We start from the raw sequence: 288358 nt of genomic DNA, 5'->3' as shown, positions 1-288358 counted from the left end.
CATGACACTAGAGATCTGCTGTCCTTAAAATGCAAAATCAGCAAACATTTTTCTAATCCCAAGACTGACCCTGGGTAAAATTTTAAAACAAACACTGCTTATATTTTTACTAATTTCTATGTTTACCCAAGTGGCATATGTAGAATTTACAAATCAAATAGGAGGAGGAGTATCATTCTGTGGGTAAGAGTGCATTCGTGCGTGCATGCTGAGTTGCATCAGTTATGTCTGACTCTTTGCGAACCCATGGACTGTAGCACACCAGGCTTCCCTGTCCTTCACTGTCTCCTGGAGTTTGCTCAAATTCATGTCCCTCGAGGGGGTCATGCTAATGACCATCTCATCCTCTGCTGCCCCCTTCTTTTACCTTCAATCTTTCCCAGCATCAGGGTCTTTTCCAATGAGTCGGGTCTTCACATCAGGTGACCAAAGTATTGGAGTTTTAGCTTGAGCATCAGTCTTTCCAGTGACTATTCAGACTTTATTTCCTTTAGGATTGACTGGTTTGATCTTCTTGCTCTCCAAGGGACTCTCAAGAATCTTCTCCAGCACCAGAATTCGAAAACATCAGTTCTTCGGTGCCCAGCCTTCTTTATAGTCCAACTCTCACATCCATACATGACTACTGGGAAAACCATAGCTTTGACTAGATGGACCTTTTTTGGCAAAGTGATGTCTCTGCTTTTTAATATGCTGTATAGGTTTGTCATAGCTTTCCTTCCAAAGAGGAAGCATCTTTTAATTTCATGGCTGCGTGAAATGCATGTGAATGCATATATTAAGAACCATTTTGTTTTGAGGAACTTCTTAATGGTTGGATGGATGGCTAATCCAATTGATGCATACATGCATTTATGAATGACTTACTGCTTCAAAATCTGTAAAATCTTGTTTGAGTAAAAGGAAAGTTTAAGTGCCAGGCAGCAAGCAACAGTGGATTTGGATTTCATTTTATTTTACTTTTGGGGGGATTTGGATTTTAGTAATACAAGTCCACTATTCCTATTCTTGATCTCAAATAATTTTTTCCAGCTAAAAAGCATATCGATTCTCAGTGAACATCTGAAATAGCTCTTGAGTCACCCAGTCCCACTTGGAACGGTCTGGAAGCATCACACTGACGTCCAGTTCTTTCATGTGAACAGACAGATAGCACCACCTGCCCCACACCTGACTCACAAGGACACTGAGTATATTAACTAATAATGACTGTGAATTGCTTTTGAGGTTCAGGGAGATGGCCACTATGTAGGCATAGAAAATATTAATTAAAAAGATCAAACATTTGGCAGTGTTTAAATAAACCTTGCCAACTTTACCAAGGTCAGACAGGAGCAGAGAAGCTAGCTTTTCTTTAAACAGAAATCAAAAATGCTGTACATTCTGTGTCTGCTTCTTTCCTAGAAATTTCATGTATGTGATGCATAGAACTCTTTCCTTTAAAAATGTGAATGGAAATGTCACATCAAAAACCTGGGAGGAATAGGTGAAGAGAAATAAAAATATACTACTAAATTATCAGGATGGAACTTTTTTTAGTATGACATAGTAGGAGAGAAAAAAAAATTCAAGGATTCTGCTAAATACTTACAACCATTTTCAAAGACAATAACACAAAATTGAACTATGCTCCAATACTTTGGCCACCTGATGTGACAAACTGACTCATTGGAAAAGACCCTGATGCTGGGAAAGACTGAAAGCAGGAGAAGAAGGGGACAACAGAGGATGAGATGGTTGGATGGCATCACCGACTCAATGGACATGAATCTGAGCAAGCTCCAGGAGTTGGTGATGGGCAGGGAAGCCTGGTGTGCTGCAGTCCAGGGTGTTGCAAAGAGTCGGACCTGACTAAGCAACTGAACTGAAGGGCTTTTCAGGTGGCACAGTGGTAAAGAATCTGCCTTCCAATGCAGGAGACACAGGAGATGAGGGTTTGAACCCTAGGTCAGAAAGGTCCCCACAAGGAATAAATGGCAACCCACTCCAGTATTCTTACCTGGAAAATTCCATGGACAGAGGAGCCTGGCGGGCTACAACTCAGGGAGAAGCAAAGAGTCAGACACAACTGAGCACACACACTTTTAACTATTTTTCGGCTTGCTTACTTTTGAATCAGGCAAAATGAGAGTCACCTCCCAGGGATGCTGGGAAGATAACATGGCACGAAATAGAGAAGGTTGCTGGGGAAGAGGCTGTTTATCAAACAATACCTTTGGTTTTTATGAATCAATCGTTGGCATTTTGTTATGATGGAAATGATATTTCAGCATGGTACTAATGACCTCCTGAATGTACAGAATATATTACAGTTTATAGAGATCTCTTACAAACATATTCTTGATTAATCTACCCAATAATGCTCTAAAGTGGATATTAGCATTTCCACTTTGTACATAAATGAGTATAAGAAAAGCTTAGTGAACAGCTGAAGGTCATGATTAATAAGTGGCAGAGCTGAAACTTCCACCCAGAACTTTTGGCTGATCTTCAAAGTCAAATGCTCTTTCTACCACAACATGGTATAATGGATAATGAGAGGAAAAGAGAGAGAGAAAGGAGAGAGACAGAGGGACAAAGAGAGAGAGAAAAATAAAGACAAAGAATTTCCTAAAATTTCATAAACCAACATTTGCCTAGAACAATAATGCTAGGTTCCAAATTGAGTGATTCTAAATCCAGCTTATTTAAGAGATCATTTCAATTCTCATATTCTCAACTTTGATACTAATCAGAAGAATTCTAACAACATTTTCTTGGTAACCAGACAATTTTACACAAAATCATAAAATTTCTCATGAAATCCTAAAGTCTTAGCTCTAGAAATTATTTTGATAATCAGCACATCCAACTCCTTCATTTTACAAATCTGGAAAATGAGGTTAAATAATATCAAATGATTTGCCCAAAGAGGTAGTTAAGGAAAAAGCAGATCTAGAACCAAATCTCTAATTTTCAAATCTATCTTCAATCTATTTTCCTATAGTAGCTCTCTTAGCTTGTATTCTGGTGAATCATGAGAGAGGAGAGGAATAGAAGATTCTGATACAATTGTATTTTACAAATTATGAAAGCATCAACACTAAAATATCAAGGTTGGGCTTCATTCCCCACTACTGGGAAGGAATTATCCCTAATCTCTTCTCTATTCTGCTTGAGAGGCTTGGGGCAGAAACAGGAAAGAGACATAATCAGAAGTCATCCCCTCTCCTCTGCCGGCCCCCACCCCCTGCCACTTTCTCATTTGAATTTTTTACCTCTAAGAAGGCTACCTTTTTCAACTGTTCAAGGGATTCTCAAGGCAAGAATGCCTAAGTGGTTTGCCATTCCCTTCTCCAGTGGACCTCGTTTTGTCAGGCTCTCCACCATGACCTGTCTGTCTTTGGTGATCCTACACAGCCTGGCTCATAGTTTCACTGAGTTTATTTTCTTGGGCTCCAAAATCACCTTGGATGGTAATTGCAGCCATGAAAAAAGACCCTTGCTCCTTGGAAGAAATGCAATGGCAAACCTAGACAGCATATTAAAAAGCAGAGACATCACTTTGCCTACAAAGATCCGTATAGTCAAAGCTGTGGTTTTTCCAGTAGTCATGTACGGATGTGAGAGCTGGACAATAAAATAGGCTGACCTCCTAAGAACTGATGCCTTTGAACTGTGGTGCTGGAGAAGACTCTTGATAGCCCCTTGGACTGTAAGGAGAACAAACCAGTCAATTCTAAAGGAAATCAACCCTGAATACTCACTAGAAGGACTGATGCTTGAAGCCGAAACTCCAATATTTTGGCCACCTGATGTGAAGAACCGACTCATTGGAAAAGACCCTGATGCTGGGAAAGATTGAAGTCAGAAGAAGGCGATAACAGAGGATGAGATGGTTGGATGGCATCACCGACTCAATGGACATGAGTTTTAGCAAGCTCCGAGGATTGGTAATGGACAGGGAAGCCTGGCGTGCTGCATTTCATGGGGTTGAAGAGTCAGACACGACTGAGTGGCGAAAAAACAACAAAGAAGGCTGCTCTCCTCCAGTGCTGAGGGACTCAAGAGCCACATCACTTTTAAAGAATGTGGTGCCTTTGGGCAAAATAAGAAAAGGAACCCCTTCCTCAGGGCTTTTCTTGCATCTTCTGAAAAATTGTCAAAATTAATACAAAATCTATGTGCACGATGGGAGCCTTAGAGCTGTACAATGCACAAGTGAACCCCATCACACACAGTAGTCCTGCATGCAGGGAAGTGCTTCTTCTTTTTTCTTATTCAGGAGATCCTAGCCCTACTAGAGACTCTGCTGCTGCTGCTGCTGCTAAGTCACTTCAGTCATGTCCAACTCTGTGCGACCCCATAGACAGCAGCCCACCAGGCTCCCCTGTCCCTGGGATTCTCTAGGCAAGAGCACTGGAGTGGATTGCCATTTCCTTCTCCAATGCATCAAAGTGAAAAGTGAAAGTGAAGTAGCTCAGTCACTCCAACTCTTAGTGACCCCATGGACTGCAGCCCACCAGGCTCCTACATCCATGGGATTTTCCAGGCAAGAGTACTGGAGTGGGGTGCCATTGCCTTCTCCAACTAGAGACTCTAACTTATCTTAATTTTGCCTAAGAGGTAGATGCCTTTTTCTTTCTGAGAGGTGATCTGTTGCCTTTCTTCTGGTTCAATCTTATCCATGTAGACATTGCATTAAAATTTCATCAAAAACACATGTAATACTTTTTAAAAAGTCATTGTTATCAGGCAATTCTAGACAGCAAAGAATCCAAGTAGTTACATAAGGGATATCTGAGGTCCAAGCAAGCCAAATACTGGGTTGATGAGTAGGCTTAGTCTTGAAGTCTTTCTCCTTTTTATACATACCCACTGCCTAGGGGATCCTGGATGGTTTTACATACCATCCATAATAGGCAGCTTCCATATTTTTATGAACCTGACCAAACCCCTCCCTAAGCTGCATTCTCCCATGTAGAATTTCCTGCTCAAAGTTTCTCTTCATTTCTTTTGTGTTGCAGCAAATAAGTCTGGAGAAGATGGCAGGTCAGTGGAGGGTGGTGGGATTCTGATGATTGAATAAGATAGCAGACATAAAATCTTAGCTCAATACTGACAGTCAACATGTAATTTCTCTTCTTTCTTCCCCAACCATTCCAGTAAGATCCATCTAAATTCTAGCCTCCAGATAAGCCAGGTTCATCTCCATCTCATTTGCTCAGACCACAGTAGTTGATACAGGGGACATGCCCTTGACTTTAATAGAATACAGTATACAGATAACCACATTCACACATAGGCTGAGTTAGGGGATGGCTATTCATGTTACCAAACTGGTGCTCACTTAACCAATAAATTGGTTACACGTTTCCTCAAGATATCCAAAATCTTCAGTGTACTTAAAATGTCACTTAATTGGCAAACTTTCATTTACAACTGAACTATTTAAGTCTAATGAATATATAGTTTTCCCAGAATTTCTCAGCCACAGTAATATTTCCCAAAGTCAAAATTTATCCTCTGATGTATTACAGAAACTAATAATTGGAAGGCTAAAGTGTCCCTGAAAATAACCTCTGCCGTGAGGCTCATTTATACCTTGACTGTGGTAAATCTGATCCAGTGGGAACAAATAACTTCCTCTTTCACTGAAATAAAGTAAGAGAGAAAGAGACAGAGAAACAGAGGCACAGAAGGACAGAGACAAACCTCATAGGTTGGAGAAAAAAGACTTAGGTCATAAGGATTCCATTTACATGTTAACTATTATCAAATATATTTTATTCTGTAGAATTTTAGCATCAAATGGGTGAACATGATAAAACATCTTTTTCTCCAAAGTTTTGCTTAAATCCAGTCTTCATCAGAAGGTTCTGGTTTAAAGTTGACTTTGTGAAGTAATATTTGGATACATATTTTTATGTATTAAGAATTCACTCAAATACAATGATGAGATAGTGGCAAGATTTTCTGGCATTGTGCATTTAGTTTGGTTTTGTTTTGCTTTCTATAATCCTGAAATGAAAAAAAATAAAATATAGAAAAACAATGAAGCTGAAAATGGATTCATGTATTACACAAGCACTGATAACTCATTAAATATGAGCAGCTGAAGCTAAAATACTGCTCTCAAAATATGAGCTGAGGACTCCTGCATCACAACTGTCTAGATTCTAATTAAAAATGACTTCTGGACTTACGCCAGGTCTTCTGTGAATAAGCCCAGAGACAAGTCCTAAGGTTTTTACCCAACACGCCCATGTAATTTTTCAAGCTGGATATTTTGAGACTTTCTGGACTTAATATTGGAATGGAGGCCAGGAAGCAGGTAGGAAAGAGGAAGAAAAGAACTAAGACAAAATGTGCTCTAACTAGGCAAAAGAAAAATCAGATGAAGGCAGTTGAAGGAGCCTTTTCCACAACCCAGAGAAATGCTATATTGAGCCCCTGGCTATCAAGCTGGTTTTTAAAAATGCCCCAAAGCCTGATGAGGGTTTCCCAGGTGGCTCAGTGGTAAAGAATCTACCTTCCAATGCAGAAGACATGGGTTCAATCCCTGATCTGGGAAGATCCCCTAGAGAAGGAAATGGCAACCCACTCCAGTATTGTTGCCTGGAGAATCTCATGGACAGAGGAGCCAGGTGTGCTACAGTCCATGGGGTGGCAAAGAATCAGACACTACTGAGCATGCTCCAGAAGCCTTATGAAAAACACAGTTCTCAAACACTATTCTGTTGGATTACTGTCTCTGCTCTGTGGGTGTATGATGTTTAGTGACCTTCTATAGAAGCAGGGTGTTTGAAAAACCAGTCTCCATTCTGGAGAGGATAAACAGCTTCACAGGGTGACCCCAGGGTACTTTTGTATCCAGAGCACCCTGAGTGGGATGAATAGTGTCGGCAGCTGTAATAGTGCCCCTGGGGACTAACAGGAGGTCCTACAGGATTAGTTGGAGAGAGAATTGCTGGGGAAGACCTTCACTTACAGGATAGACAAATTTCTGCGCCCTGCTGCTGCTGCTGCTGCTAAGTCGCTTCAGTCGTGTCCAACTGTGTGCGACCCGATAGATGGCAGCCCACCAGGCTCCGCTGTCCTTGGGATTCTCCAGACAAGAACGCTGGAGTGGGTTGCCATTTCCTTCTCCAATGCATGAAAGTGAAAGTGAAGTCGCTCAGTCATGTCCGACTTTTCACAACCGCATGGATTGCAGCCTACCAGGCTCCTCCATGCATGGGGTTTTCCAGGCAAGTGGGGTTTTCCACCCCACTGGAGTGGGGTGCCATTGCCTTCTCCCCTTTTCAGGGGGCTCTGGACCACTTCTCATTCATCCTCTGTAGACATTTTGTTCATATCTACAAATGCCACTGTAACTGACCATACATGGGAAAAGGACAGAGAGACATATAAGAAGTGGTCTTCCCCACTGGAGACCCCATTATTTATTGCCAACTAATACATGCTTGCTCAAATCTCCAGAATTTAAGTGATCTTCTCTTCTCATTGTGGCCCCCACCCTGCCCACCCCGCCCCAGGCCACTGCAGGCAGACACCTCTCCCAGATGCCAACTTCCTGCCCCCACAGACAATGGTTTTCAGAGACTAATAAACACAAATTCCCTTGTAACTCATTTCTCTTCTTCCTGCTTGAGAGAGTGAAGATATAAAGCAGGCACATTTAAAAAGTAAAAAAAAAAAAAAAGAGCCTCTTTCCATGCTCTGTGCTTGCACTGTGCAGGCAGGGCTGATAACTTGATCTGGGAGTGCTACCCTTGCGATGGTGGGGGTGGAAGAGGCAACCCAAACACACCTGATTGTGTTAGGAGATGATGATATGTGGCAAGAATGGTGGATGAGCTCCATAAATTACAGACTCCTTTCCTGGGAACTAGGACACATGATGAAAGTGGAAAGGTCAGACTCCAAAAAGACCTTCCCTCTCTCTCTTACAGAGGTCCTTTCCCTCCCCTGATTTAATGTCTCCATGCTACAGAGGGCCCGAAAGCACAATCATTGCAGAATTTGAACATTCACTGCTACCTCCAGGCTGCACTATGCCTTCCCAAGACTAAGAGTGAATGAGAAATCCTTTTTTTAATACAACATTCAATTTTCTTTTTTAATGCAACATTTAATTTTCTTTGTCTAATTGATTTATTATAATTTTTGGCTGTGCTTGGCTTTGTTGCAGTGCACAGACTTTTCACTGCAGTGGCTTCTGTTGTTGTGGAGCACAGGCTCTAGGTGTACAGGCTTCAGGAGTTGCAGCTCACTGGCTCTATAGCGCTGGCCCAGGCTTAGTTGCCCCAAGGCAAGTGGGATCTTCTGGAACCAAGGATAGAACCTATGTCCCCTGCATTGGCAGGCAGATTCTTAACCACTGGACCACCAGAGAAGTTCTAAAAGAGAATTTCTTCGTGAGAAAGCATATTTGTCTAGTTTACATAGTAGAGGCATAAAAATTTGGAGGGAACCTAGGTGAGAAAGCCTTTTAATCCTTCTGGAGGCCTTCAGTCCCATTTGTAGTCCTACTTCTAAACAAATACAAGCTGTCCAAGGAACCCATCTCCTCCACTTCCTTCCTTCTTATTTCTCCTCTTCCTCATTCTCCTTTTTTTCCTGTTCCTTCCACAGAGCCTAAGTGACAGAGCATTATTTCTTGGTTTTAACACAATGGACAGAACACTCTCAGGTCCTTTTCACACACTTCATGCTCTGTCTGCTAACTGTAGGTGGTGCTCGCGGTGAGCTTCAGAATATCTGAAGAAGAGACTCCATCAGGACTGAGACCTTATACAACAGGTATTCAGAATTGTCCTTCTTGTATCAGAACATAGTTACATCTAGCACTCAAGACAAAAACAGGTAAGCACGAATGAAAGATGTTAAGAGTTCAGTGGAAATCTACAGATTGGTTCCTGTATTACTTAGGGTTCTCAAGAGACATAACCAATAGTATTGGGGGAAGAAAGAAAGAGAGGACAAGGAATCGATTCATGCTGTTATGGAAGCTGACAAATCCCAAGATTTGCAGAGTGGGTTGGCAAGCTGGAGACCCAGGAGAGTTGACAGTACAGCCTGAAGGCTGGCAGACTGGGGACCCAGGAAGAGCTGATGTTTCAGTTCAAGTCCAAATGCAGGAAAGAGTCAATATCCCAGTTCAAAAGCAGTCTAGCAGAAGGAAGTCTCCTTACTTGGCAGCGGGACAGTCTTTTTATTCTGTCCAGGCTTTCAACTGATTGGATGAAGTCCACCCACATTAGGGAAAGAAACTTGCTTTACTTGGTCTACTGCTTTAAGTGTTAATCTTATCCAGAAACTCCCTTAGAGACATATCCAGAATAATAGTTGGCCTAATATCTGGGCAATTTGTAGCCCAGTTAAGTTTGCATGTAAAATTAACCATCACTGATGGCTGAGTGCTCATAAATCTGGACTCTTCTGAAATATAATAGTAAGAATACCATTCTGTGTGTGTATACTCAGTTGTGTCCAACTCTTTGTGACCCCGGGGACTATAACCCACCAGGCTCCTCTGTCCACGGGATTTTCCAGGCAAGAATACTGGAGTGGGTTGCCATTTCTTTCTCCAGGGGATCTTCCCTACGCAGGAAATCAAATCTGGGTCTCTTGCACCGGCAGGCAGATTCTTTACAACTAGCGCCACCTGGGAAGGAAGTATACCATTAGGAAACACTGTTTATCATTATGGAATCCTATCTCAGGAGCTGTTCACTTGAGTTTTAAGAACAATAGTTGTGTGACACACCACTGATTAGAGGTCATATCCATAGTAATATCCCTTTGGAGAGAAGAAATATTGGTTAAATGGTAAAAAGATTCCCAACTATAACACGAATGTGAGTGATGGGCTTAGTTCCTTACTGGAGGTACTTGGAATTGAGGAGTTTCGCTTTTAGAACAGCCTTCTCACCTCCAGAGAGCCCAGAAGCCTCCAACAGCAAGGAATAGAGTGGTAGGCTATCTATCCATTTAATTCTTATATTCCATCCCTCCTTATTGGTTATATGAAGCTCAGACTGTGCCTCAGCTCAGAGCTATGATTAGTTTCACAGATTGTTCTATAGTAAAAGTCCTCAGGACTTTCCTATTAATGGTCCCTTATGGGGGATACTGATCATCATGGGAATATTGCTTGCATCCTGACACATACCAAACTTATGGCTTTTATTTTGATCCCAAACCAATCAACTTTTACTACGTAGACAAGACAAATACACTTTGTGTTTGGTCTTTTTGACCATTACCTTTTCCGGGTCAATCCTGGAGAAAAATCTAGCCTCTCTGCAAACTTTCCAAAAAGTAGGATCCACTTTCAAAGACTAAAAAGAGTATATGAATCTCAACCTCCAACAAAGGTGAGTAGAGGGAGCCACTTAAGTGCTTACCTGGTCTCCCCCTGGGCCTGAGAATGTCTGGACCACCTGGACAATTTGCCCGAGTGTGTATCAAGGATGCCGGTACATGAAGGAAAAAGAAGAATGCCAGACAGCAGTGGCAAAAGAGGCATCCTCACGCAAGCATGCAGCCCCCAGGGCAACCCCATCTATCAAAGACCATGCCATTTATCCCAATTAATCAGGAAGAGAAGGAAGGCAGTGAAATTGCTTGAAGCCAACTCAGAGCTAAACTTAAGCTCAAGGGACATGTAAAGACCTGGGCCTTAGTATAATTGCATAATAAAGTGGCACAATTGATTTATTTAAACATTACCTCATTGGCGGTAACAAATATTCTGATATTAAAAACATTAACCTGAAGAGCAGCAATAAATTCCCTTCAGAGGGATAGGCTGTGGTCTCTTTGTATCATCAGTAAAACCACGCCATCCGCTGTCTAATGTAATAACACACACCCAAACTCTCCCTCACATACACTTAAACTACTTTTGGAGGATATGAGGAGCTTGTCTTCCAAACAATCAATCGATAAGATTCCGTTTTGAGAATCATCAACATCCAGAAACGGCAGCTCATCCCTTTTGATTCAAGTCCCATGTATTTATAGAACAAGACAAAGTTCATTGCTTAGGTAGAGAGCTGTTTCCAGCTACTTTTTTCTCCTTTCTCTTTTAACTTATTTAAATGAAAAGCAGCCATCCTTTTGACCATGTATATAATTATTTTTTAATTTAACTGTAAGGGTTGAAAATCAAAATCCTTTTCAAGGATCTGAAGAAAAGGGAACTATTTGCATTCCCACCAACACTGAAAGAGGCTTCCCTTTTCTTCACATCCTCTCCAGCATGTATTGTTTGTAGATTTTTTCATGATGGCTATTCTGACGAGTGTGAGATGATACCACACTGTGGTTTTGATTTGCATTTCTTTAATAATATGTTGAGCATCTTTTCAGGCATTTATTAGCTATCTGTCAGTCTTCTTTGGAGAAATGTCTCTTTAGGTCTTTTGCCCACTTTTTGATTGGGTTCTTTGTTTTTCTGGTATTGAGCTACATGAGCTGTTTCTGTATTTTGGAGATTAATTATTTGTCAGTTGTTTCATTTGCTATTATTTTCTCCCATTCTGAGGGTTGTCTTTTCACCTTACTTATAGCGTCCTTAATTGTGCAAAAGCTTTTAAGTTTAATTAAGTCCCATTTGTTTATTTTTATATTTATTTCCATTACTCTGGGAGGTGGGGTATAGAAGATCTTGAGGTGATTTATGTTGGAGAGTGTTCTGCCTATGTTTTCCTCTAAGAGTTTTACAGTTTCTGGTCTTACATTTAGGTCTTCATCCATTTTGAGTTTATTTTGTGTATGGAGTTAGGAACTGTTCTAATTTCACTCTTTTGCACATGGTTGACCAGTTTTCCCAGCACTACTTGTTGAAGAGACTGTCTCCATCATATTTTTTTTTTATTTTGCCTCCTTTGTCAAAGATAAGGGGGCTATAGGTGAGTGGATTTATCTCCATGGTTTCTATTTTGTTCCATAGATCTATATTTCTGTTTTTATGCAAAAAGAAAAAGAAACTGTTGAAGTCTGTTGGTGGGAATATAAATTGGTACAACCATTATGGAAACAGTACGGAGGTTCCTCAAAAAATTAAAAAACAGAACTTCTGTATGATCCAGCAATTCCACTTCAGGGTGTATATCTGAAGGAAATGAAACCAGAAGGATATCTCAAAAAGGATTGTTCACAATAGCTAGGATGTGGAAACAATCTACAAGTCGAATGAATGGCTCTTTTCAAAAGAACAAAAAATATGTACAGTCAGTTCAATTCAGTCGCTCAGTTGTGTCCGACTCTGTGACCCCATGGAGTGCAGCACACCAGGCTTCCCTGTCCATCATCAACTCCTGGAGCTTGCTCAAACTTATGTCCATCAAGTCAGTGATGCCATCCAACCATCTCATCCTCTGTCGTTTCCTTCTTCTCCTGCCTTTGATCTTTCCCAGCATCAGGGTCTCTTCTGATGACTCAGTTCCTGTATCAGGTGGCCAAAGTATTGGAGCTTCAGTTTCACCAACTGTCCTTCCAATGAATAGTCAGGACTGATGTCCTTAGGATTGACTAATTTGATCTCCTTGCAGTCCAAGGGACTCTCAAGAGTCTTCTCCAACACCACAGTTCAAAAGCATCAATTCTTTGGCACTCAGCTTTCTTTACAGTCCAACTCTCACATCCATACATGACTACTGGAAAAACCATAGCTTTGACTAGATGGACCTTTGTCAGCAAAGCAATGTCTCTGTTTTTTTAATATGCTGTCTAGATTGGCCATAGCCTCTCTTCCAAGGAGTAATTATGTTTTAATTTAATGGCTGCAGTCACCATCTGCAGTGATTTTGGAGCCCCAAAATATAAAGCCTCTCACTGTTTCCATTGTCTCCCCATCTACTTGCCATGAAATGATGGGACTCTGGAAGCCATGATCTTATTTTTTTGAATGTTGAGCTTTAAGCCAACTTTTTAACTCTTTCCTTTCACTTTCATCAAGAAGCTCTTTAGTTCTTCTTCACTTTCTCCCATAAGGGTGGTGCATTTCTGAGGTTATTGATATTTCTCTTGGCAATCTTGATTCCAGCTTGTGCTTCATCCAGTCCGGCATTTCACATGATGTACTCTGCATATAAGTTGAATAAACAGGGTGACAATATACAGCCTTGACGTACTCCTTGATGTAAAAGATTGACCACTGAAAAGAAAGAGATAAAATTTCAACTGTTACACTAAAGACTGTTCATGTAATGGCACAGATCTATTTATCACACTATTAGAAAGAGTACCAGACCTAAAACCAAAGATTAGTCTTTAAATTCTTTCTCTACCATATACACTAACTATGGAACATGAAGCAAACTATTTAATTTCAATAGGCTTCTGAGTCTTCAGCTGTGAAACAAAAATAACTACTATAAGCATGCTGGAGGGATGAACTGAGATGATATATTTTAGATCATATAGAACACGTTTTCTGATGCCTCTTAGAGAGTACATTAATTGTTTTAAAAGCAGAGCATTGAGCAGTCCAGTGTGGCTAATAATACTATATGTCTAACCAGTAGATATTTTCCTCTTTTTAAGTAGTCAGATTTTGCTCAGGATAACAATGGGCCAGATTAAAATAATCCTTACCAGCCATGAGCAACCTACCTCTGGACATGAGAAAATAGACCCATATCTAATCAAGTCATTAGAGTTGGGGCTCTATTACTTCCAGCCAGATGCAAACCTGACTGACAGAGGGAGAGACAAGAAGCAAAGGGAGGCATCTGAAACCCAGGTTGCTGGTTGGACTATAAAGGGTACTCAAGGCAGGATGCTAAAGCAGGTAAGGTAGATGTAAAGGGGAAAGGTAGAGGTTTATTACAAAAAAGAAGCTGGGAAGACCTGCTGGCTATTGACCACAGTAGAGACTGAGCACAGGCTGAGCAATTCTCAGCAGTCTGCCTTCCTATAGACTAGATTTCCTATTCCATGCAGAAAAGTGTTCCTGGGTACCACGTTTCTATTTTATTAGGTGCAAACTCATTTAATAACTCAAATTATTTTTGAACCATTTGTCATGTTTATGCTTCAAAAAGGCCTTTTCATTGCCAAACACATGGATTTATTTCAGTCCAAGAGCAATGTTTTCTTACTTTTTTCAGTGCTAAATTGAAGCATGACTGGACTTGATTAAAGAAATTCAACTGATTTTAACTAAGCTTTATATATAAAGATGTCCTTAAGAAGAGGTCTACTAGAATCAAATCCACAGAAATTTCTTACCATCTCACCTAGGTACTGGGACAAAACATGTCTGTCCTTCATCACCTCAGGATACCATTCCCTAAATTCTGTGGGCACCCATTGGAGAAACATCAGTTTGGCCTGTTCCTGTTTAAATCATATCTTAATATGAAGCAAGGATCAAAACATGGAACTAAGGTGATGCAAGTGGGCATGCACCTCAAGCACAAAACTTAAGGGTGTTCAGTTAAACTCAGTAATCAAGGTAAATAACATTTTATGAAATATTTTAAGAAAATTAACCCCCCCCCAATCCATGCTGAACAAAATAGAAGGTTTTAAATAAGGACAAAATCTGACCTTGCACTTGCAGGAGTCACCTCATCTTAATCCCAGACCTTTTGTCATATTCAATTGGAGAATCTTCTTTGGCTCAGATCTGATGCTGCCCTGATTTTTGGATGGAAGAGTTGCAAAATAAAAGCACACAGAGAGAAAACAAGAGCCACTGGGATAAAACCCTGGGAAGCTACTGACTGATCATGGAGGCTCTGAGCACCCCCATGGATAGTGTTAATGGGCTTCCCCAGAAAACCAGTGTCCCCCTCCATGGTCCCATCTCCAGGATCAGGTTGAAGTCCAGTTGGCCTCAGAGGGATCAAGCATAGTGTGGGGTGTTTCCACACTACTGTCTGTGCGCTCCTTGCATGGGACATCCTTGTCCCAGCTCCACTGAAATCGGTATATCCCCATGGAATCTGGGCCTGAATGACGCTCAGAGGTCCTCTCTGAACCCAGGCTTTAATCACGTCACATCATGCCTCATGCCCACGTCTTCCTCATTCTAACAAAGTTTGTTTTTTTTAAAAAAAAATCAACTCAGTAAGCAACAGTAAGTTGATACTTTTTGTTTTTTAAATGTATTTGAAAAAGTTAACACTCTATTTTTCTTTTCTATTTTCATACAAGTAACTCAATAAGGTGACTTCCTGTTAAGAGATGTTTTATTTATCCCTCAAGTGTGGCTAGAACTCTCCAGGCTGAACTGGTCTTCATTGTGAACCCTTCATTAGTGCAAATAGCACAATAGGTATAAATGGAGCTCCATACCCCAGCCTTTTTTAAAATATCATAGCCATGTGTGCTCATGAGTCATCAATTGTGTTTTTAGGCAATCCTGCTAGCAACAATACTTAATTTGGGAAGGTGTCTGACCCGAGGCATTAACTAGAGAAAATAATTTCTTTCTTCAATTCTGTCCCAGCAGAGCACCACATTTTGAAAATGAAAACAACTGATGTGGATCATACAGAGCAGCATGCATTCTCCAGAAGTAAATGTTTCCCCAAAATCTTGCAGACCCCATTGGTCTTCATCATCTCCTGGTAGTCGTTCTAAATGATACAATTTGACTGTCACTCATGCCATTTGATACAGGCAAAACTCTAATCCTTCCAGCCTAGGATAGCCAAAGATATTTCTGAAGTTCCCCCTTTTGGGAGGTGAAACACCGTGATTTTCCATAACTTCGAGTTGAAATGGACCTTAATTTGCTGTTTTCCTCCCACGTCTTTTCATATGAGGCATCTTAGTGTCAATCATGGAACTATACGTCATGTTTATAGCCTTTGTTTCATAGCAGAAATGATTCCAATGTTATGTTTCCCTTAATTTTTATGAGAAATACAGTATCTATCTATGTCTTTCATATTGTAATCAATGTGCCTTTGAGAAATTAGACCAAAAGGAGACAGAGAGTTTCATCTAATTTGGCCCATTCTTTCTTACTTTCCTTATTCTGTGCCTTTATCGTTTCCTACTAGAGCACCTCAGCTTCCAAGTGGGGCTGGTGTTAAGGAATCTGCCTGCCAATACAGGAGATGCAGGAGACGTGGATTCGATCCCTGGTTTGGGAAGATCCCCTGAAGAAGGAAATGTCAACACAGTCCAGTATTCTCATCTGGAGAATCCCATGGACAGGGGAGCCTGGCAGGCTACACAGCCCATAGGGTCACAAAGAGTAGGACACGACTGAGCAAGCACACAGAGATCCAGGAGAGAGAACACCTCAAAGAGATGTTGGCTCTGTATATATTGGGGACATCGGATGAAGACCAGCTCTGAATACACAGCACTACCTCAGAGGGAGACCAGCTCTGTATACAGTATTGTACCTCAGAGTTAGAGTGGCTCTGTATGTCCTGTAGTGGTTGTACAGAGCACAGGAGAGGAGGCCTTGAGGCCCACTGTGGGATGGGCTTTTCTACTGAGTGCTCTGGGAAATTAATTGTCTTCAGTAATAGTGTTGCAAAGTCCAGAGGTAATGAGAGCAATATTTTTTCTATCAAAGTATCAGATCAGTTCAGTTCAGTTCAGTCGCTCAGTTGTATCCGACTCTTTGCGACCCCATGAATCGCAGCATGCTAGGCCTCCCTGTCCATCACCAACTCCCGGAGTTCACCCAGACTCACGTCCATCGAGTCAGTGATGCCATCCAGCCATCTCATCCTCTGTCGTCCCCTTCTCCTCCTGCCCCCATCCCTCCCAGAATCAGAGTCTTTTCCAGTGAGTCAACTCTTCGCATGAGGTGGCCAAAGTATTGGAGTTTCAGCCTCAATGAATACCCAGGACTGATCTCCTTTAGGATGGACTGGTTGGATCTCCTTGCAGTCCAAGGGACTCTCAAGAGTCTTCTCCAACACCACAGTTCAAAAGCTTCAATTCTTTGGCGCTCAGCTTTCTTCACAGTCCAATTCTCACATCCATACATGACTACTGGAAAAACCATAGCCTTGACTAGATGGACCTTTGTTGCCAAAGTAATGTCTGCTTTTCAATATGCTATCTAGGTTGGTCATAACTTTTCTTCTAAGGAGTAAGCGTCTTTTAATTTCATGGCTGCAATCACCATCTGCAGTGATTTTGGAGCCCCAAAAAATAAAGTCTGACACTGTTTCCACTGTTTCCCCATCTATTTCCCATGAAGTGATGGGACCAGATGCCATGATCTTCATTTTCTGAATGTTGAGCTTTAAGCCAACTTTTTCACTCTCCTCTTTCACTTTCATCAAGAGGCTTTTTAGTTCCTCTTCACTCTCTGCCATAAGGGTGGCGTCATCTGCATATCTGAGGTTATTGATATTTCTCCCACAATCTTAATTCCAGCTTGTGCTTCTTCCAGCCCAGTGTTCCTCATGATGTACTCTAGTTGGTTTATAATGTGTAATTTTTGCTATACAGCAAAAAGATTCAATTACACATGTATACACATTCTTTTTTCTATTCTTTTCCATTATTTCCCTGTACTATACAGTAAGGCCTGTTGTTCATCCATTCTCTGTATAATAAATACTTTACATCTGCTAGCCCCAAACTCCTACTCCATCCCTCCCTCACTTCACAAGATTAATCTTGAGTGTGTGTGTGTGAGTGAGGGTAAAGCCTGAACTGAAGGAAATGTGATTGCCTGGGGTCAAGGGTACAAAGGAAAGAAAAGAGTCTTTTGTCTTGCACGGGGCCTTGTTTTAATATTTGCTTTTGTCCCAGGTATTCAAGCCACTCAGAAACCAGCCTCATTTTCCATCTCTCCTTCTGCCCCACCCCCCTGCCCTCTTTTACTCTTCATTTCTTCATCTCTCTCCATCTTCCTTTCTTCTCTGTCTTCTCCCCACTAAGATAGACAGTAGAAAAAAACGCCAGTCCTCTCAGGATCTGAATGAGATGTCATGGTATGGATGCAAATGGGTGGTGTGGAAGCAACCCTATGGTTTTAGCTGCTGAATCAGATTCTGGGGTCTGTTCTATGAGACCCCTGTTCTCTGTAACACTTTCAGCAGGAAGTCTGAATACAGAACCTGAGCAAGCCTCTCGCTTCAGAAAGCAGACCTGGCCTCTGATTGTCTGGAAATCCAGGCTCACAGAGTGTGCTTATTGCTGATACACAGACAGTCATTCAGGGTTTAGCTAAGGTAAATGCCTGTGGTTCGACTGCAGTCAGCCTGGAGGAGATTGATCACCGCAGTTGACAGGAAACTGTCCTCACAGGCAGTGCCTGCTCTCGTCCTGACCCAACTCAGATCAAATATTCCTCTGGAACCAGCCTCTCATTCTCTTCTCTCATTCAGCCCTAGGATCCCCACTGATATCAAAGGATATTCCCACAGGGCATGATGAAAAAGGCCAGGCTGGCCCCTCTAATTGAGCTAGCAGGACCACAGAAGTGTGGAAGTTAAGCTTCCTTTGAAATGTGCTTGTAACATGCAGGCTAGCTGGGGAGTCAGGAGCCCTGGCAACACACAGTCATCCTCGCCTCACCTCGCCTCTGCCAGTTTCATTCTAGAATTTCTGCTCCAAAGAAAAAATATATAAATAAACTCATTAATTCCACAATATTTAAAATAAGAAAGAACACAGAACATATTTTTAATCTGGTATGTCACACATTTGTAGACATTTTCTGGTTTCCTTTATTGCTTAATGAAAGCAAGCTTATCAATCTATTCATTACAAAATTGTGCTCTTGATAAGATAGACCGATAGAGCCTGATACTAATCAGGTCAAAGACGTCACTGCCAGAAGGACGAGTTTTATTTCATTTCAACACTTCATTATTCATGTATCCCAAACAACTGGGATCTATCTGCCACTGTCACATGAGAGACGAGAAGATGAATAGTTTTGTACCACCTTTCATGGGATCTGCACCATCACATCCAAGAGATAACATTGATTTGTTGTTCTTGTCATATCACAGCATCACATAATGTTCTATAATGGCTAAGAGAGGCTTCAGCCAGAAGTAGAAAGCATGAAAGACCCAGATTGTTCTTTCTGCCAGTTCCTAGGTGTGTGACTTTGGGTAAGTCACTATCCTTCTGTTTCTTCATCCCTAAAATAATAACTAATCCCTGTATTACTTTCTGCACAAGACTGCTTTGAAGGACTTCCCTGGTGGTCCAGTGGTTTAGAATTTGCCTGGTAGTTCAGGGGACGTGGGTTGAATCCCTGGCTAGGGAACTAAGATCCTACATGCCATGGAGCAACTAAGCTCACGCTCTGCAGCCCACAAGCCACAATAAGAGAATCCACGAGCCATAACAAAAGATCCCACATGACACAATGAAGGTCCTGTAAGCCACAGCTAAGACCCGATGGAGTCAAATAAAAAAATAAATATTTTTAAAAAGACTGTTTTAAAGCTCACAATAGATCAAAACATACAAAAGCAGTTAAATATTATAACATCTTTAACAATTACTCAGTAGTTATTTTCACTCACCATTTTGAGCTGTGCTACTGCTGCTAAGTTGCTTCAGTTGTGTCTGACTCTGTGCGACCCCATAGACAGCAGCCCACCAGGCTCCCCCGTCCTGGGATTCTCCAGGCAAGGACACTGGGATGGGTTGCCATTTCCTTCTCCAATGCATCAAAGTGAAAAGTGAAAATGAAGTTGCTCAGTCATGTCCGACTCTTAGTGACCCCATGGACTGCAGCCTACCAGGCTCCTCTGCCCATGGGATTTTCCAGGCAAGAGTACTAGAGTGGGGCGCCACTGCCTTCTCCATTTTGAGCTATAATCCCCCATAAATTGTGGGTAGAAGCTAGCTAGGTGCAACCTGAGATGGTACACAACTCGAGTTTACTACTAGGACAGTGTGTTCGTTGACTTGGAGTAGGGAGAAGGTCCTCTCTCATATTATACACTGGGACTGGTTTCTAAGAGCCCACTCCCTCCCAAATCAGGTGAACCAGATATGGAAAAGGGGGCTCTCATCAATGAAGTCAGAGTTTGGAAAGAATTGATATAAAGGGAAGCCATTATTAGCAGTAGAGGCACCCACTGAATTTGTGGAAAGAAATGTTAAAGGAAATACCAACTCGGGACAGATAGGACGGGGATGAGACATTTCTGAGTGGAAAGATCCTTTCTTCAGCACATCTTTGTCACAAAACTCCCACGATTCTTTGAACTCTGAGAGGACCCAAGTTGTCGTCACTAACTAATTTCTTATATTATTATAGATCTTTATCACTGTGGACAGACAGACACAAGACACACAAGTGTTTGTCTCTCAGTCATGTCTGACTCTTTGGGACCCCATGGACTGTAGCCCACAAGGCTCCTCCATCCATGGGATTTTCCAGGCAAGAATACTGGAGTGGGTTGCCATTCCCTTTTCCAGGGGATCTTCCCAATTCAGGGATTGAACCCCGGTCTCCTGTGTTGCAGGCAGACTCTTTACCTTCTGAGCCACCAGGGAAGCTGGATAGACTTAGGTTTCATGAAAAAGCTGTGTGATGCCTGGGACCCTGGAGCTTTGAATAGCCAGTGGTAATTTTCCCAAATGGATAATAGATGAGACACTGCCTGAACCCCGGCAGCATCTCATAGCCTCCAGGCTGTGAGATAGAGAGCAAGCCCAAAAAATGTGTTCTACAGTCAGCCCGGCTGATGCTCAGGAGGGAAATTTGGAAAGCAGAAGTAAATGAACAACCCTGAGCACTTCTGGCTTTAGCTTAGGACAGTTTTATTTTGTGAGTCTTTGGCCCATTGTGCTAATTCAGTGTGTCTGGAAGATTAAATTTGCAGTACTTTGTCACCTATCTCCTTACAACTTAACAAATAATAACTTTCAGATCTTTTATTAAGATGTTTGAAAAACAAAACCATTAATCTGCTTCTCTCTGGGTAATTTCAAAGCACTTATCTCCAGAGTATCCAGAAAGGCAGATGAAGATAAATCTAATAATAAGGGAAGAGAAAGCATCCTTGGTGTTTCCCACAGAGAAACCAGGTGAATCTGAACAAACCCATGTGTTGAGTACCCTTCTTTCTGCCAAATACAATACTGAGATATGGTCAGCCAAGCTTTTCAGGATACTAAGGTTTTCTTCCCTTGGTTTTGGGTTGTTTGAATATGATTCCTCTGCTCTACTGAAAACATTTGCTAAACTGAATTATTTCAATCTGTTGTTGATCAGATTGGGCTTCCCTGGTGGCTCAGCTGGTAAAAAAAATCTACCTCCAATGCCAGAGACCCAGGTTTGATCCCTGGGTTAGGAAGATCCCCCTGGAAAAGGGATAGACTACCTACTCCAGTATTCTGGCCTGAAGAATTCAACTGTATAGTCCATGCGGTTGCAGAGAGTCAGGCACAACTGAACGACTTTCACTTCACACTTCATTGATCAGATTGTCTAAATTTTACACAAGTTGGAGAATTTGTCTTCCCCACAGTTTGCCAGGTAACTAGTCAGGTGCAAACATTTTGTGTACAGGATAGAGGTGTATTTTTCTCATCTCCCTCTCTCTAATCCCAAGTCCAGCCATGTTAGAAACAGAAACAATATTAAATTTTATTGGAAGAATTATTACCTCATGAATATTGCAGTAAGCCTGTGAAGTCAAGACTGTATCATCTGTACTCTTCAACTCTCCCCACACAACTCACATAAGTTATTTGACACGGTCACAAAATATGGTGTTTCACATAAATGAATCTTCCAGGTAACTTTAAGTTATCTGTTAGAGCCAGTGAACATGTTTTATTTGAACTGTTTTATTTGAAGATATTTCAAAAATACATTGAATGTTTCTCTGCCTCTTGAACAGAGGTTACCTGTCATGATTTTCTCTCTTTATTTTGCCTGACAATTCAGGGTCAACATCATGAACATCCGATTACCCTGCAGGGTTGTAATACAAAAATGCTTTCCAATCCGAGTGAAGAGAGCCCTACGAAATGGCCTTAGGCTACTGAAATGTTTGTTTATTTGTAGTTCTTGAATCTGCCTTTTCTCTTTTCTCTGCCTGCCCCATCTGGATATGATTATTTTTGCAACCCTTGCTCATTCAAATGGGTTTGCCCTTTCTGATATATTGTTTCTATTATGAACTGAAAAACTATACTCCTAGGCTTGTTAAAGTTGTGTATACTGAAAGAATATAGTAGCATAAAGTGAAGATCAAAGGGACTACACAAAAAGTACATGAACTTAATACATGGATATTGAGAAATCCATTTGGTTGTTTATAGGCTTTTTAAAATATTACTTTCTGGCCATTACATTTCAGATAGGACTAGTGACCAATTAAAAAAAAAGGGAAGCACTGCAGCATTTAGACATGTGAGATGGCTCTGAGTACTATTTGTTCAGAGCACATTTCTTGTAAAAACATAGTTCAACAGCCAGCTTATAATTTTGAGTGTGAGGCAGATGTTGAAGAAGGTTTCTGTGTTAGAAAAAATCTCAAACATTATTAACAAGTCTGTATTCAGAGTCTCTGATCGTTTGATCATCGGCAATATTAGTTTGCCCATTTTATTTATTAGGAGTCACTTTAGTCTTGATTAGGAAAGTTTGTTAATGTCATGCCTTGCAGTTTCCAGAACGTTTTTTAATTACTTTATATATTTGGCTGAATCAGGTCTTAGTTGCAGCTTGGGGCTCTTCATTGCCTCTTGCAGGATTCTTTTGTTGCAGCACAGACTCGAGTTGTGGCGCATGGACTCCCGAGTTGCGGCGCACAGGCTTCAGATTATGTGGACTCAGTAGTTGTGGTGCGAGAGCTTAGTTGCTCCATGACATATAAGATCTTATTTCCCTGACCAGGGATCAAACCTGCATCCCCTGGATTGCAAGGCGGATTCTTAACCACTGGACCACCAGGGAAGTCCCCATAAAATGCTGAAAGGAGAAAGTGGCTCTGATCATGCCAAGCTTCGTCATTTCCATGAGCTGGATGGGATGGCCATGGATGACCTTATGCTCTGTAGAGGCAGCAAGGGAGAGAAATGAGAGTCCTGAGGGTCTGAGTAGGATTGTTACCACCAGGGTCATCCAGAAAGATGGAAACTAGCCCTGAGATAAGTCAGAAGCAGCTAATTGCAGAGCTATTAGTGTGGGGGTTTCTGACTCTCTGTTAAACAGATGTCTCTAAAAACAGATCTTGCCTTTTCTCCCAAACATCTGATACCACAGGAAGCTAGAAATTGGGGCAGCCAAGTATAGTCAAAGGACTCTTGCAGAGAACCCGACAGAAAAGGAAGAAACGTCCTTGATGTAGATCCCCATGTTTCTTCCTAAATAGTCAGGGAGCTCAGGTCCCCAAAAAGAAATAAGTTAAATCTCTTCTACCTCCAGTACCTGGAGAGGCTACCAGTGAAAATATTTACAGTTTAGTCTGTTCTCTTTGTATTTTTAAGTAGAATCTAACATTTTTTGTTAAATAATTTTAAAAAGCCTCTTCTCAGCCTATTAAAAGTTGACAAATGGCAGAAGTTTGAATATCTGAAACACACTTGGCTCTCTTTTAGCTACTTTATGGTCATCAATTTCAGCCAATTTATCTTGTCATCTGACCCTGAGCTTCTATCCTTTCAAAGGATCAAAAAGATCCTTCTATAAGTCAGAAACAATTTGGAGCTCTAAAAAGCGCTGTGACAGATCAGAGTCAATCAGCTTATTTTTAAAACTTGGCCTCTGACATAATATTTCTTTTGACTATATATGTGGTCCTTGAGTGTGTGCACACTTGGTTGTGTCTGACTCTCTGTGACCCCCAGGGACTGTAGCCCACCAGGCTCCTATCCATGGGATCTCCCAGGCAAGAATTCTGGACTGGATTGCCATTTCCTTCTCCAGGGGATCTTCTCAACCCAGGGATCAAACCCACATCTCCTGTCTCCTGCGTTGCAGGCAGATTCCTTACCACTAGGCCACCCAGGAAGTCATGTGGTCCTTAGCCCAGACCTAAACAAAGACACAGTCTTTAAAATATGTCAGTGCTACAACAAGGAAGAGCTCTTTTGTGAGATGTAATAGCCAGGCATTTATCTAGGCAATCAACAAATATGTATTGAGCTGCTAATGCCTACTCAGACTGTGCCCCAATTTGGGACCATAATGAAGAGCAAAACAACCCAAACTGGGTGCTGATGGAGCTGGAAGTCCAGTGGGGCAAACAAGCACCAAAAAAAAAACACCTCACACAATTAATAATTTAAGTATCATTGCGGAGAGTGCCCCGAAAGAAATCAGGGAATTCTGTAACTGGAGTCACAACCAAGCCTGGGAGTCAGCAAAGATTTCCTAAGGATGAGACATGGAAGTCCTGGGTCCTGAGACTGAGTAGGCATTACAGTAACCTGGTGAAGATGGGGAGGAGACCATGCCCAGGAGAGAGAAGGGCAAACACGGAGACCTGGGAGAAGCTCTCTTCACACAGACCCCTCACGTGAATCATGAGCTGGCACACTTCAAATGTGCACGGTCTTTTTTTTTTTTTTGGCTGCACTGGGTCTTTGCTGTGATATGCAAGCTCCCCACTGTGGTGGTTTGTCTTGTTGTGGAGCACAGGTTCTATCTAGGGCATGTGGGCTTAGGAGTCATGGCCCAAGGGCTCAATTTCCCCATGGCATGTGGGGTCTTCCCAAACCAGGAATTGAACCCATGTCCCCTGCATTGCAAGGCAGACTCTTAACCACTGTACCACCAAGAGAGTTCCTGTGTGGTCATTTTGTATTTTCGCTTGTGTCAGCCACTTCCTCTTCCCCACCTCTCTAAGTCCTGGGAGGCTTATCTGACCACCACAGATGTTCAGATTCCTCCCTCCTCTCAAATATTTATTATAGTCTTCATTCACTGCTAAGCACTTACTACTTTGAGCTACTTCTTAAAATTATCTTCCTTGTATCATCCAGCTCGAGCTGCAAAAACAAAACACCATTTAACCAGGTGGCTTAGATAAGAAATTTATTTCTCATAGTTCTGGAGGCTGGGAAGTCCAAGATCAAGGTTCTGGTAAGGTAAGCTTCATTCTGAGATTTCCTCTTGGCTTGTAGGTGGGGCCATCTCTCTGTGTGCTCATTGGCCTCTTCTTTGAGGGCACAAGGGAGAGAGAGAAGGAGTAAGGAGCTCCCTGGTGTCTCTGGTTAAAATGGCACTAATCCCACCATGAGGACCCCACCTGCATAAACTCATCCAACCCTAACTACCTCCCAAAGGCCCCATCACAAAAATGCCATCATATTGGGGGTTAAGAACTTCAACATGTGAATTTGGGGGAGATATATAGACTTTCAGTCCATATCAGTCCTCTATGAATATACATCTTGCCTCTACAACAAGACTGTCAACAAGAAGAGTTTTTACATATTCATAAATCCCCAAAGCCTCTTATACATATCAAATGCATTGAACAGATCACCATGAATTATTTCTGCCACTATGCAGCTAATCAAACACACAGAGCCAATTATATACACCAGGTCATTCAAGGGTAAAACTTTATGTCAAATGATCCAATATTTTACTAGAAATATGTACCGTTTCCATTACTTTTTATCTGTGTGTGTGTGTGTGTGTGTGTGCTGGGGAGTACATTTCTTCTACCTGATTTTTTTTTAGCTGCTTATTACTGGCATCGGAGAAGGCAATGGCACCCCACTCCAGTACTCTTGCCTGGAAAATCCTATGGATGGAGGAGCCTGGTAGGCTGCAGTCCATGGGGTCGCTAAGAGTCGGACATGACTGAGCAACTTCATTTTCACTTTTCACTTTGATGCATTGGAGAAGGAAATGGCAACCCACTCCATTGTTCTTGCCTGGAGAATCCCAGGGACGGGGGAGCCTGGTGGGCTGCCATCTATGGGGTCACACAGAGTCGGACATGACTGAAGTGACTTAGCAGTAGCAGTAGCAGTATTACTGGCATGTTCTATTTCTTGGTGAAATATTTATTTCCATATCCAATTAGGATGAGTATAATCAAGAAAAAGAACTCCTATACGAATGCATGCTGAAGACATATAGTCAGATACAAAATTAAAGAACAGGAATATATAACATGATTCCAATTTTGCAGTCTAGGGGTAATGAGATATATGCATATAGGAGATATGTATGTATGTAGAGCAGAATGGTTAAGAATGGGACTCAAATCAGACTGTGTAAATTTGCATGTGAGTTCCACCATTCATCAGTATGGAATTCCAGACAAGTTACTTAACCTGTCTCATTTATATTATGGGAATAATAATAGTACCTGCTTCTTAATATTACTATGAAAATTACTAAGCTAATATTTATAAAGCATATAGAATGGTGCATGGCACAATGGAATCTGCACATGTTTTCATACATAAAGTGAAATGAAATAAATTGAAATGCAATAAAATAAAATAAAAATGTGTCTCATAAAAGGCCATATAGACATGAAAATATACTGAGTGAGGTGATCTCTGATGACAAAGTTATTTGACACAATGTTTATATATATATTGGGCTTCCCAGGTAGCACAGTGGTAAAGAATCCATCTGCCAATGCAGGAAATGCAAGAGACACAGTTTCTATCCCTGGGTCAGGAAGATGCCCTGGAATAGAAAAGGGCAACCCACTCCAGTATCCTTCCATGGAAAATTCCATGGACAGAGGAGCCTGGTGGGCTACAGTTCATGGGGTTTCAAAGAGTTGGACACGACTGAGAAACTGAACATAGATAGATACACACACACACACCTATACAATTGCTTCACTGCTTACAAGTCAGTTTCCTTTTCTGAAAAACTGGGACAGTAATTATCTTGGGAGGATATTGTAAGGATTAAATAGGTAATCCATGCAAAGGGCTCTATTTACCCTTTTACATATAAACCCATCTGTCTCTACCTTGAGCTGTATGGACTACACCTAGGGGCTCTCCTGACCTCTGGCTTCAGATTGAAATTGGCTGCTGAAGAGCCCCAGCACAGGGTCATAGGGGAGGAGAATGAAGGTGTGGCATGTGTTTCCTGAGCCCCTCCCTTTGAGGTCACTGGGCAGGCTGGCCACATTTCCTCCAGCTAAGGTCAGGCTCCATCAAGCCAGCCTCTCCTCAGAACTGACTCCAAGTTTGAATAACGGCTTCTCTTTCACCTTCACTAGGTTGGTGATGGTCCCACTCCTACTAGCCTAGGGATCTGGCCCTCTTCCTCCTGGGTTTCCTATACCTTGCCCACACCTTTGTGCATGTTTTTTTGTTAGGCACTCTGTGCTTCTGTAATTTATCTTAATTGAGCCTGCAGTCTGCTTCTTGTTGCGACTGGATGAATATAGAGCAGACATCATCTGACCCAGGGTGACTGCTCAGTAATTGCAAGGTGGGTATTACTGTATGGGTGAGAAAACAAGCGCAAAGGCTGAATCTCTGGGGCTGGAGCCTAATGACCTACCAGTGGTGCGAGTTCTTTGTCCTTTCCAGAACCTGATGCCTTGTTTCAGAGGAAAGAGCATATATAAATATATATCCTCTACGAGGTTAATTAACCAGGTAACTAAGTAGTGTCTGAAGTGTCTAGGTCCAAAATGTATCCTCTTTATAGGCATTCAAGGGCTCCCTGGGCAAAGGTCACCCAAAGCCAGCAGGGGCTTCCACCTTTGAGGGGACTTCTCAATTTCCAATGATACTAGAGGAACCTGAACCCCATTAATGGCAACTAGCAAGGGCAACCCGATCTGGAAAGAGAGGGCCATGAGAAGAGCATTTTGATGGCACTGAAGTCCCTGGGTGTCATGAGCCAGTTTTCTTTCCATCATGCGAAGTGATAAAGTCAACCACTTGTTGGTACAGAAGGGTGACCATTCAGTTTGTCTTCCTTCGGGTCTAGTGGGTGTCACCTTTGGAGGCTACGTAGTGGGTTATAGACCTCTTCCATGGCAGGGCTGGAACTCTTTGTCTGATCTAACCCCATCTTTTGTTGATCTGCTTATATAATCATGACATTGCAAATAAACCACTTTTGTTATAAGTGTGATTTATTAACAGCATGCAGAGCAGGTTTTCTCCCTCAGTGTCTCCTTTTGTGCCCGCGTCCCTTTTGACATGCACTATAATTTCAGGAACTCAGTAGTTTTGAAATAAAGAGTTTGGTGCTATAGTCATTGAAGACACAGCATGTCTGGTGATTAGGAATGTGAATTCTAAAGCTGGGTTACCTGAGTTCATCTCCAATGCTCTCCCTTTACTACTGCCTCTCGGTTTTCTCGTCTGCAACGTGAGGATAACTATGGTATCTCCTTCACGGAGTGGTTGCAAGGAGGAAAAGAGTGCATAAATACAAAGTGCTTAAAACATTGTTTTGTGTGTGACACATATATGTACTACAGGAATATTAACAATATTTGACCAGGAACTAGAGCAAGTGTTTCTGAAATCTTGACAGGGCAGGGAGAGAGATGTTAGGAATTATGAGCATGGGGGTGAGGGTGGTGTTAAAGTAACGTACTTTCTCGCACGTTTTAAAATCACTACACCCTAAGAGGAATAAAATACCATGGCTTCTCAGATGATTCATTCATGAAATACTTTTGAGCACCAAATATGGGCCAGGCAGTCTTTACTAAGCATTGGAGATACAGCAGTGAGGAAAACAAGCAACAAAAGACAAGGAGGAAGGTTAGCAAAAACTAATATTATATAATATTTGAGTTTAGTCACTAAGTCGTGTCTGACACTTGCTACCTCATGGACTGTAGCCAGCCAAGCTCCTCTCTACGTGGAATTCTCCTGGCAAGCATACCGGGATGGGTAGCCATTTCCTTCTCCAGGGGATCTTCCCCACCCAGGGATTGAACCCAGGTCTCCCGCACTGCAGGCAGATTCTTTACCAACTGAGCTATCTGGGAAGCCCATAATATTTAATAGTTATTAAATATCACACTGATTGTGTTCAGTTGAGTTACTGTGCCAGTCACCAGGATCAAGACCTAAGGCCCTATCTCATAAAACATTTCATTCTCTTTGGTGACACTGGGCAGTTATGAGGAAAAGTCTTTTTTTTACCAAAGGCCGATGAGTGCTACTGATAAGTGTTGAAGATAGATAGAGGTGAAAAAGTCTGAGAAGGAGGCCTTCCAGATGCTAGATATTCACTAGAGCAGGATGTAGTAAGTCACCCTGATCTAGGTTTTGGGCCTCTTGTTTGCAGATTCAGAAGCTCAGTTTAGTTATGGTGGCAGTACTGTTGAGAATGTGGGGAAATTACTCCCAGTAACCACGTTCACAAAAGACTGATGCATGAATCAATATATCAAAGTATTTTCAAAGGTATATTCTATTCCTATGACAAAAGTACAAGTTCGATGCATGAAACAGGGCACTCAAAGCAGGTGCAGTGGGACAACCCTGAGGGATGGGATGGGGAGGGAGGTGGGTGGGGAGTTCAGGATGGGGGACACGTGTACACCCATGGCTGAGTCATGTTGATGTATTGCAGAAACCACTACAATATTGTAAAGTAATTACAATAAATAAATTTTTTAAAAAACCCAATTGAACCAGATGGGACAGCCTCCTGGTAGAACTCAAGATAACTGAGGAGGTGGGGAAAGGGCAGAGAAGCCTGGTTTTATTAATGAGGTGGAATCAAAGAAAAATGAGTTAGTCACAGCACTTACCTAAATAAGACCCTATACAGATTGTTAAGGAAATGTGAGTTTTGTTCATTCAGTAAGCTGTCAGGTGAGGAGGCAGCTTCCAAATGATATTATCATGAATAATAAGGACCAGGCCTCCAAGAAATTGTAGCAAGCCCCCTGGGGCAGTCGTTTGAAGCTCTGTCTTTCTATGTGTGTCTGGGGCAGAGTAAATCCAGTGAATCTATGAAACCCTGGCAGGATGAAGGGGCTGAGCTACCAATCAGCTCAGTTTAGACAGTGCTGAGCTGTGGGGTGTAGGGTGCTGCAGGCTCCAGGTCACTCCCACTCTTATAAACTTCACTCTCCTTCCCCTATAACCCATTACCATCCCCTTTTCTCCTGGGGATTCTCAGAGCCCCGGTACCGCTGCATGCTGGGATAGTAATTCTCTAAACCACAGCGTCCTCACTGCATTGCTAACCCCTCAAAAGAATCTCAGGACGCTGAAGGAAGACGTCACCCAGCTTCTGTTAAAGGGGAAATCTATTTGCGTCCCTGCAAAAGTTTATCTATCTGAAGACTCAAACCTAAATGTACAAAAGCCCCCACTTAGTGGGAGCTGACTTTTATTCATGGGAATGTCTTTTCCACTGTGAGTTTTGAGCATATCTGAAAGCTCTCTCAGAAGTCAGAACTCTTAACTCAGCTGTTTCTTTCCCATCATGCCCCAGTGAGGCTCTATTATACCAAGAAACAAATTCCCATTCTGTGGACTTTGAAAGGCAGTTAGGGGATTTGATTTTCTACATTATGTACTTCCATTTGGACTTGTTGAATGCCATTCCTTTCCTAAAATATGCCTAATTTTGAACAGGTGGGCTTCTTGATTCAGTTCATTATAACACTAGTCCCAAACTGGCTAATAGAATCCTTGGTGTCCTTCTTAGATGTAACTGGTACAAATGTCTTCCTTAATAAAGCTGAACATCCAGAGGTAGGGTTTTTTCCTCCCTGAAAAATGCCACGCCTAGGCTGAGTGCAACACCTTTACTCCAAATTCCCTACTTCAGTCAGGAGAGATTTATCCTCATGTGGCACGCTTTACATTTCCTTATAACACATCAAGAGTCTCTGAAAGATATATTACTTCAATTAGATGTGTCAAACCATCTGTCACAGAGAATTCAAAATGTCCTCTCTGCCACCTGATGGAACATAGTTAATTTATTCAGGAGGTGGCTGGAAAGTTGGCAAAGGCTCAGCGCTTCATGGAGGGAAGCTTTGCTGTTATGAAACTCAGAAACAAAAGCCTCACTCGTGATAAAAGAGGCATGCCTGCTGAAGGCAACATGAAAGGGATCACAACAGATGCCCTTATTAAACTAGTTTAGTTTACAATAGATTGCAGATCCCAGGTGGGCTTCATGTGAACGAATCTTGGCATAATCTGTGGACCTTGGAAACATGATCAATTATTCTGCAGCTGCCTGGCCATACCACTTGCATATTTTACCTACTGATGACATGCAGCTTCTAAAAACCTCCCCATGAAAGGGTAACATGCAAATTGCCACATATGAACAATCTACAGTCCCTCATATATTTGGGTGGAGGTTATTAGAAATAGGATGGGAGTAGGGCAGGTCATAAGTTTACTCTGGATTTCTTTCCTCCCTGAAGGCTTATTAGGAAGTGGGGGAGTAAGCACTGAATGCTTTACCATCAGCAGTGAGGTGTGAGAATTATTAATGAAGGACAGTGGGAGCCTTATGTCTTTCTCATAACAGGAGTGTTCTGAATTAGATTTTATCACTACCACATTGACGTTTTCATAGCCAATGTGGAGTGGATCTGACCCAAGCTTATGGTTCATTTTCCAAGTCCCCCACCAGCTGTCTCTGAGACCTATTACCTCAAAAAGAGGGTTTCTCAATCTCAGCATTATTGACATCTTATATCTGATAATTCTTGTTGTGGAGGGTTGTCCAGTGCATTGTAAGATGTTTAGCAGTATCCCTAGAGTCTACCGGGCTTTCCTGGTGTCTCAGCTGGTAAAGAATCCCCTTGCAATGCGGGAAACCTGGCTTCAATCCCTGGGCTGGAAAGATCCCCTGGAGAAGGGTACAACTACCCACTCCAACATTCTGGCATGAAGAATTCCATGTACTGTATAGTCCATGGGGTTGCAAAGAGTTGGACACAACTGAGCGACTTTCACTCACTCGCTGGGGTCTACCAGGTTTCTCTGGTGGCTCAGATGGTAAAGAATCTGCCTGCAATGCAGGAGACACAGGTTTGATCCCTTGATCAGTAAGATCCCCTAGAGAAAGGAATGGCTACCCACTCCAGTATTGTTGCCTGGAGAATTCCATGGACAGAAAAGTTTACCTACTAGACACCTGCAATTTCTCCCCAGTCACAACAATAAAAAATGTCTCCAGACATTTCTAAGTGTCCCCTGAAGTGGAAGGGGTAAATTGTCCCCAGTTAAGAACAGAAAAGGCAGAGGAACCAGAGATCAAATTGCCAACATCCACTGGATCATCGAAAAAGCAAGAGAGTTCCAGAAAAACATCTATTTCTGCTTTATGGACTATGCCAAAGCTTTTGACTGTGTGGATCACAATCAACTGTGGAAAATTCTGAAAGAGATGGGAATACCAGACCACCTGACCTGCCTCTTGAGAAACCTATATACAGGTCAGGAAGCAACAGTCAGAACTGGACATGGAACAACAGACTGGTTCCAAATAGGAAAAGGAGTATGTCAAGGCTGTATATTGTCACTCTGCTTATTTAACTTCTATGCAGAGTACATCATGAGAAATGCTGGGCTGGAAGAAGCACAAGCTGGAATCAAGATTGCCAGGAGAAATATCAATAACCTCAGATATGCAGATGACACCACCCTTATGGCAGAAACTGAAGAGGAACTAAAAAGCCTCTTGATGAAAGTGAAAATGGAGAGTGAAAAAATTGGCTTAAAGCTCAACATTCAGAAAATGAAGATCATGGCATCTGGTCCCATCACTTCATGGGAAATAGATGGGGAAACAGTGGAAACAGTGTTAGACTTTATTTTTGGGGGCTCCAAAATCACTGCAGATGGTGACTCCAGCCATGAAATTAAAAGACAATTACTCCTTGGAAGGAAAGTTAAGACCAACCTAGATTAAAAAGCAGAGACATTACTTTGCCAACAAAGGTCCATCTAGTCAAGGCTATGGTTTTCCCAGTGGTCATGTACGGATGTGAGAGTTGGACTGTGAAGAAAGCTGAGCGCCGAAGAATTGATGCTTTTGAACTGTGGTGTTGGAGAAGACTCTTGACAGTCCCTTGGACTGCAAGGAGATCCAACCAGTCCATTCTGAAGGAGATCAGCCCTGGGATTTCTTTGGAGGGAATGATGCTGAAGCTGAAACTCCAGTACTTTGGGCACCTCATGTGAAGAGTTGACTCATTGGAAAAGACTCTGATGCTGGGAGGGATTGGGGGCAGGAGAAGGGGACGACAGAGGATGAGATGGCTAGATGGCATCACTGACTCGATGGAAGTGAGTCTGAGTGAACTCCAGGAGTTGATGAGGGACAGGGAGGCCTGGTGTGCTGCGGTTCACGGGGTCACAAAGAGTCGGACATGACTGAGCGACTGAACTGAATTGATTCCCTTTTATGAGCTGAATTAAAGTGCTCAAAGTCATAAGGTGTCTAGTGGTCTTCCCAGTGAAACCAAGGCAGGGCAGATCAAGAACTCATAACCTTCATTTCTCATGTTGTTAGTCAACCACAACAAAAGCAAAGCACTATTCAGTCTGATGACAAGTGGTAACACATCAGACTTCAGCTCCGTCTCCTGTATGAGTGTGTCAGAAAGCAGTGATTTGGGCTTCCCTCCAGCTGACGAATGATGAGGGCAGTGAGCACTATGACACTCAGGAGAGTACAACGATCACACACCCAAATGATACTGTAAACTGACACATTTGGAAAAATGCTTTATGCTTTAAATCAAAAAATAAATATTAGTTAAAGAAAATGGCATTTATCTTTGACAGTGTCTCTCTCTCCCTCCCTCTCTCTCTCACCTACTCATACACAAACAGAATTTCTCATGGCATTTTTTAACCTAGGATTTGGAGTCTACTCTACTCAATAAAGAATCTGACCTTGGGTCCTAAATCACTGGTATTCATGATCTAGAAGTTATCCTTTTATCATTACTCATCAAACTGATTAAAAACACTTTAATGACTCAAAAAAAAAAAACCCTTTTCTAAAATTCTACTTCACTCCTTATGAAATGCAAAACATATTTTTCCAAAGGAGAGAGGTCCCCTTCTTATACATCTATTGGATGCTTCTTAGATCTTACTTCTTCTAGCACCAGAGTGTAATATTCCTGGCTAATAACAGCAAGATCTTATACATTTTTATAATGCTGCTTCCTATAGCACCTAGCACTTGCCCGCGTATTATCTCAATTAATTTCTACAAATACAATCATCATTTGAAAACTGAAACTTTAGGTTTTTTTCAAGATCCTCTTGGGAGGGGACGAATGGAGAAGATTAAACACTGCTCCTCTGATTTACAACAAACAAAAATGACAGCTTTAACCTTTGCATTTTTTGCATTTGTTGGAATATAAAAGAAACAAACTGCTTGCTGAAACTGTGCAGTGCTGTAAGTTGAGATGTTTGTGTCTGAATGGTGGAAGATGAAATGTTTAAAAAAAAGAAATGGTAAGCTGTACTGTGACATGTTAGACTCGTTCTTTAAGAAGGAAATAATGCTTGGTGGATTATATTCTTTGAGTAGTGCCGTATCAGGCATCAAGTACAATTGCAAGGCAATTGCAGTCTCCGGACATATCACACGTGTGTTCCTCTTACTCCTTCCTTCACAAATTTACTCACGTTAAATCAGAGAAACATGAACACCAAGTTTTGCTCTGCAATGAAAGGAAAATCATAAAAAGGCAAGAGAAGACATGTTACATGGCTAGGGGAGGGATCCTTTTTCATTATTGTATTTTGGTGATGATAGGAGGGCTTGTGGGCAATTTATACCATGTCATCGTTAGGTAATTTTTTTTTTTTTTTTTTTTTTTTTAGCACCAGATCCTTTTTTCTCTCAAGCCAACTGCCTTTTCAAGTCATTGCCTTCTTAGCAGCAAGCCCAGGTCAGTCTCCCACTTGCCACCCCAGCCCCCCACCCCCAACTGCCTGATCTATGGCCAGTGTTCTTATTTTAGGGTAGTATTGACAGTGGGAGTAAAAAATTAAAAATTGCTTCCTAGTTAAGCATATAGGGAAGAATGAGCCACCAAAGTGTCATGGTCTCACAGTCCTCTTAGGAACTAATTCACCCTGAAATACGTTTTCCTGTTCAGTGGCTTATGGGGAAATTGAGGCTCCTAATATGAGCCAGCCTCCCTAAGGTGATGTGAATAACTCATAACAAAACAATTTTGACTCAGCCAATGTTCAGCAGATAGTTATAAAAAATAGGGCCCAGGTGATGGGCACGGTATAAACCTGAAGGCGAATAGCTTAAGCAATTAAAGACTTCAGAGCATATCAGCTGCTCCCCCTGAAACAACGTGTGGTCCTGCCAAACAATGTTGTCCACGCTTGTCATCCCTTTGCAGTCACTGTGCACCAGTTATCTCCACACATTTATCCTCATTATCTCTGATTATTATAATGAGGATCTACATTTTCGTGGAGCCTTAGGTTACTTCCTGATACCGAGAGGACAAACATTAACTCTTTTAAGTATTTAGGGCATCATTAAGGACACAGAATGCTAAATGATACCTACCTGGAAAAAATAATCTACTTCTTTTAGCGCTTGGCACAAAACCATGAGTTCCGTTCAGATGACGACATGATACCATGTCATAGAAAACAGGGATATGAATAGTAATCCTAATCTGTGTGTTAAGTTGCAGTGAAAAACTAGTCCTGGTATTTATGGACCTCTCTTGGGTGCAGCTAAGATTTTAATTTCTCCTGAAGAGTTTTTGCAGCACAGTCAAAGCCAAGATAAAACTTTGATTTTTTTTTGTACTTAGTTCATGGCTCTTACTAAACAGTAAGGTCTTGGGCTTCATAAGTCCGAGTCCCTTGAATCCAATAGCACCAGCAAACACATTTTGAAGAACTCCAAGACTTTCATGAAGCCTTCCAAGAGAAGTAAGGTCTCTAGAATTTACAGACTATTTGGAGACCATAGTAAGATGTCATATTACTGATCTAGGAACCAGCTACTCCTCAGTGAAAATTATTAAAGAAAGAGTTGAAACAACAGAGCTGTCCTTCCAGCAGCATCCCTTTCCTAAACAGTCCAGCTTCTTTCTCAGTATTCATGGGAGTTCCACCATCTACAGAAACCCAGCTTATATCATGCAACATTTGTGTTCAAAATGTTTTTCATCATGCCCAAGCCTGTAAACATAGCAGATGTTGTTCCAATTTGTCTAGAAAACTCCTTGAGAGACTATGTTTTTGCTCATTATAATGATTTTATTTTAGACCCTGACATTTTGGCATGTACACCATCACTATAGTGTTTGACTATCATTGAACAAGTATCACTCTTGTCCTGAAAGGGGACATGTGTTCATTTGCTCTCAGATTTGATGTTTGTATACCAACTGATGAAATATAAATAGCAGGATGAGAATTTTTAGCTTTTCAATTCAGTTTCTGGCCATGATGTTAATATAAAGGCTTATATTCCCATTGTATAAATAAAAACAAATAATGTTCTTCCATAGGTTAGTAGGATTTTTTACACTTTTATTGCAGTGTAAACTTTACATTATTATTGCAGTGTATTTCTTCTGAGACCATTTCACATTTGGAATTGAGACACTTACCTATCTTATGTATAGTAATAATGTAAGGGTCCAAAGCAACCCTCCTTCTCTTTAATTTTTTAATATTGTCATTTTTAAATGTAAATTATCTGGTTGTGTGGTTGCATCAATCACAGGTCCAAGAAAATGGAATTCATTAAAAATATGCATAACATTGTGGCCTAATGTCTTTAGAAATGAAAGAATTTTCAATAAAAGCCCAGTTTTTTATTATCATGTGGCTCTGAGCTATTCTTTCTCACAGTTTTAACCTCTGTACCCTTGCCAAAAAGAAAAAAAAAAGCCAGAAGAAACAAATACTTTAAAAGTTGAGCCTATCATCGAAGTAGGGGCATCTGTAGTGACTCAGATGATAAAGAATCTGCCTGCCAACATAGGAGACCAGGGTTCGATCCCTGGGTCAGGAAGAGGCCCTGGAATGGGAATGGCAACCCACTCCAGTATTCTTGCCTGAAGAATTCCATGGACAGAGGAGACTGGCAGGCTACAGTCCATGGGGTCGCAAAGAGTCCGACACAACTGAGTGACTATCACTTTCATTTTCCCTATCATCAAAGTTGTTTCTAATTGTTTTATCTTACCTTACTATAGCAACTGAAATGGGACTCCAGAGAGCTTTACATTCCTGAAACAGCTTCTTCATAGATTTTAAGAGAGACACCAGATAATCTGAAGAATCCTTGACAAATACTGGTAAGGAAAAACATTCCATGAAATATATCATACACTGAATCTAGAGACATCCATGTGAACAATTACAGTTCTATTTCAAAGTTTGTTCAGGTAGAAACCTTCTCACAGAGAGTAGCACCTCCAAAAATATCTCTTTCACCCCATTCCCACTTCTACCCATGTTACGTCCATCAAACCCTCAGCAAACAAGCGCTCCTGAAGCTTTCTTCCTGGGTATCCTGGTGTTACACTTGTACCTGTCTTCATGGGTCATCTGCGGAAGCTCTTTTTGCAACATGGCTCGGTTTCCCAAGTGAACGTGAAAGTCCAACTCCTTGTGACCCCGTGAACTGTAGTGCATCGAATTCTCCAGGCCAGAATACTGGAGTGGGTAGCCTTTCCCTTCTCCAGTGGATCTTCCTCACCCAGGAATCAAACCGTAATCTCCCGCAATGCAGGCAGATTCTTTACCAACTGAGCTATCAGGGAAGCATGGGTCTCTCAGGGCTTCTAAAAAACAGGGTCAGTGACCCAGGAATTCATAAACCTCTTTTGTCTATATCTCTGCAAGATTTCCTCCCAGAGTGCCATGCTTTAGAGAGCCCCACAGATCACATAAATCAAAGATTTTAAAAACACAAAGCGCCTCTGTCACTTAGAATTTAGTGCTCAATTATGGTAACATTCAAATCATAACCTGAAACATTCATGCTTATAACCAATACCATTCAAGTCCTAGAAAAACTCTTCTGCTCATCTCTCTATATCCTAGAAACAGTAAGGTCCTATAACCAAATCCCACAAAGGTTTTGGACTGTAAACCTATTGACACTGAAGATGGGCACAGCTATGAAGGTCAGAGGAGGATTTAGGCAAAAAAAAAAAATTAAGACAAATTAATTTGTTAAATTCTTCCTCTCAGCATGGATGCAATGATTCCTACAAATTAAATCATTGTTTCCCAGTGACGAACATCTTTTTCCTTGATCTTCTTTGTGTTCCAGTACATTAGATATACTCATGGATTGCAACAATATTCGAAACAGTTGGACTGGGCTGAGGAATATTTTGTAATATTAAAAAATTCATTTTCCCCTTGAATGTGTACTTCCAGGTGTAACATCAAGAAGTATGATATCATTGGCAGTTACTTGGATGATGAATGACATAATTGCCAATACTCATATAGAAGTATTTACTGAGATTGGACAACATATTAAAATATATTGAAATTTCATTGTCATCTAAATTATACATACTTAAGATGTGATATTTACTAATAATTTTATAGTTTCACCTTTAAATTAAATTGACAATTGTGAATATTGTTTTATAAAGCTACATAAAAACAATAGCCTAATCCAAAATTCTCACTTTGTCATTTATGAAGGTGAAATCTTGAGGTTCAGTTCAATTCAGTCACTCAGTCCTGTCTGACTCTTTGCAACTCCATGGACTGCAGCATGCCAGGCTTCCCTGTCCACCTCCAACTCCTGGAGTGGGCTCAAACTCATGTCCATCAAGTCAGTTGTGACATCCACCATCTCATCCTCAGTTGTCCCCTTCTCCTCCTGCCTTCAATCTTTCCAAGCTTTAGGGTCTTTTCTAATGAGTCAGTGGTGGCCAAAAGTATTGGAGTTTCACATCAGGTGGCCAAAGTATTGGAGTTTCACCTTCAGCATCAGTCCTGCCAATGAATATTCAGGATTGATTTCCTTTCAGATTGACTAGTTTGATCTCCTTGATGTCCTAGGGACACTCAGAAGTCTTCTTCAACACCACAGTTCAAAAACGTTAATTCTTCAGTGCTCAGCTTTCTTTATGGTCCAATTCTCACAGCCATACCTGACTACTGGAAAAACCATAGCCTTGACTAGATGGACCTTTGTTGGAAAAGTAATATCTCTGCTTTTTAATATGCTGTCTAGGTTGGTCATAGCTTTTCTTCCAAGGGGCAAGTGTCTGAACTTCATGGCTGCAGTCATCATCTGCAGTGATGTTGGAGCCCAAGAAAATAAAGTCTCTCACTGTTTCCATTGTTTCCCCATCTATCTGCCATGAAGTGATGGGACCAGATGCCATGATCTTTGTTTTCTGAATGTTGAGCTTTAAGCCAACTTTTTCACTCTCCTCTTTCATTTTCATCAAGAGGCTTTTCAGTTCCTCTTCACTGTCTGCCATAAGGATGATGTCATCTGCATATCTGAGGTTGTTGATCTTTCTCCTGGCAATCTTGATTCCAGCTTGTGCTTCATCTAGCCCGGTGTTTTGCATGATGTACTCTGCATATAGTTAAATAAGCAGGGTGACGATATACAGCCTTGACGTACTCCTTTCCCAATTTTGAACCAGTCCATTATACCATGTCCGGTTCTAATTGGTGCTTCTTGGTCTGCAAATAGATTTCTCAGGAGGCAGGTGAGTCTGGTATTTCCATCTCTTTAAGAATTTTCCACAGTTTGTTGTGATCCACACAGTCAGAGTCTTTAGCATAGTCAATGAAGCAGATTGTTCTTTTGGAAATCTCTTGCTTTTTCTATGATCCAACAGATGTTGACAATTTGATCTCTGGTTCCTCTGCTTTTTGTAAATCCAGCTTGAACATTTGGAAGTTCTCAGTTCATGTACTATTGAAGCCTAGCTTGGAGAATTTTGAGTATTACTTTGCTAGCGTGTGAGATGAGTGCAGTTGTGCAGTAGTTTGAGCATTCTTTGGCATTGCCTTTCTTTGGGATTGGAATGAAAACTGACCTTTTCCAGTCCTGTGGCCACTGCTGAGTTTTCCAAATTTGCTGGCATATTGAGTGCAGCACTTTCATAGAATCATCTTTTAGGATTTGAAATAGCTCTGTTGGAATTCCATCACCTCCATTAGCTTTGTTCATAGTGATGCTTTCTAAGGTCCACTTGACTTCACATTCCAGGATATCTGGCTCTAGGTCAGTGATCACACCATCATGGTTATCTTAGTCATTATGATCTTTTTTGTATAGTTGTTCTGTGTATTCTTGCCACCTCTTCTTAATATCTTCTGCTTCTGTTATGTCCATACTGTTTCTGTCCTTTATTGTGCCCATTTTTGCATGAAATGTTCCCTTGGTATCTCTAATTTTATTGGTAGGAAGATAGAAAAATGAATGTGTTAGTCACTCAGTCATGTCCAGCTCTTTGCGACCTCATGGACTATAGCTCGCCAGGCTCCTCTGTCCATGGGATTCTCCAGGTTAGAATACTGGAGTGGTCAGCCATTCCCTTCTTCCAGGGATCCTCCTGACCCAGGGATCGAACCTGTGTCTCCTGCATTGCAGGTGGATTCCTTACTGTCTGAGCCACCCAGTTAAATGGGAAGATAGAACACATTTTATTTATCAGTTTGTCAATTGACATGATGCCCAGGCCACACAAATATTAGAGATAAGCCTGTTCTTTGCCTTTAATCAAGAATCCCCAATTTCGTGTTCAGCTCTATGTTACCCATATGACTTCTCACCAGGCTTCTCTCTCTTCACTGCTATTCTGGAGTTTTCTTCAGAATTCTTGGAAGGGCATAAAGATGGACAGAAGCAATAAAGCTTCTCCAGCCTTCACCCAGGACTTTATCTTCCATGTCCTTCTCTTTCTTCTAGCATTCATAAATTCACAAAGACATGAGCTCAATGCTTAGGGAAATGAAAGCTATGAAATTCTCACCAGAATTCTGGGGAACCTACTCCCAGATTTACCCTAGGATATGTGTCCAAATGAAAACTTTCCTTCTTGCCCTTCATGTTTGACTTTATGACCTATTCTAAAGCTATAAACAGTTTCTTATCAGGTACATAATACATATTCTGTGAACAAAGCAAATGTTTTCTGAAGAGTGAGTCATTCTCTTAAAAAAGAAAAAAAAATAAAAATTACTCATGTGGGCTACAATTATTTGGTGAAAGTTTCTGGAACATTACTTTTTAACACTCCTCATATTTTTAGATCTTTGCTTTAAGGTCTAAATTTAAGTTAAACAGCCCTTTGAACTTTATTTAGAATAAACTACTCTTCTATCACTATTTTAGGAATGCCAGGATCTAGCTTGGGGAGGAGGCTATTTCACCAGTCCATGCTATAAGTCTGTAGGGATCTGTCTCTCAAGATGCATCATACACGTGTGAGTTGCTATTAATAATAATTTGTCATGATTAGGAAAAAAATTAGGTAGTCCTTTTACTGTCAGGTTGTTATCCTAATGAAAAGCTGTCAAGATAATTTTGTTTTACTCTGAAATGTCTCCATCAATTAACTTCAGCTGATTGCCAGAACATTAACCTTGGTTTGCCTTTCAGATCTGCTGTTCCCAGAATGTGTAAATAAAGATAGGGTATCAAATATCTCACTGTTTGGAGTTGATTTATTGGACTTTTTCCAAGCTATGTAAATAAAAATCTATTGTCCTAATCATTTAAGTATTGTTCCTGGGGTTAAGAACATATACCTGAAAGTACCAAATAAACTCTAAATCTTATGGCAGGTGCAGGTCTTATTTGGGTTTTTTAATGTCCATAGAACTGCTGCTGCTGCTGCTAAGACGCTTCAGTTGTGTTGACTCTGTGCGACCCCATAGACGGCAGCTCACCAGGCTCCCCTGTCCCTGGGGTTTTCCAGGCAAGAACACTGGAGTGGGTTGCCATTTCCTTCTCTAATGCATGAAAGTGAAAAGTGAAAGTGAAGTCGCTCTGTCGTATCCCACTCTTAGTGACCCTGTGGACTGCAGCCTACTACTACTCTAATATCATATGAAGTTGTAAGATAATTGACCAACAAGTGACATCCATTGTTATGATCATGTACTGGAAGTGACACATATGGGATCTCCTTGACAATACTGGTAATTACAGTCTCCCCAGGAAGGTCATACTGATGGTTCACATAAGTGAGGCAGGTTCAGACAACAGGCGATAACAGACTATATCAATTTTTAAATGGACCCAAGAGAACAAAGTTTACAAAGATAAAGAGAGCAAACTAGAGGTTACTGTTGATGGAGGGCAAATATCTCATTGGGGATGGGGGGGACATGGGAGGTACAAACCATTGGGAGTAAGACAGGCTCAAGGATATATTGTACAACACAGGGTATATAGCCTATATTTTGTAATAGCTGAAAATAGAAAGTAACATTTTAAAATTGCATTAAAAAATTTAAATTGTATTTTTAAAAGAGAACAGAACTTAAGCTCTTGGTAATATCCTTGGAACCCCCATCCCCACCCTAGTTTTGTTCCTAAGTTTCTTTCTCTTAAATCTCTGTTCCTTCATAGGAACCAGAAAATATTGGGGGTGTTAATACAGAGAACAGTGATTCACAGATTTCTTCCCACAAAGCTAAATTCTTAGTACTTGAATTGCATTTGGGAAAAAGACAGACACTGCATTGTAATTAAAGTTAAACTTCTCTACTTCTGTTCAGAAAACTTATACATTGATTAGTCTTCACATACTTCCTTCTGAACTTAATTGTAAGCCCTTCATGACATGAATAATACCCAATATATAATTGCACCCCCCAAATATCCAGCTCAGTAGCAGATATCCAATAATTGTTTGTTGATTGAGAGAATAAATGAATGGACTTTTGTTTATGAAGGGTTTCCCCAGTGGCTCAGCTGTAAAGTATTCATTTGCAATGCAAGAGCTGCCAGGAGAACCCAGGTTTGATCCCCAGATTGGGAAGGTCCCCTGGAGGAGGGAGGCCATGGCAACTCACTCCAGTATCTTGCCTAAAGAATCCCATGGCCAGAGAAGCCTAGTGGGCTACAGTTCATAGGGTTGTAAAGAGCTGGACATGACCAAAACTTAGCACTTGCTGTTCATGATAAAATATTTGGCCAAGTATCCAACTGAAACCAACTAAAAAGACAGGAAAGTAATTTTTAAGCCTTCTTAGTTGCATTGAAGACCTTAGAAGATTATAGGAATTTTTCAGGCCCAATTCTTCCTGTAGGAAAAAAACATAGAAGTTTCTCCTTATAGGAGAAAGCCACTTTCTCATGAGAGCATTTGCTAACCTGGCAAACTTAAATTTCAGGTTTCATGGCCTCATTGGTACAGGGACAGAAAAACAGGCTAAAAACGGACAAGTGGGTAGTTGAACAAGAGACCTTCTTCTCATAAAGCTAGATCTCAGGTTAAATCTGAATCAGATGTAAACCACCTTTTCTTCCAATATGAGGACACTACAAGGAAAGTTACTTTGGTGCTGAACAAAAAATAGAGAATTGTCCTGAGAAGTTATATATATATATATATATATATATATATATAAATATATGTATATAAGTTTGTTATTATGCTGCTTTGTAAACTATATTTAAAGTCACCAGGGAAGTATAACAAATGTACCCTGTTAGTATGAGATGTTGAGGGTGGGGAAGGCTATGTATAGGGAATGATTGGAGTATGGGGAACTCTGTTTCACACTCAGTTTTGCTGTAAACCTAAGAATTCTCTAAAAAATAAAGCCTATTATTTTTTAAAAGCTAACTAAGATGAGTCCCGGAGAAGGCAATGGCACCCCACTCCAGTACTCTTGCCTGGAAAATCCCATGGATGGAGGAGCCTGGTGGGCTGCAGTCCATGGGGTCGCTAAGAGTCAGATACAACTGAGTGACTTCACTTTCACGCATTGGAGAAGGAAATGGCAACCCACTCCAGTGTTCTTGCCTGGAGAATCCCAGAGACGGGAGAGCCTGGTGGGCTGCCGTCTATGGGGTTGCACAGAGTCGGACACAACTGAAGTGACTTAGCAGCAGTAAGATGAGTGAGCAGTAAGATGAGTCCTCAAAAACCTGAAACTAATGTTTTATTTTAAAAGGATTCTAGAATGTGGCTTCCCTGGAGGTCCAGTGGTTAAGACTCCGTGCTTCCATTGTAAGGAGCACAGGTTCAAACCCTGGTCAGGGAACTAAGATCTCACATGGTGTGGCCAAAGGTGGGGATGGGGGGAGGGGGTGGGGAGAAAAGGGTTCCAGACTGCTAATGCTCCATGCTTTACAAGCAAATGAAAGTCTTCAGTGAAAAAATACGCCTTCATTCTACACTTCAGAAGTTCCCAAAACACTTTTGTGAGGATTATACACAGAGTCAAATATCAAAAATACTCAAGGAAACAAAACTTCATGAGCAAAATCCAGCAGGAATGAAGCCTTTAAAATGTCAAATATTAAGATAATATTGCTCACAATTTAAAATAAGTCAAATACAAGCTTAAAAATAATTTCAAGAAATATGAAATTATGGTGTAAGAGATTTGAATGGCAATGAAATATTACTTTTAGAAATGATAAATATAATAATTACAATAGAAAACCTTCTCTATGGATTTATCAGCACATTAGATACATCTGAACAAAGATATCATAAACTGAAAAGCAGACGAAAGGAAATTCTTCAAAATTCAGCACAAGAAAAAAGAGTTAGAGAGAGACAGAAATGAAAAGCAGCCAAGAGACAGAGAAGACAGAGTAAGAAAGTTTAACATATGTTTAACTGAAGTTCCAGAAAGAGGAAGAAGGAAGAAACGGAGGCAAGAGTGAAGAGGAAATCTTCCACACCTGATAGAAGACATTGATTTATAGATTTAGGAACTTTAAAAACTCCCAAACAGGAAAAATATTTTTTAAAAAACTCATATCTAGTCATATCATAGAGAAACTGCCAAATAAAGGCCACTGGAAGATTTAAGGCAATCAAGGAGAAAAAGATGATTACCGTCAAAGAACAACATTTAGACTAATAGCCACAATAGTAGTCATAGGAAGCCCACAGGATCAGAGCCCACATAACTGAGCCTGCCATTTTGTCTTTAGCTTTATTTCAGAATATTTTCCTCGTTGTCTTTATTCCAGTCAATCTGGATTCCCACTGTCCTTGAATGCACCAGAGTTGCTGCTGCCTCAGAGCATACTTTCCTGGTGACTCAAATGGTAAAGAATCTGCCTGCAAAATGCAGGAGACACAGGTTCGATCTGAGGGCAGGGAAGATCTCTTGGAGTAGGAAATGGCAACCCACTCCAGTATTCTTGTCTGGAGAATTCCACGGACAGAGGACCCTGGCGGGCTATAGTCCAGGGATTGCAAAGAGTCTGACAGGACTGAGCAGCTAACACTTTCACTTTCAGAGCGTTTAATAGTTATGCCCACTCAGAATTCTGTTTCTTCAGAAATACTCATGACTCTCTTTCTCATCTCCTTCAAGTCATTGCTCAAAAGGTTTTCAAAGAGACTTGATTGAGAAAAGGTATTCAGGAGGACAACTTCTAATCAACAAGTAATGTTATATTCCTCTTGTTACTTAGGTGTGTGATCTATAATCATTCTTTAAAACTATTACATATAGTTTATATACCTCTCGGTGTATTTCAACACTTGTAAAATGAAAAAAAAAATTAAATGAATGAATGAACTAACAAAAAATGAACAATGACTGTTGACTAGAAATCATCTTTTCCAGACATCTCTTACCTTGAGATTCATATGACATTGCTGCTCACTTTTGGGGAAAGCTACTTGAGCCAGATGCCATCCCTATTGAAACTGCTAGCAGTCCTATGTTGCTTAAAAGAATATGAAGCTTTTCTTTTAAAAAATAGCAATAGCCATTCTTAGAATCTCATTCAATAACATTTTTAAACAATTATTTTTTTCCTTTTTAAAAGCTTTTTATCTTCAAAGTTCCCACTAAAGCTTTGGATTTTATTTGCTTTTTTGTTATTGTTGTTCCTAAGCCAGGCACTCTGCATAAAAGTGTATTTCATTTGAAAGTTCCACACTGTTGTCAGAAGCTAGCTGCCTGCCCGCTGTCTGTAGCATGATATTGGTATAGCTGAGGATTAGCCAACTAAAGTAATAGTTAGAATTATTTATGCTGTATTGAATTCCTGCTCCTTGCCCAAGCTTGTGGACAAGCTTTAGACTTCTTTTATGTCCCCTGCATTGGCACGAGGGTTCTTTACCTCTAGTGCCACTTGGGAAGCCAGAACTAACCCTGCCTATGGTTAAATCCTACCTTTGTCATTTACTAACTGTATAGCCTGGAGGAATTCTATTAATATCTCTGAACCTCTGTTCCTTTAATTTTGTAAGGTAGATATAAAGATTTGAAATAAGATAAGGTAAGATACCTCTCTCCCATATCTGATGCACATTAGACATTCACTAAATGGAAATAGTAACTATGTCAGAATTGAACTGAACTAAACAGAATACATTGATTTGACTGATTCAGAGCCAAAGAATATGAGAATGGGAGTAAAAGAGTCTAGGAAGAAGACTAGAATCCATTTCTTTCTCAAATGCTTTCTTCAAAAGATAAGTAGGATTTAGGTTATTAGCCGGCTTTTGTGGAGGGTAAGTGATGCCTGCCATCACAGGCATACAGGAGCTAAGATAGGAATGCAGAGTTCTCAAGAGACTATCAGGCCAACAGCCTTTCAAATAAGGCTCAATGCCTCTAGGGACATCTAGCTTTATTTAGTGCCCTTCTGAAATGCTTCATGTGTTACCTTGGTTCCAACCTGCACCTGGATCTGACCCCTGGGGTCTTAAAAATATCCTATGTTCCCCATGCAGGCTTCATTAGCTCTTTTAGCTTAATTCTCTTTCTGACTCCAACAGCACCTCATGATTACTGTCCAGTTTCCTAGGGACCCAAAGTCCCCTCAAATGAGGTTCCTGAGGCCATAGGTCTCTCAGTCATTAGAAGTTCCTCATCTTTTGGTTCTGTATTAGTCCTTTATTCCCTCACACTGTGAAGTTACACACTGATGCTGGCCTCTCTTCTCTTCCATCAACTTAACCTCAGAGCAAATCTAGTCTTGGAATGAACAAGATGGAATATAAGCATGCATGGCAATTGTAGCACAATCTACAAATTGTGCTCATTTTTCCATGTCTTAATTTTTGCCTGAATTTTTGAAAAAAAAAATCTAATTTTTACATTTTCCTAAGAGAAACAGGACTATGAATTATGTCTCACAATTTACAGAGTTAATTATATACCCTATCATCTTATGTGTTCTTGCAACAGCTTCCTTCCTACAGTTCCCTTCCTCTCTCCCCATACTCCATTTTGTGCATTCATCATGTAATGCTTACTTTGCATTATTATGACAGACTTGTCATATTTTAATATGATTAGGTCTCTCTCCTACAATATTTTGCTTATCTAGAGTAGGACCCAATACAAACTTAGCTCTGATTGTGTAGAATCTAGTAGATTTCCACACGAGAAAGAAAAAGGTAATGATTTAAAAGCTCTGATAAGCAAAAGAATGTTCCTTCTGCAACAAAGAGAATGACATTTCTTTTATAAAATATCTTTTCTTTTTTTAAAAAAATTATTTACTTGTTTTTGACTGCACTGGATCTTCACTGCCTTCTGCATGGACTTGAGCTGCAGTGAGCAGGGGATACTCTTCATTGCAGTGCGGCTTCTCGTTTCAGGGTCTTCTCTTGCTCTGGAGCACAGGCCCTGGCGCCTGGGCTTCAGTAGTTCTGGTGCACAGGCACAGTAGTTGCAGCTCACGGGCACTAGAGCTTGGGCTCAGTAGTCGTGGCACACAGGCGTAGTTGCTCCTTGGCATGTGGCATCTTCCTGGACAAAGGATCAAACCCACGTCCCCTGCATTGACAGGTGAATTCTTATCCACTGTGCTACTAGGGAAATCTGTGACTTATTTCTGAAATTGCCTAAATTGAAGCAACTGATAGCCAAGTAATATTTTTTTCTCTCCATTCTACCACACACAAAAATTTTTTCCATATGGATTTGAGAGAGTGATCGTCTCTTCTGGCCCTTTCCATTCCCCCACCTCCAAACAGATTTTTATTCTTTTTAGCCTAATGAGAGGGGGCAATATATTTGCCCCTCATACTGCTACAGAGGCCTTATCTTAATTTTGTGTTGTATTTATGTCATTTCCATAGTAGAACTCCAGTAAAACAGATTTCTAACTGAACATACAATTTAAGATGATACTATTACTCTGAACAACAGTAGAGTGTACGCCATAATTTAAGAGAGAAAATATCACCTATTTATTTATCTATGCCCTTAGGAAATATACCATCTGCCACTCCAGTGTTCTTGCCTGGAGAATCCCAGGGACGGGGGAGCCTGGTGGGCTGCCGTCTATGGGGTCACACGGAGTCGGACACTGCTGAAGCGACTTAGCAGCAGCAGCAGCAGCTACAGGAATAAGAAGTAAACACAAATAGGGATTCATTAGAGAAAGAGAAAACATCCAACTTCACTGAAAAGACACCATTGAGCTGGACCCTGAAAGGTGGGCAGGATTTAAATGTGTAGAAAGACATTCCAGGGAGAGAGAATAGAGTGAGCGAAGGCTGTTAAGTGGGAAGGGGTCAAGACCACATAAATATCAGAAAGGTGTTTGTTGTCTTGCTATCTCAATTTCTAGCATTATTACTTGCAAAGCAGTAACACAATATTTGTCTCCAAAAGAATTTTTATCTCTCACAGATTTATGTAGAACACTGAAATAATGTCACATTAGAAAATTACCATCTTAGTTAAAATTACAAATGCTGTTTCTGTTGTCAAGTGGTAAAGGAAAGGCTTTCCCGTCATTTCCATATATTTTCTCCACTACTCTTTACTCATATCATTCTTGACAAAGAAAGAGGCTGAAACATAGCCTAATTGTCTTTGCAGAATGTTTCTGATTAGCTGAACATTCCAGAGACCGAGGGTACTTGATCAACCTGTTGCAACAAGAGTCCCTGCACTGCGGGTGGAGTGATTGCATTCAGAAGGAAGAGAAGTTGGTTGTTGAGGATGTCGACAAGCTGTGATGCAGTTTCCCTGGCCCAGCTGGACCCTGCCACTATATTATTGGGTCTTTCCTGTTCAGTAAATGTAGTTTTCAGTTTCCACCATAATGGCTAGTATATTTGTTGAATCCATAACATGTTTACCAGCCAGGTGGTCTCTTGTGGTTTCAATCTCTGTACTTGTACCATAAGGACCTCATGACAGAATCAATAATGATATCTCTTAACATTCTTCTGATGGTACATGCTAAAGTAGAGTTTGCGTGGTGACCCATAGATGCAATTTGTCTGGTCTTCACAGTGACCAAAAATTTTTAAATTAAATGCCCAAATCCCAGAGATTCACATATGAATTACACTTGAAAAATCAAAAGACATAACAGCATTGTGCCAAGCAATTTACTTGCCTGATGTGAGTCAGTTGGTTTAAGTGAGATCTGATCACTCCAGTGGACTTCATTACACATCATTCCCTATTACTTACCACAACTCATTTCATCCGTTTCCTTTAACTCTCTGGTTCCTGTAGACATTTGACTTAAATCTTACCCAAAACACAATACCCATCCCATTTAGGATATGGGGCTATAGACACCAAAAAATCATGCGTGTTCAATTTCCCATTAAGTATCAAAACCTGAAAATAGAACTCAAATCCACTCAAATTCAAACTATCCAAGCCACTATACATTTCTCCTAGCTTTGAATTTTTTTCACTGCCAAGACTTCAGCTTTCTTTCAGGTAAAACTTTCTCAAGACTCATTTGCAATAGAAAAATGTAAAACTCTATAAAATTGTATAAAGTAGGTTTTGTAGAAACTGTGTGTGTGTTTAGTCACTCAGTTGTGTCCGACTCTTTGCGACCCCATGGATTGTAGCCCATCAGGCCCCTCTGTCCATGGGGATTCTTCAGGCTAGAATACTGGAGTGAGTTGACATGCCCTCCTCCGGGAGATCTTCCCAACCCAGGGATCGAACCCAGGTCTCCCACATTGGAAATGGATTCTTTACTATCTGAGCCACCAGGGAAGCCCATAGAAACTGTAGTAGCATCTATATTTTACAGTTATGAATCCATGATTTTGAAAATATTATTTTTTCCATGAAGCATTAAGCTGTATTTACTTATGCCATTAAAGTAGACAACTTCCCTCTTCCTTGACCCTATAGAATATCATTTCTTGCATTGTTTGGAATGACAGTACTAAGGATCTAAGAGACTTTCTAGTCCATTGTCAAAGTCATTTTCGACTGTCTATGAAAAGTCTGCTTTTGGACAATGGTGCTGCCCATGTTTTCACTGACAGAAGGAGAAAACAGGCTCCCAAGGTTTGAGCGCTTGCACAGAGCCAATAAATGGCAGAAATAGAAAAATAACCTGTATCCCTTAACCTCTATTTGAGCTCTTTTTCCATTACACCATGCTGACCATGCTGCTCCCAAGTCCACTCTTTCCTTTTCCAAACTGCAGGGAGAACTGTTACTTTGCAGAACGATGGTGGTAATACTTTTAACTAGGGCCCAATTTACCAAGCATAGAGATGTCAACAAAATTGTGAAATTTCACAGGTTGCATGGCTTTTTCCTTCTCTCTCTTAAATCCTTCCTATCTAAAAATTGAACTGTCACTCCTGGAAAAAACATTAAAAATGGAATTTTACTGGAAAATTCCACTGCTTTAATGTTGGCCATGACTAAATATTATTCCATATCTGGAGCATTCTCAAATCACTCAATCTAAGAAACTAATAAACCTATTAACCAATTAAGATTAATTACCCAGTAATGGACCATTCATTGTGTGTGCTGGTGGGGAGGGCACTATAGGGTCTCTAAAACAAAGAGAAGTCCTAGCAAACAACTTAGATCAGTTGAAAATACAGTAGGAACTCAGTGAAGAAACTGATAGAGCAAACTGGGTTAAATTGAACAGGCTGCTTGGAGGAGATGGGACTCCATCTGGCTGCTAAGACAGAAATAAATTACAGGTAAATGAAAAAAAAAAAGTAGCTAAAATGCATGAGAATTTCTAAAAATCAGAGCAAGTATAGCATGTATATAAATTGCAAACAAGTGTCTCCTGAATTACCATAGAAGGAATATATGGGGAGCAGTGGAGAAAAATATAGTAGGTACAGCAGGACTGAATGACTTTCAAGAAAGTGACTCTAAAAATAACCAAATGGAAACAAAATGAAAATGATTAATTAATTTCAGAATTAACATATAAATTAAAATATTAAATTAAAAAATAGTTAAAATCTAAAATAACTATTATTTTCTCATCTTGTTTATGATGGCTCTCCCTGTTAATAACTTTGCTTGCTTTCCTTAATCTCTCCAATAGCAATTTTTGTGTGAAAAGATTTAGCTTAAGTTCAGAATGCCAGAGGGGAGGTACTGAGCAATGTTGGATGGCTGTCTGGCCAGTCTTGCCCTGGGAATGTCTCGGTACTTGGTACTGCTTGGGAGGTGCCTCCCGCTGTTATGACGATCGGCTCCTTCTCTTCAGTACCCACCTCCTCCCATTGTACTCTGTCTTCAAATTTCTCTTCATTTTGCATTTGTAGAATGATTTATTTCCCTCTTATTTGCCTCCTTCCACATCATGATCTTGGGGTCTCATGTTTCATTCGCAAACTGGTTGGTCAAGGTATTTGACCAAGCCCCAAACCATCTTCTCCCCTAGGAATAAATGAAGCCAGTGCAATCAGTTACGGTTTAAATAGCCAATACAAGGGAGTGTGTAGGTAGATACAGATCGATAACACATAGATGATAGATAAAAAGAAGAAAGAGAAGAATGAAGGAAGGAAGGAGGGAAGTTGGAAAGGAAGGGAGGGAGGGATGGAGAGAGGAAAAAAGTTTTCTTGCTTCTTATTTCTCTCACCATTACCTTCCTTCTTAAATATAGAATTTGATTTTTCTCCCTTTCAGAAAATGTTAATACTTACATACTAAACATAAATCATAAGCCTTTAAAAATAAACCAAATAAATCTGCCCTGGAAACAGGTCTGTGAATTTACAACTGATTTACTTGAAATGGGGCAAAGGTCCATTTCACCATTCCCCAGCACAAGATGGCATGAAGGAATTTAAGTGTGAAAAGGCTCCCAGGGTAAATCCCTGGGTCTTGTGATCCAAAGCCTGGAAAGTAAACAGAATTTCAACAGAAACATAGGTTCTTTTAGGCAGGTGTTGCTGAGGTCTTAATGGCAAGCATAACATGGGAGCAGGTGGGTACTGAAGAGAAGGAGCACACGTTTCTACACAAATTGCTATTGGGGAAATTAAGAAAAGCAAGCTAATCTCATGAATAGACCACTGGAGTGAAGAGAGGAGCAAGTGGATATGAGGCATGAGTGAGTGGAAGAGTTCAGAAAGAACAGGAAACAGGAGCAAGGTCCTACGAAGAGAATGTAAACTCCCTGGAATTTGAAGAAATCTTGGCGAGTACTTCAGAATTTCCATTGGATGGGAATAGGATCTTAAAGTAAACCCAGTGTAACATTCGGAGAAGGAAATGGCAACCCACTCTAGTATTCTTGCCTGGAGAATCCCACGAACAGGGGAGCCTGGTGGGCTACAGTCCATGGGGTCACAAACAGTCGGACACGACTGAGCAACTAAGCATAGCACAATGTAATATTCAGGGTTAAACAATCTCATTGGCCATACACTGAATATCTACACACTTATCTTTGTCTACATTTATATCTGTATGCAAAGATAGATATACAGTCTTTGTGTATCAGTTCCCTGCTCTGTGGATTGAGATCATAATTTTAAGAACTTGTCAAGAAATTTAAATTATTACAGTAATAATCTCAGAGCCATTTACCTTGCAACTTTATTTAGTTCTATGGTTCTAAATGCCTATAGGTCACCTCTACCTCAGCAAATACTTTCCCATATTTCTCCCCTCTTCTCCCATCCTCCTTTTTCTTTCCATTTTTCTGTCTCTTATCATATCTTTCTTCTAATTTCCTAAATAATAGACTGACACCTATCTTTCCTTTTTCTTTCCTTTTCCTTTACATTTCTCAAGCAAACCTTTGGGTGTTTCATTTATAATATATTCTGTATGTGTCCTTGCTTTCAACTATTCTGATCACTAACAATTTCAGGTTCTCATAAGTTTTATTTTCAATTATTAAAATATCTTAACTAGTCTTACCATTTTGAGTCTCCCTTCTTCAACAACCGTCTTTGCTTCCAAACCATCTGTGTTGAGTTTGCACTTAGCTAAACTGGAAGCATATTTTCTTAATTGTTTTCTTTGCCTGGCCCTCACAGCTCAGTTGGTAAAGAATCCACCTGAGATGCGGGAGACCCGGGTTCGATTCCTGGGTCTGGCAGATCCGCTGGAGAAGGGATAGGCTACCCACTGCAGTATTCTTGGGCTTCCCTTGTGGGTTGGGAAGATCCCCTGGAGAAGGGAAAGGCTACCCACCCCAGTATTCCAACCTGGAAAATTCCCTGGACTAAGTCCACAGGGTCGCAAAGAGTTGGACACGACTGAGCAACTTTCACTTTCACCTTCACCTTGGATGATTCTGGGCTGGCAACAGAATAAATTTGTGTAAGATTGGGAAGTGAAAATGAAGCTTCCATGACTTTGTAAAGGTTATTGTATGATATGAGGTACTTTGTAGTTCATGCATATTGTCACTGATCTGCTGGCTCACCTTTTGTTATAGGGAAGGATCCAGACCTCTAGCTGCTGCTAATTTCTTCCCTGGTTTCAGAGTCCTGACCCAAGTGCATATGAAATTCCATGATGACAGATGTATGCGTCTTCCACATCAGTTATTGGGTTGGCCAAAAATTTTGTTTGGGTTTTCATAAGATGTTACAGAAAAACCCAAACCAATGTTCTGGCTCACCCAGTATGTTATCAGACTGGAGATGAGACAGGTGCAGATTCTAGTCTGTCTCATGGGTTCCAGCGTGTATTTTCTCTCCCCTCTTTCATGTCCAGCTGGGGTACTGACCTATAGTGATGTTACACTCATATCCAGAAGCAAAGGTTATCCATGGGTTTTTCACCAGCTACCACACTGTGTCAGTTCTAATTCCTGTAATAAATCCCTTCTTTCTTATCTCTCAACATGGCCCTTCTCTCCTAGGTGACACAGCAGTTGGCACCAGAAGTAGTTCTAGGAAAACAGAACTTTATGGGTAGGTTCTCTAACTTAGTTCTGGCTTATCTGGAATTATTCTCCGATTTAATTAAGTTTAAAGACATTGACTAGTGGTGAAGAGGACACCATTGGTACATGGCATGCAAAAGCAAATAACCGTTTAAATGATCACTTATGGATACCTATAATTAAGTGCTAATAGAGAGTAAGGCTTTGAGACACCACATAGTTGCTTTCATAAAATATCTTAGTGAAAATAAGTATAATGGGATTATTGGTTGCTTTATGTAGGGTGGAGAACTCGAGGGATAAATTGATGAGTTGAAAGCTTTAAATTTCCAGATTAAAGTTCAAGTAAATGACCAGAAAGCATTTATGACTCCCCTGAAAGAAACCCTTATCTCCTATAACTACAGGACAATGATTTCTGAAAAATAAACCCAGACTCTGCTCCTGCGGATGGCTGTATTACTGCACAAATTGAATTCAAATCTCACAGGGTCTCTTGTGTTAAAATTAGGACACAGATTGGTAAGGAGTAAACCTAAAAAATTTGGGTTGGGACGTACAAGTGGGTTCTATTGAAATAGAAAAATTCTAAGTTTTGATGAATAGAAGTCTAATTTGAATTACCGGAATAGAGAGGTCCATTCTTGCAACCATCCCAGACCCTAGGCAGTTAAAAAACCAGTGCCCCTTGAAAGATGGGGAAGTTGGGCTTCCTTGAGACAGGACCTTGCAACACAGCTTAAATTTTATACTATAAATCTTCCTCTAGCCTTCCTCAAGCAGTTGTTTAGCAGACTGACAATATCTGGGAGATCGCTGACCACTTTCTGTGAAATGACCAAAGTTCACATAGACCCCCAGTTCCCTTGTGGTCCCCTAGTTGCAGTAGAAGCTTATGGTGGATAGATAATTAAGGGACTTTGGCTTGAATACATCCTACTGTTATTTCAGATCACCAAATTCATTCTGTGATTATTTTTCCAATTCTAGAAAGCATAGTTGGAACAGACATACTTAGCAGCAGCCATCGAAATCCCAACAAGAATTCTTTGGCTCATGGGATGAGGGCTATTATGACAGTAGATGGTAGGTAGATAGATAAGTAGAAAGATAGATGATAGATTATAGATAGATAGACAGACAGATAAGGCTTCCCAGGTGGCTCAGTGGTAAAGAATCTGCCTGCCCATGCAAGAAGATGTAGGAGACACAGGAGATCCCTGGGCCAGAAAGATCCCCTGGAGGAGGAAATGGCATCCCACTCCAATATTCTGACTTGGAGGATCCCATGGACAGAGGAACCTGTCAGACTATAGTTCATGGGGTCACAAAAGAGTAGAACATAACTGAGCTACTGAGCATGCACACATGCACAGATAGATAGATATTAGAATAGAAATAAAGCAGAAGCCACTAGTACTGCCCCTACCTACCAGAACTGTATACTCAAAGCAGTGCTGCATTGAAGGAGGGATTTGAGAGATTCATGCTACTATCAAAATTTTGAATGGTACACTGATAGTGATTTGTACCACATTCTCATTCAACGTATCTGTTTGGCCTGACAGATCTATTTGGCTGGCAGATAACAGACGGATCTTAAAGAAAGACAGTGGATTATCTTAAACTTAGGTATCCACCTCAGTTACAGCTGTTTTTCCAGATTTTTTTTTTTTTTTTTTTGCTGGAGTAAATCAATAGAAGTCCTGGCACCTGGTGTACAGTTATTGATCTGGCTAATACTCTATATCTCTATATCTTTTGGTCAAGACCAACAGAAGCAGTTTTCTTTCAGTTCACAGAGCTCATAATAGACCTTCACTTTCTTATCTTACAAAGTATTTCGATTCTCCCACCCTGCATCATAATACCATCTGCACGGACCTCCATTAAACAGGACATCACACTGGCTGTGATGTGTCATCATTACATCGATGATAATATGCTGATAAGATCTGGTGAGCAGGAAGTAGCAACTACTAATGCACCTTAAGGCATGTGTGTACCAGTGGGTAGGTAATAAATTCCTCAAACATTCAGGGTCCTGCCACCTTGCTGAAATTTATAAAGGCCTGGTAATCTGGGGTATGTCAAGACATTCCTCTCAAGGTGATAGACAAGCTGTGGCCTCTGGAATAGCCTACACTAGGAAAGGAGGGTACAACACATAGAGAGTCTCTTTGGATTTTTGAGGGAACATATACCCAGTTTGGGTATATTCCACCAACCTGTCTACCAAGCAACCTAAAAGCTTGCCAGCTTTGATTGGAGCCCTAAATAACAAAGCTCTGCAGCTTGCCCAGGATGCTGTACAAGCGGTTTTGTCACTTGAGTCCGATGACACGATTCAATGGTGCTTGATGTGCGGGTGGCATATGAGAATGCCATGTGGAATTTTTGCAGGCCCCTTCTCTGTAAGCTGGTCACAGTATCAACCTTTAGGCTTTTGTAGCAAGCTATCCCAACCTCTGTAGGAAACTCTTCTATTGAGAAACATCTTCTGGCTTGCTACAAGCTTGACAATTGCTTTCTTTTAGCACTTAAAAATGTCACTCCACTCTCCCATTTTTATTTAAGAAGTCACTCTCCAACTTATTCTTCTTCCAATAAAAGTAATGTATCATTTGTTCTTTTGGCTGCTTTTAAGATTTCTTTTGGTCTTTGATTTTTAGATACTGGGTGCTAGTACGCCTAGGTTTTTCTCTTTGTTTTCTTTTTATTCTGCTGAGGTTTGGTGGAGCTTCTTTGAATCTGTGACTTAAGTTCTTTTGGCAATCTTTAAAAATGTTGGTCAATGTTTTGCCAATTAAAGCTCCAGCCTCATTCTCTATTTCCTCTTCTTCTCTAACATTTTATACAGATATTAGATCTTTTTCACTATGTACCATGTGTCTCTTATACACTTCCCAGTATTTTTTATTCCTTTATTCTTTCTGTGCTTCAGTTTGGATATTGTATATTATTCTATCTTCCAATTCACTAATCCTCTCTTTCAGCATCTCATCTACTCTTTTTTCATCTATTGAGTTCTTAATTTCACTTTATCATATGTTAGAATTTCTCTGGTTAAACTATCTCATCGTCTATTTTCTTGAATGTATTCACCTTTTCTAATGTCTGTGTCTAGTGACTCCAACATCTGGATCATCTATCTGTTGAATATTGTGGCAATAATTTGAGGCTTTTTCTGAGGTCCTCTTGAGGGAAGTTTTCTTTTTTTTTGTGGGGTGGAGTCAGATTAAAAACAGATCACCTTATTCCTTTCATCTTTACAAAGGCTTGTCAACAGATACATGTATCTGTAACTGAATGACTTTGCTCTACCCGTGAAACTAACCCAGCATTGTTAATCAATTTTATCCAATGCAAAGCAAAAAACTTTTTTTAAAAAAGACTTACCTATTTCTGGGTCCACCCTTACTTCTGCGGTAGCCCTTCTGGGGAACTAACTGGAACACTAAGTTGTTAGCTAGGAGCTTTTCTTTCCTGCTGCCTTAATTTCTAATTTTTGTTTCCCCAACTTCATAAGGCAGTTTAAGCTTTTCCAATCTTTTCAGACTCTTCGCTGTCACTTTGTATTTACTTTCTCAGTGTTTTAGCTATACAAATCTCATAAATTAGCAAGTACCTCAAGGAGAAGAATACCATGGAATGTCAAGTTTAAGAATATAAAGCTAACCGCATTGTGCTTCTATTTTTGCTGAAAGTTCCAGCTGCCTTGTGTGCTCTTTGATACCCACCCTCAAACCTTTTCTGTGAGGTGAAGTGGATGTGGAGGGTCATGTGAAAATGGATATGTTATCCAGCTCTCCTGGTTGTTGCTTTCTGTGACCACTTTTACCTGCAGCAGTCTGCAGCACCATTACTGAAGCAGAAAATTCCCTCCTTGCTTTTTAAAAGAGTAATTTTTCTCATTCTACCATCAAAAATGCTTATTGTCTGCTTCATAAAAGTAGACGGACCTGGAAACACACATAATTACTGGTGGTGCAATGCTGGTTTTTTCATAACTTCTCATAAGAAGGGCAGAACAAGCACTCACTGAGTATTTTTACATTTTTACATCAAGTGTCCTTGGCGATAAATGAACATTGATGAGAGACCACCATGAGAATTTACATTTGTCTTTAGCAGCCTAATCTTGCAGCATTTTAAATCGCCATTAATTTCAATGCCCATAATTCTTGATTTTATATGCTACACTTGGTTTGGAAGAGAATAGATAATTGAAACCCACAGATAATCCAATATCTCTTTTTGACTATTAGTTTTAAGCTTTTGTCTCCATAATGAAAAGTTTTACTTTTATTTTTCATGTTCTGGGGGCTACACAGACATATAAGAAAATTAAACTCATAAGAAAATTTCTGAAGACAAAAGGAAAAGCAAAAGTAGAAGAGCAGGGGTCCTAAAAAATCTACAAATGAAAAAATTATCTCCAATGTGATGGGGTTTAAAATGGTTTCTATGTATCAGGTACTTAAGATATATTTTTTAATACTAATAACATCACTGTCAAGAAAATACTATATCCATTTACACCTTAGAAAACCAACTTATTTAACTAGTGAATGATATTCCTAGATAATAAACAACTATTTGCAATTATTAGTAGGAAGATTTCAACTTTTTAAAATTCCAAGTGAAAAAAGAAAGAACATCTGCCAAAGTTTTGAGTAGGCAGTCTTTGAACTTTCCGTTATTTTTGCACTTATTTTTTCATTGAAATTTGTACTGAGATAATTTTACATTCTCATTCAGCTGGAAGAAATAATACTGAGATGTCTAATTCCCTTTACCTGTTTTCCTTCAATAGCATCATCTTGCAAAATTACATTACAATATTAGAAGCAGGTTAATAACATTGATACAAGCCATCAATTTTATTGCATTTCTCATTTATGTATGTGCTTAGTTGCTCAGTCGTGTCTGACTCTTTGCAACCCCATGGACTGTATATAAATTGAGTTCTATGCAATTTTACCACATGTGTAGGTTCATACATCCACCACCATGGTTAAGACACAGAAAAGGTGAGGATCCCTCCTGTGATTCTGTGATAACCACACCCATCTCCCTTCCACTCTCCTCAGATCCCTAACCCCTGGTAACCATTAATCTGTTCTTCATTCCTAAACTTTTGTCATTTCAAAAATGTTACATAAATGAAATCATATAAGATATAATCTTTTGGTATTGGCTTTTTTTTCACTCAGCATAATTTTCTGGAGATTAATCCTAGGTGTTATGTATCTCAATACCATTGGTTTATTACTTTTTTTTTTTTTTTGATGTGGACCATTTTTAAAGTCTTTTAAAATTTGTTACATATTGTTTCTGTCTTATGTTTTGTTTTTTTGGCCAGGAGGCATGTGGGATCTCAGTTCCCCAACCAGGGATCAAACCCACATCCCCTGCATTGGAAGGCAAAGTCTTAACCACTGGACCAGCAGGAAAGTCCCATTCATTGCTTTTTAATGCTGAGTAGTATTCCATGGATTGGATTTACCATAGTGGTTTACCATTCACCCACTGAAGGACATCTGGGCAGTTTCTAGTTTTCGGCTTTTATGAATAAAACTACTATTGACATTCACTTACAGGTTTTTGTATGGCCATAAGTATTAATTTTGGGGAAATAAATGCCCAAATTAATTGGTGAATTTGATGATGAATTTGCTAGGCCATTGCTTGCACGTGTGCTCAGTCATGTCTGACTCTTTGTGACCCCATGGGCTCTCACCCATGAGGCTCCTCTATCCATGGAATTTTCCAGGCAAGAATACTGGAGTGAATTGCCAATTCCTCCTCAAGGGTTCTTCCCAACCCAGGGACCGATCCTGCATCTCCTGCATTGGCAGGTGGCTTCTTTAGCACTGAGTTACCTGGGAAGCCCTTGGTAGGCCACATGGTAATGCATATTTAGTCTTTAGAGAAACTTCTGGACTGCTTTGCACAGTGGTTGCTCCACTTGACATCCCCAACAACAGCTATGTAGGACTTATTTAGTGTCTTCACATCCTCAGCAGCATTTGGCATTTTTGCTTTTTTAGTGTAGTTATTCTGGTATGTTGCTATCTCATCAAGGTTTTAATTTGCATTTCCCCAAGGACTAATAATGTTGATTGTCCTTTCATGCTTTTTGCACTTGTTTTAATTCTCCTATTTAGCATGAAGATTTGCGTTACTAGTGACTAGAAGAATTAAAAAAAAAGCTTAATTTTAAAAAGCCATCTTTCTTATCCAAAATCAAGTAGACCATCACTAAGTATCCTTATTCAGAACTGTAGTTATTATAATGATACTGAATGGATATTTATTTACACACTTTCTTTGAAAACCCTTTTAATATGAAAAAATTTCAAACACACAGGAAGTGAATAATAACAATGATTCCATTGTAACCATTCTCATGTAACAATTGCCCTCAGCTTCATTAATTACCACAATTTTGCCAATACTATTTCACCTACCTTTGCAACCTTTATTACTTTACAGAGCATTTTAAAGCAAATGCCTACATCATATAACTTCACCAATGAATTAAATACCTTTCCTGAGAAGGTGGACATAAGATTGTCTAAGCTGGAGGACATAACTTGATTGTGGAACAAGGGTTCAAAATGCTCTTTTTCATATTATTGAAAAAAATCAGGGCAGAACATAATCTATGAAGCAGGTGTACTTCTTAGAATGTTTTATTGAATTTTTTTTCAACACAATTACCCTTTTTCTGGACTGGACACCACGGTTTTATACATATAAGTAGATGGTTCATTTTGTGCTATAGTCAATAAAATAAAAAAGACCTTATTAAATGGAAGGCCATATGAGATAAACAGAAGTGCTATCTACTTCCATGTATAGGAGAGTTGTTTCTCTGGCTTTAAGCCTTACTTTTTTCCTTGCTGCCATAAGAAATGACTTTTAATTTTGTGCCTCAGTTAACTTTTGCAAACATGTTCTGCTGTCCTTGGAATATTTCTGCTTCTCCATGATGCTGTAGATGACAATGAGGTCATTTCACAATTGCTTCTTTTCTGAAAAACACAGCTGGCTCAGTTTGGTCAGCAATGTTCTCATTGCTACATTTCCCAAGCAACACAGCATTTCAATTGACCTCTTCAGAACAGATTGTATCTATGTCATATCCTTCCACAATAAAACCTCCATAATCAAATGACTACAATAGCCACTGAGTGGTATGCACCTTACTCTGAACCAGAATTGTTTATCCCATATCCTTTCAATAACTCTAGCTCACTGAAACTTTCAAGTTCAGATTTTCTCAAACCAAACATAACTGATGGTTGATGTTCATCTTCTAACCACTCTTTGCCAGAAGTATTGCATTGTTTGGGACAGAATTCCTTTTGATTTTGTATAGATCATAATACTCATAAATTACTTGATTTCCCTATTGTTTGTGTCTCATTTTTATTTTTGATTCTGCGGATTCATTTTGATATTTGGCAAAACTAATACAATTATGTAAAGTTTAAAAATAAAATAAAATTAAAAAAATAAAATATAAATGAAAAAAAAGGGAAATTTAAAGTTTTCATAAACTCTAAAAAAAAAAAAAAAGAATCACTTTAGCTCCTTTTTTCTAAACATGGTTACACATTTTATTGAGCAACTTGTGGTATATTTAAGGATGTGCTAAACAAAAACAAGTATGTTCAAGATCCTTCTAAATAATCTCTCATGGTACACATATTTTTCCTTTATAGGAAAAGAATGTTTATGTTTACTCTTAATTATGATTATTTGATTAAGCTGTCTCTCTCCACTCTTACTGCCGTATCCTTAGAACCTAGCATACTTCTGGCTTATAATTGGTGCTATGTCAGCCATCAACTTATCACCTTTCATCTCCAACCCTACCCTTCACTGTCTGCTCCATGATAATGGAGATGGACCCTGCAAATAGTGCGTCTTAGCCCATTGGCACAACGTTTTGTCAATAGAAGGTGCTGGATGGGCACTTGGAAGAAGAGGTTTCTCCCTCTGCTATGGTGTGCTTCCCTTGTCAGGCCATGGTTTTTCCACAGTCCAGTCCCTGCAGCACACACAGCTTTTCTACATCCAGAAACCACAGCACAGCTGACTTCTCCAATTCCTGGTTCCCATGGTGTGATGGCCAAGAGGACCCCATGCCAGAAGCTTCCCCCACTTCCTCAGAGTGCTTTTCAGTGGACTGGGATATCTTCCTGTGAACACTTTCCCTGGCATCTCTTTAGGTGGGTTTCTGGCAGTTTCTGAAGTGTGGCACTCCCCCATAACAGCTTCCTTGGGCACTTCAGAGGCAGATTTCCAACAAGTTCTGCTGGTGTGGCACCATACTGACTTCCCTGCCATCCAGCAAGCCACCACCGCACATTTTCCAACAAGGAAAATCTCAGTGCTGGAGGCCTCTCCTTGGATGCTCTATCTCAACCCTAGGGGTCATGGCTGCTCCTTATATACATTATTCCTATGTCGTGTGGCATTTTTGATGAATATTTAGGGCATTTTTAATTAAGCAATTCTGTTATGACATTTTCGAACTTTAATCTCTTTCCACACTTCAACTGTTACCTTCGGGTACATAAAGCTATTGGTCTTTGGTATAAATGTTTAAAAGTTCAAGTTCTGGAGTCAGGGGGTCTGGACTTATGTCCTAGCTATACTGTTAATACTTACTAGCTGTGTGATACTGGATAAGTCCCCTAACCTCTCTGTGCTTCAGTTCCACTTCCTATTTTGAGTTGTTTTGAGTTCTCTTTCCTTCTTACTAGCTAATTTCTCATCACTTCAATCCCTGTTACAGTTAATAGTTTTTTATGTTGAATTTTCCCTGTTCAACTTACCATATAGTATCTGTCTCCTGATTAGACCCTGAATGATTAAGTGCTCAATAAATATCTATTGAAAGAAAATAAGGAACAAAATAAAACAGAAAAAGGAGGGAGGTAAAGAGAAAGAGAGATCTGAATTATTACTGTCATATCGCCAAATCAGCTATGTGGTTATTAGCTGTTATTATTTGAAATTAGAAATTTAAAAAGACCAAGTGAATTCTGTATGAATATAATCCTGTGCCATTAATTACTTGTAATTACTTTATCCACTTTTTATTTATTCCATCACTAAACCTTTATTAAGAAATTAGTTTTTCAAGCATATAATAGATTTCTTAGGATAATGAGAGGGTTGTTGTACAGGCAAAGAGAATACAGACCATAAAGTCAGTAGAAATTTCCTTGAATATCAGATTTCAGGAACACTAGATTTCAAAACTGCCTTTTAATCAAGTACAGATTACTTTTTCTGTCCCTCTTCTACTCTCAACTCCTACCAATAAAGGAATAAATGAATGAGTAAATAAATGAATAGGTAGATAATTTAATTTCTGTTCTTTAAAATTTTACTGTCAGGAAATGAGGCTAAATGTCTAAATTAAATTCCTCACCCACCTTGTGTTCTTCTTTCCTTCAGACCAAGGACATTCTTCATTAGTTATGCATAGCAGCTCTTTAAATCTTATTAAATCACTCCTCTCACTTCCCTTCTACAAGTTAAATATTCCCATTTTCTTCTCTCATCATAGTTTCATTCTTTTTTTAAACTTTTTACTGTATATTGGAGTATAGTTGATTTGGGGCTTCCCTGGTGGCTCAGATGGTAAAGAATCCACCTGCAATGCAGGAGAACTGGATTCAATCCCTGGGTTGGGAAGATTCCTTGGAGTAGGGAATGGCTACCCACTCCAGTATTCTTGCCTGGAAAATTCCATGGAGAGAGGAGCCTGTTGGGCTACAGTCCATGGGGTCTGTCCATGGGGTCAAGTCAGACATGACTGAGCAACTAACACTTTCACTTTTCATAGTTGATAAACAATGTTGTGTTATGTGATGACTTAGAAGGGTGGGATGGTGAGGGATCGGAGGGTCAAAAGGGAGGGGATATATGTATACATATAGCTGATTCACTTTGTTGTACAGCAGAAAGTAGCACAACATTGTAAAGCAATTATACTCCAATAATAAAGAACAAAACAATGTGTTAATTTCAGTTGTACAATGAAGTGGTTCAGTTATACATATACATGTATCTATTCTTTTTCAAATTCTTTTCCTAGGTTGTAACATATTGAGCAGAGTTGTATATAGTAGGTCCTTGGTTATTTGTCTTCCTGAAGTTTCTCCAAGTTTTTCACACTCTTCTTAGCTCAGGCTGAAAATGTTATAGACTAGGTAGTTTAAACACTAAATATTACTTCTCACACTTCAGGAGGCTGCGAAACCCCAAATCAAGGTGCCCTCCCCCAGGAAGGTTGCAGATGGCTGCCTTCCTGCTGTATCCTCAGGTGGCGGAGAGTGTAGGGGACTCTGGTTTCTTCCCCTTCATATAAAGGCACTATTTCCACCACTGAAGCTCCACCTCATGGTCTCCAGTTCAGTTGCTCAGTCGTGTCCAACTCTTTGCGACCCCATGAACCACAGTACACCAGGCCTCCCTGTTCATCATCAACCCCTGGAGTCCACCCAAACCCATGTCCATTGTGTTGGTGATGCCATCCAACCATCTCATCCTCTGTCGTCCCCTTCTCCTCCTGCCCTCAATCTTTCCCAGCATCAGGGTCTTTTCAAATGAGTCAGCTCTCTGCATCAGGTGGCCAAAGTATTGGAGTTTCAGCTTCAACATCAGTCCCTCCAATGAACACCCAGGACTGACTGATCTCCTTACCTAAACCTAATCTAGACCTCCTGAAGAGCCTACCTGCAAATACTGTCACAATGAAGATTAGGGTTTTCAACATGTGAATTTGGGTGGAGGTGCAGAAACATTTATTCCACAGCAACAGTCATCTTAAATGGCAGTATGCTTTCTTCAGCAATCTCTTGTCGAGTATGATATTCTTGGCTTAATGAAAGTGCCTCTCAAATGCCTTGGCCTTCCATGTTTATGTATTTGGGTATCAGTGATATGTTAAACACTTTTAGTTATAATTTAAAAACTTTTCACAGGTAAACTTGTGTATACCTAAGATAGAAACTGTGTACATGGAAAAGATGGGAGTTAATGAAGGAGGAAATAGAGACATACCTGGAAGGCAAATTGTAATAGGAACATTACATAATAAGCACTTGGCCTACTTGGAAGAACAGTTGAAGACTATTTACACACACACACTAATAAAATTATTGACTCTTTTCTATCCATAAAACAACTCCCTAAGAGTCTTTTTCTATGCAATCAACTCTTTGTGTACTTGAGTTATAAAATAGGTTTCTTTCAAATATTCTTAAATCATACACTATGCTAATTTAGAAAAGCTCAGAGGACTCTTTCAATTTATTGATCCCAATATGAATGATTTCCCACATGTTTAAGCCTTTGGAACTGGAATGCTTTCACAACTGATGGAATTGTCCAATTCCATGACCCCTTCAGCTTCCGGCAGCCCTACTGCTCCAGGAGAAGATGAGACAGGCACCTCAGCTCCCTCTCACCCTTATCATGACTGATCTTCAGGCCAACCTGTTCCTTGGACAACTTGAACTCTCTTGTCAATGAGAAGCCCGATAGTAAGTGCACAAACTTCGGGAAGGGTGGGTTTCCTTGGGCTATTAACTGCTTATGATGTCTATCAACTGAATAAAGCATCCATAAATGACCCTTCTTTATTTTTGTTCTATCTTTTTATTTTACTGAATATAGTTGATTTACAATGTTGCTAGTTTCTGCTGTACAGCAAAGTGTTTCAGTTATACATACATTAAATCATATACTATTAAATAAAAGAATATATACATATACATTCTTTTTCATATATAATTCCCTGGGCTATCCAGTAGGATCATGTTGTTTGTCTATTCTATGTACATAATAATTCGCATCTCCCAATCCAAAAAAGGAATACCAGGCAAACTCTCCTGAGACTCAGGGAAAGTCTAAAAAATATCCTAATATGCATAAGATAAAATAGGTTAAGTGATAAAAAGCAAGTAAAATCACAATGAATTTTTAAATTGATGGGTGTTTTCACACGTATAAACCAATGGAAAAGAACACAGAGGCCAGAAATAAACCCTTGGATGTATGGTCAACTGATCTCCAACAAGGGTGCCAAGAACAAAGAGCAGGGATAGCAGAGTCTGTTCAATGAATGGTGCTGGGAAAATGGGACATCCACATGCCAAAGAGTGCAATTAGGCCCTTATCTTACACTAGACAAAAAATCAACTCAAAACAGCTTAAAGATTTAAACAAAAGACCTAAATGTAAAAAACCTCCTAGAAGAAAACAGTACAAAAGCTTCTGGACATTGGTCTGCGCAATGACTTTTTACATAGGACACCAAGAGCACAGGCAACAAAAGCCAAAACAGAAAACTGGGGCTTCATATACATAAACTCCGTTAACTCAGTAGCAAACATGTCAGTCAGTTCAGTTCAGTTCAGTCACTCAGTCGTGTCTGACTCTTTAGACCCCATAAACCGCAGCATGCCAGGCCTCCCTTTCTATCACCAACTCCCGGCTGGAGTTTACCCAAGCTCACATCCATTGAGTCAGTGATTCCATCTAACCATCTCATCCTCTGTTGTCCCCTTCTCCTGCCATCAATCTTTCCCATCAGGATCTTTTCAAATGAGTCAGCTCTTCACATTAGGTCTCCAAAATATTGGAGTTTCAGCTTCAATATCAGTCCTTCCAATGAACACCCAGGACTGATTTCCTTTAGGATGGACTGGCTTGATCTCCTTGCAGTCCAAGGGACTCTCAACGTCTTCTCCAACACTACAGTTCAAAAGCATCAATTTTTCTGTGCTCAGCTGTCTTTATAGTCCAACTCTCACATCCATACATGACTACTGGAAAAACCATAGCCTTGACTAGATGGATCTTTGTTGGCAAAGCAAAGTCTCTGCTTTTTAATATGCTGTCTAGGTTGGTCACAACTTTCCTTCCAAGGAGTAAGCGTCTTTTAATTTCATGGCTGCAATCACCATCTGCAGTGATTTTGGAGCCCCCAAAAATAGTCAGCCATTGTTCCACTGTTTCCCCATCTATTTGCCATGAAGTGATGGGACCGGAAGCAAACATTTAAATAACCCAATTTTAAAATGGGCAAAGGTACACTGTTGGTGGGAATGTGAATCTAGAGATCTGTACTTAACAATACCGTATTTAAGAGTGTAGATCTCATGCCAAATATTCTTACTATTATAAAAAAAAAAGATGGTGTCATATTCAAATAAATACAATAGTAAAAATTGGACATTCCCACATGAAGGCCTAATGCCTTCCCACACTTACACTCATGTTCAATAACAACATGGGCTTCAGTGCTGTGACTAGTTTTCGTCTTTCCAGGACCTGGTGACTGGAAAGGCCCTAGATCTCGCTGGACAATGCTCTTGCTGTGTCACCATTTTCAGACTTCTTCCCTGGTAGCTCAGCTGGTAAAGAATCCATCTGCAATGCAGGAGTCCCTGGTTCAATTCCTAGATCAGGAAGATCTCCTGGAGAAGGATTAGGGTACTCACTCCAGGATTCTTGGGCTTCCTTGGAGGCTCAGATGGTAAAGAATCTGCCCGCAATGCGGGAGACCTGGATTCAATCCCTGGGTTGGGAAGATCCCCGGAGAAGAGAATGACAACCCAGTATTCTTGCCTGGAGAATCCCCACACACAGAGGAGCCTGGCAGGCTATAGTCCATGGGGTTGCAAAAGTCAGACATGACTGAGTGACTAAAGACAGCACAGCCTATCAACCAATCTCTGGGGTTCAACTGAAGGAGTCTGAACCACAACTCTGACTTTGAAAGTGAGTTAAGATTAACATCATGAAAATCAAATTTCAGGTGTTCAGCTACAAAGATAAAGCAGTGTTCATCAGCCCCTCCTGCTGGTGTCAGATGAGCAGCCTCACCTGCAAGCCTAAATGGGGCCATTTATAGGAGCAAACCCAGTCATTACAAACCTTCCACAGGCACAATTTCCCTGGTGTTGCCATTAGCCTTTTTTAACAACTACTGATTTCCTTGTAAATTGGGTGGACGATAGCTGTGTGGACAAGAACAAAACCTGAAGACATATACCATTAGGTTGAAAGGTTTTAAACTCTCTGCTTTGCAACTTACCAGAGAGTAACAAATCTAGTTCTATTCAGGGGATTTAATTCACATTAAGTACCTGGGCAAAATCCAACATTAGCCCTGAAAAGTTAATCTGATTAAAGAGTTGATGGACATTACTTCTCTCAGACTAATAAAGTTAATTTTAATGGAGTAATGTCTCCCTGGCAGATTACTGAGAATGAAATAACTAGCTAGGTGTTTTATACATTACAAAATGCTCAACAAATACAGGTCATTATTCAGGTCTCTATTCTTTTGTTAGCCTCCAGATTCTGCCTCTTATTTCCTTCCTTTTCTTTTCCTACATCTTCTTTAGAGGCCTTAATCTAATTATTTAGCTGATGGAAACCCTCAGGCCTGGCTTACTATCACCTCATGTTTTCAACTAGTAAATTAATTCAATAAACACACTTGGAAAGCTACCATGGGCAAGTTATGGAGTTGTTATACTAATACACAAGATTTTAAAACAGCACACAGACATTGTATGCTACATTCCAAAGACTGACCATTACACACACATTTTGGAATATTTGGCTAAGAAAGAGACAACTCTGTAAACCCTTGCTTACGCTGGACACACGAAAGAGTTGAGTGAGATTAAAGTCATATCTGAGATTTGCAGATTGAGCACTCTAACCCAAGAATGCAAAGTAGATGCTACCTCCTATCCCCAAATCAAGGGGTCTCAAATGCAACACCAGGATTTCTATATGAGCTTCTGCCCTGGTCTCTGATGTTCTCTTGAAAAAGTTATAGGTAACAGATGGGATGCCTAAAAATCAGACAACAAAATAAAATGACTACATGAGGGGCCTGGGCTTTCATGGTTTGTCAGTGGAAACCAGGAGTGTTTTGTATAGCTTCTATGTAATTCATGCTACAAAGAAGCCAGAATAGTGGCCTGACATCATTTCCAGGTGGAAACCCAGTGTGGCACCCCATTAAAGACAATAATGACCATGATAATCAAGCATGCTTAACCTTCACAAGTATCATTTGTGTGGTTTTTTAAAACATATTTATTTATTTGGCTGTGTTGGGTCTTAGTTGCGATGCACAAGCTATCTATTTTTGATGTGTGAGCTCCAGAGCTGCAGGTTCAGGAGTTGCTGCATAAGGGCTCAGTTACTTGGGATCTTGGACCCCAGCTCAGGGATCAAACCCACATCCCTTACATTGAAAGCATGGGATTTTAACCACTGGACCACCAGGGAAGTCACTCATTTGTGCTTGATTGCAGCTTTAAGGGAAGGCATTGTCTTAAGCAATTACTTACTTGGGTTGGTATTGGCATCACACTCATGAGACTTGCTGTGTGGTCCATGAAGAGTGCCTTTGGATGACTTCACATGGATATACTGAACACTGTGGAAGCAGGACACTTCAAGTATATGTCACATAACCATGTGCTCAGACCACATGACTTTTATTGACAGGTTTAAATTGATAGTATGGCAGTGGAAGCAGAAAGATAGTGTAGATGTTGAAAAATAAAAGGACAGAACAACTCATGATTCTGGTAATATTATGACACACATTTTTAAAAGGACTGTCAGTATTTTTTCAATCATGTTATTAATTATATTGTATTGAATCTATGGTGGAAGATACTAGATTCTCTCCTTTTCAAAAACAAAGAATCTGAAAATAGGCTAAAGAAACCCAAGATCCTATTTTTTGACAAAAGGGAAAAGGTTAGTGCAAAGAAACTCATCCACTGAATAAATCTCTGCTTATACTGCCATTGGAATAATTGTCAAAGTTGTGCTGACTACACTGAAACTGTAGAATGAAAGCCTCCACCCACAACCTTCCTGCCCACTGGGTAACACCTATAAATGCTCTTATATATGTTCTATGGGCCCAGGGAGAAGCAGATTTGCTTATATTCTGCATACCTTCTGTAGGAGACCAGATCCCTCCCAGGTCTTAAGAATTACCAGAGTTGCTTGAGTTCACACTCTGGCTGCAGGTGACAAAGGATCAAACAAAAAGGGAGATTTGTGGGCTCATGTCTAAGCATGGCTGCAGAGAAGTTAGTGCACCTTAGATGGTGCAGAACCAGAAACTCAAATACCACTAGGATGCCTCCTCCCGACAGCTCAATGTTTTGTGTTTCCATTTCTTTCTCTCTAACTGAAGCTCAGTGTGTGGTGGGGAGCGGGACATGGGTATTGGTGTCAGGCTCACATTCTTCTTATGGCTCAGTGAGCAGAGACCAATAAGAAAATTGGCTTCTCTCTCATCTTCAGTTTTCAACATAGGATAAATAACCTGAATCATACATTTTGGGCCATACAGCCATCCCTTATAAAATCACTCTGGACAAAGAAGAGTTACAAAAAGAGGCATATCCTTGGCCCAGCTCCTTGGACAGGGGGTGAGTCTGTTACAAGAGGGGCAACATAGATGCTGGTTAGACACCTGGGTAGGGCCACTTCAAAATGCAAGTAAAACCTACATATCACTGGAAAATTACTCACTACTAAAGGAATGCTGGGCTTCCCTGGTGGTTCAGCAGTTAAGAATCTGCCTGCAATGCAAGAGATGTGGGTTTGATCCCTGGGTCTGGAAGATCTCCTGGAAAAGGAAATTGGCAACCCACTCCAGGATTCTTGCCTGGGAAATCCCATGTACAGAGAAACCTGGTGGGATACAGTCCATGGGGTTTCAAAAGAGTCGAACACGACTCAGCAACTAAAGAGCAACAACAGAGGAATGTTAGATACATGTGAATAAATAATAACACATGGAAATATGGGATAATCAATTTTTGTAGACAAATAAATGATTGACTCTGACAAGCAGCAAAGTCAGAATTCATGTAGGTAGACATTTCACTTGTTCTTTCATGAAGGATAACATCTTTTCTTTGACAAGAGCAAAAGAAAAAACAGTCACTTGATTACAAGTGGTTAAGTGTGCTAACTTTATTATTGGCTATCACACCAATCTCTGTTGCATCATTCCCACATTTAAACCATTCCCAAATGAGAAAAAGGACAATCACACTGATCAACATCCATTTGGAATATTTATTGTAGTTCTTAATGCATTTCCTAACACCTATGGTACTCTTTAATCAAGAATATAAAGTCATCTACTTAGAATTTGCCACTCAACATGAGGAGCTTTCTTAGAATCACAGAAGAAGTAAGTTTACAAATACAGCAACCATCAATGTCATACATTTTCCAAACCGTAACTCTAACACAGATGTAAATTATTCTCTAGACCATTAAAATTCTCTAGAAAGTCCATTTTACCAGTATTGGGAGAGGAAGCTTTCAAACACGCAGCCAGCCAGAAAGACCATTTTATATATGGAGTGTGCTTCTCCTCTCCTTCCTCTAAAATGACAGAACTGTAGCTGTATCTGAAGAGAAAGTGAATTTAATGACAGCCATTAGCTAAAAACTTGCAGAAATGCCTATATCTGGTATGAGAGGAATGATATATTGCACTACAACATGCCTACCTCTGTCCAGAGGACAGCAATCTGGCCTGTCTTCAGGGTGCCTGGACTTTTCTCCAATTTGATACCCAGGACGCTTGGTAGACCCCCTGGGGAACTGTTTGATAACTGAGGATACCTCGGAGGAGAAGGTCCTTACAAAATCTAATCTACCATGTTTATTTTCTAAGGATGAAGTTCACTGCACTTCAAATCCTGGATTTGCTCATCATTATTTTCCCTAGTTTGATAAAGCTGAATAAAAAGTATTTTGTTCAAGGAAGAATCCTGGGCAGAATAAAGAAGAACACTGTTCTGTAGAAAAAGGCATTCAATATTTAGAAACTTTCCCAAGAAGAAAAAAGAGACCCTGAAAAGAAAGAATTCTTAAAAAAAAAAAAAAAAAAAACAAACTAAACCTCTCCGGTCATTGTTACTGCAGGTTCATGATAAATTACCCTACAGCTCCTCTTACCTTAAGAGGAGGTATTATACAAGAAGCCCACAATACCATAGAGAAAGACTTCTAAGGATCTTTCTGGATACACAGGAATACTGTACTGTTTGAAAATGAGAAAACTGACTAATCAGTTAGGTTTATAGCTGTCTTCCTTAAAAAAAAAAAACAAACTGTCATCTTTGGCAAAGCACAGGTATTTATTTGGTTTGTTTATAAAGGCAACTTCTTGGTTGTATGTCAGCACCAATAGACTCTATACCCTTTGGTCTCTCCCACAAACCAGGTTACTTCTCTCACACAGAGATGTTCCTGTTTGCCTTCTTGGGCATTTATTTTAGTTACCAAAAGTGGGGATGGAGAAGGGATGCACTAAGATGTAATCACAAAGTCAGAGGCTCCAAAAGAAAAGACAGAGAAGGCTAAAGGAAAAACCTGATCTTTAAGACAACATTTCTCCTAATTCAATCCACACAAATGTTATCTTTTAGAACTAGAACAATGCTGCCCTGGGTATACTCTGAGTGGAGTTCTTCTCCTCCCTCCTTTTTTTCTACATGTCATGATTTAGTTAGGAGGGAAAGTATACCAATGAAACTCTCCCTAAGGGCCCATCTTGGTACCAATTGTGCACAATTTAATGTACCTACCACAGAAGATGAAGATAAATCCAATGTGAGCACCAACTGTAAATATGACCTTCTCAGCACTTATAAAACAAATAAGCTAAGCATATATATTTTTCCTTTTGGTTATTCATTAAAATGCCATAGCACGCTGGAGAGAACAAAATCTGTATGGCTATAAAAGCACTAAGACACTAGAAGAAAACTAGACAAAAACTGTAAGATATACAATTATGATTACTGATGTCCTAATAAACTCCTATGTGGTTGAAATGAAGAGCACAAGGCCTAGAACAACGGTTTACTACACATTTCAAGTTGAGATCTGCCGCATTGGTATGAGTTTTGGTGAAACCTGGTAAAAGAAAGAGAAAAAAAATTATGGACTTATGAAAAAAACCTCATGGTATAAAACATCTCTGCTTTGAATTTCCAAAACTGAATGATGTAGGCAACAAGTAATCTTGCCATAGCCCTCACCTGGAGTTTCCTCATTATTTCCCCATCTGCGCCACTGAGAAAAAGAACACTTTTATCCATTTACATTTTGTGTATCTGGTAGTTCTCAACCTTCTTGCATTATAGCTCTTAAAGATTTTTAAGACTCGCAACCAGGAGGAGGAGGTGGAGGAGGAGCAGCAGATGAACAAGGGTCCAGATGACCAAACTCTCCTGAATGGCCCCCTGAGCTCTGAGACTGATGAACTTCACTCAGAACAGAGCCATGGAGCAAGCCACAAGTTTCAGAATCCTTAAAATAGATCCAGTCAATTCACAATTTTGTTAAGAGATAATGTAGTCTTTGGATAACACACTTTTATCAGAAATTTTATAATCAGAGTGGAAATGATAAAAAGGCAGTAAAAAGATACCAGGTTATTATAAAAAGGAAGTAACAGTATTAAAAATATTAAATATTAACTATGATTATGTTCAATGTACCAAATAGCAAATGAATTCCAAGGAGTCTTGAAGTAGAGAAATATGAGGGCAGATCTATATTTAATGCTAAAGCTGGTCGAGGAGGAAATCTAAATGTAAGTGTGTGTGTTAGTTGCTCAGTCATGTCCAACTCTTTGCGACCCCATGGACTATAGCCCACCAGGCTCCTCTGTCCATGGAATTTTCCAGGCAAGAAAACCAGAGTGGGCTGCCATGCCTTTCTCTAGGAATCTTCTCAACCCAGGGATCAAACGTGGGTCTCCCACATTGTAGGCAGATTATTTACCATCTGAGCTACCAGGGAAACCTTGGTGGTAAGTAGTCTGGCTTAATTTTGACAGATCTTTCAAGGTGTAATAGCAGGTAAATTTAATCTGGCAAATATCCATTAAGTCTTAGTTAACAGGCTCTATGGAAAGCACAGTATGGAATACTAAAATTTAGGTGATTTTTGAGCCCTTCATGGATGTGACAATTGAAGGGGATCTAATTTGTCTTCCAGAATAAACACTTAAAATTTTGTTAAATGAATGAATGAATGAATGAATGAGTGGATTAGATAAGCCTCAAAGAACTAGAAGAAAGGTCTCCTAATACAGGTTAAGTCAGTAGTAAAAACAGAAGACAATTATTTGGCTATGATGAAGTTAAATATTGCTATTCATTTGTAAATTGTTTTCTTATTAAGTCTTCACAATGTCAAAAGTTAATGTACCCTCTTCCATTTTTCTACCTAAAAATGCCATGACCAGAATAAAAAAGATCAGAATGGCTTGGTACATATCTTAGGATAAATGAGAGCTCACTCAGACTTGCCAGCTCCAAGAACAGATACATAATAATAGACAAAATAAAAGACATTAATATACAAAAGTCACAGATCTTCAATTCTACCGAAGAGAATAAAGATATATGGGCTCTGAGTATTTAGAGAGTGTGTCTCATAAATAATCAATTTTCTTTTTTTAAACAACAGAGCATCTGTGGAAATAATTTAATGAAATAAAACTCTTCTTTGGAAACAGGTCATTTTCTAATAGGTGCTTTATAGCATTGCCTTTAAAAGGAAACTGGACACCTTGACTTTTTCAAACTAAACATCTGATCCTTATCCTTGTCATGCTGGCCCTATTTTGAGCTCTTAGTAACCTTTATAGCCTCAGCATGGAACTTGACTTTTAACAGAAAAGAAGATGAACCTTTAGGTACACTGACTTGGCCTGTCTATTTTTGTAAAGAAAAACAGCTACTAACCCACCATTTTTCATTTGTTTTCTCACAGTCTCATCAACATGGTGAACCCATGTAAGCTGAAGCAGATTATCCTGCCAAAGTGATCTACAGGCTAAGCATAGGACTGTATGATTTATGAGCAGAGGATAAGCTAACAAGTTGTCTTCCTAGTCCACTGAAATCCAAAGAATATACTGTTTAATTCTGGTATAATACCAGTTCATAATAGACATTGAGCATACAAATTTATTCAACTTGCAAAGAATGCCTGCAGCTGGCTTCTTTCAGATTCCCCTGCAAACATATCAATAGGCAGGATGCTTATTTGATTTGTTGCCACTGGTGGTTTAGGTGTATTCCTACCTACAGAAAAGACCAAGGCTCTTGGGATTAGGAACTATACTAGTTTGTCCTGTTTTATTCATGTTTCATAGCTTAATATGGGAGATACACTGGGAGTTTAATAAATAACCATGGACAACTAATAACCTCTGAAGGTTTATTCTACTACATGATGTTCAACTGTAGATTTAATTTATTTTTAAGTTTTTAAAGAAACAGAAAACTTAAAAAATAAAATAGAAATATTCTAGTTCAAAAAGGCTCACAGATATATGTGGTAAAGAAAAACCTATTTTATGTAATTCAAGCATGAATCAGAAAAGAAAGAAATGAATATCCAAATGAACCAACTACTTATTCAAAAAGATACTTTGGAATATAATGGAATTTAAGTGGTAGGATGCCACCTTCCTTTTTTTTTTTTTTTGGCTGCACCCCACAGCTTGCATGCTCTCAGTTCCCCCGACCAGGGATTGAACTTGGGCTGCGGCAGAATCCTCACCACTAGGCTACCAGGGAGCTCATTTCCTTTTTCTTTCTATTTGACCCAGGAAGTAGCTGGCAGTAACACACTGAGTGATGTAAGTATAGCCAGAAATAAAGAAATTTAACGTGTTCATTAGCTTGTCACAGCTTTAATATGAGAACTGTGCAACATCCCTTTAGCTCTTTGAAAATGAATTATTACTATTTGAGAGATTTTTTTTCAAAATATGAGTGCCCTAGAAAAAAAGTAAACCAGAGAACTCCTTAGTCATAAAAATGTTTGGAGCTAAAATTATTTAAAAAAAAAATAGAAAAGCATTCTTGCACAGCATCACAGTCAAGCATTTGTAGGGCGTGAACATGTGTGTATGGCTTTACCAACCAACAGTGCTGGTGTCAAGCATTTATTCCCCACTGCTCATGGGGAAGGACACTTACCAGTGTAATACTCTGGCCTCAAGTGTGTCCCCTAAGAAGGATTTGGGCAGAAGAACTGGGGGTATGTAGGACTCAGTCTGAACCTTCTTCCTCAGCCTTCTATAGGGAGCATGTGCTGTTTTGCTTTCAGCCACATGGAAAGAAGTTCAGTAGAAAAGACTCTCCTCTGCGTGGAAGGCCTGATTTTTCAAGGCTGCCTATAACTGGGAGTGGAGGTCCCTCTCACTTCAGGGGTTTGTAACTGGGAAAGCTTATGTGGCTGTACATCTAAGCCACATTCTTCATCCTAGGCTTTATAACATGATGTTTTAACCTCTGACCAACTCGTTTCTCTCTCTCAATAGATTTTGAACTCAATCTTCAAGAAATATAGAGGAAAGTCCCTTTCTTTATAACAATTGCATTTTGAAGGAAAGCGATCATATGGAACAAGACCTCTGTCCATTATGGGTTAGCTTCTTTTGCTGTCAACTACTCCTGACCAGAATCTTATTTTAGAAGTGTGAGGAAGTTTCCTGAAATATAGTCAATATTTGCATTTCTTTTACAAAACGTCTACTGCTTTCTCTGGAGTTTCAGATGTAACATGACAGAGACTTTCCTACTAATTGAAAAGAAAATTCCTTTCTACTCACATCATGGTTACTATGAATTTTTTTTAAACCTATTTCAAGTGATACCTAAAGGACACATTTTCCCTTCACATTTTTTGTTTTTGCTAATTGCACTGTGACATACAGGAAAAGTCTTAGTCATTCTTTTTTTTTTTTTTTTAATGCTCAGATATTTCATTACCATTATTTTTAATACCCTGAAACCTCAATTTTGTCATGTCCTGTTATCTGATGTTGTCATATATATATATTTTTTTAATTCTCAGGATTTTCTCCATCAGCTCACATTCTATATCTTTTGCCCAGTCCCTTGCCCATATTCTTAGGTACATGGGATTTTTACCAACACATTTTCATATTTACTTTGACCGAGGTCTTTAGCTTTCTTTGGTCTAACTATGCCTTTCTAAAATGTTCAGTTCTTAGTATACAGTGAAGGCTGAGTGGCCTTTGTCAAACAGAGATCTTGAGTAAATTGTATGCAGTCACATAGAGTAAAATTCTATCTATGCAGTAATAATCATGAGATATCTTTTGAGTTATCAAATAAAGAGATGCTATCCCAATGTACTTTGTTATTAAATGTAGCTTGTTGATAACCCAGCTATTAAACAGAACTTCTTATGAATAAGAACACTTCAGTCTCTAGTCTTACAGAGAATCTGATACATGTGGCTTCATCTGTCAGGGTCTAAAGAGATGCCATTGATCATTAGATCCTCAAAATCCAGTTCTTCTGTTGAGATGGCTTAGCTGATACTACTAGACCTTTTCATTTTCAGAGCAATGTTGACATAAAAATTAACATTTCATTTCAACAGCCTCATTTGGAGGAAACAAAATTATATGTCAATGCCAAAAGAGGAGGAGGGTTGCTACTGCGATAAGAGAGGTGCCACAGAGATATTTTTCAATGTATCAAGACATGGAAACTAGCACTTAAAAAACAAAGTAAAAACAGTAAAAATCTATCTTTTTCATTCTTGATTTACCTACATGACTTAAAAAGAAAAAAAAAAAAACTGGTAACAATGAGGATCTTCTTTTACAATTCCCTTCTGTAGCAGAGATTTGAACATTCGATAGAATGTCTCAAAAATGTCATCTGCTGAAGAAGAGGTTAACTTATCCACAGAGGGAAAAAATATAAAGAATAGCTAATTAAGGAAGAAGAACTGGTTGCTTTCATCACTGGAGTAAGGAATTCTAAATAGTTAAACTAACAAATCCCATTTGTTACCCACTGAGGTCACTGAAAAGTTAATTAAAGATGTGCTTTTCATGTAAGGAGTTGTTGGAAGACTTCTTTTTTCTGAAAGGAAATTCAAAGAAGGTTAATAGACAAAGACCTTCACACAGTACCAGAAACAGTTATATGTGGATCGTGAATTATGCAGCACAATTGTTTACAGATGTTTGTTAAGCACTAATAGGTACCAGCCAATCATGTAGTACCTCAGGAAGAAATGTATGAAATACATGCTTGATTTATCAAGGAAGTTCCTTGCTTGCTCAGATGGTAAAGAATCTGGCTGCAATGTGGGTCAGGTTGATCCTCATTGGGTCAGGAAGACCCCTAGAGAAGGAAGAGGCAACCCACTTCAGTATTCTTGCCTAGAAAATTCTGCGGACAAAGAAGCCTGATGGGGTATAGTCCACAGGGTTGCAAAGAGTCAGACGTGACTGAGCGACTAACAGTTCGTTAAATTACTTTCTCAAGGATGGGTAGTTGCAATATTTCTTCTCATTATAAATATATTTCATTTTAACATGTAGAGCTGTTCTTAAAAAGGTATGTGAGAAGCAAAGTCTATTTCTTCATTTTTCAGACACATTTCACCTTTACTTTCAATTAACTCTAAATGGACTGAACTCTCTGCCCAATCCCATTAGTCTGGTGATTGGTGATTCACAAATAAGCTCTTATATTAAAAGGCTATTATTTATATTATCAGGCCCGAGCTGGTAGTAGTAGTAAAGAATCCGCCGGCCAATGCAGGAGGCACAGATTCACAGGTTTGATCCCTGGGTTGGGAAGATCCCCTGGAGAAGGGAATGGCTACCGACTTTAGTATTCTTGCCTGAAGAATTCCATGGACATAAGAGCCTGGCGGGCTACAGTCCATGGGATCGCAAAGAACTGGACACAACTGAGTGACCCCGTGGACTTTATTCTCTTTGTTTAAAAAAGGGATTTGGAGATTTCTTAGTGGATACTCCCGATGTTCTTATATGCTTTGTAAGTCAGAGTTTTAAAGCACAGTTTTTCTTCAAATACAGGAATCATCTATTTTGTGATTATCAATCCAGTGGTGTTAAAAGCTCAACATTCGAGGATCGCCCATAGATGGAATGATCAGGCAAAGAAGTTAATCAGAGAGAAAATCAAATTCCACACATACGTTTCAAAATAAGGAAGTATCATTTGTCTGTGTGTGGCTCACATTTTTTAGTTAATTAAGTTTGGCTGTGCCCAATACATAACCCAGGAACAGAGGACTGCAAGGAATGTTACAGTAAATAGCTTAGAGCTCAAGCTCAACCTGCTGTTTGCAGCAGCTCCTAGTGGTTCCTCCCCATCCTGCTTCTGATCCCTGAGCCAACCCTTTCCCCGGAGTCAGAGCCTGTTCCTGCTCCCACCTGCTCTCATTGGAGGCACCCATCCTTCCACTCCTGTTCCTGCAAAGGTCAACTCCAAAAATGGTCACAAATTAATGGTTCATGTCCCATAAATACCCATTAACCAAGCTCAGGGTACAGGACAAGTGGCTGGATTTGTTCATAGAAACACTTACTGTGAAATCACACCCAGTGCTCTTTTTTATGTCATCCACTGTCAGGCCTTCCCAGAGTTCAATAAGAGTCAGACCCTTTTTGCTGTCCACATCAAACACAGCCTGTCAAAATCAAGAAGATGACAATGACTATTCCTATCACTGTAATTATTTTATAGCACGAAACAGAAATAACCTCACAAGTTTTTTAAGGACAGAAAAGACGCAGGGTAAAAGACTGAAAATCAGCAATGAAAACGTGTCAACTGTAACTACTATATTTTGGTGAGAATAAACGCCAATGCCTTAATTGGCAATTAGTTGGGGAGCGCTGTTGATGCCAGAAAATAAATAAATGCTGACTATTGATGGCATTTGCCACTATTATAACCAGTTTTTTTTTAACTACTTTCCTTTTGTTAGATCTAACACTTTTGGTCAAAATTTAATTTGGCATTTAACAATGATCTGAAAAAAAAGGAGGAAGAAAAGCAGGGAGGAAGGAGAGATTTAGAAGGTGAAAGGACAGGAATGATGGGGGAAAGTTGACTGATGCTTCTCAGTAAATTACTGGAAACAAAAGCAGGTGCTCTGAAGTAGCTAGGAGTTAATTGTAAAGGGACAGTTTGCCCTGAAAGACAACTCCCTCCCCCACGTAAATATTAAAGCTTTCCCTTAAGTCCTGTGAAAACACACAGGTCTGAAAGCATAGTGACTCTCCCTCTGGTATGGAAATCAAATGAAGATGCTCACGTTTAGGACAAGCATGAGAAGGCTCACCTCACCCTAAACACTGCATTTCAACATTCTGATTGGTTATACTAGGTGATGGTGGTGCCAATTGGTATAGCTTGACCCAAGCAGGTAGGCTCAACCAGCTGTGTCTGATACAGAACACATGTGGTCACTCTTGGTAAAGCAACAAATTGAGTAGAAGGGACCCACAAAGTCATGCAATAAAATCTTCCATACAAGAATTCTTCAAAGCATTCTTCTGAGATGGTCTCTGGGGCTTTGTTTAGAAACTTCTAGTAGTAGAAGGCTCACTTTCTAAGGCAGATTACCTACCAATGGGAAGCTCTAACTGCAAGAAGCGAAACTGCTTTCCTAAACATTCACTCATGGACTCTACAGTAAGTTGTCCTCCATGCACAGGAACTGTTCCCTCTTCTAGTTTTCAAGGTCAGTCTTCCTCAGACTTAAACTTTTTATGCTTCCCAGATCTCTCATCTCCTCTGGAATTACCTTAAATTCAACTATTATTTGCAGCCTTAGAATCTTTATTTTCATCTAGCTTGGAAGTCCATCCCTAAATTGACATTTTTAAACACACTCCTGGAGGCTATTAAAAAGACACAGCAATGTGTACTCCAATATAAAATAGAAATTTTCAAAATAATAAAAAAGAAGACACAACAATATGTAGCAGAAAGAATCCTGGCTTTCAAGATGAACTGGAATTCTAGCTCAGCTGGCAATAGCTATGCAATCTTTGCTGAACCTGTCTTCACATCTGTAGATATATGTCAAACAAACCTACTTCCCAAGATTGTTATACAGGACAAATATAATAACAAACCTACTCGGAGCAGCTGGCCTCATGCCTGAGACATAGCAAGGACACCACAGAGGCATATTCTTTCTCCCACATGTGCATATGTGTGTGAACACAAATTAAAGCCTCCAAATGATTATCTGTCTCCAGATAATTGATATTTCTCCTCAGGAGCAAAACATTAAGGGGACTAGTGATATTTGCTTTGTTTGATGAATAGACACCTGATTGGTTTTACTGGAAAAGATGATTTACATTTGGGATGATTTATTTCAGCAAACTTTTTTGTTTCCATATTTTTATGTTCCTAAAGAAACTTTTCAGCTGAAATATGTTTTGAGGGGGAAAAATTATCAGTGAGGAACGCCCATATGATGCAGTAGGTTATTCAATTTCAAAATGACAATTATAATTTTTTTTTAATTGGCAACTTTTTATTTGCAGAAAATGTGTCTGGAGCATCATTCATACTATATTCTTTCCCTTGTATTATGAACAACCACAAATTTATCAAAATGGAACAAATAAGAGAAAAAGAGCCTTATTGTGTATAACTGTGGTATTATGAGTATAAAGCTTCGGTGATCAAGAAGATAAACTCTGTGGCAAATGACATTGCTTTTAAAAACCTTTTATTAACATCTTTATCAATCCCTAATTAGCTCTCAAGGTCATATATTAGAAAACTAAACATTATGAATTTTTAAAAAAATGAGAAATCTACTTTTGAAATATTGAGGGAGATTCCCCACTTAGTCATATAAAGTGTAAACAAAAACTTGATAAAAGACAGACACTAAAATCTAAAAGCTACAGCCAACTGTTCAACTACCAAGAATAATATTTCAATTACTTTGTTTTACAGATGAATAATTTTATTATTTTTTCACCACCGTAACAGGCTGCATTATGGATAAAGCAATTAGTCACAGCCCAAGTGCTGTTGAGGAAGGTATCTATCATCCCATCATTCTAGCAACACAAAACCAAGAAAGCAGAGTCGAAATATCTCTGAAGCCTCTTTCAAATGGCAGGCAACTAATGGAACTTTCCTTAAGAGCTGAAAATGGAATTCTAGTCCCACATCTGCTCTGGCAGTGTTCACAGTCATTAAAGTTAATAGCAAGGCAGCATTTATTAAGCATCTACTATGTATAGAGCACAGGGGAAATACCCTACCTACTCCATTCCCTGAAGCACCCAAAGTGCCACACCTAGCTCCCTTTATCTACACAACGCCACCTACAGGTTAGGTTCCAGTTACCCCCGTCTGCTAATGAGTTCACATATTCCTTCAAACTGTGACTTCTCTGAGCTCCAGATACCCATCTCCACTTGTTTATCAGAAATCTCAGACTGGATACTTTTGATGTCACCTTACTCAGGAATATCAAATTGAGTATGTTCAAACAAAACCTATTTTTTCGCTGCCTTTCCTTGCTCCTCCCTTTCTCTTCCTGCAGAGCCAGGCTTCATTAAAGATAAAAGAGGTAAACCATGACTCTAGCCAGAAAACTCAGGAATCACCTCTGCCTTAGTACTATGCCCCATTCATCACCAAGTTAGGCTGAGTCCATCTCCTAAATCTTTCTGAAATCTCTCTTTGGGTCTTGTGGTTTAGGACCTTGATATTTCTGACCAAGATACCTGAAGGGAGTCTCATGGTTTCTCCCCCTACTCTATGTAAAAACCACATGGCTCTTTGCTGCTGCTGCTGCTGCTAAGTCACTTCAGTTGTGTCCGACTCTGTGCGACCCCATGGACTCCAGCCTACCAGGCTTCTCTGTCCATGGGATTCTCCAGGCAAGAACACTGGAGTGGGTTGCCATTTGCTTCTCTTGGCTCTTTACAAAATGCACATCTAATCAATGGCTGCTACTGCTGCTGCTGCTAAGTCGCTTCAGTCGTGTCCAACTCTGTGTGACCCCAGAGACGGCAGCCCACCAGGCTCCCCCATCCCTGGGATTCTCCAGGCAAGAACACTGGAGTGGGTTGCCATTTCCTTCTCCAATGCATGAAAGTGAAAAGTCAAAGTGAAGTCGCTCAGTCATGTCCGACTCTTCCTGACCCCATGGACTGCAGCCTAACAGGCTCCTCTGTCCATGGGATTTTCCAGGCAAAAGTACTGGAGTGGGGTGCCATTGCCTTCTCTGCTAATCAATGGTGTCCCCAGCTATTAAAAATCATGAAAGTGAAAGGGAAATTCGATCAATTGTGTCCAGCTCTTTGTGACCCCATGGACTATACAGTCCATGGAATTCTCCAGGCCAGAATACTGGAGTGGATAGCTTCTCCCTTCTCCAGGGGATCTTCCCAACCCAGGTCTCCCACACTGTAGGCAGATTCTTTATCAGCTGAGCCACAAGGGCAAAGTCCATTAAAAATCATGAAGGGCTCCCAACTGCCTTCTATATAAAACCCAAATTTATTAACAATATATTCACATTCCTTCATAATTTGGCCCCTCACTGGCTTTTCATCTTCAGCCTTCAAAATCCCTGGCTATACCCTCACTCCATGCTGTCCCATGCTCCACACTGTCCCACATGCAAGTCCTTGAGTAAGCTGTGTTTTAATACCTCTGTGACTCTGCCTATTTTATTTCTTTTGCCTAGAAGGGCCTCTTTGGTCTTATTTTCACTTATAAAAACTCATGTTTATTTTTCAAGACTCATCACTCAATCTATTAATTTCTCATCAAGGAACGTATGGTATTTACTCAACAGGCATTCACTGTGTACAGGTCAAGCATTATGCTCAATGTTAGATAAACAGTAATAAGTGAGACAGGCAGAGCTTGGAGGTTATTTCAATACAGTGCTGTTAGGGTGGAGTCCTAAGACTCAGGGAAGCAATGACAAGACTTGGGGAGAGATAGGGAAGGTTTGCCAGAAGAATAAGTAGCTGAGACATAAAAGATGAGCAGGAAATAGCGAGATGGCTAGGGTGGGAAGAGCATGCCAGGGAGAGAGACAGGATGTGCAAAGTCCCAGAAGAACACGGTGTGTGTTGGGGGGGAAGGTGTAAGTGATGCCACATAGTTCACAGCATTTAGGACGGTAGAGGTGGGGAGAATGTTAAGGCAAAAAGAGAGCAACAGACTGGAGGAGAAAAGATTCAGACTGTGAAATGCCTTGCAGTTAAAAGCTTATATTTGATGGGAATTCCCTGGTGGTCCAGTGGTTAGGACTCTTAGCTCTCACTGCCGAGAGTTGTTTTTTTGTTTCACTGAGACCCTCAGTTCTGTTCAACTATTTGCGACCTCATGGACTGTAGCCTGCTATGCTTCTCTGTCCATGGGATTCCCCAGACAAAGATACTAGAGTGGGTTTCCACTTTCTTCTCCAGGGGATCTTCCTGACCCAGGAATCAAACCCATGTCTCCTGTGTTGGCAGGCGGATTCTTTACCGCTGAGACTACTAGGGCCTGGGTTCAAACCCTGGTGTTGGGGAAATAAGATCATACAAGCTGTGCAGTGTGGCCAAAAAGAAAAAAGAGAGAGAGAAAGAGAAAAGCTTATATCTGATACCACTTAGAAGCTTTCCTGAGACTCTCTTAAGCCTGCTAAGCAGCCTTCCTCTATGTTCCCAGCTCAGCATCCGATCTGGCACATCTCTTCTGTGGACTCTACTACATGCATTACTCTAACTGCTGGCACCTCTGGATGCTTGATGTCAGCTCCACCTGAATGTGCTCCTGGGCAGTAGACTGTCCTCCTTTCTGAGCCCACTGTTGGCAATAGCCTGCCTCAGAGAAGGAGCTCAGAAATACTTATGGAATGAAAGAATGTAAAAAACAATAATGCAGATGGAGAGAAAGGGTAGAAAGCTTTTTTAAATGGCAGCGAAGTTAAATAACATATACGTAATCTCATGAGAAAATGCAGGCATGTAATCAGTGGTTCCCAAGCTTTTTTGGCACCAGGGACTGGTTTAGTGGAGGACAATTATTCCACAGACTGGGGGTAGCAGGTGGGATGGTTCAGGTGGTAATGTGAAAGACAGGGAGCGACGGGAAGAAGCAGATGAAGCTTTGGTTGCTCATCTTAACGCTCACCTCCGGCTGTGCCAACCAGGTTTAAGATGGGTACCCGGGGGCTGGGGGTCGCTATATTAGATGGTAAGTGCCAAAATGAACGGTGGGCCACTCTGAGGATGAAATTGTGAGTGCTAAGTTATCGGAAACCTCTTCATGATGAAGCTGGAAATTATATTAAAAGATGGGTAGAATCTGGGGAGGCAGAGTTGAATGGGAGTGGTTCCACATGAAAACATTAAACTGGTAAGAACACGGTGAGGGCGCACGTGAAGGGGGGCTACAGGGAGAAGAGGAAGATCGGGGGTAAAACGTAGCTGGGGTTACCCGTAGGAGCTGTACCGCCATCACTTTGTTAAAGAAAACAGGAGCAAGGACTGTTTTGTCTTTGATTTCAAAGTAATGGATTCTTTTCAACAAGTTCTGTCCATGATTGTGCAGGAGTTTAAGAAATGATAAGACTTGGAATAAATGGTAGGTTAGATTTGTGCCCTTTTATCTGCTTGTTCTTCTCTATATGTCATCTTTATGGATATAAACTGCCCTAGGGGCAGGCACCATTTTAGGACAAAACTCTCCTTAAAATGTGGCTTCTGAAAAGTATTATAAGCCTTCTACTTCAAAAGGCTGCTTTAGGGTGCTTCGTACCACAACTGAATGAGGGTTCTAAAACTGACTGATGCCAAAAGGAACAGCACCATTACGAAAAAACAAACAGACTCTAGATCTAGAGAACTCTGTCCTGTGGTTCATCAAAATACTGAATCAAAACAATGAAAATGACACCCTCCTGGCTCACTTACGAGAGCAATGTCATTCCAGCATCTCAGGTTCAAATCTGGGTCGGAAAGGAACTACAGCACCTGCAGTCATGCTGCTCTCAGTTTCAATTTACCAGTAACACTTTTCTATCAAAGAAGATAATATCTAGAGGTCCTCTAAAACGCAAGTGTGTTCTGAAGTCCGCTTTATGCAAGAACCAAAGAATAGATTTTTTGGTTCACTGTGGGGCCATACTGCAATTTGCACCTAAATGGTTAAAACTTAATTTTTACTGAGTTTCCTAAAATGAGATCCAACAATATGTATTTGCAACTCAGGAAATCAAAGAAGACAGGAATGATAAATATATTCTTAACTTTGTATAGATCATCTATTGTATTAGTCATAAGGCTCAATATAACTTTTATTTGTATCACACTGTCAAAGTTACCAAGGGCAAGAGTTCATTTTGTGTGTATATGTATATTTCCAGAGAAGTTCACTTAAGAATTCTGCATCCAGAAACATTAAATTGATGAATCTTCCTATTCAGTCTACCCACAGATTAAATTAATCCCATGACTACCAATGTAATACACTTTTAGAAAGTAACAAAAAGTTCTAAAATGCTTACACATTTTTTAAAAAAGGTAGCAGGCACTAGAGGAAATGAAAGAGAAAGGCACTTTACCTTTTCAGTAATGATACGGTTGACACACTGCTTTCCTGTTAGAGGTAATGTACATTTCTCCATGATTTTATGTGCATTTCCCTGTTTTAAAAAACATCAAAAAGAGTAGTTAGGGGCTGATTCTTATTTAGAATTGGTATAAGATAGGACAAAAGGAATTATCAGAGAAATTGTCTCCTAAGTACAGGCTGTTTCAAAAACTTGCGCCATCATGCTTTCACCTTTCTGGAGGCAGCTTGTGTTCCTACAGTAATTTAAGGAGAAATACAAATGAGTAGCCAAAGGCATAACTGGTTTAGCTGGGAAACAGCCAGCCACAGATTTGATCTAAGCCTCCACCCTTAGATCTCCCAAGGAAGGGTCTCCTTGACAAATGAGTTATTTTTCTACCAAGGGTAGGGGGCATACATAGGATACAAATGCATATTATACATTCCTTCAAGTTTTATTTTTATTTGTTGAAAAAGTAATACATTCACAGAAAACAGAAGCTCTGGACTCCCCTCGTATCCTTAGACATGCTCTGAACAGGAAATCAATTTCAACTTTATTTAGCATTTTTCTATATACTTCTATACATCTTCTTCTTACCTCTGCATTTTAAATTTTTTTATTTTATAACAAATTTTACTATCTACTATGGCTTACTACAGGATATTAAATATAGTTTTCCATGCTATACGACAGGAGGACCTTGTTGTTTATCCACCCTATATACAATAGCTTGCATCTACTAGACCCAGACTCCCAATTCAACCCTCCCCTGCCCACCTGCTTTCACAAGTCTGTTTCTTTTTCTTTTTATTTTTTTGGCTGAGCAACATGGCTTGTGGGACTTTAGTTTTCCAAAAAGGGATCAAACCTGAGCCCTAAGCAATGAAAATGCTGAGTCCTAACCACCAGACTGCCAGAGAATTCCTTACAGGAATTCTGTTCTCTATGTCTGTGAGGCTGTTTCTGTTTCATAGATGAGTTCATTGTGTCGTATCTTAGATACCACATGAAAGTGATATCATAGGTATTTTTCTTTCCCTGTCTGACTTACTTCACTCAATATGATCTCTAGACTCATCCATGTAGTTACAGATGGCATCATTTTATTCTTTTTTATGGCTGAGTAGTAGTACTCTAGTATATATATATTAATTAATGTGGGATATTATTATTTGATAGGCAATATTATATATATGTGTGTGTATACATATATATCTATATATACATATATATAGATATCTTCTTTATCCATTCATTTGTCAATGGACATGTAGGTTTCCATTTCTTGGCTATTGTAAGTAGTGTTGCTATGAACGTAAGCGTGCCTGTATCTTTTAAAATTAGAATTTTGTTCAGATATATGCCCAAGAATGGGACTGCTAACTCACAGGACAACTCTATTTTTAGTTTTCTAAGGAACCTTCATACTGTTTTCCACAGTGGCTGTACCAATTTACATTCCCACCAAAAGTGTAAGAAGGTTCCCTTCTCTCCACACCCTCTGCAGCATTTACCATTTTTACACTTTTTAATGATGGCCATTCTGACTGGAATGAGGTGGTGCCTCAATGTAGTTTGATTTGCATTTCTCTAATAACTAGTAATGTTGAGCATCTTTTCATGTGCTTATTGGCCATCTGTATGTCTTCTTCGGAGAAATATCTATTTAGGTCTTCTGCCCATTTTTTCATTGGGTTGTCTGGTTTTTTGTTATTGAGTTGTATGAGCTGTTTGTATATTTTAGAAATTAAGACCTTGTTGGTTCCATTTTTTTCAAATATTTCCTCCCAGCTTGTAGATCATCTTTTCATTTTATGATTTCCTTTGCTGTGCAAAAGCTTATAAATTTGGTTAGGTTCCACTTGTTTATCTTTCCTTTTATTTCTACTGCCTTGAGAGACTGCTCTAAAAAAATACTGCCATAATTTATGTTAGAGACTGTTTTGTCTATGTTTTCTTCTAGTTTTATGTTGTCATGTCTTATATTTAAGTCTTTAAGCCATTTTGAGTTTATTTCTGTGTATGGTGTTAGGTAGTGTTCTAATTTCATTCTTTACATGTAGCTGTCCAGTTTCCCCACAACTTATCGAAGACACGGTTTTTTTCTCTATTGTATATTCTTGCCTCCTTTGTTGAAGATTAATTGACCAAAGGTGTGTGATTTTATTTCTGGGCTCTGTATTCTGTTCCATTGAACCTCTGCATTTTTAAATGCTATGTTGACAAAGCTATTTATGTTTTAATTAATCAGCTTTAGGTATTATCTATTAACTTCTTACAGGGGCACATGAAGACTTTCCTCTCCTGCAAACCCCCATGCTTCATCATCTTCAGTTCACCCAGCGTAGCTATGTCACAATTCGTATATAACTCAATAGTCAGAATTTACACTGTGCTGGCAAAATGACTGTACAATGGCTCACTGATACCCCAGGCAGTGTAGAAAACCATGATTATATTCACTTTCTTATATAGTTATTTGCCTTTCCTGGAATATATCTGGGCCTCTGTTCGCTCATTGGTAAACTGTGTGTGCTGGTCTATACTCATATTTTTTTTCAAAGTTTCCTTCAGCTACACTGCCTTTTCTTCAAACATGAAAGAGGGATTGAGATGGGAAGCAGGTTTTCAACCATCAACCCCTTTCCGCCATTCCCTACTCCCCCAACCCCGTGCAGTGCAGAGGTGACCGATGGGGCACATCTCTGGAGCACAGTTGAAACATTAGCTCTAATGATCTGATCTTCAAATCATTTTCTTCTGATTATGATGAAGTTCCTTTCTAAGGATCAAGCACCAGGAGCCTAAATTACTATTTCCCTTGAGGCTGAAGGCTAATTTGTCACATTTTAGATCCTCTATTTAAAATGGCAAAAATGTTCCTACTGCTTCCATGTTGGGTCTAAAAGCCCCACACATGATGCCATCACCATCTTTAGCCATCTACAAGTTTTACCTTGTCAATTATGCACTGCTAGCTGGCTTATGTCTCTCTCAAAACTGCTATCATACTAAGTATGATCAGAAGCAAAGGATTTCAAATAACTGGGCTTAAGATTTTACTCCTTGTAATAACATGTCAATGCACCAACATACGAGTAATAAAGAGGCTTTAGTATACTTAATCCAGTGTATGGCACAAAAGATATTCAGTGTTTTTTGAACGAACGAATGGGGAAAAAAGGGGAATTCCATTGGGAATCTTAGGTGAATCTCAAAAACTGACCAACTGTATTACTTTAATTTAGTCAAAATTAGTGCTAAATATATATAGAGAGAGTGGATAGACATTACACTTTTAACAACAAACTGTATGTTTCTAGATTTTACTGTGTAAGAAAATTTATAGCTGTAGAAATAAAACCTCATTTCTGCTTCATTTTTAATGGTCTATTTTCATTCCCAGATTTCAAAGAAAGCTTGCACATGTCACAGACGCTTAATTACAGAGCTGAAATTAATGATGAACATTCGAACTGCTATAGTTGTCAGGACTCCTTGCACTTCATACAACTCAAATAAGACATGTCACAATGAATTCCAGGTCTGCATGTGAACAAAGTGAACTATCTGTGGGCCTCCAAGGAACGTTTTTCTGTGGGGAGCTCTTACTTTGTTCCCGTTATTTGAGCAAGACCTACATCTGGTGTGAAAGCAGCCACTTGGGTTCCAATGAACAACCAACTCTGGTTTTGGAGAATTTCAACTACCAGAATTAATTGTGCCCTACCAAGACAGAAGGGCTTCCCTGGTAGCTCAGCTGGTAAAGAATCCGCCTGCAATGCAGGAGACCTCAGTTCAATTCCTGGGCTGGAAGATCCCCTGGAGAAGGGATAGGCTACCCACTCCGGTGTTCCTGGACTTCCCCTAGTGGCTCAGACAGTAAAGAATCCACCTGCAATGCAGCAGACCTGGGTTCAATCTCTGGCTTTAGAAGATCCCCTGGAGGAGGCCATGGCAACCAGTATTCTTGCCTGAAGAATCCCCATGGACAGAGGAGCCTGGCGGGCTACAGTCCATGGGGCCAAAAAGAGATGAACGTGACTGAACGATTAAGCACAGCACAGCACATCACCAAAACACACCTTTCAGAAACCATTTTCCATGTAAACAGTACAGCTCAGTGATTCAGAGCAGAGTCAAGGACCTGAGTGTAAAGCCTCACTCCACTCCACACTAGCTGGTCAAGGATCCTGTGTCTTATCCATCTGCTATACCTCAGGGGTGACTGTAAGTGTCCAGCACTTAGCAAGTGCTCAGTAACCTTGAATGTTTACATAACATACACTGAACATTTCTACAATCTACTAGGGAATTCTTTAGGCTTTCTTGGTGGCTCAGATGGTAAACAATCTGCCTGCAATGCAGGAGACACAGGTTTGATCCCTGGGTGGGGAAGATCCCCTGGAGAAGGCAATGGCAACCCACTCCAGTATTCTTGCCTGAAAAATCCCATGGACAGAGGAGCCTGACAGGCTATATGGGGACCTACATGGACACAGTCCATGGGGTCACAAAGAGTCCTACACAACTTAGCAACTAAACCACCAGGGAATTTTTCAGGAAGTCTTAAGTTCCTCAATGAAGTTGAACACAGAATTACACAGAAAATGGCCTAAACAAAATTCCCGAGACCCACAGAACCAATGAAACCACAACCCATATTTGGGAGCAAACCATATGGCTGGCGGAGAAGGCAATGGCAACCCACTCTAGTACTCTTACCCAGAAAATGAACGGAGGAAATGAAAATGCTCCTGCCATCGACGGAGGAGCCTGGTAGGCTGCGGTTCATGGGGTCGCTAAGAGTCAGACACGACTGAGCGACTTCACTTTCACTTTTCACTTTCATGCATTGGAGAAGGAAATGGGAACCCACTCCAGTGTTCTTGCCTGGAGAATCCCAGGGACGGCGGGGCCTGGTGGGCTGCCGTCTATGGGGTCGCACAGAGTTGGACACAACTGAAGCGACTTAGCATATGGCTGGCCTAGGATGGTAGCACCAACGGTATTCTTGTGGTAAGAACAAGGTATCTAGATGACTCCATTCACACTGAGCTTCAAGACATAACACAGATCAAGGAAGAAGAGAAAATGAGATGCAGAAGGATGAAAGAATGTCACAGTTTCAATATTCAACAGTAGGTTAGCTATGAAGCCAAAATATGACTAACTCTCACTTGAGCACTCTATTCTAACCACGCCAGGCTGAGCCTTACAATGTGCTATGATTCACAAAGCAGGAACAATCGCTGGGTTTTTAGCAATAAAAAATAAATCCCAAAAAAGAGATGTAGTGTAGTGTGGTAGCAAAGAACACTTTATTAGGAGTCCAAAGACCAGGTGTTTCATTTTAACTCTTCCATTTAATTGTCATTTGGTCCTTTAAATTCTTTGTGCTGTGGTTTTCTTTTCAACTGCCAAGTCTTCTTCCTTACCTGATCACGGTAGGAAGAAATGTTCTGAACGTGCAGTATAGTGGGAGGGATTGACTCTACATCCAAATTTTTAGGGTTAGTGGTGTCTTGTTCATCTCCATCAATCTGCTCCTTTCTTTCTCCATGAAGAAATGTCAAAAAAGGTAGATGACCAGACACCAAGTGAAGCATCAAAAAAGCTCTGACTGGTCCTCAAGGCTTCTGATTTTTATATATATTTTCTTCTTTGCTAACTTCATCTAACCTTGGTGAACATTTATATCTCTTTCCTCCACCTGCTTCTCCAGCTTTTCTCTTCTCCACTGCATCACTTACAGGCCTCCTACAAAATCTAGGAAACCACCATTTTCTTTTTATCCAACCGAATACTTTCTATTACTTGCTTCATGGTGATGTCTCTTTAATTCTTTAGATAATCTGTGTGCAATTTTGCTAAAGTCTTCAGTATAAATAATTCTGGTTAAATGATAATAAACCTCATGTCATCATTTCAACAAGCTTCATGTTATCATAATAAACTTAATCCAAGATAACAAGTTCTCTTTTTTACAGTGATTTTTGCATTCCATGTCAACACTTCATTTATCGGAGGCAACAGAGCATTCATGTAAGACTTTGATTTACATAAAACCCCATTTCATGCCCATCTTTTCTGTTAAGTGTTTCTTAAATGTGCCCCAATATTATTTCTTCTTTCAGGCATCTTCTTTGGGAAAGCCCTGTGATCAAGTACAAAGAAGGCAAAGTCTAGAAGGTGGTTGCTCCTTAAGGGAACAAGTCTTCAAGCGTGTGTTCATGCCACCTGAAACACACTCCATGTACCCCTTTACCCCGCATTTGAATGTCAACACCCACCCCACTCTTCATGACTTGGCTCTGGTGTCATCTACCCTGGAGAAACCATCTCCAACATCCCCTACAGAGTGCCCCTACACCAATTGCACTCATCTCACATGCTAGTAAAGTAATGCCCAAAATTCTCCAAGCCAGGCTTCAGCAGTATGTGAACCGTGAACTTCCTGATGTTCAAGCTGGTTTTAGAAAAGGCAGACGAACCACAGATCAAATTGCCAACATCCGCTGGATCATGGAACAAGCAAGAGAGTTCCAGAAAAACATCTATTTTTGCTTTATTTACTATACCAAAGCCTTTGACTGTGTGGATCACAATAAACTGTGGAAAATTCTGAAAGAGATGGGAATACTAGACCACCTGATCTGCCTCTTGAGAAATTTGTATGCAGGTCAGGAAGCAACAGTTAGAACTGGACATGGAACAACAGACTGGTTCCAAATAGGAAAAGGAGTACGTTAAGGCTGTATATCGTCACCCTGCTTATTTAACTTCTATGCACAGTACATCATGAGAAACGCTGGACTGGAAGAAACACAAGCTGGGATCAAGATTGCCGGGAGAAATATCAATAAATAACCTCAGATATGCAGATGAAACTACCCTTATGGCAGAAAGTGAAGAGGAACTCAAAAGCCTCTTGATGAAAGTGAAAGTGGAGAGTGAAAAAGTTGGCTCAAAGCTCAACATTCAGAAAATGAAGATCATGGCATCCGGTCTCACCACTTCATGGGAAATAGATGGGGAAACAGTGTCAGACTTTATTTTTCTGGGCTCCAAAATCACTACAGATGGTGACTGCAGCCATGAAATTAAAAGACGCTTACTCCTTGGAAGGAAAGTTATGACCAACCTAGATAGCATATTCAAAAGCAGAGACATTACTTTGCCAACAAAGGTTCGTCTAGTCAAGGCTATGGTTTTTCCTGTGGTCATGTATGGATGTGAGAGTTGGACTGTGAAGAAGGCTGAGCTCTGAAGAACTGATGCTTTTGAACTGTGGTGTTGGAGAAGACTCTTGAGAGTCCCTTGGACTGCAAGGAGATCCAACCAGTCCATTCTGAAGGAGATCAGCCCTGGGATTTCTTTGGAAGGAATGATGCTAAAGCTGAAACTCCAGTACTTTGGCCACCTCATGCCAAGAGTTGACTCATTGGAAAAGACTCTGATGCTGGGAGGGATTGGGGGCAGGAGGAGAAGGGGACGACAGAGGATGAGATGGCTGGATGGCATCTCTGACTCGATGGACGTGAGTCTGAGTGAACTCTGGGAGTTGGTGATGGACAAGGAGGCCTGGCGTGCTGCGATTCATGGGGTCGCAAAGAGTCGGACATGACTGAGTGACTGATCTGATCTGAGCTGATTGTTTTTTTTTTCCAAACAAGCCTAGCGAAGAAGTTTCATTAACAAATTATAAAACAGCGGCAAGCTCTTATGAATGAAAAAAAAAAAAATTAAACCAAATGAAACTGTTAATTATGAATTATCCTCACAGAAGAATACTTTATCTTGGGATACTTTTCAACATTGCAGAAAATTATCTCAAGGATGTTTCTGAGAAAGCATTTTTTAAAAAACTCTTTCATATTTGCAGCTTTTGGTAATATATTTGATCCAAATTAAAAAGGATGAATAAATCTCATCTATACTTTGTATAATTCCTCTGCACAAAAAACAAAACAAAGACAAGGTAAAACAGTATTCAAGATTTCCATATGACACCTTTGCTATCATATATGAAATGGCCTTACTAAAAGTATTATTCACAAAGATTTATTCTCAACTTCATGACAAAAAAAGACAAATGAAATTATATATGAAACAGAATCCGAGACCTAGAGAACAAACTTCTCATTGGGGGGAACAAACTTCTCACTGGGGAGAAGGGTGGGGAGGATGGACAGATGGGAGGTTGGAATTGACCCTATGCTGCTGCTGCTGCTGCTGCTGCTAAGCTGCTTCAGTCGTGTCCGACTCTGTGCGACCCCATAGACGGCAACCCACCAGGCTCCGCCGTCCCTGGGATTCTCCAGGCAAGAACACTGGAGTGGGCTGCCATTTCCTTCTCCAATGCATGAAAGTGAAAAGTGAAAGTGAACTCGCTTAGTCGTGCCCGACTCTTAGCGACCCCATGGACTGCAGCCTACCAGGCTCCTCCATCCATGGGATTTTCCAGGCAAGAGTACTGGAGTGGGGTGCCACTGCCTTCTCAGGAATTGACCTATACGCCTTGCTATATTTAAAACAGATAATCAACAAGAGTCTACTGTATAGTTCAGGGAACTCTGCTCAATATTCTTTAATAACCTAAATGGGAAAAGAACTTGAAAGAGAATAGACATATGTATATGTATAACTGAATCTCTTTGCTGTACACCTGAAACTAACACAATGTTGTTGATCAACTATACCCCAATATAAAAGTTAAAAAATAAGTTACATTATATTAAAAAAGCAAAGACAAAGTAAAACAGTATTCAAGATTTTGATATGACTGCTTTGCTATCAGATACGGATTAGACTTAATAAAAATATTATTCACAAAGATTTATCCTCAGCTTCGTAACAATATAATTATGACTCTTTTTATTCTTTAGAATCCAGGCCTCCTACTGTAATAAAAATAAAACCTAAGCCTGTTTCAGAAATAGAGCTCTCATTTATGTTCTCAAAAATAAGTACTGGAGCTTTGCCTGTTTCCAATAAATGACAACTATGACTGAATTTCTTTGCTTTTGTGCTCTGAGAGTTATACCCTTAGGAACACATTTCCAGTACACAATACTGAGAACAAAACACTTTCCTTTATCTTGTTAGTGATGATGGTAGTTGCCAGACAGAAAAGTTTAGTAACAGAAAGGGGAGGCAGGACATATAGGTTCTCAGCTTGCGTCTGGTCTTAATTTTCTACTTGGTCTTAATTTTCTACCTGACCTTTATCAGAATGTTTAATCTCCAGGAAATTTGGCTGGATTATCTTTAGAAGGAAAACAGTTAAGACTTACCTCAGAAGAGTGTTATAATGATAAAATAGAGGCAGTTTATGAACATGTAACTGCTTGGAAAAAGTTAAAAGTGTTCAAATATGTTCAAATTAATGAATTCAACAATTACTGATTCCTAATATGCACCGGGCATGATTTTCCTCAGCTGTTGTGATAGAAAGAGCCCCTGCCCTCATGGAACTCACATTCTAGTGCAGAAAGGAGATGAAGAATCATCAGAAGAGGGGGGAATTTCATTTTGTGTAATAGTCAGGGGAAACTGCTCTGGTATTCTCAACAGAGATCTGACTGAACTGAGGAGGGGAGCCATGCAGATAACCTGAGAAGAGCTTTCCAGGCACAGAGAGTAACAAGCACAAAGGCCCCGAGGCAGAGGGTGTTTGGAATGTTCCAGAAACTTACAGGAATAGAGTCTGGCTAGAGCTCAGTGGGCAAGTGGGAGAATCCCAGGAGCTTGAATCACAGAGGTACTGCGATTGATGTTGACAAACCAGGGGGGGCCTTAGAGATAATACGTAGCACTCTGAACTTGATCTAAGGGAGATGGGAAGCCATGGAGGGTTTCTGAGCCCAGAAAGAAGTGATATAATCTGGTTTATATTTTAAAACATCACTCCTACCACGTGTGGAGAATTGTGTGTGTGTGTGTTTCCACCCAACTCGTCTTTGTTTCTCTGACAATAGGGATCTCAGCATGCACTGCCCTGCAACACCAGTGCCTGTTCCCCTGACCTGCAACACACAGGTCCCTGCAAACTCTGCCCCATCCATCAGATCTCCACGCAAATGCTGCATCCCATGACATGCACTCTGATGTGTAACTATTCTAAGTATTGGTTTCTATGACTCTATCCCGGTGAGACTCTGACCTGTCTAAATGAAGGACCACATCTTTCTATTTCTAACTTCCTCAGAGCCTATTATAGTGCTCGGCATATAGTAGGTACTCAACAAATATTTGGTGCCTGCAGAAACAAGTAAATTAACATACTTACATACAATAATTCTGCCAAATTTCCAGAAAAAGCATCAAAGAATATTCATCAGAGGATGGAAGGTGCTAAGCCAGCAAATTCATAAAAAGCTGGCTCATTTATATTGGGTGGGGTAGAGGTAGAAGTGAGCCATTTAAAAAAGAAAGAGAACAGAACATGGAAACAACTAAGAACTTGAAACAACACGATGCATTTGTGGAGATCTTAGAAGAAGTGAAGCCCTGGAAACAGAATGGGGTGGGCTGCTGGGGAGTTGATGACAAAAGACTGGGAGGCTCAGATCAGATCAGATCAGTCGCTCAGTCGTGTCCGACTCTTTGTGACCCCATGAATCGCAGCACGCCAGGCCTCCCTGTCCATCACCAACTCCCGGAGTTCACTCAGACTCATGTCCATTGAGTCAGTGATGCCATCCAGCCATCTCATCCTCTGTCGTCCCCTTCTCCTCCTGCCCCCAATCCCTCCCAGCATCAGAGTCTTTTCCAATGAGTCAACTCTTGGCATGAGGTGGCCAAAGTACTGGAGTTTCAGCTTTAGCATCATTCCTTCCAAAGAAATCCCAGGGCTCATCTCCTTCAGAATGGACTGGTTGGATCTCCTTGAAGTCCAAGGGACTCTCAAGAGTCTTCTCCAACACCACACTTCAAAAGCATCAATTCTTTGGCGCTCAGCCTTCTTCACAGTCCAACTCTCACATCCATACATGACCACAGGAAAACCATAGCCTTGACTAGACGAACCTTTGTTGGCAAAGTAATGTCTCTGCTTTTGAATATGCTATCTAGGTTGGTCATAACTTTCCTTCCAAGAAGTAAGTGTCTTTTCATTTCATGGCTTGCAGTCACCATCTGTAGTGATTTTGGAGCCCAGAAAAATAAAGTCTGACACTGTTTCCACTGTCTCCCCTTCTATTTCCCATGAAGTGATGGGACCGGATGCCATGATCTTCGTTTTCTGAATGTTGAGCTTTGAGCCAACTTTTTCACTCTCCACTTTCACTTTCATCAAGAGGCTTTTGAGTTCCTCCGTGGCCCTAATTCAATCCAGCTTTAGTTTGAGACTAGCCACTTTGGCAGTGGCATGGCATGACTGGTTACCAGGAAAGAAAGTCTGTCTAGCAGTAAGAGGACCTTTGGGATGCTATGCAGATGTGACAAGGACCTAAACAAGCAGAAATGCACAGGACGGAGCAGATTACACGGGTGCTGTGGATGCAATACGTACAGTGCTTGGTGCCAAGGGAGGGGCAGAAATTCCACAGGTAATTTCCAGAAGGGGCAGGGGCATCACCACTTCTCCAGGTGGGCTAGCAGATGGGAGATTTTTAGAGGCAATGATGATTTTACTTGTATAAGTGTTATAGTTGAGGTAGTTATGGAATAATTGGGGGGATTTATCTAACAGGGAAGAAATACAGTCCTAGAATTCATCAGACAATTCCAGTGTGGACATAAGGATCAGGGATTCACTAAGTGAAGAATAACAGTTGGGGACAAAAATTTATATAGCATCCAAGAGAGATGCAGAGAGTCAGAGGTGCAGAGGACCTTGGATGAAGTTACATGGAGCCCTGGAGGAACTAGTAAAAAAGAGGATGTGGTGTCTAGGGATCCAGGTTGTTGAGAACAGCTTTGCATTGGGGTAGCATGTGGTTTACAACTTTGGGTCCAAGGCTACAGTTAAGGTCTTTCTCAGAAGACCAGAGAGGGGCAAAGAAAGTCCAAAGAATTCGGCTTTAAGAGTATGATCCAGAAATTACATGGGTTCAAATGCTGAAATCCCACTGACTCAAACTTGGTCACATGGATTGACGGCAGAAGAAGGGGATGACAGAGGATGAGATGGTTGGATAGCATCACTAACTCAATGGACATGAGTTTGAGTAAGCTCTGAGAGATGTGAAGGACAGGGAAGCCTAGTGTGCTGCAGTCTATGGGATCGCAAAGAGTCAGACACAACTTCATGACTGAACAACATGCAAGGGAGGTCTGGAAAATGTGGTCTGTCACTGGGCTACAATGTGCCCAGCTAAAGCCTGGGAGGGTTCTAATACAAAAGGGAAGAAGGGGAGATGGGTACTAAGTGACACAATTCCATTGCTTTCTTTTAAATATTTTGCTGAGAGAATTCTCTGGCGGTGGTCCAGTGGTTAGGGCTCCTTGCTCTCCCTGCTGAGTGAGAGCAAGGAGTTCAATCTCACAAGCCAAATGACATGGCCAATAAAAAAATAAATGAATATTTTGCTGATATCCATCTCAACAAAGTAAGGAGAGCTTTGACCAGGAAAAAATGAAAAAAAAAAGAAAGAGGTACTTCTGAAACCTGATGCTCCCAGAAAATGGCCGGTGTGGGTGGGATGGTGATACAGAGGTAACTCTTGTGAGGAGGCAGCATGGAATCGTATGATGAACATGGACTAGACCAAACTGAGTAAAACTTCAGGCTCTGCCGCTGACCTGGACAAGTTTCTGACCTGCCTACATCCCAGCCTTACATTACAGGGTCACTGACAGGTTAATAAATTCAGTATCTACAATGACATACACAGAGCCTTGCACCTAGTGACGACTCCAACTCCTATTCCTTTCCTCCATTTTTCCCCATTTTTAGAGGGCAAAAGAAGGACACGCCAAGAGATCAAAAGAAGAGAAGAAAGACGGTGGCTAGACACCAAAAACTACCACTACTTTTTTGTAATTTTGCCTGGAACCTCGATGCCTAAGTTTAAATGAAAGCCACTCTACAATGCCAGTCTGACACCAGTGCCTGCTCTATGTCTCCAGAGGCAGTTTCAAGGCAAGGGAAATGTTATGATGGTTACTCTAGAGCAGCACTGTAGGCAGCCAGGCTTCAAATACCATAAGCTCCGGGCTGGCTGCAAAGACTTACAAGGAAAGAGTTTCCTTTGATTAAAACATTTGTAAACATTAGGTCATGCTATATTTGTAAGTAACCTGCATCTGTAACCCTATAGATGAAGAAAAGGAGCAAAAAGCTATACCTAAGACCAGCTGATGGTTCCATCCACTTACTGAAAAAAAAGATTAGCAGCCCAAGAATACAAGATTATATTTCTTTCTTCAGATTTTAATTCTTCACTGCAAACTATCCACTCTGTATCTTAGAAAACTGTAGGGATCCTCCCCCTGGGCTGATTAGTCATAAGGCAGTACCTGGCATGTCTTAAAGAACTGGTCATTACGGGAGAGGCCACTAGGAGTGAAAGAACTCTCCTCTCTCTTTTCTTTCCAACCTCTCTCAATCTTCAGGCAGACAAAAGATGCAGGAAAGAAGTGAGGTCCTTGTGTTTCCTTAAGTTGGGCCAGTAACAGTGAGTCCAGGTGAACAACAGAGAGTAGGAATCACATTCCAGGAGTAAAAAGTGAAGGTGGCAAGAAAAGGAACTTCTTCTTTTGGTTAGTTTTCAAGGTTTGTTGTTATTTAGTTGCTAAGTCATGTCCAACTCTTTTGCAACCCCATGGACTGTAGCCCACCAGACTCCTCTGTCCACGGGATTTCCCAAGCAAATATACTGGAGTGGGTTGCCATTTCCTTCTCCAGGGCATCGATCCCACCCAAGGATCGAATGTGTGTCTCTTGCACTAGCAGGTGGATTCTTTGTCACTGAGCAAACAGGGAAGCCCAGTTTTCAAGGTTATCTAACTGTGAACTATGAAGAAGTCACTATTATTATTGCATCCTCCTGTCAATGGTTGTTCAACTGCTACTTGTGATTTGGGGCTCTCGCAAGAGGAGATAAACACATGTCCTTCTATTCTGCCATCTTGAACCAATCTCTTAAGCACAAGAATATTTTTTGTTAGTTTGGTCAGTTGAAAGTATCTAGGGAAAATATCTAACTTCAGTTCTGGTCTAAAAGTCAGTGCCAGTTTCCTCACTCAGAGAAGAAAAATAAGAAATTCTAAAAAAAAAAAAAAAGAGTATCTTCCTTCTATGAAAAGCTTTAATAAGGGACTAATCAGAAGTTTGAAGTGCCATGTTTCCTCTATCAAAAATTCCAGCTGAGGAGAAAGAAAACAGTTTGGGGGGAAAAGAGAAGTGAGAGAGAGAGAATTTGCTAAATACAGGCCCAATGTTTTGAAAACGAATGCACAAAAATAATCTGAAATGAGTCGGACTTCACTGCCTATGCGTCAACACTGAAGGAACAACAAAAGGAAAGTCGGCAAGAGTTTCCTCCAAACAGACATTATGTTCTGGAAAAACTTTGGATTTGATCTGCGTGCTTGGCATTCCTTTGTCTCTGAAATGGAGTACTTTGGATGCTTTTTGCGAGGCACTGCTCAGAAGTCACCTGTGTTGGTTTCATTTCTATTGTTCCATATTTAGGCTTCACTGCTCAGTTTTCAGTGTTTACTAAGCAATTTATAATTTTGTATTTATTACAGTTTTCACAATGAAACTGCTTCATGACACATATCATTCTGTAACAGAACTCCCCATGGGAAGCAAGTCAAATGCAAATCTTTCAGATCCAGGCTCTCCAATACTTCATCACCAAATAAAAAAAGTGAAAATGAACTATCACTTCCACTCAAAATAGCAGGTATCAAGGAAAAGACCCTGATGCTAGGAAAGATTGAGGGCAGGAGGAGAAGGGGACGACAGAGGGCAAGATAGCTGAATGGCATCACTGGTTCAATGGACATGAGTTTGAACAAAATCTGGGAGATAGTGAAGGACAGGGAAGCCTGGCGTGCTGCAGTCCACAGAGTCGCAAAGAGTCGGACACAATTTAGCGACTGAACAACAACAACAAGGTGAAAATAGTTTTTGTTTCAAAAGTAAGACTTTTAAAGGAGAATGAGCAGAGGGCATAGAGAGTGAAAAGCGTACTCGTCACTCAATATCAACTTTGCAAATTATCAGAAGCCCAGGGATTCAGGTCAGGAAGGCAATTAAGCTCAGCTGGTTCAAATACAAATAAGAAAGGAATAAGAAAGCAAGTCATACTGATAGCTTGGTATTTAGAAGACTGGGCCTCAAAGTCAGAGGTATCAGGACTAATCTCAGTTCCACTAGTTATGTGACCTCAGGCAAGTACTTAACTTCACTGAAACTCTGTTTCTGGACCCACGACAAATACCTATATCAAGCTCATGGGCTTGTACAGGCAAACACACACAGAGCTTAGTGTACCTTTGGAGCACAGTAAGCTCAATGAATGGAAGCCATCACCATTGTAGGATAATGATATCATCATCATCATTAATTACACACCACGAGGTCAAGGATTCTTGTCCATTTTTAGTCACAGCCAAATTCCAGCAGTGCCCAACACAGAACAGGCATTCAATAAACACTGAATAATTTATCAAAATAGAAGTGTAATATTCTTCAGAATAGACCACTTGCTGTTACCAAGTCCATCATTTTCTAACACCTTCTCAAAATGGCACCTCCACAGCCTTGGTAAAAGGCCACATTAACCACATGAAAATAACTGCTTTTAAAAACCCACATTCTGTTGCATTTTCATTTTTCACAGAAATACAACCACTATAACCATCTTTAAACCTAAATCAGAATTCACTGCCAGTCCAGTGGTTAGGACACTGAGCTTCCACTGTCTGGCAGAACGAGTTCAATTCCCGGTTGGGGAACTAATATCCCTCATGCCGCTGGGTGTGGCCCCAAAATTAAAAATATCTACAAACCGGAATCAACACCTCTTCCCTAACATCTTTTCACTGCCTCTGAAGACATTATAGCTTTTACCTTTAATGTGCACGTGAGGCAAATAATCAAAGAATGCCCTGATGTTTGCTTCAAAGTTAAACAACCATTTAGCTGAATGATAATAAATTAATTGTCTTTATTTGCAATGTTTTGCTATAAAATATAAATACTATCAAGTTGAGTGATCCAGAGCAAACAATAAAAACCACAGTCACAGCCCAGTGTGAATTTCCAAAAGCAGCCCTCCTTACCTTTGCAGAATGTTCCATGGTGACCACTACTTTGGTTCTGGCACTGGACACTAGATCCATAGCCCCTCCCATTCCTTTCACCATCTTTCCCTGCAAAACAAACAAAAAATAAGAAGTAATTCTCTTTCAACCTTTCAGTATGTGGTGCAACAAAATTAACTTGCAAGAAGTTGCTGGAATAATTAATCAGAAAAACTCATTGACCTTCATTGCTTAGTACTTGAACTTTATCACCTTAATATTCTGTTGTTCTCTATTATTCTGTGGCTGAAGGATAAGTTCAGGATAAATATTACTATGTCACATTTATTAAATATAGCTAACATTATTACATCAAAGAAATATTAGCAATAAGGCAATCAGTGGATAAGAAAAGCCTCAAGAATCTTTCCAAAATTCTGGGCACATTACTACTATCAGAATAATAGGAGATGAAAATCTATATACCCCTGACATTCATTTCTTTATTTTTAAACATACAACTGGCACCACTGAGTCTTCAATCACAGACCCTTTCTAAAGCACTCTCTTGGCTGTCCTGCAGATTCAATGCCACTAGGTAACAAACTAATGCATTAGTGGTGTTTCCCTAGTAATGATTAATATGAAAGGTGGGTCTGTCTTTCTAAAACTTGGCACTCCTCTTGCTCTTACAAAAATAAACCAAAACAAAAGTATATATTTCTGTGAAGCAAAAACAGAAAACGAAAGCACAGTTCAGGATCCTTTCATCAAGACAATTCTATTGGTGTTCATCTGTCCAGCTCCTCATTCATTAAACATTTACCAACCACCTTCTCTGTGCCATATACTCTGAATAATTCCCATTGTCTAGTCTGTCTCCTGGTTATAGAATTTTGGAAAAAGCAAGTGCTTCCAGAGATGATGAAATAAATTCTTACTCAAGTAGACTGACGAGAAATGTTTCTAACACCGAAACCTCTTGAAAATTTAATATATTTTTTCATACAAGTCCTCTTGCTGATTTGACAATAAATGGTTACAGGGCTCTCGGCTCCTTTCCCCTAATTTCATAGCTTTAAGGAGATTAGGCCACACACTCACAGCTGGCTTTAAAACAGTCTCAAATACCCTGGTTTCAGAAATTTCAGAGGTCAATGCAACACTGCATGAACATGAATTAGGAAACAGAAAAGAAGGGAGTAAGTAGTCAGGATATCTTCGTGGTTTGGAGCTTGTCACTAAATGACATGAGAAGCATGGCAATGGTTGGAGAGTGGAGCAAGAAAGGAGTAGAAGAGACCAAATGAGTCTGTCTTCAGACATTAAGATTGTGATGAAGCAGAATATCCATGTAGAAATGTATAATTTTATATTTCTATAAGTCATGCCTTCAACCTTACTTGACGGCAATTTTAATAAGTTAAGCACCACATCATAATATTTCTGTAGAGAACACTGATACGTTATGGTACAAAATATGAAAGTTATAGATGGAAGCAATGAATGTCTATCATAAACTCCAACTCTTAGAAGTTTGAGATTTTTTAAAGCATCAGAAGACACTAAAGCTAGTCCATTTTAAAATATCTCAAACTGCTGTGGTAAGAATATCCAGCCAGTCTGAGCTTCCGCACATGGTGTCCTTGGGCAGACTAAGAGTGTAAGTGCCAAAGAATGAGAAAGCCAAAGAAAACTGGAGGCTAAGTTAGTGTGCTAAACGTTCCTTGAATTAAAACAGAATTATTTGAATTAGAATATACCACAGTCAAATTGTGTCCATTGTGACACAATGATACTGGTAAAAGTTTATGACAGCCTCTAAAAAGAAGCTTGTCCATTTTAAGTGAATCTGATGTATGTATTTTAAACCCCTGTCAATTATTTAAGAAAGACTTATAGAGTACCAACTAAGCACGTAACACTGTGCTGGCAGGAATATGAAGAGCTATAAAACATGTCGGAAAGAACTAGCTCTTTGTTTCTGTTAAAAAGAACTTTATCCCCTGACTCAATGTAAATGAACAGCCTTCATCATGCAAAGGAATTCAAGTGATCTAATGTTCTGTCCTCAAAGCACATGCTATGTTTCAAAGCACTATTCTGAAACTTACACATTGGTTTCCAAGAGTGAAAAATGCACAAGATTAAGTGCAGAACACCGTAGATCTATTAACCCATCATGTGTCGTGTGCAAAACACCGAGAGACAGGTTCAATCCCTGGGTCATGATCCCTTGAAGAGGGCATGGGAACCCACTCCAGTATTCGTGCCTGGAGAATCCCATGGACAGAGGAGCCTACAGTCCACGGCTACAGTCCATGGGGTGGCAAAGAATTGGACACAACTGACGTGACGTAGCATGTACACGCACAAATCTCTCTGAATTTGGGCTCATTCTTCATAATTCAGGAATAAGAATATCTGCCCTACCATAAAGCTGTTGTGAGGAATGGATGAAATACTGTATGAAAACTGTGGAATAAACAAAAGTTTGTAAGTTTACCGACTTACACATTCAGTTTCCTGAGTCAGTCAATTCAGTTTCCTGAGTGTCTAACATAAGCCTGACAGTACTGGGTGCTAGAGTTAGAGATGATCAAGACAGGCTTCTTTCCTCATAAATTTCACCACTGAGGGAAGGGAAAGCATCCTTGTGTAATTAAAGAGACTGGAACCAAACTTCTTCCCTGTAAAAGAAGCATTCTCCACCTCTCCCTCATCCCAAGGCAGAGCTAAGTGCCTCTTCCCTGTGTCCTTGGCACTATTCGGTATGCAATTCTATCATAGTGAATGTCAACTCTCCTTTTCTTTCTGTCATTGTATTATTTATTATTATTATTACTACACTATAGGTGCTCAGATGAATAAGTGGATGAATGGCTTCAACTAACATAGGTATGTTCAAGCTCTAGCAGAACACTGAAGATGCAAATGCTAACTGTGCCTGGAGAGGCAGGAATGGGAGGAAGAGGCTGGGGCAGGGGGGTGTCACAGAAGAGATGCTTCACAAAAGCAGTCTGCCAAATGGGAAAGAGAACAGCAGTGACTCCTAAGGGAAAGCATTCTAGCAGGTTAACAGGAAAAACCTTCAAATGTTTGTTTTCATATTTTTTAAGTAAGTTCATTGTACTAGAAAAAGAAAATACAACATTTCCTTCCATTTCAAGTCCCAAGTGATTTCTGAAACAGAATCAATTACTAAAGGAAAACAACTTATTCTATCTATACCAGCAGAAAAAAAAACAGTTATGTAAGACATACTCTCTGAAGCAGGTGGGAAATTCAACACAGTCTTTCAACCCCACTCAGCAGGCACTCTTCTGGGACTCAACTACTTGAATATCCCATTTCTCTACTGCAGCTGGGGAAGACATGTGCCTGAGTGCTAGACAACGGAAGAGAGGGAGGAGACATCTGTAGTTTCAGGTTCTGGCCCATAAAAACCTCTCACATAGAATCCTTTATGCTCCTTCAAGTTCTACAATCTGGACATTGACATCATAGATGACTGAGCTTCCTTCAGCCTGGGTCCTTCAATGACCATGTGGAGCAGAGCCCACTTATTCAGAAACAAACTGCATTGTTCAATACAAGTGAAAAATAAACATATAAGATGCTAAACCACTGAAGTCAGGAGGCTTATCTCTTACATCAGCTAGTGTGACTAATAAAATGGTGTGTTGTCCAAAACAGTTCTATGTAAGGGACAGAATTCTGCACAGAAACAGAACTAACTGTTACAGCTGCACAACAGTGGGGGACCTGAGGCCTCTTAAGGAGACGTTGTACCACTGCTCTTCTGGCGGGGAGGGGTGTGACTGTCCTAGGCACTGTAATTACCTGTTTATCCAAATGTCCTACACACTGCTTGACACTTGATAGAGTTGAAATACAGATCTCATCTACATCTTCATCTCCCTCCTAGAAACCCTATATCCTATTCAATATACAAAATAAAAAGCTGATAAAACAGAGAGGTTAAGGAGCTAAAAATACACTTTTAAATAAATCACAAGAGAGAAAGTGGTATTTAGAGAAAAACAGGCCTATAATAAAGAAGAGATTCTGGGCACGATTGAAATACTGGGCCAGGGTGACACAAAGTGTGGCTTTCTTTAGAATCTCATCAGCAAATACACATTTCTTGAATGGGGCAACTTTAGTTCTGAAATGCATTCTGGCTAGCATAATGGGGAGATGATTGCTGGATACTCACTTCATAGCCAGCTCATTTTATGGATTGACTCTGACATCAAGTATGAAAAGAATACTGAAATAAAATGCACTAGAATGCTGCAATCTGTATTATTTAATACGACAGTTATAAAACTTTTCAAAAAAGATACTGACTCAAGTGTTATCCTCCATTCACAAATATTTCCGGGGTCTATTATGAACCAGGAACTAAAGAATTAGGAATAAAAAATGAATATGATCATCTACCTTTTTTCCCTAGGAAATATATTTAAACCAAAATAAATATTTTAAACACATTTTTATTTACTTTGATCCTATTTCCTAATATCAGAATTCTGAAGAAAAGTGAAGGAAATGGTTAAAATACCATTTAAAATAAAACATAAAACATATTGAAAATGATTCTTGCCATCATCTTTAGCATTAGTATATAAAAGTAATGGCTTATTTTCAGATCTGTTACCTCTAAATATTCTGTTAAGTAAGAAACAATGTACAATCTACAGAAACAATTTTTAAAGCATTTTAAACTAATGCTATGTGCCCCACTGAAAAATGTGAATCAAGTGTAAGAAAAAGGGAAAGATAGCTGTTATTTATTAATAAAGCTAGGGTTTGTTGTTCAGTATTAAATATCAGAACATTAAGAATCCATCTCAATCCAAATGTAAGCTTCTTTATTTCTATCTCAGTTCCCCATTATTAAAAAATGTTCTAGGAAAGAAAAGGGCCTCTAAACATGTTTCCAGCTAAAGTGCAGGATAGAGGGAAAGTAAAAAACATAATAATCAACATTGTTTAAACGAAGAGAGAAAGGTTATAAAAGATTTAAATTTTGTGTTAACTTAGCAAAGTTATAACAGAAATACAGCAGAATATTTCTCTTTTCTGTTATACTTTGTATTCAAAACCAAGAAAAATGTGACTTTCTTTTCTAAGATTAATGTATATTTCCCAGGACAGGTGAATTGATCATGTAAACCAATTAATATTTAACTAGAAATGAAATAATAGTCTCTACTGCTAAGTAAATTGACAAAATTGCTTGTAACAAATATCAGTTATCAATCATAATATGGGCTGAACAGAAAAGCATTATATAAAAAGCAGTACTTGAATAAACTCAAAGTTTCATTTTAGTAAGCACCCTTGCTCCTGTTCTCTCTGAGATCTTGTTTCATCAATTATCCCCCTCTCTGTAGATTCTTCAATACACTGAGGTCCGATTTCTGTCTTGATCATGTCCTTGAAGTGAGAACTACTCAATCCCTTCTCTAATATTTAATCATTTGATTCAGTAACACTGAGGGTTTATTTTATACATTCCTGGGCCTTTCCATGACATTTTACACTCTTGTCCACCAACTTCTGAACACTCTCTATACTCACTGGCTTCCATGGTTCATAAAACACCTTCTACTCTCTTTCAGGCCCCCTTTTCGCATCCTTTTTCCCACACCAGCTTTGTGTGTTGGCCAACTTAAAACCTCTACCCTTGGGCTCCTGTTCTTGTCACTACTTGTTCTCCATGAGTGACTTCATCTGTGTGCTCATGATATAAATCACTCCATCTTTGATGTTTCTAAAACCACATTTCAGCTCAAATCTTTGCTCTGAGTTTCGGATTTCAATATCCACCAGTCAACCCTGTGGCCCAATCTATTGGCTGATTCCCAAAATAATTTCCTCTTGTTTCTTGGCAATTGGCTACATTTCCCAGCCTTCCTTGAAGTTAGGGTTCATCATATGGATATCTCTGACCGATGAATGGAACAGGGTGAAAGTGATATATAATACTTCCAGGACTGGACCATAAAATCTTCCAAGAACAAGGTTCCATGTTTTTCCCCTTTCTGCAAACTACATGTTGAAGATGGTGCAGCCACAGAACACAAGAAATCTCAATCCCTGAACAGAAGACAGCTGTCTGCCAATGAGGAGTACTCATCTGGTCCTATGGGAGTGAGAACTAAAAACTTCTATTATAGTATGTTAATTATTCATGCCTCAACTCAGTATAGTCCAAACTAAATTAAGCATATTTTTCAAGGCAAATCTCATCTGTTAACAAACTTCCTGTTTCAGTTAGTGGCCAACCATCTCAGGGTCTGAATCAGAAATGTTCCTATCTCTTGCTTCTCCTTCACTATCTATGTACAATCAACGCGTCATTCAATCACAATATTTCTTGAATTTGATCATTTCTTATCTAGATAAGATCTTTAAGACTTCTTCCCAAGTGGTGTTATAACATCCCTACTAGTCAACCTGTGTCCAGCCTTGACCTTGGTGCTATGCTGTGCTTAGTCTCTCAGTGATGTCTGATTCTTTGCGACCCCATGGACTGTAGCTTGCCAGGCTCCTCTGTCCATAGGGATTCTCCAGGCAAGAATACTGGAGTGGGTGGCCATGCCCTCCTCCAGGGGATCTTCCCAACCCAAGGATTGAACCCAGATGTCCTGCATTGCAGGCAGATTCTTTACCATCTGAGCCACCAGAGAAGCCCCTTGACCTTCTCAAATCTTTCCAACTCACAACCTCAAAAATAATCTTCCTAAAATTAGCATTTTATATCATTCCTCTGCTTAAGACTCTTCACTAGTTCCCCAGTGCTTCAGGGTAAAGCCTAAGCACATCACTCAGTCTGGCATACAAACTATGATGGCCTGGCCTGGACCCTCCTCATCTCCTTACACCCCAGTTCCCATGTTTATTCCAGGAATAGTGAGTTTCTGGTCTACCACATATGGCTTCACACTATGCTGTAAGGCTCCACCCTCATTCTATCAAGTGTACTCCAGGTCACCCTTTATGTAACAATCCTGATTGAGGTCTCCCAGGAAGCATCCACATGCCTCTGCCCCAACCCATCAACAAGACAGATTAGGGACCTCTCTTTGCTGCTCTCACAGCATCCCTGCTCAGTCTCATTGCAGAATCGGTCACTTGGCCTGCATCAGGATCAGGGCTGATGTTCCACTGACAAGTAGTGATGAGGCCTCATCACTAATCAATCCAGGTAACTATAATTAAAATTCTTCCTCATGAGAAGCATCCCATTCCCTTCTCTAACAAATTCTGTCCCACCCACCACCACCATCTAACAACTTTAAACACAATACCAGGCCTCCAAGACAATCCAGCTATGACTACCATATGCTGTGATCGATCACATCTATTGTGATTCATCAGTATCTGTGCACTAAAGAAATCAATTATCTTCAAATAGGAAAAAGGAGCCCTAGCTATTAACTACACTGATTCTCTCATTTTGTAAAAGTATAAATACCACTCAATAGTGCCTACATAATTCACCTTTGTATTGGGTGAATGTGGGTGAATTCAGCTCAACCTACTCCAAGTAAATAAAAAATTTTCAATGTGCATAAAATTGATTGCAAGTCATTAACTCCACCTTTGTATAAGAAATTAATTATAAATTTACTAAGTGAAGAGTTAAAAGTAGAAAATGTTAATATTTTCTTTTCCTAAGGTATAAGCAATATATGATGAAGTTTCCCTGGGTTATAAATGAAGCATTTTGGGTAGGTTAACTTCTTACAAGGTCAGATAGATTGACAGTCTGATTACTCTGTTTGGTTAATAAAATGAACAGCAGGAAGAAAACTCTTATGTTATTCTTAGCTCTGTCATGAAGCTATAGTTTCAGTCTTCATAGAATCTATTCATTATTCTGCAAAGATGGAAACAAATATCAAATAAGGTGGCTAGGTGAGTTCACCTTATTTTATCAGACCTCCTATAGAAGACATCAATAGAAAGAGCTTGAACAAGTGCTCCAGGATAGATGTAAGGGGGTTTGTTTTTATTTAACATGATTAAGTATTATTACAGTATAAATAAGTTATTAAATTGAACTTTTTTACAGTATAAATAAGTTATTTAATAAGAATTTAATTGAATTAATTAAATAATGCTAAACACTGGCATTTCTGGCCCTGTACATTATCCAGAAACAGGATAAACACAATATTTTAAAATACAAGGGTAAGTTATTTTCTTCATTAACAACCTCTTCTTTCCATTGGGTCACAAAGAGAAATGCATTAGAATCATATGAAACTGCCCCTATGATACGAAGAACTAACTCATTGGAAAAGACCTTGATGCTGGCAAAGATTGAAGGCAGGAGGAAAAGGGTGCAGCAGAGCATGCGATAGTTGGATGGCAGCCCGACTCCATGGGCATGGGTTTGCGCAAACTCTGGGAGATGGTGAAGGAGAGGGAAGCCTGGTGTGCTGCAGTCCATGGGGTCACAAAAAGTTGGACACAACTGAGTGACTGAACAACAAGAAAACAAAAACACGTATGACCTAAAAACACAGAAATTTCATATGGCTGGTTCAAATTAATGTTCTAATGGTGGGAACACAGATCCCATTTACTATCACACAGAATATTTTTAAGGGCTTATGTTATTTTTAGGAAATCTCTAGATAATAACAACAAAAATGACAGCTAAAATACAAACGGAAAGATAACAATCATTTTTATGTGTCTGAATGTACAAAAATATATCAACATCCTTCAACAAGTCACTCACATGGAATATGAAATTATTACATTACTTTTGGAAATATGAAATAATCTTTCTCACAAAGTTTATCATCTGCTTCTTCAAAGGGGGTGTGGGTTGGTTGGAATGAAATGCGGGCGGTGAGCATAGAACCACGGGCAGAAGCACACTTGCTCCATCACCTCCTCCCACTGTCTGCAAAGCTCTAAAGAGCACAATTACAGAATTATTATAATTACACAGCTATCTCTGACAGCTGGATGGAATTTTCAGAGAGAGAGGCACAGTGACTGAAAGAACATTACTAAGGAATACATCAAAATCATTACCAGTGTTTTTAACCACAGTAGAAAAGATCAAAAAATAGTGTAGAAGATAATTTAAAAGCTAAACACATACACACTTAAGAACAATTGTGAAAGAGCATAAGGGCTTCCCAGGTGGGTCAGTAGTAGAGAATCCACCTGTCAAGCAGGAGACCTGGGTTCAGTCCCTGGGTTGGGAAGATCCCCTGGAGAAGGGAATGGAAACCCACTCCAGTATTCTTGCCTGGGAAATCCCATGGACAGAGAAGCCTGGTGGGTTACAATCCACAGGGGCGCAAAAGAGTCGGGCATGACTTAGCAACTAAAAAACAACAACAACGAATGCTATGTATACTAAATGTAGGTTCTATATTAAGCAAGTTAGAGGGTTAGGTAAAAGAACATGTATTAGATTTAGAATGTACCTCAACTTAGGCTCCGTGGAAAACAGGTCTGAAATAATCAAGTTTTGTGTTCACACGATTTTTTAAAATTATGTATTTGCTGAGTCTTTGTTGCTGTGTAGGCTTTTCTCAAGTTGTGGCAAGCAGGGGCTACTCTCTGGATGCAGTGCATAGGCTTCTCATTGCAGTGGCTTTTCTTGTTGTGGGGCACAGGCTCCAAAGTCTTCAGGCTTCAATAGTTGCAACATGTGGGCTCAGAAGTTGCAGCTTGTGGGCTCCAGAGCACAGGCTGAGTAGTTGTGCCGTACATGTAAAATATCATGTATGAAACGAGATGCCAGTCCAGGTTCAATGCATGATACTGGATGCTTGGGGCTAGTGCACTGGGACGACCCAGAGGGATGGTATGGGGAGGGAGGAGGGAGGACGGTTCAGGTTGGGGAGCACATGTATACCTGTGATGGATTCATTTTGATATTTGGCAAAACTAATACAATTATGTAAAGTTTAAAAATAAAATAAAATTAAAAAAAAAATCTAATACTTACATTCTCAGGTGAGCAGCAAGAGCTGCAGTGAGAAAAATTTTATTCCTTTTATTGCTATAACACTCTGTGGCAAAAATGATTTCATTCACATTCATCTGGAATTGAGGTATGGCAAATATTTGGAGCTGCGATGTACTCTCAAAAATATCATTTTTATTCCCAAGAATGCTATTTTTAGGCTTCATATTTAGAATGAAACACACTCTCTTGATAACCACTTGAGACGCAGCTCTTCAGGAAGGAGTTGCTTTTTTCTCTAACCTCAGTTCAGTTCAGTTGCTCAGCCATGTCTGACTCTTTGCGACCCCATGGTCTGCAGCACACCAGGCTTCCCTGTCCTTCACCAACTCCTAGAGCTTGCTCAAACTCATGTCCATAAAGTTGGTGATGCCACCCAACCATCTCATCCTCTGTCATCCCCTTCTCTTCCTGCCTTCAATCTTTCCTAGCATCAGGGACTTTTCCAATGAGTCAGTTCTTCATATCAGGTGGCCAAACTACTAGAGTTTCATGACTGATTTCCTTTAGGATAGACTGGTTGGATCTCCTTGCTGACCAAGGGACTCTCAAGAGTCTTCTCCAACAACACAGTTCAAAAGCATCAATTCTTTGGTGCTCAGCTTTCTTTATGGTCCAACTCTCACATCCATACATGGATACTGGAAAAACCACAGCTTTGACTAGACTAACCTCAGTGAGCAGGTTTAAAATGGAAAGTTGTTTATCTTCATTATTCAAAACTGTATGAGTGTGAGTTCACATGCATATATATAACTTAGCTTTGTTCATTGAGAAGGCTTAGAAGCAAAGACATCATGGTAGGAACAAGCACACCCAAACACCCAGATCTTGGTTTCAAATACTTTTCTCAAGCAAAAGAAACCAGGATTCCTTGGAGAAATAGCTGATACTGGGTACAATAAAAATATAAGATGAACACCCTGTAGTAACAGAAAGGAAGTACTCAATGAAAAAATTTTCAATGAAGGTATACAGAAGCCAGTGTGAAAAAATTCCCAATGGCCACAGTTGGAATAACTTGAGTGTGAAAATAAACAACATGGCATTGGGTGATAACTCAAAGTATAAAATATACATGAGTCCATACTGTCATAAACAAATAAATGATAGAGAAGAGACAAATCTCTCTCAAAGAACAGCAAATAATATATAATACCTTTCTCTTAAGAGATCTTTGAGGGTGGGCTGAATCTACTGACTTGCTTCTAAAGAATAAAGTGTGGAAAGGGAAAAATAGTAACTTTATAGTAAACAAACCTTGTAAACAGTATCTTAATCAAAAGATAAAGGTTAATGTCAACAGTGTTATCATGTGGCTATCCTATACTCCTTAACATGATGCAAAAAGAAGAATATTTACTTCTATAGTATTCTTTCCAAACACTCAGAACCTCACTCTAATGAAAAAAAAAAAAAAAAATCAGACAAACCCATACTGAGGAACATTATACAGGACATCTGGCCAGTACTTCTCAAGACTATCAAAGTAATGAAAAATAAAGACTAAGACACTGTCACAGACCAGAAAAGACTAGGGAGATGTGACAACTAAGTGCAATGCAGTACTCTGAACTGGATCCTGGAAAAGACAGAAAACATGAATGGAAAATCTGACAAAATTCAAACAGAGTCAGGAGATTGATATTAATGTACACAAAAGAACTGCACACTGAAAACTATAAAGCACTGATGAAACAAAATTTAAATGAAAGAAACTCTATGTTCATGAGTTGGAAGACTAATATTATTAAAATGACCATACTATCCAAAGTAATTTACAGATTCAGGGCAATACCTATCAAGATACCAATGACTTTTTTTTTTTATAGAAATGTTTTTAAAATTCTAAAATTTATGTGAAGCCACAGAAGACCCCAAATAGTCAAAGCAATCTTGAGAAAGAAGAACAAAGCTGGAGGGATTATATTTCCTGATTTCAAAATATACTATAAAGCTTCAATAATTAGAACAGTATCATACTGGTATAAAAACAGACACATAGATCAATGGAACAGAATATAGGGCTGTGAAATAAATCCACACATATACAGTCAACCGATTTTTGACCTAGCTGCCAAGAATATACAACAGAGAAAATATAGATTTTCCAATAAATGGTGTTGGGAGAACTAGATATCTGCATGGAAAGAATATAACTGGGCTCTTATAGGGATAACAAAAGGCAAGAAAAGCAAAAATAAGCAAGGAGGACTACATCAAACTAGAAAATTTCTGCACAGCAAAGGAAATAATCAATGACATTAAAAAGTAACCTAAGAAATTGGAGACAATATTTTCAAACCACATATCTGATGAGGAATTAATACTCAAATATAAATGAAACTCCTACAACTCAACAGCAAAAAAATCAAATAATCCAACTAAAAAATGAACAAAGGACTTGAATAAAACTTTCTTCAAAGAAGACATACAAATGGCCAAGGTATATGAAAGTGAAAGGTGCTCAGTTGTGTCCAACTCTTTGAGACCCCATGGGCTATACAGTCCATGGAATTCTCCAGGCCAGAATACTGGAGTGAGTAGCCGTTCCTTCTCTAGCAGATCTTCCCAACCCAGGGATCGAATCCAGGTCTCCCGCATTGTAGGGGGATTCTTTACCAGATGAGCCACAAGGAAAGCCCAAGAACACTGGAGTGGGTAGTCTATCCCTTCTCCAGCAGATCTTCCCAACCCAGGAAGCGAACCGGGGTCTTCTGCATTGCAGGTGCATTCTCTACCAACTGAGCTTATCAGAGAAGCACAAAAAGTATATGAAAAGATGCTTATAATCACCAACCTGCAAGGAAATGCAGATCAAAACCACAATATAGTATTACCTATTGTTAAAAAAAAAAAAAAAAGATAAGTGTTGACAAGGATATGAAGAAACTGGAACCCTTGAACACTGTTGGGATGGAATGGAAAATGGTGCGGTTGCTACTGGAAAATAATATGTCAAATGTACCACAGTAATAAAGGATTATAATAATGAGGGAAATCGAGTGAAGGGAATATGAAAACTCTTTGTACTATCTCTACAGCTTTTCTGTAAATCTAAAATTATTCCAAAACACAAAGTTTATTTTTTTAAAAACCTCAATATGTGGCTTGTTCCTATAGTTTTTGTTTTTTCTTTAAAATGAAACCAATACAGATTAGTACTCAGATTTCCCTCAGTGAGGGCCTCTCCTAGTAATTTTTTAGACAATTGCTAAAAAACTTTGCAAAATCTGACTCTAAAAACAATAAATTTATGACAGTTAAATGAATTTGTGTTTTGTTTTTAGCTATGATCTGTTTTCTTGTAGTAACTGAATTTTATTCCAATACGGGATATACTAGCTTAACAGAAAGTCATAAGTTAGTATCTGGATAAAGAACAAGAAAGATAGTTCTGAGAACTCTATGTGTGGGCTTTTCATTGTTCTTGTTGTTATAATTTTCTTTTTGACATCCTTCACCCATTTTTCACATCTCCACCCCCAACCTCTAGCAACCACCAACTAGTTCTCTAAATCTATAAGCTTGTTTTTGTTTTTTAGATTCCACATATAAGAGAGATCACATGCTATTTATCTTTCTCTGTTTGACTTATTTCACTTGTTGTAATCCCCTAGAGGTCCATGTGTGCTGTCATAAATGGTTAGATTTCATTCTTCTTTATGGCTGAGTAATACTCTGTTGTGTCTGTTTATGTGTGTGCATACATACATATAGCATAGCTTCTTCATTCATCCATAGATTGTCACAGAGGTAGCTACCATATCTCAACTACTATAAATAATCCCTCAATGAACATAGAGGTGCATATATCTTTTCAAGTTACAATTTTTGCTTTCCTCAGACAAATACGCAGAAGTAGAATTGCTGGTTCTTATGGTAGTTCTATTTTTAATTTTGGGGAAACATCCATGCCATTTTGCATAGTTGCTGGACCAATTTACATTCCCATTAACAGTGCACAAGGGTTCTCTTTTCACCACTTTATCACCAACACTTATTTCTTGTCTTTTTTTTTTTCGGCTGTACCACATGGTTTAGGGGATCTTCGTTTCCTAACCAGGGATTAAACTCAGGCCATGACAGTGAAAGTCCCGTGTCTTAACCACTGGATTGTCAGAGAATTCCCTTTCTTGTCTTTTTTATAGTAGCCATTCTAACAGGTATGAGGTGATAACTCATGAGGTTAATTTACATTTCCCCAGTGATTAATGATGTTCAGCATCTGTTCATGTACCTGCTGGCCATCTGTGTATTTTCTTTGGAAAAATGTTTATTAATATCTTCTGTCCATTTAAAAATTAGATTGTTTGGTTTTTTTGGCATTAAATTGCATGAGTTCTTTAAATATTTTGAATATTAGCCCCTTAGCAGATACATGATTTGCAAATAATTTCTCTCATTTGATAGGTTGCCTTTTCATTTTGTTGAGGATTTCCTTTGCTCTATTTTATTTTTCCCAATAAATAAACTTTGCCATCTAAGTCATTATTATTTTGATAAGCCAATTCTGATATTGGACAGCTTAGGTTTTTGATAGAACATTAAAAAAAAAAAACTTGAAACATGGTAATGAGGACCTTTTAAAACAATGTTCTACAACCATATTATTACAAGTTTGAAAAAATCAGAAATACAGACTGGATCTTTGTTCTATGATATATAATATGCCATTTCTACTTTGTACTATTATTTTATTTTTCCTGTTATGGCTTACTTTTTCCACAGTAAGAGAGAATCTTTCAATAAACACAATTTATAAAGATAATTCCTCATTATAAACAGTACTTACAAAAAGTAAGTAGATATTATAAAAGTAAGTAGTAAGACTATTACTTACAAAAAGTTAGTAAATAATCATATTTACTTACTTACTTACTATTACTTACTTAATATTTACTTGCTGCTGCTAAGTCGCTTCAGTCGTGTCTGACTCCGTGCGATCCCATAGACGGTAGCCCACCAGGCTCCCCTGTCCCTGGGATTCTCCAGGCAAGAACACTGGAGTGGGTTGCCATTTCCTTCTCCAATGCACAAAAGCAAAAAGTGAAAGTGAAGTAGCTCAGTCGTGTCTGACTCTTAGCAAGAACACTGGAGTGGGTTGCCATTTCCTTCTCCAATGCATGAAAGTGAAAAGTGAAAGTGAAATAGCTCAGTCGTGTCCGACTCTTAGCAACCCCATGGACTGCAGCCTACCAGGCTCCTCTGTTCATGGGATTTTCTAGGCAAAAGTACTGGAGTGGGGTGCCATTGCCTTCTCCAAATATTTACTTACTTAATGATATTACTTATTTACTTAATATTTACTTACTTACTCTCCCTTATACAGAAAAGAAAATACAACAAAGAAAAGTTAAATAAATTACCTGAAGTTAAAAGAACAAATCAGAAAAAAATTGAAGTCTTTTAAGTTTTTTCTGGAAGTTATAACTTCCAGAAAAATGTAATTGAATCCCCACAGAAGATGCTTCTTATTTAAAATGTCCATTATGTTGGACCTATTGCACTATTTTTTTTCTTACTGTTCCTAATCTATTGTATGTAATTAATTAATTTAGTTAAGAAGCAGACAGCAAGCCTAGAGATGATCTATATAGTTTCAGTTTAGACAACTTCTAAAAATACAGTTGGATCCTTAAGGACAAAAATTATAAAACTTTCCAAATGTGCTTGTAAACAAACCATGTATCCTTCACCAACCTGAAAGCCATGATTTAAGAAAATTAAATTTCCTAAAAACTACATGACTATGAGCAGAAGTCACATTCAGGATGGAAAATGTTAGCTGATTAAGTTTCTAAGTGCCAGAGTAATCAGTTTATTTTTCATAATGTTCTGGTAGTAAGAAAAATGTTGCAATTTTAAGGGAGCTAGTTCTACATTGTTTGTGGATTAGCTTTTCAGGCTCTGATTATATAGATGATAGGCTTATTTTTTTTTTCATTTTAATATGTACTTCTTTGGCCCTTTATTATTTGGTAAGTACAGGATCCCCACCAGAAAGCGGTGTTTTGAAAAACAAAAGATAAGACGCAAATCATGATAAGAACTCTCCAATGAGGAATTCTCTTATCTAATTCTGTTAGTGTTCAAAGTTATAACAATATTCCATAAATACCAAAACAGATAATGAAAGGATAAAACAGGTCAAATCTCTCATATATGAGTTAAAGCTTATGTTAGTGTTAGTCGGCTCAGTTGTGCCTGACTCTGTGCGAACCCATCAACTGTAGCTGCCAGGCTCCTCTGTCAACGGGATTCTCCAGGCAAGAATACTAGAGTAGGTACCCATCCCCTTCTCCAGGGGATCTTCCAGACCCAGGTCTCCCACGCTGCAGGCAGATTCCTTACTGTCAGAGCCCCCAGGGAAGCAAAGGACTCTGTGTCAAGCCCTTGTGCAAAACATACTTATGTTTTTTATGCATAATTGTAACAAGACAGGTAATCTGGTTTTCTATCCAAAATTATACTTAGGAATTGGTACTTATATAGCCAAATTTGGGCTTCTCTGGTGGCTCAGATGGTGAAGAATCTGCCTGCAATGCAGAGACCTGGGTTCTATCCCTGGGTTGGGAAGCTCCCCTGGAGGAGGGCAGCAAACCCATTCCAGTATTCTTGCTTGAAGAATCCCCATGGACAGAGGTGCCAGACAGGTTAGTCAACGGAGTCGCAAAGAGTTGGACACGACTGAGCAACTAAGCACAGCACATAGCTAAATTTGGATAATCTGAAAAAAATAAATGGAATATCCTATTCTCTACTAATTCTCAATATATAAAGTATTATTTAAAAAAAAGTATTATTACAAATGATCCACTTTGAGTTAGCAAACAATAAATGGGCAATGTTATACATATTATTGGGTATAATAAATGTTAAATTTATTATTGGGTACAATAAAGCTCAAAAACTCTATCTGCCTTTTACTTAAGAAAATTCCACCATACTGACTGAGGAGGGAAAAGAAAGGAGAAAGAGAGCTAAAATGTAAAATATTAATGATTTTGCCTGGCATTCTATTTAGTCATTGAAGTTCTGGAAAGAGGGTAAGATGGGAGATGAGAAACTGATATTCACGCAATCTCAATCCCATATGCTTCCAGCAATGAATATTTATCAAGATAATTCTAGGGTTTATATGACATGTTGTCATATCATATTTGTTTTCATTTAATTGCTAAGTTGTATCTGACTCTTTTGCAACCCCATGGACTGTAGCTCACCAGACTCCTCTGTCCATGGGATTTTCTGACCTCCCCCAAATAAAAGTCAACTTCTCTATCTAGTTCTTAACAAAGATAATCATGATCTGATTTAGTATTGATCCTGCGGGTCTTAGTAATACACATCCCAGGGCTAATACGATCAGATAACGGAAGTCCTAACATAGTCACACTGTGTACATTACACTGGTAAGGAATGCAAGCAAGCCAGAAGGGTCAATTCACAGTATCTGCAAATAATAAAAGTATTTATGGCTCTCAATTTTTTTCTGAGTCTAATTTTAATTGTATTCTATAAGCTTTGATATAAAGTTTTATTCTCATTAATTTCTAGGTAATTCATAATTTAGGTTTTGATTTATTTTTGATTCAAAGACCTAAGGGAAAAAATACAAAAAATACAAAGAATACATGATAGATTTTATGGGTCTTCCAACCTTTAACAAAGAAATAAAACACATTCTTAAGTGTAATTTGAATAATGTGATTTTCGCCTAAGGGCTGACATTTAGAAGCTAACCCTCAGTATAACTTTCTGTATTTCAAAACCTTTAGATCACCAAAGGCTCAATCTTTTTAATGTTAGAAGCTTGGACTGAGTATGAAACTTCTGAAATTTTACCATCTCTCAACTATTTATTTCTCTAAGCATTCAAATTTCCCATTATATCACAGCATCTTCAAAAATACCTAATATGTAAATTTACAGCTTGAAAGTTAAAATAACATTTTATAGTTGGGCTCCCTTGAGATTTATTGACCTGCACTGTCCAATATTTGGCTATATAAATTTGAATTAAATAAAATTTAAAATTCAGTTATTCAGTAATACTAGCCCCATTTCTATGGCACCCCACTCCAGTACTCTTGCCTGGAAAATCCCATGGATGGAGGAGCCTGGAAGGCTGCAGTCCATGGGGTCGCTGAGGGTCGGACATGACTGAGCGACTTCACTTTCACTTTTCACTTTCATGCATTGGAGAAGGAAATGGCAACCCACTCCAGTGTTCTTGCCTGGAGAATCCCAGGGACGGGGGAGCCTGGTGGGCTGCCGTCTATGGGGTCGCACAGAGTCGGACACGGCTGAAGTGACTTAGCAGCAGTAGCAGCAGCCCCATTTCAAGTGCTCAAAAGCAACATGTTACTAGTGCTACAATATTGAACAAAGTATATATAGAACATTTACACAATGACAGCAAGTTTTTTTTGGATAGCACTGGATTAGACCAAAAGAGAGAAAGTCATGTAAGATCACAATTTGTTAGCAGAAAAGTTAAAACTAGAATTCGGGTCTTTTGAATTCTCTTATTTGCTCTCTATTAAACCACATACTGTCCCTAAGAACTAGTGAATAAATAAAGGATATGACCACATTAAGTAATAGGCTGAATTTAATATAAAATTATTTCATTTCCATATGAAGTTCAGAAAAACAAATCATGTACTTGGCCATATAGAAAACCTAGTAAATTCAAAAAGTATAAAGAATACCCCACAAATCTTTGAAGGGAAAAAATTCTTCTAAGAAGTTACTGAATCAAAAATGAAATTAAAACTGAAATTCTGGGGCTTCTCTGGTGGCTCAGTGGTAAAGAATTTGCCGGCCAATGCAGGAGACACAAGTACAATCCCTGATCTGGGAAGAGTCCACATGCAATAAAGCAACTAAGCACGTGCACCACAACTGCTGAGCCTGTGCTCTGGAGCCCAGGAGTTGCAACTACTAAAGCCCACGAGCCCTAGAGCCTGTGCTCTGCAACCAGAGAAGCTACCGCAGGAGAACTGCAAGCCACAACCAGAGAGCAGCCCCCACTCTCCACAACTAGAGAAAGGCCACGCAGAAACAACACTCAGCACAGCCAAAAATAAAGTATAAAAATAAAAAGATTACAAATGCCCTAGAAATTAATGAAAATACAAACTTCACATTAAAGTTTATAGTATACAATATTGTACTAAAGAAAGAGAAAGCCCTAAAAGTTTTTATTATTAAAACAGAAAGACTGAAAATTAAGTAAGCAATTTGTAAATCTAGAAACTAGTATAACACAGAGAATAAATAATAAGAAGAATAAAATTAACAAATCATATGCTTCTTAAACTTGATTAATTTAAAAACAATTAGAGTTCTTACAAGCCTAATGAAAACAGAAGAGAGAAAATGAGTATCTACAGAATTAGAAATAAAAAGCAGATACAAGTTCCTAAGCTATTAAAGAAATTATATAAAAATATTATGTTGTTTTGGACCAATAAATTTGAAAATCCAAAAGAAATAAATGCTATAAAGAAAAATACATGTTAACAAGATTGTCACAAAAAAGGTCACAAAATATGAGTAGACCAATAAACAAAAAAATTTCTTGCAGATTGTTACAAACTGATCATCTGTATTAAAAGAGTAACAATGATTCAACACCTATCAACTTAAAATATAACATTAACAAATTCCAATAATCCCAAAGAAAGGCAATGCCGAAGAATGTTCAAAGTACCACACAACTGCACTCATTTCACATGCTAGCAGAGTAATACTCAAAATTCTTCAAGCTAGGCTTCAACTGTACATGAATATAGAACTTCCAGATGTTCAAGCTGGATTTAGAAAAGGCAGAGGAACCAGAGATCAAATCACCAACATCCACTGGATCATAGAAAGAGCAAGATAATTCCATAAAAACGTCTACTTCTGTTTCATTGACTACACTAAAGCCTTGGACTGTGTGGATCACAACAAACTGTGGGAAATTCTTAAAGAAATGGGAGTACCAGATCACTTTACCTGTCTCCTGCCTCCTGTATGCTGGTCAAAAAAGCAACAGAACTGGACATGGAACAATGGACTGGTTCCAAACTGGGAAAGAAGTCCATCAAGACTGTGTATTGCCACTCTGACTATTGAACTTATATGCAGAATACATCATGTGAAATGATGGGCTGGATGAAGCACAAACTGTAATTAAGACTGCCTGGAGAAATATCAATAACCTCAGATATGCAGATGACACCACTCTTGTGGCAGAAAGTGAACAGGAACTAAACAGTCTCTTAATGAAGATGAGGAGAGTGAAAAAGCTGGCTTAAAACTCAGTATTCAAAAAGGAACATCATGGCATCCAGCCCCATCACTTGATGGCAAATACATAGAGAAACAATGGAAACAGTGACAGACTTTATTTTCTTGGGCTCCAAAATTACTGTGGATGCTAAGTGCAACCATGAAATTATAAGATTCTCTCTACTTGGAAGAAAAGCTGTGACAAACCTGTGTGTGCGTTTAGTCACTCAGTCATGTCGGACTCTTTGCAACCCCATCGGCTGTAGCCCACCAGGCTCCTCTGTCCATGGGGATTCTCCAGGCAAACGTACTGGAGTGGATTGCCATGCTCTTCTCCAGGGGATCTTCCCAACCCAGGGACTGAACCCAGGTCTCCCTCACTGCAGGCAGATTCTTTACCAACTGGGCCACAAGGGAAGCCCTAGATAGCATATTAAAAAGCAGAGACATCACTTTACCTACAAAGGTCCTTCTAGTCAAGCTATGGTTTTTCCAGCAGTCATGTATGGATGTGAGAGTTGGACCATAAAGAAGGCTGAGTGCCAAAGAACTGATGCTTTTGAACTGTGGTGTTGGAGAAGACTCTTGAGAGTCCTTTGGACTGCAAGGAGGTCAAACCAGTCCATCCTAAAGGAAATCAATCCTGAATATTCTTTGGAAGGACTGATGCTGAAGCTGAAGCTCCAATATTTTGGCCATCTGATGTGAAGAGCCCATTCATTAGAAAAGACCCTGATACTGGGAAAGATTGAAGGCAGGAGGAGAAGGGGGATGACAGAGGATAAGATGGTTGGATGGCATCACCAACTCAAAGGTCATGAGTTTAAGAAAGTTCTGGGAGACAGTAAAGGACAGGGAAGTCCAGGGTGCTGCGCAGTCCACGGGTCACAAAGAGTTGAATACAACTGATTGACTGAACAATAGCCATGTGTAAATCAACAGATTAAAAACACATTGGATAAAATTCAACAGCCAGTAAGTTTAAAAGCAATCTGAAACTTCTAGAACAATATAAACCTCTAGAACAACAACAATACAAACAGCAAGCATAGTATTACAGGCAAAAATTTTAAATAAAATCTCATCAAAATCAAGAGAGTCCTCAATCACTATGACTTACTCATATTTGTTTTGGATAATATGTTAAAAGAAAATAAACTGGTGGCAGGCATCTTAGAAAATAAAAATGATTTTTATTTGCAGATAAAAGAGATATGTAGAATATCTAAGAGAATTCTAAAAGAACCATGATAGCAAATAAAATAAATAGATTAGAAGTTGAAAGGGAATATCCAGCTCAATACATTGACAAACACTTAAAAAGAATTAGGAGTAACTGTAGTGCAAGAGGTAAACAAGACCTAAATAAATGACAAAGTATGCATCACTCTTGGACAAAGAAACTCTATTATTCTAAACCTACCAGTCCTTCCTAAATCAACATATTTAATGCTTAGTGCACTCCAGGAAAAAGATTCTTCCTGAAGAGGTTTGCTCACCACTCTATCCACAGTCCTTAATACAACATATAAAACCAAAGAAAGTAGGTATAAAATACAAAAAGTTGTATAAAATACAACCTATTGCATTCATCCCATTTTAAAAATAAAGAGATGAAGTCTGAAAGGTTAAGTGACTTCACAGAGACGTAGAGCTGCTTCTGAGTGTACTTAAAAGGAAAACGGAAGGCTTTTTATGTGGGATGTTACATTTCAAAAGTAAACTCTTCCTCTTACAGTGGACATGCCATCCCTCTAAGACTAACAGGCTGGAGTGATGCATTATAGCACTGGCCTAGCTGCTGCCTAGTTTTGTGACCTGGGTCAAGCCACTTCATTTCTTTGAATTCAGGTTCTCTATCAGTAGAAGGAGGGTGCTGTATCGACGGATGATATTAAGGAATTGCATCCTTAATCGCTTACTGTTAAGGGAATAAGGAATTGTGGTTTATAAAAGGAATCTTTATCTTTCAGAAATAATGCTAAAAAGTTTATTGATAGGATGATATGATGATGAAATTTGCCTCAAAATAATTTGGGGAGGGCAGAGGTAAATAGGAGTATAAGACTATAAGAAATAAGACTAGCCATGAATGGACAACTGCCTAAGCATTAGTGTTCTATTTTTGTGCACATTTGACATTTTCCCTAATAAAACTTTTTTGACAATAAAAGTTCTAGTCAAAAATTATCTCTAAACCAAAGGAGTAAAGTAAGAAATAAAGCTTTCACCAACTGGAAATGCTAAATTCAGTCATTCAATAACATTTAGTCTTCAAGATTCATTAGTCTTTAGCTGCAGGGTCACACTGTCTTCAGCCCTTTGGCTTCATTCCCCGCTAAGTCATATCAGAAGCACCATTATTTATGAAATTACTAATAATGGGTTTCTAGGAGACCTCATCTATCATTTTTAATGTTTCCTCCCCTTCTTTTAAGTGGGCTCTTTAATGAGAGGAGGCTGCCGCAGTCATACTAACCATCTTTAACTAAAGGGATAATAACTGAAAATAACAAACTCACTCATTGCTTAGTCTCTTTATAAAGAAGGAGAAAGGGGACAGATACTATTTTAATAAAAAGGTCCAAACTCCCGTTTCATGCATAGACTTCTGCCTTCCAATACTGAGGAGGTGGAAAGTATGATCAAATTCATACAGAGCTGCTAGGAGGCCAAGTAGCACCATGTCTTGGAACCAATCAGATATCCAGCTTACGTTTCTTTCAGAGTCTGACTTGAATATATCTGAGTTCCAGTGAACAGAGTTCTTAGAACCAAGCAGTTGTTCACAAACACATCATATGCAACATACAAAGGAGGAAAATATTTCCTTTCCTTCAGAGCAAAAACAGATTCAGATAGCAATCAAAAGACAAAGTCTCTTTTAAGATTAATGAAAATTGAGATATTTCTATTTCATATTCTCATGTTACTTTGCTTACCTAAAAGTTTAACACTGGTGGGGATCTAGGCTGAGTGAGGTAACTTGCTAATGAATCTGCTATTGTTCCTTCCTGATCTCACATTTAATCTTTTTTTTTAAAAAAAAAACAAACCTCTATTTAGGATTCCCCTTTGCATTGATTCCCATATTTCTATAATTATGTCTCAATGTTTTCCATTTAAGAAATATCTAAAGCTAAAATTATAAAAATCCTAGTAGAGGACAAGAACTCTTTCAAAGAACGCTTCAGTTGGTAGATTATAAAAAACAAAATGGGTTGATAATAAAATACTTCATACATGAGATTGATGTTAATTACTGTGATTAGGCGGTGGAGACTTTAGAATTCAAGTGAGGACTTAAAAGATAATATGCAGAAGAAAGAATATGCAAATTGTCAATCCAGCACCTTCCAATGCCTGCAGCTTGAACTAGTATTACACATACAGCATGTATCCTTCCAATTGTAATAGCCTATATCCCACACATGGGCTTCCCAGGTGGCACCAGTGGTAAGGAACTCACCTGCCAATGCAGGAGACATAAGAGATGTAGGTATGATCCCTGGTCAGGAAGATTCCCTGGAGAAGGGAATGGCTACCCATTTCAGTATTCTTGCCTGGAGAGTCCCATGGACAGAGGAGCCTGCCAGGCTACAGTCCATAGGTTCACAAAGAGTCAGACATGACTGAAGCAACTTAGTACGCACACATGCTACCCCACACAATGGAACAGAGATTTCTTTCTCAAGTTTACAGAAAGGCTATAAAGATATTTATTTATTTTGCAGGTAGTTTTGTCTCATCACAAAGGCATTAGTAAAATACATCCAAAAAAAGGAACAAAGAAACTTGTGGCAGAATGCAAAGTACATAAAAGCAAACAATACTGTGACTAAATCCCCACTGCATAACTTGCAACACATGTAAACTTGAAAAGTTAACTCTCCTGGCCTGAGTCTCTTCATCTATAACAACAGGGACTATTATATTTAACTCACAGAGTTATAAGGATTAAGTGACAATAAACATACAAATAAACAGCATAGAACCTGGCCAATGGCATGAACCAAAGAGCTTCTGGTAAAAATAGTAGATTTATAACTTAGCTCCCTTGTAGTAAAAATAGTAGATTTATAACTTAGTTGTGGCTTCACTGGTAACTCAGGGGTAAAGAGTCCACCTGCCAATGCAGGAGATATGGATTCAATCCCTGGGCTGGGAAAATACCCTGGAGGAAGGAAATGGCAACCCACTCAAGTATTTTTATCTGAGAAATCCCATGGATAAACAAGTCTGGTGGGCTGAGCACACACACACAGCTTTTGATCATCCATAGGATCCTCCATGGAGAAGGCAATGGCACCCCACTCCAGGACTCTTGCCTGGAAAATCCCATGGACGGAGGAGCCTGGTAGGCTGCAGTCCGTGGGGTCGCTAAGAGTTGGACACAACTGAGCGACTTCACGTTCACTTTTCACTTTCATGCACTGAAGAAGGAAATGGCAACCTGCTCCAGTGTTCTTGCCTGGAGAATCCCAGGGACGGGGGAGCCTGGTGGGCTGCCATCTATGGGGCTGCACAGAGTCGGACACGACTGAGGCGACTTAGCAGCAGCAGGATCCTCCAAGTAAGAGAAATTTTCATTATAAAATTCATATGTCAATATGTTAGTCAATAAATACTTTTAATCTGAAAAATATTGACCGTGAGTAATAAAACTAAAGACTAGTTTTCAACGTAATGTTTTCCAGACAGTCACAGACTAAAGTATTTTTGGATAACCAAATATAGTTTTCAAGTGAAAAACAATAATAAACAGCTTATATTCCTAATAACACCACGTATTCATCATAAATTGTTCAATCTAAAAGAAATCTTCTTGGTGTCTCAGATAATTTGTTTCGGATATTAAATGTGTTAAATTGAGAACAGGAAGAAATGAAGCTCTGACACGGGGTCAATGTACGTTTTATTCCCTGGTAGAATGAGAAGGGCTTGGCTAGGTTCTTCCATGGTCCTCTATTCTATCCAGGGGAGCTAGGAACAGAATAAACTGTGGGGAGCACCCTGGTATACAGGAACCATAGACAGAGGACACTCGCGCACATATGGAGACTTAGCTGAACATGAGCTTACAAGGGAGAAATAATGACAGCAAGGAAACAGCAGGGCCACAAGCCAAAGTGGTAGAAACCAAATGCTAGAGTGGGACTTTTTTTGTCTTGCTTTTGACTGATGTTCAACCGTGACAGCTATGAGATACCAGCATGTGAGACAGATGCTCAGTAACAGAATTTTCAGAGGAAATGGTCAAAAACAAGTTCTATGATTTTTGGATCCATTGGCAAGATCAAGGAGCAGAGTACAGGCCACAGCAGAGGATTCTCTATAAAGGGCTTGAAGAAAGGTCCATCCCAGCAACCAAAAAGAGGGGCAAGTGTTTGTCTACCCCTAAATCAACATATTAGAGCCTGGATGACAACAGGAGAGCATCATACCCTTTGGAGAAGAGCCAGGATGCAACCAGGGAATGGCATGTCTGACTCCTACCTGAGAAAGTAGAAGCTACCATTCTGGCAAAGTAGCTACACTATTCCTGAAGGTGGACAAGAAATGTGTGGGTGCTTCCCAGATGTGGGCCATGTAGGAGAGGGTCGCACAGAGTCTGACATGACTGAAGTGACTTAGCAGCAGCAGCAGCAGCAGCAGCAGCATGAAGATGCTTTAATATGTTCTCAACAAGATGCCATGGAAGGAAGAGAGGGTCCTATCACTGAGAGTGTATGTGTGAAGAGAACAATAGGAAAGCCAGGAGCTGCTAGGAAAGCATCCAGCCATCATTCATCAGGACAGACACTACAGAAGGAGCCCAGAAGGGGGTCCCCAAAACCCCAGCCCAACCACACAGAGAAAGGGATCAGCTCTAAGCATCTGAAAAGACCAGAGAGCATGGAGGCAGTTCACGGCATTACCAGTCAACAGCTATATAAGAACTTTCCCAACTTTCTTCCTCACCTTCTCATTCTCCTGAATTTTGACCCTGCAGTGCCAAACTGAGTTGGTGGACGAAGTCAGTGGAGAGAAAAAGCAAAAGAACACCAAGCAACCTTCCCCAAATGCAGGCAGCCTGTTCTGCCCATAGCTGGGAAGCAGTGGTTAAAGGAGATACATTGCTTTTGAATGTATACTGAAGCAAAGTTCACCAGTTTGCACTGTGTGTGTTTAGTTGCTCAGCTGTGTCTGATTCTTTGTAACACCATGGACTATAGCTTGCCAGGCTCCTCTGTCCATGGGATTTCCCAGGCAAGAATACTGGAGCCATTTTCTTTTCCAGGGGATCTTCTCAATCCAGAGACTGAACCTGGGTCTCCTGCATAGCAGGCAGATTCTTTACCATCTGAGCCACCAGTCTGAACTGGATCCTTTAATTTTAGACTCACTACTAAGTTTGGGAATTAAAGTGACCCACTGAAAGTTTATTATCTGAGAATGAGCTGACACAGAGGGAAAGCTTCCCAACAGAATAAAGTTAAATGCACCACAGGAGATAAAAATTGCTGTGCTTTGATTTCATCCCAAGTGTAAGACTTGTTCAACATATCGGAAACAAAACACAAACACACACACGTTCACATGTGCTTGCTTGTTACAGATGGTCTCTTAACACACATTTACAACAGAGAATAGTCACCATCAATACTGTTTTTTAAAATGATCAAAGACAGCAGTACTGGAAACAATATTTGATAAGATATAATAAACACTAAAAGCCAAAAGGAAGGCCTCCAGAACAACAACAAAAAGGATTAAGTGCCCCTCCAGAAAAATAAGACATTGCCAGCTCTTTAAATAGTCAAGGATGCAGTTTTTAAAGAAATGCAAAATAACAGATTAGAAAAACAGGAAAAACAAATAAACAAAAACTGATACCAGTGTTGGTGAGAGAGTGAAAACAGTATGAGTGTAAACTGAGATAATTTTTTGCCAAGAATTCAGTAAGTTTCAAAACCCCTAAAAATTGACCAAGATGTTCTATTACTAGGGATTCACACTAGGAAAATCATCTAAGAACTATATAAAGACCAAAGTTCAAAAATATAATTAATGCTTTTAAACAATTAGAAAATCAGACAGGGACTTCCCTGGTGGTCCAGTGGTTTAGAACCCACCTTGCTGGGAGAAAATAATAGCAAATGAAACATCTGACAAAGAATTAATCTCCAAAATATACAAAGCAGCTCATGCAGCTCAACACCAGAAAAAAGAACAACCTAATCAAAAAGTGGGCAAAAGACCTAAACACACATTTCTGCAAAGATTATATACATATGGTAATAAATACAAGAAAAGATGCTCAACATCACTCATTATTAGAGAAATGTAAATCAAAACCACAATGAGGTATCATTTCACGCTAGTCAGAAGGGCCATCATCTACAAAAAAAAAAAAAATAAGTCTACAAAGAATAAATGCTGGAAAGGGTGTGGAGAAAGGGAACCCTCTTACACTGTTGCTGCTGTTAAGTCATGTCAGTCAGGTTGGACTCTGTGCAACCCCATAGACGGCAGCCCACCAGGCTCCTCAGTCCATGGGATTTTCCAGGCAAGAGTACTGGAGTGGGTCACCAGTGCCTTCTCCACTTACACTGTTAGTGGGAATGCAAACTGGTACAGCCACTATGGAGAACAGTGTGAAGATTCCTTAAAAAACTAGAAACAGAACTTCTATATGACCCAGCAATACCACTGCTGGGCATACACTCCAAGGAAACCAGAATTAAAAAAGACACATGTACCCCAATGTTCGCTGCAGGAGTATTTACAATAGCTAGGACATGGAAGCAACCTAGATGTCCATCAGCAGATGAGTGGATAAGGAAGTTATGATACATATACACAATGGAATATTACTCAGCTATAAAAAGGAATGCATTTGAATCAGTTCTAATGAGGTGGAGAAACTGGAGCCTGTTATACAGAGAGAAATAAGTCAGAAAGAGAAAGACAAATACTGTATGTAAATGCATATATATGGAACTTACGAAGAGGGTAACGACAATCTACATGCTGGGTAGCAAAAGACACACAGATGTTAAGAACAGACTTTTGGTCTCAGTGGGAGAAGGCAAGGGTGGGATGATTTGACAGAATAGCAATGAAACATGTACAGTATCATATGCACAACAGATGACCCATGCAAGTTCAATACATAAAGCAGGGCATTCAAAGTCAGTGCTCTGGGACAATCCAGAGGGACAGGGTAGGGAGGGCGGTGGAAGGGGGGTTCAGGATGGGGTGGACACATGTATACCCATAGCTGATTCATGCTGATGTATGGCAAAAACCATCACAATATTGTAATTATCCTCCAATTAAAATAAACTAATTAATTAAAAAGAAAATAGAATCTACCTTGCAGTGCAGGGGACACAGGTTCAATTCTTGGTCAGGGAACTAAGATCCTACATGGCACGGAGCAACTAAGCCCACATACCACAACTAAAGATACCACGTTTTGCAACTAAGACCCAAAACAGCCAAATAAATACAAATAAATAAATATTAAAAAAAAAAAAAGAAATACAGACAAATAATAGAAAAAGCATCTTTTAGACATCAGAGAGCAGGCAATACAGGACTGTGACCTCTGAGAAAAGGGAAGCCAATAAGATGGGCCCACAACTGCCCCAGGCTACTGTCTAGAGAGTTTCCAGACTGCAGTGCAAGGAGGGGAAATGAGAAGTCCAGCTGCCTCATTTGGGTTGAGATCTCTGATCAACTAGAATTTGACTTGAGATCTCAAAATACCAGAGGGGAGCTTGCTATACAGAGAGAGAGCTCAGAAGATTTGCAAAAGGTGAACTCAAGTTATTTACCAGAGTAATGATGTATATATATTACAAGAAAAAATTGTCTGAGGTCTGGTGAAGAATCACGAGAAGTATTAGGTGAAAAATGTCCATAATTCACACAGGTCTGAGAATAATTCACATTCCCACTAGCCAGAGGGGAAATGCCATGGACATCAGGTAGTGTCCTCAGAAAAAACAACATGAGTAGTGGGGCTAATCAGACTGAAACTAAAGGCTGCAGCCATGAAATTAAAAGATGCTTACTCCTTGGAAGGAAAGTTATGACCAACCTAGATAGCATATTCAAAAGCAGAGACATTACTTTGCCAACAAAGGTCCGTCTAGTCAAGGCTATGGTTTTTCCACTGGTCATTTATGGATGTGAGAGTTGGACTGTGAAGAAAGCTGAGCCCCGAAGAATTGATGCTTTTGAACTGTGGTGTTGGAGAAGACTCTTGAGAGTCCCTTGGACTGCAAGGAGATCCAACCAGTCCATTCTGAAGGAGATCAGCCCTGGGATTTCTTTGGAAGGAATGATGCTAAAGCTGAAACTCCAGTACTTTGGCCATCTCATGAGAAGAGTTGACTCACTGGAAAAGACCCTGATGCTGGGAGGGATTGGGAGCAGGAGGAGAAGGGGACGACAGAGGATGAGATGGCTGGATGGCATCACCGACTCGATGGACATGAGTCTGAGTGAACTCTGGGAGTTGGTGATGGACAGGGAGGCCTGGCGTGCTGCGATTCATGGGGTTGCAAAGAGTCGGACACGACTGAGCAACTGAACTGAATTGAACTGAAAGGCTGTCAACTAATCTCAAAGAGCTTAAGAGCAAATTTTCCATAAATTAAAAAAAATAAATAAAAATTTAAAAAAAATTTTTATAAGCAAATACTGAAAGAATCAACCTGAGTAACATCTGTAAGACTTGCATTAAAAAAAAAAATCAAAGGATGTCCTTCCAGCAGACAGACAATAAGATCAGATGGCATTCTGAATTGATGTAAAGGAAAAGTGAAGGAAAGAGCAAATATACAGGGAAAAGAGATAAAATATACAATTTATATACATAAATTATAAACAATATTTTTCTCATTTTCAATCTCTTTAAAAGAGACTTGACTGTTTAGAGCAAAATAATAACAAAGTACCATGGATTTATGGGGCTTCCCAGGTGGCATTAATGATAAAGAATCTGCCTGTCAGTCCAGGGGACATAAGAGACACAGGTTCGATCCCTAGGTTGGGAAGTTCTCCTGGAGCAGGGCATGGCAACCCACTCCAGTATTCTTGCCTTGACAATCCTCATGGACAGAGGAGCCTGGCAGGCTATAGTCCACAGAACTGCAAAAAGCTGGACGAAACTGAAGTGACCTAGCACACATGCATGCACCATGGATTTATAACACATGCAGAATAAAACATATGACTAAATAGCAAATAAGATAACATAGAATATAAGTTTATAGCTGTATGGTTCTTTCATTATATATAAAGTGATATAACCTGAAATAGACTGTGATAAATAAAAGATGGTCTGTATTGCAAACCTTGAGAGAACCAGTAAAATATATATAAGAAAATAAGTCAAGACTGGATAAAAAGCCAAAATCTAACTATATATGTTAACTGCAAAAGCTCACTTAAATGTAACGACAGGTTATAGGTAGAAGAATGGGAAAAGATATACCATGCAGAGTGAACATATTAATATTAAGATAGTCAGCTTCAGAATAAGAAATATTACCAGAGATAAAGAAAAATATAATTTTTTTAAAAGGTCAATTTGTTAAAAGAATATAATAATCTTAAGTACTACTGTAATGGAGTTCTAAAATATATGAAGTAAAAAGTGATAAAACTGAAAGGAGAAATATACAAATGTACAATTATAACTCAAGGTTTCAATGCTCTTCTCTCAGTAATCAATAGAAAAGCACAGTAGACCAGAACCACACCATCTCCCTACTTGACCTAATTGACACTTAGAGAACACTCTAGCCAACAAGAGCAGAATACACAGTCTTTTCAAGAATGGAAACAGATGGAACAGTCACAAAAATAGATTATATTCTAGGCTGCAAATACATCTCAAACTTAAAAGGATAGAACCCATGTAAAGTATGTACTCTGACTTCAAGACAATTAAACTAGAAATTATTACAAAGTTTTGTGGAAAATCACCAAATATTTTGAAATTAAATGATATACTTTTACATAACCAATAGGTCATGGGAAAAAAACACAAAAGAAATTAAAAATATCCTGAAGAGAATAATAATAAAACAAAAGAGACAAAAATTTGTGGGATGTTACTGATACAGTGCTTAGAGAGAAATTTAGAGCATGGCCCTTAATACACATCTAATAAATATTTGTTGAATGAATGAGCGAACTTAATCCCCAAAGCAATCACATGAGTTAAATGTTATCATTTTACAAATGAATATATCAAGGTTCACCTAATTTGTTATACCACCAATAAATGACAGAACCAGTACTTAAGCAAGGCTTCCCTGGTGGCTCAGATGGTAAAGAATCTGCCTGCAGTAAGGGAGATCTAGGTTCACTCCCTGGGTCAGAAAGAACCCCTGGAGAAGGGAATGGCACCCCACTCCAGTACTCTTGCTTAGACAATTCCATAGGCAGAGGAGCCCGGCAGGCTGCAGTCTCTGCATGCATCCTAAGTCACTTCAGTCGTGTCCGACTCTCTTTGACTCTATGGACTGTAGCCTTCCAGGCTCTTCTGTCCATGGAATTCTCTAGGCAAATACTGGAGTGAGTTGCCATGCCTTCCTCCAGGGTATCTTCCGACCCAGGGATCAAACCTTCATCTCATGCCTTTTGCACTGGCAGGCGAGTTCTTTACCACTAGTGCCACCTGGGAAGCCCAGCTTACAGTCCATGGGGTCTCAAAGAATTGGACATGACTGAGCGACTGACATGACTGAGCGATTAACACTTTCACTTCAGTACTTAAGAACAGGCATATCTAACCCCAAAGTTCTGTACAGTTTCTATTACATTACACTGATGGAGCAAAAGCACTACTGAATAATTGTTAAAGTACACATAATTCCCACCTGTCCTTTTTCCTTGCCCATGGTTTGCAGCTGCCTGAGCATTGGGACAAATGGACAAGACACCAGTATCTTAAAACAACTATCTAGATCTGTATGTTTGTATCTATCCATACAGTAATCTTTATATTTCTGTATCTGTACCTACAGTTTAGTATATAGGCTACATTTCATGCATCTAAACCATGAGATTAAATGTTGAGCACAACCCCTTCCCCTCAGCTGTACAAGAAGGAAGACTAGAGAATTAGCTTATTTAAAACAGGCATCATATCTAGGAGACCAAATCAATGTTATGCACTCATACATATAGCATACATGAATATGACGCTGATTTGTGCTTAATCTTCTAAAATGCACAAAGAAATGAAAAATATGAGGGAAAAACAAAACACCTAAACATCCTATTTTTGTTTGTTCCAAGAATCCCTCATTTCTGTTCTCCCCGTGTAGAAGGAGCAGGCCCTCGGCTGTTACGTTCAGCTCAGATACAGCAACTTGTCCAGAAGGCAGCTATTGCATGCCTTTAATAACCAGCTCCCATAGTAGGTCATACACATCTACTTCCCCTCACAAGTCTATCATCTATGGCAGCTGTTTCCCAGAAATAAGCATTAGAAGAGCCAGAGCAGCTCTGGATGGAGAGTCAACGGACTGCACATCTTCTCATATTTCTGCAGCTTGCCTAGGGTTACCATCATCAAGGAACTAGAAAGAGCCAATCACTGTTCTGTCACATTTTCTCTCTTTGTATGCTCAGGGCAGAATTTTCAAAAATCTGTGAAAACAGGACCCATGCTGCATACTAAGAAGCTATTAGAGGATAAGACAAATAGCATCCACACCATTTGCTTGCCTTAAAAGCTTAAAGTTTATTATAATCTGACATTGTAATGATTGATGGAGATGCTACGGTGCAGAGAAACTCAAGACTTTACAACCATTGAAAGATTATTAAACTCAGTAAAAAGATAAAAGTAAATGAAAAATGATATAATAAAGCTGAACCCTTCAGCGCCTTGACTGCCAGGTCTTGCAATAAAAATATATCTAAATTTTATAAATCAACATAAATCTTTAGGGCAAACAGAAATAGCTCACTGAAACTACATAAGGAGGCTAGGCTGTTATCCATAACCAATGAAAACAAGAAATGTGTCCTCAGATCTGGTACTTGAATATGAATTTGGATACACAGGTTTTACAGTTACTGTAAAATAGTCTTGCTTACGCCAGCATTTTTTGAGGCAAATATTCCCTCTCAATGTTAAGCAATAGTACACTGAAGAAGTTAAAAATAATAGCCACTATTTATGGAGTGCTTTGAGTCTTCACTTTTCATTTTCTTTTCATTTAATCCTAACAAAAATCCATATACTCCAGATTGTGTAATGTTAAGGGGTAGAGCTGAAATTCAAATCAGATCTCTTCCAAATTAAAGCTCATGGTCTTGACTCTTAAGCTATCTTGAATCCAAAGGAAGCAAAATATATACCTTGTATCACATACAAAGAATCCCAGAAGTCATTATCAGTTACTAAAAGAACAAAAGAGGGCTTCCCTGGTGGCTCAGGGGTAAAGAATCTGCCTGCCAACGCAGAAGACAGGGATTCAATCCCTGACCTGGGAAGACCTCACCTGCTGCGGAGCAACTGAGCCCATGCACCACAACTACTGGGCAAGCGCTCTAGAGCCTGAGAGCCGCAGCCACTGAAGCCTGTGTGCCTAGAGACCATTCTCTCCAACAGGAAAAGTCACCGCAATGAAAAACCCTTCCACTGCAACTAGAGCGTAGCACTCACCACAACTAGAGAAAAGCCTGTGCAGCAATCAAGACCCAGCACAGCCATAAGTAAAATTCTAAAAGAACAAAAGAAATGCTCATTCAGAAAAGACGCTATTAACTTCCATGACCAAAAGAGTGGAACCAGACACAAGAACACTTTTCAAGCTTAATTTTTCTCCACACCCCTTTAGAAATCCAGAGTTCTCTATTGCTGCTCCACTAGATCCAGTCCTTTGCAAACGCATGATCTCCAAACTATATTAGGAAAATTACAAAGTAATAAACACTGATGTTTTGATCATTCATAGGAATCTTCATAGGATATATAAAACCATGATACATGTTGGAAAATCTTCCCTACAAATGGCAACTACATAATGCATACTCTCACCATGAGAGCTTCCAGTCTCACTGTGTGCTAAATCATAATAAAAACAAATTGTATAGTAGCTTGTTAAAGATGCCCAAGTTCCCTGAAAGCAAAAATATGTTGGACATGTTTCTGTGATTTTAAAACTCACTAATAGTCCAGAAAATAGACTCTACTTTGAACTCTCTTGCTTCTGTTCATAGTAACCAATCCTCTTCCGTCCTCTGCCAGGCAGGCATCTCCAACTTCTTAACTTATCAAATAATAACAACCCATTTATCTAGCATATACTGTGTCAAGCCCTATGATATATATTATAACCTTAGAGTTAGGGCTAAAACTCAGGGCTTGCTATTTTATGCTCCTTCTACTACCCTCTATTAGCCTTTTTCTAAAATTTGAAAAGAGAAATACACTTTCTACACAAATAAACATTCCTATAAAGTATCAATCTGACTTACTGTATAATGCTCAGGAGACCCCCTGATTTCTTCGAAGCCTCCAAAAGTTGCCAACTCTTATAACTATGGCTAATTTAGAATAACAATATAGCAACAATACAGCAACTTAGCAAATCCATAACTTGCTAAGTGTTCTTACTATTAATGGGTCAATGATATTTTCCCTTTACATTTTAAACATGATTGATGATCATTCTTTAATACACTCGAACTTGGTTTTCAAACGTGGTTACATATCATCACCATATAGGACTGCTTTTAAAATGACCAGTTCCAGGTTATATCCCAGATTAAACTGGAAACTAATGATGGGCCAGAGGCATCACCATTTTTAAAAATTCCCAGGTGCTTCCAATATGCAACCAAGTTTGAGAACCAGAGCTGTAATAATAACTGAAATTTTAAAATAATGTTTCAAGAGATCATAGTTCAAAAAAGCTAAACTAATACAATCTCTACCATTGTTATCAACTACATTAATTCACCGTCCTCAAAAAATGAGCAGGAAAAACTAAGAAATTTAAAAAATACAAAAAACCTTTCATTATAGAACACCAACCTCAGTTAAACAAAATATTTTTTAGCTCAAGCTTCAGAGAAACACACAGAAACCTTTAAAGATACACATTAAAAGAGTAACCTGAAAAAAATGAGGTCATAATCATGGACACTCATTGTTGTTCGCCTACACATATAAAGAACCACACTCTGGAATGTAAAGAACTACACTCATAAATCAACTGATTATAGTCTTTTTTCCAAAGCTAATTTCAAGAGGTTTCTTCCTTGATTTAGATCGTTAGTAAATGAAAACTGTTTGCATTTCACAGACATGTTTAAATATCACAGGTTTTGTATTCGGTAATAGAAGACAATGTGATTGATTACTCATAGGGTCACATGACTAATCAAGAGAGGATTTTACTCACTGTGAATAAGAAAAGAATACAATTAACATAAAATTAATGAACATATTAATTACTCTTTCTAGTTATAAAGCTTAGTTATAATAAATATTTGTATTTCTTACTTTTATCAGAGTATAATTAACCCATATTTTTTACCTTCTGAGGAAGTTCTCTGTTTTTCTAGGGAAAATTATGCTTTGACTCTGATCTTATCTATTTTTAGTTCCAATTACATAGTAAACTGGCAAAGCTAAATATTTTTCAGGAGAATTAGAAATTTGATTTTTATTAAAATTTGAAATAAGAAATACATCTTACAGTATCTATTTTTGTAACAATTATATTTGTACTCATAGCAATCTGATAAGATTTTTCTTAATATTAATACTTCAAAAACAATTATTCTAACCCAGGCATAATTCAGAAGAAAACGTGCCTACTTACAGGTATCATCCAGTTAGCCAGGTCACCATATTTGGAAACCTGCATGGCTCCTAGCATTGTCAGATTGACATGTCCCCTGAGAAAGACAGAGAAGAAATATAAAGCAAACTTCCATGTTTTATGTCCCTTTTGCTTGAAATTGCCAGCAATTAAATAATCTTACTCCCCCTGCCCCTAAATATATTTGCTTTCTTCCACCCAACACTTGATTTCCAAATAGACTGGCTTCAAGCTAAGGCAGAAAAATAACTATTAAGAGTTCTTTAAAAAAAATTATAGCCTATATTGTATCCAAAAACAAATTAAAAACAGGTGTACACAGTGAGTTTGTTTCCTTTGGTAAGGGAAAATGTGGCTCGATTTGAAGGCAAACACTAGCTAGAAAATGAAAACACAGTTTGCAGAAAATGTTAGGATCCTCAGAAAGAGCCTCAAAAACGTTTACTTCAGTTTAGTTGGCACACAGACATATATTTCACTTTGAAGGTTCTTTTAATAATCGTGGGCTGCATGTTCCAATTGCCAACATTCAATGTGAATAATTTCACATCTTGGTGCAGCCAAGCAAGTCCATGATCATTTTCTGGCTGGGAGAGGTGGTTATGTTTCGCAGTCTTGTTAATAGACTCAGGGATGACTCAGCTCATTCCACACCGTGGGAAACATGAGGAGCTCCATTATTACATACCCTCTAATCATTGCAAATGATTCATCACTGGAGAAATAAGAGGCTCCTGGAAGAACAGTAACTGTTTCCTTGCCTACACACACACACACACACAGACACAGGGAAGACAAAAGAAAGAAAAGGCTATTAGATTTCTAAGAGCGGAAATCATGGTGGAGACAGAGGTCTACACCTTCTCTATTTCATACAGAAGTAAGTGTCCCTTAACCAAAACACAGCAACAACAGGAGTATGGGGGGACACAATGGGAACTGCCAACCTACAAAGACAAGTGTTTTGTTACTAACATTGTTCAGATTTGCCCTTGCATGGGGATAATGAAAAACAGACCAACTTTTCATTTTATTATTGTTTTGAAATTGTCTACAGACAATGTACTTCTCTATTGCCTATTATTACATAACCATCCCTGTCTCCCACCAGACCCAGTCCCTTCACAAGCCCCTATTAAATGCTAATAGGAGTAAAGAAGAAAGGGGTTCTTGGGATGCACCTGTCAGAACCCAATGCTATTATAAGTCACTGGACTGAAACACTGTAGAATAAACATGAAGAAATCAGCTGGAACGGAATGAAGCAGGAGATGCTTCTCAAATATTTTTCTTTCTTTTTTTTTTTTCTTTCCTTTTTTTTTTTAAATTTTATTTTATTTTTAAACTTTACACAATTGTATCAGTTCCGCCAAATAGTTCTTTAAAATCAATGAATAATCTAGAAAGAGAGGTTTCACCTAATTCCTTAATGTCACTGGTTGAAAGAATCTCTTCTTTCAACCTTTCTCTCTGCTTCATCTTTCTGCCCTTGCTTCAGTAAATTTCTACTAATAACCAGAAAAGGTCCTCTTAGAAGGACCTCTCCCAACACTTACATCCCATAATAAAAACTGAGAACTAGAAAAGTTCTTCAAGGTCGTCCAATCCCTATACAAGCAATAATATAACCTAACTCAAACCTGAGCTGCTGAGTTCTTGTGACCTGTCTATTCAGGAGCTTGAGGTACCTAGGAGATGCTTCTGGTCTCAACAGAAAAGTGTTCACGTGCCACTCTGCCAAAGGTTAAGTCAACTGTCTGAGCACACTGCATGCCACTGCCCCAGTGTAATAGAGCAGACAATAAGAAGGGGAAGAAAAGTGATTCCAAGAATGGAATAGAGCAAAGCTCTTGGACACAACAGGACAACAGTGATCTGACTGTGATCAGATCACAAGAGTGATCAAATGTGCAACAGCTGTCCCCTCAACTTCTCAAGTCATGTCCAAGAGCTAACTTCACCAATATCCCCCTCCATCTGAGCTCAAATATAGAGCATGACTATCTATATCATGCTGAATTATTTACTGACCCCTAAAAGTTTGATTCTAATCAAAGGAAACATTCTCACCTCTTTTAAAGGAACACAAAGCTGAAAAGCTTTGGAGAATACTTTCTGGTGTGGTTAATAAGGGCTGGCTTGTAAACAGCATGTAGGATTTGGAGGATTAAATGAAATCATGTATGTAAAGCCCTTACTCTAGGACCTGGCACAGAGAAAGCACTTTGTGAACATTAATTTTTAATATTATTTTCATTGTTAATCATCACTCTAAACCTACTTGTGAAAAAGACAATGCCATCAACCCTCTAGGGATAAATGCTACAGGGGCAAGCAATCAGCTTTTATGATAAGGTTATATACCAGCGTGTGAACTCCAGGTTTCAGGACAAGCAGAATACAACTAAACCTTATCCTAACACCACTTTCATGTCCAGAAAATACAGTTCCTCTCCAGTCCTGTGAGATGGAGAGGCAAAGAAGAATCTGTAGGCTGAAAATGCAAAACAAACAAACGAACAAAAATTTTAATTCTTTGTTCTCTATGTGATAAATAAAATGACTTCCAAAGGGCTATCTCTACCGGCTGGCAGTACATAGAAGACATTATTTACCACTTACTGTAAAGGAAACTCTGAGATCAATGCACACAGAGCTTCTGATCTCCCCATGTGATTTATCAAGGATAGTATTTTTTAAAGAGCCCAGAAAATAATTCTTATGAAAGTTATTGTCAGGCCCCCTGTTATATATTCTGGCATCTTATAAATATATTCTTTGAAAAAAAAGTTAATTTTCATTTTTAACATCCCAAAATCTAAATAAAAATAGGATATCCTAAAGTTGATATCAATGCTTTTCAAATACAGTGTCCTAATTTGGTTAAATAATTATAATCAATAATACAATCAATATCTTAAAAAGGCTTTCTTATTCAGCTTTTCCTAATTATTTGTCTTCTTCAACTTCCCCTGTATATGTCTATATCCTCTCATGATATTCAGGCAATAGAATTATCCAGTTTCATGGTTATTGAGTCATTTGGCTTATGACATAACATGCCACTCACTCAATATCAAGTAGATGTTCACTCTGTGCCTTAAACAAAATGCAGATGCCCTAAACAAATGGTTCTCAAACACTCATCAGAATCACATGGAGGTCTTATAAAAACACAGACTGTTGAGCACAACTCCCAGAGTTTGAGGATTTTCATCTCTAAGAAGTCCCCAGTGATGGGGATGCCAATGCTGTGGCTCTGAAAACCACACTTTGAGAACCACTGCCCTAAGCAAGGTTTCCCAGGTGGGTAAAGAATCTGCTTGCAATGCAGGAGATACAGATTCAATCCCTGGATAGGGAAGATCCCCTGGAGAAGGGCACAGCAAACCCCCCCCCCCCCCGGAGAATCCCATGGACAGAGGAGCCTTGAGGGCTACAGTCCATGGGGTCACAAAGAGTCAGACATGACTGTAACAACCAAGCAAGCATGCATACCCTAAACAAAAGGAACACAATACCCAGCGAGAGAGATAAATATACACAAATAATAACAAGGCAAAATGTGGTATGCTTATGAGATGCTGAATGTGTTGTGGGTTCGAAGGAGAAGCACTTCTGAGCCGCAAAAGGATTTGGAGAGGACAAATGAACTAGGACTTGAAGGATAGGCATTACCGATAAAGAGACAGGGATGAACAAGGGATAGAACATAACAAAAAAGAAAGGGCACTGAAAGAGCTAAGTCATGGATGAAGGAAACAGAAGAGATTGAGCACTTCAGTATGGGTGGACTCAGTCATAGCGAAAGATAAATCTGGAAAGGTCAGTCACAACCATTAGAGAGATCCTGAATGTGGTACTTTAGACTGCAGGCCTGTAATTCTTCAGATGTGGCACGCAGACCTCTAGAGCAGATACTGCTGATGCTGGGGGCTGGAAACTGCTCTGATTATTGCAGGATACTTAACAGCATCCCTGGCCTCTGTATACTAAATGCCAGTAACACTGGCACTCCAGACATTATCAAATGTCGCCAGAAAGGTGAAATCACCCTCTTTCCCATTGAAAGCCACCGCTCTAGAGGCACATAGCAGGAAACAAGGATATTTAAAAGCCATGAGATTAACATGGTTCTTTCTAAGTCGTTGTTTAGTTGCTAAGTCTTTCTAAGTAGTTTTTTAATCAAAAGGTAGGGAAGCCTGGCACGCTGCAGTCCATGGGTTCGCACAGTCAGACGACTTAACGACTGAATGACCAAGAAGAAGTCATTAAAAACATTTTGATATTAAAATAAGAAAAATATTAAGAAATAAGAAAGAATGCAAAATGCACATTAATATGAAAGCTAACATGAGATTTATTAGAAATTTCACAATTGCACTAGGATGCTGCAAATCTTCCTGAGACCTTGGAAATGTTCTAAATGCTGCCTTCTGCATCCTTGTAAATTCTCAACTTATCAGTGGATGTAGATCAATGTGCAGAGAAAAAGGCCTGGGGCCAAGAGCAGGAGACTACATGTGAATCTGTCCCTAGCAACCTGATCTTGAGCACATCACTTCACTTTTCTGGGCTTCAGTTTCCCAACGTGTATAAAAAGTTTTCACTTGAGGCTCAATTTTTACTTAATATATTGATAATATATGTGAAAAAATATGCTGTAAATTGTGTGATTCTATACAAGTGGTCATTCATTGTTACATAACCATATAAAATTATTTAGAAAAGAGGATCCTTAGAAATAGTTATAATTATTATTTTAATACACTTTTTATGCCCAGAAACATAACTCTGTCTTTGTTCTAATGGATTTCTATGAAAATCCTTTCAAATGAACACAAACAATGGGCTAATCTTCCTGGTAATGTCCAAACTTGGGGAGTTGAGGAAATCATCAATTTATGTTCTGGGTTCTGGAGTTTAAAGTGTTTCACCTCTAACTTAGCTCCAAAGTCAAAAGCATCATAAATCCCAAAAAGGACTTTGATGAAAGAGATAGAATACTATTAAACTGATTGGCAGCCTGGCTTCCCAAAAGCAAAGAATTCTGGTTTTACAAAGTACTTTAAGATTATATATGGTATTTGAGAAGTTGAAATCTAAAACTGGTGGCTTCATTAGGATTGGGCTACTTTTAAGCTCAATGGAATCAGAAATGTCTACTCTCCAATGATGTCACTGAAAAGATTAACTACTTTCCAAAGAAAGTGGGTTTTATGAGCTCAAGCCTGAAATTTGGAAAATGGAGTTATTCATTTTGCAAATAACTCACTAACATCATAAATTAATTAAACCAAGCAGCAAATATTTTCACAGATCAATGAGCTATTGCTAAAGGGTACAGTACAATTAAATCACAGCCTTGGTTAAATGTCATTGCTTTATCACAGTGTGCCTTTCAGAGTTAAGTCGTGTTAACTAATTCAACTATTCAACCAGAAGCTGTTTTACTTCCAAAACTCCTAAGTATTAAACATCAATTCTACTTGGCAGCTGGCCTTTATATTCGGTTCCTGTTGCTTCTCTTCAGAAATTTACACATACTATTTTTGAACACAAAGTAAGAATTATACTTTTGTGGGGGTAGAGTGAATAGAAGTAAAAGAAGGATAAAGAAAATCATGCCGGAATATAAAAATTAGCTTCCTATGGGAAACTCCATTCTAAGGAAAATCTTTAGCTCCAACACAGTGGCAGTACTGCCTCACGTATGGGCAATGATGGAGGCCAAAAGGTCTGACCTGTTTTTCCTCCTCCTCCAGGCTGCTGCAATGTGTGACTCTCTGTCCCAGTCAAATAAAAGGCTAATAATAAAAGGCAAAGCATATGAATACCAGAGCATAGGAGAAGACAGGCTAGAGTTCCCAATTCAAAGAAACTCTGTATTTATCACCTATATCATTAGATTGCAATGAGTAGCAGAGTACATCCTTAAGTACCCTTGAAGTTTTGAAGGATGCTCTACTAACCAGCATTCTTGCCTGGGAACTCCTACAGACAGAAGAGCCTGGCTGGCTACAGTCTGTGGGGTTACAAAAGAGTTGGACATGACCTAGCAACTAATAAACAAACAACTCCTAACTCTCATGTCAATTAGAGCAGCAATCTCCAATCTTTTGAGCACTAGTGACTAGTTTCATGGAAGCCAATTTTTCCATGGACCAGAGGGTAGAGGGAAGATTTCAGGATTATTCAAGCGTATTACATTTATTGTGCATTTTATTTCTATTATTATTACATCAGTTCCACCTCAGATCATCAGACATTGGATTCTAGTGGTTAGGGACCCCTGGATTAGAGGACAGAACATATTACCCACAACAAAAACCCCAGAGCCCCAGATCTTGGTTTTGGCTGCTACTATGGATCCACTTCCCACCTTCTCATCATGAGAAGACAGATCTATTTCAGCCTGGGGTCTGCCAATTGGAGGCACAAGCAGGAGATACAGCAGAGGAGACTCCCATCCTCACCCTCACGCAGGTTTCTGCAAGATGTTTGTGTTCCTCCACAAAGACCCTGTTCCTGTCTGGTGACCCTCTCCCACAGTTGCCCCTTAAGGCCCAAGGGTGATAAAAACTCCCTGTGGTACTTCAACATCCTTTCTGGTTTACCTTAACCCTGTTTACACCCCTGTAAACTATCCTTTCCTTTAATTCTCGTTACCCCATCTGAGAGCATTCTCTGTGCACCGTCAGGATGGCACCTGATTGACCCACCAAAGCTCCTGCCATTTCATGTAGCCCCTCCTGCAATTTCCCCTATATCTTACTCTGCCCTAAATAGGGGAGACCTCTAATGGGCAAGCAGACCAAGATGGCACTGGAAAGGCTTCTCTCGCCTCCTCCAAGTAAAGTACAGTGCATATTCTCCAGGAAACATCAAAGAATCAAGCCCAACTCCTTACTCTAAAATCATTTGGCAGAGAACGAAATTAATAGCAAAGGAAAATGCTAGAAGAACATGTAATGAGTTATTTTACCTGCATTGATTAGATCTGCATCAACTTCATTTTTTAATGGGTATGGACCCTGTAAAATAAAGCACATGTCCAGTTAGGAAAAGAAGTTTCTCACTGAATCACACACTAAAACTTTAATGCAAACAACTCATTTAAAACCTTAGGAAATGATTATCAGAAGACTTGAGGTGAACCTTTTCAAAGTAATCCTGATGTTTTCATGGCTCTATATCTCACATTGATTAGTCTTTTCTACACTAATAAGTGTGATCGGGTAAGTGAAAAATAGTTTCTTCAAACTACCAAAGTCTGAAAGAAATGTTAAGCTATTGGAAATCCAGGTCAATAAAAAAAGTAATTATTTAGTATCTACTATGCAGTCTATGCTATAGTATATCAATGCTGCTGCTAAGTCGCTTCAGTCGTGTCCAGCTCAATGAATACAAACTAAATGGCTACTTTATTGGGCTAGAAGGATCTGAAGAAGCAAGTCTCATCTTTTTGATGCCCTTATTGTCCCTTTGACTGGTAATCCTAAGTTTTTATTTTTTATGTATTTTTATAAACCATCTCTAATAACTTGAATAGGGTGAGCAGTTTCATAACATAACATATATTAAACTAAAAGAGAGGAAATAGAAAAAGAGGAAAGAAAAGGTCTAAGTTAGAGCCAAGAAAGAGAAAATAGTGGCTGTAAAACTTTAACATACTTTCAAAAAATGGGATCAAAAATGTATTCTTTAAATAAACTGAAATGGTAACTAATGTTTTAGACCTGTGTAAATTTTTCTTTAAACAGTGATCATAGTTACGCATATCAACTTATTTCCTTTGTCTTCAAAATGAGGGATCTGGTCACTCTAGATAATCTCTAAGGTATCTGAAAAATGTGAGTCTTTGCAGTATGAATCTTTTTTTATCCAGACGATTATCATTTTTGTGTTTTTGAAAATGGTCACAATCATTGCCTCAATCAGAATCAACTACATGCTCATGACCATAATTTATATTTTACATGCTGGATATACATTTTCCATATGTACAATTTGTACTGTATTAACAGTTAAGATCTACTGAGAAATAATAAAAGATTAGGAATATTATAAATCGTCAGACAATAAGTAATCTCTGCCATAATTAATAAGTAAATAAAAGTTATTCAGGAAGCTAAAGTATTTAATTTTATTTTATGTTAAATAAATATTAAAATAAAAGGAATGGTCAAATTCTATGAGAATATTGAGCCCATTTGAAAAGTTATTCTTGAGAAAGGGAAAATTCTACCCTTTTGAACAACATGGCCTCAAAATGATTATGACATGAGAACTTTTCGAATTGGCCAACTGTCAAAAAATGTCCTGTTCGAAAGGATCAATAGAAATGTTATTCTTCAGTTTCTCATGCTGAGACTTGCTGATTTTTATTTAATATAGGATTATTAATAATCTTCATTATCTTGTGCAGTCACACAAAGGTTAATAAATAGTTTACCTGAACAGGCTGGTGTGAGGTATCTGAAGTCGGTGTTATATAGGGGAGATGGAAGCTCATACAGTGATAAATGAGGAGTGATTGAAAAGCTCATGGAGTTGGGAAACTACCATCTACTCCATAAAATATGACAGGACATGTTCATAAGTACTACCATTTTATGGGAAAAGTTAAACATTTATTATGAAGATGAAGAGAAAGAAAAATAAGATTGGAAAATCTAAGCTAACAACTCTAAGAAGACTGCACTATATAAAATATCTTATTTTCCATCAAGACTGGATAAATAAAACTTTAATTTTTGTCTTACCAAACCCAGGACTCCATTTTCACTTTGCAGATGGACAGTCATATTGGGGCTGATATAGTTGCTGGCCAGAAGTGGTATTCCTATGCCCAAATTGGCTGGAATAAAAGATGTTAAGGTCCAACATACAAAAGGTAGAGATTATGTCATAAATCTTCTACATGAATAAATCTGCACAGAGCGTTTAAAGTCACTTTTTCTGAATGTATTCTCCCACCACTCTCTAGATATTACTTTGTAATTTTTTCAAAAAGAAAACCTCTCAAATAATCACAGCTTTTGCCATGAAGATATCAAAGTAGTGGCTTCAGAAAACTAATCAAAAGGTCATTTTTATTGTAAGACACATTTAGCAAATTTTTGGCTTGTATTAGGACTTATATACTATGTATTAGGACTAATATATTATGATATATGTACTATGACTGCTGACTGATGTAACACGGCCTGAGCTTTGTTTAAAAGCATTTTTCACTATTCGAAACTCCAACTGAGACTAAAGATGATTAAAATATTCTACAAGGGGCTTCTGTGTTTGAATTTTAACAAAGTTTTCCGACACCACCAAAATGTCTACCTAAATTGTATGGATTCCTTTGGGTCACTGTAATAACATCCATTGGTAACTGAATCTTCTCTAAGACATAGAGAGGATGGTGGGGATGCTTAAGTTTCAGTGAACACATCTGAGACCATCTATTAAAAAGAAGCTATGCTGCAGCATCAAAGTGCTAACTGATTGGGATTAGCAGATGCCAACTATTATATACAGAATGGATAAAAAACAAGGTCCTACTGTACAGCACAGGGAACTATATTCACTATCCTATGACAAACCATAATGGAAAATAAGCTGTAAAAGAATCTATGTATGCATAACTGAGTCACTTTGCTGTGCAGTAGAAATTAAATACAACACTGTAAGTCAACTATACTTCAATAAATTTTTTTTTAAAGAGCTAACTGAGGCTATTAAACCTTCTTCAGATGATCAAAGTCCTGGGCTTGATTCCTGGTCGGGGAACTAAGACCCCACAAGCTATACAGCACGGTCCAAAAGGAAAAAAAACAACCGACACTGTCTAGAACCGCTGTCCATGCTGTCCACTAATGCACACCACAGACCCTGACACAAGTAAAGAATAACAGCACTCGGAGGAGATCCTAATAACAGGGAGTGCTTTAAGAATCAAGGCCAGAAAAGATAAAGTGTGTATATGGTACCATATTATAAACTACAAAGGCCAGCAAAACAACCCAACATGCCAGGTCACCTCTAGTAAATACAGTGAGTCTATGAAGGTATGATGATAGCTACCTGGATTACCTCCTACCAAAGCATCCAGTGTAGAGTTAACTGTGTTTCTCACAGTGACGCACGTAACACGCTGAGGTACTGATTCCATTGTGAGCAGGTTATTTTCAAGAAAGGGCAATCCAAATTACAAGTTTTATACTTCAACTTTCTTATCATATGCTGCAATTTTCAGTTCTTTAATATTATTTAGTGAGTCAAACACCAGAGAGAGAAAAGCCCATGCAATTTGGGTTGAAAAAGAGTAGGTGCTGTGCAAAGACCATTATATGAACTGACTTGCACATATTTTTCATAGGCAATACAATGACAGTGAATAAAGGATACCTAGAAGAGAAGCCAATACATCTAAAAGCAGAGTTATCATTTAGTCAGTGTTAACAGTGTCAGTGGTAAACCAGTTGACTGGAGGTAAAAAGAAAGCCCACAGACAAGCTTTCATCTGCTCAGCCAATTTGGTTGACTCTGTAACTTGCTGATATGGGAGCTGAGAAAGAAGGCACTATAATATTCTCTTCCCTGTGTAAATTCCCGCCATAAACCAATGCATAAGCTGAAAGATTAAAAAAAAAAAAATGAAGTGATGGAGTTAAGAAGAAAGTAAAAAAAGGGAGTTTTCCCAGTCAATATCTGTCTGAAAGAAGGTTTTTATGGACCAGAGGAAGTTCAGAGAATGGATACACATGCCATGTTTCTACCTTCTGTCCCAGGACTTTAAGCACAGCTTTACTGTATTCACCATTCAACAAATATTTACCTTATCATACATTATTTGAATTTATATATATTATTTGTATTATATAGTTCAATGGTTAATGTCTCAAAAATTAGCAAAATGGCAGACTCACTGACATTTAAACACATTCAAAATCCAAACATTTTATCTACCCTTTTCTTGACAAAGTATCTAAAGCAGAATTGAATCATTCATTGAATACAAAACATCAGACATAAAAGGGTACACTCACAGGGATCTTTGTCATGGGAAACAAGAGGCTGTTAAGAAGTTGGATCTTATGTTTCAAATGAGTATGTAAATGTCAGAACACAGAGAAAGCAAATAACATTGGTTATAACTAGTACTTCTGAGAATTTAAACCTTCATCTGGGGTAATCTCTTTTCCCAATTAACTTTAGCCAAATGCCAAACTGAACTGAAATTCACTGTATATCAGAGAATAGCTAAGCAAATTTTCAGTCACTATTTTGCTTCAAGAAGGTAAAAGGATTATAATTTCAATTCCATTTATCTTTGTATCTTTAGGTTATATGCCACATTTTGTAAAAACTGATCAATTGCTTTAGAAGCTACAATGGACTAGAAAAGAATCCCTATGCAGGAAGTCTAGTAACCTGATGAATATGTAAAAAGGGCTAAGTCTTTGCTCAGCCCCAGAAGGAATAAAGGATACCATACATGCCATCCTCAAATTCAAGAGCTGCCCGCTTGATGATACGTTCCCTGACATTATCTCCAGGTTTACCAGATGTGGTTTTTATATCTTCCTCTTTCCGGATTGATAAACGCTTTAAAATAAACAAATAAATTATTCATGGTTGAGGTATGCCTTGTATTTTATCACTGCTGAAATACGAAACTGTATTGGAAAAAATTTTAACTCTCCCCCATTACTAACAGGAAGCAAATCTGCAATATAATATAGATTTTTTTTTTTTTTTAACAAAAGAAGAGTAACATGGATGACATTTGATGACAGAAATTATTCTTTAGGAAGTAAATGAAAGGTCAGATTTGTTTGAAGACGAACATACACTTGTTCTATCTCTGAAGCGAATAATTCCTCCGTTACTGTCACAAAGAGTGCTACTACTGTTACTCTTAAGAGTCCTACAGCTGAATTCTCCTCGGGTGCTCAGGGATGGAGCTGGACCAAAGAGAACAAATAGACCTTTCGACTCCGTTTTTTGGTGGGGCTACCAGAATGTGTTTACCAAGTATTGCTGCTATCAATCTCCTATTTCCACCTGCAGAGTTGAGACTGGTTTTGCTATAAGTGCATCACAGAAATCATAGATATATCCAGAAACCAGTCAGAAAACTACTTCCATCACTAGGTCTCTTTGACATAGACTCTGGCCCTGTTTGCAAATGTCCTCTTTTTGATCCCTGGGCCCTGACATTAGTTTTAGACTGCAGTCTCTTCCTGTTTGATGTCAACAGGTAGAGGGCATCTCTGAATCTCTGGTATCTCTTACTGCTTGTCTATTCTGTTGCGGATCCCTACACATTTCTGAATCTTAATATCAACTCTGATCCAGCTGATCTTCATGCTCTCAGTAGCCTTAGTATACCTCCAATGCTCCTGGTAGCCTCTCCTTATCGTGATCTCATATCTGTCCACCAGCTGCTGAGAGCCCAACACTTGTGGGAAAACATGAAAAGACATCAAGATAGTTAGCTCTGAACACTCAAACACTAAGAGTCCAGCAGGGGTAAAGCAACCAAAGGCCTGATTATTGTTCTCTATCTTTCAGGACAGCCATCTAAAACTATGCATTATAAATTAGAACAGTTACAAAAGCTTGGAAGACACAGTCTGGAGAATCATGTAATTTAGTGACATACATGTGGTAAACACAAGGCACTGTTAATCTAGACAATCACACAGATGTCCCCTCAAGATGGACACATGAGAAGCGTCTATTAAGATTCAAAGCAAGACTTCCTGTTCAGCTTTAATTCTTTTTCATCTGGAATAGCTCAAGGGACACATCTCTCTGACAGTCAGATCCATAAATACTGACAAACAAGGTAAGTCAATTACCTCAATTCTTTTCTCATATTTTTCTCCCTTTATAAGGCGATGTACATAAATCTTAGGAATATGAATGTCTTCTGGAGCAAATGATCCAATATCGACAATTTCTTCAACCTAAGCAAAGAGAAAAACATTTTAAATTAAATAATGAGAGTTTAAATTGAATATTTTTATTAAAAAAAAAAAAACAAAGAATATGCATCTTTATCTCCAACTTAGGTTGGACACACAATGTAAAATATATATATGTATATTCATACAAATATCATATATAAATCTACATATACATCAGAGAGAAAGAATACACATATACATACATATACACAAACTTCTAGACCCACAAAAAGAGAAGAAATTCAAATACATGGCCTGAACATAAAACACAGAACATAAAGTTCTAGAACTTTGCTTAAAACAGCCTCAGCTACAAATTTGTCAAACGTTTGTCAGTACAGCTGCTTGAACTTTCACAAATTGCAGCTCAACTATGCAAAATTTGAAAGCACATCCCTTAAACCCAGATTTTCAAAATTAATGGAAATTTATCATATCAAAGACAAAAATCTGTAACAACATCTGCTTGGTCAATTGCTTTTTAAATATAGACGCAAATGCTATTTGTAACGATTTCTAATTATTCCTGTTATTAGCTTCCTAGGATTGTGATAGAACTGCAATTGCTGAAATAATTTAAGATTGATCATTAATTTCAATATGGAAATTTGAAAAAGAAAATATTAACTAACTAGAAATTCTAAAAATTAAAGTTATTCATAGAGCAAAAAGGTACTTTATAGCAATACCAAATGTCCCAAGTCAGTCTGCTATTTTAAAACTCATTTTTAAAAACGACAATAGAAAAATTTTTATATCAACATTAAAAAAAAAAAAACCCTCAGAGTAAAAAGGATTAAGAAAAACTAAGATCAACATTGTTGAGATCAAAAAATTATCTTTCTGGTGCCAAGAAAAAATATTATCTTGAAGACTGAGAGTACTCAGTTTAATAGATGTCATACCCAAAGCAAAGAACTATCTGCAAAGGAAATGACTTGTACAAAGGGAGTTGTATTATACTTGTCTCCTAAACTAGTAATTGAACTCTTCGGAAGTTTTTGAGGTGAAGCACCCCTCCTTATGCTATTCTACCATGTATGCCCAAATCATACTCCTTCCACAATGAAAGACTAATGGGGATTAACAAGAATCGATTTCATTATTATGCACTGCTCTCAAATAGCTGAAAAAAAAATAACAGGACATGGTACATAAAAACCATCTTCTCTGATCGAACAAAAACTCCAAGGAAGAGTCAGTAAACATGTGGGAATCCAAAAATGAAATAGTGAGTAGAGATGTATATCTAATATTCATCTGAGAATGAATCAGGGGGAGGAAGGGGGCTCCCCATTACTGTGCTCTGTATCTTTTCCTCCAAAGTTCTCTATACTCTGATATATTAAGAACATGGCCCTCACTTTTTACATATCCAACAGGTTATTAGGCCTCCTGCATATTGATTCTTTTTTAATCTACTGCAACCAAGGTAGGGATCAGGTAAACAGGAGGTGGATATAGGAAATGCAGAGCAACTAAGTATTACTTCCACCTCTTCAACAAGCCAGGAATTTCAGCCAATTGAGTTCATTCACATTTTACACTTATTCAACTCAAGCCTTCAAAGAAATTCTTGACTTTAAAAAATTTATTTTGAGGATATTATTCTAAGGATATATTTGAAGCCATTTATTGAGGATATGTGTGAAGATTTACTATTCATGAAAATGCTGGCCATAGAATTTGTTAAAATAACATTGAGTTGGGGCTTCCCTGGTGATCTACTGGTCAAGAATCTGCTTGCCAAGGCAAAGGACACAGGTTGAATTCCTGGTCCAGGAAGACCCCACATGCCATGGATCAACTAAGCCTGTGAGCCACAACTACTGAACCAGTGCTCTGAGCCACAACTGCTGACGCCCGCAAACCTAGAGCCCATACTCCAAAAGAGAAGCCACCACAATGAGAAGCCCCTGCGTGGTAATTAGAGTACAGCCCTCCTCATGTCGCAACTAGAGAAAGCCTGAGCACAGCAATGAAGACTCAGGGCAGCCAAAAACACATACAAAAAAAATTTTTTTAACTGAGTTGGGAACAACCTAAAGGATCAACAATAGAATAACACTAAAATATACATGGTATGGGGTTCAGTCTCTGGGTTGGAAAGATCCCCTGGAGAAGGGAATGGAAAACCATTCTAGTATTCTCGCCTGGAGAATTCCATGGACAGAGGAGCCTGGTGGGCTATAGTCCATGGGATCACAGAGTTGGACATGACTGAGAGAGTAATATATTGGCTCAAACGATTATTTATATGTCTGCAAAAACTAAGAGGAAAAACCAAAGGAAACTAGTACTGAAATGCTAATTTTTATCCCTAGGTGACAGTACAAGTTATTTCTGTTTAAGTTTACGTTTATAATCAAGAGGTGAAAAACATGCAAGTTTTTTTTTTTTTAAGTTGCAACAGACATCAAGTAGATGGTTTCCAAAACTAGGAAATACATAAGTGGAGGATGTGATAAATTGCTTAGTTAGCTATGTATCAAAAGGACATGTTAAAAAGAAAATAGAGCCCTAAAAACTGTGGTTTCTAAACTCTAAAAACATTTACAACATTATGAAATGTAAGTTAAAAAAACTTTTTGTTTATATTTTTTAAGAAAATGCAAATTAACCTCATTGCCTAACGTTGTTCCAGTAGATCACACCCTCTCAGCTCTGGCTTGAATTACTGCATCAGCTTCCTCACTGGTTTCCCTGCAATGACCCTTCAGCAGGAGCAAGAAACACACGGGGAAAGAAAAGGAGTCATACTTCTCACTTAGCCAAAAATGTTGATGGTAACCAATCTCTACTTTCTTCTGAGTTCCATCAGAGAAAGTTCCGACAAAAAAACACCAAATCAAGACCAATTTTCTTTACCAAGGGCAACTATATCATGACTTTCACAACAAACGAAGTGAAAGAATGTGTCCCAGTAAAACAACTCCAATGAAAAGCAAGAATGTGGTTAAGCGTAATCAGTTCCAGGCTTTGTCATCCTAATAGGAATGATTTTCATCTTGTGGAAAACGCATGGGCAGCATTTGTCAAAACAATACCAACACTCAACAGGAATGAAAATTTCTATACAAAAATCAAAGCTTTCTCAGAGTTGGTTAGCAGAGTTAATCACAGAGGAAGAAAATATTTAAAGTATAAACCCAAAGAAGAAAACATATGTTTTCAGACAATCTGTGAAAAGAGTTTACCAAAAAAAAAAAAAAAACCTGAAGAAGCAGAACTATCTTAATGTTAGCAACTGAAAGGTTCTGTGCTGATTTTGTGTGATCTTGAAAAAGAACAAATGGGGAGAGAGGGAAGGATCTGGTGAGATCAGACAAAAACATAAGAGTCAAAGGAAATCTGAAAAGAAAAAGATGAATAGAAGGAGTTTGTTAAGGAAGAAGTAAAAATAAAAGTTAACAAGAGCACTCACTAAGCATGGCAGAAATGTACTCCTGAAATCAGAAGTGGGTAAGACAAGAGAAGAAAGAACAAAGAAAAAGCCTCAGTGCACAGTGATGGGCATGTTTAAGGGTCCTGAGACAAGATCAAAATGGAGGAGAGGTGGTAGCTAAGAGCAACCCAGGCTTCTTCCTGGCACGATGCATAGTTCTTATGCAGCCATCTGGTACATCCAGAAATCCAAACACTTGAGGCTTCTCTAATTAGTACTTGTCTTCAGTTATTAGCAGGAAAAGAGAGGCCAGTGAATGTTAATTATTATTGATTTGAACTTTGTTTTAAAAGGTTGCTTTCTCTGCCCTAAACACTTTCCACTTTATAATTCTGCAAAAATTTAAACCTCAGAGAAGGGTAAGAATTCATCCTCGGGTGACAGTGTTTTTGTTTTTCCTTGGCAAACATTATTTATATCTCAGGTAATGTAACAGAGGAGCAGCAAAGTAATAACCTCCTTATTTCATATTTTATTTTAGTGACAACCTCAGTCGGTTATGGCCACAAAAGTGTGCCCAACCCTGAAGGCTGTTAGTGGAAAAAGCTGCACACCTGCAAACCTCACCATGTGAAATAAAGTGAGGTGGGAGGAAGGGGAGGAATCACATTGCAGATTTTATTCCTGAGTCATCTTAGCCTTCAGAAAGACTTAGGATGAATATTCTTCTCTTATCAGGAAACTTAAAAAGCAAATAACAAGCCACAATGGCTTGTTAAAACCATTAAACATTAAAAAACATTAAACCATAAGAAACATTAAAAAAAAAACCACCAGTACCCAAATTAGCAAAAAAAGAAAAAAAGCCTTAGAAGACTAGAAAAATGGAGAAGGGAAGCAATGAGCAATAACAGAAAAATTTAGAAGATGCAGAGGTATTCTGTATACTACTTTAACCCAGAAAATCAGGGAAGAGAAAGAAGAAATGTCGAGCAAAAGGAGGGTTGGCCTGAAGGGCGTCCTTCCCCACAAATCCAACAGAGAAAAAACATCCAAAGGAACAAGAAGGTGCATAGCTTCTTAAGCTCCATGCTAGGGAATAATTTGACTACTACAAAAATATAGTAGAAAATGGCATGAAAGCTGAAAAGATCTGGAAAAATACATGGGGTCTTAGATGTCTTTATAGAAAGGCACAAAAACTGAAAAGATGAGTGGCTATTAATGAAACTGCAACCTTACAAACAGTTGTAAATGTAACCGCATAGTCACTGAATGTCTCACGCCAATGGGCATTCTCCAATGTCTGATGACAATAAGCTCAAAGGCACAAGTATGTCACGAAAACAGGCACAAGCCTGGGAAGCCACTGACCTAGTGATGATGTGACAAAATGTATTCAAAGTGACTTTAAAAGGAGAAAGAATATCGCACTAATGGACATATAATCAAGAGTGCTCACCAAACTAAAGATGTAGATGGCATATTTTTTAACAGAAATGACAAAACTGGCTCAGAAACAAGACAGTGATATAAAAGGGTGATATCATGGAAAATGTCAATTATTAGAACATCTTTTGTTCATCATATTCTTCTGATAAATTCGATATTGCCTTCTGACAAGTTCTATCTTTCAGAATGAAACACTGAGAGAAACCATGATTCTGGACTTTTAACCACTAAAGATAAATTCTTTGGTAAAGTAGAAATGATGGAAACCCTGAAAGAAAGTGACAATGTAAAATTGGAATTTGTAATAAGCCAGGAACTGAGTCTTAAGATATACACAAAAATGTATCCTGGTTTTTGAAGGGAGGTAGATTTTGAAAAGTTGAGAGGATAAAAACAAAGATCAGGATCAAGCAGTCAGAAACTGTAAATGATAGAAGACTATGAGGGATGGAAGGCGCTCAAAACCCCCATTCTGACAGTATGAAAACGGATCATCCTGACAACGAGAACACGGTATACAAAGAAAGAATATGATAACATGGATAGCAGTGTGTCTTCTCGTAGTTTAAAAAGGCTATCTACAAACAGAAACAGACTCACAGACATAGAGAATGGACTTGTGGTTGCCAAGGGGGAGAAAGAAGGGTGGGGCATGGACTGGGAATTCGGGGTTAGTAGAGGCAAACTATTACATTTAGATGCAAACTATTACAGCAAGGTCCTGCTGTAGAGCACAAGCAACTATATCCAATCTGGGATAAAGCATAATGGAAAAGAATATAAAGAAGAATGAACATATGTGTACAACTGAGTCACTTGCTGTCCAGCAGAAATTAGCACAACGTTGTAAATCAACTACACTTCAATTAAAAAAAAAAAAAAAAGCTCATACAAAAGAGAGACACGCATGACCTAAGACAAAATGAGGTCACATGAAACTGTAACAGGTAGGTCAAAAAGTACAAATTGTAATGAGGTGCTGCTGCTGCTGCTAAGTCGCTTCAGTCGTGTCCGACTGTGTGAGACCCCATAGACAGCAACTCACCAGGCTCCCCCGTCCCTGGGATTCTCCAGGCAAGAACACTGGAGTGGGTTGCCATTTCCTTCTCCAATGCATGAAAGTGAAAAGTGAAAGTGAAGTCGCTCAGTCGTGTCCGACCCTCAGTGACCCCATGGATTGCAGCCTTCCAGGCTCCTCCGTCCATGGGATTTTTCAGGCAAGAGTTTTGGAGTGGGGTGCCATTGAGTCGTGTCTAAATACTAAAGACAATGGAAGGGTGGTTTCTGGGGTGATTCTGTTGCTGCTGATGGGGAGTTCAGACATGGTAATCACAACCACTGGAGACAGAAGACAGAATAAAGCACAGCAGCTCAATTCCATTTCACTTCTGGCTTCACGATCAGGGAGAAGAAAAGGGAAGAACTAATATGGCTAAGAAGGAACTGAATTCCAAGAAGATACACCTATATTCTCCAAACTAATTATAGGCTGTAGACCCACAAAAATTACAAGTCAGGATTCTTAAAAAGCCTGAAAATATGGTCACAGAATTACAGTCAAATAAAAAATGGCATAGATGTCAGCGTATGGAAAGGCAAATATACTCCTTTTCAAACTGGGGCTCTATTCACAAGAGTGTGCTAATGAATTATTGAGACTTCACTGGTGGTCCAGGGGTTAAGAAGACGCACTTTCATTGCAGGAGGCAAGGGTTCGATTCCTGATCAGGGAACTAAGATCCATGTTGCGTGGTGGGGCAGGGGAAAGATTATTGAACAAACGGTCCACAAGGTCATAAACAGATAGAAGAACATCGTTAGACCCCAGGACAAGTTTTTTCCCACACCAAGCCCTGCCAAGTGAACTTCATTAATTTGCAGATCTAGCTAGTGCATTTTTGAGTCGAGAGAAAAGCACACAGTATGATTTCACAAAGCACCTGGCCAACTCCCTCACACTACAGTTTTACAGACATACCGAGAAAATGTGACTTGGTTTCATTCACTTTAAAATCAACAAATATGAATTAAGCACCTACTAGATACAACAATGAAGAAAACAGGGAGCCTGCTCTGATGCAGAGACAGAAAGATAACAGAAGAACCACAAAACTACTGGATGGCTTGACAAAGTCTTAGAGGCCTCTGATATTGTGGTTCTTTGAGGGAAATAAGTACTTGCTTAAGACTCTGATGAAAGCTACAACATCTGTCCACACACAAAAATATTTACTGACCTGTAAAATCCCTCTAAGGATTACGAAGGATTTGTCCATAAACATCTACCCATTTCTCCCCCCAAGCCTCAGTGAGACCCCACATTAAAAAAGGACCCCTATTCTAGTGCTTTCGTTACAGGGAAGAATAAAATCTGACTAAATGTTGCATCTGTTTTATTTTAACCTTTCCTTCTCATTGCTTGTCTGCCTCTCTGCCTGAATGTTAAACCAAAGTGCTATTATCCAGGACCCAGTCTACCCTTGGATGGCTACAGGAAGGAAAAAATTAACCCGTCCCCTCCCCAAGTCTGGTCATTCCAGGAGACACTGCAAGATTAATGGCCATATTATTTTACTTCCTTACTCCCTTCCCTACGACTCTGATAAGATTGTTTTTGGGAGACACTAGTCAGCCAGCTTTCTGAATACAGTCATATTCCTGGCCTCAACAACTCTTCTCTGATTTATTGGTCTGTTGTGCGATGAGCAGAGCAAGCTTGGACTTGGTAACACTTTGGTGTCTTTGGTCCTATCCTGTTCAATATCTTTATCAAGCCCTTAAATGAAGACAGGGAATACATCCTGAGCTCACTGTGGTTAAAGAGCAAGGGTCTGGGTACAACTGACAATTCTGAACATCTACATTCCCATTTGCATCTTATAAGACAATCTTAAGCTCATGACCTCCAAATATTCAGCAAAAGTTTGAGCAAAAAAAATGATTAAGGAGCCCAACCAGTCTTTTAATGCTCCAAGAATAGTATACTCTTGGAGAAAACCTACACCACAGTTATAAAGAGTTTTTCCTTCCAATTAAAACAGGGTGCCTACCATATGTAAAACAAATAGCCAATGGGAATTTGCATTACGTCTCTGGAAACTCAAACAGGGCTCTGTATCAACCTAGAGGGGTGGAAGGGAAAGGGAAATGGGAGGGAGGTTCAAGAGGGAAGGGACATATGTATGCCTATGGCTGATTCATGTTGATATTGGACAGAAAACAACAAATTCTGTAAAGCAATTATCCTTCAATTAAAAAATAAATAATAAAAAATTAAAAACAACAACAGGGTGCCTAAGATAAAATTCTGTCTGGTTTTAATAGCAAGAATAGTTGTACTTCACTTGATCATTATTTTCCTTTAAATTACATGTGCTATGAGGGGGGTGGAAAACTAGAAGTTTGGTATTACCATATACACTATTATATACAAAATAGATAATCAACAAGGATCTACTGCATAGCACAGAGGAAAACAACAGAATGGGAAAGACTAGAGATCTATTCAAGAAAATTAGAGATACCCAGGGAACATTTCATGCAAAAATGGGCCCAATAAAGGACAGAAACAATAAGGACCTAACAGAAGCAGAAGAGATTAAGAAGAGGTGGCAAGAATACACAGAACTATACAAAAAAGATCTTAATGACACAGATAACCACAGTGGAGTGATCACTCACCTATAGCCAGACATCCTGGAGTGTGAAGTCAAGTGGACCTTAGGAAGCATTACTCTGAACAAAGCTAGTGGAGGTGATGGAGTTCCAGCTGAACTATTTCAAATCCTAAAAGATGATGCTGTTAGAGTTCTGTACCCAATATGCCAGCAAATTTGGAAAACTCAGCAGTGGCCACGGGACTGGAAAAGGTGAGTTTTCATTCCAATCCCAAAGAAGGGCAATGCCAAAGAATGTTCAAACTACTGCACAATTGCATGTGTGCAGTAATTTTCACATCATTTCAGATGATGTTCAAAATCCTTCAGCTAGGCTTCAACAGTACATGAACTGAGAATTTTCAGATGTACAAGTTGCATTTAGAAAAGGCAGAGGAACCAGAGATCAAACTGCCAACATCCACTAGATCACAGAGAAAGCAAGGAAATTTCAGGAAAACATATACTTCTGCCTCATTGAATATGCTAAAACCTTTGACAGTGTAGATCACAACAAACTGTGTTAAATTCTTAAAGAGATAGGAATACCAGACCACCTTACCTGCCTCCCGAGAAACCTATATGCAGGTTAAGAAGCAACAGTTAGAACCGGACACGGAACAACGTGTTACAGACATGGTTCCAAATTGGGAAAGGAGTACGTCAAGGCTGTATATTGTCACCCTGCTTATTTAACTTCTATGTCTTTGTGACCCTATGGGCTGAGCCCACCAGACTCCTCTGTCCATGGGATTCTCCAGGCCAGAATACAGAAGTGGGTTGCCGTGCCCTACTCCATGGCATCTCTCAGACCCAGGGATCGAACCCCTGTCCCTTATGTCTCCTGCATTGGCAGGAGGGTTTTTTACCACTAGCACCACCTGGGAAACCCTCTATGTAGAGTATATCATGTGAAATGCAAGGCTAGATGAATCACAAACTGGAATTAAGCTTGCTGGGGAAATATCAATAACCTCAGACATGCGGATGACACCACCCTAAAAGCAGAAAGTGAAGAAAAACTAAAGAGCCTCTTGATGAAGGTCAAAGAGGAGAGTGAAAAAGCTGGCTTAAAACTCAACATTCGAATGAAGATCATGGCATCCGGTCCCATCGCTTCATGGCAAATAGATGGAAAAACAATGGAAACAGTGACAGACTTTATTTTCTGGGGCTCCAAAGTCACTGCGGACAGTGACTGCAGCCAGGAAATTAAAAGACACTTGCTCCTTGAAAGAAAAGCAATAACAAGCCTAGAAGGCATATTAAAAAGAAGAGACATCACTTTGCTGAGAAAGGTCCCAGATAGTCAAAACTACAGTTTTTCCAGTAGTCATGTATGGATGTGAGAGTTGGACCATAAAGAAGGCTGAGCACCAAAGATTTGATGCTTCTGAATTGTGGTGTTGGAGAAGATTCTTGAGAGTCCCTTGGACGGCAAGAAGATCAAAGCAGTCAATCCTAAAGGAAATCGGTCCTAAATATTCACTGGAAGGACTGACGCTGAAGCTCTAATACTTACTTTTGCCACCTGCTGTGAAGAGCCAACTCACTGGGAAAGACCTTGACCTGATTCTGGGAAAGACTGAGGGCATGAGGAGAATGGGTAGACAGAGGATGAGTTGGTTGGATGGCATCACCAACTCAATAGACATGAATCTGAACAAACTCTGGGAGATAGTGAAAGACAGGGAAGCCCCGCATGCTGCAGTCCATGGGGTCACAAAGAGTCAGACACGACTGAGCGACTAAACAACAACAGGGAACTGAATGTTCTGTAATAACTTATGTGGGAAAATAAATCTGAAAAAGAATGTATGTATGTATAATTGAATCACTTTGCTGTACACCTCAAACCAAAACAACATTGCAAATCAACTATACTCCAATAGAAAATAAAAAATAAATTTAAAAGATTAGATGTACTTCTAACTATATAAACAAGTCCTATAATTTTTATTTGATATCTTGCACTTGCTATTACAGTATAATTTTTCAGTCTGGTCCTTGCTCCATTTTAAAGCCCTACCATTGCTTTTCTTTCTTTGTAGGGCCCTACTTTTAACTGATGTTATCTTGTGTATTTTCTGTGCCTTATAAGCTACTTTACAATATCTGGAACAAAATGTATAAAAATTAAACAGTATATTTATCAAACTGGAGAATGATACAAGGCCAGAAAAAATACTGATACAATGAAGGTACAAAATGGCCTCTACTGGTTAAAAAAATAAAATGAGCCAATTAAATGAATGCAATTAAACAGGGATCAAAGTTAATATTCTAAAATAACACCTAGCCTAGTCATTTTTTCTAGGAAATAAAAGGGCTTAGCTAACTACCAGCAAAAACACTATAATATGACAAAGATACCCAGAGAACAGTGAAAGAATCTTCCTTTCTTCTCTTGTTCAACCTGAGTTTATGATAATCACCTTCAACCTAATGTTCCTCATTACAAAACAAAAACAGTTCTTTGTCCGTACAATGTTGCATTTAGAACCACAGGATGAGGTGGAAATGGGATGAGTTTGAACTCATTAGGAGAAAAACTTCACCTAAAATAATTCAATTTATTAAAACTGTGACTAGTAGCAAAATTAATAGGACATATTGATCAAAAAAAAAAACAACAGTAAAAAAATTACTTACTTCATGGACTAATCCAATAGTTTATGTAGAATTGAACTGTTTTTTTTTTTAAACAAATTCAAATGCAGCTTATGATAAGTATTATTTTCATTTCCACTGACTAATACAACATCCAGATAGTCTAGACCATGATGGCATTCTGCCTTCACACTTTCTATTTAACCAAAAAATGCCATCCTTCACTAAGTATATGATTTAATAACATTCAGTAAGTATTATAAATATCCAATTTTATTTGTCCTATCTTTTTCTGAAAGAAAACATTAGGCTGTAGCAAATCCAAAGAAATAATTAAAATGAGAACATCTACCCAAAGGAATTAAAATACCTCCAACACATTCATTCAAAGCACCAGCCTTATCTATAATAGTAAGAAAAATTACACCATTATCACACACTCCAAGAAAAACAGTGAGACATGATATAATTAATAGAATTAACTAGGAACAATTTTCAATGAAGAGAGTTATGGAGAAACAAGGAGAGAAAAAAAGTTTGTGCTGGGTTTTACAGCCACAGATAAACTGCCTATTAGTGATGTCAGCTAAAACTTTAAAAGGTTACTTTTTAAGACTGTTTCCTTCAGTTGGGGTCTGTTAATCATCCTTGGAGCTTTTTATAATGCAAGAACACAGTATTTAACACAGAAACTTCAAAGGAGAATTGGGCTAAACTCTAACATTTCCAGAACACAGATAATAGCTGCTTAACCCAACAGGGATTGTGACTCGAATTCAGTTTGTGAATGACTCAATTTCTAAATTTAAAATCATTTAGCATATGCCATTTTGAATATGAGCTTTATTTTTCACTTAAATTTCTATATGTTCTCAATATGCTTTCATTTTTAGGAAGCAGTAAGCAAGGTTGAACCCTGTTTATTTGATTAAGAAAACTAAAATGCTGTTTGCTTTCTCTGATTTAGTATAATAAAAAGTCATAAGGTGCAAAAATAAACTTCAAAACATCTTCTTTCCTCTCTCTGTAGTTCAATTTCTAAAACTAGACCTTTAAGTCCTAAAAGATATTCAAACATATTCATCACAGTCTCAGCTCTGATTTTAGCATTAAGAGCAAATGACTCCTCCCTTAGGACAACTGGCAGAGACAATCAGTTTTACAACTGGCATCACTTGTTCTGATACTGAGCAGGACCCTGTGGGAATCCTGGGTAGGAAAGTCTTTTGGTGTTACCCATCTCTTGATTACAGGAAATAGGTTTCATTCAGCATCCATGACCTTCCTCCCCACTTCCAATAAACAGGTTCAAAAAGTTGGTAATTAGGAAAGGGAAGGGATGCAGAGACAAGAGAGGAACGAATGGTCAGAGGAACAATAGTGTAGCCTTGGAACAGGCTCCTGGTTCCCCATCAAAGGATAAACCTAACAATATCTTTGAGCTGTTCTGCAGATACTAAAAACCCCACCAGCTGTGAGAAATTAATGGGGTGCTGCCCACAAGCACACAGACCCCAGAATCAGTTGGAACCAGAAGGCTGATGACACTGACTCGAATCATTAGAAGAATGTCCATGAGATGATCATCCCTCTTTGAAGCATTACTATAAAACTTCTCACTACCCACTCCTGATGGGCACACACAGTTCTAAAGGCATTAGCTCACTGTGGCCCCCTTTGCCTGTCAAAACAATAAACCTATTCTTTTCTACTTCAACCAAAACTCTTGTCTCTAAAACTTAATTTGGTATTGGGTACCAAAGAGGCTGGATTTGGCTTCAGTTTTCAGTTTTCTTCCAACAAATTGAATTTTAACCTCTAGTCATCACTAGGAAAGCAGAGCTAGTCCTAACTCTGAGGTAGTCATTCACAGCATTAACTGAAAACTAAAGTGAATAAAGCTGATCAAGGTCCTGCATCTAAAATGTCATCTGAGCATATACAGCTCATCCCTGAAAATCAACAGCATATTTGAAAAGTTAAGAATAAAAAAAAAAGAAAAAAGAAAAGTTAAGAATGACAATTTAAAAAGCACCCTGATATTTTAGGCAGAATTTCCCCCCTACCATTAAAGAAAAATGACTATGGTTGACAGAAAAAAAGTAATTTACTGATGTCAATAGTTTGTAAGAGAAGGACTTTTGTCCATACATAATTTCTCTGATGTCTCCTACCCTTAAAAACTAAGAAGATAGCAGAGTGTGAAACAAAGAACTGGATTTGGAGTCAAAAGATATAGATTCTGGGTTTTAGAGGGAATTCCTTCTTGTACTATGCTCTTATGTGAACCACGTAAGGCCATTTTATCTCTAAAATGTGACAGGTGAACTTTAAGCAATGCCTCGTATTCTTTCCAGCCCTTATGTGTTGTAAGTCTATATCAGTTGCTGGATGTTCTACAACCACTCTTCCTGCATAGCTTAGGCGGTAAAGAATCTGCCTGTTGTGCTGGAGATCTGGGTTCAGTTCCTGAGTCCAGAAGATCCCCTGGAGAAGGAAATGGCAACCCACTCTGGTATTCTTGCCTGGGAAATCCCATGGACGGAGGAGCCTGGCAGGCTACACTCCATAGGGTCACAAGAGTTGGATGTGATTTAGCTCAATCTTTCTTTCTTTCTACGATAAAGACCTCAAAGTACACACATTAACCTACAGCTTTCTCATTATTCTGGGTTATTGAGCACTAGATCAAACCCCTTTTACTGGGTGTACTTTGTTAAATGCAACACATGATCTTAATTCCATGTCACTTAGTACACCTTTAATACTCCTCTGCACTTGTGAATTTGCTATGCCAATTCTCTCCTGCCTTATCACGCTGTTGCATTTAAAAGGCCAGCTTATTTGCCACCAATTTATAATCCTTTGCAAATCTAGTTAACTACCATATGGCTTGTTCTCCTTTAGCTGAGGAATAAAAGCTATCTATTCCAGCCAGCATTAAAAGGCACACCTTGAGATAAAGTGATCCCAGAGAAATCAGAGGAAACTAGTCACTGTAATAATGAAGGGAATTACAGAACATCTGGTGGCAGGTTATCCAGCCTCTCCAAGCAGGGCCCAATCAAGAACTCAATCATAAAGCCATCAGGAAGAACTACTGAACACAAGGCATTTTTCACTTTCTTAGACTATGGCAGGATAATGTCAAGCAACTAGCATGGGCAGAACATTTCTAAGCCTGCAAAATGATGCTCATATTTGAACCTTCTGGCTCAGTGACTCAAACATCATTTAATGAGCGCCTCTTTTGTGCCAGGCATTGTGTGCATATGTGGAGGATACAGAGATGAATAGGACAAGGTCCCATGAGGTGCTCACAATCTATTGGAGGAGACAGATGAACAGCTAATCACAATGTAACAAGGTAATAAATGCTATAATAGAGAACAAGCTTCACCAAGAAGGCAGAAAATGAGCCACATAAAGAAGGATGAGGAGGACATTCCAGGCAACGAGAGGCCAGGGCAAACGCCTGGAGTTAGGGAAGGATGTGGCCTATGGAGGAATGTGGAGAGAGGATACTTGTGAAAAAATTTTGGGAACATAGGAATGGAAATGGCAGAAAGATGTGTGAAATTTTTATTTTATGGAATGAGGAACCTAGTTCTGGAAGAGGTATCAGAAACAGCAATCGCTTACCTGAACAAAAAAGAAATATGATTCCCTTCATACTTCAAAACTCTCACAAGAGTTCACTTAACTAATGCTGCTAGGGCAGTTTCTTTTCATTATGGTGGTCTCTCGCCAGAAAGAAATTTTCAATACCATGGCAATCACAGTCTCTCACTCTTACTAATTTTTGGTTGTACACCTGGGTTTTATAGGGGCCTTGTGAAAGGCTACAGGGAAATCTGAATACATTCTAATTTTAGGAGACTGACATATGTTACATGCTCAAACTACAATAATGATACATGAAAAAATGCATTTCTAAAAATTATAACCAGAAACACAAAAGGGGTCAATGAATAATATTTTTCATTTTTCCTCTCACTCATTTCTTACTTAAATCATTTATGTAAGCCATCACTTTAAAATGCCTTTTTTTAGCTATACACTCAAACCAGAACAATTTGGAAAGTAAATCCTTTAAAAAAAAAAAAAGAAAAGCAGCTAATTTTTCAAGTGAAACAATCTTGCACAAGCCCTAATTAGCACTTCACTATTTGTAGGCCAGATCTATATTTGAGGTGGAAAAAATAACATTTTTTGACAAAGTCTCTGGAAGGAGTGAGGAAAGCCACTATTATTTTAATAGGAGTGACTAAAATCACAAGCTAAATTCTTAACACCAAAGTGGAATAAATCGAAAAGTAGGTCAAACATTGTTCATTAAAATAAAGGTGAAAACAAAATTAGTAAATGAAACTTTTGTTCTTTCTTGCAATAAGATAATTCATAACAGTACATCTCCTCAATTTATGTCACTCATACTGTGCCTTATTATTCAATAACTTTTCAGGAGAGAATATCACAGGTAAAAGATTCTAAAACCATTAGATTATGTTAGAAATACCCTCTGGCCCTTTCTTCCCTTCTCTTTTTTCAACAGGATTTATGTCCTCATTTGCAGTGAGATGATTTTGTGGGAAATCACGACTGTAAGTTTTAGAGAGCTGTCTCAAAATGGTGAATCAACGGAGCACTTGACTCACACCTTATTTTAGGAATGAGTTCTGGGGGTACAGCTGCCGCCATGGTTACTTTTTGAGAGCCTTATTCATCTTTACTCCCATAACCGGGTGACTGCCTCGAAGTTCAAATGCCCTTCCTTTGCCTGAGTTCAGCAGATGGGGGATCACTCAAGAAGCTGGGTTCAAATCCAGAAAGCCTAACTCCAGAGCTCATGTGTCAACCACAATCCTGCACGTCCTCTTTCTCCTTTTTTAAAAAAAAACTTATTTTATATTACATATATTATATATATATAGCCAATTAACAATGTTTTGATAGTTTCAGGTGGACAGCAAAGGGACTCAGCCATACATACACATCTCCAGTTCAGTCAGTTCAGTCGCTCAGTCATATCCAACTCTTTGCAACCCCATGGCCTGCAGCACACCAGGCCTCCCTGTCCATCAACAACTCCTGGAGCTTACTCAAATTCATGTCCATCAAGTCGGTGATGTCATCCAACCATCTCATCCTCTGTCATCCCCTTCTCTTCCCACCTTCAATCTTTCCCAGCATCAGGGTCTTTTCAAATGAGTCAGTTCTTCACATCAGGTGGCCAAAGTAACATCAGTCCTTCCAATGAACACCCAGGACTAATCTCCTTTAGGATAGACTAGTTGGATCTCCTGCAGTCCAAGAGACTCTCAAGAATCTTCTCCAACCCCACAGTTCAAAAGCATCAATTCTTTGGTGATCAGCTTTCTTCACAGTCCAACTCTCACATCCACACATGACTACTGGAAAAACCATAGCTTTGACTACATAGACCTTTGTTGGCAAAGCAATGTCTCTGCTTTTTAACATGCTGTCTAGGTTGGCCATAGCTTTTCTTCCAAGGAGCAAGCGTCTTTTAATTTCATGGCTGCAGTCACCATCTTCAGTGATTTTGGAGCCCAAGAAAATAAAGTCTCTCACTGTTTTCATTGTTTCCCCATCTATTTGCCATGAAGTGATGGAATGTATCCATTCTCACCCAAACCCACCTCCCATCCAAGCTGCCACATAACATGGAGCAGAGTTCCATGTGCTATATAGTAGGTCCTTGTTGGTTATTCATTTTAAATATAGCAGTGTGTACATGTTGACCCCAAAGTCCCTAACTATCCCTTCCCCCACATTCTTCCCCTCAAGTCAACATAAGTTTTTTTCTCTACATCTGTGAGTCTGTTTCTGTTTCATAAATAAGTTTATTTGTATCATTTCATTTTAGATTCCACATACAAGGAATGTCATTTGATATCCCTTATATAACTCCCTCTTATACAACTCATTACCTAAGAACTCCTGGGAATGAAATACTAGACATGCCCATTCAAATAATTATCATACTTACAGCAACACATAAAACCACACATACACACAAATACAAAAAAAAAAAAACAATAAATATTCAACTTCCCTAGTGATCAAAGATATGCAAAATTAAAACCACAGACAGTTTTTTTTCACTTAGCAGATTATCTAAAAAAAAACTATAATATTCATGTTGTTGAGAATGGTTCAAAATGATACTGTTATGTATCATTACAGGGTTATAATTGAAACTACCTGCCTATAGAATAATGCAGCAATATTTATCAAAAGTTTGTAAAATGTTGAGGTACACATCCAAAAAATTCACTTCTAGGGATTTCATCAAATCATCAGACACTCACAGATACAAGATACAGATGTTTATCACAGCATTACTAATAATAGTGAGCAAGGAAAACCAACATGAAAGTACAACAGAACTGTTGATATAAATTTGAGTATAATTACTAAAATATCCTCTTTTGGGGAATATTTAATGATCTCCAAAAACTTTCTTGGAACTTCCCTGGTGGTCCAGTGTCTAAGATTTCATGCTCCCAGTGCAGGGAGCCCAGGTTCCATCCCTGGTCAGGGAACTAGATCACAGAGGCCGCAACTAAGAGTTCACACGCTGCAACTACAGATTCCGCATGTTCCAATGAAGATCGAGGATGCCACCTGCTGAAACTAAGACTGGGCAGAGCCAAATAAATACTTTTATTAAAAATGCTTAACACTTTACAGTATGAAAAAAATTAAAATATGATTCTAATTTTATAAAAGCAAACATATAGGTAACAAACAGGAATTAACAAAATTGAACCAAAGAATTCCATTCCATTTTTTTCCCTCAAGGCCCTTGATTCTGTGGAAGATGTGTTTCCACACTCCATTCTGGCCCATCCCCACCCAAGTGTCCTTAGACCTGTGAGCCAAGAAAGAGACTGTAAAATACCTGAAGACCTATCCTTCCTTTGCTTGCCCGCGTGCTAAGTCGCTTCAGCCATATCTGACTCTGCAACCCCATGGGTTGTAGCCCACCAGGCTCCTCTGTCCATGGGATTCTCCAGGCAAGAATACTGGAGTGGGTTGCCATGCCCTCCTCCAGGGGATCTTCCAGACCCAGGGATCAAGCCAGTGTATCTTACGTCTCCCACACTACAAGCGGATTCTACTGCTGAGCCATGGAGAAAGTTCATCCTTCCTTTAAAAGCCATCATACACGTGTATCTAAAGAGGGCTTCCCTGGTGGCCCAATGAGTTTGAGCAAGCTCTGGGTTGGTGATGGACAGGGAAGCCTGGCATGCTGCAGTCCACAGAGTCGGACATGACTGAGAGACTGAACTGATTGCAATGCAGAGAACATGGCTTTGATTCCTGGTCCAGGAAGATCCCACATGCAAAGAGCAACTAAGCCTGTGCGCCAGCTGGTGAAGCCTGCGCGCTGTAGAGCTTGTGCTCCACAACAAGAGAATCGACTGCAGTGATAAACCTGCACGTACAGCGCGACCAGAGAGTAGCCCCCACCTTCTGCAACTAGAGAAAGTCCATATGCAGCAACGAAGATCCAGCACAGCCCAAAATAAAAATAAATAATTTTTTTAAAAAAGTACCTACACAAACAAAGCTAAGAAACAGAACACTTTAGAGGTTACAGCCACAAACCGTCAGGATCCCACAGCAATGACTGTCTTAATCATTAAATTTAGCACCATTGCTCTAGATACAGCTTCTAATTTCAGGCTTATCCTATCACAACAACTAAACTGAGATATCATCTAAGATCATCACTGTGTCTCACAGAGCAAATCCTTATCATTGTGAACTTAACAGTCATGTTTTTTTTTACTATCTTTCCAAGCAACTCTGAATGTGGTCATTTCATAAAATATGAAACTTCAGATTTCATAAAATATGAACTTGGTCCAGTGTGCAGTTAGAATGACTTTCTAGCTAATTGTTCATTTCCCACATTTAAGTGAAATACTGTTTTCTGTCTAAACATGGTCATACATAAAGTAACTTCTTGAAAGAAAGAAACGTTTATTTCCTTATGAAAGTCAGCACACTGGACTAACACGAGTTCTTGGTTACTTGGACAAATACAAGTACCTTATGACACAGTATTCTCATCTCCCTCCCTCCCCTTAAAACATTGCTTTCATTCATCTATCAGTTATAATTATGAACTACATCACTACTATTATTCTTGTGAACAAACTGTTTCTGCTGATTTTCAGTTTGTTCACTTTTTTATTGTGAGGACAAGAGTGGTAATGGCTAAGGTTCTTAGATGTCAGTAAAGAAAATGGAAATTCCTAGTTTTTAAGTAGATAATCATGCCACTATTTATTATCCAGAATCCTAAAATTTCTATCTTGTTTTCAAACTATTGTCTGAAATGAAATTAATATCATCTACATCATTTTTATTGGGGAGAAACCATTCTAGCTTCTCAAGTGTAAAGACTCTCATTTTATAGCTTTCAGGAGATTATCCTATTTTATAGGTTTTACGAGGTTAACATTTCTGAATGATTTTTAATTTTATGTTTATGGAAGTATTAACATTATCCTGGAGCCATACTTAGTTAACTGAAAAATTCAATTAGCTAAAGGTCTATGACCCTGCCCTTAAGGAGCTAGTAAATTATACTTTAAATATTAACACTGCAAAGTATAAAACAAAATGTATCTTAAAATACATCCATTATCCTTCATTAATCCTTAAGAACATGTCTTCGGAGGCAGAAAGAAATGTCTTTAAATCTTAACTCTCCTTTATTAGCTTTATCATAAAGTTTCTCCTTATCCTCATTTCCTCCCTCTATAAAATAAAGATAATAAAACCTACCTTACTAGGCTATTATAACACATGACCTTATTTGCTTTGTACGTAAGTTCATGGTATAAATAGTTCTTGTTGCTATTGCTGTTCTTATTATCATTAGGCTATAACTCCTTTATCTATTATTGCCACAGTTGAAAACATTTCAATTAGGGATCTACTCCACTTTATGTAAGGCACCCTTTACCTGTTATCTTTTCTACTTGGACCATTTTACTGCCCCTTCTATTTTCTGGGAATGAATTTTATGAAGAAAAGTTTTCCATTCTATTTTCTTCTCTCCTTATAAAATCTAGTCCTCATTAATCCACATATAAAATGCTACTCTGTATTGATGTATTAAAATATTTATCAACAAAAAGGAAAAGTAAGTGAAAACTTTTTGGGTGCAAACATAATGCCAAAAGCACTGGAGGGAAAAAAATCTATAAATAAAACAGCAGCTAAAATACTCTTTACAGCAGAAACTGATCTATAGAACTGCCTTTAAAATACCATTTAATACTTCCTTTCTTCCTAAAGATTTGATTCCATTTCTGAGATGTCAGTTTTCAAAATGAATGAGCTTTGTAAATTTCTCAATCTGGAAGAAATTTAAATTATACCAAAACTTTCAAACTCAACAGTCTTAATCCTATAGCTTGAACAGTCAACCTGTATTTGTCTGAATTTGATAATAATGAATTTTTCTTCCCTGAGTTTTGTCTGTGCCAGCAAACTTTTTCCAAAATTTAAAATAAAATTCTAAACTGAAAAGAATCTTTTCAAGAATACAAGGCAAAACTTGTGTCCTTTCCTGTAATTATCAAGGAAACTAAAACAGCTTCTTTAAATGAATAACCCAGCTCCTCTTCACAGCAAGCACAGAAAAGATACTAGGTTATTCAGGTTCCTGTTTAACTTCCCTCCATAGGATTTGGATTTAAAATTCTCTTCAAAGAAACTGAGTGCAGGCTTAGTTATTCAGTGACAGAAATTAACACTAAATTTCAGAAGCCAAGTCGGAGAGAAAGTTACCTATATTCCCAGACATGCGTGGTCTGGGCTTCTTCATGGAACGAAAAACAGAATAAAAAACCATCACCAGTGCTTCCTTGTCCACAGGGAATATATTCCAAGATGTCAGTGGATGTCTGAAACTGTGGAGAGCACCAAAACCCTACATATACATTTTTATTCTATACATATAGACCTATGATAAAGTTTAACTTATAAATTAGGCACAATAAGAAATTAACAATAATTAATAATAAAATAGGGCAATTATAACAATATATTATAATAGAAGATATGTGAATGTGGTCTTGCTCTCTCAAATCACCTTACTGTTCTGTGCTCCCCCTTCTCCTTGTGATCATGTGAGATGACGAGATGCCATGAGATGAAGTGAGGTGAGGGACAGAGGCAATGTAACGCAATGTTAGACTACTGCAGTTAAGCACCCTACGTACGAACCTTCAGGTTCCAAATTTTCAAAGGTGTAAATGTGTGGTCTCATGTCCAACCACATACGTTAGTCCACATTTCTGGCATACACTGTCACATGTATGCATCCTCTACGAGGGGTGCCTTTGTGTACTTTACTGTACAGTACCGTGTAGGATACAGTGTCACAGTATCATTATTTCAAGCCCAGGATGTCCAGAAGCAAGCATAAAGGCAGTGGTACAGCTAAGAAGCACCAAATGATAACAATGAAAACAAAAGTGAAAATAATTGAGAGAGTGGACCGAGGCAAAAAGTTGTACTGTAATAATACTGTACTGCTGCACTTTTCAAGATACTATACTGCAAGATTAAAAATGTTTTTATTTTTGTGTTTTTATCCATTATTTGTGTGAAAATTATTAAAACCTATGACAGTACAGTACTATACTGTATATACTGTATGTACTGTAATAATACTGTACTGCTGCACTTTTCAAGATACTATACTGCAAGATTAAAAATGTTTTTATTTTTGTGTTTTTATCCATTATTTGTGTGAAAATTATTAAAACCTATCACAGTACAGCTGATTGAGTTAGTTGGGTACCTAGGCTAACTTTGTTGGACTTAACGAACAAACTGGACTTTTGAAGGTGCTCTCAGAACTGAACTCATACATATGTAAGGGACTTACTGTACTGACCTTCTGATGATATGTCAGAAGGAGGACCAACTGCTCTGGGTCCTGGATCATAGACATTATATTGATGGCTGGATGTTAGGAGCAGAAGATGTTGACAATTGGGGATCCCGGGTGGGACAGAGCTGTAGGGGATGAGATTTCATCACCCTATTTAAAACCTATGAATTGTTTATTCTGGAACATTCCATTCAATATTTTTGAACCACAGCTGACTATAGCTATCAGAAAATGTGAAAAGCAAAACCTCAGGTAAGGAGGAACTACTGTACTTTCTAACAGTTAAGTCATTCTTGGTTTCTAATCATTCATTATTTCTCCCAAATAAACAATTTCAAATCATTTCATCGAAAAACAAACTAAATAAAACATACTTTTCCCTGAGTCTGAAAATTCAGTAAGGCAAAGCTTTCATAAGGAAAACACATCTGCAGACTGACTAACTTATACGTAGCAGCGTGCTGCATCCTAAGGAAATAAGGATCTATTTCTGGACTCTTGGTCCCTCTGATGTTTGTAGGTAGTGGTGTGCACTGAGTTGAACATAAACCATCAACGAGTATCTAAGGCTCTCTTTATTCATTCTGTTTCTCTTACACCCCCTAAAACAATAAATGTTACTTTCAGTGGAAAGAATTCAAGGAGGATATTCAGCAGAAGTATGTTTTATCAGAGAACAAACATTAGTTTCCATCCAAAACCAGAATATTTGAACCTTCTGAGCCAAAGTACAAAAAGAGATAAACAGATCATTGGCTAATCCTCCATTTAAAATATGACAGCAGAGACTGGTCATTATTTTTTTTTACTGTATGCAACTTGAGCTAATGAAATGACAGATCTCTAACAACATTCCTTTTTATAAGGGGTTTGTAGTGCTCCCATTAAAAGTCATCACTGCATTTGCTTGACGTAAGTTATCAAACATATTTAGGCTGACTTTGATGAGCTTTAAATATTAGGTAATTTACAGCTGATTAAAGCTAACAATGGCTTCCCAGGTAGCATTAATGATAAAGAACCCGCCTGCCAATGCAGGGTAGACATAAGAGATGCAGGTTCAATCCCTGGGTCAGGAAGATCCCCCTGAGGAGGGCATGGCAACCCACTCCAGTATTCTTGCCTGGAGAATCCCATGGACAGAGGAGCCTGGCGGGCTGCAGTGCATAGGGTTGCAGAGTCAGACACGACTGAAGTGACTTAGCACGCATGCATGCAAAGTGAACAATATATTTAAAAAACAATTAATTCTTGCTTTTTTTGTTATTATCAAAAACAATTAGTTTTTTGATAATGCACTAAGATTTTAGAAATTGGAGGTATTATGAAATTTTTATTTCCTTAAATCTCAAGAACTGTGGAAGACAGGGAAAGGATAAGGCAGATATACCTTGCCAGGTACTATTCACAGGGTGGTTCTACAGTCATTGTCACTGGGCCAGTGAAAACCACAGTCATCTGAGGTTCATTAATCAAAGCAGCAGGAGGGATCAAGGTGAGAACATAGCACTTCAGAGCTTTACAAAACACATCCAAATGCCCTAACCCACAGACATTCAAAATAGACCTGAGAAATAGAAATAGGAGATGCTATAAAGAAGCTGGGATTCTTAAGTACATTTATTTGTCCAAAGTCACAATGTCACAGAGGGGCAAAGGTGTGATTCTTAATCTCAGATACTGTTCACCAAATAAATAAATAAATATACTGAGACTCCTAATGCTTGATTCCAGGACCTTTCCCCTAAGTGGTCTTTTCCATTCCATGACTACTTATCAAATACATGTAGATTATTTCCAACTGTATAACTCTTTCTAGACTTTCTCCTCTGAGCACAACACATACATGTCCATCTTCACCTACATCACCATTTGAATGCCTAAAAATGCCAATCAATCGTAGCTGGGTTCTTGTTACTTCTTCCAAAAGCTGTTACCAGGCTTTCTCAACTCTATAGGTGACACACCATTGCTTGAGTAGAGTAGGAATCATTTTATTCTCTGCCATCCCCCTACCCCAGTCCACGTCCAAGGCATTAGCAAGTCTGAAAATATTCCTCTTCCAAAATACTGTATACCTCAGTTCCGCTACCTCTCCCCACCTCCACTCCACCACTCAAGTCCAAGCCATAGCCACCTCTTGCCTGGATCACACCAACAGCCTCCTCATTGGCTACCATGTGTCTTCTTTCCTGCCTCCAGAAAAATCCATTCTACACACATCACCTAAAATCACAACCCTCTCATTTGTTTTAAAATAAGGTGCAAGCTTCTATAAAAGCCCACTTAGCTACATTTTCAGAGTTTCACAATTCTTCTTGTTGTTCAGTGTCTTAGAAATAAAGCTTCAGGACTTCCCTGGTGGTACAGTGGATAGGAAAGAATCTGCCTGCCAATGCAGAGGACATGGGTTCATTCCCTGTTATGAGAAGATTCCACTTGCCTCGGAGCAACTAAGCCTGTATGCCACAACTACTGAGCCCATGTGCTACAACTTCTGAAGCTCGTGTGCCTAGAGCCTGTGCTCAGCAACAAGAGAAGCCAATGCAATGAGAAGCTCACGCACCGCAGCGAAGAGCAGCCCCTGCTTACTGCAACTATTGAAGCCCATTCATAGCAATGAAGACTCAACACAACAAAAAAACACTTAATTTTTTAAAAAAGAAAGAAGGATAATCAACTGTGTCCTAATACAAAATCTTTTGGATGTTAAAATAAAAACGAAAATTAAAATTAAAAAAAAAAAAAAGGAAAGCTTCAGCATTGTAATGGCAGGACCATGGCAGAAGAAATGTGGAAAAGCAGGACTCCAAGTCTTTCAAATGTCCCTTTCATTAAGCCATTCAACTTCCTACTGATCTATTCCAGAAATGTATCTATGTCTCAGTTTCCTCATGGGTAATATATAATAAAGTTGCTTCTCCTCCTACCTCACCTGGTGATTAAGAGGATCAAACTAGATACGCATATGAAAAATCACTTTGAAAACATAAAGCATTACAAAGTAATATAAAACGCATGCTAATACAGAAGTGGTACTCAAGCATAGGGTTTTCTGGGCCTTTGCTTACAAGAACGAGGAGGCAAATCTAGCTGAAATAACTGACTTTCAGGAATTCCCTGGTGGTCCAGTGGTTAGGACTCTCACTGCCAGGGTCCCAGGTTCAATCCCTAGTCAGGGAGCTAAAATCCCATATGCGGAATGGCAAAGCAAAAATTAGTAAATAAATAATTGACTTTATCTTTAATTATTAGAATACATTTTGGCTGGATGGAGCCTTTTCTATTCCTTAAGAGGACTAGTGCCACATAAGAACGCACACGACTACCCTAGTGAACTTTCTGATTTCAAGTTTCCCTTAGCAATAAATAAGACATAATCAGATAACTCTTACATACATATTCCTGATTAAAAAGAAAATCAGAAGCAAAAGTCCCTGGTTTGGAAGGCTGAGACAACCAGTCTCACCTTGCCCAAAGTCTATCCACAAGTCTTCTCCTGGGCTGTCTCTGAGAAGCAGGAGGCAGAGCTCCAGAGGAGATGAAAACCCAGGGTTGCAGAGCCCTTCCAAACCCCAGGCACACAGGACGACTCCAACTCTGGACCATTTTTGCAGCTCCTGGACACTCTGCCAGCCAGCAGGAGCTGCAGGTGCGTGCTGGACCCAGGTCAAGTTGGAGAAGTCCTCACCCCATCACCCCAGGATATAGACACTGTACATAAGAAACTGGCCCTCAGGTATGTGCTAAAATCTAATGGGCAAGAAAAAGCAAGATGCTTCCAATAAAATGAGTCTATCAGTACAGAATTGTATTAAAGTCAGATTTATTGACAAAAGCATTGAGATAGTAAATAAATTGTAAAAACCATGGCAAGATAAGTAAGTTGCTATATCTAATCTTCCTTTCTTCATGGTTGTCCCCAATACAGGCCTACTAAATTACATAATCATTTTACTACTTCTTCAATTTAATTTTTTCATTGATTCTCTTCAAACCAGCTATCATTATTTTATTTCAGTTCTACTTAAGTTCACTGGTCCTTTAGAAAATAATAGTTAGTGACATTTAATATATTTAGAGTATACACATGGAAATTATGCCATAAGTCAAGGGTTTGAAAGTTTTTTTCTGTAAAGGGCCAGATAATGTTTCAGGCTTTGCAGGCTTCATACTGTCTCTGTCACATATTGTTCTTTTCTTTTTTCAAACAACACTTTAAAATATACATATATTTTTTTAAAACTTTATTTAAACTTAAATGCATATTGTCACAAACATTACTTCTCATCATTTTATTTCTCAACAAAGACAAGGTCTTGCTCTAACTTCTCCTTCCCCTCACCCAAGTTGCCAATATACATATTTTAAAAATATATATATTTAAAAAATATATATAAAATATATAATTTTATAAAATATATTATATATATATATAAAATATATATAAAATATATAATATATATAAAAATATATATATATAATATATAAAAATATAAAATATATATATTTTAAAAATATATATATTTTTAAAATATACATATTTTAAAAATTTCTTACCTGTTAGGCAGTACAGAACAGGTCACATTGCAGTTTATCAATCTTTGTTGTAAATAATAATTATGAACTAACAGTATATAGGATATATACAGTATACACAACAGAAATTAGCCTTTCACTTATATCACACTTGTTCAACAGGCTCCCTTTTCCTAAAGCAGGTTCTAAAACTAGAAATGCTCTATATTAGAGAAGGATGATGTATGTGTCCTCACAATTTTTATGAGAAAAAAATTCCATGAGGTATTCTTTTCTCTCCTCTTAAGTGGTCAAGTATAAAAGATGTTCACTAAGAACTAATGAACAATCACTTAGAACGTACATATTTATGATGAAATTCAAAAGCAGTGTAGACACATAAAAGACAAATTTGTGAAGCCTCAAAAATTATACATAGATACAAAGCCAAACAGCCCCAAATAGCTAGAATTAAATCTACCAATCCATCAAAAAAGGAGGGATGTATTATTAAAATGACTTTCTTTTAGGATCTCTGTACTAACAATAAAAAAATTGCACCAAAATTTTGTAAGGATAATGGCATACAAATGACTTGCTGTAATTGGTATTTCTACCCCACAATGTAATGAAGTCCATTGTAGCTGAGATAAAGGAACTCTTACAGAGTTCCTGCATTGTTACCAAGCAACAAGAAATAAAATGTCAGGATTAGCACTTGATTTAATATATTTTTACCATCAATAAACCATACTTTATCCTGCTATTCTTCTGGATGTAAATGGTCATTAGTTTAAGGATTATATTTAGTACTCTTTAAGAGTATGCAAAAAAAAAAAAATTGCAGTGAAGTTAATTTGGGCACTCATAAACTTCATATTTTTTATATTTACTGCTTCCTTAGCAGAAACAACAAATAATAATATAATAGTGATTCTATTACTTAGAAGGTTATTTTGTCAAAATATTCAACTACAATGTGTCTTCACTAAATACATCTTCATTAGTATTCAAATATTTTCAAATTAGTTTTGCATTTTATGAAAAGTCAAGGAAATGTCTCTAAACACTTCAATACTTCAAAATAAGTAGAATGAATCAGTTCATTTAGTTGTGTAAGGATATTATCATCTGTCAAAGCAATGTATATCTGGCTAAATTGTAGCATGAAGAATTTATAGCTATCTCTTTCAGAGAGGCATAGCAAACAATTAAAAAAAAATGAAATCCAAAAGCATGAATAAAATCTTATAAGTGAAAAACTGTAATAAGAGAAAAACACGTAAATTAAAGATATCAGATAATTTAGCAGGCTTAAAAATCAATCATTTAAAATGATATCCATAGCTCACCACATCCATTCCCAAAGTTAACACTTGAGAAAGTGACTGTATTATGCCTTAGGATTGATGGATCCCAGGGTTCTTGGTAGATTGGTGGGAAGAGGATGTTCCTTCTTTATATTTTGCATCAAATAGCTTTCCTACCCCACCTGTGTTTTTAAAGAACTTGTGTTGAGTGCTCATCTCAACTGGCCTGTGTGAATGAAGTAAAGAAGACTGGGATTAAACAGGTCCTTGCTGTCCTCATCTTCTGCCTAACGAAGAGAAGTAGAAAGCATTACCAAGTAAATACTAAAGTGCAGTGAAAGGCATTTACTGTATTATGTTTTACACGGTGAATGTCACATTTGACATTTCAGCCAAGTTTTCATAAACTTCACATCTCCACATGTCAATCAGAGATTTGTGTGTGGGCATAAATCCCACACAGGCATGAGCAGGGGCCGTCTGTGTGTGGATGTGTGTCCTTAACAGTGCATCTGTCTAACGAAGTTTCTCAACGTGGTTAGATATGTTTCTCTTGGGTGGATAGAACCTTTCATTTTTTTTCCTGTTTGGACCTAATTTTTTTTTCCTTTTTACTGTTTTTTGGAAAAATTATGAGTTTCTCTGTAATATCAAAAGGCATTAGCAATCTAAAGATTAAGAATAAAAGCAATCTAAGAGGAAAGGCATTATGTTTATCTCTTGGGCAGTTTCATTTTTTCTAAAGCAGGATGAAAGATGACCAGTTTCTAAAATGTTGATATACTAACTGGCCTGCTTGGTGGAAATTAAATGTTCACAAGATCCACTGAAGTGATTAAGTCAAACAGCTAAACCCACTGTGTTCCCACCTTCTAGTAAAACGTGAACTAACCACCAGTATGATTTCCTCTATGAAGATAATGCATAAGCTGGTATCAACACAGAGTTCTCCAAAGAGGGCCAGAAAGTCACAAAAGCCAGGAGGTTCCAATATAAAAATCACATTCTCCATTCATCTCAGAGTTTTAAAGTCAGATTTAGGTCTCATCATCCCAGGAACGATTACAAAATGAACTAAGTATAGAAATCATACTACTCTCAAGATGGCTACCCTCACGTAAAGATTCACTGGCCCACCACCTCACACTGGAGAAAGGGGAGTATGGCATTTCAACTCTTCAAGTCCACCAGGAATATTCCACCTGCTGCTTCTTCCGCCACCCAGCTTACTCCCCTGCCGGATACTCCAGAACTATCTTCCTTACTTCCCTGAGGTCTCTATTCAAATGTCATCTCAGTAGCATTATATCTCCTTTTTGTTATAAACCAACCCATCCAGATTTCACTTTTGGAATTCCTGGTGGTTCAGTGATTCTGCATTCTCACTGCTGAAGGCCCAAGTTCAATCCCTGGTCGGGGAAGAAAGAACCCAAAAGCCTCACAGTGAAGACAAAAACAAAATTTAACTTTCTTCTCTTGACAGCTCATGTCCCTTTCCATGCTTTGTTCCATTTCTTTAATATTTATCAATATTTAATATACTATATATTTTACTTATTGATTGTACCTATTGTCTATCTTGAGCATCATCATGTAAGCTCATGAAGGATATAATATCTGGTACTTATTTCAAAATACTTCAAGAGGGGGCTTCCCTGGTGGCTCAGTGGTAAAAAATCCACCTGCAAAAGCAGGAGATGTGGGTTCAATCCCCGATCCAGGATCCCATATGCAGAGGAGCTACTAAGCCGTGTGCCACAACTACTAAGCCTGTACTCTAGAGCCCAGGGAACCACACTATGGAGCCCATGCACCACAATTCCTGCAGCCTGTGCTCTGCAACAAGAGAAGCTGCTGCAATGAGAAATCGGCCCACTGCAATGAAGAGTAGCCCCTACTTGTCACAACTAGAGAAAGCCCAAGCACAGCCACAAAGACCCACTGCAGCCAGAAAACAAATAAATAAATAAAAATCATTTTAAAAAATATTACAAGAGGAGAAGGAAGGAGATGGGGATGTAGATGGGGCAGGAGTGATCAAGGGTGGGCAGGTGTTGGAACAGCAGGATGAGCTCAGATGGGTTCATTACACTCTTCCATTTACTGTTGTATATGTCCATTACCCTTCATAATAAACATTAAAAACAAAAATCTGTAATACCTTTACACTGCAACCTGCCCTTTTCCTCATCCACTAATCAGAAACAACACGTCCTCATGCCCAGATGGCAGATGAACCCTTAATATTTTCCTTTAATTAACCTCCTCAGGAGCCATGGCATGTGCCAAGCGCTAGCACAGAACACAGAAGTCACAGTCCCCAGAGCATGGCTCTTCTAAACAAAAAGTTTTATGATATCACTTTGGAAAATGATTTTCCATATGTCCACACCTTATGACTTTGATGTTTTTTAAAGGGACTAATAATCACAATATTCCTGACAGTGGCTCTCTCTGCAGGAAAGGCAGGCAGATGACAATGAGAAGAAGCCATCCTCTAATTTCTACCTTAGGTGGGTCTGCAGGTGTTTGATTTATTATTATGCCTTCTAACCTGCACAGGCTACATGTATATAATACCAGTATGCATCAAATATCATATAATAGACATAATTCTTTCACAAGCATATACATAAATATACCATAATATGATAAAAATAAGTTTATTGAAGTTATGGTAATGAATATATTTGTCTTAACTAAAAGCTGAAATTAGCTAAAACAGCTGAAGAAGCTTTGTGTAAACCTTGCCATCTTCTAACACCAGCCAGGGCACACGTTTGACGAAACCAGCCAGGTTATTTTGGTCACAGGCAGCCTTAACAGCCTTCGGTGGCTGAGTCAGATGACCTTTCCTGACAGCACAGACATGCCAGGCTGCTTGCAGGAGACAAAATATCTACAGTCTCCTGAGTGAAGCACTCCCACCCCTCCTCCTGGGTTTTCTATTATAAGTTGCTTTTTTTTAAAATGTAGAGACAATTCCCAGAGAAACCTAGACTGATGGGATATGCACCCAAGAGACTGACCAAGGAGCACGTGGGAGGTTGAGGGTTAACAGATCCCTGCAGAAGCCAAATGAGTTCCAGGGTCCTGCTGCTCACGGTACACATGGACACAGCACCAAGAACTGTTCCCTGGCTGGTTTTGCACTTAAACTTGTGAAGTTTATCAGGGAAGATTTCACCCACTCAAAGGGAAGGTCCAGAAATAACACTGCCTGGCCTAAAAAGAGAAATGTGTTTGTGGCATGTGTGCCAATATGTACACCCACTTGTACTGTTTTTCCCAAGCAACTACCCCCAGGTTCCTTAAGAGGGAAAAAGAGACAGCCAACTTTGTGGTGAAACAGACCACTGGCTGCAGGTTTTAAGAGATGCAATGCAATATCCATATCAGTTTTGTTAAAGGGAAAAAGACATACTGATCACCTCTTTGGTTTTCCACAACTCACGTTTGTTTAGAACACATCTGAAAGGTAAAACATTTCCAAAAAAGAGGAATGTCTCACTTTAAGAGAAACCAGAAATAATTCATGCCAAGGGTCATTTTGATATTCTCTTCAAGATAAATAACACTGGTTTTGCTGCTGCTGCTGCTGCTAAGTCGCTTCAGTTGTGTCCGACTCTGCGCGACCCCAAGGACTGCAGCCTACCAGGTTCCCCCATCCCTGGGATTCTCCAGACAAGAACACTGGAGTGGGTTGCCATTTCCTTCTCCAATGCCGGAAAGTGAAAAGTGAAAGTGAAGTCGCTCAGTCGTGTCCGACTTTCCAGACCCCATGGACTGCAGCCTACCAGGCTCCTCCATCCATGGGAGTTTCCAGGCAAGAGTACTGGAGTGGGGTGCCATTGCCTTCTCCGATACTGGTTTTATGTCTTGTCAGTTAGAAGAGAAATTATGAAGCAAAAAAAGAAAGAGATGGCTTGCATGTTCTTTCGCCATCCTGTTTCTAAGTTCAAAAAGAGGGACTTCCATGGTAGCCCAGTGGCTAGGACTCTGAGCTTCCAACACAGCGGGCAGAGAATTTGATTCCTGGCCGGGGAACCAAGATCCCACATGCTGCACAGCACAGCAAAAAAAAAGTTCCCAACGATTTTAAGGTACCTGAGGGAATCATCGGGGCTTCCCTGTATAGTAAAGAATCCCACCTGCAGTGTAGGAGACCTGGGTTCAGTCCCTGAGTCAGGAAGATCCCCTGGAGAAGGGAATGGCAAACCATTCCAGTATTCTTGCCTGGAGAAGCCCATGGACAAAGGAACCTGGCAGACTACAGTCCATGGGGCTGCAAAGAGTTGGACACGACTGAGCAACTCCACTCTTAAGGAATCATCACTAATATTTTAGATATTTATAGTACTACCGCCCCCCCCATCGCACTGACTCCCTTTAAAACTCAAGTTATAGTGGGTACCGATGGAGAAAGGCTGAAAAGATGCAGCCTCAGGAGTGGGGTGAAGCTGCAAGGAGGCAGGCTCCACCCGAGATCCTGCTACTGAAAAGATCCCCCTGGCCTGATCTATAAGAGAAAGGAGATGCGCTAAGAGGTCTAAAAAAGAAAAGTCTTTGTCTGAAATGTAGGGTGTAGTTGTTGTCAAAGCAAACACTGCTTTAAGTTCCTGCCAGACTAGAATAGACATTCAATCACCACATTCAGGAAGTTTGTGAAAAGCTGCACAGCTCAGAGAGGCTACGAAACAGAATGAACAGAGTCTAAGAGGAGGACTGAACCAATTCACAGGGCTACTGATCCCACCCAGGATGATGATTTTCTCAAAGCCCTCTTGGAGGCAGATGGTACAAGAGGCAAAAAGACCTTCACTGGAGAAGACTGGAGATAGAGGAATATACTGGCCCCAAACTCCCTATCTGCTTGATTCTAACAGCATTGAAATGGACTACTTTCAGAAATTCAGTATCTTTCAAGATTTTGAAATATCACCATTGATGATGATTTGAGAGTATTTCATAAAATAGTGGAAAAGCACAGGCACCTGGGAATCATGTTTCCTATGGACTATCTCAGTTCCACCCAGCTGTGTGACACAGGTACACAGCCTCACCTCTCCGTGCGTTATAGCCTCAGCTGTAAAATAAGGATGGTAATGATTCCTATCTCATAAGACTATTGTGAACAGTTTTTAAAAATCCACTAAAATATAGAAGTGAGTAATACATAATAAATACTTGATTAATAGTAGTTATTATTACTGTTAATACTGATACAGGAAAATATGCAGCTAACTTATGATCTCTAAGGACTCCCTGTTAAACCAGCTCACAATCATCCATCTTACCAAGACCACTACACAAGAAAGCAGGATAGGGCTGGAGGAAAGAATTGTAGAGTCCTGAAAGCTAATGCAGGTCACAGAGTACACAGAACATAGCACAGAAGAAGAGCTGGAGGTCCAGGGTACTCACCGGACTAAGAATAATACAAAATTCACACCCTAGATAGATTCTTCATTATCAGAAAACACCCAGTCTACTCATCAACCCCAATTTCAAATATTTTACACTTCCAAGAGCTCAGTTCTTCCAATTCAACCTAAAGCCATGTGGACCTCTTCTACTATGAGCAGGCAGAGGGGGCAACCTTACCATAATTTATTGTCTAAATTGCTGTTTTGCTTACATTCCTAAACTAGAATTACAAATTAGATTTTATCTTGATCCTTATAATTAGCCTCTATGAAGTCAAGTGGGCCTTAGAAAGCATCACTACGAACAAAGATAGTGGAGGTGATAGAATTCCAGTTGAGCTATTCCAAATCCTGAAAGATGATGCTGTGAAACTGCTGCACTCAATATGCCAGCAAATTTGGAAAACTCAGCAGTGGCCACAGGACTGGAAAAGGTCAGTTTTCACTCCAATCCCAAAGAGAGGCAATGCCAAAGAATGCTCAAACTACCGCACAATTGCACTCATCTCAAACGCTAGTAAAGTAATGCTCAAAATTCTCCAAGCCAGGCTTCAGCAATATATGAACCGTGAACTTCCTGATGTTCAAGCTGGTTTTAGAAAAGGCAGAGAAACCAGAGATCAAATTGCCAACATCTGCTGGATCATAGAAAAAGCAAGAGAGTTCCAGAAAAGCATCTATTCCTGCTTTATTGACTATGCCAAAGCCTTTGACTGTGTGGATCACAATCAACTGTGGAAAATTCTGAAAGAGATGGGAATACCAGAACACCTGATCTGCCTCTTGAGAAATTTGTATGCAGGTCAGGAAGCAACAGTTAGAACTGGACATGGAACAACAGACTGGTTCCGAATAGGAAAAGGAGTTCGTCAAGGCTGTATATTGTCACCCTGTTTATTTAACTTCTATGCAGAGTACATCATGAGAAACGCTGGGCTGGAAGAAGCACAAGCTGGGATCAAGATTGCCAGGAGAAATATCAATAACCTCAGATATGCAGATGACACTACCCTTATGGCAGAAAGTGAAGAGGAACTCAAAAGCCTCTTGATGAAAGTGAAAGTGGAGAGTGAAAAAGCTGGCTTAAAGCTCAACATTCAGAAAACGAAGATCATGGCATCCGGTCCCACCACTTCATGGGAAATAGATGGGGAAACAGTGGAAACAGTGTCAGACTTTATTTTTCTGGGCTCCAAAATCACTACAGATGGTGACTGCAGCCATGAAATTAAAAGATGCTTACTCCTTGGAAGGAAAGTTATGACCAACCTAGAAAGCATATTGAAAAGCAGAGACATTACTTTGCCAACAAAGATTCGTCTAGTCAAGGCTATGGTTTTTCCTGTGGTCATGTATGGATGTGAGAGTTGGACTGTGAAGAAAGCTGAGCGCCGAAGAACTGATGCTTTTGAACTGTGGTGTTGGAGAAGACTCTTGAGAGTCCCTTGGACTGCAAGGAGATCCAACCAGTCCATTCTGAAGGAGATGAGCCCTGGGATTTCTTTGGAAGGAATGATGCTAAAGCTGAAACTCCAGTACTTTGGCCACCTCATGCCAAGAGTTGACTCATTGGAAAAGACTCTGATGCTGGGAGGGATTGGGGGCAGGAGGAAAAGGGGACGACAGAGGATGAGATGGCTGGATGGCATCACCGACTCGATGGATGTGAGTCTGAGTGAACTCCAGGAGATGGTGATGGACAGGGAGGTCTGGCGTGCTGCGATTCATGGGGTCGAAAAGAGTCAGACACGACTGAGCAACTGAACTGAATCAAACTTTCTACAGGGATGAGCATGTTCTTTATCTATGTTGATCAACACAGTAGTCACTAGTATATGGAACCAATGAAGAGAAACTGAACTTTTATTTAGATTAATTTAAATTTTTAAATTTAAATAAAGGACAGAAACAGTAAGGACATAACAAAAGTGGAAGACATTAAGAAGAGGTGGCAAGAACACACAGAAAAACCATACAAAAACATCTTAATTACCCAGATAACCATGATCGTGTGGTCCCTCACCTAGAGCCAGAAATCCTGGAGTGTGAAGTCAAGTGGGCCTGAGGAAGCCTTACTATGAACAAAGCTAGTGGAGGTGATGGAATTCCAGCTGAGCTATTTCAAATCCTAAAAGATGATGCTGTGACAGTGCTGCACTTAATATGCCAATATGTTTGGAAAACTCATCAGTGGCCACAGGAATGGATCCCAAGAAAGGCAATGTCAAAGAATGTTCAATTCTGCTCATTTCTCATGCTCAAAATCCTTCAAGCTAGGCTTTAGCAGTACATGAACTGAGAGTTTCCAGATGTACAAGCTGGATTTAGAAAAGGCAGAGGAATCAGAGATCAAATTGCCAACATCCATTGGATAATAGAGAAAGCAAGGAATTCCAGAAAAAACACCTACTTCTGCTTCATTGACTATGCTAAAACCTTTGACTGTGTGGATCACAACAAACTGGAAAATTCTTCATGACATGGGAATACCAGACCACTTGACCTGTCTCCTGAGAAACTTGTATGCAGATCAAGAAGCAACAGTCAGGACTGGACATAGAACAATGAATGGACTGGTTCAAAATTGGGAAAGGAGTACGTCAAGGCTGTGTATTGTCACCCTGCTTATTTAACTTGTATGCAGAGTACATCATGCAAAATGCTGGACTGGATGAAGCATAAGCTGGAATCAAGATTACCGGGAGAAATATCAACAACCTCAGATACCACTCTAATGGCAGAAAGCGAAAAAGAACTAAAGAGCCTCTTAACGAGGATGAAAGAGGAGAGTGAAAAAGCTGGCTTAAAATTCAACATTCAAAAAACTAAGATCATGGCATCCAAGCCCATCACTTCATGGCAAATAGATGGGGAAAGTAGTGACAGGTTTCATTTTCTTGGGCTCCAAAAATCACTGTGGACAGTGACTGTAGCCATGAAATTAAAAGACGTTTGCTCCTTGGAAGAAAAGCTATGACAAACCTAGACAGAATAGTCAAAAGCAGAGACATGACTTTGCTGACAAAGGTCCATATAGTCAAAACTGTCATTTTTCCATTAGTCATGTATGAATGTCAGAGCTGGACCATAAAGAAAGCTGAGTGCTGAAGAATTAATGCTTTTGAACTGTGGTGCTGGATAAGACTCTTGAGAGTTCCTTGGACTGCAAGGAGATCAAACCAGTCAATCCCAAAGGAAATCAACTCTAAATATTTTTTGTAAGGACTAATGTTAAAGCCGAATATCCAATCCTTTGGCTACCTGATACAAAGAGCTGACTCACTGGAAAAGACCCTGATGCTGGGAAAGACTGAGGGCAGGAAGAGAAGGGGGTGATAGAGGATGAGATGGTTGGATGGCATCACCGACTCAATGGACTTGAGTTTGAGCAAATCTGGGAGGCAGTGAAGGACAGAGGAGCCTGGCATGCTGTAGTACGTAGAGTCACAAAGAGTTGGACACAACTTAGTCACTGAACAACAACAGTTTAAATTTTAAAAGTTGCATGTGGGCACTGGCTAGCATATTGGACAGTGCAGGTATAATCAATTAGGAGTGGCAGTCAGCAGCACTATATTGAAGGGGATCCTAACGTGAGTCTAACAGGACAGAGTGCTGTGAATAAGAGACGTCTGTTCTTGTACATGGGAGGGCAGCCTTTATCATATTTGCAGGCTCAATTAAAGGATTTTATCTCCCTTTCCCTTATGCCAACAGCGAACGTCTTTTCAAATATCTTCATTAACTCTCAAACTACTAGAGGTTCACTTCCTGCTTTTGGAAGAGATAAGACTGGCTGAAAAGAACTGGATTATAAAAGGGAAAAAAAGAAAGAAAATCACCCAGGACAATGCATATTGACCCCATAGTACTCAGAGAAAAAATACTCGTTTGTGGCAGTTTTACAGAGGTACATACAATCAACAGAGTTAAACTACCAATTAGTTCAAGCTGTGTTATAGGCTTTTTTCAGTACCGTTACAGGTGTATGAAAAGGCAAAGTCATTAAGATGATTCGATTGAAAAAAAACTGCACAGATTAAATCACATTATCCATTTTAAATGCAGAAAATATACTGAAGCCATTGCAAAAGAAACCATCCTGCCAATGTTGAAAGTACCACATTTCCCAGCACTTTAAAAATAGTACACTTCAAATATTGTCAATTAACCATTCTTCCATAAGAGGGGAAAAAAAAGAAGCCAAACTATGGCTATCTAGTAAAATAATAATACACTGTACTTTTCAAGAGAATTCTAACATTTCATTGTTTCAAAAATACAGCAGCACTGCCTCCATGAAATATCATCTTGGCCAAGTGCTTGAAGGAATGAAAAGATGTCAAATACAATGGTACCATAACAAGAAAAATCAAGAACATACATTCTCATTTCCAGATCCCAAGATGGGATCCTATAAAGCCCTCCCATGGGGAAATGTATCTCAAATCCCATGAAAATCTGGTTCCAAAGTGATCCTCAAAGCCTACATGAATTATTTTGAAGTCTCCTTTCAAGTTCCAATATATACACACAAAATGGCAGGGTTTTGGTATAAGCACCTATTTCTATCCCAGAGCTTTAACCCTAGGCACGTTCTAGAATTATTCAAGTCTCTTCCAAACGAACCCTGAGACGTTTAAAGCAGAGTCAGTTAGTGCATTAATTCCACTGTTCCAGACAGAACTACATCAAAGCAATGAGTTGTATTACCCTCCTTTCTTGAGGAGCAAAGTATCACCACTTTCTGTCACAGTGAGATAAAGAACTTCTCCTGATACAACTTATTATTTTCCTTGGGATTCTGTTTAGAAAAATTCATCCCTGAGATTTTACCCAAGAAGGTCCACTTTGCTCAAGTACCAAAGAACTTTCATGAGCTGGTCAGCCTCATAGCTTGGTTCCCAAAGTGAGCATTCTGCTGAGATCCTAGCTAACCAGAGAGCTCAAATTCCAGCAAAATTTCAACTATCATATATTTAAATAGAATCCTTCAACATCTAAAATGAAAAAAAAATGGTCACTGTCCCTCTTCATGAAAACAAATGAACTGTAGTACTTTTTCTTAAACTAACACATAACATCAACTTTAAAAAAGTAACATTAGGAAATCAGAAATAACCTCTTCTCTTACCTCCACCACTGTGGTTTCTGCAGCTTTGCACATCGGCAAGTTGAAATTCCTTGCACTTTTCCTACATTAGGGGTGAGGGAATAAGGAAGTGTGGAAAGAATGCCAAAAATAAGAAGTGTCTCTCTCAGCTTTAATTACAGATTAAAAGAATTTTTGCAATCTAAGACTCTGTGAATTTTTTTAAAAGAGTATATCATATTTTCTGTAAGTTCTATAGCTATTTTATATATAAAAACAATGCAATGGCCACTTAATGGAATCATATCATATTTATGGGGTTAAGAGAAAGAACTATTTTTCATTTTCAACATATAATATACAGAAAAATAAAATGGATATTAATGAGTCTAATTTCTCTAAATCTTTTAACTGAAATGCTCCTTTGTTTCTATAGTTAAATATTTCACTGAACTTGCTCTTGTTAAATATCAAGAAAAGTAGCAAGTGCTTTATCTGAGAAGGTATAATAATTATACTCATTATTAAAGAGACATCTATTGTTGAAATTAACTGAACATTCATGGGTAATTTGTGAGTCACTTATAAAGATCATTCTGGAGAACCAACTTCCAATGAAAATTTTGAAACTACAACCTCCACATCAGACCCTGAGGTATAAAAAGAGGGGGCCAATTTTGCTGATGCTTCTGCATTCCCAAGTTCCTAAATTTATGCACTTACTCTAATAATAAAAATTGAAATGTGTTCTTGTTTCTGAGAGTGTAAATTGGAAGGAAAAATTCTTTGGTAAAGAGGAATAATTCACAGCTGTGTCTTACCAGCCCTTTGTGCTAGTAATGTTTCTTTCACTTGGATTCAAGGATAGGTGTGTCCTTGAGAGAGGAGTATCTCTATGTACTTTCACAAGCTACTGTATTGGATTCCATCAAACATCCAGCATCAAAAGCTCCAAGGACAGAGTGGCCTGGGGTGCAGGGATGCAGGGCTCGCCCACTCTACCAATGGCCTAGACAGACCTCTGTACCAGCTGTCCCACTCAACGTGAAGGTCAGCCTAGAAGTCAGGATCTTAAGAATCTAGGCCACCTGACCGCTGGCGACAAGCACTCTCATTTCACATTAAAGCTCAATGGCTACTGAGCAGAAACCATAGGCATAAAGTCTGTGCTCAGAATAGCTCTTGTGCTGTCTTTAGACAACAGGCAGTAAAGCACAGGATAAACTCATGGAAATATTTTAAGTAATTCATTTTCATTTGCTACTATACAATTTCATTAATTTTCCAAAAAAAAAACACCTAGCTTCAAAAACATTACACCAAGGTGTCAAATAAAGGTAGATAGCAGTCAATGTCCTCTGTAATTGCTAAAACTAGTTATAATACCAAAAACTGACCAAATATGGGGACTTCCCTAGCAGTCCAGTGGTTAAGACTCTGCACTTCTACTGCAGGAGACACAGATTCGATTTCTGGTCAAGGAACTAAGATCCTAAGTGCTGTGGCCCCATCAAAAAAACAAAATCAAACAAACAAAAAAAATTGGCTAAGCTCAAAAAATCAAATACAGTATAGTTAATGTCATATAAAGTGTTAGTCACTTGGTGGTGTCCACTCTTTGTGACCCCATGAGCTGTAGCCTGCAAGGCTTCTCTGTCCATGGGATTCTCCAGACAAGAATACTGGAGTGGTTAGATATTCCCTTCTCTAGGGAATCCTCCCATTCCAAAGACTGAACTCTGGTCTCAGGCATTTCAGGCAGATTCTTTACCAGCTGAGCCACCAGGGAAGCCAATGTCATATAAGATCTTCAGAAATGAAACAGTAACATGAGAGTGATCACTGATAATTTAATTGTGATCATACCAAAGCTGTATTTGGTAAAGATTTTTTAAAAATCACTAACAAAAAGCAGGAAATGGACCATATTATAAAAAAGAAAACTAGTTTGGTAACCTAACAGGTGAAGTCTTCAAAACCAAACATTTTGAAAGCTTTTATGAGTATATTCAAAGGTGGCACAATTTTCAAAAAACAACTACATAATACCTAAATCCAAGATACTGAAACTTGGTATTTAGTATGCTTAGCGTAATCAAAAGATGTTGAAATCCATTAAGTGGCTTAATCTATCTGTGGCCATCCAGATAATGAAAATGAAAGCTAGGCATTATTAATGTTAATCAACTTTCCAAACATCATCTTTATAAGCATTTCCTAGTAGACACCAACAAGCTCAGAAAAGAACTGACCTAAATGGTTATTACCAATATTTTTCCAGAATATCAAACTAACTTAGGTGTTTTAAGACAATGCATATAAATAACGATGTCAAAATTAAATATAATTGTGTGCTTTTGTCAACTTTTCTAAGTATGTCACAACACGGTAATTAGTCTTCACCACTAAATTACACAGGACAAAAGTATATGCGACTATATACAAGACTAGAATAGATTCAAATAGTTAACAAACAGTGCACCATGGGCACCAATCAGTCAGAAGAGATGTCCTCAAGTGCACCAAACCAGCATGGCCACACAGCAATGGTTCTGCACACACCTACACACACGCACACCTACACACACACACACACACACACACGTGACTGATATTAACCAATCTTTAAAATAGATTTTTAAATACCAAACACATCAAGATATCCATTTTGTAATCATGATTTCGGAAACATAAAGTTGCTAACAGGCATTACGTTGAACATTTTTTAAAACCATTGTACTACCTGAAAATCACATTTCCGGCTCGGTCTGCCTTCCAGGCTTTCACCAAAGCAAAATCCCCTGTGATTGCTTCCTCCAAGATAAAATGCTGACCTTTAAACTCCCTCACCTGCAAGAGACAAAGGGCATCGTCAGGATCTGCACAGGGCTTGGTTGGGTGTGATACCTGCTCTGATGTGTGTGTATATGTGTGCTCAGTTGCTCAGTTGTGTCTGACTCTTTGAGACCCCATATACTGTAATCCACCAGGCTCCTCTGTCCATGGAAGTTTCCAGGTAAGAATACTGGAGCAGGTTGCCATTTCCTACTCCAGGGGATCTTCTCCACTCTCAGCTCAAACCTACATCTCTTGTGTCTCCTGCATTGGTAGGCAGATTCTTTACCACTGAGCCACCTGAGAAGCCCTGCTAGTTACTTATTTGCCTAAGTGTAACTTACTTATTTTCTTATGTGTTTTACTAAACTATTAACTTCCCAACCCAGGGGCAGGTGCATTCTTTGCTGCTGAGCCACCTGGGAAGACCCACCTGCTCTGACAGAGACAGATAAAAGGGATACAAGCCTAGTTTGGGCAAGCAGGAGAAGATCTAAACTGAGACTTCTAGGATGAGCAGTGTTGGCCAGCAGTCCCCAACCTTTTTGGCACCAGGGGCCAGATTTCATGCAAGATAATTTTTTCATAGACAGGTGTAGAGGGTAGTTTGGGGATGATTCAAGTGCATTTTATTTATTGTGCACTTTATTTCTATTACCATTACATCAGCTCCACCTCAGATCATCAGGAATTAGATCCAGGAGGCTGGGGACCCCTGGATCAGGGTTCAGTCAAAGTGGTGAAAAGGAAACTAAGGAAGCAGCATGTGCAAAGGCCCCGTGGTAGGAGAGCTTGGTAACTCCAAGGAACTGAAAATTCTACATGCTTATGGTATAGACTGCATGTGTTAGCACTCTCTTTACTATTTCTGTGAATAAGTTACATACTGACATGAAAAAGGCCCCTCTTTCCCTCCACTCTATGGCCTCTTTGGTGGCTCAGACAGTAGGAAGTCCACCTGCAACGTGGGAGACCTGGCTTTGATCCCTGGGTCGAAAAGATCCCATGGAGGAGAGCATAGTAACACACTCCAGTATTCTCACCTGGAGAAATTCACAGACAGAAGAGCCAGCGGGCTACAGTACATGGGGTCACAAAGAGTCCAACCCGGCTGAGAGACTAACACTTTCAGTTTCCCTCCACTCTAGAAAAAAACTATATAGTTGCATGAAACAGGCAATGCATTACTTTCCTACCTAAAATAGTTATAAAAATCCATTCCTCTCTCCTAATTAATTCATAATCATCTGCTGAGATTTTAATTGGGATTCCTAGAATTTATAGACTAATCTGGAGAGAAGTGATATGCCATATCCCACCTGTGAGCATAATATAGGCCTTTATTTTTTAAAGTCTTCTTTTACCTCATTCAATAGTTTTACAATTCCCCCCCAAAAAGCTCTGTATATATTTTCTAGGTTTACTCACAGGTGCTTCATGGTTTTTGATGGCCACTATGACTATTATATTTTATTCTACTACACCTTCTTTTCTGTCATTACTGTTCTAATGGAAGGTTATTGATTTTTTATGTTTATTGACTTTTAATTCTACTCCAGATGGAAGAGATGGGGAGAAAAAGCATAAAGCAAAACTATGCTGTGGCATTTTGTTCCCTTTTTCTTCATGGGGACTTAGCTCTGGGAATTGAAACAAACAGAGGGAACAAAATCAACATCACACTCCATCACCACATGGGATGGAAGCCATTTGAAGGCTGAAGTCCATTCTCATTCCTACTGCGCCTCCTAGTGGAAAAAAAACTGCATGCATTTTACAGAAAGTTTTGAGAGTTTGGGTACATATACTTTTCTTAAACTATGGTTTAAAAAAAGAAACTTTAAAAAAAAATCATAGTTAATTTATAATATTGCATTAGTTTCAGGTATATAGCAAAGTGATTCAAATCCCAGATATAGGATTCAGATATCCCATATATGTATATATATGGGATTCCTGCGTAACTCAGCTGGTAAAGAATCTGCCTGCAATGTAGGCGACCCCAGTTCTATTCCTGGGCTGGGAAGTTCCCCTGGAGAAGGGATTGGCTACCCACTCCAGTATTCTTGGGCTTCCCTGGTGGCTCAGACAGTAAAGAACCCACCTGCAATTTGGGAAATCTGGGTTCAATCCCTAGGTTGGGAAGATCCCCTGGAGGAGGACATGGCAACCCACTCCAGAATTCTTGCCTGGAGAATCCCCATGGACAGAGGAGCCTGGTGGGCTCCAGTCCATGGGATCACAAAGAGTCAGACATGACTGAGTGACTAAGCACAGCACATGTACACGTATACATACATATATTCTTTTTCAGATTATTTTCCATTATAGGTTATTATAAGATATTGAATAAAGCTCCCTGTGTTACAGAGTAGGTTCTTATTTTTATATAATTGTGTGTATATGTTAATCCCAAACACCTAACTTATCTCTCTCCCTCACTTTACCCATTGGTAACCATAAGTTTGTTTGCTATGTCAGTGAGTCTATTCCTGTTGTGTAAATAAGTTCACTTGTATCAATCTTTTAGTTTCCACATATGTGACAGCATATAATATTCTGTATTTGACTGATTTCATTTAGCTCTAGGTCTATCCATGTTACTGCAAATGGAATTAATTCATTTTTATGGCTAAGCAATATTCCATTGTATATATCCACTACATCTTCTTTAACCATTCACCTGTTGATAGACATTTAGGGTGCTTCTGTTTCTTGGCTACTGTAAATAATACTGCTATAAAACACTGGGGTGCATATATCTCTTTGAACTAGGGTTTTTATCTTTTCCATATATGCCCAGGAGTGGGACTGTTTTCCACTCTGGCTGCACCAATTTATATTCCCACCATTAGTATAGATTCCCTTTTCTCCACAGCCTCTCCAGCACTTATTATTTGTAGACTTTTTGATGACGGCCATTATGACCAGTAACTATGTTTAGTTTAACTTCTTGTTTTCCACTCTGGCTGCACCAATTTATATTTCCACCATCAGTATAGGTTCCCTTTTTCTCCACAGTCTCTCCAGCACTTACTATTTGTAAACTTTTTGATGATGGCCATTCTGACCAGTGTGAGGTGATACTTCACTGTAGTTTTGATTTACATTAAAACAGAAATCATTTCTTACAGAACAGTTTCCTTAAAGGTATTATGACACATTATGTCAGAAAAAATGAATGAATTTAGGGAATCACAGATGAATGAGGATCATATTAATATGAACTTAGATAAATTATATGAAGGATATTTGTAAGATACACATCAATAGTTTTTTCAGTTCAGTCACTCAGTCATGTCCGACTCTTTGTGACCCCATGGACTGCTGCACGCCAGGCTTCCCTGTCCATCACCAATTCATGGAGCTTACACAAACTCATGTCCGTCAAGTCAGTGATGCCATCCAACCATATCATCCTCTGTTGTCCCCTTCTCCTCCTGCCTTAGTTTTTTTAAGTTTTAAGAATTTCAGTCATCACTAATGATGATAGTTGAGTCTTTTCCATGCAGACCTAGAAAAACACATCTGAACAAATGCCAACTCAGGGCAAAGTAAAAACACTGACATTTTTTTTCTATTCCAATTATATAACTTCCTAAAGGGGCTACACATCAGCAGTTGCTAAGTGTTAGCTATTTTAAAATTTAAAAACAGGGACAGAATTGGTTTTGTCAAACTAGCTATTATATTCACTTGAGTCACTCATTTCACAGTCTCCACATCCTCATCTTTCCATCCTTTCTTGAATCCACTCCATTCAAATTTTCACCATTCCAGAAAAATCCTCTGTTCCAAAAAAATCACCCTTTAAGGTCACCAATGACCTCCACATTTTCAACTGCAATGATCAACTTCCAGTCCTATTACTCAGCTCCTTCACTTTCTGACACAGTTGATCACTCCTTGCTTTGTAAAAGTTTCCAACTTCCAAATCACCTCCCCTGGATCTCCTCTACTCACTGGACACTCCCATTTTATTTGCTGCTTCTTTTCCTCTTTTCAACCTTTAAATGCCAGGCCTCTTCTAAACCCTTAAACGCAAAAGAGGTGTTCTCTGCACTCCAGCCCTCGTCACTCAAGTCACATGGTTTTAAATACCACGTGCTGATCACTTCTGGGTTGGGAAGATCTGCTGGAGAAGGGATAGGCTACCCATTCCAATATTCTTGGGCTTCCCTGGTGGCTCAGTTGGTAAAGAACACGACCGCAATGAGGGAGAACCTGGGTGCGACCCTGGGTTGGGAAGATCCCCTGGAGAAGGAAAAGACTACCCACTCCAGTATTCTGGCTTGGAGAATTCTGTGGACTGTATAGTCCATGGGGTTGCAAAGAGTCAGACATGACTGAGCGAATTTCACTTGCTGATGCCTCCAAAGTTCCTATCCCAGCTCTCAACCCTCCCTGAGCTGACTTAAAGCCTACTGAGTAGCGACTCTTGGAGGCCAATGAATCTCTTAAACACTTCAAGTCCAGAAAGAGCTCCTTGCTAATTCTCATACTTGGCCCATCTCAATAAGCAGCATGCTTGATTCGTGTCTTTTCTTACTCAGTAAATCGTGTTGTCTCTACTCTCAGTGTATTTCCCAACTGCAACCACTTCTCACAAATTCCACTGTCACCACCTCAATCTAAACTGCCTTCTACTTCCAACTGGATTAGTATTAATTCAACAGTCCCTCATCTCTCTCGCTGCTTCTGCTTCTGGGTCTCTGACAAAAAACCCACTCCCAAAAGCCACAGTGATCTTTCCAAAATGTAGCTCAGGTCCCATCACTCTCCCACTTCTATTCAACACTCTCAACCCCTCACCACTCTCAGTGAAGCCCAAGCTCATGTGACCTGGCTCCTGCCTCTCTTCAATCTCCAATCCTACCACTCTCTGCCTCGTTCACTCTGTTCCAGTCTCACTGCCCTGCTGTTGCACACACACGGCAAGCCTGCCAAGGACCATGTCCTTTCTCTTTCTTCTGACTAGAGCACAGCCTACAATCATCACCCAGCTCATTCTCCTATCTTATTCAGGTCTCTACCAAACATCACCTCTCAGAGAGGTTCCCCTGACCCAGCCTGGAACACACCTTCCTGGCCACTCAGCACCCTCTCTGCCTTTGCCCTACTTGATTTCTTACATTTTGCATTTGTTTCTTCATTCTTTGTCAGATCCCCCACTACAGGGGGACTTGGCCTAAAGGACCCCTTTTTCCACCACATTTGGACTAGTGCTTAGCAAACAGAAGGACCTCAAATAACTATCACTAATCCAAGGAATTCACTCATTTCCTCTTCCCACCATAATCAAGGAAAATAAAGTTGGCTAACAAGAATCATTTCTAGAGATTATCTGTTGTATTCCTCGGGATTCAGACAAAATCACAAAACTGCTAGATGCCTACACCTGACTCCAGGCTGAAATGAACCCAGGCATTCAGGACAGATTCTAGTCTATCCTTTGTTTTCACAGGGTGAGTTAATGATGTAACTTCTAGCAAGTTCTCAAAGCATTCACCAGATTTTGCTGGCTATCCTAATCTACATTAACTAGGATCCATCTTAATAATTAGGTTCCTGTCTTTTTCTTTGCAAAAACTTTTTAAACCTAATTAGGCAAGAAGCAAAGATAGAGTATAAAAATCGTTAACAAAAACTTTGAGTCAATATAGGTAACCCTAAGCAGAAAAGGCACAGCTAAAGATGAAGGACGCTGCTGGAGACAAGATGGGACAGCAGGGGGATGAGAGCAATGACCTTTATCTCCCCTCACAACCCCAAGGGGCACAGCTAACATCCTTATACGAAGAAAGGTGACAAGACCCCTTGATATACTAAGTTCTCACTTCCCTAGAGATAAGTTCAGCAGTCCATGACTTTTGTTAACTCTCATGAGCCATGTGGGCAGAGAGAAGGGAAAGATACCAAAAATACAGCAATGAAATACTGGCCTGTGTCATTTTTAAAACTGGCTCCTGAATATCTCAAATACTTGTATCTAGAGTTCTATTCTTTTCTAATGTGTGAGGAAAGTTACCTAGTATAAAGATACTCCATCCTATCCAGCACTTTAAATAAAACTAAGTTATTCAGTCTAAGGCTCAAATGTGTCCAGTGTACAAAATGAAGGATAAAGAAGATAATATAAACTTGGTATTTATTCTACTCATATTATATATTTATAACCATTCTCTGTTTTTTAAGATTATAGACAAATTTGTGATTTCTTTAGCTTTTTTTCCATTCTTCAATCATGTCCAGAAGGGGCCTGAACATGAAGGGTTTAATACTATACATATTATGGTATTAAATAAAGTAGCTGTATTTTATTTTCCACGTAAACATAATCAGCAATTATACACACTCCTAAATTTCTTAAAACCTACCATAAAACTAATCTTGACTCTCATTTCTATGGATTAGTTTTCCTTCTCATTTGTTTATTCTGGTTCCTCTACGTGACTTTAATTACTAGCAGATGTTCAGTGTTAGCTAGAAATTGTACCTAGCATATGTATGTTACTGAACGAATGTGTTTTATTCTCACCCAGGTATGATTTTATACTTATTTACCCAATGAGCCCACCTGGAATCCGTGCATCTTACCTCTCTCGGCTTACTGGCAATGGCAATGCTGCCATCTTTGTTGTATTTGATTGGTGACCCCCCTTCTTGCACCAGGGTCCCATACCCTGTGCTGGTGTAAAATGCAGGAACTCCAGCCCCACCTGCACGAATCCTCTCTGCAAGCGTGCCCTACAAGCAAGCAAACAACACTGCGTCAAAAGTCCATTAAGCACACTTCTGTCTGCGGACACAAATACTTAGCCACACGGTCCCTGCTCTCTAGGTGTTTATCCATCTAAACCACCCCTAGCAGTGCATATTGGTCTACCTCACTAACACTGCAGGCTAGAAGATCAATGCAAAACAATGACTGACTCTCTAGACAACAACTTCTCTATTTTTAATCCTTAATTTGTAATGGAACTGCTTATTTGTATACTCATGTTCTCGGTTTCCATGTCTCCACTGGTTTCTCAACATCATATTTTACAAGTCTATTTGTAATATTTTTAAATCAATTTTCAAACCTGAAGTATATAACTTTAACTGTATACATTTAAAAACATACAATAAAATATCGTGTTTTACTGTGTACTACATGTAGGTACAGCCTGAATCTTATCATAAATAACAATATCATGATTATATAATAATAATGTAAAATTTCCAGTTACTTAGAGTGTATTCTAAACCTTCTCTTAAGTATTTTATCTACTACGTTATCTAATTAAGGAAAAATACAAACGACAAAGACTACAACATAAAGCTAAACCGGTTTTTAAAAAGCCAAGAGAAATTCAAATTTTGTTTAAGAGTAGGAACAGCTGTATGAAAAATGTCTTTGTATCTTCTTCTGATCACTTTGTCTCCCTTTTAGGTACTAGTCATTTCAAATCTAATTTCCCCAGCTGCTCTCTCACCACCACCTGCCTTTCCACCCAGTTTTCCTACTGGGAAATAACTCTGGCCCTAAACACTTGCTGACACACCCCCTAACATACAGTCTAGTTATATCATATTCAGTTCAGTTCAGTTTAGTCGCTCAGTCGTGTCCGACTCTTTGCGACCCCATGGACTACAGCATGCCAGGCCTCCCTGTCCATCACCAACTCCTGGAGTTCACTCAAACTCATGTCCATTGAATTGGTGATGTCATCCAACCGTCTCATCCTCTGTCCTCCCCTTCTCCTGCCTTCAATGTTTCCCAGCATCAGGGTCTTTTCCAATGAGTCAGCTCTTCGTATCAGGTGGCCAAAGTATTGGAGTTTCAGCTTCAATATCAGTCCTTCCAGTGAACATTCAGGACTGATTCCTTTAGGATGGACTGGTTGGATCTCCTTGCAGTCCAAGGGACTCTCAAGAGTCTTCTCCAACACCACAGTTCAAAAGCATCAATTCTTCGGGGCTCAGCTTTCCTTATAGTCCAACTCTCACATCCATACATGACTACTGGAAAAACCATAGCTTTGACTACATGGACCTTTGTTGGTAAAGTAATGTCTCTGCTTTTTAATATGCTGTCTAGGTTGGTCATAACTTTCCTTCCAAGGAGTAAGCATCTTTTTATTTCATGGCTGCAGTCACTATCTGCAGTGATTTTGGAGCCCCCCCCGCAAAAAGTCAGCCACTGTTTCCACTGTTTCGCCATCTATTTGCCATGAAGTGATGGGACCAGATGCCATGATCTTTGTTTTCTGAATGCTTTAAGCCAATTTTTTCACTCTCTTCTTTTACTTTCATTAAGAGGCTCTTTAGTTCTTCACTTTCTGCCATAAGGGTGGTGTCATCTGCATATCCGAGGTTATTGATATTTCTCCCAGCTATCTTGATTCCAGCTTGTGCTTCTTCCAGCCCAGCGTTTCTCATGATGTACTCTGCATAGAAGTTAAATAAGCAGGGTGACAATATACAGCCTTGACGTACTCCTTTTCCTATTTGGAACCAGTCTGTTGTTTATGTCCAGTTCTAACTGTTGCTTCCTGACCTGCATACAGATTTCTCAAGAGGCAGATCAGGTGGTCTGGTATTCCCATCTCTTTCAGAATTTTCCACAGTTTATTGTGATCTACACAGTCAAAGGCTTTGGCATAGTCAATAAAGCAGATATAGATGTTTTTTCTGGAACTCTCTTGCTTTTTCAATGATCTAGCAGATGTTGGCAATTTGATCTCTGCTTCCTCTGCCTTTTCTAAAACCAGCTTGAACATCTGGAAGTTCACATATTGTTGAAGCCTGGCTTAGAGAATTTTGAGCATTATTTTGCTAGCGTGTGAGATGAGTACATCATATTCAGACTAAATAACTGCCTGCCTAATCAGTAGTGAGAATAGGCTTGGATATTAACGATGGTGAGTTTAATATTGTCCCAACCTGAAAACAAGGGTCTACTTGAACTGGGACCTTTAACTATATTGGACTGGCCAAAAAGGTTCCTCAATGACAAACTTTTCAATCAGACAGGAAAGGAAATGGTGGATAAAGTGAGTGGAAACTTGCTAGATTAACTGCAGTCATTGCTTCCTTTGTTTCAGTTCCCTGGAAACCTGGGCTCTGACCCCCAGCATTTAGTCTGTGATGCTGACAGTTTTACTCCCGTCCATGGGCTTCATTTTCCTGATACGTCTCAGCAAGACCAGATTCTGCATAAATTTCTAATTCTGTGATTAGTAGGAGTTGACTTTTGGGACAATCTTCAAACATGTCAGCAAGTGCTTTTGCATGCCACAGTGAAATTCACATTTCAGTGCCAAATTTAACATTTTATCCTGAAGCCTGGAATTTTCACTAGAAATACTTTCTTTTACAGTGCATAGTAACAAAACATTAGTCCTCTAGCAGTCAAGAGGTGTGACTTATAAATAAGTTTTCTCGGTTTGGCAAAACAGCATTCTATCTTACCTCTCTTACACAATGAAATTTCTAGAAGGAAAAAGCTAAACTTCAAAATAAGTTTGTATTATTAAAAATAAAAAAAAAAAAAACACTTTTTTTTTTTTTTACCTGTGGTGTCAGCTCTACTTCTAATTCGCCAGATAAATACTGTCGTTCAAATTCTGCATTTTCTCCCACATAGGAAGAGACCATGCGTTTTATCTGCTTGGATCTAAGTAAAAGGCCCAAACCAAAGTTGTCAACCCTAGAAAGAAAACACAAGCAGCTTACAATCAAAGGGACATCCGAAGGAACACTAACATCCTCACATTCAGAAACTTGAGATTTTATATGACAAATCACTGACATTACTCCTAACAACTTCCTTTTCTCCCTCCTTCATCTTCACATCCTAATCCTTCTCATACCAACATGTAGTTATTCTCGCTCACCTAATTCTTTCCTAATTCTCATAATGTGTCATTTCCAAGCCTATAACCTTCCCCAGGCAGTCCAGATACAGTAAACATCTTAAAGCAGTCCAGGTAGGTACCTGTCAACTTTCTGACAGATCTGTTTCATAGTCCAAGTCTTCTAATACTGAATCTAATAACAATTCCCACTCACCATGGGTGTAAGGAAATAGCTGCATAGAAGAGTTCCCTGATGGTCCAGTGGTTAGGACTTGGCACTTTCACTATGGTGGCCCGGGTTCGTTCGATCCCTGGTTGGGGAACTAAGATCCCACAAGCCATGAAGTGTGGCCAAATATATATCTATATATTTGCAGATTTTATTCTTACTTGAAGAAACTTGGCTGCCTATGTGCTCAGTCAAGTCCAACTCTTTTGTGACCCCATGGACTGTAGCCCTCCAGGTTCCTCTGTCCATGGGATCTTCCAGGCAAGAATACGGGAGTGGGTTGCCATTCCCTTCTCTAGGGACTCTTCCTGATCCAGGGATCGAACCCACATCTCCTGAATCTCCTGCACTGGCAGGTAGATTTTCTAATACTGAGCCACCTGGGAAGCCCTTACAAAGAAAACTAAAGCCTAAATAGCAAGTATTTTCAGGAATGCAGTTTTGAAATGTGGGGAGAATTCCCTGAAGATTAATAATATACTTGTCCACTAGAAGGCTCCAAGTCATTAAAAAGCCTCTCCGAACACGGATTATGCACAAGGCTTTACACTTTCTGTTTATTCCCTTCTCCCAAATGGCAACCCACTCCAGTATTCTTGCCAGGGAAATCCCAAGGACAGAGGGGCTGGGTGGGCTACAGTCCATTGGGTTGCAAGAGTTGGACATGACTGAGCACGCACAGATACACCCAGACATTAAACAATTTCCCAGTTCTTTGGGTAAACAATTCTATTCCCCTCAATTCAACTCTACCTACAGCCTTCTCCACCTCACCTGATGGCAGCCCCATCTTACAGATCTTCAGAACAAAACTCAGGGAGTGACTCCTGACACACAGGTTCCACGTCAGCTCTTCTGGAAAATCCTTACTCTGCATTCAGCATCCACCCAGAATCTGAGCATTTCTCATTCCCTTTCTGGAACTGGCACCATATCTTGCCCGGATATCACAGTAACCTTCCCTGCTTCTACTCCGGCCCACTATGATCTACTCAAAAAATGATAGCCCAAACTACAATATATCAGATCATGTCACTGCTCTGCTTGAAACCCTGCAGTTGTACCCATTCATTCAGAGTAAAAGTAAAGGTCTCTCTCTAGAGTGGCCCCCTGGGATGGGTTGAAATGTCCTTTTACACCTCTGACCTCACTCCTCCCATTCTTCTTTTTGCTCAATTCTCTGCCTCTGCAGGCCTCCTTACAGTTCCTCAAATACACCAGGCATTGTGCATGGAGGCCCTTACACTGGCCTTTCCATCTCTCTCAGAAACTCTTTCCCCATATAGGGTTTTACATAAACATTTCTTGACATCTGTCAAATGAGTTTATTGCTTGATTTCACTTTCCCCTCCTCACTGGCTCTTTAGTAATAAAAATGAAAATCATTAAGTCTTCAAGCTGGATATTTGCTATGTGTTCCTCCAGATCCATTCTTCAACCTCCAGTCTGCCCTACACCTAGGGTGGCTGCCCTGTGTAGACTGAATCATGGGGTCCCCTGCCCTCTGGCTTCTGATTGAGTCCATCCACTTCTGATTGGGTCCAGCCAATCAAAGGCACCACCAGGAGGATCAGGGGAGTGAGGGGAGAATGATGTCAGGATTTCTGTTCCCTTAGTTCTCTCCCTGGCACCTGCAGCACACTGGATAGCCCTCTCCATAAGACTTTCTTCTGGGTTCTAACAGTCCCCATCCCCTCGCCCCGTCAGGGCCAGGGCTGGTGTAACAGCTCTCCACTGTTACTAACTCTAAGGTTCTTCAATACTCATGTTTGCCTTCCCTCAGCCCTGACTCTTCCTTTAAAAAGAGTCTCTTTAATAAATTCTCTCAATTATCTAATATAACAATACCATTGATATCCTCTGGAGCCCTGTCCAAATAAAGTTGTAAAGTTGTATATAGTAAAATAATCCATGAATGTGGATATAACCCATTTGCTTTGTAGTTTTAAAAAATCTGAAATTCCCTCCAAGTACAGAGGTCCATACCATAAAACAGAATACAGTTGGCCATTCACTGACTTGGGAATTTTTCCAACCACACTTTCATTGATCTCTTTGTGGTCTTCCAACCCATTACACATTTGAACTTATCTCTGTTTGGAGATAACCTCTCTGTATTTGTTGATCTTGGCTCTGGACACCATGTGTATTTAGCTACTGGTTTATTTCTGGACTAGCAAGCTGGCATAGCAACCCAGCAGAGCTTAAGATACTCAGCTGAGGTTACCACCTGACCAGGTACAAATTTAGTGTTTATGCCTCAAAAAATGCTGTTATATAGCTTATCATAAGAGTGTCTTTCCTAGTTTCCCTAGTGGTCCAGCGGTTAAGAATCCGCCTCGCAATGCAAGGGACACCTGTTTGATCCCTGGCCCAGGAAGATTCCCCCATGCCATAGAGTTACCAAGCCCATGCGCCACAACTCCTGAGCCAGTGCTCTAGAGCCCGAGAGCCACAACACCTGAAGCCAATGTGCAGAAACTACTGTAGCCTGCATGCCTAGAGCCCGTGCTCCACACAAGGGAAGGCACCACAATTAGAAGCCCACAGCCCACAAAGAGCCGCCCCCACTTGTTGCAACTAGAGAAAGCCCTCGTGCAGCAATGAAGACCCACCACAGCCAAAAGACTAATAATAATAAAATAAACAAATAAATCTTAAAAAAGAGTGTCTTTTCTGCCATATACTTTCCAGTTCACAAATTCAGTAAACATGTACCCCTTATCTACTGTGTATCAGACACTAATGATAAAAAAGTGAAAAGGGCAAGGCCTCACACAAGAAAAAAGAAAGACATATGTAATCTTTTGCTAATGAAAACTCTACTATATTCCTAATAGAGAAACACACATATTAAAGCATCTTGAAGCTCTCTGGTATTAAAGATAATCTGAATGAACTTTCAAAGATATTATCTTACTTAGTGCCTTTAGTCGGAGAAGGCAATGGCACCCCACTCCAGTACTTTTGCCTAGAAAATCCCACGGATGGAGGAGCCTGGTAGGCTGCAGTCCATGGGGTCGCTAAAGTCAGACACAACTGAGAGACTTCACTTTCACTTTTCACTTTCATGCATTGGAGAAGGAAATGGCAACCCACTCCTGTGTTCCTGCCTGGAGAATCCCAGGGATGGGAAGCCTGGTGGGCTGCCGTCTATGGGGTCACACAGAGTCGGACACGACTAAAGCGACGCAGCAGCAGCAGCAGCACCTTTAGTAGCCAATTTTTTCTAGCATACTTGAAGAGAGATCTGACCTTTCTCCTACAGCACCACAAACTCATGTTAAAACATTTTAATGGTTAAAAGAAGCCTAAGGCCAAGAATTCATTAGAGAGGTATACTGCTGCTGCTGCTGCTGCTAAGTCGCTTCAGTCGTGTCCGACTCTGTGTGACCCCATAGACAGCAGCCCACCAGGCTCCCCCATCCCTGGGATTCTCCAGGCAGGGACACTGGAGTGGGTTGCCATTTCCTTCTCCAATGCATGAAAGTGAAAAGTGAAAATGAAGTCGTTCAGTCATGTCCACAAATGTGTATTTCATGGAAGACATCAATGTATTACAAATATTTTTCATTTTCTGAATGTGAAATTTCATTTTCTGAAATCTCATTGACAATTCTAAAATAAACTGTCAAAATAAAACTCTAATAATGAAATCGCAACCAATGATGCAATCAACAAGGGGTTAATTTACAAACTATACAAACAGCTGATACAACTCAATATCAAAAAACCCAAACAATCCAATCAAAAAATGGGCAGAAAACCTAAATAAACATTTCTCCAAAAAAGACAAACAGCCAACAGGCACATGAAAAGATGTTCAATATCACTAATTACTAGAGACATGCAAATCAAAATTATCAGGAGGTATCACCTCACACCAGTCAGAATATCCATCATCAAAAAGTCTACAAATAATAAATGCTGGAGAGGATATGGAGAAAAGGGAACCCTCCTACACTGTTGGTAGGAATGTAAATTGGTGCAGCCACTATGGAAAACCGTGTGGAAGTTCCTTGAAAAACTAAAAATAGTTATCGTATGATCCAGCAACACCCCTCCTGGGCATATATCTGAAGAAAACTCTAATTTGAAAAGATACATGCACCTCAACGTTCACAGCAGCATTATTTACAACAGCCAAGACATCAAAACAACCCAAGTATCCATCAACAGATTAATGGATAAAGAAGATATAGTGTATACGTGTGTTTAGTTCAGTTCAATTGCTCAGTCGTGTCCGACTCTTTGCGACCCCATGAATCACAACACACCAGGCCTCCCTGTCCATCACCAACTCCCGGAGTTCACTCAGACTCACGTCCACCGAGTCAGCAACGCCATCCAGACATCTCATCTTCTGTTGTCCTCTTCTCCTCCTGCCCCCAATCCCTCCCAGCATCAGAGTCTTTTCCAATGAGTCAACTCTTATACATAATGAAATATTACTCATCCATAAAAAAGAATGAAATATTGCCATCTGCAGAAACATCAATGGACCTAGAGATTATCATAATGAGTGAAGTAACTCAGAGAAGTATAAAATTATATGATATCACTTATATGTGGAATCTAAAAAATAATACAAATGGGGAAGGGACAGGGTAATAAATTAGGAGTATGGGATTAAGAAATACACACTATCATATATAAAATAGTTTGTATTTCTTAATCCCATACTCAACAACAAGGGTTTACTGTATACCACAGGGAATTATATTCAATATCTTATAATAACCTATTGTGGAAAAGAATCTGAAAAAGATGAATATAGATATATATACAGTTCAGTTCAGTTGCTCAGTCATGTCCGACACTTTGCGACCCCATGAATCGCAGCACGCCAGGCCTCCCTGTCCATCACCAACTCCTGGAGTTCACTCAGACTCACATCCATCGAGTCAGTGATGCCATCCAGCCATCTCATCCTCTGTCGTCCCCTTCTCCTCCTGCCCCCAATCCCTCCCAGCATCAGAGTCTTTTCCAATGAGTCAACTCTTCGCATGAGGTGGCCAAAGTATTGGAGCTTCAGCTTTAGCATCGTTCCTTCCAAAGAAATCCCAGGGCTGATCTCCTTCAGAATGGACTGGTTGGATCTCCTTACAGTCCAAGGGACTCTCAAGAGTCCTCTCCAATACCACAGTTCAAAAGCATCCATTCTTTGGCGCTCAGCTTTCTTCACAGTCCAACTCTCACATCCACACATGACCACTGGAAAAACCATAGCCTTGACTAGACGGACCTTTGTTGGCAAAGTAATATATATATGTATATATAAATATATAGCTCCCAGGCTCCTCTGCCCATGGAATTCTCCAGGCAAGAATACTGGAGTGGGTAGCCATTCCCTTCTCCAAGGGATCTTCCTGACTTAGAGATTGAATCCGGGTCTCCTGAATTGCAGGCAGATTACTAACCATCTGAGCCACCAGGGATGCCCATATATAGAATTAACAATAAAGTATTAATGTACACCTCAGGGAACTATATTCAATATCTGATAATAATTTACAAGGGAAAAGAATCTGAAAAAAATTTATATACATATACATATATATATACACACACACACAGATGTGTAACTGAATCACTTTACTGGACACCTGTAAGTAATAATATTATAAATCAACTATAATTTAATTTTAAAAAATGAAGTTGCAACTATTTTCCAAACAGTATTTCTCTTCTTTACTCTCAATTTAAATATACTCATCTCAATTATAGCCACAATTGCCTGTGGCTGGCTCAGCTGGTAAAGAATCTACCTGCAATGTAGGAGACCTGGGTGCAATCCCTGGGTTGGGAAATCCCCTGGAGAAGGGCAAGGCTACCCACTCCAGCATTCTGGCCTGGAGAATTCCATGGACTGTATAGTCCATGGGGTGGCAAACAGTCAGACACAACTAAGAGACTTTCACTTTCACCAGTGGCCTAATAGCTCAGTTGGTAAAGAATCTGCCTGCAATGCAGGAGACCTGGGTTTGATCCCTGGGTCGGGAATATACTCTTGAGAAGGAAATGGCAACCCACTCCAGTATTCCTGCCTGAAGAATCTCATGGACAGAGGAGCCTGGCAGGCTACAGTCCATGGGGTCGCAAGAGTCAGACACGACTTAGCGTCTAAACCACCAATAATAAAAGCTTATAATTTTATATGTACTGTAATAATATCAAGGGTACTAAAACAAAAGAAAATGTAGTGCAAATGATCCCCAACTAAAAATGGTTTGACTTAATTTTTCAACTTTACGGTTGTGTGAAAGTCATATGCATTCAGCAGAAACCATACTTCAAATTTTGATCTTTGTCCAGACTAGCGATCTGCAGTACGACATCCTCGTGACACAGGGCAGAGGCAGCCACAGCTCCATCAGCCACGCAATCATGAGGGTAAACAACCAGTACTCTTACAACCATTCTGTACCCATAGGACCATTCTGTTTCTCACTCTCAGCACAGTATTCAATAAATTACATGAGCTAATCAACACTGTATTACAAAATAAACTTTGTGGTAGATGATTTTGCCCAACTGTAGGCCAATATAAATCTCAGCACGTTGAAGGCAGGGTGGGCTAAGCTACAAAGCTCAGTAAGTTAGGTGTACTGATATACTGATGACTCAGAATATTTTCACTTTAGAATGGGTTTATTGGGATTTAACCCCACTGTAAATGGAGGAAGAACTGTATTTGGATATAAGGTTAATTTATGACATAGTGAGGGGCTTCCCAGGTGGCACTAGTGGTAAAAAACTGGCCTGCCTATGCAGGAGACATAAGAGACATGGATTAGTTCCCTGGGTCAGAAAGATCCCCTGGAGGAGGGCATGACAGCCCACTCCAGTATTCCTACCTGGAAAATTGCCATGTACCAAGGAGTCTAGCAGACTATATTCCATAGGGTCACAAAGAGTCAGACACAACTGAAGTCACTTACCAGGCACACATACATGACATAGTTATATGAGACAAGTGAAATCTTGAAGGGGCTGAGCAGGAAGTCCAAGTGCACATCCCAGGAAGTGGTTAAGTTCAGTTCAGTTCAGTCACTCAGTCGTGTCCAACTCTTTGTGATCCCATGGACTGCAGCACGCCAGGCCTCCCTGTCCATCGCTGACTCCTGGAGCTTGCTCAAACTCATGTCCATTGAGTCCATGATGCCATTCAACCATCTCATCTTCTGTCATCCCCTTCTCCTCCCACATCAGGGTCTTTTCAAATGAGTCAGTTCTTTGCATCAGGTGGCCAAAGGATTGGAGTTTCACCTTCAGCATCAGTCCTTCCAATGAATATTCAGGATTGATTTCCATCAGGAGGGACTGGTTGGATCTCCTTGCAGTCCAAGAGTCTCTCAAGAGTCTTCTCCAATGCCACAGTTCAAAAGTATCAATTCTTCAGAGCTCAGCTTTTTCATTTTTAAACTAATTTATTTCTCTTAATTGGAGGCTAATTACTTTATTTTATTTTTTATTTTTTAATTTTATTTTATTTTCAAACTCCACACAATTGTATTAGTTCTGCCAAACATCAAAATGAATCCATCACAGGTATACATGTGCTCCCCATCCTGAACCCTCCTCCCTCCTCCCTCCCATACCATCCCTCTGGGTCGTCCCAGTGCACTAGCCCCAAGCATCCAGTATCGTGCATTGAACCTGGTCTGGCATCTCGTTTCATACGTGATATTTTACATGTTTCAATGCCATTCTCCCAAATCTTCCCACCCTCTCCCTCTCCCACAGAGTCCATAAGATTGTTCCATACATCAGCGTCACTTTTGCTGTCTCGTACACAGGGTTATTGTTATGATCTTTCTAAATTCCATATATATGCGTTAGTATACTGTATTGGTGTTTTTCCTTCTGGCTTATTGTAGTGGTTTTTCCCAGAAAAGGTAATGGCAACCCACTCCAGTACTCTTGCCTGGAAAATCCCATGGACAGAGGAGCTTGGTAGGCTGCAGTCCATGGGGTCACTAGGAGTCGGACACGACTGAGTGACTTCACTTTCACTTTTCACTTTCATGCACTGGAGAAGGAAATGGCCACCCACTCCAGTATTCTTGCCTGGAGAATCCCAGGGACGGGGGAGCCTGGTGGGCTGCCGTCTATAGGGTCACACAGAGTCAGACATAACTGAAGCGACTTAGCAGCAGCAGCAGCAGTGGTTTTTGCCATACATTGACATGAATCATCCATGGGTGTACATGTGTTCCCCATCCTGAACCCCCCTCCCCCCTCCCTCCCCATCCAGGCCCTCAGGGTCATCCCAGTGCACCAGTCCTGAGCACCCTGTCTCATACATCAAACATGGACTGGCAATCTATTTCACATATGATAATATACATGTTTCAATGCTGTTCTCTCAAATCAGCTTTCCTTATAGTCCAACTCTCACATCCATACATGGCTACTGGAAAAACCATAGCTTTGAATAGATGGATCTTTGTTGACAAAGTAATGTCTCTGCTTTTTAATATGCTGTCTAGGTTGGTCATAACTTCCCTTCCAAGGAGTAAGCATCTTTTAATTCCATGGCTGCAGTCACCATCTGCAGTGATTTTCGACCCAGAAAAATAAAGGGTGTCACTGTTTCCACTGTTTCCCCATCTATTTGCCATGAAGTGATGGGACCAGATGCCATGATTTCTGTTTTCTGAATGTTGAGTTTTAAGCCAACTTTTTCACTCTTCTTTCACTTTCATTAAGAGGCTCTTTAGTTCTTCTTCACTTTCTGCCGTAAGGGTGGTATCATCTGCATGTGTGAGGTTACTGATATTTCTCCCTGCAATCTTGATCCCAGCTTGTGCTTCTTGCAGCCCAGCATTTCTCATGATGTACTCTGCATAGAAGTTAAATAAGCAGGGTGACAATATACACCCTTGACGTACTCCTTTTCCTATTTGCAACCGTCTGTTGTTCCATGCCCAGTTCTAACTGTTGCTTCCTAACCTGCATACAGATTTCTTAAGAGGCAGGTCAGGTGGTATGGTATTCCCATCTCTTTCAGAATTTTCCACAGTTTATTGTGATCCACACAGTCAAAGGCTTTGGCATAGTCAATAAAGCAGAAATAAATGTTTTTTTTCTAGAACTCTCTTGCTTTTTCCATGATCCAGTGGATGTTGGCAATTTGATCTCTGGTTTCTCTGCCTTTTCTAAATCCAGCTTGAACATCTCAAGTTCACGGTTCACGTACTGTTGAAGCCTGGCTTGAAGAATTTTGAGCATTACTTTACTAGCGTGTGAGATGAGTCCAACTGTGTTGTAGTTTGAGCATTCTTTGGCATTGCCTTTCTTTGGGATTAGAATGAAAACTGACCTTTTCCAGTCCTGTGGCCACTGCTGAGTTTTCCAAATTTGCTGGCATATTGAGTGCAGCACTTTCACAGCATCATCTTTCAGCTCAACTGGAATTCCATCACCTCTACTAGCTTTGTTCATAGTGATGCTTCCTAAGGCCCACTTGACTTCACATTCCAGGATGTCTGGCTCTAGGTGAGTGATTATCTGGGTCATGAAGATCTTTTTTGTACAGTAGCACAAGGTTTGTTTGAGCCCTCTGAGCATCTCTGGCAGAAAAGGAGGAAGTGGTTAGCCCTTCCCAAACCAAATAACCTAATCTTGGGGGAAATGTTCATGATCAGCCAAGGCAGCCGAGATCTCCCCTTCAAGCCCTTTAGAGCTCTCAGAGCTGTAGCTATCTTGACACATAAGATGGCACAGCAAAGAAGTCATTTGCCTTTATCTCTGGGTTCAAAACCATTGGTGCAAAACCAGAAATTTTATTCAGAATGAAAAACTGCTCCTGGACCCCCCAGAGAATTCCTATACCTGAGCAGTACAGAACTACAGGCATACTTCACCGAACCACCACAGAAAAGCAAACACTGCAATAAAGCAAGTCCTGAAAATTTTCTTGTTTTCCAGTGCATATAAATGTTTAGACTATACTATAGTCTGTTAAGTGTGCAATAGTATTATGCCTAAAAATGTCAATGCCTTAATTTAAAAATACTTTGTAACAACATTGCAAAGTAACTGTACTCCAGTAAAAATTTTTAAAAATGAAAACCACAGTGATTAAAAAAAAATGCATTATTAAAACATGCTAACAATCATCTGAACCTACAGGAAGTCATAATTTTTTTTCAATAATAACATCAAAGATCACTGTCATATGTATACCTATGGCTAATTCATGTTGATGTTTGACAGAAAACAACAAAATTCTGTAAAGCAATTATCCTTCAATTAAAAAATAAATTAAAAAAAGATCACTGATCACAGATCACCATAACAAATATAATAATAATGAAAAAGTTTGAAATATTGCAAAAATTATCAAAAAGTGACAGAAGCATGAAGTGAGCAAATTCTATTGGAAAAATAGAGCCAATACACTTGTTTAATGCAGGGCTGCCCTGAACCTTCAATTTGTAAAAAGTGCAATGTCTGTGAAATGCAATAAAGCAAAATGCAATAAAACAAGACATACACAAGTATATACAAGTAACAGCATTGTAATCTCATGTACAGGTACATACAGGCATCTCCCCTTTACGGAGGATACATGCCAAGACAGTACCAACCCTACAGATGCTATGTACAATCCCCTGGAGAAGAGAATGGCAATCCACTCCAGTGTTCTTACCTAGAAAATCCCACGGTCTGAGAAGCCTGGTGGACTACAGTCCATGGGGTCACAAAAGAGTCAGATACAACTTAGCAACTAAACAACAATACATAGGTATCTTCTTTTCTTATACATGCATATCTATGAGAAAGTTTCATTTATAAATTAGGCACAGTAAGATATTAATAATAACTAATTATAAAGTAGAACAATTATAACAGCTGCTGCTACAATTTTAACAGCATATTGTAATAAAAGTTTTGTGAATGTGATCTCTCAAAATATGTTATTATACAAATTTAATACCTTTTTCAGCTTAACTGGGCACTCATCATGCACTATGGCTGTAACTTGCAATTTGAGATGCAGCAAGGAAACTAGTACAAATTTCTTTTTTCCTTCTTCACAGTTTCAGGCTGAAGACTCATTCTCACCATACATCTTAGCAATCTCAGCATACAATCATTTACTTTCCTTATTAAATCGAGAATATTCACCTTCACACTTTAAAGAAGTACTTCATGGCTTCTCCTTGGCATATCTGAATTACCAGCATCACTACTCTTGCATCTGGGGGCCATTATTAAGTAAAATAAGTGTTCCTTGAACACAGTCACTGTGATCTGGCAACACTGATGATCATGGATCTGATTATGGAGTAAGTAAGAAACTAACCAGTGGACATGCTGGACAAAAGGATGATTCTTGTCCAGGGCAGGACAGAGCAGGAAGGCGTGAGATTTCATCATGCTACTCAAAATAGCCCATAATTGAAAACTCATGAATTGTTTATTTCTGGAATTTTCCATTTAATATTTCCAGATCAAGGTTGATGCCACATATCTCAAACCATGTAAAGCAAAACCATGGATAAGGTGGGGACTGTTGTACATATGTACACATGCTGTACATATGTTGTACATATTACCACTATTTATTAGTCTTCTACACAAAGTGGGGCTGCCCTTGGGAGTTGTCTAAATCCCCACCTTGTCCTGAGGAAATGAAAATAACTAATACAGCACACCTATTTTTCCCTTGACTCTGTGATTTAACTACCTGAAATAAAGTTTACTGTGAAACATTTGCTCATCCAGGTTTGTAATTCGTATGTTAAAGTCTTCCAAAAATCAGAGGAACATCTGTGATGTTCCTGCTTTTCTAATCAACCCATACCAAAGCACTGATTCATTTCAGTGGTCCTAAAGGAGGGTTTATCTCATCAACATTTAATAGTCAATACTCATAGCAAAGTAAGTGGTACCTCAGGCCAATAAGTCTTAGTGGTCATTAAAAGCAAACAAATTTAAAAAAAAACCAGACAATTAGAAGTCCTGAGCTTTGGAAGACTTCCAATTCAGGCAGAACTTCTAAAGATGGAGTCTTTTTCTAAAGAAGAAAATAGTCATTACTTCCTTATTTTAAAAAATGAAGTAGAACTGATTTCCAATGTGTTAGTTTCAAGGTATGGAGCAAAGTGATTTGGTTATATATTCATATACATTCTTTTTCAGTTTCTTTTCCATTACAGGGTATTTTACAAGATGTTGAATATAGTTCCCTGTGCTATACAGTAGGTCCTTGCTGCTTATCTATTTTATAAATATATACAGTTGTGTATCTGTTAAACCCAAACTCATAATTTATCCTCCCCATCTCCTTTCCCCTTTGGTAACCAAAAGTTTGTGTTCTATGGCTGTGAATCTGTTTCTCTTTTGGAAATAAGTTCTTTTGTATCATTTTTTTAGATTGAACATATTGGTGATAACCATTACTTCTAATTCCATGCTCTCTCCCTTTACCCCACAACTCACACATGTTTGGTTCTCAAATAAAGACATACTAAGCTGTCCTCCTCGTTTATCTGATTCTAATTATCAAAACAAAGCCCTCATCCCTATAAACTTTAAACACCTCTAATTAAGATAATCAACTGCAAAAAAAAAGAAAAAAGATAATCAACTGCCAATCAAGGTGTACCCAGTGCCTTCTTTGACTTCAATGAAGTAGGTTATCAGTACTTACTCTGCATCAAAAATTTACATTAATCTGTACTACTCCCTGTGCTTCTCAGGTGGTGCCAGTCGTAAAGAACCTGCCTGCCAATGAAGGAGATGTAAGACACATGGGTTCGATCCCTAAGTTGTTAAGATCTTCTGCAGAAGGGAATGGCAACCTACTCCAGTATTCTCACCTGGATAAACTCCAGTATTCTTGCCTGGAGAATCCCATGAACAGAGGAACCTGGTGGGCTACAGTCCATGGGGTCACAAAGAGTCAGACATGACTGAAGCATCTTAGCATACATGCATACACTCCTTAGAAGCACTGAGTTATCAGGAAAATTCAACCAAGTATAGATAATCAAAAGTATTTTTAATAAACATTAAGTAAGTTCGAAGGGCAAAGGATGTGTTTCAGAAATAACAGGTGACCATGAACAAGTTACTTCCCTATTTACAGAGGGTTTCCCCTGTTAAGTGAAGGAACTGGAACATATGGTCTCTATAATCCCATCCAGCTTCAAGTCTCAATGACTCTGAGACTATAGGCTAAGCATAAATAGTAGGAAACAGAAAACTACTCTAGGGATTTCCCTGCGGTCCAGTGGTTAAGACTCCCCACTTCCACTGCAGGGGGCACGGGACTGATCTCTGGTTGGGGAACTAAGATCCTATATGCTCCATGGTGCAACTAAAAAATTAAAAAAAAAAAAAGAAAATAGAAAACTACTCTAAGTAAAAGGATTGGCCTGTAATATACATCAGAGATAATAAACACATATCAGTACACAAAGACAGGCTAACCATCTCCACAGGAATTCAGAAAGGGACAAAATCAATGAAGGCTAGAGCTGTTTTCTAACTGGATATGGCTTCTGTAAGATGGAAAAGATGTGGATACCCAGAGAAGTGGACAGGCTTCCAAGCAAAAATAACAGCATAAAGTCAGCAAAGAAAAAAATGAGCAAGAAACAACTGATAGAACTGGACATGGAACAATGGACTGGTTCCAAATTGGGAAAGGAATACATTAAGGCTCCATACTATCACCCTACTTATTTAACTTATATGCAGAGTACATCATGCACCATGCTGGACTGGATGAAGCACAAGCGGGAATCAAGACTGTCGGGAGAAATATCAACAACCTCAGATATGTAGATGATACCACGCTAACAGCAGAAAGAGAAGAGTATCTAAAGAGCCTCTGATGAAGGTGAAACAGGAGAGTGAAAAAGCAGGCTTAAGACTGAACATTCAAAAAACGAAGATCATGGCATCTGGTCTTATCACTTCATGGCAAACAGATGAGGAAAAATGCAGTGACAGACTTTATTTTCTTGGGTTCCAAAATCACTGTGGACAGTGACTGCACCCATGAAATTAAAAGATGCTTTCTCCTTGGAAGAAAAGCTATTACAAACCTAGATAGTGTACTAAAATGCAGAGACATTACTTTGCAACAAAGGTCCGTATAGTCAAAACTATGGTTTTTCCAGTAGTCATGTACAGATGGGAGAGTTGGACCACAAAGAAAGCTGAGCACCAAAGAACTGATGCTTTCAAACTGTGGTGTTGGAGAAGACTCTTGAGAGCTCCTTGGACAGCAAGGAGATGACACCAGTCAATGCTAAAGGAAATCAACCCTGAATATTCATTGGAAGGTCTAATGCTGAAGTTGGAACTCCAATACTTTGGCCACCGGATGTGACGAGCCAACTCACTGGAAAAGACCCTGATGCTAAAAAAGATCGAGGGCAGGAGAAGGAGGCAACAGAAGTTGAGAAGGTTGGATGGCATCACTGACTCAATGGACATGACTTTGAGCAAATTCTGGGAGACAGTGAAGGGAAGCCTGCCTTGCTGCAGTCCATGGAGTTATAAAGAGTCAGACATGGCTGAGTGACTGAACAACAACAACAACGACGTAGATTAGTTTTGTTGCCTAAATAATCTACGCTATTTCTTCTAAATTGCATTTATGATAATACACTAAACTGCCAAATTAATTAATTTCTTTAATTTTTAAGATCTTTGAAGTCTTTGTTAGAAGAGCTGATAATTTACTATTGTGAATTAAAATGTCCTTTCCCTTGATAACTAAATATATCTTAATATGCAGGCCATTAATCATTAAGATTTTATGGGTCATTGCTGACCATTTTGATATGCAAGCCTACTGTCTTAATGCTGGCTGCATACCCTCCTCTTTCTACCAAGACCAGCAACATTTTTAATGACTGATTATATTCTTCATGTATCTTCTATGGTAAGGTCATAACCAAAATAAAAGAAACAGATTTCAAATCGATGTCCGTCTGCCTTTATAAATAAAGATCTATAATAAGGTACAACATACAATCTCTAAGTTTTAAAATGAAAGGGGGCTTTGCTGGTGGATCAGTGGTAAAGAACCTGCTTGCCAATGCAGGAGACATGGGTTCAATCCCTGATCCAGGAAGATCCCATACACCTTGGAGCAACTAAGCCTGTGCTTGTCAACTACTGAGCCTGTGCTCTAGAGTCCAGGAGCCACACTACTAGTAGAAGCCCACAGGCCCTAGAGCCCATGCTCCACAACTGGAGAGGAGCCCCACCTCGCCATAACTACAGAAAAGCCCGTGCACCAGTAAAGACCCAGCACAGCCAAAAACAAAATAAATCACTAAATAAACTTTAAAAAGAAGGGCTCAGTTTGAACATTTTTTTCTTGTGGCATCTCGGTTCCCTGACAAGGGAGCAAACCTGTGTCCCCTGCAGTGGCACCATGGAGTCTTAAACACTGGAATGATAAAACTATCTTCTGACCCTTAAGCTTACTGCTCCTGTCAATGAAGAAATATTTCACTTCACTGATAGACTTCATTTCAATATTATGAAGGGTTATCATTTCTTTCAAGTCAATTGTTTTAAAAACACACACTTACCCAGCATTGTTGCTGACTGCAGTTAGTCCTTTTACTCCAGTCTTTAGCAAAGCTCCTATAAGATTCTCTGGAATTCCACATAACCCAAAACCTATAATGGGCCAAGAAGATAAATAATTTTATGTAGAGGGTAATTTTCTTCCAAGGAAATGTATCTGTTACTCTTTTCTTAAAAAAGAAAAACGTACCAGCACATTATTAGACCCACTATGCAAAAGCACAGATACATCTCAGCAACTTAAGAAGTGGTCATAGACAGTAAAAAGATCAACAGTTGCCAGGAATTTGAGGGGTGGGGGGGAGATGAATACACAGAGTACAGAAGTTTTCATGAGCAGTGAAATACTTTGTATGACATTATAATGATATGTATATATGTCATTATACTTTGGTCCAAACTCATAGTATGCACAACACTATTTACTTCATTAAAGTGAACCCTAAGGTGAACTGTGGATGTTGGTGATTCTGTCAATGCAATTCATTCTTGGTTGAAAAAAAAAAGTACCACTCTGTTGATAATGGCTATGCATGTATGGGGAAGGAGTATATGGGGAATTTCTGTACCTTCCTGTCAATTTTATTATAAACCTAAAACTGCTTTGAGAAAAAGTTTCCAAAAAGAAAAAAATTAACACTCAGGATAGACATTTTTGAAAAACTTTTGTTTCACTTATATATGTATACATATTACATACATGTGTGTTTGTTGGATTGTGATGTAAAATGTGTTTTTAGATCAAAAAAGTTTGCAAGTCACTTTACTAAAGTTCTACTGGCAAAACAAAGCAAAAATAAACCTCAAAAAAAATGAAATAAAATAAATGGCCATACAGCTATCTCCAAATGTTTTACATAATTATATAGCATCAGACATCACTGCCAAGTCCTTGATTCATAAGTATAAAGCCAAGTGCAATGCGTTAATACAGCCACCTACACATTGCTCTTCTTGCACTTAACTACATATTTGTTATTTTCCCACTTTAAAATTGAACCTTTACACAGTTACTTTTTCAAGCATGTTTGTTTTACATTCCTGGGTAGATTCTGCAGATCTAGAAGCCTAAGCCAATGACTTTCATTTCTTTTACACAATTCCTCAAAAGGGTATTAGGTCTAAAATTCAATGACTGCTGAGTTGAATGAATGAATGAAGAACAGCCCTAAAAATAACACTTGATTTTTATGACCAAGGCCTAGAAATCCAAAGAAACGTATAAGAATCAGGCAACAAGTTTAATGAGTGTGAGAGAGGGGTGGTAAAAGACATTCTAAACAAAAGAAGCAATAGAACTTGAGAGGCTCACTAACAGATAGATGTGGATGTGCTCTCTAGCTTCCAAAATGAGAAGGAACAAAAGGAATGGCCAGTGTGGGCTGCTAAGATACATGCAAACTTTTTTTTTAATGCAAACATTTTAAGGTAAGCAGAATTCCCAAGTATCTAGGGATTTTTCAAAGCTACTAATAAGATATCCCCATTTAAGGTGTCAGCTTTTCAAATAATATAGGAAAAGAAATAGAAAAGGAAAGAAAAGGTCAGCTATAAAGTGCTAAACCTTGCTAAACTTTCAGAAAGGGGACACTATAATAAAAAATAGATAATATGTAATAAATAAAATAAGATAAAGAATTGATAACTAAACAATAAAATAACTGGCATTTCTAATAACTGGCATTTATTAACAAAGTAATAAAATAATTAGCCTTTTTAATCACCTCACCATTGTGATTTCCCTGCTTTGCGAAAATCAAAAGGAAAACAATACTATTACTCACCACCAACCAGTATTGTTGCACCATCAGGAATGTCTTTTACCGCTTCCACTGGGTCTGTATAAAATTTGGTATGGTGACGTGTGCTAGTTGAAAAGTAGCAAATACATCCCTAAAACATTAAAAAACATCTTTAAGTGAACAAGCATTTGTAAACTTGTGTTTACTTTGCATGCATACGAATATATTCAATTATTATATATACAAGGATAATTCCACTAGCTTGTCTTAGAAAGAGTGGGGCTGTAAGTAGTTCATCTTAAGAGTAGGATGGACAGAGACTTCCCTGATGGTCTAGCGGTTAAGACTCCAGTCAGGCTCCCACGGCAGAGGACTCAGGTGAAATCCCTGCTTAGGGAACTGTATCCACATGCTGAAACTAGAGTTCACGTGCCACAACTAAAGATCCTGCATGCCACTATTCACAATAGGCACAACATGTTAGCAACCTAGATGCCCATCGACAGGTGAACAGATAAAGAAGTTGTGGTACATATACAGAATGGAATATTACTCAGCCATAAAAGGAACAAAATGGGGTCATTTGTAGTGATGTGAATGAACCTAGAGTCTGTCATACACAGTGAAAGAAGTCAGAAAGAGAAAAACATATATTAACGTATAGATATGGAATCTAGAAAAATGAACCTATCTGCAAGGTAGGAATAGAGACACAGATACAAAGAACAGACTTGGGCACACAGAAGGGAAAAACGAAGGCAGAACAAACAGAGAGTAGCACTGACATATATATGCTACCATGTGTAAAACACAGCTAGTGAGAAGCTGCTGTAAAACACAGAGAGCTCAGTGTGGTGCTCTGTGATGACCTGGAGGGGTGGGGTGGGGGCGGGGAGGGAAGTTCAAGAAGGAGGGGATATATGTTATGTATACTTATAGCTGATTCACTTTGCTGTACAGCAGAATCTAACACAACATTGAAAAGTAATTATCCTCCAATTTTAAAAAATCCTATGGTAAACCATAATGGAAAAGAATATTTAAAAAAATGTATATGCATATGTGTGTGTGTGTGTGTGTGTGTGTGTAAATGAATTACTTTACTGTATGACAGGAATTAATACACTGCAAATCAAACATACTTCAGTAAAAATAAATAAGGTAAAAAAAAGATATTGTGTGTGGCCACTAAGACCCAGAGTAGCCAAGTCAATAAATAAATATTTAACAACAACCAAAAAAAAAGAGTAGGGTGGACATACTCTATTCACAAATTACCACCAGAATCCCTTTATGATCCATATCTTCTATTACATAAGGAAAACTTTGTGTCATTTGGGGCCCCTTCAAAGAGTAAAAGAAAGTAGATACTGTGTATGATGGGACTCAAATTCACAGTATCAGTGTCAATATCGATTTTTGATAGCAATACAACTAACAAATATTTCCTGAGAACCCATATGTGCCAAATACTCTGCTATTTATTCCAACCTAGTAAGTATTAAGATACAACTGCTGCTCTCAATATTATAAATACTACAGATTTGGCCTTGATCCAATCTTGGGTATCAAAGAATACCTCTGGAAAGGACAAGAACAGCACACAAAAAACTCATTCCCTTCTGGAGCCTAGAGTTTATGGATGCCAGAGAAAAACAGCAAACTCTTAACTCCAAGAGGGGCGCGGCCAGTCTCATCACAGTGTACTATCTGGTGCAAGTCAGGCTATCTGGCGCGCATTCACCATCAGTTTTAAACTGTTTTCCCTCTTTACACTTCACTCACAGTATGAACAGGAAAAATGATACAGTCGATTGAGTTGCAATCAATCACTCATACTTAACATCATCTCTCCTTTATTCTCACTATGTAGTCAACCTAAAAAAAGAGGGATTCCCCAGTGGCTGAGGGGTAAAGAATTTGCCTGCCAAGCAGGAAATAGAGAAGATGTGGGTTCGATCCCTGGGTTGGGAAGAACCCCCTGGAGGAGGAAATGGCAACCCACTCCAGTAGTCTTGCCTGAAAAATGCCATAGACAGAGGAGCCCGGTGGGCTACAGTCCATGGAATCGCAAAGAGTCAGACACAACTGAGCACGCACACATAAAAAGAGAGGGGGTAGAGAGAATGACACCTGACTCCTGAGACACTGTCCCTTAACCCGTCCATCGATGTTGTAAGCTCACACCCATGCCTATCAGAGCCTCCCAGACAGAGAACCCCAGGGGATCAAAGCAAAAGCATAAATGAGTGCTCTCATTTTTTTCTCCCTCCAAAATCTCCTTTCATAAAAAGTATCAGTTCAGTAAAGTTCAGTTCAGCCACTCAGTCGTGTCTGACTCTGCGACCCCATGGACTGCAGCATGCCAGGCCTCCCTGTCCATCACCAACTCCCAAAGTTTACTCAAACTCATGTCCACTAAGTCAATGATGCCATCTAACCATCTCATCCTCTGTCATCCCCTTCTCCAGCATCAGGGTCTTTTCAAATGAGTCAGTTCTTCGAATCAGGTGGCCAAAGTATTGGAGTTTCGGCATCATCATCAGTCCTTCCAATGAATATTCAGGACTGATCTCCTTTAGGATGGACTGGTTGGATCTCCTTGCAGTCCAAGGGACTCTCAAGAGTCTTCTCCAACACCACAGTTCAAAAGCATCAATTCTTCGGCGCTCAGCTTTCTTTATAGGCCAACTCTCATATCCATACATGACTACTGGAAAAACCATAGCTTTGACTGCTGCTGCTGCTAAGTCGCTTCAGTAGTGTCCGACTCTGTGCAACCCCAGAGACGGCAGCCCACCAGGCTCCGCCGTCCCTGGGATTCTCCAGGCAAGAACACTGGAGTGGGTTGCCATATTCTTCTCCAATGCATGAAAGTGAAAAGTGAAAGGGAAGTCGCTCAGTAAGTGTCCGACTCTTTGTGACCCCATGGACTGCCCCCTACCAGGCTCCTCCGTCCATGGGATTTTCCAGGCAAGAGTACTGGAGTGGGTTGCTATTGCCTTCGGACCTTTGTTGGCAAAGTAATGTCTCTGCTTTTTAATATTCTGTTTGCTGCTGCTACTGCTGCTGCTACTGCTGCTGCTAAGTCGCTTCAGTCGTGTCCGACTCTGTGCGACCCCATGGACTGCAGCCTACCAGGCTTCTCCGTCCATGGGATTCTCCAGGCAAGAACACTGGAGTGGGTTGCTATTCTGTCTAGGTTGGTCATAAAAAGTGTCAATTAATACAAAAGGTAGAGAAGGAAATAGCAACCCACTCCAGAGTTCTTGAATAGAGAATTCCATGGACAGAGGAGTCTGGTGGGTAAGACCCCCTGGGGTCGCAAAGAGTAGGACACAACTGAACAACTAACACACAACACAAAAGGAGATTAAGAAACTATACTGAAAGTCCAATGAGATCTGCAAAGGTATAGGTGCTAAATGACCTTTGTTCTTTTAAATTGCAACCTTGGTCAAGGTCAGATGAGGAAGAGTGGTTTACCGTGGCACACTGCCCACACAAAGGGAAATAAGCAGAGGTGGGGATAGGAAGGAAAGAGCTTGAACCACCAACAGCGGTCTCCTCTGTCCTATACTCAAGTAGCAGGGATTTACTTGATTCTGTTTTAACACACACATATATATGAAAATATGTTTTTAATCTTAGAACTTAAAACTTTGATAGCCTAACGAGGCCAACATATATATCATAAAATGAAACTGAGGATATCTCCTAGAAAACAGGGGCTTCCCAGGTGGCACAGTGGAGACACAAGAGATGGGGATTCGATCCCTGGGTTGGGAAGATGCCCCTGAGAAGGAAATGACAACCCATTCCAGTATTCTTGCCTGGGACATCTTAAGGACAGTCTGGCAGGCTACAGTCCATAGGGTGGCAAAGAGTCAGACACAACTGAGCACACATGCACACCTAAAAAACAGAGAAGAGAAAAATACACACATATCTAATCCAATCAACTCATTTTACAAGTGAAGTTTCTGAAGATATAAGGATCTTGTAATTTACTACACAGTGTTAAAGCAAGACCAGTTCCCAGGTTTAGCCTTCTATCACTGGGGCCCTCTACCACAATATGTTCCTCTCTGACCTTTTCAAAAATCCTCAGTCTTACACTACTTCTATTTTATTACTTATGTACAACAAACCTTTATGAGTGTCTTATTTTTTCATGAAGAACTCTTGTTGTCCTTATTTTCAGTGAAAGGTAAAGAGGGCCTTAGTAGGAAGAGGAAGAAAGTTAAAAAATTTGGGGGGGTAAAACTGCTGAAGACTGGAAATTCTCTCAATATGACCGTACACTCTAGTAATCTAACACAATTATCTATTAATGTTTCCAAACTTATAGCTCCTCTGACATTTTTTACTGTAGTTAAAATTGGTTGTTGTTGTTCAGTAGTGTCCAGCTCTTTGCGATCTCATGGACTACAGCATGCCAAGCTCCCTGTCCTTCAATATCTCCCGGAGTTTGCTCAAACTCATGTCCAGTCCATTGAGTTGATGACACGATCCAAACATCTCATCCTCTGTTGCCCTGTTCTCCTCCTGCCCTCAATCTTTTCCAGCATCAGGGTCTTTTACAACGAGTTGGTTTTTTGCATCGGATGGCCAAAGTACTGGAGCTTCAGTTTCAGGATCAGTCCTTCCAATGAGTATTCAGGATTGACTTCCCTTAGGATTGACTTCGTTTGATCACCCTGCTGTCCAAGGGACTCTCGAGAGTCTTCTCAATCACCACAATTCAAATGGCAAGCCACTCCAGTATTCTTGCTGGAAGAACCCCGTGAACAGTATCATTCATTACAAATAGTCATAAATTACTGAGAAGCGGACTTACCTGGTGGTCCAGGGGTTAAGACTGAGCTCCCAGTACAGGGGGCCCAAGTTTGAACCCTGGTCAGGCAACTAGATCCAACCTGCCACAACTAAAAGTTCGCATGCTGTGATGAAGATCAAAAGTCCCAAGTGCCACAACTAAGACCCACAGCAACCAAATACATATGTAAATCTTTTTTTTAATTACTGAGACTCTTGTGCCACATCTCTCCCCAAAACAACTTCAGAAGTATTTTAGAAAAAACCCAAGTGAAGCTTAAAAGCAATAAACTAATTCGTATTTTCAGAGAGTGTGAGAAGGACTCAAGATAATAAAGAATTTACAGGTACTCAGCATTGGTCTGTTCATTTTGCATATGTTCAATTAACAATATTTGTTGATATGTATTATCTATTTATTATAACAACATTTGATATCTATTGACTGAGAAAGAGTGGCATAATGGGCCACACTCTATTAATCTCAGTCTAAAATATCCTTGTTTCAAATGTCAGTAGAAGTATTAACTGGAGAAAATTACTTAACTTCTGAGCCTCTTTTTTTGGCGGGTGGAGGGGGGTGGCAGTGACATTAAGTTTACAAAAGTGAAAGTCGCTCAGTCATGTCCAACTCTTTGTGACCCCATGGACTATACAATCCATGGAATTCTCCAGGCCAAAATACTGGAAAGGGTAGCCTTTCCCTTCTCCAAGAAATCTTCCCAACCCACGGATCAAACCCAGGTCTCCAGCATTGCAGGTGGATTCTTTACCAGTTGAGCCACAAGGGAAGCCCAAGAATATTGGAGTGGGTAGCCTATCCCTTCTCCACCGGATCTTCCCAACCCAGGAATCGAACCAGGGTCTCCTGCATTGCAGGTGGATTCTTTACCAACCGAGCTATCAGGGTTTACAAAAAGATGATCATTTTTTTTTAAATTCCTGTCAATGATTTCCATATAATTAGACATGTAATTGTATCACATAAGACACTCTTAATATTTTTTTTTTAAAAAAAGCCTGATACAAATGATGATAACTGTTTCCCAGGGATATAGTACAGATCAAACAATTATGTATTATTATTAAGCTAAGAAGCACTTAGCCCTGAGCCTGGATTACAGAAGATACCCAGGGGATATGATCTTCACTTAGGAAATGCAACCTTTTCTCCATTCCCCGCCAGGGCAGTAAGATTAACCTGACACTGATTGGGAGTTTAATTTTCATTTTTAACCTCCCCACTCTACCCTCCACACATGCAAAAACAGACACATTACTGATTTTACAAAGAATTTAACATGATCCATACTATAGCCAATTAATCCAAGCAATCTTTGTTGGGGATTTTGAAAAAAAAAAAAAAAATGAGCACCAGCTTTAAGATTACTTTAATGTAATTACTTTATTTGCAATCAAGCTGCCAGTGTAAGTATCCAAAGATTATTGGGCAAACAGCAATATGAACTGCAGGCAGTGGGACAAAGAGGAAGCACGATGCCTGAGGCCAGTTACCACAGAAAGTCTGCTGTGGATCTTCAAGGCCTGAAGTCCAGCGAACTGCCCACAACCTGGAGGCAGCACCCCTGAGAAAGCCTTGGAATCTGTTCTCTGACACACATACTCCTTGCCCACTATCCCTTCCCACATTCCCTGCTTCTGGTGGTCAAGAAACAGACACCCAACACCTTCCAAGAATTGGCAGGGAGGTGGGGAGAAATATGTTTCTAATTACCTACCTTAATTCCTATGATAACCGAATTCAAGTAGAGCTCTAAACTGCTCTACCTTCCACTATATTTTAAATATTAAAATAATGATGTGAAAAAACCCAAGCATCATCTACTACAAAAATAAGGAAATAAATAAAATAACCTTCAACTTTGCAGCAGTTACCTAAAAGACTGAAGAGTAATGAACACTGTACAGCTTTGACAGCTACTGATTCTAGGAGCATTTTTTTTTCCACTGAGATCTTCCTTTACATTAACATAATATATTTTGTTTTGTTTTTCCACCCTCCTACCTTCTGCAAAATTCCATCTCATTGTTGCCACTAGTTTCTGCTAACACTATTGAGGGAAAGAAATAATAGTGATTCAGTACATAATGAAGCTAAGAAATAAAATTCTTACAGTGCAAAATTGTTTTCTACTAAATCTAGTTCTTTCAAAATCTTCTCCCTCTTCCCACTTTGTTCTTATCTTCAAATTCTTACACTGAATCTTTGAGATCAGATTCTACTGTGGAGCCTATGTTTTATCTCATGACTTCCCAATCCAGAACTCCTTCCTTTCTAACCACTTCTACCACTAATTCTTTCACCTAAATTTCTTTTTTCTGTCATTCAACACTCCAGAACTTAGTGAAATGAAAATGCACTTCATTTTGAAGACGTCTGAGGGAAAATTCACAAACCACACTTTTTTTATTTTTAAACAAATTTTATATTAATGATAGGAACTATACAACTACATGCTCTCTCCCTTGTCACCCTATAGTTAGTTAAATATATCAGGACACAGAAAGATTGACATTGCCCAGGTCAGTCTCAAAATTGGACATACAGATATAGAAGTGGGGAGGATAGGCCATCTGGAGAGAGGTTCAGAGAACACCATTAAAAGGAAAGGGTGTTAACATTTAAGTGGATATACACAGTTTTACAAGACAGCATGGCATTACTGCCAAAAGGAAGTAGTGACATGTGCTAAAATGCTTTAGGTATCCAGCACCGGACCAGCGTTGACCAAAGATGGACACTATCATGAATAATTAATCACTAACTTATGACACAAATGAATCACAAGGAGCTCACAGGACTTGCTGACATGGGCCAGTGCTCTGCAGCAACAGCATACTTCGTTTTTTTAGGGAATGTACATATTTTATTCCAATTTGGAGGGATGCCCTGAAGCACTCTGAAGGATCATAGATGAATAAGCAATGAATTCTGCCTAGCAGATCAGAAAGTGTAAAAGTGTGCCAAGACTTAAAAAAAAATAATGAGGGTGGGGATTCCAGAAAGGGGGAGCTGCCTGAGCAAAGGTACCAAGATGTGGCTGCTGCTGCTAAGTCACTTCAGTCGTGTCCGACTCTGTGTGACCCCATAGACGGCAGCCCACCAGGCTCCCCCGACCATGGGATTCTCCAGGCAAGAGTACTGGAGTGGGGTGCCATCGCCTTCTCCGACCAAGATGTGGAAAGACTGTGTCTTCAAGGGCATGCAGGATCACACTGTGGAGAGAAGCTCATGAAGATCAGGCTGGTAAGGGAGTCAGGGCAATTTGCAAAAGGCCTTAAAGACAACACTAGAGAGCTTCAACTTCATCCTTCAATGAGGAAAGGACAGCAAAGTGTTTTGTTTTGTTTGAAACAGAGATGTCACAACTCTCATACAAAAACTTGAATCAGGAAAGTGGCAGGGGAACTCATTCTTTCATTCATTCCTCTATTTGTTCTAAAATACCCATTCTGGTGCCTCAGCTGGAAAAGAATCCGCCTGCAATGTGGAAGACCTGGGTTCGATCCCTGGGTTGGGAAGATCCCTGGAGAAGAGAAAGGCTACCCATTCCAGTATTCTGACCTGGAGAATTCCAAGGACTGTATAGTCCATGGGGTCACAAAGAGTCAGAGACACTGAGCAACTTTCCCTTTCATACTTAATACTGAGACTAGAGAGTTAACGAACAAATAAACTCACAAGCATAGTCTCTGCTCTAATGAAACTTACAAGGATAACAGCCACTAAACAACTACAAAATTATTACACGTGACACTGGTAATCAACTGCAAGTTAAAGAAAGGAGCAGAGGAGAGAATGGTTCTAAATTTCCAGCTTACATTCTGGATGGATACCGGTGCTGTTACCCATAATAAAAACAAACAAGGAAGGAAAATGCCACATTACAGCTGGTTCATTTTTGATCAGAAAGACTTGAGAAGTACTGAGTGACATGAACCAGTAAGTTGTACTGGAAGGAAGGCAGTTCAGGAGAGTCTGGGGTTGGAGATAAATCTGGAAAAGATGGTTTTCAAAGAAGAGAAATAGCTAAAGTGTTAATGGTAGTTTTAAGATTTTTATTTTCAGTAATAATTTTCTATAGTCAATGGAAAATAGTATTAAACATACCCTCCAAAACAATCATGGACTAAGGAAGATGGAAGATACCTTCGGGTAGTCTGTTTAGGTCAAAGCCAATGCCACTGGCTCTGCAAATGCAGTCCTCAGACCAGCAGCTTTACTATATGGGAACTAATTAACGCAAAGTACTAAGCTCCTACCAGGACCTACTAAATGGGAAACTCTGGGGATGAACACAGCAATCTATTTGATAAAGCCTCCAGGTAATTCTGATGCACACTCAAGTCTGGAAGACATGTTTATCACAAACAAACAAGAAAAAAAAAAAAAACTACCTCATTTTACCTGTTGGTTATATTTAGTAAAAAAATCTATGTCCTCAAGGTTACTCCATAAGTTTGCCCACAGTGTTTTCTCATCCACGTAGGAAATGTGTTGAGTGTCTATTCTATGCATGGCAGTGCGTAATGCTCAGAGAGATGGAGAAAAAGGCATACAATATGGTCTGCAAATTTCATCTGGTTATGAAGATGATGTCTACACGTTCAAAAAGTTAAACAAGTATGCAAATGTTACAGTTAACACAAGTAGGAGGTGAAGATTTAAGGGGTAAACACTAAGGGATTTAAGTGCCAAATGCTGGAGGAACACGGAGAAAGGGGAGTTGGACCTATGATCAAATCCTGAAGGAGAGATGAGACACAGGAAAATCCATAATTTGTAACTCGGCCATCTAAGAAGACGCTTGCTGGGCTTTGGGAATAGTTTAATAATACAATAAGAAAATAAGTAAATTACACTTAGGCAAATAAGTAACTAGCAGGGCTTCCCAGGTGGCCCAGGGGTAAAGAATCTGCCTGCCAATGCAGGAGACACAAGAGACGTGGGTTCGATCCCTGGGTCGGGAAGATCCCCTGGCACAGCAAATAGCAACCCACGCCAGTATTCTTGCCAAAAAAATTCCATGAACAGAGGAGCCTGGCGGGCTACAGTCCATGGGGTCGCAAAGAGTTGGACACGACTGAGCATGCACACACAAAGTGCCAAAACAAGGAATGTTATTAACCTTGGCCCAAGGAGGTCGCTGTGTCCCGATTTGCACTCGTTTCAGCGCCCACAGCAATGACAGAAGGTCGAGCTCCCTTCTAACAATGCTTTACAAATCCAAAGCTACCTGCAATTATCAAAATGCCTCCTAACAGGCATTTATGTGTAAATCTTTCCAGTTCTTAATCACCATCTAGCACTCACCTACCGGTGAGTCACAGCCCCTCTCCGTTCACCGCTCTCAGAGTGGATGCCAGTAAGATGCCACAACAATGGGGAAGAAGAGGAGTTCCTTGTGAGGAGGTAAGTGTTCAAGGCACACTTTTAAGCTCAGAACTATTATTCAAAAACATCACTTTTCTTTGTCTCTTCCAAGGAAAAGGCTCCCGTGGTGACGGAAGTAGCGGAGGTAAGCTAGTCTCCTATACTCGTCACTCTGGTCCTGTCCGAGGACTCCGGATAAGAACCGCACCAGGGCGAGGGCTTACAGGCGCGGACAGGACACGCGGGGAAAAAGGACTTCACAGCCCACAATCGCAGCGCGAGGGCCTCGAGATACTACCGTTCGTGAAGAGTTTGCAGTGAGAGTGGACAACGTTTGCAAAGAACTTTGAAAACGGAAATCCCAAGGAGCCTCAGAAGAAAGGGATGCCCGCGCTCGAAGCCCGCGTCCTGGCACCGCCAGACCTCCACAGGCTACTCGGCGTGGCGAGGTAAACGCGCCGGCAAGCGCTCCAGTCCCGGTTCCGCTTCCCACCGCCAAGGTGCAGCGCAGCCCCGTAGGGAGAAGAAGGGGCGCAGCGTTCCACCCCCTTGGCGGCAAACTCGAGCCGACCCCTGGCTAGCCCAGCCCTCAGTTCCGGGCCTGTAGAGGGGCCTCCGCCCCGAGATCCCCAATTCGGAGCGCAAACCTACCCCTTGCAGCCGTCGCCCCTTGCCCTCCTTAAGCCGGCGAACCCTCCCGGTCGTTCCTGCCGCCAAAGCCCCTTCCCAAGAAACTGCCCGCGAAATGGAGACGCGAGCCAGGGCCTCTCCGCGCACTTTTGTGCCTCGTCTCGCCTCACTGGGGAAGCAGGTGCAGAACCAAATCAAGGAGGCCAGGCGGAGAAGCAGTGAGGCAAGGAGGCCAGGCGGAGAAGCAGTGAGGCAAGGAGGCGTCGGCGCGCCTCGGGGCCCTGGGTACTGCGCCCAGATGCCGGCTCCCCGGCTGGAGAGGCTGGGTGTGGACAGACCAAAAAAAAAAAAAAACGCTCAGGCTTTCGTCCGCGTTCTTCCGGGCGAGGCCTTGCTCTTCACCTGCACTTTACCTTGGACCAGACGCCCGCTGAGGAGAGGGCGGAGGCGCAGAACCGCAGGCGCGAGGAGAGGCGTGCGAGAGCTGCCATGCTGGGGTGGGCGCAGGCCGGGCCGCAGCGCGCGTGTGAGTGTGTCCACTGACGCCGCCGGGCCGCCGCGTCACGGGACGGGAGGAAAAGGAAGGCGCACGGGGGGCGGGCTGGAGGCTCGATAGCGCTGCGGTGACGTCGTGGGTCCTCTGGCGCCGGGGCTTGGCAGACGGAGCAGCGAGGATGGGAGGGGCTCGCGGGTGGGGCGGGTCGCGGGGGAAGGTCCCGGCCTGGCGGCGGTCGGATACATCACGCGGTCGGGCGTGCCTTGGTCTGCCCCGGGGCGCTCACTTGCCGCAGCAGCCGGTAGGGTGCGAGCGGTCATGAGGTACTGTCTTTGCCAAGGTCAGGGATAGGTCTTAGCCTAGTGTTCGGGCGGTGGAGCTTGTTGCTCTTTCTTATCAGTGTCTGGAACCTGTGGAGGCTGCAAAGGTGGACCCGCCTTGAGGCCCTTCCCCATCTGTGGACAACGTTCCCACGTCTAACGTTTCTCAGTCTTTTCTCCCCACACCCGCCCTCGGTTGTGTAAGAGTATTACTGTTTGCTTCTCAGAGCAAACAGCAAACTGTTTGAGAATCAGCCGGGAGCCGTCTGCCCTGAGATATGATCAGACAGGCTGCATCAAGATGGTCCCTGGTAAAGAAGGCTAGACGAGGACTGGCCCTCCGGGACCGGATGTAGGCACAACTTTTCCCTGCTTGGCATCATCCAAGTCTACCTTGTTCAGGATCTTCGGACACTGGACTCCTGGAAAACCCCGAGATTACTCACCAGATGCAAACATGCAGCTGGTAATCCCTTTGACAGATCTGAGACAAATTTCCTAACTTTACTAAGCCTGCAAATTAAAACTGTTAAATACTACTCAGAACTGTTGTAAAGATTACATGAGGTAATTCATGCAAGGCTTCTGGCTCCATTATAAACACCCAATAAATCTTAGGCATTATTCTAAGTTTATTCAAGTTACAATGGTGCATTGATACAGCACATATATTCAATCCAAGCCGTATCTTTTAGCCAGCTAGCTCCTTGAAGACCTGAGCCAAGTCAGGTTTCTTCAAAACCATCTATGCTCTTAGTAGCTGGATGGAAGGACCAAGTGAAAAGTCCATAATCATTTTATTTGATTAAGGGCTGACGGAAGGAACGTGGTTGTTAGTTTTAAATCAAAGCAAAGCAAACACGAAAATTAAATGAGCCCATAGCTTCCTTAGCAAGTACACTGAGATTCAAATGGACAGTTGGTCCAGTTCAAAGTCTGTCCATCAAAGTGCTTGCCCTTTCATGCTATTCTTTCAACTCCGAAGTTTTTCATTTTTCCTATAAATACTATAATTTTAATTAAAGTCATTGAGGGAACAAAATACCAAATTAAATTGTCCAACTACATGAGGAGAAATTAACTTTGCATTGCCCAATATTTTCAACACATAAGAAATTGGATGGAGGGGAAATCCAAGTATTAGAACTAAAGTTCCATTGCTAGTCGCAATACAGTATATAACAGTTATTGTGCTGTAGCTGATAGAATGTGAAAAAGCTATCCTCACAACTGGGTCTGCTTTTCCATTTTTGCCCTTCCACAGGGCACATGAAATGGAAAATAGCATTAGTAACTTTGTCAAACTGTGGTCATATGACACACTCTTCTTGGCTGGTCTCACCCTGTTGCTCCTGGCTGAGGAAAAGATGCATATTTTTAGTGTTACTCTGTGTGATTCTAAATCTTGTGAAGAAAATCAGCCTCGTTACTTTGTGGTCAAAACACATTATTATTTTTTGGTGACTCTATGGCTCTGTTTTGTACTTTATAAATAAAACATGAGTATCTTCAACTGGAACAAATTATTGAAAAGTTTTTCTGTACAGATTTTCCTTCTGGTTCCACAAAACCATTTTAAATTTAATCAGTTTGAAATCAACTTTTTAAAAATATCTTAATTTTTCTGAACTAATAAGAATAGCTCCCTTTTGTTTAAGGAGCAGTTTGTGACAAATATATATCATATTCTGGAAACTTTCCTTCAGGTAATCTTGTAGTGCTTAACTTCCACATTCTTAAAATGGGGGAATTGAATTGAATTCAAAGCTTTTAAACAAATGATCTGATTTTAGACATGCAATAGGAAAGTTTATTTTGTATTTTGTTATTATATATAAAAATACATATATTTTATACATATTGCATTTATTATTATTTTTACATTTTTTAATTTCAAAATTGATTTTATTGAAATCAAAACAGTGTCATTAACTGTACATAATAAATGGCTCAGTCAGTAAAGAGTCTGCCTAAAGTGCAGGAGACCTGGGTTCAATCCCTGGGTAGGGAAAAATCCCCTGGAGGAGGAATTGGCAACCCACTCCCAGTATTCTTGCCTGAAAAATCCCGTAGGTGGAGGAACCTGGTGAGCTACAGTCCATGGGGTCACAAAGAGTCAGACATGACCGAGTGATTAACACTTTCACTTTTCAATAAACTATTATATATATGTATGTGTGTGTTAGCAACTAAGCACATACATCTATGTATACTTACACAAAAACATTCCCCTCCCTTTATGGCTCACACACTGAAGAATCTGCCCACAGTGCAGGAGACCTGAGTTCAGTCCCTGGGTTGGGAAGGTCCCCTGGAGTAGGAATTGTCAACCCATTCCAGTATTCTTGCCTGAAAAATCCCATAGACAGAGGAGTCTGGTAGGCTACAATCCATAGGCTCCCAAAGAGTCGGACACGACTGAGGGACTAACAAACCCTTTCTATCAAATGATTGCCATCAGTGTGTCAGAGTTGGTTAGACGGTAAGTTGTCATTCTCTGTTTAAGAGAGTTTTATTTAAATTCTCCTAAAATACGGTAGTTATCATCTCTCATTACTGAAAGATAGGACATTTTGCCATCACGGTTGGATATTTCTTCAAATTGATAATCAGGGTATTTGAAGACTTGTTTTCCAATGTTGTTTGACTGGTTTAACTAGTAATAGGAGTTTTTAACCAGGTCATTTGAAGATTAAAAAAAAAAATCTATGTATGCTTCATTTAATACAATGATTCTTAAACATATGGAAAACAAATCTCTTCAGACAGATAGTTTTCCTCTAATAGGTATGAAAGACATAAAAAAACTTTTTACTTTGCTGCTGCTGCTGCTGCTAAGTCACTTCAGCCGTGTCTGACTACATGCAACCCCGTAGACGGCAGCCCACCAGGCTCCCCCCATCCCTGGGATTCTCAAGGCAAGAACACTGGAGTGGGTTAATCTGTACTAATATTTGTTCACTACATTAAAAAATTAGTTTAATTTTACTTACAGTATAGTTTTTTTCCTCAGGAAAAAATACTAAAATAAACGCATAAAATGTTTGGAGACTCAAGTCCTGGAATGAATTTGAAAATTATGTTAAAGTGCTAAAGAAACTCAAAGAAGCAAAACATACCAGCATTATCTCTCATGCACTCAAGTCTGATCATGTTCACTTCAGTTCAGTTCAGTTGCTCAGTCATGTCTCTTTGTGACCCCTGGACCACAGCACACTAGGCCTCCCTGTCCATCACCAACTCCCGGAGTTTACCCAAACTCATGTCCATAGAGTCAGTGATGCCATACAACCATCTCATCCTCTGAGGTCCCCTTCTCCTGCCTTCAATCTTTCCCAGCATCAGGGTCTTTTCAAATGAGTCAGGACTTCACATCAGGTGGCCAAAGTATTGGAGTTTCAGCTTTAACATCAGCCCTTCCAATGAACACTCAGGACTGATCTCCTTTAGGATGGACTGGTTGGATCTCCTTACAGTCCTAGGGCCTCTCAAGAGTCTTCTCCAACACCACAGTTCAAAAGCATCAATTCTTTGGTGCACAGAGTTGGACACGACTGAAGTGACTTAGCAGCAGCAGCAGCAGCTTTCTTTATAGTCCAACTCTCATATCCATACATGACCACTGGAAAAACCATAGCCTTGACTAGACCTTTGTTGGCAAAGTATTGTCTCTGCTTTTTAATATGCTGTCTAGGTTTGTCATAGCTTTTCTTCCAAGGAGTAAGCATCCTTTAATTTCCTGCCTGCAGTCACCATCTGCAATGATTTTGGAGCCCCCAAAAATAAAGTCAGCCACTGTTTCCACTGTTTGCCATGAAGTGATGGGACCGGATGCCATGCTCTTATTTTTCTGAATGTTGAGATTTAAGCCAATGTTTTCACTCTCCTCTTTCACTTTCATCAAGAGGCTCTTTAGTTTTTCTTCACTTTCTGCCATATGGGTGGTGTCATCTGCATGTCTGAGGTTATTTATATTTCTCCTGGAAATCTTGATTCCAGCTTGTGCTTCATCCAACCCACCATTTCTTATGATATACTCTGCATATAAGTTAAATAAGCAGGGTAACAATATACAGCCTTGACGTACTCCTTTTCCTATTTGCAACCGTCTGTTGTTCCATGTCCAGTTCTAACTGTTGCTTCCTGACCTGCATACAGATTTCTCAAGAGGCAGGTCAGGTGGTCTGGTATTCCCATCTCTTTCAGAATTTTCCACAGTTTGTTGTGATCCACACAGTCAAAGGCTTTGGCATAGTCAATAAAGCAGAAATAGATGTTTTTCTGGAACTCTTTTGCTTTTTCAATGATCCAATGGTTGTTCGAAATTTGATCTCTGTTTCCTCTGCCTTTTCTAAAACCAGCTTGAACATCTGGAAGTTCATGGTTCATATACTGTTGAAGCCTGGCTTGGAGAATTTTGAGCATTACTTTACTAGTGTGCGAGATGAGTGCAGTTGTGCAGTAGTTTGAGCATTCTTTGGCATTGCCTTTCTTTGGGATTGGAATGAAAACTGACCTTTTCCAGTCCTGTGGCCACTGCTGAGTTTTCCAAATTTGCTGTTATTTTGAGTGCAGCACTTTCACAGCATCATCTTTTAGGACTTGAAATAACTCAACTGCAATTCCAACACCTCCACTGATCATGTTACTTCTGCTTAAAACCTATCAGTGGTTTTCCTCATAGTCTTTAAGATCCAAAACTCCCACTAACTTGGCATAGAAGGAGATCATCTCTTTTGGTTTTTCTCATCACCTTTAAATTCTAAAGTCTAGTTGCCTCTTGATTTTCACAGGATGAATCTGCACAATTCAGAATCAAATTCCGATATCAAAATAATAAAGAGCATGGACTCTGTAGTAGCAAGACTGGATTAAAAATCTCAGCTCTGCTGTTGCCTAGCTACATGGCCTCCTGTGGTGCGATGGTTAAGGAGAGCTGCCAAACAGCAAGATAAAAGTCATGTCTGGACCAATACCTGCTTGTACTACTCTGTTTTTAAAAGATTATACTCTGAACAAATATGTCAAACATACACTGTGAACATCTTACACGAATACCCTAAAGAACTATTTCTTCAAACCAGTATTTCTCAAATACTTTCTATGTTTTCATAAACTGAGAAACATCAAATGCTGCACTGTGTGGTGTTAAACACCTCCTTCCTTATGACGTATCTTTGAATCGGATTCCACCTCCACAGTTTCACTCATTTTGCCCTAGTGCAGGACTTTCTCTAAACTAGATTATTGCAGTTGCTTCCTAAATGAAGTAGTAGTTGTTCTTTTTGTTGTTCAACATGTCCGACATTCAGGCATGTCCGACTCTTTGTGACCCCATGAACTGCCGCACACCAGGCTTTCCTATCCTTCACTATATCCCCGAACTTGTTCAGACTCATGTCCTTTGAGTCAGTGATGCCATCCAGCCTCCTTCTGCCCTCAATCTTTTCCAGCATCAGGGTCTTTTCCAGTGAGTCAGTCTTCACATCAGGTGGCCACAGTATTGGAGCTTCAGTTTCATCATAGTCCTTCCTATGGTTCTTCAGGGTTAATTTCCTTTAGGATTGACCGGTTTGATCTTCTTGCTATTAAGGGGCTCTCAGGAGTCTTCACAAGCACCACAGTTTGAGCGCATTAATTCTTCAGCACTCAGCTTTCTTTATGGTCCAACTCTGACATCCATACATGACTACTAGAAAAACCATAGCTTTGGCTATATAGACCTGTGTCAGGAAAGTGATGTCTCTGTTTTTAATACACTGTCTAGGTTTGTCATAGCTTTTCTTCAAAGGAGCAAGCATCTTTGAATTTCCTGGCTGCAGTCACTATCTGCAGTGATTTTGGAACCCAAGAAAATAAAGCCTGTCACTGTTTCCATTTCTTCCCCATCTATTTGCCATAAAGTGATGGGGCTGGATGCCATAATCTTAGTTTTTTGAATGTTGAGTCTTGCGTCAGCTTTTTCACTCCTTTTTCACCTTCATCAAGAGGCACTTTAGTTCCACTTTGGCCCTTGACTTCACACTCCAGGATGTCTGGCTCTAGGTGAGTGACCACACAATCATGATTATGTATGTCATTAAGGCCTTTTTTCGTATATTTCTGTGTATTCTTGCCACCACTTCTTAATATCTTCTGCTTCTGTTAGGTCCATACCATTTCTGTCCTTTATTGTGCCCATCTTTGCATAAAGTGTTCTCTTGGTATCTCTAATTTTCTTGAAGAGATCTCTAGTCTTTCCCATTCTGTTGTTTTCTTCGATTTCTTTACACCAGTTCACTTAAGGCTTTCTTATCTCTCCTTGCTATTCTTTGGAACTCTGCATTCAGATGGGTATATCTTTCCTTTTCTTTTTTGTCTTTTGCCTCTCTTCTTTTCACAGCCGTCTATAAAGCCTCCTCAGAGAACGATTTTGCCTTTTTTTGCATTTCTTTTTCTTGGAGATGTATTTGACCACCACCTCCTATACAATGTCATAAAACTCTGTCCATAGTTCTTCAAGCACTCTATCAGATCTAATCCCTTGAATCTTTCAGTTCCACTGTATAATCATAAGGTATCTGATTTAGGTCATACCTGAATGCCCTAGTGGTTTTCCCTACTTTCTTCAATTTAAACCTCAATTTTGCAATACAGAGCTCATGATCTGAGCAACAGTCAGATCCCTGTCTTGATTTTGCTGACTGTATAGAGCTTCTCCATCTTTGGCTGCAAAGAATATAATCAATCTGATTTTGATGTTGACCATCTGGTGATGTCCATGTGTACAGTCATCTCTTGTGTTGTTGGAAGACGGGGTTTGCTATGACCGGTGTGTTTTCTTGGCAAAACAAATTAGCCTTTGCCCTATTTCATTTTGTACTCCCAAGGCCAAACTTGCCTGTTACTGCAGGTATCTCTTGACTTCCTACTTTTGCATTCCAGTCCCCTATAATGAAAAGGATATCTTTTTTTGGTGTTAGTTCTAGAAGGTCATCATAGAACCATTCAGCTTCAGCTTCTTTGACATTCATGCCTGAGGCATAGACTTGGATTACTGTGATATTGAATGGTTTGTCTTGGAAATGAACAGAGATCATTTTGTTGTTTTTGAGATTGCTCCCAAGTACTGCATTTCAGACTCTTTTATGACTGTAAGGGCTACTCCATTTCTTCTAAGGGGTTCTTGCCCATGGTAGTAGATATAGTGCTCATCTGAATTAAATTTGCCCATTCCCATTCATTTTAGTTCACTGATTCCTAAAATGTCAATGTTCACTCTTGCCATGACCCAGATAACCATGATGGTGTGATCACTCACTTAGAGACAGACATCCCGGAGTGTGAAATCAAGTGGGTCTTAGGAAGCATTACTATGAACAAAGCTGGTGGGTGTGATGGAATTCCAGTTGAGCTATTTAAAACCCTAAAAGATGATGCTGTGAAAGTGCTGCACTCAATATGCCAGCAATTTGGAAAACTCAGCAATAGCCACAGGACTGGAAAAGGTCAGTTTCATTCCAATCCCAAAGAAGATTATAATAGCAAAGAATGTTCAAACTACCACACAATTGCACTCATTTCACATGCTAGAAAGGTAATGCTCAAAATCCTTCAAGCTAGGCTTCAACAATATGTGAAACGAGAACTTCCAGATATACAAGCTGATTTAGAAAAGGAACCAGAGATGAAATTTCCAAATCCTTTGGATCATAGAGAAAGCAAGAGAATTTCAGAAAAACATCTTCATCGGTGACTGTGCTAAAGCTCTTGACCCTGTGGATCACAACAAAATGTGGAAATTTCTTAAACAGATGGGAATACCAGACCACCTTACCTGCCTCCTGAGAAACCTGTATGCACGTCAAGAAGCAACAGTTACAACCAGACATGGAATAACAGACTGGCATGCTACAGTGTATGGTTATGCAAAAGTTGGACATAGTGAGACTGAACAACACAGGCTACAGGTTAAAGTTCAACATCCAATTATAGCCAAGCTCTTTCTGAACGATCATACCTTAAGAGCTTTGCAGAAGTACTTCAGGTGTTATACAAACATTTAATTTTGAAATTAAATTTTAAATTATATTTTTACTTTTCTATCAACTCTAACAAAGTAGTAGCTTCTACGCTCAATTGTGGTGTAACTGATTTTAACCTATTAAAGATTACCAGATCATGCACCTGGGAGGTAGAACTCAGAATAATATATGACAGATTGTCTTTTTAACTAGCAGAAACAGATTAACTAGTCCCTGAATTGGATTAGGAAAGTTTGCTGTAAATTTAAAAATATATATAGATTGCTATATCTCAGAGTATATATAAAATACAATCCAGGTTGATTGAACTACTAAATATATTTTAAAAGACAATTTTGCTGCTATTTGATACGAATGTTTACCTCTACCTAAATACCTCAAAAAGGGTAGGGACTCTGTCTTTCTATGTCTTTCTTAACCCATCGAGTCTCATAATATAGTACTTAGGCTTCCCTAAGAGTGATGTGAGCCATGATCCAACTGGCAAAATAAGTCTGTAGAATTTACTTGACATGAAGTGCTTTTGGAGCTATTTACGAAAAGGTGACAGTCTAATAGTCCAGGTCATCTGTATGAATGAATAATGATTGATTCAGCAACAATGAAAATCAACTACCTCAGAAATCAGCTAATGACTATGTCGCTAAAACCCCCTATGACACCTAATTGAAACAAAGCAAAATATAAAATAATCTTCTGCTGCCCTCTTCTCCCTTTGCCTTCAATCTTTCCCAGCATCAGGGTCTTTTCCAATGAGCTGGCTCTTCATATCAGGTGGCCAAAGTATTGGAGCTTTAACTTCAGCATCAGTGCTTCCAATGAACCTTCCAATTCAGGGTTGATTTCCTTTAGGATTGACTGGCTTGATCTCCTAGCTGTCCAAGGGTTTCTTGGCACAATTCAAAAGCATAATTTTTTGGTGCTCAGCCTTCTTTATGGTCCAACTCTCACATCCATACTGGAAAAACCATAGCTTTGAGTCTACAGACCTTTTTCGGCAAAGTGACACTTCTGCTTTTTAATGTGCTGTTCAGATTTGTCATAGAGATGTATACATACCTCCTGCTACTCAGAGGTATCTTTCTCCAGGACCTGAAACTATTTCTTGGAAATATAATTATCAGGATGAATTGGGCCTTTGTCTCCTAGTCTCAGTGAAAGGATAGAATTTCAGTTTCCTTAACTGCCAGCTGGCAGACACAGCTAGCCTAATCACTTTGATACCACCCTTTGTAGTTGCAATTTTTCTTTTCCCTCTTTACTTGAGCCCTGCTCACTCTTCCCTACTCCTTCATTCTGCCATTAAAATGCCGTCATCTGTGCACTAATCAGATGGAGCTCAGCTCTTGCCCCTACAGTCAGTAGTTATTGAATAAAATCTGTTTTCAAACTTTAATGTCCTGCTTGGGCTACAGTCCACGGGGTTGCAAAGAGTCGGACATGACTGAGCGACTTCACTCACTCACTCACTCACTCACTTGCTTATCTTTGACACTGGCAATACAGGAACAGAATTTTCTATATAGCTCCAATGACATCACTTGCTTAGCAAACCAAATATTATTTCTGCAAATATACTTTAAAGACAGATTGTACACAGAAATATAAAAGAAATATAAGAATTAATCCTCTTAAATAAATAACATAGAATTAACATGAGATTCAGTAGTTCATATGCATGTGAATTTAATATGTGGCTAAACTGGTATTTTTTAAAAAATATTTATTTATTTGGCTACACCAGGTCCTAGTTGCAACATGTGAATTCTTGGCTGCAGCATGTGGGATCTAGTTCCCTGAGCAGGGGTCAAACTCAGGCCCTCTGCATTGGGAGCTCAGAATCTTAACAACTGGACCATCAAGGAAGTCCCTAAACTGGTCTTTTTGATTGGTAGAAAAAGATGAGTTAGTTCCTCAGTGGTGTTAATATGTATGAAGTAAATGAAGTATGTAGAAGTAAATGTAGAGGAATTATTTTATAATCTTAGAAAGGGAAAGGCCTTTTCAAAGAAATCATAAAATCCAGAAGGTATAAAGTGAAAGACTGATAGATTCAACAAAGCACATAAACCTTAAAGCCATAACCTCATACTATGAGCAAAATTAAAAGACAAGAAAGTGGGAAAAAGTATTCTTTACATATAAATCTGACAGTTAATAGCTATAACTCTAATGTCTACAAAAAGAAAGCCAAAACATAGTCACCAAAAAAGAAAAATGAACACACATAATGGAAGGATAAATGTAAATAACTATTATATGAAAAGATGGTCTAACCAAGGAAATGCAGTTTCAAATGAGATGTCACTTTTTGTTTGTCAGATAGGCAAAAATTAGAGAGATTAATTATAAACAACGTTGTCAAGAATGTAGAAATAATCCTCTCATATTTTACAAAGCAAACTATCAAACTTGAAATTTGTCCCTCCTTCAACATCTTGTATCTTTACTGTAGGATGTTGTTGTTCAGTCGCTAAGTTGTCTCAGACTCTTTGTGACCCCTTGGACTGCCGCATGCCAGGCTCCTCTGTCCTCCCCTATCTCCCAGAGTTTGCTCAGATTCGTGTTCATTAAGTCAGTGATGCTGACTCTACTCTACTTCCCCCTTCTCATCCTCTACTGCCCCCTTCTCTTTTTGCCTTCAATCTTTCCCAACATCTGGGCCTTTTCCAATGAATTGGCTCTTCGAATCAGGTGGCCAAAGTATTATAGCTTTAGCAACAGTCCTTCCAATGACTATTTGAATATTCAGTGTGGATTGACTGGTGTGATTTCCTAGCTGTCCAGGGGATTCTCAAGAGTCTTCTCCAGCACCACAGTTTGAAAACATCAATTCTTTGGCACTCAGCCTTCTTTATGGACCAACTCTCACACAGTAGTAAAAAAGAATGAGAGGGATCTTCACATACTTACAGTAACACTTTACCAGGATATATTGTTAAATAAAGGAATCAAGTTGCAGGATAATGTCTATGATGTGATTCCACTTATGTAAAAAAGAAATAGATCAATTCTGTATTAGTGGTACTTGTATAGAAATTCATAGAAAAATTAAGGGGATTTACAGTTTTCCATTTATTATAAACAGAGCTGCAATGAACATTGGGGTACACGTGTCTCTTTCAATTCTGGTTTCCTCGGTGTGTATGCCTAGCAGAGGCATTGCTGGGTTGTATGGCAGTTCTATTTCCAGTTTTTTAAGGAATCTCCACACTCTTCTCCATAGTGGCTGTACTAGTTTGCATTCCCACCAACAGTGTAAGAGGGTTCCCTTTTCTCCACACCCTCTCCAGCATTTATTGCTTGTAGACTTTTGGATTGCAGCCAGTCTGACTGGCGTGAAATGGTACCTCATTGTGGTTTTGATTTGCATTTCTCTGATAATGAGTGATGTTGAGCATCTTTTCATGTGTTTGTTAGCCATCTGTATATCTTCTTTGGAGAAATGTCTATTTAGACCCATTTTTTGATTGGGTCGTTTATTTTTCTGTAATTGAGCTGCAGGAGTTGCTTGTATATTTTTGAGATTAGTTGTTTGTCAGTTGCTTCATTTGCTATTATTTTATCCCATTCTGAAGACTGTCTTTTCACCTTGCTTATAGTTTCTTTTGTTGTGCAGAAGCTTTTAATTTTAATTAGGTCCCATTTGTTCATTTTTGCTTTTATTTCCAATATTCTGGGAGGTGGGTCATAGAGGATCCTGCTGTGATGTGTGTCGGAGAGTGTTTTGCCTATGTTCTCCTCTAAGATTTTTATAGTTTCTAGTCTTACGTTTAGATCTTTAATCCATTTTGAGTTTATTTTCATGTATGGTATTAGAAAGTGTTCTAGTTTCATTCTTTTACAAGTGGTTGACCAGTTTTCCCAGCACTACTTGTTAAAGAGATTGTCTTTTCTCCACTGTATATTCTTGCCTCCTTTGTCAAAGATAAGGTGTCCATAGGTGCGTGGGATTATCTCTGGGCTTTCTATTTTGTTCCATTGATCTATATTTCTGTCTTTGTGCCAGTACCATACTGTCTTGATGACTGTGGCTTTGTAGTAAAGCCTGAAGTCAGGCAGGTTGATTCCTCCAGTTCCATTCTTCTTTCTCAAGATTGCTTTGCTATTCAAGGTTTTTTGTATTTCCATACAAATTGTGAAATTATTTGTTCTAGCTCTGTGAAAAATCAGCAGATGAATGGATAAGAAAGCTGTGGTACATATACACAATGGAGTATCACTCAGCCATTAAAAAGAATACATTTGAATGAGGTGGATGAATCTGGAGCCTATTATACAGAGTGAAGTAAGCCAGAAAGAAAAACACCAATACAGTATACTAACATATATATGGAATTTAGAAAGATGGTAACAACAACCCTGTATGCGAGACAGCAAAAGAGTCACAGATGTATAGAACAGTCTTTTGGACTCTGTGGGAGTGGGGGGATGATTTGGGAGAATGGCATTAAAACATGTACAATATCATATAAGAATTGAATCACCAGTCCAGGTTCGATGCAGGATACAAGAAGCTTGGGGCTGGTGCACTGGGATGACCCAGAGCGATGGTATGGGGAGGGAGATGGGTGGGGGGTTCAGGATGGGGAACACATGTACACCCGTGGTGGATGCATGTTGACCTCTATGTAGAATGTAATTTCTAATTAAATTGTTTTTAAAATACTAAAAAAAAAAAAAGATATTACCTGAAATTAAAAAAATAAAATAAAATAATTTTCTGTGAAAAAAATTTTTTAAATAAAATTTTCCATTTATATGTGTTGCCTTGTTTTAATTTTTACTATATTTAGTACATATTATTTGTATAATTCTAAAAAGTGAAGAGCCAATAATTATCTAATAATTTCTTAAACTCAATTTTATATGTTCAGCAATATTAAAAAGAATGACACATTTCAATATCTTCAAGACTTTGACATGTCATAAAAACAAGTTAAAACCCTATAGTTTGGTTCCATGAAAAAATTTGACTTCTGTTTGTGCAGAGATATCTGGAAGAATATTTATGGACATTTTACTAGTAGTCACATTTATTTCAGGTGATTTTAACTTTTTTTTCCCTTTTTTTCTTTTTTCTTATTTGGCTGCACCCCACAACTTGTGGAATCTTAGTTCCCTGACCAAGGATCAAACCCAGGCTCCCTCCATTGGGAACATAGCGTTTAGCCACAGGACTACCAAGTTACACCACTATTTTTGAAGATGGAAGAGGGAGTCATGAGCCTAGGGATTCAAGAAATGTAGCTCTAGAAGCTATGAAAAGACAGGCAATTGATTCTTCCTTAGAGCTTCTGGGAGAGTGGGCCTGCTGACACCTTGACTTTAATCCAGTGAAACTGATTTTGCAATTCTGACTCCCAGAGCCATAAAATAATAAATGCTGCTGTTGCTGCTAAGTCACTTCAGTCGTGTCCGACTCTGTGCGACCCCATAGACGGCAGCCCACCAGGCTCCCCTGTCCTTGGGATTCTCCAGGCAAGAACACTGGAGTGTGTTGCCATTTCCTTCTCCAATGCATGAAAGTGAAAAGTGAAAGTGAAGTCGCTCAGTCGTGTCCAACTCTAGCAACCCCATGGACTGCAGCCCACCAGGCTCCTCTGTCCATGGGATTTTCCAGGCAAAAGTACTGGAGTGGGGTGCCATTGTCTTCTCCGAAGATAATAAATATCTGTTGTTTTAAGCCACTAATTTCATGTCAATCTGTGACAGAAACAATAGAAAACTAATAAATTGAGGTTGTAGGAAGAATCTGTTTCCTTGCCTTTCCAGCTTGTAGCAGCTATCCATATTCCTTGGCTCATAATCCCCTTTCTCTATCTTCAAAGTTAACCATGGCAAGTCAAGTTCCTTCTCAGAAGGTATCACTCTGACCTCTTCTTCAATCTTCCACTTTTAAGAATCCTTGTGATTATACTAAGCACATCCAGATAATGCAGGCTAATATTGCAGTATTAAGTTCAGTTGATTAACAACCTCATTTCCATCTGCAACCTAATTGCCCTTTGCCATGTAACATGCTCACAGCTCCAGATATTATGACGTGAACGTCTTTGTGAGGCCGTTGCCCTGCTCACAGGGAGTTAATTATTCACTTAGTAAAGTTGCACATATTAATCAACACTCTGGCTTGAATAGTTCCTCACCTCAATCCAGAAATGGAAAGAAGTTTAAATATTCAGGACTTTGGCTAGCCGGATTGGACCGGAGTGGGGCTGAGTGAGCGATGGGATTAAGAGTGATGCCATGGTAGGAACTGTGGATGCACAGAAGGGCAGAGGGTTGGGGATGATGATTCTGGGTCTGGATATTTTAAATTTGAAGTGCCCATGGCATCTGCAGCTGAAAATGCCTAGCAGTCAGTTTTGTATGAGTATATGGAGTGTGGGATTTCCCAGGTGGTTCAGTAGTAAATCTTCCTGCCAATGTGGGAGGCCCAGGTTCGATCCCTGGGTCAGGAAGATCCCCTAGAGAAGGGAATGGCAACCCACTTCTCTATTCTTGCCTAGAAAATTCCATGGACAGAGGAAGCTGATGGGCTACAGTCCATGGGATCAGAAAGAATCCAACATGACTGAGCAACTAACACAGGCACACACAGTATAGGTGGTAGCTGAAAGCATATGTGTAAGGTATGTTAGGCAGGGCAGGAGAGTGAGAGGCAAAAAAAGCAGTGAACTAAAGACAGAATGGGAGGGAAATTCTCACTGTAGAGGAAGCTATACTGCACCCTCAGTTCACCCTTCACAACCAAGGCACTCACCTCCCCAGATTCTAGGAACACTGACTGTGGATTGCTCCCAGCTCTGTCAGAGGGATCAGAGAATACAATGGCAACCCACTCCAGTGTTTTTGCCTGGAGAATCCCAGGGACGGGGGAGCCTGGTGGGCTGCCGTCTATGGGGTCGTGCAGAGTCAGACACGACTGAAGCAATTTAGCAGCAGCAGCTGTCAGAGGGATATCACTTCTCTAGAATTGCCCTACACCCAAGGGAGATGCTTTGCCCTACTTTGAACCAGCCCATTCTGTGGGGATATCCCTCATCCAAGGAATGATCAATGTAGAAATCCAATGCCTTGGCCCCTTTGCATCAATTTGTGACATCAATCAAGGACCGTCTAATTCAAGAACTCTGTACAATCAGTAGAGGTTTCTGTTGCAACTGTATCACAGTTCACCTTGTCTCTTGCCTCATCTCCCTCTCCTATTGATAATCATCTTCCTAAGAGCAGTCCAAGCACACACCTACACTCTTCTCCATTTTAGTGTCCATTTCCAGGGAAGTAGCTCAAACTAATCCTCTGACATTTAGTGGGATGGTAGAAAAGTTTAATTTTGTGGAAAGGACAGTAAAGAAATGAATTAGAACAGTATTAAGAGAGTGCAGTCTTTGAACTGTGAAATGAAACAGTGTCACATGCTGCAGAGATGTTTGGTAAGATAATGAGTGGACCATGATGAGGGAAGAAGACACACTGAAGTATGGTGATGATTCTTAAAGCATAACGATCGGTGACAGGTAATCATGAGGGCAGTCTATGCTTCTGCAAAGATTGAATGTTGGGATTGAATTCAGAATGGGAAGGAGCCAGAGAAGAACACAGGAACAATGAATGGGAGAAACTCAAGCATTTTAAAGGTGCGTTCATTTGTTAAAAAAATAAATATTTAACAAATTAATTAACATTTAATAAGTTAATAGATAATTATGTCTGTTATATAAATCAGTAGTCATATGCAAGTGATATGACTGCCCATCAGGCACTCAATTTGCCCTCAAGGAATTTACTGTCTGAAAGGAATGAGAGGAAGCTGACTAAGGTAACTGACTAGGGACTGCTAGGCAGTAGGAAGGCTCCAGATCAATTTATAGTCTGTTGGCAATAAGTCTGCATGCCAGTCAGTCTACTGGCAATAAGTCTGTTGTGCTTCCCTGCAGGGCAGAGGAACATTCAGTGAAGATTGTCAGAGTTTTTAGAGTGGAAGGATAGGAAACCAAAGTGCCCATTTGTATGACCAATCTTGTGACCCAGGGGAAAGAGGCCAGAAAGGACCTAAAAGAATTGAGAGAATATTTCGCCGAAAGGTTTTTTTAGATTGAAAATCTGCAATGTTGTAAGATCATGAGAGAATGATAAAGGATATATGGAATGTAGTTAGAGACTGAGTTTTGGAGTTTAAGGCTTCTGAGGGCTATAGCCTGGTTCATTGGTCCACCATGATGTTGGGCTAGTTTAGGCTTATAGCAGGGTCTAGGGTGAAGGTAAATGATGTAAATCAAGACAATATCTTTACTGAGTTGTGAGAGGGAGCCAGAGGTCAAGAGAGGGGAAGAGAATTATGAGGGAGCTTGACATCAAACAGATGAAGTATTAATAGGCAAGTGTCCATTGAAATAAATAGATGAACATTTTGAGGAAATAGATGCATTTGTTAACATTGAAGCTAGAGTCCCAGGGCATACAGTGAAAAAAAGTGGGAAGGAGGTGATTGTTAGGAAGAATCTTGGAAAAGGATGTTCAGGATAATAAGGATATGAGGACACAAAAGCAGATTGTAGCTTGTAGGACTTCCCTTCCCTAAGACCACAGGGTTTAAAAATATGGTAAAAAGTGACTGACTCCAAATGATTAACTTGACACAAGTTGTCTTGAGTCTATACAACTTGGCACAAGTTGTTTGCATTTTACCCGAGGCAGTTAATTATTACTGGCAATAAACTCAAAAAGAGGTTTCTGGGTCAAGTACAATAAATGAAAGTTCATTCAATTTTGGCAATGTAAGAAGTGGAATTTTTTTAATTAGAAAAGTATTAGCTTCTCTTTTATATGGTATTTTATTGTCTTAATTTTTACTGATAAATTGAAAAGAAAAACTAAAGCTGCTAAGCCTTGTGCATTAAAAGTATTTTTAAAAATCACTGAAGTTAGTATAAACAGTAGTATACAGTGGGGTAAGGAGAACTTTTACTTCGGTGGATTCAGTAGAAATTAAAGGATGGATTTTTCTTACTAACAGGCACAAAGCAATGCTCTTGGGCTTTAACTTTGTGCTACATTACTGACCAATTCTTGGTCAGGACCTTGATTTTGTACAGGTTTCCATTTTCACTCTTCAACATATTCTTCACAGGTTTGGCAATGGATCTTGTGATGATTAATTTTTAATTAATTAATTATTAGGCTGCTTCGACTCTTGGTTGTGGTAATGTGGGATCTTCCATCCTTCTGCTGGAATGTGGCCTGTGGGATATACTTCCCTGATGAGGGGTCAAACCTGGGTCCCCTGCATTGGGAGCTCAGAGTCTTAGCCACTCAATCACCAGGGAATTTCTGTGATGATTACTTTTATGTGTCAACTTTGGTAGACTATAGTATTAAGTTATCTACTCAAGTACTGACAAAGGTGTTGTTGTGAAGTATTTTTTAGGTGAGGTTAACATCTATGAGTTGACCTTCAGGGGATTATTTTTGTGACATATATGTGTATATATCTCTACCTATATATCTATCCCCTATTGGTTCTGTTTTTCTGGAGAACTCTGACTGATACAGACCTGATTGGTATAAGGATAATTTTAACCCAGTGTTAACAATTGGTTCTGGACCAGTATGTGACCCAGACTGAACCAATAAAGTGTGAGGGAATGTTTGATATGGGCTGCTAGAGAAGTACTTCCCTATAAATCTGTGAGAGTTTCCACTAGTACCTGCCTCTCTCTTCCTCTGACAGTAGTTTCCTTAGATATGAAGCATGGAATGGGTGCATCTCTTTCACTGTCAGGTTGAGTATGAAGCCAACAAACAAGCAGAGCCAAGACACTTGTAGAGACATGGAGCTGGGGCTGCTGGTTTAATCAGCACTGAAGCCTGTCCTGCCTCTGAGATTCATAATCCAAACCATGTATCATATTTCCTCACTGTTTATCTGGTAGTTGGGCTTTCTGAGTCCTGCAGCCAAAATTATTCTACCTAATACAACACTTTTCCTTAAGATGAGTTCTTTGGGATATTAAGAAACTAGTATATTTGATCTGTTAGTTGAAATTTATGTCCTGTGTGGATACTTTTTTTTTTATAATATTTGCATATTTGGGATTTAAAAACAGGTAATATAAATCAAAGAATAGCTTTTAATTGAATCTTTGCAAGTTAGACAATGTGTTGTTTGTAAAGTTTCAATGTGTTCTGTTAATTTGTTTTGTAAGTATTAAGATTCTTAAGATTCCAGTGGACTTATATCATACCCAGTCTTTTTTAAAAAACTGGGGTATAGATGCTTTACAATGTTATGTTAGTTTCTGCTGTACAACAAAATGAATCAGCTATATGTGTACATATATCCCCACCCTCTTGGACTGCCTTCCCACCCCACATTACCATCCCATCCCTCTAGGTCATCACAGAGCACCAAGCTGAGCTCTCTGTACTATACAGCAGGTCCCTACTAGCTATCTGTTTTACACATGGCAGTGCACATAAATCAAGCCTGATCTCCCAATTCATGCATAAGTCTTTTTTTGCATTATGATTTTTTCAGAGTATATGCCTAGTAGTGGGATTCAGTTCACTCACTCAGTCGTGTCCGACTCTTTGCGACCCCATGGACTGCAGCATTCCCGGCCTCCTTGTCCATCACCAACTCCCACAGTTTACCCAAACTTATGTCCATTGAGTTGATGATGCCATCCAACCATATCATCCTCTGTTGTCCCCTTCTCCTCCTGCCCTCAATCTTTCCCAGCATCAGGGTCTTTTCAAATGAGTCAGCTCTTTACATTAGGTGGCCAAAGTATTGGAGTTTCAGCTTCAACATCAGTCCTTTCAGTGAATACGCAGGACTGATTTTGAGGATGGACTGGTTGGATCTCCTTGCAGTCCAAGGGACTCTCAAGAGTCTTCTCCAACACCACAGTTCAAAAGCATCAACTCTTTGGCACTCAGCTTCCTTTATAGTCCAACTGTCACATCCATATATGACTACTGGAAAAACCATAGCTTTGACTAGATGGACCTTTGTTGGCAAAGTAGTGTCTCTGCTTTTTAATATTCTGTCTAGGTTGGTCACAACTTTCCTTCCAAAGAGTAAGCATCTTTTAATTTCATGGCTGCAGTCACCACCTGCAATGATTTTGGAGCCCAGAAAAATAGTCAGCCACTGTTTCTACTGTTTCCCCATCTATTTGCCATGAAGTGTGGGACCGGATGCCATAATCTTAGTTTTCTGAATGTTGAGCTTTAAGCCAGCTTTTTCACTCTCCTCTTTCACTTTCATCAAGAGGCTCTTCAGTAGTTGGATTTCTGGGTCTAAAAACAGAACTACCATATGACCCAGCAATCCCATTACTAGGCATGTACCCAATATTTAAATGCCATGTCACTGACAAAGCACAGAACTTGGAAATTATTTGATATTGCATCAATAGTGCACACTTATTAGATAGTTAATATGGCAGATATATATTGCAGGTAATATGGATATCACTAAAAATGCTAAAGGAAAACAGCCAAATAAGGCTGCCCACAGAATAGGGGAAGTGATTAATTACCTTGGGGAGTGGAAAAGGAGAAACAGTTTCTTGTAACATAAAAATAGACCTAGAAAACCTAAATGGCACAGCAGTCTTTCTGCTCTGTTCAGAAAGAATTTATTCCAGAGCTTAAATTATATATTTAACCTTTTAATCATCATGCTTTTAATATTTTGAGTCCTTTTGCACAGGGTGCTGTTAATTACCAGTATGCCTATAAAGAATCACTCTCTCTCTCTCTTTCTCTTTCTCCCCAATGAAAACTTCAAAAATTAATTGCTAATTACTTTTTTAGATGAATGTAAAAACTTAGATAAAAGTTTTAGTCAGGGACTTAAGTACATGCACATGCATGTTCACAGAAGCACTTTTCACAACAGCTGAGTGGTGGAAACAGTCCAAATGTCCATCAACAGTGAGTGGTCAAACAAGTTGTGGTATATACATTCACACAATGGAATTTTATTCAGCCATAAAGAGAAGTGAAGCACTGATACATGTTACAGGATGTAACACCTCAAAAACACTATGCTCAGTTTAAGCCAGACAAAAAAGAGCACATGATTTTATGTCTGTGAATTACCCAGAATAGGTAAATCCATAGAAACAGAAAGCAGTCTGGAGTTGTCAGGAACTTGGAGGAAGAAAGAGTGAAGATGGTTGTTTAACGGGTATGGGGTTATCTTTTGGAGAAGTTAAAATGTTTTGAAATTTGATAGAAATGGTGATTGATATTGTGAATGTTCTAAATGTCACTGTCACTAAGCTGGTTAGTATTATTATATAAATTTTGCCTCATTAAAAAAATGAGGGAAAAGTTTTATTGAGCTTAGGTTTACATATGCTGCTGCTGCTGCTGCTGCTGCTAAGTCGCTTCAGCTGTGTCTGACTCTCTGCGACCCCATAGACGGCAGCCCACCAGGCTCCCCCGTCCGTGGGATTCTCCAGGCGAGAACACTGGAGTGGGTTGCCATTTCCTTCTCCAATGCATGAAAGTGAAAAGTGAAAGTGAAGTCGCTCAGTCGTGTCCAACTCTTAGCAACCCCATGGACTGCAGCCCACCAGGCTCCTCCGTCCATGGGATTTTCCAGGCAAGAGTGCTGGAGTGGGGTGCCATCGCCTTCTCCAGGTTTACATATAGAGCTCTACAAATCAATAAGGCTGAATTAATTCTTGCTTTTCCCCACAAATCTGTTCCTCCTGTATCTTCATCTGAGCCAACAAATGTCACTGCCATTGGTCAAATAGCTCTTGGCAAAACCTGGAAAACATTCTCCATACCTCTTTTTCCTTCTCCTCTCCCATCCAATTATATCACCAAGTCCTATTGATTCTTCTTTTATAGTGTGTCAAATTTAATTCTCTGTATTTCAGCCGTGCTCATTCTGATAGGAATTATTCTATTTTCATCCAGAGAACTAGTCTCTCAACTGAACTACCAAATTTTCTTTCACATTTCTGTCATTCCATTCTAGCCAGAGTGAGTCATTAAAATGCAGTCTGATCATATCAATCCCTTGCCAAAAAACACTTTGATAGCTTTCTTTTTCCCATTTAAGATAAGTCTACAATCTCCAACATGTTATCAGGGGCCTGCTTGATCTGCCTCTACTGTCCTATATTCATACTGTTTATATATATATATATATATATATATATATATATATATATATAGTATTTTATTTACTTATTTATTTGATTGTGCTGGGTCTTAGTTGTGTTCTATGGGATCTAGTTCCCTGACTAGTGATCAAACCTGGGGCCCCAGCATTGGGAGCTCTGAGTCTTAGCCACTGGACCACCAGGGAAGTCCCTCTGTTTAAGTTTTTGTTTTATATGGCATGCAACATAAACTGACTCTAATTAGTTTCAGGATACAGATACAGGAGACGATTAAGGAACAGTTGAGCAATCAAGACAGAAGTGGGGAGTTAAAGGAACCAAGTCCTCCCCAGGGACCTCTACAGCAGCAGGTGGGTTCCTCTCACTGGAGTGCTGACATGGATGTGTTTAGTGTTCTGTCTTTAGTGTCTCGGATTACCAGGGGAAAGAATCTAATTGGCTTGGCTTCTGTCAGACTTTTACCCCTGGATATGTTTGTCCTTGAATTTATCTCCACAAAGATAGGTCTGTCTTGTGCCATATTACATGTGCCTGGCATAGAGTAGGGGCTCGTTCAATAGTGAACGAATTTATGTCCAACTAATTGAATAAATGAATTGGCCATGACCATAAGACAAAGCTGATTAATTCAGCTTGGGGCTCACTTCGGGGTGTGGAGTTCATTTCCATGGTTGAGGGTTAGGCATCCACCTCAGGAGATAACCTCTCACTCTGCTGCTCAGCCTCACCTTGTTCCACTTTCCTCCTTGCACCAGAAACCTTTGCCCTTCTCTCATCCCTCAAAACTCTCAAATTCTTTGTAAACTCAAAGGCTTTGCATATGCTATCTCCTGTGCCAGATATGTTCTTCTCCATTGTTGCTGATTGTAGATTTATTGCCTCTCGGCTACAAATTTATTCATTTTGCCTGTTTTGTGAATATGTTTTGTGAATATATATGAATATATTGTGAATATATTCACAGGCTCCTCCTCTGTCCATGGGATTCTCCAGGCAAGAGTACTGGGATGGGTTGCCATTTCCTCCTCCAGGGGATCTTTACCCAGAGATCGAACCCATGTCTCTTAACCTCTCCTGCATTGGTGGTCAGGTTCTTTACCACTAGTGCCACATGGGAAGCCCATGTATATATATATATATGTGTGTGTGTGTGTGTGTGTGTGTGTGTGTGTATGTGTATATATACATATGTTAGTCGCTTAGTCGTGCCTGACTCTTTGCAACCCCATGGACTGCAGCCCACCAGGCTCCTCTGTCCATGAGATTTTCCAGGCAAGGATACTGGAGTGGGTTGCCATTTCCTTCTCCAGGGGATCTTCCCAACCCAGGGATCAAACCCAGGTTTCCTGCACTGCATGCAGATTCTTTTACCAACTGAGCTACAAGGGAAAGTGAAGAGGAACTCAAAAGAGTCTTGATGAAAGTGAAAGTGGAGAGTGAAAAAGTTGGCTTAAAGCTCAACATTCAGAAAACGAAGATCATGGCATCCGGTCCCACCACTTCATGGGAAATAGATGGGGAAACAGTGTCAGACTTTGTTTTTCTGGGCTCCAATATCACTGCAGATGGTGACTGCAGCCATGAAATTAAAAGACGCTTACTCCTTGGAAGGAAAGTTATGACCAACCTAGATAGCATATTCAAAAGCAGAGACATTACTTTGCCAACAAAGATTCGTCTAGTCAAGGCTATGGTTTTTCCTGTGGTCATGTATGGATGTGAGAGTTGGACTGTGAAGAAGGCTGAGCGCCAAAGAATTGATGCTTTATTATTATTATTTTTTTTTATTGAAATGAATCTGCCACAGGTATACATGTGTTCCCCATCCTGAACCCTCCTCCCTTCTCCCTCCCCATACCATCCCTCTGGGTCTTCCCAGTGCACCAGCCCCAAGCATCCAGCATCGTGCATCGAACCTGGACTGGCGACTCATTTCATACATGATATTATACATGTTTCAATGTCATTCTCCCAAATCTTCCCACCCTCTCCCTCTCCCACAGAGTCCATAAGATTGTTCTATACATCAGCGTCTTCTTTGCTGTCTCGTATACAGGGTTATTGTTACCATCTTTCTAAATTCCATATATATGCGTTAGTATACTGTATTGGTGTTTTTCTTTCTGGCTTACTTCACTCTGTGTAATAGGCTCCGGTTTCATCCACCTCATTAGAATTGATTCAAATGTATTCTTTTTAATGGCTGAATAATACTCCATTGTGTATATGTACCACTGCTTTCTTAGCCATTCATCTGCTGATGGACATCTAGGTTGCTTCCATGTCCTGGCTATTATAAACAGTGCTGCGATGAACATTGGGGTACACGTGTCTCTTTCCCTTCTGGTTTCCTCAGTGTGTATGCCCAGCAGTGGGATTGCTGGATCATAAGGCAGTTCTATTTCCAGTTTTTTAAGGAATCTCCACACTCTTCTCCATAGTGGCTGTACTAGTTTTGCATTCCCACCAACAGTGTAAGAGGGTTCCCTTTTCTCCACACCCTCTCCAGCATTTATTTCTTGTAGACTTTTGGATCACAGCCATTCTGACTGGCGTGGAATGGTACCTCATTGTGGTTTTGACTTGCATTTCTCTGATAATGAGTGATGTTGAGCATCTTTTCATGTGTTTGTTAGCCATCTGTATGTCTTCTTTGGAGAAATGTCTATTTAGTTCTTTGGCCCATTTTTTGATTGGGTCATTTATTTTTCTGGAGTTGAGCTGTAGGAGTTGCTTGTATATTTTTGAGATTAGTTGTTTGTCAGTTGCTTCATTTGCTATTATTTTCTCCCATTCTGAAGGCTGTCTTTTCACCTTGCTAATAGTTTCTTTTGTTGTGCAGAAGCTTTTAATTTTAATTAGGTCCCATTTGTTTATTTTTGCTTTTATTTCCAATATTCTGGGAGGTGGGTCATAGAGGATCCTGCTGTGATGTATGTCGGAGAGTGTTTTGCCTATGTTCTCCTCTAGGAGTTTTATAGTTTCTGGTCTTAAGTTTACATCTTTAATCCATTTTGAGTTTATTTTTGTGTATGGTGTTAGAAAGTGTTCTAGTTTCATTCTTTTACAAGTGGTTGACCAGATTTCCCAGCACCACTTGTTAAAGAGATTGTCTTTAATCCATTGTATATTCTTGCCTCCTTTGTCAAAGATAAGGTGTCCATATGTGTGTGGATTTATCTCTGGGCTTTCTATTTTGTTCCATTGATCTATATTTCTGTCTTTGTGCCAGTACCATATTGTCTTGATAACTGTGGCTTTGTAGTAGAGCCTGAAGTCAGGCAGGTTGATTCCTCCAATTCCATTCTTCTTTCTCAAGATACCTTTGGCTATTCGAGGTTTTTTGTATTTCCATACAAATTGTGAAATTATTTATTCTAGCTCTGTGAAGAATACCGTTGGTAGCTTGATAGGGATTGCATTGAATCTATAAATTGCTTTGGGTAGTGTACTGATTTTCACTATATTGAATCTTCCAATCCATGAACATGGTATATTTCTCCATCTATTAGTGTCCTCTTTGATTTCTTTCACCAGTGTTTTATAGTTTTCTACATACAGGTCTTTAGTTTCTTTAGGTAGATACATTCCTAGGTATTTTATTCTTTCTGTTGCAATGGTGAATGGAATTGTTTCCTTAATTTTTCTTTCTGTTTTCTCATTATTAGTGTATAGGAATGCAAGGGATTTCTGTGTGTTGATTTTATGTCCTGCAACTTTATTATAATCATTGATTAGTTCTAGTAATTTTCTGGTGGAGTCTTTAGGGTTTTCTATGTAGAGGATCATGTCATCTGCAAATAGTGAGAGTTTTATTTCTTCTTTTCCAATTTGGATTCCTTTTATTTCTTTTTCTGCTCTGATTGCTGTAGCCAAAACTTCCAAAACTATGTTGAATAGTAATGGTGAAAGTGGGCACCCTTGTCTTGTTTCTGACTTTAGAGGAAATGCTTTCAATTTTTCACCATTGAGGATAATGTTTGCTGTGGGTTTGTCATATATAGCTTTTATTATGTTGAGGTATGTTCCTTCTATTCCTGCTTTCTGGAGAGTTTTTATCATAAATGGATGTTGAATTTTGTCCAAGGCTTTCTGTGCATCTCTTGAGATAATCATATGGTTTTTATTTTTCAATTTGTTAATGTGGTGTATTACATTGATTGATTTGCGGATATTGAAGAATCCTTGCATCCCTGGGATAAAGCCCACTTGGTCATGGTGTATGATCTTTTTAATGTGTTGTTGGATTCTGATTGCTAGAATTTTGTTAAGGATTTTTGCATCTATGTTCACCAGTGATATTGGCCTGTAGTTTTCTTTTTTTGTGGGATCTTTGTCAGGTTTTGGTATTAGGGTGATGGTGGCCTCATAGAATGAGTTTGGAAGTTTACCTTCCTCTGCAATTTTTTGGAAGAGTTTGAGCAGGATAGGTGTTAGCTCTTCTCTAAATTTTTGGTAGAATTCAGCTGTGAAGCTGTCTGGACCTGGGCTTTTGTTTGCTGGAAGATTTTTGATTACAGTTTCAATTTCCGTGCTTGTGATGGGTCTGTTAAGATTTTCTATTTCTTCCTGGTCGAGTTTTGGAAAGTTGTACTTTTCTAAGAATTTGTCCAATTCTTCCACGTTGTCCATTTTATTGGTTTATAATTGTTGATAGTAGTCTCTTATGATCCTTTGTATTTCTGTGTTGTCTGTTGTGATCTCTCCATTTTCATTTCTAATTTTATTGATTTGATTTTTCTCCCTTTGTTTCTTGATGAGTCTGGCTAATGGTTTGTCAATTTTATTTATCCTTTCAAAGAACCAGCTTTTGGCTTTGTTGATTTTTGCTATGGTCTCTTTTGTTTCTTTTGCATTTATTTCTGCCCTAATTTTTAAGATTTCTTTCCTTCTACTAACCCTGGGGTTCTTCATTTCTTCCTTTTCTAGTTGCTTTAGGTGCAGAGTTAGGTTATTTATTTGACTTTTTTCTTGTTTCTTGAGGTATGCCTGTATTGCTATGAACTTTCCCCTTAGGACTGCTTTTACTGTGTCCCACAGGTTTTGGGTTGTTGTGTTTTCATTTTCATTCGTTTCTATGCAAATTTTGATTTCTTTTTTGATTTCTTCTGTGATTTGTTGGTTATTCAGCAGCGTGTTTTTCAGCCTCCATATGTTGGAATTTTTAATAGTTTTTCTTCTGTAATTGAGATCTAATCTTACTGCATTGTGGTCAGAGAAGATGCTTGGAATGATTTCTATTTTTTTGAATTTACCAAGGCTAGATTTATGGCCCAGGATGTGATCTATCCTGGAGAAGGTTCCATGTGCACTTGAGAAAAAGGTGAAATTCATTGTTTTGGGATGAAATGTCCTATTTATATCAATTAGGTCTAACTGGTCTATTGTATTGTTTAAAGTTTGTGTTTCCTTGTTATTTTCTGTTTAGTTGATCTATCCATAGGTGTGAGTGGAGTATTAAAGTCTCCCACTATTATTGTGTTATTGTTAATTTCTCCTTTCATACTTGTTAGCATTTGTCTTACATATTGTGGTGCTCCCATGTTGGGTGCATATATATTTATAATTGTTATATCTTCTTCTTGGATTGATCCTTTGATCATTATGTAGTGACCGTCTTTGTCTCTTTTCACAGCCTTTGTTTTAAAGTCTATTTTATCTGATATGAGTATTGCTACTCCTGCTTTCTTTTGGTCCCTATTTGCATGGAAAATCTTTTTCCAGCCCTTCACTTTCAGTCTGTATGTGTCCCCTGTTTTGAGGTGGGTCTCTTGTACACAACATATGTAGGGGTCTTGTTTTTGTATCCATTCAGCCAGTCTTTGTCTTTTGGTTGGGACATTCAACCCATTTACGTTTAACGTAATTACTGATAAGTATGATCCCATTGCCATTTACTTTATTGTTTTGGGTTCGAATTTATACACCGCTTTTGTGTTTCCTGTCTAGAGAATATCCTTTAGTATTTGTTGGAGAGCTGGTTTGGTGGTGCTGAATTCTCTCAGCTTTTGCTTGTCTGTAAAGCTTTTGATTTCTCCTTCATATTTGAATGAGATCCTTGCTGTATCTGATCTGATCTGATCTGATCTGATCTATGGGCCCTTTAATTTTGGTCAGCTGATATAATATTAAACTTTGTCAGTAGAGGGAGCTAGAGAGACATTGCTGGAAACATCGTCTTCGGGGTCTCCTGTGCTTTCTTGGCAGACTTTTATAGCACTGCCAGCAGCTTCTCCTGGCACCTATCTCAGACATGTTTCCTGTAAGACACCCCGCCATAAGCAGCTTTCCCAGCACCTTGAGGGCAGATTTCTGGCAAGTCCCAGAGGGTAGAGTTCCAGCAAGTTCCAATGGTGTGAACTACAGTGATTTCTCTGCTGGCTAGCTATCCACAGACAGAAATTCTCCAATAAAGTCTAGATTTATACCCCAGGGGTAGTGGCTGCCCCTTGTCCCTGTTGTTTCTCTATTCTTACTTCTTACCAGCAGTCCATTGTGACTTCAACCCCTTGTTAATAATCTTTTTTTTTTTTTCGTTTTTGCCCATGCTGTGTGGCATTGTGGGACCTACTTCCGTGATCAGGAATTGAACCTGGATGCCCTGCAATGTAAGCATGTGTTGAACAGCACTGCCACCCTTGGGATATTACTGGTATTGCATTTTGTACTGGCAGAGGCTTCTTTTGAATCCTGTGTCCACATAATGAGATTTCACATCAAGCAAAGGGTGCCAAGCTGATTCTTGCCAGGAACCAAAATCTACTACTGCTAGCAACACTCAAAAGAGTGCACACTTTCCCCTCCTCCCTTTACTTGCTATGTGTTTATAATTAGATTAGTTACAATTAGGCTCTGGAGTCAAGCAGACCTGGTTGGGTTTCATGATCGATTCTTTCACTTCCTAACTTAGGTGAAGATATTTAGCTTTTCTAAGCTTCTGTTTCTTCCCTTGTATGGGTGAGATAGAGAGTAATACCTATATCATAAGGTAGCAGGTAAGGATTAAATAAGTTAATGAGTACTGCTTGGCAACAAAGTGTATGTATGTAGGCTAGCTGCTGTATAAAAGGCCCATGAAGATAAATCCATTAAGTTTTTGAAAATATGAACACTTCTGATATTAAGAATGTTCATATTAGCTAGCTTTATTTCCCACTGTTTCTCAGTCAAAGGACTGCACAAAGTTCTCGGGATCTTCAGTTCAGTTCAGTCGCTCAGTCATGTCTGACTCTGCGACCCCATGGACTGCAGCGTTCCAGGCCTCCCTGTCCATCACCAACTCCAAGAGTATACTCAAACTCATGTCCATCGAGTCGGTGATGCCATTCAACCATCTCATCCTCTGTCGTCCCCTATCTTTCCCAGCATAGGGGTTTTTTCAAATGAGTCAGTTCTTTGCATCAGGTGGCCAAAGTATTGGAGTTTCAGCTTCAGCATCAGTCTTTCCAATGAATATTCAGGACTGATTTCCTTTAGGATGGACTGGTTGGATCTCCTTGCAGTCCAAGGGACTCTCAAAAGTATTCTTCAATGCCATAGTTCAAAAGCGTCAATTCTTAGACACTTAGCTTTCTTTATAGTCCAGCTCACACCCGTACATGACTACTGGAAAAACCATAGCCTTGACTGAATGGAACTTTGTTGGCAAAATAATGTCTCTGCTTTTTAATATGCTGCCTAGGTTGGTCATAGCTTTTCTTTCAAGGAGCAAGCATCTTTTAATTTCATGGCTGCAGTCACCATCTGTAATGATTTTTGAGCCCCCCAAAAATAAATTCTGTCACTGTTTCCAGTGTTTTCCCACCTATTTGCCATGAAGTGATGGGACTGGATGCCATGATCTTAGTTTTCTGAATGTTGAGTTTTAAGCCAACTTTTTCACTCTCCTCTTTCACTTTCATCAAGAGGTTCTTTAGTTCTTCTTTGCTTTCTGCCATAAGGGTGGTGTCATCTGCATATCTGAGGTTATTGATATTTCTTCTGGCAATCTTGATTCCAGCTTGTGCTTCCTCCAGCCCAGCATTTCTCATGATGTACTCTGCATATTTTAAATAAGCAGGGTGACAATATGCAGCCTTGACATAGTCTTTTCCCTATTTGGAACCAGTCTGTTGTTCTGTGTCCAGTTCTAACTGTTGCTTCTTGACCTGTATGCAGGTTTCTCAAGAGGCAGGTCAGGTGGTCTGGTATTCCCATCTCTTTCAGAATTTTCCACAGTTTATTGTGGTCCACACAGTCAAGGCTTTGGCATAGTCAATAAAGCAGAAGTAGATGTTTTTATGGAATTCTCTTGCTTTTTCAGTGATCCAATGGATGTTGGCAGGTTCCTCTGCCTTTTCTAAATCCAGCTTGAACATCAGGAAGTTCACAGTTCACAAACTGTTGAAGCCTTTCTTGGAGAATTTTGAGCATTACTTTACTAGCGTGTGAGATGAGTGCAATTGTGCAGTAGTTTGAGCACTGTTTGTCATTGCCTTTCTTTGGGATTGGAATGAAAACTGACCTTTTCCAGTCTGTGGCCACTGCTGAGTTTTTCAAATTTGCTCGGGAGCTTTCTGTGGCTCAAATTAGTTGTCTTAACCACTGGACCATCAAGGAAGTCCGTGTAATAATTCTTTATATCAGACTTTCCCTATTCAAATGCTCATGTAGTTTCTTTCTCCTAATTGGGCCCAGGTTGGTACATATCCCTACTATTCACCTGGGTAATTTTATTTGTCCTTTAGGTGATAATAAAGTGTAAAGGATTTTATTAAGTCCTTCTCTGAGATCACAAGCCAAAATATTCCTCTGTTTTTCCTTTATAACATCTTCCACAGTTTTAAACTTATGTATTTGTTTGTGTGATTCTTGCATATCTTTATCTTCCCAAACTAGATAACAGTCTTCAGGAGGGCATTGATCACATTTATTTTGTTTACTGCTAAAAATCTGGTGCCTATTACGGTACTTAACCCAATAATGGGTCATTAAATGAAAAAGAGAGTAAATCTTTTTTAAAGGAGAATTAATTATTTATTTTTGGCAGCTGTGGGTCTTAGTCGCTGCTTGTGGGCTTTCTCTAGTTGTGGTGAGCGGGGGCTACTCTCTAGCCATGGTGTGTGGACTTCTCATTGCGGTGTCTCCTCTTGTTGTGGAGCATGGGCTCTAGGAAACACGGGCTTCAATAGTTGTGGCACATGCACTTAGTTGCTGCCTGACATATGGAATCTTCCAGGACTAGCGATCAAACCTTGCATTGGCAGGCAGCTTCTTATCCAATGGACCACCAGGGGAGTTTGAAAGTAAATTTTTATTGTGGTTTTATAACAGTCAAGTCACTGGTGGCAACTGAAAAAAAAAAAAAGAACTCAACTTCCTGTTCACAGGGGGTTGACAAATTTATATGAAAGAATAAGACCTGCACAAAAAATGGAAATCAGTAAAGAGTTTCAAAATAATGGTGCAAGTGGTAAGTACTAGTAGTTCAGAGGCAATCAAGAATTTTATTTTTAAAAAGATTTTTTTTATTTTTATAGACATCCCTAGAAATTAATTTCTTCTTAGCTAATTGTATTTTATCCATTATATATTAATGGGGAGGAAAATGGCCCAAATTAGATCAATTATTTTAGAAGATACTTTTTAGTAGATTCATAATGAGTTATTAATCTTTCTGGGAAGTTTTTAAAATCTAGCATTATATTTTAATTCATTCTATGCATTTTGGCCTCACCATCCAGCATGTGGGATCTCAGTTCCTCAACCAGGGATCGAACTCATGGCCTCCCATAGTGGAAGCTCGGGGTCCTAACTGCTGGACCACCAGGGAGTCTGCTCTTTAGCCCACATCGATCACATAATATAACATTCCTGGCCTTCAGTTTCCTTATTAGAGACTGTCCTGAACATTCATTGGAAGGACTGATGCTGAAGCTGAAGCTCCAATACTTTGGCCACCTGATGCAAAGGACTGACTCAGTGGAAAAGACCCTGTTGCTGGGAAAGATTGAAGGCGGGAGGAGAAAGGGACAACAGAGGATGAGATGGTTGGAATGCATCAGTGACTAGATGGACATGAGTTTGAGCAATCTCCGGGAGTTGGTGATGAACCGGGAAGCCTGGTGTGCTGCAGTCCACAAAGAGTCAGACATGACTGAGCAACTGAATTGAATTGATATTGACAAAATAACATGAAATTTTTTTAATTAATAAACTTTTCCTAAGTATTTATTATGTATCAGGCACTATAGGAATCACTGAGGACACAAAAGTAATATGTTTCCTGCCCCCTATATTTAGGGTGAATTGCAGAAGGAAGAAACTTGTTACAAAGGCCAGCTAAGAAAGCCACTGTGGCCAATCACTTATAAATCACAACACACAATTTCCTCATGTGAACTGAAAGAAAAAAAATGCACAGTGAGTTGTGAGTTAAGTTTTATTTGGGACCTGATGAGGACTATAGCCTGGGCTGTACATAACTCCTAGGACTGTCAGTATATACATGGTTTTAGTGAAGGGGGATACTTGCAATCAGGCACACATTTTTGCAAAGGTTTGATGCTAGTCATGAGGAACAGATGTCTCTGTTAAAGACTAGTGGTTTTCCAGACATGAGAAGATACAAGGAATTGGGCTCACAAAATCTTCTGAAAATAACCATCCAAAGGCCTGTTCTGCCAGTTTTTCCCAGAGCACAGTATGCCTCATTTCTAATCTCTTCCCTGAATTCCTTTCAGGTTGTGTTGAAGGTCAGTGACAATAATGGCTAGTGACTTCATTCTTGTAAAATGGCAACAGATGACGAGTGACAGTTTTTAGTTGGCACCTATTTTTAGTATCACTTATTAAATAAAAAACTAACTTCCATAAGACAGAAGATAGGATGGAGATTATTCAAGATACTGTGTCAAATCAAAAAGTGAAAAAGATGAATTAAAGGTTTGTTTGATCAAAGGCAAGAAAATAGGGAATGCACTATGGAAGTTAGACTTCTAAGTGCTTTGAGACTCACAGTTGAGAAGAACTTTGCACATGAAGTTTTTTAGACCCTCTTTAAGGGAGGGTCTAGAGATGTGTGGCAATAGAAATTTTTGTAAATGCAAAATTTTTGTACACTGGGACAAGATGAATATGTTAAATGTGAGCTAGACAAAGCAGACCAAAAATAAAGCAAACCCAACTGCTAAAATTCAACTTTAGAAAAACTCAGCCACATAGACTGGGAATTTCCATCAGAGTTTAGCGGTCCCGTGGATCCAATCCCTGTCTCCTCCATTGCACACATATTCTTTACCATTGAGACACCAGGGAAGCCCAACTAGACCCACAGTAACCGCTCAGAGATTTGGATATGCTCCAGAAGAGCCAGTAGGGCTTTCCGTATTTTAGACAACCAAAACCACACAGCCCTATTTTCAGAGATTAACGTCTGCTCTGTTGAAGAAGTGAAGTTACTCAGTCGTGTCCGACTCTTTGGGACCCCAGTGGACTGTAGCCTGGCAGGCTCTTCCATCCATTGGATTTTCCAAGCAAGAATACTGAGTGGGTTGCCATTTCCTTCTCCAGAGGATCTTCCCGACGCAGGGATTGAACCGGGGTCTCCCGCGTTATAGGAAGACTCCTCAACGTCTGAGCCACCAGGGATGTCTCACAGGAGAATCCCGCGCTGCAGCTATGCTCTCCAACCAGTCCCCGGAGGGGGCTTTTCATTGGATCAGCGCGGGGACAGAGCCAGCTCTCTATTGGTTTAGAAGCGGGGCGGGAGGGAGGCGTGTCCTGACGTCATGCCCATCCTCAAAGTGCTTACTCAGGGCTGTGGAAGAAGTCCAAGAGGAAGAGGATAACCCGGAACAACCTTTGCGGTCCTGAGCCATCCCTTTCTCGGAACTGGGGTCCCCTCCCACCAACCAAGAAAGCTCCGCCCAAAGCAGCCCCGCCCGCACCAGGGGATCAGGTGACCTCGGGCCGGTGCGGTCACGTGACTGGGCGCGCCCGCCCGTTGTGGCCATGGCGGCCGCAAGCTCTAGTGTGGTGAGGCGAGTGGAGGAACTCGGAGACCTGGCTCAGGCCCACATACAACAACTTAGCGAAGCCGCCGGCGAAGATGGTGAGGGAGCTGAGGAGAGGGAGGCGGTCAGGCGGGCGGTTGTTCGGAGCTGGCTCTCGACGGCCATAGGGGCTGAGGCTGCGGCCTGTAGTCTATGGATTCCAGGCCAGAAATACCGAAGGTGTTGCGCTTCTGGCCCTAGTTGGGCGTTCTCTTGTCTACCTCCAGGAGCTCACATCGGTTTAAGGCAAAGGCGTTTACTTCCGGACCAGGTTTTTCATAACCCGCGAAAACTGTTGAAATCTCAGGCAAATCAGTGCTTCTTGTCTTTAACTGTCTTGGTCGGTGGCGACTGGCAAAGGGGCGAGATCTGGATGAAAGTACACAGGGAAGTTTAAATGAGTGGTTAAAGTTGGATGATGGTACGCAAATAAGTAATGGTAGTTTTGCATTTCCTAAAGATAGTTTGGCGTGTATAATAGTTCTGCTTTTTCATTGCTACGTTGTAAATTTTTGTGCTGTGTTTTGGAGTCTAAACTCAACTGTAAACAGTAGTCTACAGTCGAGATTTACATTGGAGTAATTAAAACGATTCTCTCACGTTCATCACCTCAGTTGTCACAAGGGCCCTGTCAGTACTGGAATAACTTTTTTTTTTTTTTTTTAAATATCTAAGCGGTTTCCTTGGATTTCCCTGGTGGCTCAGACGGTAAAGCGTCTGCCTACAATGCGGAAGACCTGGGTTCAATCCCTGGGTCGGGAAGATCCTCTGGAGAAGGAAATGGCAACCCACTCCAGTACTCTTGCCTGGAAAATCCCATGGACAGAGGAGCGTGGTAGGCTCCTACAGTCCATGGGGTGGCAAAGAGTCAGACACGACTGAGCGACTTCACTCACTCAAGCGGTTTCCTTAGGAAAGACTGACACAGAATCACCTCGACGTTTGCTCTTTTTCATTACTTACCAGCTGCCTATAGGTTTCTACATTCTTACCGAGTTTTGCACCTTTACTACAGATAGAAAGTTTAAAAAAATTTTGTGGGCTGTCTCGTTGTCTTCGGAGTCATAGAGAAATAGTAGTGGAACATTTTCCCAAGCGATTGAACAGTTGGTGAATTTATTGAATAGGGTCCATGATAAAATGGCTCTAGTTCCATACAGGACTATTTGCTGGATTTTCTTTTCTTAGGGGTCTGTTGTTAAAAATCCACAAGACTACCCTGAAGTAGTTTCCTTTTTTGGTTTGTGGTAAGTGAATCACATGAATAATTTAGTTCATGGACAGTAGTAGCTATTCCAGTAGCTATTGTCTGGAAGTGTATCTAAGTTACTTCCAAATAAACGTCAGTGATTTCCACCCCACTCCAGCTCCATTACAACCAGTCTGAAGAGATGAAAGAATGTATGCTATTCACTTACCAGTAAACCAAAAAGCCATTCTCATTTTCCAGTGGAAGTGTACTTTAATCCAGTCTAGAGTGAAGGGTGAAAAGTAAAGTATATATTCTTGTTTGGAGGCTTTAAAGTTCTGAAATGTACTAGAATTGCAATAATAGTGGTCAACGTTATGAACTGTTCAGTATTACTAGCAAGATTTTCATATTTTATGAAGTTTAACTAAAACATAGTTTCATATATTTGAACTTGTATTTTCTAATATAGCAAAAATAATACACAGTAAAAATTTGTTTTTTAATGATATTTATGTTAGGTTGTAGGGATTGATAATTCCTGTAGTTTTTTAATTGATCACATACAGCCAGACACTAGTCCATGTAAGAATACTCTCCTTTGTACTACTGGTCAATTTTGGTTCATTTATTTCTCATTGTACAAGCACAATGTGTTTATGATATGGAAATATACCATTAGAGGGACCTTTTCTGGGGACTGTGTTAGAATCTCTTATCTTTGCCTTGTCAGTCACTATTTTGACTGAATGGTTAGGAAAAATTCTACATTTCATAAAAATTTTCTAAAATGGTGAACCATTATCCCTCCACTTCTCTATGTCATGAGTTCATGTGAAATGCTCCTTCAGCAATGGTTTGATGAATTCAATGCAGGCCTTTACATTTAAAATAATCCTGCAAATTAAGAAAAAAATATCAACTCAGTGTTTAAAGAAGCTCCTGAGGGGTGTTTTGTTCTAAACCATTTCAGTTCACAGTAGAATCTTTTTTCCTGAGCTGTATGGGTGTTACTTCTGGACTGAGGAGAGATAGGAAGGCCGTGCTGAAGAAGTAGTTTTCAATTTAGGTGAATAGTGGACCTTAAAGCGTTCAGAATCTGGTCTAGATACAGGTTCGGCCTTACCGGGGAGAGTTTAAGGTTGTCATATTACTGCCAACAGACGCAACTTAAACTGGTGGTGCTTTTGTTCCAACACTGATCTGCTTACCTACTTGTGTAGGTGCTGAGGCTGGATCAGATGGACCCTCACCAGGTCCTACATTGTCCGTTTACCAGTGAGGGGAAAAGGTTATATATTTCAGGAGAAAGCTACAGAGGGGCAGTCTCAAGGATCTAAGTGTCTTGATGTTGGGCTTTTTTTTTTTTTTTGATGGTGTGTGTATGTGTGCTTAGTTGCTGAGTGTCCAACGCTTTGCAGCTCTTTGAACTGTAGCCTCCCAGGCTCCTCTGTCCATGAGGATTCTCCAGGCAAGAATACTGGAATGGGTTGCCATACCCTCCTCTAGGGGTTCTTCCCAACCCAGGATACACAAGGGTGGATAGCACCTTGGATGCATATGGACAATTTGTAGGTTAGAGAGGAAAAATTCATAAGAAAAGGTGAAACCATAGAAGCAAAAGAAAAAAGGAATAAGTTAGACAATGTAGAGGGAAAGTGAGGACTATGCTTTGGTTTTGATTTGTAGGTTTTTAAGAAATAAACTACCCAGGCATATTGTGTAATTTTACTTACAACAGCTATTTGTATACATAAATATGTAAGTATAATTATAAAGTTAGAATTTCATAACTAACAGCACTTATATTTTATGAGGCATTTGGTTTAATCAGTCTTTTTCCTTCACAGAATGTATTTATGAAATTACAAGTTTTTAGTGGAAGTCCTTTCTATACATTTATATATATTATTTGTACTCTTCCAATAAAAGTTTTAAATTTAATGCTTAAACATTTTGAATATGTCAACATCATAAAATAAACATTATGAAAGTACACGTTGTGCTTAAGAAATGGCAACTGAACCTAGAAAGTTTTAAGTCTAGCTTTTAAGAAAAAATTTCCATGATAAATTTAAGTAGAGTTAGGCATTATGATATACTTCATGTTTTACAAAAGATATTACTATGTTGTATTAATTTTATCATTTTAGATATGTAGCTTTTTTTTTGTTTAAAAGACACCTGAAAATAGGTGAAGTAATCATATTTTTATCTCTTATAGATCACTTTTTAATTCGCGCCTCTGCAGCTCTAGAAAAATTGAAACTTCAGTGTGGAGAAGACAAAGAATGTTCAACCCCATCAAATCTTCTAGAACTTTACACACAGGTACTGAATCAGATGGTTTCTGACATATTGTGGGGTAGGTTGCTTACTTAAGAGGGTTGACTCCAAAATTTAGGTTTAATGTTCTTTATTTAAAATGTTTTTGTTCAAAAAACTATGTATAAGGCATATAGACTTGAAACTGAGGCAGTTTGCAAAGAAGTAAAGTTTATTGGATGTGTGGATTATAAAGTCAGGGAAAAAATCTTACATATAACAATATTGCTTCCCTGTATAGATAATTAAGAAAAATACTCATATGCGCAATTTCCAAGCTCTGAAATGTTAGAGGGAATGGAGATTTCTATAAGGCCTCTGGTTATTTTTTTTTTTTTTTCCCTGAAATTTACCTTTCCTTTGGATTCTTCGCTTGACTACCTGTGATTTTGTTGTGCAAGTCCATAAGAACAGAAAGCTGTTCCCCCTTCTTTCCCTTTTCTTTCAAATTCAGACCGCTCTATAGACAAAATCTGTTTTCTAGGTTTTCTCAAACTGCTGAGGCAAGTTCACATTAATAAACATAATTTTGAGGGACTTCCCTGGCGATGTAGTAGTTAAGACTCTGTTCTTCCATTGCAGAGGGCACAGGCTCCACCCTGACGGAGTTCCGTCAGTGAACCAAGATCTTGCATTTGCAACAAGACCTTCAAATATGACTTCAAATATGACTTGACTGCAAATATGACTTGTCTTTGGTTGGTTAGATAGAACTAATAGCAGAACTCAGTTTCCTTAGTTTTCATGCAGCACAACAAAAAAGCAAAACCTTAAAAAAACATAATTTTATTATAGTATCTATCATTTATATAGCACTTTATAGTTAACAGAGTGCTTCATATGCCCTTACTTGATTGCCAGTTGTTATAGGAAATAAGAGTAAACTTAGTCGAGTTTCCAAAACACACATTCATAGCACTTAGCTGCCTGATGCTGCTTTCTGTTAGGAGATACATGGGCATAGTTCTGCCTTCAGATGTGGTTGAATGAGCCTCTGACAAGTACCCACAAACCCCAGAGAGCTATTTCAGCTTGGGAGAAATTTCCTTCACTTTCCTTCCTTTCAGAAGGTTCCCTGTTTATCTTACTTCTTTCATATAGGAGAGCTGTAAACACTTTTAACTTATTTCTGAGAATAAGGCAAAAGAATTAGAGATATAATTAAAATTCCTCAAACCTTTCTGGAGCTTACTTGTGGTTCTGAATCAACAGGTCCTTTTCCTTAGGATGATGATCTCTCCCTTCCTGGCTCAGGCCTTCTAACACAACAGCACCTGTCACTTAAGTAGTGCTGTGTGCCAGGTCATGTTCTAAGTGATTTACATATGTTAATTCATTTTATTCTCAAGGCTGGGGACTTTAAAAGACAATTTGTCAATGAAGTAACTGAGGCTTTAAAAAAGAAGTAAAATATGACTTGTCTTTGGTTGGTTAGATAGAACTAGTAGCAGAACTCAGTTTCCTTAGTCTTCATCAAGTAGATTAAACAGAGACAAAGGATTGAGTAGTTTGAAAGAGCTGACTCTTCATTTGGGGAAACAGGTAATCCTTTGAAGATTCAGTGTACAAAACTGGAGGTAGTGACCTTTTCTTGATACAGCAGGCATTTAGAAAATGTTCAGAAAGTAATATATGGAAATAACAAAGAATATAAAAAACTTTTTATATTGTATATGATTAACTTACCTGAATTAAAACATAAATATCCATTTTATTTTTTGAGGAAAGCTGGATTATCTTAAATCAGTGTTTAGTTAAATCTTACAAAGTTTACTATAAATTCATCTTAGATTATATTTACAGCTAGGACTGACTACTGGGGCTTCCCTGATGGCTCAGTGGGTAAAGAATCCACCCACAATGCAGCAGATGCAGGTTCGATCCCTGGGAAGATCCCCTGGAGAAGGAAATGACAACCTGTTCTAGTGTTCTTGCCTGAAAAACCCCATGGACAGAGGAGCCTGGAGGACTACAGTCCATGGGGTCGCAAAGAATATATGTAAGATTAAACTGTAAGAGTTATTCATTCTAATTCAAATCTTTTATATTACACTTTTTTCTCTCTTACTGCAGGCTATTTTGGACATGACATATTTTGAGGAGAACAAGCTAGTAGATGAAGATTTTCCTGAAGATTCTTCACAGAAAGTAAAAGAGTTGATCAATTTTCTTTCAGAACCAGAAATTTTGGTTAAAGAAAATAATATGCATCCAAAAGTAAGTTTTGCACAACTATGAATTATGGTGGAATGCTGCTAATTCCTGCTAGACTACCCTTTAGGATCTGTGTTTTTTTCCTTCTTAAATGTGTCTTTGTCTCTGTTTTAAATTGACTGAAGGAAGGGTATATGAGAGTTGAACGTTTCAGACTGATGTCAAAACTAAAGTATCCATTTTTATAAATATGTTTCAGAACATTTTCTATGATGAAGTTATACACAGTGCATAGTCATTTTCTAAAGATACACATTTGCTATTTCTGCTCCCTTTACTTTTGCAGATGCTATGTTTTCTTGAAGGTTCCTAGTGATCTTAATGACCACGTCTCTGGTTCTTTCACAGTCCTCTTCCTCCTGGACATTTGCTGTCTTTCCAAGGATCATAACATCCCTAAAGGCCTTTCATGCTTCTCTTCATCTCTGAGAAGCCTTGCTCTTTCTCTTTCTAAGCATCTCACCTCTCTCCCATTCTGGAAACATAAGCACTCCCCAAGAATATCTCCTTAATCCTCTAATAGTTTCTATTTTGTCTTTGTCCATACACTTTTTACTGCTGTCTCTATTTCAATGATTCCCAGGATTTTTTTATCTAGCCCTGACTACTTTAAACCCCTGGATCAGCAGGGAAATCCATTCATTCAGGCAAATAATTTCTCATCTTCAGCTACCTGCTGGCTGTCTCTACTGAGATATCTTTGTTGCTCTCTGTTTTATCAGGGAATGCTAATTGTGTAAATAAATAATCCCAAGTTTTAAAAGATACCACATAATAAAAGTTTGATTCATTTAAATTGTTTTTGTATATATCTTTTCATTGTTTTAATTTAGTAGTAGTAGAAAATGTTTCAAGTAACATATATATATATATATATTTCTGAAAACTTATTTTTCCCATCAGACTGTGGAATACTTATATTTGAAATACATTAGAGGATTTAGTTACTTAAATACTTGAATATCAATTATGTAGAAATACTTGTAAATTAGAGTAGTTATTGTAATTTTTATGTAGCAGTAGATGTCTATATTTCTAATTGATTCAAAGTAAGTCATTCCTGTGTAGGTCGCAAAGTAAAGGGCAGATTTTATGAAATGAATATTTTTAATTTCTCAATATTTTGAAATTTAGTTTTTATTTTTATAGACATGAAGTTTCTCTTTTTAAACTGAGTCTTTGTTGTATTTCAGCACTGTGATTTGCTTGGAGATGAACTCCTGGAATGTCTCTCCTGGAGACGAGGAGCCCTACTCTACATGTATTGTCATTCTCTGACCAAAAGGAGAGACTGGCTCACAAGAAAATCTAGCTTACTTAAAAAGGTAAAAAAGCAAATTCCTCATACATATTTGATTATTGACATTTAAATGTTTCTAAAATCTGTCTTTAATATAGGATTAAGAACCAAGGAGTCAAAGGGCCTGGGTTTTCATTCCAGGCCTGTACTTATCAGCTGTGTAATCTTAAATTGAAATTACTGTGAAGATTAAATAATATGGAAAAGAAAAACCATAAAATAACATGTGAAACTCCTTTGTAAACTGGAAAGTTTTACACTTTTTTTTTTAACTCCCAGATTTTTATTTTTTATGATATAAGACAGATAATCTGTATTAATTTCTAAGCATATTTTTTGGCCTGAAGAAAACAAAACTTGGTAGTGAGCCTCTTTCTATTAGCAGATCACTCCTAAAGATTCCACATGACCCTGCTCTTAGAAAATTGTGGCTCTCTGATTTTTCCTGATTCTTCTGACCAAATCAGTAAATGCAAAGATCCTATCTTAATGTTTGTATAACTATGGATCCTTCCTATCTTGAGTTGGTTGTACACACAGTTTATGTGGGCCTGCAAATGAGAGGTCACAGTTTCAGATATAAAAATTTGATTATAGTGTTTCTAAATTATAGTAAGTGTATCCATATTTTTAACAAGTTGATATTGAACATATCTTTATTATCTTTACTGATTTCTTCCTCTGATGACATTTTTGACAAGTATGTTACTGAATCATGTGTTCTTAATTAGTGATTTTTCCCCCTGTTGTTCAGCCCCTAAGTTGTGTCTGACTCTGTGTAACCCGTGGAATGTAGCATGTGAGGCTCTTCTGTCCTCCACTATCTCCCAGAGTTTGCTCAAATTCATGTCCATTGAGTTTATGATGATATCTAACTATCTGATCCTCTCCTGTTGCCTTCAGTCTTTCCCAGCATCAGGGTCTTTTCCAGTGAGTTGACTCTTCCCAAAACATGGCCAAAGTGTTGGAGCTTCAGCTTCAGCATAAGTCATTCCAGTGAATATTCAGGGTTGATTTCCTTTAAGATTGACTGGTTTGATCTTGCAGTCCAAGGGACTCTCAGGAGTCTTCGCCAGCACCATAGCTCAACAGCATCAATTCTTCGGCGTTCAACTTTCTTTATGGTCCAGCTCTCACATTCATACACGACTTATGGAAAAACTATAGCTTTGACCATATGGGCCTTTATCAGCAAAGTGATATCTCTGCTTTTTAATACACTGTCTAGCTTTGCCATAGGTTTCCTTCCAGAAGCAGATGTCTTTTAATTTCATGGCTGCGGTCATTGTCTGCAGTGATTCTGGAGCTCAAGAAAATAAAATCTGTCACTGTTTTCACTTTTTTACTTTCTATTTGGCATGAAGTGATGGGACCAGATGCCTTCATCTTGGTATTTTTTTAGTGCTCAGTTTCAAGCCAGCTTTTTCACTCTCTTCTTTCACCTTCATTAAGAGGCTCTTTAGTTCCTCTTCGCTTTCTGCCATTAGAGTGGTATGATCGTCACGTCTGAGGTTGTTGATACTTCTGGCTGTCTTGAGTTCAGCTTGAACTTCATCCAACCTGGCATTTCACATCATGTACATGTACTCTACATATAAATTAAATAAACAGGTGACAATAAACAGCCTTGACATATTCCTTTTCCTATTTCTCCTATTTTGAACTGATTGTTCCTTACATGGAACAGTCAGTTGTTCCATGTAAGGTTCTAACTGTTGCTTCTTGATCTGCATACAGGTTTCTCAGGAGGCAGGTAAGGTGGTCTGGTATTCCCATCTCTTTAAGAATTTTCCACGGTTTGTTGTGATCTGCACAAAGACTTTAGTGTAGTCAATGAAACAGAAGTAGATGTTTTTCTGGAACTCCTTTGCTTTCTTCATGATCCAGAAAATTGATGGCAAATTAGTCTCTGGTTTCTTTGCCTTTTCTAAACCCAGCTTGTACATCAGAAAGTTCTTGGTTCAGGTATTGCTGAAGCCTAGCTTGAAGGATTTTGAGTATAGCCTTGTTACAATAGCGTGTAAAATGAGTGCAATTTTGTGGTTGTTGAAACATTATTTGGCATTGCTGCACTTTGGGATTGAAATGAAAACTGATCTCTTCCAGTCCTGTGGCCACTGCTGAATTTTCCAAATTTGCTGGCATATTGAGTATAGCACTTTCACAGCACCATCTTTAGGATTTGAAATAGCTCACCTGGAATTCCATCACCTTCACTAGCTTTGTCCTTAGTAATGCTTCCTGAGGGCCACTTGACGTCACACTCCAGGATGTCTGGTTCTAGGTGAATGATCACACCATAGTCGTTATCTGGGTCATTAAGACCTTTTTGTATAGTTCTTCTGTATATTGTTGCCACCTCTTCTTAATCTTTTCTGCTTCTGTTAGGTCCATACCATTTCTGTCCTTTATCATGCCCATCCTTGCATGAAATGTTTGCTGGATATCTCTCATATTCTTGACGATATCTTTAGTCTTTCCCATTCTATTTTTTCCTCTATTTCTTTGCATTTTTCATTTAAGAGGGCCTTCTTATCTCTCCCTGCTCTTTTTGGAATTCTGCATTCAGTTGGGTATATCTTTTCCTTTTTCCCTTGGCTTTCACTTTTCTTCTTTTCACAGCAATTTGTAAAGCTGCCTCAGACAATCACTTTGTCTTCTTGCATTTCTTTTTCTCTGGGATGGTGTTGGTCACTGCCTCCTGTATAGTGTTATGAACTTCTGTCCATAGTTCTTCAGGCACTCTTGTCTACCAGATTTAATCCCTTGAATCTGTTTGTCACCTCCACTGTATAATCATGAGGAATTTGATTAGGTCATGCTTGAATGGTGTAGTGGTTTTCCCTACTTTCTTCAATTTAAGCTTGAATTTTGCAATAAGTAGCTCATGATCTGAGCCACAGTCAGCTCCAGGTCTTATTTTTGCTGACTGTATAGAGCTTCTCCATCCTCAGCTGCAAAGAACATAATCAGTCTAATTTTGGTATTGACCATCTGGTGATGGTGGTATGTCCATGCGTAGAGTTGCCTCCTGTGTTGTTGGAAAAGGGTGTTTGCTATGACCAGCATGTTTTCTTGACAGAATTCTGTTAGCTTTTGCCTTGCTTCATTTTCTACTCCAAGGCCAAACTTGCTTGTTATTCTTAGTATCTCTTGACTTCCTACTTTTGCATTCTAGTCCCTTGTGATAGAAAGGACATCTTTTTTTTTTTTTTTTGGTGATAATTCTAGAAGTTCTTGTAGGTCATCATAGAACCATTCAACTTCAGCTTCTTTGGCATCAGTGGTTGGAGCGTACACTGGGATTACTGTGAATGTTGAATGTTTTGCCTTGGAAGGGAACCAAGATCATTCTGTCATTTTTGAATTTTGGAGTGCATTTTGGACTCTGTGAGGGCTATTCCATTGCTTCTAAGGAGTTCTTGCCCACAGTAGTAGATACAATGGTCATCTGAATTAAATCCACCCATTTCTGTCCATTTTAGTTCACTGATTCCTAAGATGTTGATGTTCAATCTTGCCACCTCCTGCTTGACTACGTCCAGTTTACCTTGATTCATGGACCTTACATTCCAAGTTCCTATGTGGTTTTGTTCTTTATAGCATCGACATCCTCTACTGGCATCATTTCTGCTTTGGCCCAGCTGCTTCATTCTTTCTGGAGCTATTAGTAATTGCCCTCTGCCCAGTAGCATGTTAGACACCTTTTAACCTTAGGGTCTTGTCTCCCAGTGTCATATCTTTTTGCCTTTTTATACTCTTCGTAGGGTTCTTAAGTCAAGAATACTGGAGTGGGTTGCCATTTCCTCCTCCAGTAGACCACATTTTGACCCATCCATCTTCATTATGACCCATCCATATTGTATGGCCCTGCACAGCATGGTTCATGAGTTACAAAAGCCCCTTCACCACAACAAGGCTGTTATCCTTGAAGGTTTTTTCCCACATACCCTTTTACTAGTTGGCAGGTTATACTTTAAAATACCCTTTTAAAAATTTCAAGGTAGTGGGTCCTTACAACATTGTAATGTAATAACCATAAGACATATCTAGTAATAACTATTAGCCAGTATTCTCCTGAGTGAAAATATTAACATTTGAAGTTTCTGTAGCTCTGCATTTAATAACCCGGATTCTTTGTTTTTGGCTTTCATTTAGTACCTTGTTGATGGAATCAGTTACTTACTACAAATGCTGAATTTTCGATGTCCCATCCAGTTAAATGAAGGAGCTTCTTTCCAAGACCTAGACACAGCTAAATTACTAAGTGAAGGTAATATGATTCTTTTTTCAGTTTTCTAAGTGTTTCAAAGCATTTTAAGATTTTAAAATGTTTCTTAGATTTAAATGATTTAAGTAAATTTCAAGGTTTACATTACAGACAAAACAATAATAAAAGGCTTTTTTTAAAAATTGGAAGTCTTATGTAATACATAAAAGTACTGCTAATCTCTGTTTAATAGTTTAAAGAAATTAATTTATCATGTTGCTTTTACTTTCTTTGCATCCCCACCCGGCCCTGATCAGGCTCTGGTATGGCTTCTTATAACAGGGACTAGAAGTAACTTCAAAACAAGAAGAAATTTACTGCTTTTTCACTTAAAAAAAGGTCCACAACTGGTTTTGGTGGCTTCATGGCATCAGATTCTTGTCTTTTTCTTCTATCGTCTTTTGAAGTAGAGCCCTGCGACTTCAGAGGGATGTGCTTTATAGAATTCATATAAACAGTATTTGCCAGAGTTGTGCAACAGGCATACCTGTTGAGGACATTGCTTCCATTTGCAGTGTCTCAAGATGCTGCTGGAGCTCCTTCTGTTTCAGCTATGTTTCAGTCTCTACGAATAGCAAAAGGAAGTTTCTTTCAGCCAGGTCTTACAGCCTTATTAGAAGCTTGTTACAACACTGAGAACACTTCTGCCAACATTTCACTGGCCAGAATTTAATCACAGAGCTTCATATAGCTAGAAGGAAATCTGGGATGTATTGCCCTTTACATTATACATTGCCATCCCTAGTAAAGTCTCTTGACTAAGAAAGAAGGGAAGAGTGCATGTTGGATGGTATCTGCTGGTTTCTGTCATAAACATCTGTGCGCTTAAAAATGTTAGGAACTGGAAGTAGAGCATCATTTGGGTTTTAGACTGAGGTTTGAGAGGGAAGAACCTTTTAGTTTTAGTGTCTCTTTTTACAAATGGAAGAACTGAGGTCCTGATAAGCCTGGTAAGGTCACATAGCTGGCAAAAGATGTTAGATTATATATGTAAACTTTCTTTTATGCTTCATGTGAAATTCTGGGGAACCTTGATGAGAAAAATCAAACATGCAGAAGAACAAGAAAATTTCTTAGGGAAAATTCTGTGTCTTAATTTTATAAGTGTGTTTTAATTCTTCTTTGTTAACTGCTGTAGACTTTCCCTTTCTATTAGAAAACATTGCATGGAAAAAAAAAACACTGTGAATTAAGTGCCATTAACATATATGACTGGCTACAAGTGGCTTGTCCTTAAAACAACTTGTTGTAGATATAAAGTGAGCATGATGTTTTGACAAAGATGGTGTTTTGACAAATGTGTTTTGATTTATTCGTGAGAAGTATTTATTCCAGGTAACTCGTGAATTGATTAGTTGCATTGAAAATGAGCTTTCTAAAATTTCCTCACCTGCATGGATTGATTTAAAAGAAGAATCAGAGATGGACATTAAAGCTATTTAAACTCAAAGAAAGAGGCAAAATATTTCCCTTATTCTCCTATTTCTAGACATAAAGTTATATATTGTCATGGCCTGGAATTTTTTTTATCACTATCCTTATGATCAGTTCAGTTCAGTTCAGTTGCTCAGTCCTGTCTGACTCTTTGCGACCCCATGAATCCCAGCACGCCAGGTCTCCCTGTCCATCACCAGCTCCCGGAGTTCACTCAGACTCATGACCATCGAGTCAGTGATGCCATCCAGCCATCTCATCCTCTGTCGTCCCCTTCTCCTCCTGCCCCCAATCCCTCCCAGCATCAGAGTCTTTTCCAGTGAGTCAACTCTTGGCATGAGGTGGCCAAAGTACTGGAGTTTCAGCTTTAGCATCATTCCTTCCAAAGAAATCCCAGGGCTCATCTCCTTCAGAATGGACTGGTTGGATCTCCTTGCAGTCCAAGGGACTCTCAAGAGTCTTCTCCAACACCACAGTTCAAAAGCAGAAATTCTTCGGCGCTCAGCTTTCTTCGCAGTCCAACTCTCACATCCATACATGACCGCTGGAAAAACCATAGCCTTGACTAGACGGACCTTTGTTGGCAAAGTAATGTCTCTGCTTTTGAATATGCTATCTAGGTTGGTCATAACTTTTCTTCCAAGGAGTAAGCGTCTTTTAATTTCATGGCTGCAGTCACCATCTGCAGTGATTTTGGAGCCCCAAAAAATAAAGTCTGACACTGTTTCCACTGTTTCCCCATCTGTTTCCCATGAAGTGATGGGACCAGATGCCATGATCTTCGTTTTCTGAATGTTGAGCTTTAAGCCAACTTTTTCACTCTCCACTTTCACTTTCATCAAGAGGCTTTTGAGTTCCTCTTCACTTTCTGCCATAAGGGTAGTGTCATCTGCATATCTGAGGTTATTGATATTTCTCCCGGCAATCTTGATTCCAGCTTGTGCTTTTTCCAGCCCAGCATTTCTCATGATGTACTCTGTGTAGAAGTTAAATAAGCAGGGTGACAATATGCACCCTTGATGTACTCCTTTTCCTATTTGGAACCAGTCTGTTGTTCCATGTCCAGTTCTAACTGTTGCTTCCTGACCTGCATATAGGTTTCTGAAGAGGCAGTCAGGTGGTCTGGTATTCCCATCTCTTTCAGAATTTTCCACAGTTTATTGTGATCCACACAGTCAAAGGCTTTGGCATAGTCAATGAAGCAGAAATCGATGTTTTTCTGGAACTCTCTTGCTTTTTCCGTGATCCAGCAGATGTTGGCAATTTGATCTCTGGTTCCTCTGCCTTTTCTAAAACCAGCTTGAACATCTGGAAGTTCACGGTTTACGTATTGCTGAAGCCTGGCTTGGAGAATTTTGAGCATTACTTTACTAGTGTGTGAGATGAGTGCAATTGTGCAGTAGTTTGAGCATTCTTTGGGATTGGAATGAAAACTGACCTTTTCCAGTCCTGTGGCCACTGCTGAGTGTTCCAAATTTGCTGGCATATTGAGTGCAGGACTCACATCCTTGTGATACTGGTCTTCTTTTGGATTATAATTGATTACACTTGCCTCTACCTTCCATTGCTTCTTCAACAGGGGAATCAAAGGCACAGATACGGTCTCTCTTTTTTTCCAGGAAACAAGAAAGTAAAATCAGCTCCCTAGCAGTTTTGCCACAGGAGTCAGTCCTCTTGGTGTTGGCTTGCTCTCAACTAAAGCAGTTTGTTCTTCCCTACTTGATTGCTTGAGATGTAGACTAGTAGCCAGGAAGCCTACTTCTCATAGGCTAAATTACTCTTAAGACCCTGGTGGAGTGGTTCTAAATTTTTTTTTTTTAATTTTGTTAGCCAGTATAAAAAACGTAATTCAGAATAATTATTATTTTTTCTTTTTTGACTGTGCTGTATCTTCGTTGCTGCATAGGCTTTTCTCTAGTTGCTGTGAACGGGGGCCTACTCTCTAGTTGGAACACACGGGCTTCTCATTAGGATGGCTTTTGTTGTTGTGGAGCAGGGCTCTAGGGCATGCAGGCTTCAGTAGTTGGGGCCTGTGGGTTCTAGAGCACAGGCTCAGTGATTGTGGCACATAGGCGTTAGTTGCTCTGCAGCATGTGGGATCTTCCCAGATCAGGGATCAAACCTGTGTCTCTTGCATTGGCAGGTAAATTCTTTACCACTGAGCCACCAGGGAAGCCCCAGAATAGTTTTTAATGCTAATTAGAGTTAAAAGTTCTTTAAGAATCATCAAAACTTTTGTGACCAGGTCTTAATAATAGTTTGCCTGATTTTTGATAAAACTTAAAGCAGTGTATGCTTTCAGTGATTTTTATGTCTTTTTAGAAGGTGAGATAATCATTTTGTCCTTTGATCATTACCTGTGTGCCATTAAATTTTTTGCTTTTAGAAATTATCAAGTAATGTATTCAGTAAACCTTTTTATTTCATTTCTGTGTTTCATTATTCTGTGGGCCCTTATAAAAATAGCCTTGTCACTATAACCCTGGAGTTAAATAGGTTAAAGGACTGTTCAGCTGTGTGCATCCTTGGTTCATGCCCTTTTTATGCCACTAAGAACCACCCATCCTGGCAGCCTTTGGCTCATTGCTTAGCCCAGAACCTGAATTTCAGATGTCTTGAAGGAGGAGCTCTGAATTGAGATCACTAATTGCCTGGGTAGCGTGTGAAAAATACTGATTTCTGTGTATCATCTTAAGGTTCTGATTCAATATCTGGAGTCCAGGAATCTATTTTTATTACCTCCTGTAATTATGATGCAGTCAGATTTAGATATCACTGCTTCTAGAGAATGCCAGTATGGCCACTTTATTTTTTTTTTTTTTTTTAACATAAAAGTCTCTGTCCTCACTCTTACTTCATGGATTATTCATCCTCTCCCTCCCTTCATCCCCCACTCTCACATACATGTTCACTAAGCATATGAACAGTAAATAGTGAAGTATTTTATTGAAAACCATGCTGAAACTTAGCAGAAAAATATCAAAGAAAATTTATAGCACCAAAAACAGTGTAACTAGAGAGTAATGGATTCCTTGAGAGAGTAGGGAGGGAGGAAGAGTATTTTTTATGTTGTTCATCTCTTCCCTTGGTATTTTGAAACAATAGTTTAGCATAGTTTATGGACCAGCAGCCTCACCCTAGATTCTAAGTCTTTGTTAAAAATGCAGATTCATAGATGCAATTCCATATCTGAATCTGCAAGTTTTAGAGGTGGGAATCCAGCAACCAGCATTTCATCATGTCCTCCAGGTAATAATTCTAGTGAAGTTTGAGAAACACTCTTTAGTATATAGCTGTTCTTTTGCTCCTCAGAGACACCTTCCTATAGGATATCTGTGTACTTTTCTTAGCCTTAACTCCTTGTTAGTATAAAGGATGAGGCTAGCTTAGAGTTGGGTGTAAACTGGATGCCAGATCTCCCTTAAACAAACCCTTCTCATCTTTCCCATGTGGCCTCACTGTGTGGGTCTTCAGCTCTTCTTTCTAAAGATCTAGTCTACTTAAAAGTTCAACCTTTCATTCAGTTTTGCTCCTGTCTCCTTACTTTACCAGTCTTTTTAGGAATAATTAGGGTGTAAGATCACAAAAATGAGAAAGGATACTCATTTGATGAAATGCCCTAATATGAAATATAATTCTGGAGTGAAAATCTTTAATTGGGGATGCAAAAAAACCCCACCAACTATTCCTTAAGAAAACTTCATGAAATTAAGGAGAGCATGTGGAATCTTGATTTTTGCAAACTGGGGCCTAAAGAGCTTTGATGAGTTGCACAAAGTTAGTAATTTTTATCCAGATCCTCTCAGATTCTAGGTCTGTTTCTTTTTACATTCTGAATAATATCTAACGCTATTCTAGCTTTTTCTCTGAAGATTTTGATCTTTTAACTATGAAGAAATGAAATGAGAAAGAAATGATTATGGGTAATATGTACAAAACAGCTTCATAAGTATAAGGCATACTACCCATAATCTTTTCTTTTTACTTCATTTCTTCATAGCTAAAAGAGAGAAAAAATCTCAGAACAAAAGCTCATTAAAATTCCATGAAATAAGTAGGGCATGTGGAATCCTGAGTCTTGCAAACTGAGGTTTAAAGAGCTTTGGTGAGTTGTACAAAGTTGATCATTTATCCCCAAATCTTTACTATTCTAGGTTTTTTTTAAATATCAAATTAATAAACTCTGTGTGTCATAAATGTTTAATCATATAATTGCCTTCTATAATCATGCTTTCAACTTTTGATGGAAATCCTGCAGTGTATTCCTTTTTCCTGAGAAGATGAAGCATCTTGGATACAATTTAACATCTTTAGTTATTTCAAATTTTATGGCCTCTAAGGGACATGATTATGCAGGATTGTATCTGTACACTATTGTAGAAATATAGGAACTGTATTACTGATCCTTGAGTATACCCCCTAAATAAAAGTTCTGTTCATGAATGGGATCAAGGGAATCTTTGAGTAGTATGGGGAATATGCAGTGCACGTTTCTGGGAGAGGTTCCATTGATTTAGATTAGATTTTCAAACAGATCCTAAAGATAATCCCAGAAAGGTGAATACACAAACCTAAATGATTCTTTAAAAATAATTTTTGGGGAGGGTGGGATTTGGCTTCTTTTATAAAGTAGAGATGAAAGTGTCAATGAAATGAGGATTGTGTTAAGTGATATTTGGCTTTTCTAAGTATAACTGTTAAATGAGAAGGGAAAATGCTTAATGATATAAAAGGATTTTATTAGAGTCTTAATCATTAGGGTTTCTTTTAAAGTTTTTAAATTCTAATCTCTCAACTTAAATGACTTTCCTAGGAATATTTAGTGACATTCATTTGCTGGCTATGATGTACAGTGGAGAAATGTGTTATTGGGGATTGAAGCATTGTGCAGATCAACAGCCAGAAAATCATGAAATGGATATTGGCGTTTCTGGAGCAAGTTATGCTACACACAAAGAACCTTTGGATTTCCGAGAAGTAGGAGAGAAAATTTTGAAAAAGTATGTATTTGTATGCGAAGGACCCCTGAAAGAACAAGAATGGAATACAACAAATGCAAAACAAATTTTAAACTTCTTTCAGCATCACACTAACTAGTAAGTTCTTCTAGTCCTTTTCAAACAGAAAAACAAAAAGACTCAGGAAATGAAAATTCCAGAAAAGAAGACATAATGATACTGAATTTATGAACATTACACTACATAAAGATAGCCAGCATGGTTACCCTTTTTTAAATGCCATTACTGTCTTTCACTATATATTCTTAAACCTGTGAAGGAATGATTCTTTAATTTCTGAAATGGCATTTACATTATTCTAACTCAGCCTGAACTACAGATATCCTGTGACTAATATTAAGAAGGAATCCAATTTATCTCTATAAAGATTTTTTCTGTTATTAATTCTTTAGATTTTTTTTTTACTGTGGTACAATAGACATAACATAAAATTGAACATTTTAACTGTTTTTATATATTTTTTTAGTCTCCCTCTCTTGAAGTTTGCTACACTTCAGAGATTAAAATCAAGTCACCTCTTTGCTTTGGATATATGCTATGAGTGTATTTAAAAATTGGCAAAATGAAAAATTGTGACTTGTATCTATGTACCATTTTCAGAGTAAGATAAATAATGAAAGACTCCACAGAAGAATTTTTGTTTCACTACATAGTACTAATGGCATTTAAAATTTTTAATCTGTTAGGCATTTTATAAAAATTTTAAAATGATTTTTCTTCTTTTGTTTAAAAGAATATGCATGGTTTATTAAACAAATAAGATAAAACCGTTAGGTTACTCTGCCATTAGTCATGTGTCTTAGGGCACATCTTTTCATACATTCTGAAATTTTAATATTTTCTGTCTTTGATTGTAGGGGTGAGTGTTAAAGGCCAAGAGCCCAGCCTGCTATCTCACTGACAGTCTTTCTGTCTACCTCAGTTCCTGTTGTCGTCTAGGGATGACCTGGCTGACACCTTGCCAGTATCCTCAATCTCTGGGCCATTGACTTCATCACATTCCAGGAACTTGACTCCCATGGCCACTCCATGAATATCACCATCCTGAGTTTCTGTTTCTGAAATCTTCAGTTTCAGTAACTAATGACATTTTCATCTTTCCAACTTTTTACTTTCTCATTTTTGTTGATTTTTCTGTCTTACTGCTCTCCTATCTCTTTTGCTTCTTCAGAGCCTCCTGTTACTACTACTTTTTTCCTCACCATCAGCCCCTTTCAGAGTTTTCTTCCTTCCCTGTCCAGCCTTGGTTTTCTGGGACATCACATGAAGAGCTTTCTACAGTCCCTTCAGATCCCATCTTCCCCTTGTCCTTCAGCCTAATCATTCTTCAGGCCTTCTCTCTATATTGAATTAATCCTATCATTCCCCCTTCTTTTCTGGGATACTGAATTCCATGTGAAGTTCCTGCAGCCCTTCAAAGTGGAGTCACTCTAAATATCTCACCTTCAAGTTTAGAAGAGCCCTCAGCGTAGGCCATTTATCTGTCCCTTTCCCCTTGTGACTCACACACACCTCTGACTTGCCTCATCACTGTTCTCTGGCCATTTGTCCCCTCCCCTAGCACATGGCTCTTAGTCTTGTCTTAACAGAAAATAGAGACTATGCGGAGGTCAGTCTTTGTTTCCCCGCTTTGCCCTACTCATTTTCCCGCTTTTTCGAGGAAAAGAGGTCTCCACCTCTTTTCCTCTCCACCAATTTCCCCACCTTTCCTTTCTGCCGACTTTTCTCCTTTCTCCCAGGGCTTCTCTTTTTTTCTGTTTGTACTCTGTAGGTATTACTATTTCCCAAAGTACTATCCTTTTTCTCTTTTTCCTCCTTCTCCCCTATTTCCTTCCTACCTTTCTCTTTTTTTTTCTTTTTTACTTACTCTAAATATAGTTGACCCTTGAACAATGCAGGTTTGAATTTTGAACTGCATGGGACTGCCTATAAATTTTTTTTTAAATCGTTAATACTACACTTCTACACAACCAGCAGTTGGTCATATCCTCAGATATGGATGGCTGACTCTAAGTTATATTCTGATTTTTTACTGCCAGGAGGATTCATCCCTAATCCCCTCATTGTTCAGGGATCAACTGTACTTCTGTGTGATGTTATTCATAGCCATGGCTTCTACCACCTGTAATGTTAGGCTGACTCCAAAACCTGCACTTTGAATCCCAACTTCTGCTCTCTAAACCTTCTTTGTAATTGCCTATTAAATATCTTCACTTAGACATCCCACAGTGATTTTAAATTTAACATGCTCACACACAACTAATCTTCATCTTTCACCTATAATCTTTTCCAGTTCATGTTTTCTTTTTTTTTTTTTTCAATCTTTCACAAAGCAGGGCAACACAGAATGCTGTAATCTGCTTTCTTCTGCCTACCTTGCCAGTCTCATCTCTGCAGCTCTTCTTGTGTGATCATATTCTAGTACAGTGTTCCTTAGGCTCCTTTTTGATAAATGTTCTGATAGAACCTCTTGGGACAAGTGGAGACTTTCTCCCTATCTCTGTCTCTTGTTTATCCTCACACAGCTAAGAATATTTTTATTTAATTCAGTCTTTAACAGGTTTTGCTGTGAAAAATGCCTCTATGCTTTCTAAGCATGAAGATTTAAATCACAGACTACCCATCCTCACTCCACCCCTTTTGGAGCATCATGATCAGTCACAAGTGTACCAGTTCCTTTCCCAATGTGCTATGTGTTTTTTTTCCTTTGTTATTCTTGTTACTTCTAACTGGGATGGGTTGCCCTTCTTTGTGGCTAAGGGAATATTTTTCCTTAAGAACTCAGCCCCAGTGATACATTGTGTCTGTAAGGCTTTTTCCAGCCCTTTTCAGTCAAAGTTACAAGTTTCTTTGTTTCTGCTCCCTGAATCTTTGCCTCCCTGAATCTTCCCCTCCCATGTTATTTTATTGCTTTATAGTCATTTTTCTTAAGAGTTGACAAATTCCATGTTTTGAAAATTTATCTTTATGCATAGTGCTTAATGAATGATAGGCCCTTAGTCATGCTTTTTGAATTAATAAGAGACATGATTCTTAAGTGCTTAACTCTGCCACAAAAGGGTTTCTGATATCTGATTCCAAACTGCCATGCCCTCTTGTACCAGTGGTTGACAAGGCCAAGAAGGAATTATTCCTCAGAGGAGTAAAGTATTGTTTAGATTTAGAACCAGAGAAAAAAAGAGAACTTTGTCTTTAGAAGCTAGAGACTCCATTTTGTCCTCAGGACCCCTGTGAAACAGCCCTTTTGGGTCTCTCACTGGTTGGTATACTAATGAGGGTACTGTTGGGGTGCTTTCTGTACAACTTTTTCATCCCCCACACAATTGGAGAATAATTTGTAGATCATAACATTTACAGTGCTTTTTACTGTGATATATCACGAAGCAATGAACAGTACATTTTTATATATTAAAGCCTGATAAGTGAATTGTTTCATTTAGAATGGATTAACTTCAAAATACCAAATATTCCACATAAGGAAGGTACTATAATTCACTGATCAAAGTATTATAATTTACTTATCAACACGTGCCTGCTACATGCTGTTTTATCCTTTAGCCCTTCGAAGTGGAGTCACTCTAAGTATCTCACCTTCAAGTTTAGAAGAGCCCTCAGCATAAGCCATTTATCTGTCTCTTTCCCATTGGACAGGGACAGACTTCACACAGAATTTCCACTTTATCCACTGAGAATATAGCTTTGTAAAACATCAGAGTTTATATTCTAGTGGAAGAAGTTAATGCATTTTAAGAAGTAAAAATATAGTGTGGTGAGTGTTGAGTGCTATGAATAATTAAGCAGGCTAGTGTGACTCTTAAGAAAGGTGCTGTTTTATTTAGGGTGGTTGGGAAGACACCTCCAAGCACCTATCTACTTCATCATTTTTGTCTCCCCTCTGTTTAAACACCATCAAATGTGCCGTTTCACATTCAGTGTATTCATAAAATTTCTCTTTTGAAAGTTTTGATGCTGGATTAAAGAATGAATCACTTCCTAAGAACTTTTCATTTTGATCACATTTAAAGGGTTTCTCTCGAATGTGGGCCTTACTATTGGGTAAGTGATAACCTAAAGGCCTTGTAGAATTTATTACACTTGGAGTTCCTCTCCATTTTGAACTCCTTGATGGGTTACTAAAACTTTAACTCTGATAAAGGAATTTTCATAATCCTTAAATTTGTATGGTTCTTTTCCAGGATGAATTTTCCCATGTTAACTAGGCTTTGAGACTTAGTTAAAGGCTTGTCTGCTTTGCTGCATTTATAGGGTTTCTGCTATTGTGAATTGCTTGATGCTGATTAAAGTGCACATCATGACAGAAGACTTTTCTTATTTCTTCGTGTTCAGTAGAGTGAAGTGAGAGTCATGGCTAAAACCCCACAATAAAATTTCCCTTCTTGCCTTGTTACAGCAAGTAAGTTCCATCTGTAAGTTCCACTGGAAATTCTGTAATGTAAGTGGGTATGGTCTCTTAAAGGCTTTCTCAGATTCTTTTTAATGCCATTTTTTAAATACTCACAGCTGGCTGATAGGCTAGTTGTAGATCGCTTGTCACTTTTTCTTCTCCACTTTCCAGGGCTCCTTTTCTGGCTCCCATAAGGATATCCCTTCTGCACAGAGTACAGGATTCCGTAGTTCTCTAGCATCACTTTCTTGTATTATTTTTTTTTTTAACACAGTATGAGCTGTCATGTTATGAAAGTATTACACGAACATACATTTAATGTATCCACAGTAAAAGTATGCATTACGTATTTGTGCTGCTGTCCCTTACTGGTTTTTGTTTGTTTTCCTACTTCTAGTGAAAATTTCCAAGTAAAGTGTTTTGGAGCATATAAAATTAAAAAAAAAATAAAACCATAATCCCATATTTGTTTTTTGTTCGTTCTTTGTTTTCTTTAAATCTGGGTATTGTATTAGAATGAAAACTTTCATCATCTTAATTTAGTGTTTTTAACCAAGCACAACCTTATGTGGCCTTTCTGAGACGGATTGCCTCCTCCGCCCACTGTGTCCTCTACCTGCCTCTTCACAGAAGAACTTCAGCTTCCCAGGCCTTCCCCAAGTTCAAAATAGAAATTTAATCAGAGAAGTGAGAAAATGCAGAAACAGTCAAACAAGACAAAATAATGATTTAGCCATTAAACAAAGTCAAG

The 288358-nt window shown here is 39.3% G+C and overlaps 2 protein-coding genes across 3 annotated transcripts; one reads left to right on the top strand and one right to left on the bottom strand.

Moving 5' to 3' along the window:
- Positions 1-71270: 71270 nt before the first annotated feature.
- On the bottom strand, positions 71271-232094 carry OXCT1 (3-oxoacid CoA-transferase 1). Its single transcript, XM_061393630.1, has 17 exons — positions 231837-232094; positions 220623-220731; positions 218841-218931; positions 202759-202894; positions 199798-199947; positions 193109-193215; positions 190408-190468; positions 151864-151971; positions 150490-150604; positions 147766-147860; positions 145986-146034; positions 139689-139761; positions 139001-139076; positions 102896-102985; positions 86660-86740; positions 79637-79738; positions 71271-73141 (listed from the first exon to the last, which is right to left on the bottom strand). Exons 1-17 carry the CDS (start codon positions 231912-231914, stop codon positions 73100-73102), a joined length of 1563 nt encoding a protein of 520 aa, XP_061249614.1. The 5' UTR covers positions 231915-232094; the 3' UTR covers positions 71271-73099.
- A 33137-nt stretch (positions 232095-265231) lies between these two features.
- Positions 265232-288072, top strand: RIMOC1 (RAB7A interacting MON1-CCZ1 complex subunit 1). 2 transcript variants are annotated; one of them, XM_061393628.1, is made up of 7 exons: positions 265233-265511; positions 268866-268972; positions 271040-271183; positions 272374-272505; positions 276639-276753; positions 282998-283280; positions 284060-288072. In XM_061393628.1, coding segments are annotated over exons 1-7 (882 nt in total). In that variant the 5' UTR covers positions 265233-265411; the 3' UTR covers positions 284061-288072. The 2 variants fall into 2 exon arrangements, with proteins under 2 accessions (XP_061249613.1, XP_061249612.1); XM_061393629.1 differs by having other exon boundaries at positions 265232-265511; positions 282998-288072.
- The last annotated feature ends 286 nt before the right edge of the window (positions 288073-288358 follow it).

This window comes from Bos javanicus, chromosome 20, assembly GCF_032452875.1.
Source record: "Bos javanicus breed banteng chromosome 20, ARS-OSU_banteng_1.0, whole genome shotgun sequence".
Classification (NCBI taxonomy): domain Eukaryota; kingdom Metazoa; phylum Chordata; class Mammalia; order Artiodactyla; family Bovidae; genus Bos; species Bos javanicus.
The sequence above is the reverse complement of the archived record's forward strand: the minus strand, read 5'-3'. Positions and strand labels throughout refer to the sequence as shown.

Bases quoted from the DNA above. Each gene is read 5' to 3' on its own strand.
- OXCT1 (XM_061393630.1), bottom strand. From the start codon at position 231,914: ATGGCAGCTCTCGCACGCCTCTCCTCGCGCCTGCGGTTCTGCGCCTCC. The intron at 150,605-151,863 runs GTAATTGACTTA...TTTATTTTAAAG, and splicing joins AATATGAGAAAAGAATTGAG to CGTTTATCAATCCGGAAAGA. The intron at 102,986-139,000 runs GTAAGTAGGCAC...TTTGTTTTGCAG, and splicing joins TGGCTAACTGGATGATACCT to GGAAAGATGGTGAAAGGAAT.
- RIMOC1 (XM_061393629.1), top strand. From the start codon at position 265,412: ATGGCGGCCGCAAGCTCTAGTGTGGTGAGGCGAGTGGAGGAACTCGGA. The intron at 271,184-272,373 runs GTAAGTTTTGCA...GTTGTATTTCAG, and splicing joins AAAATAATATGCATCCAAAA to CACTGTGATTTGCTTGGAGA. The intron at 272,506-276,638 runs GTAAAAAAGCAA...GCTTTCATTTAG, and splicing joins AATCTAGCTTACTTAAAAAG to TACCTTGTTGATGGAATCAG.